Source organism: Heteronotia binoei, chromosome 13 (genome assembly GCF_032191835.1).
Source record: "Heteronotia binoei isolate CCM8104 ecotype False Entrance Well chromosome 13, APGP_CSIRO_Hbin_v1, whole genome shotgun sequence".
Taxonomy (NCBI): domain Eukaryota; kingdom Metazoa; phylum Chordata; class Lepidosauria; order Squamata; family Gekkonidae; genus Heteronotia; species Heteronotia binoei.
The window spans coordinates 33122589-33391001 of NC_083235.1; the positions used below are offsets into that span (position 1 = coordinate 33122589).

Here is a 268413-nt window from a genome sequence, read left to right on the forward strand (position 1 = left end):
AAAGTCCCCCCAAAAGTCTTTATAAAAAAGTAAGTTTTTTAAAGGGGGGGGTAGGGTTGCCAAGTCCAATTCAAGAAATATCTGGGGACTCTGGGGGTGGAGCCAGGAGACATTAGGGGTGGAGCCAAGATCAAGGCTGTGACAAGCATAATTGAACTCCAAAGGGAGTTCTGGCCATCACATTTAAAAGAACGGCACACCTTTTCAATTCCTTCCTTCCATAGGAAATAATGAAGGATAGGGGCACCTTCTTTTGGGGCTCATAGAATTGGACCCCCTGGTCCAATCTTTTTGAAACTTGGGGGGTATTTTGGGGAGAGGCACTAGATGCTATACTGAAAATTTGGTGCCTCTACCTAAAAAAACAGCCCCCCCCCCAGAGCCCCAGATACCCGCGGATCAATTTGCCATTATTTTCTATGGGAATAAATCTCCCTAGGGAATAAAAGAGTTCCCAGCAGACATTTCCCTCCCCTCCCCCCGCTTTCTGACGACCCTGAAGCGGGGGGAGGGCCTCCAAACTGGGGGATCCCCTGCCCCCACCTGGGGATTGGCAACCCTAGGGGGGGAAGGGTAATTAAAAACAGAGGTGGACAAAAAAGGCAAAGCAAAATACAGGCAAAGGGCAAACAATAACACAACACACAGATTTTTAAATATAAGCTGTTATGTATTTGCTGTGTGTGTTCATTATTAGTAGGCCAGGCCTGTTATGTATTCACTGTGTTAGTAGGCCTGAGCTTGGAAGCATGCTTCCATTACTCCTCAGGATCCTGATGCCTGCATTCCGATTGGCTGTTCTCTTAGAACTGGCCAATCGAGACATGAGGCATTTCTTCCAGGAAATGCAAATGAAGGATCCTGGAGAGACCAGTAGGAGGGATTGCTACCAACTAAAGGGGCAGTGTTTAATTCAGCCACAGTGTATATAATGAGTGAAGTACCTGTGCAATAAAGCAGGGCTTTTTTTGAGCAGGAATGCAGTTCCAGCTGGCTTGGCACCAGGCCTAATATGCAAATAAATTCCTGCTGGGCTTTTTCCTACAAAAAGCCCTATGTGAAACAATGGTGACATCAGGGTTTGTGGCCTAATATGCAAATGAGTTCCTGCTGGGCTTTCCCAACAAAAATAGCCCTGCAATAAAGTGTTCTTGGATGATTCAGAGCTGGCTGAACTCACTTTATTTCATAAGCCATTAAGTCAATCTAGTGGGTTTAGAAGAGCGCAATTCTGCTTCAGATTGCAGAAACTGGTGTGGCTGGAGCGTGGACTGTCTAGGAGACAGGTACAAATCTCCACTCTGCCATGGATATTTACTGGGTGACCTTGGGCCGGTCATGCACTCTCTGCCTAACCTGATTCATGGGGTTTTAGTGAGAAAAAGATTAAGGATGAAAGACTGTTTGTGTCCCTGATTGGGGAGAATGGTGCAGTAGAAATGAAATAACAAAACACACCATTGACTGTGCACTCTCTGCCTGTAGTCAAATAAAACTATGCCCATGAAAGATGTCAAGGGAACACAGAGCAGACTGCTTTCTATTTCCAAAAGCTATCAATTATTTGGCACTTTAATGGAACTTCTTCAGCACTTGACAGTATACTTGTTTGGGAAGCAAACCACTATGACACGGCAGCAGACCAAATGTATGTGTGTAAGCAGTTTCTGTAAACCCTGGCATGATAAACGTCAAAGAAACCTGTAAAAAATGAACTTTTAAAGATACTTTCCCCCTACACTTCAAAGCACATATTTACATGTCAGTACTGAGCTGCCAAGGCATGAGGTGCTACCCAGAATAGTTTATAATTGCCAGATAAACTCGTGGAGAAACGTCAACTGAGGGGTGACATGATAGAGGTTTACAAGATTATGCATGGCATAGAGAAGGTAGAGAAAGAAGTACTTTTCTCTCTTTCTCACAGTACAAGAACTTGTGGACACTCAATGAAATTGCTGAGCGGCTGGTTTAGAACGGATAAAAGAAAGTACTTCTTCACCCAAAGAGTGATCAACACATGGAACTGCCACAGGAGGTGGTGGTGGCTACAAGCATAGACAGCTTCAAGAGGGGATTAGATAAACATACGAAGCAGAGGTCCATCAGTGGCTATTAGCCACAGGGTACAGATGGGACTCTTTGCCTAGGGCAGTGATACTCTGTATTCTTGGTTTGGGGAGGCAAAAGTGGGACGGGTTCTAGTGTCCTGGCCCCACTAGTGGACCTCCTGATGGTCCCTGTTTTTTTGGCCACTGTGTGACAGAGTGTTGGACTGGATGGACCATTGGCCTGATCCAATATGGCTTCTCTTATGTTCTTATGTTAATCTTGGATGCATGCTCAGTGCACAACCCCAACAAGCATGCAGTAAAGTAGAATTTTTAAGGAGGGCATTTTTATAAAGGTAAAGGTTGTAGCTGTTTATTGTATACATTATGTTGTTTCTACTGCATTGTTATCCAGTTTTTGCAGTTCCATTTCTGCATTGTTTGTGGCATGGCCTGTTTTATTCTCTTTTGATTGCATTCTTTTCTAATTTTGTAATCCAATCTTGCTGCATTGTTTATTGTATGTCTTATACCATTTTGTTACATTGTAATAAAAAGTCTGCCATGAAAACGTCATGATGCGACGTCACCCCAGTTTCGGACATGACTGGTACTTGCACACCTTTACCTTTTTAAAGGACATGACCTTTACCTTTTTAGTCCACCTTGAGACTCAGCAAGAAAGGCAGCCTGTAAAAAAAACCTGAGCAAACAAAAATTCATAAAGAAAAATTGGTTAAGGTCTTTAGCCCAGGGACTGTGATTCTCAAGTGGTTCACAGAGCCATTCCTGCTGCCTGGTGATCCCACTGGAACTGCTCATTCTTTTGTTGTCTTGAGGAAGGACCTGCTGCATAGAACAGGTCCTGGGTCTGGAAAGACTGAAGATTGCCTGGCAAATTATACAAGATCTATGCATTACAGTAAATGAGAGGTGTGCACTGCATAACCCATCTTCCACCACTTCTGAGTTCTGACCTCAGCCCAAGTGAGCTAGCTTCACATTTGCAGAAATGTTGGCTGACAATTGCCTAATCAAATGTTTGAAGGGATTGCTGGTAGCTTTGAACCCATGGCTTTTTAAGAAACATAACCTGGTGCCCCTGCATAGCTGCTGTTCCTCTTAATTTGGAGGCAAGCCCAGATTTTCTAACCTAAAGACATGCTCAAATGCTTTGTTGGAGAGGGGGAAAGTCTCTCTGAATCAAGTAGATAGTAATATCACACACATGCACGCACTTTCTATCACATACACAGCAAATACTGTCAACCTTTTCATTAACATTTCCATCCATTATGATAAAATGCCTTCGCTCTGGTACAGCTGTTTTTCTGAGACATCGTATCGCAATTCTGCCGAGAAGCCGGTTTGCATATGCTGCACGGTGATTATGAATATTTAAATACTTCCATCTTGTTGAATTTCAGGCTAATTTACATACATTGGCATACTATTAATATAATACATACAGGAAAAGGGAGCACATTAATTTTTTAACACATCCCAGAGATCAGCAGATTTCTTTGTAAAATGCTGTTAATTTTTTTTCCTTCTCAGAAAATAGCTTGGGGTGAGAAGCGGGGCAGGAAGGAGAATTATACTCAAATTAATAGCTGGAAGAAATAATGCTCTTTCTCTTGCTGATTACTATCAAATACTTTCTGTACACATTCTCATTATTCCTTTGTGGATAAATTAGTAACTCCGTTTTTAATTTTTCTTCTGATTTTTTTTTCTTTTGGGTAGATGAAATTACTTACTCTTTTCTGAGTCCGCTACCTTTGTATGCTGTGATTTTCTCCATATATTAATTTACAGATCATAATTAATTCCAGCACATGATGTACATGGTTTTTAAATACCCTCTTGCCATTACTGAGCCACGCATGGATATGTACAGTACAAACTGGCCTCTATGCTCATAGCTCCTGCGGTCTCCCTCCCCCTTTCTAATCTCAGGTCTTGAAACCTCTCAGACGTATTCTTTCTGGAGAGCTCTTCCTACCCCCAGGAGGCAGGCCCGGTGATGTTATGTATCACTTTTTTTTTTCTTGAACTCTCCACCAGTGTGCAGTCTCTGCATGGCACAATCTCTGCATGGCTGCAGCTGCTTCCTCTTTTCTGGTGTTGTATCACAAATGTCCAGTTGGGTGTGTAAAGGATCCAGTCCCTAAGTTTTTAGGGCTAGGCAACTGGGAGAAATCATGAGCAGCCGCTGAGCAATGTTTCCTGAGTTACTACTGCAGACCAATTTACACCACTGATTTGGCATGTCAAGAATGAGGTTTATAGGTATGGGTTTGGAGTTAATTTGGCAATCCAATTATGGGATTACTTCATTTTAAAATGCTTTTACCTCACTGTTTTCCCACAAGCAGAACCCAAGGCGGCTTACAATAGAAGTCACCAGTGTTACTTCTAAACTGAGTTAGTGTGAGCTTGCTCAGTTTTTTAGTCTCCAAGTCACACATTTTTTTCTTAGCTCAAGAAAAATGGCCCAAGAGCAAACTAATTTACGCAGTAGCTCACAACTTTAATGCCAGTAGCTCACAAAGTAGAATGTTTGCTTGCAAGACTCCACAGCTTAGAGGGAGTGTTGGAAATCACTGTAAACAGACATTACAATACAATAAACACCAGTAAAAATCTCATATGAGATGAATCAGTCAGGCCACAGTCATTTCCCAAAATTCTTTTAGCAGCTCAAACACACAGGAGGTGCATCTGCTGCACATCTGGTCTCCCTCAGTCATGGCTGGAACTCTCCCCTCTCCGACAGTGGTGACCTTTACCATGAACTCACTTCAGTTCTCCATATATACGGAAAGCCAAAGCAGGTTAACAAACAGGTACATGTGGTTGTTTAGAAGATACATAAGAGCAGTCTGGGATTGCCAAAGGTGGTTTACCATCACTTTGCATAGCAACCCAGGTCTTCCTTGGTGGTCTCCCATCCAAGTAGTAACCACAACCAGCCCTGCTTAACTTCCAATATCTGAGAACCTCAGCTAGTCTGTTATTCATCATAATAAATACAATCAGAGGTGCTGTGGCTCAGGATCTGTGCACCTCATTTTTACACAGGAAGTCCCTGGTTTGGTCCTTTGCATCTCCAAGTAGAAACTGTTGACAAAAACCTGTGCCAAAACCTTGCAGAACTGCTGCCCGAGCCCACAATACTGTGCCAATGGACCCATAATCTCATTTTTTAAAAGGCAGATTCACGTACTCACAGCGGATAAAAGCGCTAATAGCCATGCACATCAGGGATGCCTGACATGGTGCATGTGGGCATTGTGGTGCCTGCTGACACCTTTCTTGGTGCTCACCAAGTGTTCGTAGAAAGTGGGTAGGGCCCAATGGGTCATTGATCCAGCAGTGCTTCTGAGTGGCCACTGGAGATCTGCACATCTTCAAAAATGCTGCTTTGCCAGCAGCTGCCACTGCAGCACTAAGGATCTTAACTGCATGACTGAAGGTATTTATTTTATTTTTATTTTATTTATATCCCACCCTCCCCACCGAAGCAGGTATGCTGTGTGCATGCAAGAAAATATTTTAAACTATATCAGGGGTGGCCAAACTGTGGCTCAAGAGCCACATGTGACTCTTTTGCACATATTGTATGGCTCTCAAAGCCCCCACCACCCTGTCAGCTTGCTTGGAGAAGGCATTTCTCTCTTTAAATCACTTCTTAAAACCAAGCCAGTCAGCAGCTTGGAGAATGCAAAGTTAAAAGTTGCTTTCTTTCCACAACTCCCTCCCTCTTCCCTCTCCCATTTATTTTCCTTCCTTCCTGTCTTGTGGCTCTCAAACATCTGATGTTTATGCAGCTCTCAAACTTCTGACATTTATTCTATGTGGCTCCATCCCTATGTAGTTTGGCCATCCCTGAAATATATGCTCCATTAAAAGGCAACCTGTTAAACAGGGCTCCTGCCTGAAATGTTGAAGAGTTTCTCTCTTTGAGTTACACATAACCTAACTCCTGGGCACTTTGTGGTTGACTCCACCCCTTGCAATGGCCATTTTGAGTCTGTGCACATCACCCCCATGTTAGGATTTCAAGGGTACCCGTAGGCTCAAAAACAAAGGGCACCTCTGGGTTGGGGGAGCTTTGCTAAGGAGGGGTAAGGGCATGAAACTGACCTCTCCCCCAGGGGTGTAGACTTTTCAGTTTCCCGGGGGGGGGGGGGGGCTGGGGCCCAGCCAGAGGTATTTGATCCAGTGACATCATAGGGAGAAGCCAGTGACATCACAGGGAGGGGCCTCCATTATCACTACCTATGAATTTATGGAGAAGCTCCCTCCCCATAGATTTAGTGAACACCCCCCAACAATGCCCATGGACCAGGCCAAACCCAGGAAAAGCTGGGAGTTGGCCAGTGGTTATAGTTGTATCTCAGAGGTCTCTTTCTGTGTCCTGTTTTTGAAATTCACTTTTAGAATAGTCACTTTAAGATCTGCAAATATACATATCATGTGCTTATAGAATTGGATCCTCTGGTCCAATGTTTTTTAAACTTGGATGATGTTTTGAAGAGAGGCACCGGATGCTATGCTGAAAATTTGATGCCTCTACCTAAAAAACCAGCCCCTCCAGAGCTCCAGATAACCACAGATCAATTCATCATTATACCCCATGGGAATCCATCTCCATAGGGAATAATGGAGTGTCCAGCAGACATTTCCCTCCCCCCCCCCCGTTTTCTGATGATCCTGAAGCAGGGAGGGGGGCGTCCAAACTGAGGGATCCCCTGCCTCCAACTGGGAATTGGTAACCCTATGCCTAGGTGATGAACAATTGTCAATACACACTTCCTTGACCAAGTCTTTAAGAGTGTAATCATTTTGAGAAGAAGAAAAAAGGCTTGCTGGGGCCATTAATTTTCAAAAGGATCTGATTCAGCATTCACTTAATGTAAACAGGCTTGAAGAAGACACAAAATATCTATCTGCCAAAAGAACCCCCAAATACTATAGCAATATGTATGCAACTTAGCAATACAGTGTTATTTCTCCCCCCAATTTTTTCTCCAATCATTAACTCGTTGAACAAAAGTTTGAGTCCAATACCACCTTTAAGACCAACAAGGTTTTATTGTTTTAGCACAATTAACATTTCTAAGCTGAGGTTGTAAAATCATTTGCACCTTTGACTTCTTTGCAGAGCCCAGAGGGGAAATCACAGACTCTACCGCACCATTCATGCCTTTGAAGATAATGATCCTTGCCTGGCAGGGGGCTCAGACCCTGCTGGAAAAATCCGGGAGGGGCTCAAAGTCCTGCAGCCTCTGCGTAGTTTGCAGTTTGCGTCTATGCTCTCCTCCCTCTTCCCTTAGCCCAGATCCACCAACAAGTGGCAGAAAGGATGATTCCTCTTTCCAGTCCATATTGTACCCCACCCTTACCCTTCCTGGGTCACATGACTCTGGGAATAAACTTTCCAATGGTTGGATGGGGAGTTTGCTGGAGGAAGGTGAATTCAGGAATGATCCATGATTCTTAGTGCTTCCGCTGGATTCAATCCAATGTACAGAAGCCTTCCCACCGTGATAAAAAATTTGTCTACGTTGATATAATTACACCCAGACCTTTGTACTCTTAATTGTAATATAATTTCCAGTTGTTGGCTCTCCAAGTTCATGTGTGGCAGACATGATGCTCAGCATACCACAGAACTCCCTTTGTAGTTCAATTATGTTTGTCACAGCCTTGATCTTGGCTCCACCCCTAATGTCTCCTGGCTCCACACCCCAAAGTCCCCAGATATTTCTTGAATTGGACTTGGCAACCCTAACCTAGCCTGTTGTGACTTTGAGCACACTGAGTGCATGCCCCCTACAAAGTCCTCCAGAATCCTCAGCAATACTTTAGGATTCCTCAACAGGCAAATTGATATTGAAAAGGTATCCTGACAGCAGAAAGTTTGAAAACCACTGTTTCCATTAGAGAATGACAGGTATGTTTCCCCTAGCAAAAACATGCAGCAAAGAGAAGGATCAGCGTGGCCTAACAAACCCTGCATATATGGATTGCAGTTAGTGAGGACTTTGATGCAAAATTTATTCCATGTGATCACAACCCATACATAGAGATGCTCACACACATGCATACACACAACCAGACAACTGGTTCATCTAGCTCACCCAGAAACATTTTTTCAACACTTGTGAGTGAACTTGGGACCTTTTGCCTGCAGAGCATGTGTTTCACCACCAATGGAGCTCTGGCCCCTCTATACACCACTCTGCATCTGTCTTCCTACCCAGTTTCATCACCCCCAGCTCCTGGTTTCTGAATGGAGACTCAGCCTTGTGCTAGCTGAATTCCAGCTCCATAAATCAGAGAACTCAGTACAGCCATCTTCTGGGTAACACAGGCATAGTGCTGCCTGCAAGATGTGTTGTGACCAAAAATTCTACTTTGTGAGCTACTGGCATTAAAGTTGTGAGCTACTGCATAAATTAGTTTACTCTGGGGCCATTTTTCCTGAGCTAAGACAAAAATGTGTGAGCCAGAGGCTAAAAAAACCTGAGCAAGCTCACACTAACTCAGCTTAGAGAGAACACTGAACGTAGCTATAATCAACAGAGCGTTTAAAACATTTAAATGATTGAAGAAGTGTAAACTGAGTGACAACCTCCCCCCACTTCAAGATTTAATCCAAATCTGTGGGATTGCAGAAGCATTCAAAAATAACATTGTGTAACCCAAAGAGCCATCATGATAAGAAATTTTGGTGTGAAGGCAGGTTGGACCAAGAAAAATACCACCTGGGGCAGATCACCAGCTTTCCTTCTGCTATGATAACATCCAAGAGGAGAGATTTTAAATAACTAACATGACCTAAAGCTTATGCTGAAATAACTAACAAAGCACTCATTTGATGCTAATGAGCAGAGCTTTCTGACTGGTGCAATTTTAACAGCCTTAAGGTTTAATTAAACTTATGGTGAAAAAATTGCAGTGTATCTGTTACTTCCATTGATCTCTTATGCATGAATGTGGAGTCCAGTTCTTTTCCTAAGTGCATTCCTTTAAAAAAAATCATCTCAGTTTTGAGGCAGGGGGAAGGTATGTTTTGATGGAGCTAGATAGAAACATATTTTTGGCCAAAGGCCTCCACACCAAAAAGTTCTCTTTGTCAGCTCTCTCCACCACATGCATATCATAAATCTCTCATGCCCATCTTTTTAAACCTGAAAAGACCCAGACTCTTCAGCCTTTCCTCACAGGAAAGATGTTCTTAATCATCTTGGTTGCCCTCTTCGGTACTTCTTTCAGCTCTATGTGCTTTTTGAGATACAATTACCAGAACTGTACTCAGTATTCCAAATAAGGCCACATGGTAGATCTAGACTGAGACATTATAATATTGGCCATTTTATTTTTTTATCCCTTTTCTAATAATCCCCAATATAATATGCCCTTTTAAACTGCTGCAGCACACTGGTTGACTTTCATTGAGCTATCCTCCATGACCCCAAGATCTTTTTCTCTCTCAGCAGTTCCAGCTGGCTTGGCATTAGGGGCTGTGGCCTAATATGCAAATTAGTTCCTGCTGGGCTTTCGCTATATAAAAAAGCCCTGTGTGAAATAATGATGCCATCAGGGGGTATGGTCTAATATGCAAATAAATTCCTGCTGAGCTTTTTCTAAAAAAAAAAAAACCCTGCCTCTCAGTTTCAGCAAGTTCAGATCCTATTAGCATCATTCTTGGAAGGTGGGATTTTTTGTTCCAATGTAAGAGCCTTCTCGGTTGCGGCTCTAATACTTTGGAACACCCTTCCAGAACCCCTCAGGACCCTGTGGGATTTATTGCAGTTCCGCAGGGCCTGCAAGACTGAACTGTTTCGGATGGCATATAACATCTAACGGGAGAGGGCTGCCACCACATCTGGATCCATAGCACTTTTATTACTAACTGCCCAGGATCTGTGCGCGTGAGAAAGAAAATATTATATGATCTGCCTGAAGTAGCTCTACTGTTATTTATCTGATTGTTTTATTGCTTTAATATTGTTTTGTTTACTGTCTATTTTATGCTGTTAGCCGCTTTGAGTCTGTATGGAATGGGCGGGATATAAATATAACGTAAATAAAGGAATAAATAAAATGCTTATCACCTTGCATTTAAAAACATTTTTATTATAAAGGTCATGCAGCCTGTGGCCTAGAAATGATATCTGGCCCCAGGGCTTTTTATGTAGAAGAAGCCTAGCAGAAACTCATTTGCATATTAGGCCACACTCCCTGTTGCCAAGCCAGTCGGAACTGCATTCCTGTGTGTTTCTGCTCAAAAAAAGCCCTGACTGGCTGGTAAATGACCAATGGTTGGCCCACTAATTAGTGGCTACACTGTCAGATTAGGATCTGGAAGACCCTCTGTGACGGAACTGGCCCAATTCTGCCTTCAGACCTGGTCCCGTCAACTCCCTTTTGAGTTGCCAACCCCTGGAGGGAGCTTATCTTCTTCCCACCACTAGGGCACGCTGCCACCACCTGTTCAATTTAGGGGTTCCTGACCAAGCGGAACAGGACTCCCAATCCCCCTCATCAGTTCTGAGGCCCGGCCTCAAGGTCCTCTGCCAACCCAGCACCTGGTTAATGACAGAGACCAAAGTCCTTCTTTGGGAGACCCCTGGAGGATTGGCACCCCTGCCAACTGTGTACCTTCCCTGGACTCCCCTCTAACAGTAGCGTGGTCTAAGGCGGTTGGGGAACCTTGTTGGTACAGAGGGACTACCTTTTAAACAAATAAAACATTTATTTAAAACAAACAACTATTTACAGGCATTTTTAAATACAGGGTGAATAGAAGTAATAAATGAAAGTAGGGATAAATGCTCCTTCTTTCCCTAATATATAACTGGCCCTGACCATACCATCCAGAACCAACTCACCACTACAATACTCAAATCAAACTCAACTGACTGCCAGCTTCCCCTGACAACTTTTAACTCCCCGTTTCCCTCCAAAAACCTCTAATATCAAACCCAGTTCCCGCCCAGGAACTGGTTTTCCCTCCTGCAGCCTTCTGGGAGACCAGCCTGAAAGACTTCCTATCTCTCTAGGAGTTCTCCTCAGAAGTGCTGCTTCCAGACAAGTGGGGAGGGGGAAGGAGGAATAGACTAGGCCCCACAGCCTGCCTAGAGTTTGAGAGACTCCTCCAACCACTCCCAGGGAAAGACCAGCCAAAATGGCATTCCTCCACACCTCCTCCTCCCTAGATTCTGAGCTGGAGCGATTTTCTCCTACAGAGGAAACCCCGTAGCAGAATCCAAAATAACAGAGGAGAAACCCATTAACCAAAACACTTCAGGAAATTTCCCCCAACAATTTACAAAGTCCGACACCCTAAGCGTCCACGTCTTTTCTGGACGAAAAGTTGCATTGCTGCATTCGGAAGGAATGTCCAGTCTTTAGGATGTACTCCTCCATCTCCCAGGACCACCTCTGGAGTTTGGTGCTCACCCTTGTTGTGCCTGACTTGGAAGCCCCAACTGGTCTAGAATGCGGCCATGTAGGTAGGCTTCCCAACCCCCCCGCTCTGGCGGGGGGACTTCTGGGTTCGCAGCCTAATCTCCCGCCCCCCAGAAATCAGGAAGCGGGGGTGGGGGGTGGAGGGGGGGGAAGAACATACCTGCAGGCTTCATATTGTTGAGATCCTGAGCCGTTTGTAAAATGTGTGGCCCCTTTAAGGCTGGGCAAGAAGCAGGAAGAGCTTCGGAGAACAGCCCCTCCCTTTTTTCTTTCGTTTTCACAGCAAGTAGAGTTCTCCAATCTGGTAAGTATTTGTGTGTGTGAGAGGGAGGGGGTAGAGGATTCCCTGGTTTGGAGGCCCTCCCCCCCTTTAGAAAGCGTGGGGGGGGGGAGGGAAATGTCTACTAGGCACTCTATTATTCCCTATGGAGAACGATTCCCATAGGGAATAATAGGGAATTGATCCGTGGGTATTGGGGGCTCTGGGGGGGCTATTTTTTTAGGTAGAGGCACCAAATTTTTAGTATAACATCTAGTGCCTCTCCCCAAAATACCCCCCAAGTTTCAAGAAGATTGGACCAGGGGGTCCAATTCTATGAGCCCCAAAAGATGGTGCCCCTATCCTTCATTATTTCCTATGGAAGGAAAGCATTGAAAAGGTGTGCCGTCCCTTTAAATGTGATGGCCAGAACTCCTTTGGAGTTCAATTATGCTTGTCACATCCTTGTTCCTGGCTCCACCCCCAATGTCTCCTGGCTCCACCCCCAATGTCTCCTGGCTCCGCCCCCAAAGTCCCCAGATTTTTCTTTAATTGGACTTGGCAACCCTACATGTAGGTGCTCCTGGAGACTCCCAGAGAGCAGATATCCAACCTGAACACTGGCTCCCAGTGGAGCACCAGATCAGGTTCAAGGCTTTGGTCTTGACCTTTAAGGCCCCTAGCGTTCATGGATCTACATATCTTTGGGGCTGTCTCTCCCAGTATGCCCCTGGAAGAGCACTGCGCTGAAGAACAAGAACTTACTGGTGGTGATCCCTGGGCCAAGAGAGATCCGGCTGTCCTCAACTAGGGCCAGGGCTTTTTTGGCCCTGACCCCCTCCTGTTGGAACTCTCTGCCAGAGAACATCCGTGCCCTGTGGGATCAACTACCTTTCCACAAGGCATGTAGGGCAGAGATGTTCCACCAGGCATTTGGCTGAGGAAGGTGACAAGACAGTATACAATCTGGCACGCTCACATTCTCACCCACCACCTGGAAACCCCCAGCAGGCTCAGAAATTGTAATTTTTTCACCATAATGTAATAAAGATTTTTTTAAAAAATCTGGACTTGGTGTTAATGTAGGTTTTAACTTAAATTATCTACTGTGTATATATTGTTGTAAACTGCCCTGAACCCTGCTTTCAGGGAAGGGCAGTTAATATATTTAATAACATTAATAAAATACTAATCACTGGGTGAATAATTGTGTGGAGGTTAATCCACAGCCACAGCACCACTAATGAGAAGGTCCTGTCTCAGAGTTGTGGGTAGGGTTGCCAAGTCCAATTCAAGAAATATCAGGGGACTTTGGGGGTGGAGCTAAGAGACATTGAGGATGGAGCCAGGAGCAAGGTTGTGACAACATAAGAGAAGCCATGTTGGATCAGGCCAATGGCCCATCCAGTCCAATACCCTGTGTCCCACAGTGGCCAAAAAACCCAGGTGCCATCAGGGGGTCCATCAGTGGGGCCAGGATACTAGAAGCCCTCCCACTGTTGCCCCTTCCAAGAATACAGAGCATCACTTGCCCCAGACAGAGAGTTCTATCAATATGCTGTGGCTAATAGCCACTGATGGACCTCTGCTCCATATTCAATCCCCTCTTGAAGCTGTCTATGATTGCCTGATCTCATCAGCTGCTGTGGTTAGTATTTGAATGAGAGACCACCATGGCTTTTTTGGTAGGAAAAGCCCAGCAGGAATTTATTTGTATATTAGGTCACACCCCCGATGTCACCATTGTTTCACATAGGGCTTTTTTTGTAGCATCCCCTGACACCAAGACGCACCCCCTGACACCAAGCCAGCCAGAACTGAGGTCCTGCTCAAAAAAAGCCCTAGAGACCACCAAGGAAGTCCATGGTCGCTACACAGAGGAAATAGCAAACCATCTCTTGCCTTGAAAACACTATGGTGTCACCCTAGGCCAGCTGTGATTTGGCAGCACTTTACTAAAACGTATATGACTTTTAATGCCTTTTACTGTTGAGCTGTTTGGTGATGCTATTCCTGCCCAATCTGGCAAGTGTAACTGCTATAGAAAGATCTATTCTTGACAAGGAGATTCAAGAAGATGGTAACAGGTAACAGCTCTTCATCTCCATTCTTTATGGGGTCCTAGAGGATTCCAGTCTGTCCCTTTTCCTTTTCAATAGATTTATCAGCCATTTTCTGTCAACAATATAAGTATGGTACACAGTTCTACGCCTCTCAGTTTTCATTGAGCCAATACAAGACAACATAATCATACACTTACAGGTTACTGAATGTTATCTGCTCTTCTCAAAATATACAGATACAAATTTCTCTGACATGATTACATTTTAATGGCAATCTCAAGGATTTCCCTAACATCAAAAGCTATTTCACGCTTTGTGGTGCTTTTGCTAAATTTATACCAGGAATCATGTGGGCATGAAGGGGGAACCAGCAGCACTAAAAACAGCCGGACATAGGCCAGGAAACCATGCTCGCATGGTCCCCATGTAATTGGAGATGCACACTTCTCTTTCACAAGCTCTGTAGGATGTGACTGTGGCAAATATGATTTGCCACTACAAGCTGTGCCTCAGAGTTGTCTCTTTTATCCCCATTCTTTCTTTCTTCTTGTAGGCACTACAAGCCAAAAACTACCCAAAGACATTTTGATGCCTGGGGCAAAAAATCTGAATGATTCTATAGAGTTCTACAATCTTCTCCTTTAACTGTATCCCCAGAATTCACCGCCTGACAAAAACTGCTTATACCTGCCTAATGACAGCCATTTTTCAAGCACAGAAAATCATGTTGAACTACTTCACTGCAGTCTTTTAAGAGAAAAGTGGGAGGAAAAGGCTTACCATATTAACTGAATTTCCACCATATATATATATATATATATATATATATATATATATATATATATCCTTTGAACATATTGTGCATTTGATTGTTTGCCTATATGCTTTCATTTATAAGAATTACATAAATAAGTAAAACTATAAACCTATTCAAAATACTTTCTTCAAAATGAATTCAGATGGGCCTAGTAGAAAAACATCTGGAAACAGCACATGCCCACCTTGACAGTTTTGCACTTTCAATAAAAGCAAGTCATGCAAAGAGTGAGATTGATACATTCCAGTGTTTCTATATCTCCTTTACCAAAGTTTCAGTCATGTGCATAAGATCCTCCCCACCCTGAACAAAGTTTTCCTCTCAGCCTATGATGATTACTGGAGTATGGTTCATGCACCAAAACCCCAAAACAGCCATAAAAGTTACACATCTTCAGCACACCTTCTCATGGCAGTGCCTGTCCATCTGAGGAGTCATTTTAGAATGACTGTTGAGATCTAACACCACTGCTGGATCAGATCAAACTAAAGATCTGCAGTACACAAATACAGGCATGGATGTCGGAGGGGGGGCTTGATATATTTTTGTACTGTAGATATTCTGACCCATACACACTTCCAACTAGTCAGCAAGAGGTTTACAGCAACTTCCCCCTGCCCCTAAAATTATTTATTGGATGTCCTTGGATATATCACAAGTGTTGTGTGTATAAAAGTTTTACATACTTTTATATAGGTGCTATTTGTTGGAAATGAGAGGTGTTCCATACTGTATAGGAAAGTACAGGGGCTTAGGAGAAGGGTGAGATGTAGTGGAAGAGTAGATGATTTACCTGCAGATCTCCAGGTAATGGTTCTCAGGTAGCTTGTGCTGAGAAAAACATTCCTTGGCTTGAGACCCTGGAGAGCCACTTCTAGGTAAAAGACAGGTCAAGGATCCTCAATCTTATTGAATCCATGGACATTTTTAGGACTTTGAGGACAGGAAGTCAGCACCACTACGAAATGGCTACCACTGCATATAAAGCCAATGACAGAAAGTTGAGAGGTTGCAAGCAAAACATCCCTTCTACAACAGAAGCATTCGCTTCTGAATGGGTGCTCATAACAGACACAAATTAGAGTTGCCAGGTCCAGCTCAGGAAATATCTGGAGACTTTGGGAGTTGAGCAAGGAGACATTGGGGGTGGAGCCAGGAGCAAGGGTATGACAAGCACGATTGAACTCCGAAGGAAGTCCTGGTCATCACGTGTTCCCTCTAAGCTGAATTAGTGTGAGCTAACTCACAGTTTTTTAGCCTCCAGCTCAAACATTTTTGTCTCATCTCAGGAAAAATGATCCCAGAGCAAACTAATTTATGCAGTAGCTCACAGCTTTAATGCCAGTAGCTCACAAAGTAGGATTTTTGCTCACAAGACTCTACAGATTAGAGGAAGTATTGGTCATCACACACCTTTTAAATGCCTTCCCTCTGTTGGAAATAATGGAGGATGGTGTCACCTTATTTTGGGACTCATAGAATTGGACCCCCTGGTCCAATCTTTTTGAAACTTTTTTTTATGAAAGGCACCAGTTGCTATGCTGAAAATATGGTGCCTCTACCTCAAAAAACAGCCTCCCTGAGCCCCAGGATCTATTCTCTATTATACCCTAAGGGAATTGGTCTCCATAGGTTATAATGGAGTGCCCAGCAGACATTCAACACTCATCTGCCCCCACTTTCTGATAACCCTGAAGGCGGGGAGAGGGCCTTTAAACCAGGAGATCCCCTGTCCCCAATTGGGGACACAACATGTCATGTGAGCTTTTGCCTTAAGCACGGGTTCCAGAACTTAAGAAAAGCAGCCAGTAGAAGCGTGAATGAAACACACACTGAACCTAGGACCCATGTTGCCACACCTTTTGGATTTCAGACTGCTACCCAAGCAAGAAGTAGCACATGCCATACCTGTTGGATTTTGAACTGCTACCCAAGCAAGAAGTAGCACATTTATTGGTACTGCACACGTCTATCAACAAAAGGATACAGATAGTGGAATTTGGTACCATACAGCATTTGGAAATTAATTTGTATTTTGAGTTGAGCTGTATTCATGAACATTTGTTAAGAATTTTGGTGAAGAATACATGAATAGGATATAAGACATATCTGTGGAGCAATTATTTGCAACATATAACACAGTAGTTTATTTTAGTTGTTACTAATCAATACACTGTGGTTTCCGGTTTTGTCCAACTGGGGACTGGCAGCCCTAGGATGCTTCTTTTGAAGCACCTCTTGGTACAGTGAAGTGCAGGAAAGTCAAGACCGACTCACTGCTTTTTAGAAGAAACAAATGGGTGCCACAAAATCCATCAACAGGTGCCATACAGGGGAATACTGAGTTTGGTCAGTGTTCCCTTATCCCTCTAACCTAATGTGTATTTATTTATTTAGAAAAGCTACACCTAACCTCTCCAGAGACCTGCTCCAATTGATTTGCAAATTACAAGGTTTTTTTAAAATGTAAAAAACCCCATTAAAATTAACCAAACCATTAAAAACCAGCCATAACATCAAAGCAGCAATAAAAACAATTAACAGCCTAAAGAAAACATCAGGCTGGAAGCAGACTGCAAAAAAAAAAAAAAATTAAGATCATACTTCTTGGTCAAAAGCCTGAGTAAAAACAAAATATAAAGGTAAGGTGCAAGCACCAGTCATTTCCAACTCTGGGGTGTCGCATCACGACGTTTACATGGCAGACTTTTTACGGTGTGGTTTGCCATTGCCTTCCCCAGTTATCTACATTTTATGGACCTCGGAAAGATGGAATGCTGAGTTAACCTTGAGCCAGTTACCTGAACCCAACTTCCACTGGGAACGAACTCAGGTCATAAGCAGAGCTTGGACTGCAGTTTACCTATCTGCGCCATGGCCCAGGGCTCCTAATGTAGGGTGCACTAAAAGGCAGAAGGATTCTGTAGCTCTGAGAAGGAAAAGAAAAACCAGGGCACGGGCCCCTATTTCTTGCCAATAGTACTCTGAGATATACTGCCTTTGGGTATGGAAGTTCTATTTAGCCATCAGGGCTAACGGCCCTTGGCAGTGATTAAAAAAATAATCTACACTTTTTTTCCCTGGAGAAGCCAGTGCAGTCATCACGAAACTAAAGCTCTGCCTACTTTTCCTCAGCCCTCTTTCTAGCATCTGCCACCTTAACACGCACTTCCTTCCCCTCACGTCCACCTGCAATGACCCCCGACTGCCCTCAAAGAACCACAAGCCAAGCCACGCCCCCTCTACGTTCGTGGTCACGCCCCCTGACACTGCCGGTCGTTCCCTGTCTCCCCTGCCTCGCGGCAACGCGCTGCGGCATGACGTCATGCGGTCCGACGTAACCCCTCATATCAGGGCTGCAGCGACAACAACAAGGAAGTGACTGAGCGAGGAGAGTCGCCTTGGCCGTCGCTGCTGCTCCAACCACCCGTCACCGGAACCCTCCTGTAGGCGGGTGAACCGTTCTTTCCCCCTTCACACCTTCCCGACGCCGCCATCATGAACGGCAAAGGCAAGAGGCTGCTTTCCATTCCCCTTTCCGCCCCCGTCCTCAATAACCCCACCCAGTCACTTCACCTTTCGCAGGGGCGCTGCTCCTTTAAGGCAGGCGCCGCAGTCCCGTTACCTGCGGGCCCAGTCCGTAACTGGCTGGAGCCCCGACCAATGGGAGGCTTAGAAAAGTCGGGGTGAAGTGGGTGGGGGAAGGGCGGATTGAGTTAGGTTGCTATGACGCAACCCTCTTGGCTAGGGAGTTAACCCCTTGGCTGCCACGGTAGTGGTTGCTTTTGGACTTAAAGAGAGTCAGAGCCCACCTGCCCGTTGCAGAGGTGTACTGGAAAGTGTAAAGAGGCCTGGAGTGGGGGGCTCTTTCAGTAGAGCTACTGTGGCACATGGCTTCGTGAGCTACAGACTACCCCAGAATCCCCTGCGATTTGACCCTGGGAATAGAGGGCTAAAGAGCGAGTGGAGTGGAGTTTTTATGTCTACGTGGGAAGATCGCAGCTGCCTATATTGCTATATATATTAGGCAGCCCTGTGGGCAGTAGGAGACCATGTTAACATAGAGAATAGGTGTCCGAATTTGGGGGGGGGGGTGTCTTCCCCCTTCTTTTAGAACATGGGCTACTGTAGTCAAGGGAAAGGCAGAGGGACTGTTTTGCTGACTCCTCCGGTCCTTTAAATGACAGTTCATACACTGTTGCTCTAGAAATTAGAAGTATAGAATAACTGCTTTCCTCGTGCTATATATTCACATTCACTAATGTAGCTTGGAATTGGCTCCATGCAAAAATGTGCACCAGAGATTAGGAGAACTCACACTTTGTTCATCACTTTTGCTTGGAGCATCTTGATACAAGAGCCATGGGATATCTGAGTACAGCAGGAAGTACATGTGCAGTAGAATGAAGTGGAAATGAGATGGCAGAAGGCTGAGGTGGTAAACTGGACTGTACCACTTCAGACTGCAGTTGAGGGATTATATTTTCAAAGTTTCCACTCTAATAATAATTCCCTGTCAGTACAAAATTAGCAGAGGACATAAGCAGTTTTATCCTAGCCTGCCTCCCTGGTGAGATTTTTTATTTGCAGGAAGTTTTTACATGGGAGGAGAAAATTAACACCGTACCAACCCCATGTAGAGCTTGAAATAGTGCAGCCTATTTTACCACCTCATTCTGCAGCATGTGGTCAGGGCTTATTTTCCACTCCACTTCTGTTTGCTCAAAGAAGAAGAAGATAGAAGATATTGGATTTATATCCCGCCCTCCACTCCGAAGAGTCTCAGAGCAGCTCACAATCTCCTTTACCTTCCTCCCCCACAACAGACACCCTGTGAGGTGGGTGGGGCTGGAGAGGGCTCTCACAGCAGCTGTTAGAGGTTTGTGGCCTGATAGGACCACCATCAATGTGGAAATGTTCCATCTCCTGTCCTTAAATGGAAGAGTCACAAGATAGATAGATTGATGGAAGCCAGAAAGGTAACGGGGGGGGGGGGGGGGGGGCTAATGTTTGAGGAAGAAAAAGAGAGTAGGCCACACAGTGTATGTTCATTCTTTAGTGGATTGGGAATAAATGGTGGACATGAGGAATGCGGAGGCAAACCACAAGATGTGGGTAGCTCCTGGGTATGTTGGCATCAACTCTTTTTATTACTTATTGGCAGGTATTGTTCTGAACTCACCCTTGCTTGCTATGTGTGATCTCTATGACTGATATCACCCCAATGATGTAATGTGAATAGGAGGCCAGCACCTGCATAGAAAGGAAGTAAAAGCTGTAGCTTCAGAGGATGTTTCTTAAATAGTAACGAGAGGTTAGGAATTGTAACAGTAGTACACAGACAGTCTAATCCTGTGTAAGTCAAGTGGGAGTTACTGCGGAGTGAATATATACAGGATTACAATTTACATGTCACAGATACAAAGGATTGGAATAGCCTCAGTGAATTATGTCATCTAGCTCTAAGATGGGATGTTCTTAACATAAACTTTCCCCTTGCAATCCTATTTGTCCAGTCTCTTTGCTGGAAGATACCCAAGCAGGAGATTCCAGAATTGCCCTAGGCAGCTGAATGAATTCCTAGGCTGAATGCCTCTTACATAGCTAGGTGGCTTTTCTTCACGCTTAACTTAGATCTGCTCTCCTATAGTTGAAAGTCTGCATATGCTTAGCTCACCCAGGTGGTATTTGTAGCAGATTGAATATTCTGTTTTGGCAGCAGTGCTTTAGCAGTCAAGATAGTTTTAGAGGATGTGCAAACAGATAGACTGCCCCGCTGGAAAAAGAGGTATTAGTTGGCTGAAGGCACTGTGTAGGCAAGGAGCCGGGAAAAGGGGCAAAGGAACTGTGCTAAAGAAGATGCTTAGATAGCCAAGCAATCTTCCTGAATATTTTATTAAATCATCAGGTTTATAAGCAGATGAAACCAGGCTTGGTATCCAGTTCTGGGCATGAATGATCACACAGTCACTGTTTCACTTCAGCCAACATCTGAAAGATGTTTACAGTCCCCATGGGAGGGCACTATCCTTTTGAAAACAGGACATAATCATTGACTACCCTTGTTCTTAAGTCTGGGAGTAGTAGCATGGAATAGCATTTACTGTGCCTCTTTAGCTGACTGCTCTGTGGTAGTAGTACTCTGCAGAACAGTCAATGCCGTGTTCTGTTAAACGATTTGCTCTCAGGACTCTGCATTTAGTTTTGCAAGCAGAGATATATTTTACCATTCTTTTAGAAGCAGGAGGGAGTGTGATCTCATGTACTTCCTGTTTCTTTACAGCAAAGATTGTTGCGTTAACACTGATTAACTTTTCCTCATAGGTCAATATCCTACACAGCCTACTTACCCAGTCCAGCCTTCTGGTAATCCTTCTGTGTTCCCGCAGACTATACAACTTCCCCAGGCTCCACCTTACACTGAGGCTCCTCCTGCATACTCAGAAGTATGTACTTTGCTCTCGTTCTGTTCTCTTTCCTGCCACTAAATATAATGCTGCTGATAACAATTGTATATGGGTTTCAGTGAAATATTATTAGCTCATTAACCCGTCATGACATTTTAAACATCCCAAAAACATATTTTCAAATCTGATCTGTATTATGTTTTTGTTACTAAATTTGAGTTGTGACTTCAGCTGCATGCAAAACATTTGTGTGCTTGAATGCTTCATTGTGATCCTGAGTCCTACATGGCAACATCTTGTTTCCAAAGACTGGATGTTATAAGGTGAGGTGGGTGGAGTGGTTGTAACAAATCAAGCGAGATCTGTGTTAACATTGCAATGACCCCCTTCTTTCCCCTAGACTAAAGCTTTAAAAAAGCTATAATGTGGCCCTTAATGGGTGCTTGCTGTCATCACAGAGTGTTGGACTGGATGGGCCATTGGCCTGATCCAAAATTGCTTCTCTTATCCTGCTTGTGGGCCTCCTGGAGGCAGCTGGTTGGCTGTTGTGTTAACAGAATGCCAGGCTTGATGGACCTTTAGTCTGCTCCAGCATGGCTCTTCTTATGTTCTTATGGTATATTTAGTCATAAATAATATGCTGCTATGTAGTCGCCAATTGATCTGGCATCTCCATCTCACACAGATTTTGCTATTGCACCTTTGTTTATTTGATGTATTTATGCCCCACTTTTCAACTTGAACGACTTCAAAGGCAGTTTACGATTCAAATCTGTTACATTCTTTAAAAATTCAAACTGGTTTCTGAGATGCATAGTTCCATTTGTTGTTTGGACGCTTCACAGTGCACAGCAATATCTGTTGGGATCTGAAAAGTTAGGACTGTCAGTTGATAGAGGTGATGGGGGAGCATCTATGATGATAGTCCTCTACTCTCATTCTCATTACCTGGTAGCTTCAGTAGGTAGGTACTGTGGTGTTATAGCTAAATGATAAGGGTTTCTTCCAGAAACTGTAGCCTACTGAAGACAGCCTTCCTCAAGAGAGGCCTAGTAACAGAGAAACGTGGGACTGTACACTGTTGTTATTGGAGTGTATAGCACAGGGGTGGTCAAACTTGCTTAATGTAAGAGCCACATAGAATAAACGTCAGATGTCTGAGAGCCACAAGATATGAACAACAGATGATTGAGAGCTGCAAGGCAGGCAGGAAGGAAAGCAAATAAATGGAGGGAGGGGGAGGTGCAAAGAAAGCAACTTTAACTTCAAAAGCATTCTGCAACCCACCAGCTGGCTTTGTTTGGAAAAGTGATTTTAAGAAAGAAATGCCTTCTTCAAGCCAGCTGATGGGGCGGTGGGGGCTTCCAGAGCCACACAATGTGTGTGAAAGAGCTACATGTGGCTTGCAAGCCACAGTTTGGCCACCGCTGGTATAGCATGTGGTGGTCCACCATCTGATGAGATTGTTAAACTGTGCTCTCAGTAAATTTCCCCATGTATAAATCCTTACCTGCTTAGTTCTACACAATATGCTGGCCCCACCTGTTCAGTCCGTCTCCTTGAGTTTTCCATCCATATGTGAGACTTGGGTAGGGGTTGGGACACAGAAAGGGCACCCTATCATGTGTAATTTTTTAATTGGATGCTCAACGGAGAGCAGACAGGAGCATCTTTTCAGAAACCTGTAAGCTGTTTCAAGGCTGGCTATCAGCTGCCCAGGTTTTTGCTGGTAAGGGGTTGGGTTTTAGTATGAATGTCTTAATTTTGGATGCCCCTTTTTCCAAGGTGGTGTGGGCTGCACATCTGAAAAATACATAAATGAACTGTAGGAGTTGCCGTGTAATGTTAACAATAACCATTGATATACTTAGCATTTTACTGAGTGACATAAGCTAGAAAGGCAGGTCTTCGCTTTGAGGAATTTCAAATCTAAATTTTGATAGTGGGGGATGCAACTAAGGGAGGGAAGGAGGTTATAGAAACTATTGGGATTGATAGTACAGGTTTGCTACTGGCAGCACCTTATATGGGACTAAACAGCTAACCAACTTCAGCCCTTAAAGTTTATAATATCATTGTCAGACAATCTTGGTCTCTAGAGTACTACTGGACTCTGTTTTACTGCAGAGCAACATGGCTGCCTTCTGAAACTACCATTGCCTATTTACCTCATATACTGTGTATTGATGCTAGCTATCACAGGCCAATAGAAAATTAACTCTCTAGCTCTTTATTAGGGATGGGCACAAACCAAGCCACGGAGCATCCTGTTCATGGTTCACAAACTGCTTTAAATGTTCATGACAGTAGACCTGTCACAAACTTCCACAAACTTTTAAAGTAGTTTGTGGCAGTTCATGGATAGAGCAGAAAGCAAGGGCTTAAAGGGACTCTGAATCTGCTTAAACCTCTGCCTTCTGCTCCCTGCAAAAGCCACAAAAACAGCTGTCTTGTGTAGTCCCTTTAAAGTAGTAAACCTGTATTATCAAACCTGATAGTTCCTATAATCTCCTCCCCTTCCTCAATTGCATCCCCCACTATCAAAATTTAATTTTAAACTCCTCAAAGCAAAGACCTGGCTTTTCAGCTTATGCCTGTCTGTAAAATGCTAAGTATATTGATGGTTATTGTTAACAACACCACATAGCAACTCCCACAGTTCATTTATATATTTTTCACAAAGCGACTGCACAAAACAGCCTGAAAAACATCTGCTAGCTGTACTGCCCAAGCTTTGTGCATCTTGGAGCTGCCATGTTATCAACTATGTCTGCTGCATATTCTGTGTCAACCAAGAAACTATAGCTGCTCAGCTGTTTTTCAGGCTGTCCTGTAAAGTCCATTTAAAATTTAAAGACACTGCAGAAGGCAATGGAGAGCAAGCTGCTCCCTGTTTCTCAGTTGTTTGGGGGACTTTTTGCAAGGGACTGCTGAGTTTGCAGGGCTATCCTTAGTTCAGCCACAAACTACATTTTTCTGGTTCGTGCCCATCCTTACTCTTTAAGTTTTGACCTGAGAGCTTTCTGTGTGAAAGGTAGTGAATGCTTGTTCCAAAGTTGAAACAGAAATATTTTAGTTGGAAATTACAACTGCTGTCTTTCAGATCTCAGGACTGGAATCCAGGGCAGGGGCTGACTTCTCTGAAAATCCTTTTGCTTCTGGTCTAACTTGGTTTAAGGCCTTCACATTTCAGCCACATCATGGTCACAGGTCCTGCTAGGCTAGCAACTCCATAGCATAGCAGATGAATAGCAGCTGCTAAGGACAAGTAGCCAGAGGACCCTTTTAGGATCCTGTGAATTTAGGGGGTGGTATTTGTGAATTTTCTGAATTGTTCAGGGGGTTGGACTAGATGGAGATACCTTCCAGCTCTATGATTCTATGACCCTGTGTGTGAAATTCTCAGATGCATCCAATATGCTGCTGGTGGAATGCTGGGCTAGGTGGGCCTTTCTGTCCCAGAAAGGCAGTTCACAGACGCTTAAGTATACAAAGTGCATTCCAGGGACAGTAACAATCAGCTGTTCCTAAAACAGTTGCAGCTAAAACAAGCTTTCGATGGTGAAATGGAACATCTTTAAATATGTGCCTCTGAAATAAGCATTTCCCCCCCCTGTGCTTTCTCTCCTCTCTCTCTGCACCCCCCCCCCACAGCTCTACCGCCCAAGCTTTGTGCATCCTGGAGCTGCCACAGTACCAACCATGTCTGCTGCATATCCAGGTGCCTCGCTGTACCTCCCTATGGCTCAGTCTGTTGCTATGGGTCCAATGGGCTCTTCAGTTCCAGTGGCTTTCTACCCTGTGGGCCCCGTCTATCCTCCTGGATCCACTGTTCTTGTTGATGGGGGCTTTGATGCTGGAGCAAGGTTCGCAACAGGTGCCCCTGCTAATATTCCTGTAAGTTGACCTCACAACATAGCTTCTGCTTGTTCTGTTCATTGTCATAGCTTGGGAAAAGGAGATAGCAAAGTACACCCCTCCATCTTAAGGGGAGGGGGGAGAAAATGAAAGGTGTGCATACTGTATTTTTCGGACTATAAGACGCACCCCCCCAAAAAAAAGTGGGGGGAAAAGTGTGCGTCTTATGGAGTGAAGGGATGATAAAACGTACCTTCCTCTGGGGGGCGGGATCCGCTGCCTCCGCCTCCGATCCCGGCGCTTCCCCCGCGCCTGCCTGCCTGGCTCCAGCTCTGCTTCCAGCAAGCGCTGGGATCGCTCCACGCTGCCCTCACCGCAAACCCAGCGCTTCGCAAGCACCGGCTGCGGAGGGGACAGCGTGCTTCCTCTGTGCCTGTCTGCCTGGCTCCAGCTCTGACGCTTACAGCAAGCGCCAGGATTGCTCCCTCCGCCCTCCAATCCAGGTGCTTGCTTTAAGCATCAGAGCTGGAGCCAGGCAGACAGGCACGGAGGAAGCACCCGCCCCCTCTGCAGCCGGCGCTCGCGAAGCGCTGGGTTTGCGGTGGGGGCAGCGTGGAGCGATCCCAGCGCTTGCTGGAAGCAGAGCTGGAGCCAGCCAGGCAGGCGCAGGGATCGGAGGCAGCGGATCGCCCCCCAGGAGGAAGGTGTGTCCTATGGTCCGGAGCGTCTTATGGACCGAAAAATGCGGTAATATTAAGAGAACCCTTTGCATATACAAAGGTGTAGCTAATCTCTTACCTTTCAGTGTTTCATATACATGTAGGAGCCAGATAATTTCTCTCCATTGGAGAAGTTACAAGGAATAAGCCATTCTGCATGGACAGCTGCACTTTTGTTGTGAATGTAAATTGTGGCTCTTGTAGAGCAGTCATGGTGTTAGACCTTTTCTCATCCTTCTGCCTGATTGTCCTGGCCCTTTCTCTCTGAACACACAGAAGCTGTCAGAAACGCTTCTTCAAGCTCAAGTTGAGCTTTCCTTATAGGATGATTTGATTTATAGGCTACAAGATTCAGGACGGGATCACTTGTGTCTTCAAAATCCATCTTATGCACAGAATAATACTGGGGGGGGGGGGAGATGGGAACAACAGGCTTGGTCCACCAAAGACCGGGGGGGGGGGGGGAGTTGTTGCTTTCAGGGTAGACCCTGGCTATTGACTTCTGCCATGCTGAGCTGCACACAGAGGAATCGATACTGCTGTGCTGATTCATTCTGTGTCAATGTTTCTTCCCAATTGACTGTCACTGGACCTGCAGAGGGTGGGCAGGTGCCATTCCCCACTGTACTGCTGTAAAGCTCAGCAGCTGGAGTTCCTTGCTGTTACATTGGGTCAGTGCTTGTAGTAGAGGATGAGGCATAGTTCACGGATAATGGAGCAGGCTTTGTCATTCAGAAACTTTCCAGGCTCAGTTCTACTATATTTTACAAAAAGAGAACAATTTGGGTAGCAGGACGTGGGAAAATATTTGTCTCACGCTACTGCTTAGTACAATGGTGCCCAACATTGTACCTGCCAAATGTAGAAAGTGGGTATAGCCAGGTGGGATTTTTGCCCAGCAAGGGCTCTGATTGGCCACTGGAGGTTTGATTGGCTGTGCAGATTTTTAAAAAACCATAGCTTTGACAGTAGTTGCCTCCACAGCACATGGCTCTTCAGTGCATTGGCCCTGCCTCCTGCAGCAGGAGTTTTGTGGCTGCACCTGTCATGCTATGTCAGAATTCCAAAGGTGCTTACAGGCTGAAAAAGGCTGGGAATGCCTGGCCTAGTAAGACAAAGCATGAGACAGCTTCCCCTGGTGTGGGGCATGCTTTACTGTACTTCAGAATTCCCGACTCTCCGGAATAGATGGCTGTCTTGTGGTCCACTAAATACTTGATAAGCCTTCCTTCAGCAGCCTCACTTGGCAGCATGTACAAGTCTGGGGAACCACACACCTTATCAGGTCTTCATGCAAGCCCTGCCACCCATTATTCATCTAACAGATTCTTTCACTGTCTTCCAGCCTCCTCCTCCCGGCTGTCCTCCCAACGCGGCCCAGCTGGCTGTCATGCAGGGTGCCAATGTGTTAGTGACGCAACGGAAGGGCAACTTCTTCATGGGGGGCTCTGATGGCGGCTACACCATCTGGTGAAGGAAAAGGTGGGGGGAGGGCGCTACATTGGTGTAAAGGAACGACATCACATACTGTCAGCACTTCTCACAATGTAACCGCTTTAGTCGTATTAACCTGGAGTTGCAGTTTAGACACATGAGGATGGAGGGTGTCTTCCTGGTGCCCTGACCCTTCAGGCACTTTTTTTCTTTTTAAAATGTGTTAAAAAAAAGCAAAATGCAAAACCATGCAATGGTAGGAGTGCCTCTCTTAAAACCTTGGGAGTTAAAATTGCGAAATGAATGCAAGTGAAAGAGCCCCACATATTTCCCTTTGATTCCACCGGAGAGTGCTTGCGCAGCAGCACTTTCTCTCTCTCTTTTTGGCTTTTATTAATCAGCTATATATAAAACCAGGTTTGGGGGTGTGGGGTAGGGAGTGAAAGTGGAAGCTTGGAGGAGAGCTTGGTTTCCAATTATCAAACATACAAAGCCTGCAGATATATCTGTTGCCAATGAATAGAACTGAGATAAAACACCTCTTCTTTCCCTTCCATAGAATCAATGGTGCTGGAGAATCTAGTCAGACATAATTTTTTTGGGGGGTGGGGCACATGGCAGATGCCTGTTAAAGGAGTGGGGTGGGCTCAACTTTTGATTTCTGATTCCCCTCCTCCAGTTTCTTCTGCTCACCTTTGCTCTCTGTTCCTATGCTAGGAAGGTGTGCAGCTAGAGTTTTGACCCAGGATGTTCTTTTTATACACTCTTAAGTGATCTTGGACTCCTTTGCACATTAAGAATCTAACTGAAGCCATGTTTCAGTGCCAGAAACACAACATTTCATTAAATGCTTCCTGTACTTTTCAAAAATGAGAGCTTAAAATGAGAGTTTTTTTAAGGGAATTTAAAAAAAGCAACCCAGTGTCTTGATAACAAAACTCTGTGTGGAATGTTATTCGGGCTAGAGAGACAGAAATGTCTGGATGTCAATCAATGTGCAAGTTAGCTGGATTTGGTGGGTGGTTCTTTTTTTTTTTCAGATGCAAAACTTTTTAAAAAGTGACTTGGATACAATAAAGTCTTATTAGAGTTAAGAATATTTCAGGGATCCTCAATCTTTTTTGTTGTTGCTTTTTGTTTTTATGAATTAAAAGAAATTATCAGATTTGGTGAATATATTTTATCTTACTTTTCTGTGTGTTGTATGTGTCATGGTTAACCATACAGCTGACTGTTAATGAAAGGTTGGGATTCTAGGTCTCTCTGTAAACACTGTGGTGCACTTAACTTGTGGACTTTTTATACTAAAAACAAGTAGAATAAAGGCTATTTTGAAAAATTTGAATAAAGTGACAAAGTTGAATGTAGCCTCTTAAATTCCTGTCCATTGCAACCTGGTAAATTTTTTTGTTTGGACCATGTGAAATATTTCACATTATTCTTACACTGTAGACATGAGTACGAGTATTTGCAAATAAGTACCACTGATTGCATTGGAATTTAGATCCAAATAAGCATAAACATGTTGAGATGTTACAAGAAACTAAGCTGGGTTCACCACAGACACAGCTTGTTTGCTTTGCCCTCTTCCGCATGAGCTTGACTGAAAACTTCGAACAAACTTCAGTTGGCCCTGATGACTAAATCTAGGCACCCCAGGCAAACTAGAATTTGTTTATTTTGCATGAACTTTAGTTTCATCCTAGCTCAGAATCCTCACTTGTAAGGCCTAAAAGTGTAAGACTGCAGTAGGTTCAGACCACCTGCATTTGAACTTTGTGGCTGACTGCACTGTGATCAAACTGGCAACCTTTGAGCCAATCACAGTTTGTTGAGACACCTAAATACACTTTATGGTTAGTTTCACAACTGATTGAGGGATAGAAGGAAACAGTGTAGCAGAGGGGAGTGGCAATTCAAAATGGCATTCTCCCTTGCTTCCTCCAAACATATACCAACATATTCCAATGACTGATGTTATTTTTTATTTTTTATTGTTTATTTTTTGCATAAAAAGTGATCCAAGAGAACTTGATAAAACTCAGTAAACTAACTAGGAGTCTGTCAAAACATAAAAAATTATAAAGTCTACAGCACTGAAAGCAGTGAGTCAGTTCACTGTGCACCTCCCTGCTAGTGACAACCAATGGTACAGAGCATGTGGGATGACATCAGGACACAGAAGTTTCCATGTGTTACAGATGTGAGGAGGAGAACTCAACACAGTAGCTGTTTTGAACATTTCAACACTGCAGGACACCTGTCTCTTTTAAGATGCTTTCTGGTATGAAAAGTCAAGATTTTTTTTTTTTTTAAAGACTGAAACATGAGTCCAGCCACAGATCACAGGAACATCAATGCTAGAGGAGGGTCTGGAACCAAACAGCAAACATAGGGGAGATTTGATTAGTGGTTCCTTGTTGCCCCTCCTCAGATACTACAATTCCTAGATCTACACCTACAAATGTAATGAGTGGGTGAATTAAATACTTGAAACCAAAGAGCCAGGATTGGCTGTAGCAGTAGACCTGAATTTGCTGCTGTGTCTTCTATGAAACAGCCATTAATGATAATAAAGGTGGAAGCTACCACAGAAGGATGTAGACTAAAACAGAGGCACTGCTTATACTTTAAATTGGAGTTGGCTATAGGATCTTGAATCATAGCATATTTGGCATACAAAGTCCCCCGTGAGACTCACCTGAGTTATTTGCCAGCAGGTATGAATTACTGCAGGATCGAAAGGTATGGCGAGCACCTTTTAAACTTAAAGAAGCATTGTTAGCCAATGTAACTTTTGCAAGTGCATTACAGGTTGATGTATGTAAAATTGGCTCTTCCCCTTGTTTCACTGATGTTATATTAAAGATATTCTAAGGTAAGGGCTGTCAGTGTGTGGACTGAGTTCCTAAACTGGCAGAAAGCAAAAAAGTCAATGCTCCAGTGAGTATTGCATCTCAGCCCCACCCCAAAATAAATAAAATTGGGGCTAAACAACCAGCCTTTGCATTTTAACCCCACTGTTCAAGGGTTTCCAACAATACAGGGAGACTACCCTTCTAGCGTCTATTTAACCTTGAACTCCCTGGAATAGAGTGCTAATGTAAAATGAAATAAATAATACAGTTTCAAAACCTTGCTAAAAAGAAACATCAAACAAATGTAGATGGTTTTCTACAAATCTCAGTATCCAAAACGTGCCCGCAACCAGGTATCATGTTCTCTAGATGAAGTACTCTTCTTTTTCACCTTTAATGGGCAGATCCTCCATCTGGACTGACCCTTCTGGATCTGTTTCTCGCTGTTCATAGGTACGGTAGGTGCCTTTGTTCTTGTACATGTATATGATAATCAGCACAATGACTGAAAGGAGTGTGACTAAAACCACGGCAATAACAGCTGCATTAAACAAAAAGACAGAAAACTTCACCATGCTGTAGACGACCATGATTAAGAATATGCATGCTCCTTTCTCTTATACACAAATCTTTTTGACTTCTTTCACCTTTTTAGTAGCATGTAGTATTCTGTCACCCTAATCTGGATAGCCCAGCCTCATCAGATTTCAGCAGCTAAGCAGTCATTCCTTGGTTTGTACTTGGATGGAAGACAACCAAGGAAGTCTACGCAGAGAAGGCAATGGCAATCCACCTTTGTAAGGTTTACAGGGTGAGAGACAAAGAACAACCGGACAGCACTTTCCACCATCAATATTCTGTCTTCATCAGTACTAAGAGAGTAGGTTTTTATAGTCCACTTATCTCTACCTTAAGGAGCCTTGAAGTGGGTGACAATCACCTTTCTTTGTCCTCACAACAGGCACCTTGTGAGGTAGATGGGACCAAGAGAGCTCTGAAAAAACAGGCACCTTGTGAGGTAGATGGGACCAAGAGAGCTCTGAAAAAACTGACTGGCCCAATGTCACCTAGCAAGATTCATGTGGCTAAGTGGAGAATCAGCCCCAGTAATCCAGATTAGAGTATGCTGCTCTTAACCACTAGACCACACTGGCTCTTGAACTTAAATTTTAAAGCTGGTTTGCCAACTGGTTTAACAATCATGTTTTACACCGGTGCTGACAATGCAAAGTTGTAACTAACACTAAAAATGGAAAAAGGTGCATGCGTGCAGCCGCCTCCTGATCTTTGTTAAGCATGGTTAAGAGAGCAAGGGTTGTGATGACCAAGAATGTCAAAGTCATCATCTTGCATGCTCTTTTATGGGCTATTATCCCATAGGGGTACAGGATCCAAAACTAAATAAGCCTGTCTTTGGAGTGAACCGTTTTGTCTTCTGCTGGAGTCACAGACATAGCAAGCTGCTCTTTTCAATCGTGGTGTGATTTCGATGACCTTGCAATTTACCGCCTGTAATTGTCAGCAGAGAATCCTACCTTGTCTTCCATGAGCTTTTCAACAATTCTGACCCAAATCAAACATTACAATTTGTCATGTGTTGGGTTTGGTTTCCGTGGCCCGACTTTCCACCTGGCAGTCACACAGCTGCTGGGAACACATTTCCCAAGTGCACAGAGTCCTGGTTTCAATCAGGACAATGGCACAGGGGGGTGGAGAGAAGGGGCTTCTGACCCCAAAACAGCTCTGGGAGTGCTATTTGTTCCAAAGGACGACTGTCAGGATAAACTTGAGCAATCTACACAGATGTTATTCTAACTGAGAACTCTAAGGCAGGGTGGCCAACGGTAGCTCTCCAGATGTTTTTTGCCTACGACTCCCATCAGCCCCAGCCAGCATGGCCAATGGCTGGGGCTGATGGGAGTTGTAGGCAAAAAAACATCTGGAGAGCTACCATTGGCCACCCCTGCTCTAGGATTATACATATGAAAACCTTTACTGCTCCTGTGGTGGCCCTGTGGTTGGATAGGGGGAGAGGCAACTCTCTAAGCCTGCAATGGGATTCGCAACCATACCTCCAACAACAGCCACATTGGCATCCTGCTCCAGAGTTGGCGTATCCATCTTCTTCATAAGTGTGCTGGTCAACAGGTCTTCTGTATGGATGAAAGGGGGGGGGGAGGGACACGGACATCTGTAATACTTTGCAGGAAATGGCACTCATTATTTGCACCATGTGCTGCTGTTGCAATCTTTGAACATATGAAGCTGCCTTATACAAAGTCAGCCCATGAATCTATGCAGCTCCCTACATTCTACTCTGGGGTTTTCCACATTGGGACAGGCTTGTGTAGTTTTCCTGTTGCTGGTGTGGCTGCCAAGCAAGGTGGCTTCCACACAACAGGTTTCCCAACAAGTTATGTGCCTCAGTCCTCCAACAGGGGCCATCTCCCTCCCCCACCCCCTGGGCTACTGGGACTTTTCCCATTTTAAAAAAAAATTGACAATTGAATATCACTAGATCAATATGCCATTACAACAATATGTGTAACAGGTTCTCTGAATTCCTTCCTTTCTGTCTCTCACACTTACCAGTGCAGAGATATGCCTTTCCCCAACTCAAGCAGCAAGACACTAGCTGGGAATTCAGAGAGCCTTTTTTTTTGTTCTTGGAAGTGTAAGAATGAGATGTTTGAAAGTGGAAGATGCATTAAAAACTGAATAAGCAATGGGTTAGATAAAGCTTACAGTGGAACAGTTGAAATCCGTCCTGAGCCCTTTATGGGAAAGGGCGGACTATAAATGTACAAAATAAAATAAATAAAACAGGAAAATAGACTGGTTTTGCTTGTCAGCTTCACATTTTGATATAAATTTTGGATATTAAGGAAAAGTTTTAACACCCTTTGGTCAGCATGAGTCACCTGAAATAAATGATTAAAAATTATTCTGGAAATATCTTTTCATATATTGTTGAAGTTGGTGTTCTGGAAGGGTTAACTCTGCTACGGGAGTCTACAATATACGGTGCCAACACTTGCTCTCCAGTTCCACATACCATGCAACTCTCTTTTGGTTGCCAAACCTCCAGGTGATTGCTGGAGATCTAGGGTTACAAGGGATTTCCAGGTGACAATCAGTTTGTCTGGAGAAAATAGTTCCGTTGGAAGGTGGACTCTATGACATTATACTATAATGAAGAACCTCCCTTCCCCAAATTCTACCTTCCTCAGTTCCCCCACCCCCCGCCCCAAACTTCAGATATTTCCCAGTCTGGATCTGGCAAAGCAACCCTAGCATTATACCATGCTGAGGCCCTTCTCCTCCCCCCAAAATGTCTTCCACACCCTAAACCTCCAGCAATTTCTCAACCCAGAGATGGCAACCCTATGCTTTGGAGAACAGTATCAGGGACAATGGCTGCCACATGGGCAGGGGAAATATGAACTTCCCCACCCACACAGCAGCCATCCATGCTTTACTGTGATGTTCTTCAAACCTTCACAGCATCTAATACAGCATCTAAAGCCATCATAAATGGTGCTACCTTTAAGGCACCCTCTGAACTTGCCAGCTGTTGAAGTCTATATAAGTTAACCAAGTTTCCTACACCTTAATTCCAATAACTACTTTTTATTTTAATTGCATATGTGTTTTTCCAAGGGTAGTCTGAATTACCTCTAAAATACTTCAAATATGCTTCCTTCTCTCAAAGGTGTTATAGTTCTACGTCCCTCATATTTAATAATTGGTAGCTAAATCACTGTAGCATATATGCTTTTGAAACCTACTGCCTTTATGCTTTGTTTGGTAATGCTAATATAATTTCTGTATGTACTTTAATATTACTTTAACTAAAAAAAAATTGGTTGGGGGGAGTCCTTTACAACAAAGCAAGTTTGAGAAAGATTGGAGAAAAGTTAGGAAACCTCAGGAGGTGCATGAATGCACCACAGTGCAGTGGGGAAGTAGGCAGTGTTCCCTCTGTTAGTGTGAGCTAGCTCACAGTTTAGCCTCCAGCTCACACTTTTTTGTCTTAGCTCAGGAAAAATGGCCCTAGAGCAAACTAATGCAGAAGCTCACAACTTTAATGCCAGTAGCTCAAAGAGTAGAATTTTTGCTCACAAGACTCCACAGGCTAGCGGGAGACGGGAGTATTGGAAGCAGGTGCGGGGGGGGGGGGGGAGGGAATCCTACTTCCAACCAATAGTGAACCCAAGCCAGAGAACTCATGTGGAAATGGCTTCTGGTAGCACCTCTCCATGAGCTCAGGCTGTGAAAAGCTTTGCCAAGAAGCTACTCCCTAAGATTCTTGAAATTAAGATGCCACTGTAGGGTTGCCAGATCCCCCTAGCCACCAGTAGGAGAAGGGGGAAAAGGGTTGCCAGTTCGAGGTTACGAAATTCCTGGAGATTTGGGTGTGGAGCCTGGGTAGGACAGGGACCTCAGTGGGATACAATGCTATAGACACCCTCCAAACCAGCCATTTTCTCCAGGGAAACTGAATTCTGTAGTCTGGAGATGAGTTGTAATCCCAGGGGGTCCCCAGGTCCCACCTGGAGGCTGGTATCCCTAGGTACCAGGAATTGGACCAGGGACTTTCAGTACTTCAAGAATGGGCTCACCACTGTACTGCACCCTTCCCTCCCCCCCTTTTGAAGAATTGTATGCCACACCTCTGTAAGTAGGTGAACCACACCAAGCAAAGCCATGGAGACTTTTAATTAGCTCAGTAACTCCGTGTCAATTACCACACAGAGCAAAATGCCCAGCTCTGGGTAGGCAGCCACCTTCATTAAAATAACTCTGGCAAGAGATTGTGATGAAACAACCAGCGCTTGAGGCCAAAACGCCAGTGGAGGCAAAAGAACTGCTGAAGACAACAGAAGACTGGCCCCATTAACGTCTTTGACATTTGGCTCAGACGTTAAATGGCAGAACTGTTCTAATGTTTCCTAGCGTTTTCAAGACTCAGATAATCGGGATCCCTTGGTTAATCTCTCATTATGCACAACAGGGGAGTTGCCAGCAAAAATGAGTTTTCTGCCAGGAACTCATTTCTAAGAGTTCCTAAACTTGCCAGTATTCAGACAATATCTTGGTGCCCAAACTCTTCATAAGAATGTGCGACATCAAGGAAATTATGTGCCGAAGAGTCTATACCCTGGATCAATGCCTGGCCCTTGAGTCTTCTAGTCCCCTTCCTGAGACTTGGCCACAGATCCAATCCAACCCTTCCTTTGTTATTGCTTAAGAACTCTCCAGTGCTGCATAATCTCCCTGGGAGATCAGTAGGCATTCATTTATACCTGCCCACCCTGTTCTAAGCAATTTAAGTATATTATAACATCAAGCATGCTGACAGCCGGTGCACGGCAATGAAGTCTGACTGAGCCTCAGGCAAACAGTCGCTCTGCACCTCCTACCTTGCAGGGCTGTTGTGAGCACAATGTACAGAGAGGGAAGAACCATTTACTTTGGTCTGAGCTCATTGCTGGAAGGCATAATCACACTTGACAGCTAGAAGGGCCGTCTCCTCTCACACCACCCTGCTTAGCAGTTAACTTCTGCCTCCTAAGCCCTGCTCCCTATGTCATTGCCTGCAGATATGAGGTGGAAAGTGACTAAAGGCATGGCATTTTCAGTGTGGCACCTCATATTTGGAATGCCCTTCCCCCCCTAGAGGCTCATTCAGCATCTGCCTTACTCTCTTTTAGGTGCCCCACCAAAATATTGCTTATTACCCAGGTTCTTAAAGTGTGTGGATATTTTTAGCTGTTTTTTTTTTTGTTTGGTTCTAACGTGTGGACGTTTTGTATGGATATTTTTAGGCTGCTCAGTGGCATTTTATGTCCATGGCTGTAGCTTATAATTAATATTGGTAATTTATGTTGTTATGGAGAAACAACATATACGTTCCCTAAATAAATAAAATAGGTTAAGCAAATATTTCTGTGGATACTTTAGAACATGAAATTCATCTCTTTAAGGTAAGGGGCCTCACTGGGCTCCGTCTCTCTTTACTTCCTTTGTCTCCTGGATCTCTTTTTCTAATCAATTTTCTAAGGTATGTAGCATCCCTACTGTACACACATACACACACCAGGTTGTGGTCAGCATCACACAGCTTCTCATATTCTTATGGCCAAGGTTAATCTCCCAGTACTTAGAAGATTTTTTCCCCTAAGCACATCGTTCCTAACGGAACCTGAACTCTTTGCCAACATTTGATGGCTCAGAGCTTTCTCTAGATTAGTCAGAATGATTGTGAACATTTAGTAGCATCTCAAAAGCTCAGCCAATATCTGTTGGGGGGAGGGGAGGAGATCAGGCAATCACTAATTTTTAGATTTGCATAAGACGCCTGATTTCTGTCACTGAACGGCTTACAGTTCTTAAACTACGTATTTTCATAAAGGAACAAATAATTGCAAATATAAAGACAGCAGACTGCTTAACTGGGTGGACTGGGCATTTACCTTACAAGGAAAGTTCCTGGTGGGCCACTGTCCTGTAGGGATGCTGGCACCAGAGGCAAACAGAGCCAAGACCCAGTAGCTCCACTCAGAACTGCAGGGGTCTCTTAGCTTGGTTTGCTACAAGGCCATTTACCAGTTAGGGTTGCCAACTTCCAGGTAGTAGCTGGAGATCTCCTGGGATTACAGCTGATCTCCAGGTGACAGAGACAGGTTCACCTGGAGAAAATGGCTGCTTTGGAAGGTGGACTTTGTGGCATTATTGAAGTTCCTTCCCTTCCCAAACCTCACCCTCCTCAGGCCCCCCTCCCCCCAAAAATTCTAACTATTTCCCAAACCAGAGCTGGCAACCCTGGGCCTCTAATCACAAATGCCCCAACATTTTCTAGCAGCAAATTATAATACAGTGAAGGCTGGCAATTTGCAGGACTTGAGTGGGAGACACGACCAATGTTCTCTCTAAGCTGCAAAGTCTTGTGAGCAAAAATTCTACTTTGTGAGCTACTGGCATTGAAGTTGTGAGCTACTGCATAAATTAGTGTGCTCCTAGGTCATTCTTCCTGAGCTAAGAGGAAAATGTATGAGCTGGAGGCTAAAAATCTGTGAGCTAGCTCATGCTAACTCAGCTTAGAGGGAACACTGGACACGACATGGTGGGGCACTATTGGGAAAACCCATTTGACACTATGCTGCAGGAAACCCTCCTAATATTCCTAGAGTGGTCTGAGGCATAAATGGGGAGGCCATATCAGAGAGGGCCTGCTTTGCACAATAGTAATCTGAAAGACCCTTCCCACTTCCTATCCCCATGCTCCCCCTCACTCCAAACAAAGTAAGACCAGTGATGGTTGCACATGCATACTTTCTTTACACTGCCATGGATCACCACTAACTGCAGAAACCAACACATGCCCACTTGCCTTGCGGTCACGGGAGAAAGCTGAATGGTGTAGGTAGGCTGTGCCTACTTATTAGCAAGAAGCTGTCATGGGAAAGAGCACCCCTGGGATCTTCTCCTGCTTCACCCCTCCCCTTGAGAGAAAGGGTGAGACAGCCCCCCTTCCTCTCCAAACTGAAGGAAAGGGAGAAGGAGAACAGGGCAAAGGTACACTGTGACACAGAGCTTGTAAAAAGAAAAAAAAAACCATGGTTTCACTCCATGCCCCTATCATGGAGGGAAGCTGCCTCCCCAGGGTCTTTCTGTCTACTATTCCTCCCTCCCTCGGGTGGGTTTGTTGGTGGGGGAGAGAGGCAGTCCTCACTGGGAGGAGGGCTCAAAAAAGACATGCTCTGAGGCACTCTTTTGAGTGAATTCTCCTCAGCCATCACTGGGAATGGAAGGGAGTTATTTTAATTGGCCGCTAAAGTCAATCTGAGTTTGAGGATTAGGCACAGAGAAGACTTCCACTAAATCCAGTCTGCTAGTCTGCCCAATGTTCAATTTGTTGTGGACTGCAGCTTCCCAGTAACATAGTATTCCCCAGTCACCCTCACCCCCACCCCTATTCCAATAGCTTTGGACACACTTACCTGAGTGTGGTGGAGGGGTTAGAACAGCTTCCATGGCATCACCTTTTCCCTCTGAGTTGTCAGTTTCTCACTTTGAAAACTTCAAAATCTTTCAAAGCTGGATAAGGGAAAAATGACAGACATTTCCTTTTACAGCCATTAACTGTAGTCAACCACTTCTCTCATTGCTGTTCTTTGTTCGTGTGTGAAAAAAACACCAACTTTTAAAACAGATGACATATCAAAACAAAAGTGAAATCTCAAATTGAATAAGAATGTAGTGGGCGGTTGCTTTTCTATATAACCAAGGGCCTCAGTGGGATTTCTTTCTGAGAAACCTTGCACAAATTTCAGGCTGCGCTGTCTTCAGGCAAACTGTGAAGGACTGCATGCAAAGTGGCATCTCATTTCCAATCCAGCTCATGTGGACAAGAAGCTTTGGCTTTTGGTATTCTGTGCTTTCTGCAGAATTGCTCCAGTGCATTCATGGTAGTGGTACCTGTGATCCTGTAGATACAAGAGTCCTAATTAATGCTCACATTCTAGGGCTGAAATTCCCTCCTCTTAGCAGTTCACCTGGCACCTAAAGCTCTAACCTTCAACTGCCAGAGAGAAGAAACTATTTTTATTTGCCTTGACATTTGTGTCTCTCTGGTTTTAAACAATTTCACTGATTGCTGCTAAGCAGCTTTAACTGCTGCTTGATTGTTCCTAAATTGCCTTGGTTTCATTGACTGTCAGCTGAATTATTTTAACAAAATTATGTTGTTGTTTCTTTCAACATTTATTCTATTGATAATGTATTTACTGATTCTATCGATTTTAATGTATGAGGTTTTATTTCTTTGTTTCCTTGTAAAAGTTGCTTTTGAGATTTTTTTCTGTTAGAAAAATAGCCAAGAAATCCCTTAAACAACTAAATTGAGTTTACTGTACTGGTTAGAGTACCAGGATCTGGGTGACCCAGGTCCAAATACCCACTCAGTCATGAACTTTACTGGGGGGCTGTCCACTCTCTCTCTGCCTAACCTGCCTCCCAGGGTGAGTATTGCAAGGATAAAATGGAGCTGAGTATGATGCAATAAGCTGCTTTGGGGAACCCACTGGGAAGAACAGCTGGGTATAAATATCTAAATAAATGAAACAAATATCAGTGAGTTGACAACACAATGCAATGCTTGAAAACAGAAGCAAACTGAAGGTGGCAAGTGCAGCGTCTAAGGAGTGGTGGATGGGACTGAGGCTTTTAAGGGGAACAAGACTTTTGAAAAAGCCACACAATTGGCAGAAAGAGCAAAAGACACAATTGGTATGGGAATGCTCTACTCAAATTAAAGGGGGTGGGAAGTAGGATGGCTTTTAGTGAATCTTTGCCAAAACATATCACTGCCCAGACCACTGAACAGTAGTTAAGCAGGCCATCCTAAAAGCTGGGGAGGCCAATATTCTCTAGTTCGTGTTTTTTATTTTTTATTTTTGCTCCTGTCTTTTAATGCTACCAGGCTTGAATTGATTCTATTTTATTGTGATTTTATGCTTTGCCATTCTACCCATCCTGAGAGGCAGCATGCAGATTCTTAAAACAAATAAATAAAATACGTAATTCAAGCACTGTTAAGATGACAGCCAGAGACACGGAATTCCACAGCAGTGACACAACCAGGAACCTGTCCAAAGGCAAAGGCCACCAGAGAAGGTTACAGTGTGAGAGAGAAGTCAAGAGGCAGACGAGTCATATCTGAGTGAATAATGAAATCCAAGGAGAACGCTGCCAGAAAAGGGAGCAAGTTGAGTCTCTATCAAGGTCCAATCTTAAATTGGAAAGAAAGTTTGTGAGAGGGAGGTGTGACATAAACTGGTGATCCCCACTGGGTATATCCACTGATATGCTTCCTGCTGTCAGCTTGCTTTTTGAGTTGTAGGGGGTGGGGCAAAAGATAAAGAATCAGGTATAGAACAGAAAAAAACAAGCCAGGGATTGATGGGTCAATCTCTGACAGGTGACTCTAAGCAAATCTCTGAGGTCCTTATCACAGGCACATGCCCTCAGCTTGGTAACAGCCATGAACTTTCTCATGGCTCTGGAGAGGAAACCCTATCAATGTGGACACACATGGATCAATCCCTTACTCTGAAACAAAACTCAGCTTTTCCCTACGACAGTGGAGGTGGGGCTTCAGAAGAGCACAGGAGGCATTGCCTTTGGGCCTGTTCATTCATAAGCAGCTGCCTCCACTATAGGAAGGCACTTGGCTTGGAACCCCCCCAACATTTTGTGACTGACCTTGCCTCATGGAAGCCATTTTGTGGTGGCATCTGTTACTCTTTTTCCAAATTCCAAAAGTTCCATGGGGGAGCTGCCCTGATGTAGCAAGCCACACAAGATGCAAAGGGAAACAAAGATCCAGACATTTAAAAAAAAAAAAAACAGGGGAAATGGGTAGCAGTGACTGATGCAACAGATTTTGGCAAAGAAACAGGGCAATGTTTCCAGTGTAGCCTTCAAGAGGAGATGTGTGAAAAAAACAGTAGTCTCTGAAGGAGAGTAACAGTGGCTGTATCTGGGCCAAACACCTGCATGTAACAACCAACCAACAACCCTTTCAAACTGTGAGGCCACCTGCTGAGGATAGGAAGGGGAATTGAAATGGGAAAAGGGGTGAATTTAAACCTCCAAATACCTGCTTTCCAGTCTTTTAAGTAGCCAGTTTCAGCAAGGGCAAGAAGTTGGTGGGAACAAGCGCAAAACAAAATTATGCTCCTCAGTTATGGGGGGGGGGGCAGTATGAGAGGCAGCAACAGACTCAGGAAGGGGGTTAAGAGTGGTCAGGAGTGGGTGGCTGTGAGGATGTTATCCACAACGTCTAGCAGCCCTGCTGCGAATAAAGCAGGCCCCAGAAAGCGGGAGAGTGCAGGCCCAAGCAGATGGAAACTAGGCCAGGGACACCCCAACGACTGCCTATTTCATCAGGTAGGGCTCTGCAGCAGCTGCTTCCTGGTGGGGTGAGGAGAAGAAAGTATTTTGGTGGAGCAACAGGGACAGCACTTGACAGCTTTTTCTCACCTCCTTTCTGCCTTCCCTCCAGGACAGAAACCAGATGCCACCACCCAATGGAACCGGGCTTGCCTAGCAATTTGCTTCTGGAGTCTCTGCCTGCTTAGCTGGAAACCACACCCCTTAGTGGGGCCTAAGGGAGATGGGAAGATGGCCTGGAGATTTCAGGTTTGGATAAGTGGATCTTCTTATCTGATCCTGATTTCTGTGGGCTGTGTAGATTTGGCCAAGGACCAGCCTACCTGAAGGACCGTCTCTCCCCGTATGAACCCCAGAGAGCACTGAGGTCAGTAGGAAAAAACAGACTGACTACCCCTGGGCCAAGAGAAATTAAACTACAGAACACTCGCTCACGGGCCTTTTCGGCTGCAGCCCCATATCTCTGGAACCAACTCCCAGAGGAGGTGCGGGCCCTGCGGAACCTTGCTCAGTTCCGCAGGGCCTGCAAGACCACCCTTTTTAAATTAGCTTTTATGAACAGCTGAATTATAATTTTACAACGAAGAAAATCCGCCATCAGCACTAACTAGAATAGCGTCAATGATAGTGTTATAGTTTGTTTTAGTTAATTGTTCTAACTGGTTTTTAAGGTTAATTAATGCTTAATTTTAATGTTCTTAATGTAATTGTTTTATTAATGTACCATTGGTCACTATGTGGTTTATTACTGTTTTAATTAATGTACCATTGGTCATCATATTGTTAGCCGCCCTGAGCCTGCTTCGGCGGGGGAGGGCGGGGTACAAATAAAATTTATTATTATTATTATTATTATTATTATTATTATTATTATTATTATTATTATTATTATTATTATTATTATTATTATTATTATTCAGCAGTGGGTATCCAATTTTGTTAAATGCTAATTCATATTTTTCATCAGAAATAAGGAATATTACAGAAATGCATATCCCTAATGGTTAGGGTTACCCGATGTCCTCTTTTGAGAGAATATGGCCTCTTTTGTTGCTGTCTGTCCTCTTTTGAGCGGTTAAAAAAAAAAAAGGTAAAAATGCTCTCTTTTCTGGTAGGAAGGCTGGGAATATGCCTAGTTAGTAGCAATTATCACAGCTTAAAGAGTCAGGGGCATTTAAAATTAGTGTTGTCATAATGATCACTTGTTTGAAGTAGACAGTTGGGAAACATGCCCTCTTTTTTACTTTTCAAACTATGGTAACCCTATTGACGGTGTAACTTGCGACTTCAGTTAAAGTGAATCTTTAGCTCAGCACCCTCAATCCCACTTCTTTTCGATATTCAGTTGGATTACTATAGGATTTTTTAATGGATGGAAATAGGATTGCCAGCTCTGGGTTGTGAAATACCTGGAGATTTCGGGGGTGGAGCCTGAGAAGAGCAGGGTTGGGGGAGAGAAGAGACATGGGTATAATGCCATAGAGTCCACCTTACAAAGTGGCCATTTTATCCAGGGGAACTGTTGCCTGGAGATCAGCTGTAATCCCAGGAGGTCTCCAAACACTACCTGAAGTTTGGCAGACACTCCATGGACTACTTTTGCTCTGCATTTATTTAAAGAGGAAGCACTTAACAATTCAAATAAGTAGGGTTGCCAGCTCTGGGATGGAAAATACCTGGAGATTTAGGGGGATGGACCTTGGGGAGGGCTGGATTTGGGAAGGGGAGGGACCTCAGCAGGGTATAATACCATAGAGTCCCCCCTCCAAACATTTTTATCCTGATTTTTTTTTACATTTGTTCTTGCAGCAGCCCTGCCAACTTGTCAACAATCTGGCCACAAGTGAATGAAGTTCTAAAATGTTTACTGAAACACCTGCCTGCACAGATCAGGGTGTTCCTGTTGGATAATGCAGACAGCTGTGGCACATCAGTTTAACTGACATAGCTTTCTCCAAGTAACTCTGGAAACTGTACGTTTGTGTGGGTGTTGTATGCTGCCTACTAACTAGCGTTGCCAGGTCTGTGTTGGAAAATACCTGGAGACTTTGGGGGTGGATCCAGGAGAGGGCAGGGTTTGAGGAGGGGAGGGGCCTCAGCATGGTACAATGCTATAGAGTTCATCCTTCAAAGCAGCCATTTTCTCCAAGGGAGCTGGTTTCTGCAAGCTGGAGATCAGTTGTAAAAGGGGGAGATCTCCAGGCCCCACCTGGAGGCTGGCTACTTTACTACTAACCCTAGGTTAGACACACACACACACATACCCTGCTAAAGTAGGTTTACTTAGCTTGGCTCTGCTCAGATAGAAGCCATGATGAACTAGTGATACAGACATAGACTTTGCAGACTTAAATTGGTTAATAGTAATTTTTTCTCCCCAGAAAATCCTGGGAAGTGTCAAACTAGAATCTGGGAGCTCTAAGCTTGAATCCCTAGTCTGCTGTGAAAGCCTGCTGGGTGACTTTGGGCCAGTCACATATTCTCCACCTAACCTACCTCACAGGGTTGTTGTGAGGATAAAATGTGGGAGAGAAGAATAATGTAATTGCTTTGGGTCCCCACTGAGGAGATGGGAAGAGTATAAATGAAGCAAACACGTAAATCTAACAATTCTCAGCACTGTTGCCAAACTACAGTTCCCAGGATTCTTTGGGAGAAGCAAAGCCAATAAAACTGCCATTAAACCAACGTAAACTTGTGATGTAATTAGGCCTGAACAGCATTCTCATGCATGAGGTTTAAAATTGCCTTGGAACTTCTCTTGCACTCTATTTGCAAGAACACTGTGATCCATCTGTAAGAGAACCCATATATCATGGAAATAAAAATTATGCGTAACGTTTGGTTGGCATTTATACTCATGTTACAAACTGTTTGGATGAAAAACCACAGTTAAGGGCTTTTGTGCAAAAATACCCTTAGGACATTTTCACACATTCCTTGAAAAATCACTTCAGTTGTCAAATGCAGTTTTCACATTTCTTTAGTTTACAAGGCAGGGTTTGGTCCTTCTACTGTGAAAAAGAATGTTTCACTTGCTAGTCCTGAAATTATACAGCAGTATGCCAACAGTGCAACATGGAAGACCAATATTGTGTTTCACATCAGTTCACAGGTAACATCAGAAGAGCATGATGATCAAAATACAATTGTAAATCCATCTTCCTGTACAGCCCCCCCACATCAAATTAAGAATAGGATTCCTCTATATTCAAAATTAACCCATGAGAGGCTCAAAGGAACATTTCACTGCATGTGCAAAAATGTATTTTAAGGTAAAAAACCTGAAGATGTTTTCACGTGTGAGGTTTAAATGGGTTTGAGCTTGAGTGTATCTGGAATGTGAACGTAAAACCTACATTAGCTGCAATGTACATTTGAGTTCTTTTGTACATTCTATCAGATAATTAACAACATTCATCCAGGGTACAAAGTGCAGTAATGAGAGTCAAAGGTGCTTTCAGTATACTGTGTAAAAACTCCCTAAAAGTTTCAGAAACACTGAACCCTCAAATAGTCATAATCAGCACCTGCTTTCGTGTAGTGCTAATCTGTTGTTGTTGTTTGGCAGTACAAGGAGCAACTAAAAGACCACGCGTGGCTGGTGGCTTGGAGAATGCATTTAAAGTTGCTTTCTTTCTACCTCTTCCTCTATTTACCTCCCTCCCTCCCTTGTGGCTCTCAAACATCTGACATTCATGTCTTGTAGCTCTCAAACATCTCATGTTTATTTTATGTGGCTCTTACATTAAGCAAGTTAGGCCACCCCATAATAGAATTTCAGTCTTTGGAGGCCCCCTGGGAGTTCTACTTCCCATCCCAGAACTGATGTCACCATTCCACCCCCACACTATGCCTGTAAACTGGTGACTCACTTCTGATTTCAGACACCCCAGTCTCCTGGATCTCCTGAGCCCTCATGAAGTTGTGACAGTAGTGGTTGTGGGGAAGTCAGCTGCTGCTGAACCATAGCTGCCACTTACAAGTTCTAGTATATTGCAATACATTGTGCTTATTTAACTTACATGATGGTTTCATCCTTTGTCAGAAGCTACGGTGATGTCATCTATTTAGTAATGCTAGTTTTGACTCATTTCTAATGTATTTGGCTCCTCATATAAGCACCCAGCCTCTAGTTTAGGCCTTCTGTTTACCTGCCCAGAGCAGGGATTTACCTTCCCCCAGCTCCTATGCCCCATCCCTGAGAAACTGAAGAGCAAGAGAAAAAAATGTTATCCACATAGCGATGCTCCAGGAACTTCCTTTGACCTCTGTAGTAAACACCATAGAAATGAGGGGAGGCAGCCTAGAGCAACACCTGGAAGTGACATCATTGCCTCCCTCCCCTAGTTACTGGCCCCAAATATCCTGGTGTTTGCTGTGTTAGTGCTGGGACCCAGATCTTGTTAACAGGAATCAGCAAGTCAATTACTCTGCTTGCTGCATCATTTTCTCCTATTACATCAGGTACAAATTGTCTCATTCATACTACTGGCACCATGGTTTGGCTCACTTGTGCTCAAGGATTCCCCTCAAAGTACATATGATTACAATTCTCAAAGATTTTGAAAAAATCTGGATAGTTATGTGAATGCACAAACTACCATTAAAATGTTATGATTGGTTAAACAAAGGAAGGCTTTCATGATTTGTATTTATTGCTAGAATTAAAAGGCCTGGGGGGAGGGGCGGTGCACATACACACACACCAACAGCCAGAGATTAACTCAACATCTAATTATAGTTCATATATATAGTTCAAAATAAAGATTTCTGAAAGTCTTTCATCATAAAACCAAATGTTGTTGGTGATATTAATGAGTTCATTCAGGGCAGTTTCAAATAATTAAAGTATGCTGGATACATTTTGATATGAGTAGCCTGACTAATAAATTGTTCCATGTACCTGCAGTTCAAAGCAGAGTAATTTCTGTGGCCTCATTATGCAACTCTCCCTAGACAATCCATTTGCATGTCGCATTTGCTCATCTGAATAAGACATGGAATCAGGCCTGTATCTAGGATTTCTTTCTGGAGGAGGTGCTGGGGGACACTCATTTAATTAACTAAGCTTAAACAAGAGGAGAGGGGGTCAGGGGACAAGGAGAGGATGTACCTGGCAGATTTGAGAGGGGGCACCACCCCCACAGCCCCCACCTAATTACAGCCCTGCATGGAATATCTCTGCATTTAGGATAAGATCCTGCACAATCTCTCCAAATACTTAAAACAAATGATCTAAGTGCTTGTTTGCATTGTTCTCTTGGGTTGCAGTTAGACAACTTGTTGGCTTTTTTGTATGAGGCCGAAGCCATAAACTATATTGCTTGAACCAAGAAGAGCAGTGTGGAAGTTGCCCCTGGCATCCTGCCCCAAGTCAAGGTGTTCAGCTAGGAGAGATGAAAAACTCCCTGCTCAGCCTAGAGGGGTTAGTTTTGATGGTGCTTTTCATATCCACCTTCTAAACATAACAGTCAGCCAGGAGAACTGCACACCATCAAAACTCACTCCTCCAGGCTGTTGTAGGGAGAGGGAGGGAAAGGGATTATAAACCACTTTGAGATTCCAAGTGAAGGGCAGAGTATAAATCCAACTCTTCCTCTTCCTCCTCATGAAGAAGGTGGTCCAGGCCTAGGCTCAGCCCTCACCATGCTAATGTGAGCCAACATCTTTATGAGAGACAGTGGACATAAGGACAGTAGCACCAAGGCGCTACCTAGGGTTGCCAAGTCCAATTCAAGAAATATCTGGGGACTTTGGGGTGGAGCCAGGAGACTTTGGGGGTGGAGCCAGGAGCAAGGTTGTGACAAGCACAATTGAACTCCAAAGGGAGTTCTGGCTATCACATTTCAAGGGACTGAACACCTTTTAAATGCCTTCCTTCCATAGGAAATAATGAAGGATAGGGGCACCTTCTTTTGGAGCATATAGAATTGGACCCCCTGGTCCAATCTTTTTGAAGCTTGGAGGGTATTTTGAGGAGAGGCACCAGATGCTGTGCTGCAAATTTGGGGCCTCTACCTCAAAAAACAGCACCCGCAGAGCCCCAGGTACTCGTGGATCCATTCTCCATTATTTCCTATGGGAATAGCTTTCCATGGGGAATAATAAAGTTCCCAGCAGATATTTCCCTCCCCTCCCTCCGCTTTCTGATGATCCTGAAGGGGGGGGGGCTCCAAACCAGGGGATCCCCTGCCCCCACCTGGGGATTGGCAACCCTAGCGCTACCTAGGATTGTGAACTCCGGCTGGGGAAATTCCTGAAGATTTGGAGGTTGAGTCTGGGAACCATAGAGTTTGGGGACAGGAAGGAGCTCAGTAGGGATGAAATCCCATAGAATCTATCCTCTGAAGCTGCCATTTAATCCAGGGGTAGCAACCACTGTAGTCTGGAGGTCACTGGCAATTCTGGGAGATCTCTAGGCCCCACCTGGATTATGGCAACCCTAGGATCACACTGTCTCCAACGGCCAGCTCAACACTGCCACAGTTGACTTGGAAAGATTACAGAAGTGGGTCAGAAGTGATGTCAACCTTTTTCTGGGTCTATTTTCATTTCCCAGTTTGCTCCTCATGATTTTGACAGGCTAGAAGAGAGAAAAACGTTTCTGCCTGATGTTTATTTGCTGCCAGTAATCCACACATGCTTTATTTTTTGAAGGGAGGGGGTGACCAGTAAGGAGAAGAAGGTATTGGATTTATGTCCCACCCTATTCTCTGAATTTCAGAGTCTCAGAGCAGTCACAATCTCCTTTACCTCCCCCCCCCCCATAACAGATACCCTGTGAGGTAGGTGGGGCTGAGAGAGCTCTCACAGCAGCTGCCCTTTCAAGGACAACTCTGCAAGAGCTATGGCTGACCCAAGGCCATTCCAGCAGGTGCAAGTGGAGGAGTGGGGAATGAAACCCGGTTTTCCCAGATTGCCAGGTCCTCCTTGGCCACTGGTAGGGGATAGGGGTAGGGTTGCCAGATCCAAGCTAGGAAATTCCTGGAGATACGGGGATGGAGTCTGGGGAGGACAGGGACCTCACTGGGGTACAGTGCCATAGACTCTTATCCTCAAAAGAGCCATTTTCTCCAGGGAAACTGATCATTGTACTGTGGAGATGAGCTGTAATTCCAGGGGGTCCTTGGGTCCCACCTGGAGACTGACATCCCTAACTGGCCTAGAGGGGGAGTCTGTTGAGGTTACTATTACATGCAATTGCCTGTACCTGGCAGTTGGGCTACCATGTAAAGAAAATCTGTCAATGGAGCAAAGGTTTACTTACAGAAGGTCACACTAGAAACCCAAACCAAAATATAAACATTTGTCCTGCTCTCCTTGCAGATATCAGATGTTTGTGTTCATGTAACCTGAACACCCATAGGCTTTAAAGTGACATAGAGAAAACTGTAAGTAGTAGTCAAGGGGAAAATAATAATGTTAATATGAAGAGTTCCTCCCCTCCAAGTTTAGTATCGCTAATGAAAGAGAGAGACATTGCAGAACAAAGCCATTAGAGATATTGTTTAAAGTTTCCTTTTTAAATTCTGTGTAAATGCTTCTTTTTCATTTTTCAGATTAACCATTAAGGACTTTTTGCTTGCATTTTTAAGATCTGTGTGAAGGGGAGGGATAGAAGGCGACAAAAGTCCACTACACAACTTTTTAGAACTTATTTTATGCTAGAAATACCTTTGCAAAACAACAACAGTAAAAACAAAGCATGCTTTCCCCTTTTTTACATCTCTCCCCTTTTAAAACTTCCTTCTTATGATGCACCAAAAGCCCCTATGAGCCTTTGAGAAAACTGCTGCGCAGGTCCTCTTGCCCTTCCTCGAAGGAGCTCAGAACAAGCACTGGTTCCTTCCTTATTTATACTCAGAACAACTCGATGAGGTCAATCAGGCAGATCAGAGAGAGGGACTGGCCCAAGATCACGCAGCGAGCTTCCTAGCAGAACCCTGGTCTCCTAGATCCTAGACCAGCACTTCAGCCCTATATTACAGTGGCCATACAGTGCATATTTGGAAGATACAGAACATTTGGTCAGGCTCAGGCATTAGAGCCTTAGTGAACCCATGCTCAGAGAAGATATGCAGCTTGCACTGGCCATGTGTACTAGAAAAGCAGATCAGAACTCAGCTATACCCAGTTATAGTTATGCCCAGCATGAATAGCACTCCCTACATCCTCAAATTAGAACCCCCCCTTTACCTGATTAGCAGACATTGGAGCAAAAAAATAGTAAGTCCACGTGTTGCTCTCGAAGTTCCTGCTCTGGGTATCTCTCCCAGCGCCAGTTTCTTTCAGTAGCTGCCTAGCTTTCTGGTGACTAGGCTAAGGCGTTCCCCTTCTCGCCTCACATTTCCAGTTTCACTACATTGATAATAAACGGCACAGTCATCAAAATGCTCTTATTAACTCTTTGTGAGGCTCAGAGAGAAAGAGAGAGAGACAATGCCCACATAGTATTGTCTGTGCATTCAGACTGGCTCAGAGGGCTTATAGGTTCATCAGGGCTTACTTTACTAAAAGATCTTGCTTTCACAAAAAGCCAGCAACAACCAAGAGCTAAAGCAAGCAAACACAATGTGTGTGATCCCCAAGCTCCCATCTCATTGGGAGTGTGTAATCTGTGAGTCCCTCACTACAACTTTTTAGTAGGGAACTAAAACAAACTTTAGGACAACCCACTTCTACTTCTTCATGGGCAACAGAACCTTTGTGCTCAAAATGCTTCTGTGTATTCACAGGCAACCTCCATGTGTGACACTTTATTTACATGTTTTTTGTTGCATCGACATAATGTTTAGCTACTAGGATTGCCAGGACTGACTCAGGAGAGAGCTGGGGACTTTGAGGGTGGAGCCAGGAGCAAGGTTGTCACAAGTACAACTGAACTCTGTAGGGAGTACTGGCCCTCTCTTTTAAAGGGACTGCATTCCTTTTAAATGCCTTATTTCCATTGGAAAGAATGGAGGATTGGGGCACCTTCTTTTGGGGCTCATAGAATTGGATCCCTTGGTCCAATATTTTTAAAACTTGGCGGGGGGGGCAGTTGAAAAGAGGTGCCAGATGCTATGCTGAAAAATTTGGCACTTTGACATAAAAAACCAGCCCCCCCCCCTCTGATTCTCAGATACCTACTGATCAATTCTCCATTATACCCTAGGGGAACCAGTCTCCATAGGGTACAATGGAGCGCTCAGTTGACATTCTCCCCTTCTGATAAACTTGAAGCATGGGGAGGGCCTCCAAACTAGGGGATCTCCTGCCCCCAACTGCAGATTGGTAGCCCTATTAGCTACACTGGGACATGGTGGTTAATCTTAGCCTTTTAGCTTGTGCACATGCACACAGAGACCAAAATATACCGAGGTTGCATATTAATTCTGATATAGGTTTGTTCCCTGTGCATGGATTTTATGATGTGAGATGCAGATAAGGGCTCCGTAAGGCCTTTTTCACAGAGCAGTGAGAACTCTCTGGTGTGGCCTCAGAATTTTCATAATTATTTCACATGTGCTTATTTAAATGAGAAACCCGCAGCATCCCAAACATTCAAAACAGGTAACAAGGAGGGTTTGTCTGACTAGCTCATATTTGTGTTATTCTCCCCTGGTATTAGAGATATCCTAGGAATCCAGATGTGCAGGGTACTTTATTTTGCAATGGTCTCTAGAGTCTACAAAATTGTCAGAAGTAGGCCATGTCCATGTTGCTGGATTTTGACCCTGCTTCACTGGGAATGTTTTCCTCACCTGACACTGTGCACTGAAGCTCCTTTAAACACACACACACACATGCATACTGAGGTTTGAGACACACAGAAAAGGAAATTCCTGTCCAACATGTTTTATGAGAACTTTGGCACAGCGTTTACACAGTGTTTAGCTCATAGGAAAGATATTTATTATAGGTATATGTAATGTTCTGAAGTCGGAGACATTCAGATGGCAACATGCTTTATTAGCAAGTACATCACAAAGTCAACATGGTGGAGCCGGGTCCCGTTATATACATTTCCCGGAACAACCTTCTTCCTGGTCAGGTCCTATCCTGGCCAGTTAAACTTCCCGCCCCTGATCGTCATAGGCGGGCTGCGCTCATCCCTCCAGGCACCACCCACAGGTGCGCTGTGTTGTACTTTCTGGGATGAACGCCAGACACAACAGTATATCTATATTACAAATGTATATCCATTTTATATCAATGTGACCTGGTGCTTGCGCAGGGGACTACCTTTACCTTTTTCACCATCATGACTTGCCCTGAAGGGTTCTGGGAATTGTAGTTTGGTAAACATACTAGGAGAATTCTTTGCCTGGAATACTGCTGGCTGTGTATGTAACTGCTCTCGATGGCATGTATGAAACTGGTGCCTGGGTCAACCCTCACTCCCAAGATTACAGAATATAAAAATAATTTGGAATGCATAAAAATAGTATATTCACAAGTCTAAAATAATTTTTAAAAAGTTGGCCAACAGATTTCCTGATAGTAAAGAATACAAAATATCTGTAGTTGCCTAGAAAAATGTACAAGTAAGAAGGTGCCTGGCTGATCCAGGATTAGAAAAAGTCATGGATAGAAGACCTTTCCAATAGCTATGATGGCTAAATGGAACTTTCAGTTACAGAGGCAGTGTACCATATGTAGATAAATATACTCCTCTTTGGGTTACTTTACACTATTGAGAGTTTGGGGGCTACTAAACCCCCACATTCATTCCAAGAAGGTTCTCTGTTGGTACAAGGACATGAAACAGGACAATGGTTAATTGCTGACAAACACCTGATCCTTGCTGATGGCTCTCACAAACACCCAGTATTTAAGGCTTACTTATGCACATGCTTCTAGCAGGTAGAGAATCACTGAAGGGCCATCTCAGTCCATGGCAGGAATGCAACATCTAGGAGTCTTGGGGATGCCAAGTGCTAGATGGTATCTCTTCCTGGGAAGGATAAGAATAGGACGGGGAGAAGGGGAGGTTTAGAGACAGAGGAATTAAATTCCATGGACTTGATGGGAGTGGGGGTCCATTTTGGTTGATTGCACCAAGAGGAAGGAGCTCCACCTTGATGACCACCATTATCACATGGAACTAAAAAGGGTCAGGCAGCTCAGACAAAGAGTTGAGGTAATGGATGACGGACAGAAAGCCATGGCTTTGCTTTTGAAGAGCCAGGGTATGTTAGAGAAAGGACAGAGGAATGTACCAGGAGAGCAAGTTTGGGGAAGTGGTTAAGTGTGTGGATTTTTATCTGAGAGAACCGTGTTTGATTCAGCCACTCCTCACTTGCACCTGCTGGAATGGCCTTGGGTCAGCCATAGCTCTTGAAGGAGTTGTCCTTGAAAGGACAGCTGCTGTGAGAACCCTCTCAGCCCCACCCACTTCACAGGGTGTTTGTTGTTGGGGAGGAAGATAAATGAGATTGTGAGCTACTCAGAGATTCAGAGCATAGGGCGGGATATAAATCCAATATTTTCTTCTTCAGGCCATAGCTGTGCAGAGTACGTGTGGACATTTTGTTTTAAATAAATTTCTAATTCTTTTGAATGCTGGAAGTTTGTTCTCACTCATTATTTAGGGCATGGGGGGAGGGATGTGGTTGATCAATAGATCACTAGATCCCCAGGAGTATGCAAGTGTGGTAAGCTGTTTCTGCAAAGGCTAGCTGGAGCCGAAGCAGGAGACGTAGATAGCAGGTGGACGCTGCACATGGCAATGTGGATAGAGTGCTTGGAGTGCTGATCCCCTTAGCTGGTAATAGTCTAATTAACCTGCTGGCGGTAGCAGAAATAACAGAAGTGAGAAACCCCTCAGGGAGTTGGGTGGGCTCCAGAGAGTGGCACAGATTTGGGCAGAAACCTGGGACAGCTGTTAAGTTTCTTGATCTCTCAGAGGGGTCAAAGCAGAGTGGCATCATTGGGTCAGTGGGGCGTTCTGTGACATCATGCAATACCAGATGCTGGAGACCAACAAGCAGGGATCTGCTACATTGCTGATAATGCTGAATAGACCAGATGGATCTTGGATTGAAACCAGCAAGGCAATTTGTATGAGTCTGCAAGATCCATTAATATTTGTAAAACAAAACCCCGCATCCTCAGAATAATGTGCTTCGACAAATACAACACAAATGTCAGCTATGTAGGCAATTCTATACATAACATGCACAGAAAAGTGTCCAGTGTTGAAAAAATAAAGTCTGGTTAGAAATTTGCAGAGCTGCAGACATCCCAATACATTGCCTTCCATGTAATTACTTCATTCAAACCAATCAGTCCTTTGTGGAGCCTTTATAATAATCTTTTGAATTGGATGTCAGTGGCAAAGCATCCTGTGGCTATGGTTATTACTAATGCTCTCAAAGCTATCCACGCAGTGCAGCCACACTTAGCTGACTGGCATACAGCCATGTCCTGCAACCAGGTGTGACAGAGGGCCTCTTTGACCAAAAAGTGTTGGGAGGATCAAGGCCCTAACAAAACTTTCCACTGCATAAAAGCCGCCTGGCAGTTCCTGTAGTCAAGGAAAGTAAGGGTGGGGAGATGGCTCAGTAGCAGCACATCTGCTTGGCATGCAGAAGATCCCAGGTTCAAGCCCCAGCATCTCCCAATTCAAAGGAATAAGTGACGGGGTGTAGAGCTGTAGCTCAGTGAAGAGCATCTGCCTTGAATGCACAAGGTCCCAAGTTTCAGTCCCCAGCACCTCCAGTTAATAGGCGCTACCAATCTGAGTAGACAATACTGACCTTGATGGATCAATAGCCAATTTAATTCAGTATAAGGCAATGTCACATCTGTATTGAAGGCCACAACCCCTTCTATATCCCTCAGAGGGCTAGATTTAACAGTCTACCAATTGCTAATCCCTAGTAGACAGCAATCAAACTATTCAGAAGTACAGATACCAGGAATGCAATTTACAAATTACCACTTTGATATGTGGCTGTGGGAGAGAAGGAAAAAGAAAGATGGGGGTTAATACTAAGGGTGAACTGGCCACACAGAGAAATTTCCTGGTGGGCCACTGCTTTAAAGGGCCAGTGGTAGAGAGAAGAAAGCAGAGCCAAACCCCAGTGGGCCACCTAACTCAGTCCCTTCAGTAGGAACGATGAACTTGCAGGGGTGGAATTCTAGCAGGAGTGCCTTTGCATATTAGCCCCCCCCCCCTGATGCAGCCAATCCTCCAAGAGCTCACAAAAAGGGCCTTGTAAGCTCTTGGAGGATTAGCTACATCAAGGCTGTGTGGCCTAATATGGAAAGGAGCTCCTGCTAGAATTCCAGCCCTGAGATCTGTGTCAGGTCACTGGTTACCGCCTCCCGCACTGGTACCAATTTGTAGGAGGAAGCAGTGGTTGTGCCAACACCCATAAATAGCTGCTGCTGCTGCTAGGGGCTTAGCTGTGCTTGTAGCACCAGAGGGCCACTCAGCTTGGCTTGCTCCTGTGCCATTTTCCCTTTCCAGTCTGTCCCTGGTGAATACAACAATAAACAACTTCAGGAAATATCTGTGAACAATAGGGCTTCTTCTTCACCGAATTCTGCCCAAGCATCTCAGCTTATTCCAAGTTGATGAATTTGATGAGGTCTGGAGGGAAAATGCCTTTCTGTGTTATATTCTGGTTTTCTTTCCAGTCGTTCTCTTTTATACCCATAAGGAATCCTCTTTCCTAGAAATAAAAATAACTTTTAGTCATTCTCCCCTGCAAAGCCCCAGCCAGGAAGGCCATCTTAGCATATTCAGTCAAAAAACAGAGCCAGGTGGGCAGCTGTGTTGGTCTGAAGCAATAGAACAAAGTTGGAGTCCAGTAGCTAGCATTAAAAGTAGCTGTTTTACTGCAAAGGAACTTTAAGAACAAAATGGAAAGGGAAATTGCTGAATTACAAGTTATTATGAAACCTGGAACACCTCCCCGGGGCTGAACGAGGATATTGGTTTCTTATTTCATTACATATGCTAAACGTTTTTGCATATTGTGTTGTTGTACCATAGCAAATCATTCACTTCCTGGATGGTCTTATCCATAAAGGAAAATCCAGTTGTGACTTATTGCTATAGTGTAATGTCAACACAGTATCCAATGATGTGTGGATTTAGTCATAATTTCTTTGGGTTAAACATCACATTACATTAGGAGTCTGTGCTTGGATCCACAGATGTGTAATTTAGGCACAAAAATCAGCTGTGGGTGGCTCTGGGGAGGGGGGGGTTAATTGCCCCCGCTCCATGCGCATGACATTTCTCCAGTCAAAATTGCCTCGCAGGGCTGCTTTAAGGCCTTGTAAGGAAATAAGACAGGCACAGTCTAACTTAGGGTTGCCAGGTCCCTTCTGGCAACTGACAGGGGATAGGGTTGCCAACTCTAGGTTGCAAAACTCCTGGAGATTTGGAGGTGGAGCCTGGGAGGATGGGGACCTCAGTAGGGTTCAATGCCATAGATTCTACCCTCCAAGCATCCATTTTCACCAGGAGAACTGATAGGGTTGCCAGTCCAACTTACCCTGCTGGTGGGGGATGAGAGGGAACTTTCTGGGAATGGGGTGGATGGGATGATGTTGCTGATGCAATGACTTCACATGGAAGTGATGCCATCATGCCAGGGGTGTCACACAGCATTTTGGGCAAAACCAGGGCATTTAGGGCTGAAACTCTAAAAATCAGGGAAACCCCCACCAAGACCAGGGTCTGGTAACCCTAGGAACTGTTCACTGTAGTCTAAGAGATGACAAGAGATCCCCAGGTCCCACCTAGTGGCTGGCATTTTTAGCCCAGCTTGTCTTTTTTATCTTCTCCAGGGCTCAAAGCAACTTGAGGAAAGGCATTTTAACATATGATGGAAGATTAATCTCAAGAGCTGTGTTTTGTAGTTTAGGATGTGGACAGATTCCCAGAGCACCATATGTAGATTGGTCCCTTGCCACTACATGACACCAGTTACATAGATAAACAAAGGGGGTTTGGATTTCTGAATTCTGAAAAGTGCAATGCATAGCAGGTTCAGTTTGCCTTTTACATTTTCTGTTTTTATAGGAAGTGACTGATCAGGGCTATTAGTGCGGAGGAGAGAGCACAAAAGAGTCAGTTAATGATTGACAGAAGGCCGTGCACATATTTAAAAATGAATAAAGTGATCTAAGATTCTAAGGCCTGTGGTTCCTGTTCCTGGCTGAGAACAGAGAACGCCACAAGGTCAGGTCAGACTTTCTGTGAAACAACAGGGCTATGTCGTTTGCACAAGTCATTCCAAAATATACTCCACCCATTGTTGACACAGGCAGGTGAGTGGATGCTCAATATTAAGAAAACAGAGAAGCCAACATTTCTTTATCCTTTTGTGCCAAGAAGTTGAATTTTGGGGCCAATAGCATCACAGTAGCTGCAGTATAAATTATGCAAATATGTTTGTATGTGTTTGCTTATTCTTATGTATAAGAGAATTATGGTGGTGGAAAATACTGTCAACTCGCAATTGACTTTTGGTGACCCCAGGGCTTTTTTTGAGCAGGAATGCACAGTAACACAGTTCTGGCTGGCATGGCACCAAGGGTATGGCCTAATATGCAAATGAGTTCCTCCTGGACTTTTTCTACAAAAAAGCCCTGGGTGAAACAATGGTGACATCAGGGGGTGTGGCCTAATATGCAAATGAGTTCCTGCTGGGCTTTTTCTTTAAAAAAGCCCTAGTTGACCCCATAGGATTTTCAAGGCAAGAGCCATTCAGAGGTGGTTTGCCATTGCTTGGCTCTGCATAGCAACCTTGGACTTCCTTGGTGGACTCCAAGTGGGAACCAGACTGATCTGCTTAGCTTTCAAGATCTAGATGAGATCAGGCCAACCTGACCCATCCAGATAAGGGCATAAGAAAGCAATAGTGCTACAAAGATTGTATTACCTCAGGACTGAGTATCTCCTCCTCCCAATTTCTCAGTGTGCCTTTCCTTTCATTTATCCCCTGCTTTCTTTTTTGTCTGTTTCTCCAGTTGCGACTTGGCTGTCACATTATCTCTGGACGTGATCTATATTTGTGAATGTAATGGCTCGCTGCCTACTTTTTTTCCTGGATCACCTCCCATGGTTTCTTGCATTCAGGCTTCTGATTTGGGCTGCTGCCATAAAGAGGCTGCTTTATTTTAAAAAAGAGTTAGAGACTTAACTTTTTTAAAAAGGTAGGAATTGAAAAAACCTAGGAGATCATGCTCATAGATTGTCATAATATTATTGTTCTTGAGTGATCTAGCAATTACTGATTTTTTTGAAAGCCTTCTAGTTGCAGAGGCCCAAGTTAGACCAACCTCATCAGATCTTAAAAGCTAAGCAGGGTCAGCCCTGTTTAGTATTTGGATGGGAAACCACCAAGGGTTGCAATACAGAGAGGTAGGCAACGACAAACCACCTCTGAATGTGTCTTGCCTTGAAAACCTTAAGGGGTCACTGTAAGTCAACTTTACAGGAAAAAAATAGTGGCAGAGGAGAATGCCAGCTAAGGAGAGGTGAGGCATGGAAAATCCAGGGAATTCCCCCCCCCCCCGGGCAGAATTTCTACTTTTGCTGTAAATGCATTTGCAGCAGCAATGAGGGCTGCATGGAGAATTGTCGCAGTATGGAAGCAACTTTGGAGAGGGAAGGGGAGAAGGGCAGGAAACATTCTGTACCTTGAGCTATTGCTTTCATGAATTACCTGCGTCTAGGGTTGCGCTGTCACCCCAGACGACTGGTGCTTGCAGAGGGGACTACCTTTACCTTTTGGGTTGCCAATCTTTCATTTCAAAAGTATTCATCTCTTTATGTATCCAAGGGAGGGTCTGAGAAAGTAGCCTTTTGCCTATGAAGGCTTAAAAAGTAAAGGTAGTCCCCTGTGCAAGCACTGAGTTGTTACCCACCTATGGGGTGATGTCACATCATGATGTTTTCTGGAAGATCTTTTGTTATGGGGTGGTTTGCCATTGCTTTCCCCAGTCACCTTCATTTTATCCCCAGCAAACTGGGTACTAATTTTACCAACCTCGGAAGGATGGAAGGCTGAGTCAATCTTGAGCCCATATGTGTGCCATGAAAACATCCTGATGTGATGTCACCTCATGGGTCAGTAATGACCTGGTGCTTGCACAGGGGACTACCTTTACCTTTGTGAAGGCTAACCCTTCAATAAATCTGTTCATTCTTAAGGTGCTGCAAGACACTTAAACATGTTCACAGTAGGGCTAGAATGATGTTGCCATCATTTGCAATAACAGTGCCAGGACCAACTTGATACCCCAGTATTATTACCTGTGCCTGGGTATCTGACAACACCAGGATGATCTCCCCTCTTTCAAACTGCAGGTGATTCCCATCATCTGAAGTATGAGCTTGGATTGCTTGAGCCTAGGATGAAAACAATGATACTAGTAAAGGTTTGATTTTCTAGATCAGCTGGCCAGCTGGGCTGGTTTTATCGCTTTGGAGATTGCATATGACTCTCAATAATCAGCATTTACAACGTAATGTTAAAGACCAAGTGGAAATGTCTGCTCTGAATACCTCTCTCCGTAGTTCACACGCCTACATATCTACACCCTTGGAATTATGCTTCCCTGTCCCCACTTAATGCAAGCAAATGTCTCATGAATTGATTTTCTGAACAGCCAAAACTTTAAGGTTTTAGAGTACCAAATGCTTCTCACCTTGAACAGGAACTCCAGGGGCAGTTTGCTATTGTTGTCTCTCTCATCTTCAGAGAAGAAGGTCAAGGCGGTCTACAATTTAAAAAGCCCCTGTGTTAATTCAGTTATCCTGTAAATCATCTACAACCAGACCTGAGATTTTTACTGTAAATTTCTGGACAAAGCAAGACCCAAACTCAAGCCTGGGAACCTTTTTGGAGAGATAGTACTGGCTTTTCTGTGCTGAGGATAGTGTGAAATGGCTTAATCGCTGTAAGTCGGGTTTTATGAGTAATACTTGTGCTGAAAATATGCTGAAAATTATTGATGAATTTCTATTTTTCCTTTTCACTTTTTCCTTCTGTACTTCTTTTTTCTTGAAAATTAAGAAATAGTTGACAATTATTGAAGAATTTGTATTTTCTCTTTCCACTTTCCCTTTCTGTACCCCACCTTTTTTCTTGAAAATAAAAAAAAATACTTGCCACCTACTCTGAGTTCTTTTTTAAAAAAAATATTTGTGTGTGTGTGTGTGTGTGTGCCTGCATCTGGAAGTTATGGCAACTTCTGGGGACTGACCCCTATTGGGGTCTGAAGGATATTCAGACCCATTCTGAGCTCTTCGGAAGGAGTGAGAGAAGACACAGAGTGCAGTGTAGCATACAACACTAGAAAAATAGAACAGGACATATTGTTTATTTTCTTTTAAGTAGTGCTGGAAGTTACACTCTCTGAGTTGCAAGTCTTTCTCAATAATCCCACATACAAGCACTGTGGAAAAGACACTCTGCATATGCTAAGAGAAGCTTTTCCAGTTATTTTTATAACATTGTTTCTTTCTTTTTATAACAGTTTTTTCTTTCTTTTTTATATAACTGAACATAAGAAAATGCAAGAAATACAATGAATTATATATGGCTGTACCAAAAAATTGGGTTTTGAGCAGGGGGGGGGGAAGGAAAAGCAAAGAGCGAAGATACATTTTGATATACGGTTAATTATATCAAAGTATCACTGGAGAAAGGACAATATAAAGATGTGATAGACTATGATAGAAAATATCTATCTAATTTTCATGAGAAGTGTCCATGTGATCATAGAGCACTGTGCACATCCATCGTCTGTTGCCCGTTAGCAGATTAATTCTTGCATGGAAAGGGATACCAACCGTCTAATCCAAAGCACAGTTACACCCTTCTAAATTCATTGAAGTCAGTGGCCTCTGAAGGGTGTAGCACAGTCTGACAATGGGCTGCAAAATCCTCCATTGTGGAGTGGATAGAAAAGATGGATGGGCTGTTGATTGGGTTTGACCCAACTGGGAGTACGACTACAGCATGTTCTGGATGAGGTACTGATCCCTTTGAAAAAGCAGGTTCATGATCACATTAGATGAAGAATTCATAGCATCTCTACTCTCAGTTGGAAAACTATATCCTATGCAATAGGCTGTACCTTATCCTTGTCATTATTATATGCTAATAATAATCTGCGTGCACATATGATGTGTATTTTGACATCAACCATCACCAATCGATTTTTTCCTACCATCTAAATACATTCATTTACAGTCATGCTTCAGTGTTTAATGGTTAGCAATCAACGTGAATAAAACTTTGTTGGTCTTAAAGGAGCTACTGGACTCCAACTTTGTTTTAATTAGAGAGTGCTCTCCTTGAGTGTGTAACAGATGGTTAGTACACAGCTGAGAATCAGGAAGGTGGTGTCCCAGAAGACAGATTAGGATTAGACAATGAGGTTCATATTAAAAAGTTAGACAGACAGCAATGTTATATATGTCCTGTGGGCCAGAAGTCTCCAGTTCAAATCTCACATCTGCCATAAACTTGGGTTGCCAGCTCTGGGTTGAGAAATACCTGGAGATTTTGTAGGAGGAGCCTGGGGGAGGCAGGGTTTGAGAAGGGGTGGGACCTCAGCAAGGTACAATGCCATAGAGTTGACCCACCAAAACAGCCATTTTCTCCAGGCAATTTGTTGTTGTCTGGAGGTCAATACTGAGATATCTCCAGATCCCACCTGGGAGTTGGCAGTTCTAGCCATAAACCCTCTAGCCATAAACCCTTAAGCAAGCAACTATTGAACCGGCTTGTACTATTGGGGGTAGGGGTAGTGAAATGCCAGGCTACTTCACAGGGCTATTAAAGTCTATTGAGATAATACATATACTTAAACAAATGCACCAAGTGCTCCTGTTAATTTTTTTTCTGTTGGTTTGCCAAAGGGCAAACAACTTACAAACACACCTTCAGTCAGCAACATCTTGGAGCATTTAGCACCAAGCCCCTTATTTCCAGCTGTGATTTAACAACTGTGTGCTTTCTTTGGTTGTTTTTTTTTAGGAATTCAAGCAGGTTTCACCTGTCAAACAGGATTGCTTTGCCTGTGCGAGTCTGGCATGTTTGATGCAATCCAGCTTCCCAAGTGAGACCTCTGCTTTTGGAAAACCGGCTCAGCACATTTATGCAGCAGCAATAAACCATTCTGCAATGCAACAATGGCCTTGATGTGGTCACGTCACAGACAAATCTTGCTTTAAAGAAGTGATTCAGAATAATCACATCTGAAGGCCAGACTGTCCAATGTTGGCTAGATGGACCTTTGGTCTGCCTTAGCAGAACTGTTCTTATATCTGCCCTATTGCGTTCCCCCCCTCCTGATTCTAAATGGTAATCTCGGCCAGTTTCAGAGATGGGCTTGTGCTGTGGGTAGCGATGCCTACCTAGGAGTTAGGCCTGGCATTCTCCTGGAATCACAACTGATTTCCAGACTATACAGGCCACTTCCCCTGGAGAAAATGGCTACTTTGAAAGGTGGACTCTGGCATTATGGACATGCCCAGCTCTCTCCCCAAAAGTTTGTTTGTTTTATTCAACTTGTATCCTGCTCCTTTCCTCTGCAAGTGGGCTCAGGGCAGCGTCCAATAGCTAAACATACATTAAACCAACAATTATTAAGATCTACATAATAAAAGATAAAAACTGGGGAGGCAGCTAGCATTAAAAACTCACAGCCCCATAAGTAAATAGGAAGGCAAGCCCTAAAAGAAAAGGCAATAGAAAGAAAAAGAAGAGGGGAAAGAAAAGGGAGCTGGGGTATGTGTGTGAGTCTGTGCATGTGTGTGTGTGTGAGAGAGAGAGAACAAACGGTAGTTTTAAATTCTGGAATAGACAAAAACAGACAGATACTACTGGGAATCAGCTGAAACACCTATGAGGGGCAGAATCTCTCTCTGGAGATCAGCTATCCTGTGCCTTCATCTGTGGTGTACCTAATTTTTTTTTAATTTTTTTTTTTTTACAAAAACACTAAATCTCCAGTGCTGCCTCTGAAACTCCACATTGAGTAGTAAGGAGTATATAATACCTCAGTGTTGATGACCTTTGGTGAAACATCTATTTCTTCAATGCTTCCATCACTGTTGACATCATCTTCAGTCTCCCCGCACTGCTGACAGCTCCCTTCCCCAGTCTCTGTTTGATGAGGCGGCATCTTATTGGTGGCCCCTGTTTCCACTACTGTGGAGGTAAGCTCACTGTTGGTATTACTGGGTACCTCTTTTTGGGCTTCTTCAGCTTGGGTGGAAGGCCCAGAATCTTTGAGACTTTTTTCAGGACTCTCTGAAGTGTCACTTGGTAGCAACTCATTCTCCTGATGATTTGATTCCTTGAACTGAGCACTGTTCTGAGCATCTTCAGAGGGCTTGGCTTCCTGTTTTGGTGGAGCTGGAGATTTGCTGCTTAGACAGGGTACAGAAGTTCCTTCTTCTTCACAAAGGTCACCTGTTTGGGGGTTATTAATCGAAAGGGGCCTTGTGGTGTCTTCAGAATCTCTCTGAACAATCTGGTCTTTGCTGGCCACCTCAAGCAGTGCCTCTGATAATACCCCTGCTGCCATATTCTCTGCAAATACCTCAACTTTCTGGGGGGTGTCTTCAGAAAGGTTTATGGGTTTCTCCAGTACCTCATTTTGGTTGCCATCTTTGGGCTCTGTAGAAACAGAAGAGTCTGCCTCAGCTATATCTGGTGGCTCATGCTGCAGCACTGTAGCAGAAGATGGAAGGTTTTCTTCCTCTGTCTCGCTGGCTTCGCTGGATATAGATGCCTCTGTTGCAGAAAGAGATTCACTTGTATGATCGGAGGAAGCAGCAGGAGGAGATGTCAGTGCCTCACTTATGCTGCTCCCTGGAGACATGAAAGAGGAGCTGGTTGGACTGACTGGAGAGGAGATGACTAGGGAGCCTCTGTTACTGCATGAGGAGAAATTAGAACATTTGAATACATTGTTTCCAATGAAAGCCATAATGGTGCTCAGAGGTTGTCTATACCCAGGGCTTTTTTTTTGTAGAAGCAGCCCTGCAGGAACCTCTTTGCATATTAGGCCACACCCCCTGACATCACCTTTGTTTTACACAGGCCTTTTCTGTAGAAGAAGCCCAGCAGGAACTCCTTTGCATCTTAGGCCACACCCCTTGATGCCAAGCCAACCAGAACTGCGTTCCTGTGCGCTCTTGTTCAAAAAAAGCCTTGTATATATACTAAGTACCAAGTTCTGGGGCAAATAAAGCAAGGTTGTTGCCCCATGCTCAACGTGAGTTCTTCCTAGAAGCAGGCGTCCTGCAGGAAATCTGGACTAACTGGACTTGTTCTTATCCAGCAGGGCAACTTTTAGGTTCAAGCCTATCACACTTTGGGGGAAGGTTGGTGGTAGCTCAGCTCTAATGAAAATGAAAGTTCACATCATTTTAATTACTCAAGTGCACGAGGCTCTCTTTATTGGTAGCCCTTATTTTCAAGATATCAGCTTTGTTACTACAGTGCTGTTTTCAGGAGCATCCGCACAGATCTCATCATCCATTTGCCCACTTTCCAGTTTTTTTCCGTTTTGCTGCAATCTTTCCCAAAACTGTCTTGGTATGAGTATTTTAGAAATATTGTAGTTAATGTGCCTTTTTGTACGGTTGGATAGGAAGGTGCACAGTTTTGTAGGTCCTGCCCACATCCGTGCCACTTCTCTTAAAATCCTATGACAGACATTCCTCCCACACACACCACCAGGGGGCTTTTTCTCTCTAACTCAGTGATTGACAAATCACTAGTGACATTCTCAGAATTCCCTTATTAGCACTGTTTTCATAGCTCATATTAGTTACTCTCAGTTGTACAGACACATGAAAGAAAAGGAAAACATTTATTGCCTCAGCACCCCACCCCATCATGGCTGCCAACTCCCACCTGCATAATTGAAAGGGTTTTTTTAAAAAAAAAAAATCAGTAATTGACATATTGCTTATGCCTGTTATTGCCTCTGTACTTGAGAACTAGCAGGCTGAATAGCCCTGACTCCAGGAAGCTAAGCAGGATCAGCCCTGATCGGTACTTAGATGGGAGACCAGACTACCAAGGAAGACGGGGGTTGCTATGCAGACACAGGCAATGGCAAACCACCTCTGCTTGTCTCTTGCCTTGAAAACCCTATGAGAGGTTGCCCTAAATTGGTTGTTATTTGACAGTGCTCAATTATTATATTATTTGAGAATGACATGGACAGTTGTTGCTGTGTGGAAGCATCCCAAAATAAACTCATGACATTAATGTTTACGAACCATAGGAGAATGGGAAATTAATTCATAGTGCAATCCTTAAACCATGTACCAGGAAGTAAGCCCCATTGAACAGACCTGGGTAAGGTTAAGTAGGTTTGCTGAAAATAACTCTCACAGGCTCCTAACTGGCACCCCAAACAATCTGAGCTCTGGCAAGAAGGAGTTTTAAAGCACAAATTGTCCATGGAAGCTTCTTTAAACTCAAAAGTATCCATGGGAAAGAGGAAATCACTTACCTGGATACTCCTTTAATAATGAAAACTTTGTTGGAGTGTTGTTTTTCCAGTTTGCTCATCACATCATACAGGTCGTGGTTCAGCTGGAAGCAGAAAAAGCATCTTTCAGACCCAGTGCCCAAAGGGATTTTTCAAAATAGTTCCATACAAATAATTTAAATATCAGGTTGTTAGTTTGAGTTTTTTTCTTTTGTTTTTGACTAGCTGCTTTGTATCCCCTTATATCTGAGATTGTCCTCCATTCCCATTGTTACATGTCTTTCTCTCCCAGAAATAATGGGACATAGTATTTGATAACAATTTTAGTTTTGTAAAGAGAAAGTCAGTATGGTTACAGTGTTAACACTAGGATCTGGAAGATCCAGGCTCAGATCCTCATTCTGCCATGGAAACTTGCTTAGGGCCAAATTAGATGTGACCATGTCTTTGTGGCTGCCACTGCCACCATTTTAAAGTCATTTAAAAATGCAGTGAGGTCCTGACAAGATTAGGCCCCAGGGCCAGCCCTGCCACTAGGCAAACGAGGCAATTGCCTAGGGCACTGGCCTTCTAAATGTGCAGAACTGGATGCCCCCTATGTGACTCAGTGACATTATCAGTTCAGGGAGGGCTCCAGGAGTTAGCCTTGCTTAGGGTGCCAGAGAGTCTACGGCAGGCCCTGTCAAGCCCACAATGTGGCGGGCTAAGGCACTTGTCCCCACCAGTGTTCCCCCTAAGCTGAGCTAGTGTGAAATGGCTCACAGATTTTTAGCTTCCAGCTCACACATTTTTGTCTTAGCTCAGGAAGGATGTCCCCAGGACACACTAATTTATGCAATAGCTTACAACTTTAATGCCAGTAGCTCATGAAGTAGAATTTTTGCTCACAAGACTCTGCTTAGAGGGAACATTGGTCCTCACCTGCTTTATTAAGTGGCAAAACAGCTGCAACTTCCCTCCACAGCTGTTTCAGCATTTGAAAATGCGCGCGCGCGTGTGTGTGTGTGTGAGGGAGAACAAGAGCACTGCACTGTGGACCAATTAGGATCAGGTCATCATGGCATTTTAAAATGGCAGCTGTGAGAAAAAAAATTTTTTTTGGGGGGGGGAGCTCAGAATTTTTGTGTAAACTATTTCAATGTTGTCAGCAACAATTTGCTTCCTTACCTTACTCATTTCCTTGTAGAAGATATCTCGCAAATTGGAAATATTCTGGAATATGGTCACATAGCATGCAATTCGACTGGAAAATAAAAGATAGAACACAAGGAAACAAACCAACTCCAAGTGAGCTAGCCCGTACAATAAGGAAGGACATAACTATATCGAGGTTCCAAGCAAGATTGGTGAGACTGCAAAAGAGCTGATTTACCTATGCTGCAGAATTATAATATATTACCTGGGGCGAAGGGGAACTAGTCTAGCACTTGTGCCCTGACATGCTAGTTTCCAGGGCTTTTGTTTGTAGAAAACCCCCAGCAGGAACTCATTTGCATATTAGGCCACACCCTCTGACAGCACCATTGTTTCCAACAGGGCTTTTTTTGTAGAAAAAGCCCAGCAGGAACTCAACTGCATATTAAGCCACACCCCCTGACACCAAGCCATTTGGAACTGCGTTCCTGTGCTTTCCTGCTCAAAAAAAGCCCTGCTGGTTTCTAGGTGAAGGGAAATCTCCAACACCACTGGAGAGTGTTTAAACATGTGGTCAATCTCCTATCCGAAGTGGCATATTTGTGAAATGTAATGCCCTGCCTTGTATGATTTGCTTGAAGAAATAGTAGTGTTTAAACCAGATTATAATCTGGCCAGTTTCGGTGAGCATAAATAGCCAGGATTCCAGCTTCCTCTAGCAAGCAAACAAGTTAGGTGTAAAGGATGCATGGTTGTGGCATTGCTGTTTTTCCTATACCTGATTCCATGCAATGGTGAAGGGGAAGATTCTTCTGTGCCTCATTTTCTTCTGTATGTGGCATTTCCGAACAGAAGGACACCCCTCTTGCCACTGGCAATTCCTGGCAATAAAGCTATATAGAATTTTGCCTTCCTTCAGAGAGAGCCAGTTTGGTGTAGTGGTTAAGTGTGCAGACTCTTATCTGGGAGAACCAGGTTTGATTCCCCACTCCTTCACATGCAGCTGCTGGAATGGCCTTGGGTCAGCCATAGCTCTGACAGAGGTTGTCCTTGAAAGGGCAGCTTCTGTGAGAGTCCTCTCAGCCCCATCCACCTCACAGGGCGTCTGTTGTGGGGGAGGAAGATAAAGGAGATTGTGAACCGCTCTGAGACTCTGAGATTTGGAGTGGAGGGCAGGATATAAATCCAATATCTTCATCTTCTTCAGAAATGGATGATGCGCTTCAATGTACTTTAGTGTGTTCATGTAACTCTAATACTCCTTAAATCAGGGGTGTCGAACTCATTTGTTATGAGGGCTGGATCTGACATAAATGAGTTTGTTGGGTAGGCCATGTTGGGTTGGGCCGGGCCATGTCAGACTGGGCCATGTGTGTACCTATTTAAGATTAGATAGCAGAGATACACATTTTTATAAAGAAAATAGATAAACACAAATATATATATTTTTTAAAACTTAAAACATGTTTAAAACATTATCACTCATTGGTTTTAAAGATGCTTTCTTTGTATTTCTCCCATGGGATTCAGAGAACTGGGCAAAGGAAGCTCTGGCTCTTTCCTTCCTTCCCCAGGAGACGGTGGGTGGGAACCTCAGCCAATAGAAGGAAGAGAGGCTTGACTCAGTAGTTTCACTGTGCAATTGAGAGAGCCTGGCAAAACAAGCTATCCGTCCCCCCTTCCTCCCCAAGGGAGGAGCATCAACCAATGGAGAAAATAGAGGTTTTGCTCTATAGCTCCTGTGCAATTGAGCAAGTCTGGCAAAGCAAGATATAGGGAGAAGGAAGCAGATAACAGCCAGTTGCTTGGGGGCCTGATAGAAGCCCTCTGGAGGCCTGATTTGGCCCCTGAAATGCATGTTTGACACCCCTGCCTTAAATGATGTAAAGGAGAATGCCTTGGCTAGCCAATTCTGACTTCCCAGTGCTGATTTAGTATAAGGCAGTTATGTGTAAGAGTTCCATTCATGGGAAGTGACATAGCTTAGTGGTAGAGCACTTGCTTGGTATGCAGAAGGTCCCAAGTTCAGTCCCTAGCATCTCCAGTTAAAGGGTTATTAGGCAATAAAAAGGTAAAAAGGTAAAAGTGTGCAAGCACCAGTCATTTCCGTCTCTGGGGTGAAGCTGCATCACGACGTTTTCATGGCAAACTTTTTACGGGGTGGTTTGTCATATTAGGCAATAGGTGATATGAAACACAGCCTGAGACCTTGGAGAGCTGCTGCCAGCCTGAGTAAAGAATACTGACCTTGATGGACCAGTGGTCTGATTCAGTATAATGCAGCTTAATGTGTAAAGCCTTTGCAGAATTGCTTTCCCACCTTCTCCCTCTGCAATGCTGAGGTCCTGCAGGGTATAATGTCATAACTTTCCCTAATCCTTGTTACTCAGGGCTGCTGAGTGGCAACGGGGCAGTGAACATGAAGGGGCAGAGAGGAAGGGGAGACAGTATGGGACTCAGAATGGACAATCCAATGACGTCCTGTATTCCAGGAACCTGATGTGATGGGGAAAAAGAAGAGGAACTGGATGTGAGGTCCCCACTGTGGATATCAACTCTGCATTTGATGTCACTTCTACTTCCATTCCTGAATAATGGCTTTAAGAACCAGAGCCCATAGTCCTATTCTCTGGAGTTTGCTGCCACCTCGTGGGCACCAAACATCAGTTTCCCTTTTCTTTGATTTTGAAAGGATTTAAAATTGCATTTGAAGTCTTCACATTGCTATTTTTCTTATACTCCAGTTATACCTTTGAGGTTCATAACTCTCAGGCTGGGCTTGCTAGCTAGCCAGCGTTACCTGTTGTAAAGAACAGGCAAGTCTTCTCTTAGTTCTTTGTTGATCTCCTCAAATACAGCTTGGGCTTTGTAGAACTCTTCTTCAGCCTGCAGGGCCCCAAGAGAAATCATGTTAGCCTTGACACAGCTGAGCTAAAAGATTCTGAATGCAGAGCATGTTCACATGCTACATATACCATAGGGTATAATGGAGTGCCCAGTGGACATTCAGGCCCTCCTCCAAACCATGGATCCCCTTCCCCCAGTTGGGGATTGCCAACCCTAGTGGGGGGCTACTGGTCCCTTCCTCAAAACAGTAAAGAGCCCAGTAGCACCTTTAAGACTAACAAATTTTATTGTAGCATAAGCTTTCAAGAAACACAGCTGTCTTTGTCTAATTACTTGTCCCTGATCCTTCCCTTCTCAGTCCTGAAGGCCAGAAATAAAAGAAATAGATGACCTACAACTCATTACCTTTCTATTGTGTTTGCTTATGATGCCTTCCAGCCCTCTCAGCTTGTCTTTAGCCTGTTTTACAAGTTCCCTGCACTGGACACGATGAAGTGAAGCAGTCTCACCGCACACCAAAAAAAAATTGTTGGGGGGGGGGGGGTAGGCAGCCCTGCTTTCAAGTATTTTAAGTTCAAAATAAAGAATCCAGGTCAGACCTTGGAAATTTCCCCATCAAAATCTTGATAACTCTGAAAATGTTAGAGAAGTGACTAGATTTCATATAAGAGTCCCTGTGCTGTGCTAAGTGGGACATAATTGGTTGCTATACCTATTTGTTGATCATGTGATTGTATGGGAAGGGGACCACGCTGGCAGCTAAAATCCAAGGATAATCAGACATGTGATAGGAAGAGAAATCCTTATGATAAGAAAACTGCTCCATGGTCTTTATACCTTTGCAATCTTAGCTTCATCTTTCTTTTTGGCATTCTGCAAGGCTTCCAAATGATGCCTGCTGCGATCATAATCCACCAGTTTCCGTCCTCTCTTACCAATCCGCTCCTGCACAGATAGTGAACAGACAGAAGGAAAACTTTACTAATGCCCCCCCCACAAGATCTTTAAAAAGAATGTATCTCTGATCTAAGGAATGATAAACCATCATTCCAGTTCAGGAGTGGGGGGGGGGGAGAGGGCATGGTGTGTTAGGTGTCCATTTAGGTATGTGTATTTCAAAGAATATTTGTTAAAATTAGATTTTTGTATCTCATAATGATGAGAGAGATAACAGCCTAGCAGGAATAATCACAGAATCTGAAATGGGAGGGACACAAAATGGAAGGAAGTGTGCCCTTCTCAGTCCTTCCTGAATAGCGCCTCTGAAATCCACAAGCAGAAGTTTACTATTTTTGTTAGGACTAACACAAGCTTTACAGTTAGAAAGGATATTTGTGCCAAAGATCAGATGTATGCTTGGCTTTTATATTTCCAGAGGGTGTGTAGTGTATCAGTAACAACATGCGACCAGGCGCGGGGGCAACTGGGCTGTCCCAGACGCCCCAGCGCCGGGCGCGGAATCCCCCGCCAATCAACAGCTGTGGCGGGAAGTTCAACCGGTCAGGATTGGCCTGACCGGCCCAGTAGGTGGAACCAGGAATTGTATATAAGTGGGACCCGGCCCGCGTGTTCTCTCCCTTGCAACGTGCTCCCAATAAACTATGTTGCCCTACTCTCGTCTCCGCTTCGAGTACGTTACACTGGCGACGAAGGTGGGATCCTAGCCTCATCGGCTACGAAGGAGACCAAGGGCACCACCCGGCCACGACCGCCACCGCAGCCACCATGGCCAGCCAGGGCGGAAACACCGGTCACGTCGAGCCGTTCGACCCTGCGAATCCAGAGGCCTGGGAATCCTACCTGGAACGGGTCGAATGCTACCTGAGGGCCAACAAGGTCACGGAGGACAGCATGAAGAGGGACGTTCTCCTGAGCGTCTGTGGGGCGGCCACGTTCGAGATCGCCAAGGGTCTCTCGGCCCCCGCCCGCCTCACGGAGAAGTCCTTTGCCGAGGTCAGCAGACTCCTCACCGGCCACTTCTTACCTCAGCCTTCACGGGTGGCCCGCCGGTTCCTGTTCCACAGAAGGGACCAGGCGGCCGGAGAATCGGCCGCTGACTACTTGGCGGCCCTCCGCAGGATCGCCGGGAACTGCAACTTCCCCCAGCTGGAAGACACCCTGGCCGATCGCTTCACGTGGGGCCTCCGCGACGAGAGGCTCCAGCAGAAGCTCTTCGCCAAAGAAGAACTCACCCTCCAGAGCGCCTTCAACGAAGCAGTGGCGTTCGAGAGGACCGCGCGGACCTTCCCCAAGGCTCGGGCAGACACCGTCCACCGCGAGGAGCTGGACCACGACCGCCCAGAGGAGGAAGAAGCCTACCAGCTGCGCCGCCCAGCCGGGCCACACAGCCGAGCAGCCCAACGCCCCCGAGCGCCCGAACGACCCCCAGCGACGGAGAGGGTCCCCGCCACCAAGTGCGCCAGCTGCGGCGACCCCCCACGACAGGAGGGACTGCCAGTACCGGACCTGGGACTGCCGGAGCTGCGGGAAGACCGGCCACATCGCACGGGCCTGCCGGGCCAAGCCCAACCGGCGGAAGCCGACCACGCATCACGAGTCGGCAGAGTTCCACTCCACAGACTCCACGTCCCTTCAGGTACTGAACTTGCCCCTCGCCACCGCCGACAAAATTAAAATGGCGGTCCTCATAGAAGGGAACCCCTGCCAAATGGAGGTGGACTCGGGTTCCTCCATCTCCATCATAGCGGAGGAAACCCTGAGGAAACTGTGCCCCCGCCAACGGCTGCAACTTAGGCCGGCGGACTTCATACTCCGGGACTTCCAGAAGAATCCGGTGCAAATCGTGGGGTGGGCGCGGGTGCAAGTCGAGCGAGGGCCCTTCTACGGCCCGCTGGACATCCTGGTGGTAAAGCGCCAGCTTACCACCCTGCTAGGACTGGCGTGGTTCAAACCCTTGGGGATCCGCTTGGAGGGGGTGGGGCAAACCCTAACGCCCAGAGGGTTCAGGGAAATATGCCGAGAGTTCCCGGACGTGTTCGATGGGTCCCTGGGGAGCTACAAGGGGCCAGCCATTTCCCTACCACTAGACCCCACAGTCAGGCCGATTAGGCTCAAGGCGAGGAGGGTCCCGTTCGCCTTGAAGCCTAAAATAGAGGCAGAGCTAGACCGCCTCACGGCCCAAGGTGTCCTCGAGCCGGTGGACTACGCCACCTGGGAAACCCCCATCGTAACCCCCATCAAGCCAAACGGGGAGGTGCGGATCTGTGCCGATTATAAATGCACCATTAATAAGGCACTACAGGACAACCCCTATCCAGTGCCGGTGGTGAGCCACGTCCTGGCCGCCCTAGCGGGATCTAAGATATTTGGGAAGCTAGACCTGGCACAGGCCTACCAGCAGCTCCCAGTAGACAACAAGACGGCGGAGGCCCAAACGATCGTGACGCACAGGGGGGCCTTCCGGGTGAAGAGGCTACAGTTTGGGGTCAGCGTCGCTCCGGGGATCTTCCAGAGCATAATGGACACTCTCCTTAAAGGGATCCCAGGAGTCCAGTCGTTCTTCGATGACGTTTTAGTCGCCGCCCCGGACCCCGAAGAATTCGGCAACCGCCTTCGAGAGGTGCTCCGCCGGTTCCAGGCAGCGGGGCTCAAGGTTAAGAGGGAGAAATGCTTGCTGGGGGTCCCACGGGTGGAGTTCCTGGGGTTCGCCGTAGACGCGGCAGGAATCCACCCAACGGAAGAAAAGACCCGAGCCATCGTGCAAGCCCCGGCCCCCACGTGTAAAGCGGAGCTACAAAGCTTCTTGGGGGTGCTCAACTTTTACCATTCATTCCTCCCCCACAAGGCAGCCCTGGCAGAGCCACTTCACCGGCTGCTGGACAAAAAAGCCCCTTGGGTTTGGGGCAAACGACAGGCCGCCGCGTTTCAGGCGGTCAAGGACGTCCTGGTGTCCAATGCGGTGCTCCACCATTTTGACGAGGCCCTCCCCATCATCCTGGCCTGCGATGCGTCGCCTTATGGGGAGGGAGCAGTCCTGGGGCACCAGCTTCCGGATGGGAGGGAGGTACCAGTCGCTTACTACTCCCGCACACTCACTCCAGCCGAGCGCAACTACGCGCAGATAGATAAGGAGGCCCTGGCAATCGTGGCGGGGGTCCGCAAGTTCCATGAGTATCTATACGGGAGAAGGTTCACCATTGCCACGGACCACAAGCCCCTCTTAGGTCTACTGGCCCCAGACCGACAAACCCCCCAAATACTCTCACAGCGCGTGTTGAGGTAGAACCAATTCCTCAACTCATACACGTACACACTGGTTCACCGGGCCGGCAAGGCTATGGGTCACGCGGATGCGCTCAGCCGCTTGCCGCTTCCTGAAACGGGTCCAGACCCCGCCCCCGCACACCAGGTCATGCTGATGGAGAGCCTCCCGGAGCAGCCCCTCCACACAGCGGAGGTAGCCAAGGCCACACAGAAACACAAGACACTGGCACGGGTGCTCGACTGGGTGGTGAGGGGCTGGCCAAAAGGGAACATGGGGGAAGAATTCAAGCCATATAAGACCAGGCGGGAGGAACTAGCTGCCCACAAAGGGTGCCTATTATGGGGAAGCAGGGTGGTGGTCCCGCCCCCGCTGCAGAAGCGGGTCCTGGAATCCCTACACGAGACCCATCCCGGCATAGTCTGAATGAAGGCGTTAGCCAGGAGCTACGTCTGGTGGCCGGGGATGGACGGGGAGATTGAGACCTGGGTTCGGAGGTGCCAGACATGCCAGGAAACGCGGCCCGAGCCTCCCAGCGCCCCCGCGACACGGTGGGAGTCTACCAGGAAGCCATGGTCGAGGCTCCACCTCGACTTCGCGGGGCCATTCCAGGGGCAGATCTTCATGATAATCGTGGACGCCTACACCAAATGGTTGGAGGTCATTCCCGTAGGTCCACCTCGTCAGCCGCCGCAATCAAGGCGCTGCGCAGGGTCTTATGTACACACGGTATCCCGGACACCATAGTCTCCGATAACGGGACCGCGTTCACCTCAGCCGACTTCCAGGCGTTCCTCCAGCGATATCTGATTAGGCACATTAGGTCGGCTCCCTTCCACCCGGCCACCAACGGCCAGGCAGAGCGGATGGTCCGCACAACAAAGGAAGCCCTGAGCCGAATTGTACAGGGCGACTGGGACCACCGGTTGGCCGCGTTCCTCTTCGATAATAGGATCACACCCAACCCGGTCACAGGGGTTAGTCCGGCAGAGCTCCTCATGGGGCGCAAGCTCATAACCCGACTGGACAGACTGCATCCCGACCGGGCTTCAGACATCCGCGAGAGCCCCGAGGTCCGGGACACAGTCAGGGGTTTCTTTGCGGGCGACCCGGTTTACGCCCGGAACTACGCAAAGGGGCCCGATTGGGTGGCGGGCCGAGTGCTACGGGTGACCGGGTCCCGCCACTACGATATATCAACTGAGGGGGGCCAGGTACTACGACGGCACATAGACCAGTTGCGGCGCCGCACGCTACCGGAGGAGCCGGCGGACACAGAAGAGGCAAGAGCCGGGGAGGAGCCATCCAGGGGCCGACCTGAGGACGGGGCCCCAACACCCATAATGCCGGCGCAGGAGGCACCGGAACCGACAGAGCCTGAAGGATCCGCAGAACCAGTCCCGCCGCCTCCGTCCGCACCAGGGCCCACCGAAGCACCAGCCATGGTAGCTGCGCCTCCCCGACAGGACCTCCCTAGACGGTCCACCCGGGAGCGCCGTCCTCCCGCGTATCTGCAAGACTATGTTCATTAACCAGGGGGGGAGGGGTGTAGTGTATCAGTAACAACATGTGACCAGGCGCGGGGGCAACTGGGCTGTCCCAGACGCCCCAGCGCCGGGCGCGGAATCCCCCGCCAATCAACAGCTGTGGCGGGAAGTTCAACCGGTCAGGATTGGCCTGACCGGCCCAGTAGGCGGAACCGGGAATTGTATATAAGTGGGACCCGGCCCGCGTGTTCTCTCCCTTGCAACGTGCTCCCAATAAACTATGTTGCCCTACTCTCGTCTCCGCTTCGAGTACGTTACAGGGTGGCAGCCTCTTTCTCCTTTTTTGCTTATTTGCCCCACTTGAAATCTGTTTGGTAGGCACTAGGCAGGGACCATCTAATTTTACAATTCAGCAACATCTTTTGCACTCAGGGTTTTTCTTTCATACCCTGAAACATGGTTTAGTATGTAGAAATGAGCAGCTGAAGCATTTCATGACGAAGAGTTAAATGACAGCACCTGATAACTGTTGTAGATCAGATTGATATTAAAAGGTTTGGACTTTGGATCTGGTTAAAAGTGGCAACCATAGGCCTGTGGATTTTTCCTTGTATACAGACCCTAGAATCTTTAAAGGCCCTCCCAAATAATGAACAATGTCAATGAGGGCTAAAGAATTAGAACTGAACCATAGAGTCCTGGGTTCCAATCTTCACTCAGCAAGGAAGCTCGCTGGATGGTTCTGAGCAAATAAGTTAGGTCAGACTAACCTATTTCTTAGGGTTGTTGCGAGGAGAGCATGAGCTATTCCCCATCTATGCCTCTCTGAACTCCTTTCAAGTGTGAGATGTGGTCTAAATAATGATAACAAGAATTATTGTGTGCCTCATTTTACCATGGAGTTGTTGTTTTTTTGTGCTCTCAGTGGTGAGTGATGCTAGGATATGCTGGGAACTGAGAATGCTTATATAGCAGGGGATTTTTGGGGGCTGATTTTGTATTTTGATATGACTTTGTACACTAGTCTAGAAAAGTGACATATAGATTTCTTTGCTTACCTCTCCCTTTGTGTCATACTGTCATCTTCATGGCTACTATTTGCACAGGGAAATGTTGATCACCACTTTGGGGTCAGGAAGCAATTTTATCCAGGCCAGTTTGGCCAGGGATCCTGGAGGTTTATTGCCATCTTCTGGGCATGGAGTAGGGGTCACTAGGGATGTGTGTGTGTATGGGGGGGAGGTGCATTGTGCAGGGGGTTGGACTACATGACCCTGGAGGTCTCTTCCAACTTTATGATTCTATGACACTTTTACACTAGTACATGGTATTAATTCAGGAATTCTGTTTAGATACAAAGAAATAAAAAGAAAGGAAAGAGAGCCCACAAAGTCATGGACCACACACAGAAGAAAGACTAGCAGGGCTTTTTTTTTTTAGCAGGAAGGTGGTTCCAGCTGACTTGGTTTCAGGGTGTGTGGCCTAATATGCAAATGAGTTCCTGCTGGGCTATTTCTACCAAAAAAAGCCCTGAAGACTAGGGTAAAGTGGAGAGTTTCCAAACGAGCTTTAAAAGAGATTGTACGAAGATCAGAAGAACTCTAAGCAGAAAATGTCCATAATTTCTCCCCAGAAACAATGAGTGCTGGAAATATTTTTTAGAAAATGACAAGCTGAAGTGCTTAGGGTGCCATGTCTATGCTTGACAATGTATTCTGCCAAAGCAGCTGTGAAATATTCACCTTAATTTCATTGAACTGTGTCAAGTAGTTTTCCATGGTCCTGACAGCCTGGTCTGACAGCTTCTCCTCATAATCTTCCCACAGAAGGTCGTTGCTCTGCAGGTAAAAAAACATAGAGGCATTTTTTAAAAATATGCTGAGATGATATATTCCCCAGTTTCTAATCTTGTGAGATCACCCCTGAACTCCACTGAAATTTAAAGATTTTCAAGCTCATTTTCCAGATTTGTCATCCTGAGACTGGAGTTAGATTTCTCATTTATACTACCCTATTAGCTTTTTGCCCCATTGCATTCCGTGTCCATTACCAGCATCAAACTAATGGAGTATTTGGGTCTGTTGACTAGTCATCTCCCAGCATGGACTTTCAAGGCAAGAGAGAAGCAGAGGTAGTCGGCCATTGCCTCCTTCTGCAGAGTCTTCCTTGGTGGTCTCCTTTCCAAGTATTGACCCTGCTTAGCTTCTGAGATCTGACAGGCATGGACTATACCATGCTGCCCTCCCTCCCCCCTTAAGTGTTATACAAGTGTTGACCCAATAGTTCAACTGGGTAACAGAGATATGGAACACTCACCTGTGCTATGGCTTTCAAGTCTTCAAATCCATCCCACTCAGCACTGTAAATTTCTTGCAGGGTCTCAGCCACTCTCTTGGAACTTTCATGCATCACTGAGGGAAAGGCAACACAGACAAACTGATATCACCTGTCAGACATCAGTCCTTGCTTAGAGAGAGAACCTGCCCACTGAGTTGATGATTGGATTTAATCTCTGACAATAAAGTCCTAGGCATGCACATTGACTAGGAGAAAGGATATAAATATTTAAAAGTAGATGAATTTATCTCATTTTCAGACCATTGAAATCAATGGGCTTACAAATAGAATAATTCTGCATAGCATTGTACTAGAAGCTGCCTAACGTCAGTTCATATGTATGATATGAGTTGCTGGTTAGCATTAAGTCTGTGGGCTTTTATGGTTCTTAGGGATGGTGGAGCAGCAGGATACATTTGCGCCTGTCTCAGTGAGAGCTTCTTGCAACTGTGGCAGAAGAAGCAGAGTGCTGTGAAATCAACAAGGCAGATGGGACGGATGGAGCTGGAATCACAAGCTGGAATCACAAGCTATGTGGGAAGCAGGGGTGAATACAAGAGTTACAGTGCAGTCTGAGACACAGTGACTCTCTTCTTAGCCAACTCACTTTAAATGAGCTTAGACTCAAGGAAGTCATTCTGCAGACGACCACACCGTAAGGCAAGCAGCACAGCAAGACGCAGTGGAAAATAGGGCTGCCACCCTTCAGGTGAGGTCTAGAGATCTGGAGACGACTAGAGACATTTAATCTCCTGGAGAAAATGAATCTCCAGACTACTGAAATCAGTTCCCCTAGAACAGGGGTGGCCAAACTGTAGCTCGGGAGCCACTTGTGGCTCTTTCACACATATTGTGTGACTCTTGAAGCCCCCCCCCCACCCTGTCAGCTGACTTGAAGAAGGCACTTGTGTCTTTTACATCACTTCTCCAAGCCAGTTGGCAGCTTGAAGAATGCATTTACAGTTAAAGTTGCTTTATTTCCACTTCTCTCTCCCCCATATATTTGCTTGCCTTCTTTCCTCCCTCCCTCTTACATTCATGTCTTGCAGCTCTCTCTCATCTGATGTTTATTCTATGTGGCTCTTACATTAAGCAAGTTTGGCCACACCTGCCCTAGAGGAACTGGCTGCTTTGGTTGGTGGACTCTCTGGTACTCTAACCCACTGAGGAGCTTCCCCTCCACAAACCATGCCCACCCCCCAAATCCCCAGGAACTTCCCATCCTGGTGCCAGTGAATACACAAGTGAATACAAGAGTTATGCGACACAGGATTGCATAACATAGGAACTTGAGAGGTAGCAACAGTTGGCCCGGTGCTGAAAAAGTGGCAAAAGTTCTCTGTACCTTTCACGGCATTGAGGAAAACCTTAAGGTCCTTGTAGAGTTTGTGGCCTTCTGCCTGAAAAAAAAAATCAGGAGGAAAGGCATGTATGAAATGTTGCATATTATTTACTAAATAAATGTTATGCTGGTTTGGTTTTCTAAACAAGCAAGGGAAGAGAAATAGCAAAAAACCCCCAGGGCCTGGGTGTTGGGATCTCTCTTATACAACACCTAGCCTGGATTTAGATGGCCAATTTGAGCCAACATAGGCATGTCCCCCAGGCGGATTAAAAAAGTCAAGGTCAGACAGACACAGCTGCCATCCATTCCTCTCTCGCACTCACCCCATTCTCCAATGTCTCTGAGATAGATCAAATAGCTACCAGTAGGTAAGTGGTAGCAAAATCTTCTGTCACACCTTTCCTGCATTTCCTGGTGTCTGACTGCAGGAGTGCACAAGCAAGATGGATTGGCAGTGTGAATCTGCCAATCCACTCCAGGTGCTCACTGGTATTATTTTTTTAAAAAAACTGCCATGGAATGCATTAGCACATGGGTGCATAAGTGCATGGCCAAAATGTAAGGGGAAAAAAAGAAACCAAAACTGCACTAAGGGGATGGCATGCAACATGTGAATGTGCCAAAGCACACCCCACACGATAGATGGAAGCCTCATGGGGGAGTATGTGAATGGGATTTCTCCAGTCTACTTTGTAGCGGAGCGATTTGAAACGCCTCCCACATGCACAGAGCTGCCTGTCTGTACCTAGCCCTACAGTGGTAGGCCATATTGTACCCTTGCTACAGGACTCTTAATTCCATATCTTCACAAACTTTTAGAAAAGCATGAATAATTTCCTCCTTGTTTTCCAGGTTTCATTGCCTCAAGCTTGGTGGGGGTCCGCGGAGCTCGTCTCTAGCGACCCCCTTGAACCGGGCAGTTGGAGAGGTGCTGCAGCCACGGAATCTCTAGGGAGACCCTGGAGGGGTCTCCTGTCAGCAAGGGGCTCCACAGGGAGCCAGGGAAATAGTGCCAGCTGTTCCCTGTCCTTCTTGTTTGCTCCGGTGCTCCAGTGCCACGGCCGCCATTATGGCAGAAAGAGGTGAACACCCGACCGCTTGCTTTCTTCTTCTAACAAGCTTTTGATGCATCGCTCTTCTACCTTAGGCACTGAAATTCTACCTTGCAAGTAAGTTTGCCTTTCAATACCATCAGCTAATGGGTTGTTTTACATAACAACAAATGGGACAGTTCAAAGAAAGGGAAAGAGGTGGATTCCCCCCACTTTTCCACGAGTGTGGCTTCAAAAAGACAAAAAACAACTCTGAGCATTTGCAACAATCTGAACTGGACTGAATATAGATATCTAGATCGACCCGGTTTATGATTGAATAAGCGACAAGGAGAACATTACCCGGTTATAATTCAGTCTGAACAAAAACGAGATATATTTTAGAGAGATTTGTATTTGTTGCTTGAGCGGGTCTGAAATGACAACAAGCAGAACACACGGCTGGAGGAGATCTGGAAGGACAGACTAACTGGGTTCCTGAGTTACTTTTCAACTTTGATTATTAGACTGAGTTATTCTGTGAATAATTTCCCCCTCCATTTCCAGAAATCAATATCTCATATAACATCAGGAGGATTATTCAAGCCTATCTTTTACACACACCCCACATATTTCAAGAAGCCTTCTTTACACTGGTGCTTCCCCCCCCCCCAAAAAAAAAACATCGCAACACTTCCAAAATGCCAGGGAGCCTCTCACTCTTCTGTTAGATACAACCTGCTGCTGTTGGAAATTGTAGGAGCTTTGCTCGAACTGCTCATCTTTTGTTTCCACAGTTTTCCCTAGTTTCTGCAAAACCTGCAGAGAATGGGAAAGAAAGAAGATAATACTGCATTAAAATCTATCTTTTCCATCACATAGTGAATATCCTTAGTCCCAACCTGAGTCTGTAAAAAGTTAACAGAGCAAGGCTGAAATGAAACAAATGGCCTATCTAGAACAGTATTCTGTTTCCAACATTTGTCAGTACCACAATCCACAAAAAATATACTGAAAAGAAAAGAAAGAATGGGTTACCTGCTAAGGACTGTAGCTCAGAGGCCGGGCTTTACATGTACAAATTCCTTGGGCTATGTCCATTGCACAGGTCACCTCAAGGTCTTTCAAATTAGACTTTAGTTGTATGATCCCAGCTGGGACTTCAGTTCCTTGGTGTGCTGGGCCCCAGTTTAGATCAGGACCACATTTCTCTTCATGGACTCCCTCAAACAACACCTCTTGTAGGGCTATTTGAGGCCAAGACAATGGTGTATCTTGTGAAGGAAAGATTGTCCTTTAGCATGACAAATGTCATTTTATATTGCCACTTGCTTTACTTGTTTAAGAATTAACTGTTATGTCCTAGAAGCTGTGAACCTCAGAAGCAGTTTCAGTCAGCTAAGCCCAGCTCTTGTCAGTAAGGACTCCAAGAATGTGGGAAAATATTCTTAGAATTGTGCAGTACACTACTAGCAAACTAGCACATAAAGAACAGGTAAACAAGACGTTAACTGTAGACATTGGAAACTTTTCCCTCATACTGCATCCTATCTTGTGCCTATTTCAGGTTAAGGGCTTGGCTGGCACACCTCACCAAGGCTTTTTTTTGTAGGAAAAAGCCCAGCAGGAACTCATTTGCATATTAGGCCACACCCCCGGATGTCACCATTGTTTTACATAGGGCTTTTTGTAGGAAAAAGCCCAGCAGGAACTTATTTGCACATTAGACCACACACCCTGACACCAAACCAGCTGGAACTGCATTCCTGTGTGTTCCTGCTCAAAAAAAGCCCTGCACCTCACAAATTTGGACCTCAGGGTTCTGTAGAGCTGAAACTGTCTGGCACTTGCAATGTTTGATGACATTTACAATCACAACACACAGTGATCCCACAAAAAAAAAAAATAAAGCTAGCTTTTGCAGGCTTGAATAGGGTGGTAAAATATATTTATAGTATTTTAGTTTATTTTGAAGTTGCTGTAATAAAGAGGGAACTTGCCCTTTTCATTCAGGGCACTTTGGGAACATTCCTTTTGAGGTTTCCTTCCCCTCCCTAACAGTCACATAGAAACAAAACAAAAACTCATTTTCATCAAGCGAAACAGATGTGTTTCCATTATTTTAAAGATCAGCACAATTGGTTTTGAGGAAGTTAAAGGAAACCATAGTGTTAACTCTCCAAACCCATCCTATGTATATGATTCTCTGTGGGCATGGCTGAAGTATGCATATTTAATTATGTTGCGGGATGAGACTAAAAGGTTATAATATTTCTAACTATGTCCAGTGACATGTTTCCTTCTGTGTGCTCTCCTGCTGACTCTCTCCCATACCTGGTATTAGAAAATACAGTGCATCTGAGCATAGAGGGACTATTTCATTTATTAATGTGATTTCTATTTTTTAATTAATGTGATTTCTATCCCACCCTTCCTGACGAAGTGGGCTCAGGGCAGCTTACAGCATTATGCTACGATGTGCAATAGTGGGACAAGAGGTCAAGGGCTAGGGTAGAGAAAACGTTTACTAAGCAAGTTCCATATGCTGGAGGGCATAATGAAGATCATGCACTGCTTTTTGAAAGTTTATGTTGGGTTACAACATTTTTGATCATGGATATGCTATGGAAAATATACCTTTAAAAGTATTCAGTCTCAGGGCTTGACAAATCCTGCGGTTTGCATTAATCACCACAAAGAAATATTGTGGAAAATGGAAAAGTCCCATTATTTAAAACATTTTAAAAAACACATTCTTTTTCAGGCTATTCTTTCTGGAATCATGGAAAATATATACAAAAATGGAGGCTCAGTTCTTAGCACCCTCATCTACCTATAATGTTGAGGATTCTCTGCAGAAGACAGGACAGTCTCACAGCTGGCGTGTGGGAGTAGGTGACCTAGGCAATTGCCTAGGGGGGCAGCTCCCAACGGGTGGAAGGAGGGCACCCCTCTCCCCGCTCACGCCATCCCTGAGCCTCTGACTGGACACTGAGGAGTCAGAGGAACTCCCCCAGCCCCTCAGTGCTCAGAAACAATATTGCTTTCAGTCCTCGGCATTCTCAGAACTCAGAGAATGCCGATGACTGAAAGCGCTGCACATTCTTTATGGGTGCTGAGGGGTCAGAGGAACTCCCCCAATCCCTCAGCGTCCAGAAACAATGGGGCTTCAGTGACCGACGTGATGACGGCACCTCTGGGTGACGTCATCATGCACACTTTCTGCATGCACAAAAAATTTCCCCGGTGGGAGAGAGGGTGGGCAAGCATTGGTGTTCTGCCTCAGGTGGCAGAACCCTATGCTCTGGCCCTGGACAGTCTATCAGGTAAATATAGGTTTGTAGTACAGCGATGCCCTTAAGGCCCTGACCTGGATAGCCCAGGCTAGCCCGATGTCATTTCTCAGAAGTTTTGCAGGGTTTCCCTGATCAGTATTTGGAAGGGAGACCACCAAGGAATACCAGGGTCATGACGTAGAGGCAGGCAATGGCAAATCAGCACAGGATGTCTCTTGTCTTGAAGACCCCATGGGTCACCATAAGTCACCTATGACTTGATGGTGAAAAAAAGTGAAGCCCTTAAGACACAGCACTCTGTCTCAACCTCTGTCTTTCTCCTGTGGGATGGCATAGTCTTGGCCTAGTCAAGATACATACTAGAAAGACCAGTTAAAAACCAGAAACTTGCTTCTCCCTTGGAAAATGGTTGGGCACCTGTGTTAGAGAATCCTGGCCCTTAGAGTCACAGGAGTATCATCATTTAATGTGCCTTGTGAAGTCTCAGCATTTGGAATTTAACAGCATCAATGAGGAATTATTCTAACTCAGATCAAAGGTTTTCTGAATTTGCTAATTTTACTGTTCTGCTATTGGATTTTAACTTTTACCACTTTAATTTGCATTCTAAACCCCAGCAGCTATATGTAGCTCTGCTTACTGTACCTCATCCCTCGTCTGAAGAAGTGTGCATGCATAGGAAAGCTTACATTCTGAATAAAAGTTTGTTGGTCTTAAAGGTGATACTTGACTCCTGCATTGTTCTACTGCTTCAGACCAACACGGCTGCCCACCTGTATCTACTCTAACACCTACGGTAACTGTTTGGTCCGTTTTGTATGTCTCTTCCTCCCACCTAACAAACAATATTTTAGGTCTTTTGCAAAAGGGAAGCTAGCTGGAGTACCAGAGAGAATACAGGCAGGACGAGTTGTAATCTATTTGGTCTTAAAACAGCACGGATTTCAGCACTGAAAACTAGTAAACCTATTCTACAACTATAGAGGCAATTTTTGCTTTTTTAACACAAGAAAACAAATGTTGCCCTGGATAGCCTAGGCTAGTCTGATCTTGTTAGATTTCTGAAGCTAAGCACAGTTGGTCCTGGTTGGTATTTGAATGGGAGACTACTTAAAATCCAGGGTCACTATGCAGAAGGCAAGCAAAAACCACCTGTTTCTTGCCTTGAAAATACAGGGTTGCAAATGTCAGCTGTGACTTCACAGCACTTTCCACCATCACCAAAAGAAATGTCACTTGTTTTTGTGGCTGTGTGACTAAAATAAGTAGGTTTCTGCAGCTTCCCACATCCTAACTCGTAGGCGTAGAACAATGCAAGATGCACGTGCGCTGGGAAAAAAAAGCACAAGCCACTAGAGGCAAGCATGAACATTTGCCAAAAGGTCTCTCTAAGTTTAATTCTGCCTTGTAAAAATGGCCCACTTACAACCCTCAGCCATTGTTCAAATCAGCAACCTTTGTTGCCCTAATATATCATCCTTAAGTCAAATACACACCACAACCTGTGTCAGTATCACAGCAATCTAATTTAATTGTCATGGCTTGCCTCAAAGACATGTTGTGTGTATAGTTTGGTGAGGAGGTGGAAAACAGTACTTTTATTAGACGTACCTCATTCATCTCTCAGAACTACATCTCCCAGGGTCCTCTGAATAAGAAAAGATTATTAAAGGAGCTTGTCGTCTCTCAGAATGGCCTTTGACATGCACTTAGTTAACGTGCAGCTGCCTTGGACTCTATTCTGGATGGCAGCAACCAATGGGCCTCTCCACCTCCAACAAGGAGCCAGCTCTCACCACTGCTCATACTTGCCCTGTCTGGTACTTGGGCTGTTGAGATTTTAAATGCCATTTGACTAAAGGTAGCATGCTCTGTGGTTAGACCAGAGTGATCTTTAGCCTTCTTCTGACAGACTGAACCAAAGTGGTCACAGAATCATAGAATACACAGTTGGAAGGGGCCATCCAGGCCATCTAGTCCAATGCAGTCTGGTCTTCTAAATGCAGTTATTTCAGATGGGATATCTGGGGAAAGGAATTAAAAATAGCTTTTATTCCTTACCAGGGATAGGAGAAATAAGGATGGGAAGAAGAGGAAGAAGAGGAGGAGGAGGAGGAGGAGGAGATTGGATTTATACTCCACCCTTCACTATCCAAAGGAGAGCAGCTTTCAATCTCCTTTCCCTCCCCTCCCCCTTCCTCACAACACACACCCTGTGAGGTAGATGGAGCTGAGAGAGCTCTCAGAAAAACTGCTTTTGAGAGGAACAGCTCTGTGAGAACTTGTGACTGAATCAAGGTCACATCAGCAGGTGGATGTGGAGGAGTGGGGAATCAAACCCAGTTTTCCCAGAACCTGTGCACGTAACCACTTCACCAAACTATTAAAACTTCTAACAGATAACACACAGCTTTGGCTGGGCTCATAATATTTCAGTTATCAACTCCTGAGTGCACAGAATAGTTATCAGCCAACGTATATTCATGAGGTGGATATTGGCCTTCCTTCAGGATTCAGCCATCCTAAGCCTGCTTCGGCGGGGAGGGCGGGATATAAATGTGAAAAATAAATAAATAAATAAATAAATAAATAAATAAATAAATAAATAAATAAATAAATATGAATTCTCCTAGTGCAAACATTCAGCTGGTAGAAGCAGATAGTTATTTGTGCAGCTATCCAATGCAGTGGCTAAGGGGAGAACTCTCATGTTCCTTCAGTGATTATTGATCTCCAGATTAATGTAACATCATCATGCATACATCATTATGAATTTCTCAGGCTAGGTCTGTCATCTGCCTTCTGTGTAACAGTCAGACTCAAGTTGGAGTTGACAGGTCAAGTGGAACTAGGGCAGCCAATCTCCAGATGGCCCCTGGAGATCTCCCTCTATTACAATTGCTCTCCAGATGACTTAGATCAGTTTCCCTGGAGAAAATGGCTACTGTGGACAGTTGACTCTATGGCATTATACTCTGCTGAGATCCCTCCCCAAACCCCACCCAGGTATTTCCCAATCCAGGGCTGGCAATCCTAAACAGAATCTCTTCTCAGGACTGTTTCAGGTTGGGAAAATGACATAGAGGGAGGAAAGGCTGAATTCTCTTCTCAGTGAGATGGCTGCAGTCCTAATCAGAATTGGGCAGCAGACATTTGGAAAATGAGAAGAAGCCACAACAACTCAAGCCTAACTTTTACAGAGGACAGGGACCCCAGTCCCAACCTGGGTACTCCATAATGCACGGTTTGGCCTCCTGAGTCCTGCTGGATCAGATCAAGGGTCCATCTCATCCAGAATCCTATTTGGCACAGTGTCATTACATAAAAACATAAGAAAAACCATGTTGAATCAGGCCAACGGCTCATCCAGTCTAACACACTGTGTCACACAGTGGCCAAAAAAACAGGGACCATCAGGAGGTCCATCAGTAGGGCCAGGACACTAGAAGCCCTCACACTGTTGCCCCCCCAAGAACCAAGAATACAGAGCATTACTGCCCCAGGCAGAGAGTTCCATCAATATGCTGTGGCTAATAGCCACTGATGGACCTCTGCTCCATATGTTTATCCAATCCCCTCTTGAAGCTGTCTATGCTTGTAGCTACCACCACCTCCTGTGGTAGTGAATTCCATTTGTTAATCACTCTTTGGGTGAAGAATTGCAGATTTATGCCCCACCCTTCTCTCTGAAACAGAGACTCAGAGCGGCTTACAATCTCCTATATCTTCTTCCCCCACAACAGACACCCTGTGAGGTTGGTGGGGTTGAGAGAGCTCTCACAGCAGCTGTCCTTTCAAGGACAACCTCTGCCAGAGCTATGGCTGACCCAAGGCCATTCCAGCAGGTGCAAGTGGAGGAGTGGGGAATCAAACCCAGTTCTCCCAGATAAGAGTCCGCACACATAACCACTACACCAAACTGGTTCTCCAGTGCAGGAAAGAGCCCCAAGCTCATCACAGGAAAAATGTTCCAACCCTTTAATCATTCTAGTTGCCCTTAAAAATATTGTGCCATGCCTAACAAGTTGAAAACCTCCCTCTTGACATCATTGTCTTATCCAGATATTGAGAGCCAGTTTGGTGTAGTGGTTAAGAGCAATGGACTCTAGTCTGGAGAACTGGGTTTGATTCCCCATTTCTGCACAAGAAGCCAGCTGGATGACCTTGGTTAATCACAATTCTATCAGAGCTGTTCTCTCGTGAGTAGTTCTCTCAGAGCTCTCTCAACCCCACCTACCTCACAGGGTATCTGTTGTGGGGAGAGGAAGGGAAGCAGATTGTAAATCACTCTGAGTGAAGGGCGGGGTATAAATCCAATATCTTCTTCTAGAAGAAGAATTGCAGATTTATACCCTGCCCTTCTCCCTGAATCAAAGACTCAGAATGGCTTACAATCTCCCATGTCTTCTCCCCCCACAACAAACACCCTGTGTGGGTGGGGCTGAGAGGACTCTCACAGCAGCTGCCCTTTCAAGGACAACCTCTGCCAGAGCTATGACTAACCCAAGGCCATTCCAGCAGGTGTGAGTGGAGGAGTGGGGAATCAAACCCTGTTCTCCCAGATAAGAGTCCGCACACTTAACCACTACATCAAACTAAATCTCAACTTGTTTAGCATGCCTTGTGCATTAATGGGTAGCATTTCCAAAAACGCAACCCTGGCGTTTTAACCATCTTGCCTAGCAAAGTGCATTTTTCTTCCAGAATCTTTTCTCAGCGCTGTTGGTGTAGCATAATCACTGATTCCTCCCCAGCACTACCAGTCTATCAAAAGAGTGAATGACATTCACCAGACAGACAAATCAGCATGCAATCAAAAATGGCAATATACCTTATTAGAGGTAGAGGCAGAACCTAAAATCCAGCATCTGAATCCATCTGCTTTGGAGCTTGTCACAACACTACTTATGAGTTACTAAGGAAAGGGACTGAAACAACACAGTGATAACACAATATAATTGTAGAAGTCCATGTTACTACTGGCTTTGAAATACTGCAAAATATGCAGTAAATCTGACAAGGAACTACTAAAAGGGGCCATCAAAACCACCAGAGCAATGGGCAGTCCAGTGCAGGAAAATGGAGAGTGTGTGCATTTAACTGTGTCGATCACATGTGTGTGGCGGTCTGCACCATGCAAGCACTTATTCCCCAGGATTGTCATAAATGCTGTATGTGAAAGGCTTTAAAATATTTAATAAATGGCTACCAAGTAAGATGCTTCTCCCCATTGTCCTCTGTAACACAGAATTTGGACTATTCCCTTGATTTACTTGGTGTAATCAGCTCTGCGTTCTCCCAGTATGAAGATGCATGGCACAATCTATTGAAGATAATGAGCCTGACCTTAGCCCTGCCCTGTGTGGAAGACGGTTTGGAACCCTTTGAAACAGGGGACAGGGAGCCGATAAGTCCCTGATCACTGCTGATTATTGCTTTTGGTGCATTGCAGTTGGATTATCTTGAGAAGAGCTGATGTATTGAAGAATCCTGCATCCTCACACAGTAGATGGAATTAATTACCACTGAGTCACTTTCTGGCCTCTATAATCTATATTACATTGCACTTGTGGTGGAGCCTCTGACAGCCATCAGCAGAGTTGCTGTGAACATGCCAACTTGCAGACATTTCTGTCTTGCTGTTCAGGGAGCAATACGTCTCAGAATGTTTCCAGAAGAGAAGCAAGGAGGCTGAAGAAATTTCATAATGCTTAAGTTCGGGAGGGAGTGTGTGTTACCAGCGGTAGAGAAGGGAAACTGAAATTCTATTACATTTGGCTGAGGAAGGAGTTGGATGGAGGAAGTGGTACCAAGTAGAATAAACATGCTCAAGAGAATGTAGTAATACTGTGGCAAAAATATGGCAAAGAGGGATTTCACAGTGTTATTGTTAAAGAAACCTAGAAGGGAATAATGGAGAACTGGTGACTGTGAGTCAGGGAATCAAGGCATAGGGGTGTTATATCTACAGCGTGGACCAGGGGTGTCAAACATGTGGCCCAGGACTGAATTAGGTCCTCAGAGGGCTCCTATCAGCCCCCTGAGCAACTGGCTGCCATCTGCTTCCTTCTCTCTCTCTCTTGCTTCCTTCTGCATCACAGCTTGCTTTGCCAGGCTTGCTCAATTGCACAGGAGCTACAGAGCAAAACCTCTGTTTTCTTCATAGGCTGAGGCTCCTGCCTTGGGGAGAAAGTGGGGGAGGCAGAGCTTGCTTTGCCGGGCTCTCTCAATTGTACTGCAGAGCTACTGAGCCAAGCCTCAATTTCTTCTATGGTCCCCTGGGGAAGGAAGGAAAGAGCCAGAGCTTCCTTTACCCAGTTCTCTGGATCCCATGGGAGAAATACAAAAAAAGCGCCTTTAAGACCAACTAGTGCTAATGTTTTAAGCATGTTTTATTTTAAGTTTTTTTTTTAAAAACTTTAATTGCATTTGTCTGTGTCCTTTATAAAGTTCATATCTCTGCTTTCCTAATCTTAAATAGGTACACACATGGCCCGGACTGACAAGGCCTCATTTATGGCAGATCTGGCCCGCTTAACAAATGAGTTTGACACCCCTCGCATATACTTTAACAAACCTACTGTTCTTTTTATGACTGGTGCAGAATGGGAATTCTGTCAACTCTCCTGTAATTGTGGCATTGTGCCTCTGGGGGATTCTTGTGTGTGTGTGTGTGTGCTGTCAAGTCAAAGCTGACATGTGGCAACCCTGTAGAGTTTTCAAGGCAAGAGACCTTCAAAAGTGGTTTGCCATTGCCTGAGTCCATGTCATGACCCTGGTATTTCCTGAAGGTCTCCCATTCAAATACTACTAGGACCAACTCTGCTTAGTTTCTGAGATCTGAGGAAATCGGGCTAGCCTCAGCTGCACAGGTCACAGCAATAGATCCTTAGACCGTCTTATTTAGCTGGCTTTTGACAGCCACAGTCTAAATGTTTCCAGTTGTAATGTGGTTTAAATACTCTGTTATTCTAAAGCTTTAGGGATAAAGCAGCCATGGCATTTTGAACTGAGTTCAAAGACAGACCAGACAACTCGACTGCTGTCCACTAGACCGGACACAATCCAGAGACAGATAGGAAGAGCTGTGTGAGGAAACGGACCAAAGAAGGAGCTGTATTCTTCTATAACAATTGGGGAACAAGATACCAAATAGACTGTACTCAGCTGCACGCCTCTGCCCTTTTAAGGATCTTGTGCTCAGGGAGGAAATTATGTGACTGAAAGAAACAAGGTATTGACTCCACTTCCTGAGTTGTTTACCTTCTTTCTGGTCAGGTTCATGCTGAGTTCAGTCAGTCAAGTTCATTTGAGCTTGACAGAATTTATTCCCCTCCCACTCCATTTAACTCTAATATCTTAGGTCTAGTTTATGCAGCAGGTAGAATCATGAGATGGTAGAATGGGCTGCAGGTGGAAAAAGTCCCAGTTTCAGTGTCTCCTCACATAAAAAAAACAGCAGGCATTAAAAAATGAGAACATCACAGAGGCAGGTTCTAGCCTACCCCTTTGCATAGGGTTGCCACCTTCAGGTTGAGAAATATCTAGAGATTTTGGGGGTGGAGCCTGAGGAGGGTTGCCAGATCTGACTCAAGAAATATCTGGGGACTTTGGGGGTGGAGCCAGAAGCAAGGGTGTGACAAGCACAACTGAACTGTGAAGGGAGTTCTGGCCATTACATTTAGAGGGCCTGCATGTCTTTTAAATGCCTTCCCACCATTGGAAATAATGAAGGTTAGGGGCACCCCTTTGGGGCTCATAGAATTGGACCCCCCTGATTCAATCTTTTTTAAACTTGGGGGTGTTTCAAGGAGAGGCTCCAAATGCTATGCTGAAAATTTGATGCTTCTATCTAAAAAAAACCAGCCCCCCAGAGCCCCAGATATCCACAGATCAATTCTCCATTATATCCTATGGGAATTGGTCTCCATAGGATAGCCATTTCCCTCCCCTCCCTTTCTGATAACCCTGAAGTGGGGGAGGGCCTCCATACTGGGGGATCACTTGCCCCCACCTGGGGATTGGCAACCCTAAACCTGAGGAGGGTAAGGTTTGGGGAATGGAAGGAGTTCAATGGAGAGTCCATCTTCCAAAGCAGTTATTTTCTCCAGGTGAACTGATATGTTGCCTGGAGATCAGTTGTAACAGTGGGAAATTTCTAGCCACAACCCTGCCTTTACATGCAGAGTTAGTTTCCCCATTGCATGGAATTATGACTTTGACAAAATCCAGTCCTTCAGCTGAAGAAGAGTTGGTTTTTATACTCCGCTTTTTTCTACACTGAGTAGTCACAAAGCGGCTTACAATCGCCTTCTCTTCCTCTCCCCAAAAGAGGCACCTTGTGAGGTAGGTGGGGCTGAGAGAGTTCTGAGAAAACTGTGACTGGCCCAAGGTCATCCAGCAGGCTTCATGTGGAGATGTGGTGAATCTAGGGTTGCTAGCCCCCAGGTGAAATCAAATAATGAAAACACTCAATACCAATAATAATAATTTTGTCACATTTTAAATACAGTGATATCAACACATCTCATTAGTACAGCATTTCACACATTTGCCATGGTGATATGCCCTTGAAAGGATTGTGTGTGCTTGCATGAGCTCCTGAATACTTTTCTGGTATGAAAAATTTTGGAAGAACTTCAGACTCCCCTCTTTGGCAAAGGGATTTGAAACAGTGTGGCAAATGTCAGCCCGGCTCCATTGGAGGAGGACCTTGTGGAGTCTTCTGGAAATGGACTTTTGAATGAAAACATGACACTTCTAAATACGAGTACTTTTTTAGCACTCAGCACTTTATTGTTGGGATTGGTTTCCCCATGAAGATTCATATATGCTTTGATGCTGCAGATTGTCCGACAAATGTTACCTACCCTGTGAAATGTTGTACTAATGGGATGTGTTGATATCACTGTGTTTAAAATTTGACAAATTTGTTATTATTGGTATTGAGTGTTTTTGTTATTTGATCACGGCATTTTTTTTGTTTGCTAGTGTTTTTGTTATTTGATCACTTTTTTTTGTTTGCATTTTTTTTGTTTGCTATCTCCCCATGATTCTCCCTTTTATATTTATTTTAGCCCCAAGGTGGGAGCATGGGACCCCTCAATTTCACAGGCTCCTGCCTGTTGCCAGCCAGCTGCCCAGTAAGGGAAGCCCCACCCCCAACAGCCACCACGCAGTGTGACATCACCAGCATGTGGAAGTGATGTCATCATGCCAGGAACATTGTATGGTGACGTTTGGTATTTTGGGCAAAAACTCTGTGGTAACAACAACAACAACAAATTTTATTTGTATCCTGCCCTCCCCGCTAGAGCAGGCTCAGGGCGGCTAATAGCACAATTCAAGCTTCAATCATACAGGAATAAATAAAATTACATTTAAACAGTTTAATTAAAATTCAGATTAAATTTTAAAAGTTAATTAATAAAAGTGCTAATGCTATATTTGCTTTTATGATAGCAGTTTTTCTTTTCCTTCTTCAGCGAAAGCCAATCGGAAGAGGAAGGTCTTGCAGGCCCTGCGGAACTGTTCAAGGTCCCGCAGGGCCCGCATTTCCTCTGGAAGTTGGTTCCATAGGCTCGGAGCTATAGAGGAGAAGGCCCGGTTACGGGTGCTTTGCAAGTTCACCTCTCTCGGTCCGGGAATAGTCAACAAGTTTTTCCGGGCTGACCTCAGTGCTCTCTGGGGTTCATATAGGGAGAGACGGTCCCTAAGGTAGACAGGTCCTCGACCATATAGGGCTTTAAAGGTAATGACCAGCACTTTGTAACGAACCCGGTATACAACTGGCAGCCAGTGCAGCTCACGCAGCCCAGGCTGTATGTGCTCCCACTTGGGAAGCCCCAACAGCAGTCTAGCCGCCGCATTCTGCACCAGCTGCAGCTTCCGGGTTCGGTACAGAGGCAGCCCCATTTAGAGGGCATTACAGTAATCCAGTCTCGAGGTGACCGTTGCATGGATCACCGTTGCCAGATCTTGGCGCTCTAGGAAGGGGGCCAACTGCTTTGCCCGTCTTAGATGGAAGAAGGCTGACTTGGCAGTGGCTGCAATCTGGGCCTCCATTGATAGTGAAGGCTCCAGTAAGACTCCCAGGCTCCTGACCTGGCGCGCCGCTTTCAGCGGCGCCCCGTCGAAGACTGGGAGAGGTATTTCCCCTCCCCGAGCGCCCCGACCTAGACAAAGGACTTCTGTCTTCACTGGATTCAATTTCAGCCCGCTCCTCCTCAACCAAGTTGCCATATCCTGCAGGGCCCGGTCTAAAACCACCTGGCATGACATCCTCAGCATGTGGAAGTGATGTCATCATGCCAGGGACATTATATGGTAATGCTCTGGTATTTTGGGCAAAAAACTTATGGTAACCATAAAGTTTTTGCCTACAATACCAGAGCACCACTGCGTGACACCCCTAACGTGATGACATCACTTCCAGTGGATGTTATCATACTGAAGATGTCAGCTTGCCCCCCCCCCCCCTTTCTGGAAAGTTCCTTCCCAGCCCCTACAGGCGAGAAGGTAGGATCTGGCAACCCTACCGGTTCTCCAGATTAGAGGCCACCGCTCTTAATTGCTGCAGCACACTAGCTGAAGTGGTACATTCCATACTGTCACTATCACCTCAGCCCTCTGTCAACTCATGTCATTTTGCTGCAAGTGTAAGTCAGGCCATAGAGAAGCTGCTAATGGTTTTTATAATTAGGGCTGCCAACCACTAGATGAAGCCTTGAGTTCTCCTGGAGCTTCAGCTGATTTCCAGAACACAGAGGGCATCTCCCCCAGAGAAAATGGCAGCTTGAGGGCAGACAGTGCCATCATTACCCCGCTGACCTCTCTCCCCAAGCTCTACAATTCACAAGCACTGTGCCCCAAACTACAGGAACTTCCCAAGCCAGATTTGGCTACCCTGAGGGTTTATAGCTAGACATGGGCAGTACTTTCTAGATCCAGGCTCAGTGGGGGTCAGCAGTTCACAGAGCTTTATTTGTTTGCTAAACCCAGTCAAATAAACACTGGCTTTGAAAGAACTGCTCTGTTCCTATATGAATCACCTGAATTTCACTGAAAGACAGGTCCTCATGTCAACATTTAAAGCCTTTCAGAGAATAGATTATTTACACAAGTGGGAAGAGGCATCTCCCAGATTCCAGGCCTCCCCACCTGTATACATTTTAGCTTTTAGTCATTACAGGCATGCCAACCAACAGCTGAATTCGAGGCGGGGGTGGGTGTAGGAATTGCATGTGTGAACGATCCATGGTAGACTGAGCATTCATTCATTCATTCATTCATTCATTCATTCATTCATTCATTCATTCATGTATAGCCAGGTGTCATTTTGTAAAAAAAAAAAGGTGACAGAGCTCATTAGCACAACTCATTAGCATATGCTCTTCCCCCAGCCAAAAGCAACCAATGCAAGAAAGGAGAGCCCCGGGCGAGTGAGGTCTGCTTGGGCTGGCTAGAGATCCAGCCTGCCCAAGCAGGCCTTGCTCACCTGGGGCTCTCCTGGGCCACCCCCCCCCCTAGTCAAAAGGTCAGCAAGCCATCTGTCACCCAAAATCACATAAGAAATGGAGAAAGGGTGGTGTGGGCTTCTCCAGGGGTTAATGAGGACTGCTGGGGGTGTGGCAAAGCCCCTGGTGGCTGGCTGGCTGCCCACTCTCCTAATCCAGGGATTGTTATGCTGCTGCACCTACTATTCAATGGACAAGGTAGGGGGGGGGGAGGAGAGGGGGAACCATCAGAAAGGTTTAGGAAGGTTCAGGAGCTATGCTCCTGTGAGCTCCTGCTGAATCTGAGGCCTGTGTATAGCCTAGGATTGCCAGCCTCCAGGTGAGGCCTGGAGATCTTCTGCTTTTACAACTGAACTGGCAGAGTTCAGCTGGCTGGCAGAGTTCAGCTTCCGTGGTGAAAATGGCAGCTTTGAAGGATGGACTCTATGGCAGTGTACTATGCTGAAGCCCCTCCCCTTACCAAACCCCACCCTCTTCTGGATCCATCGCCAAAGTCTCCAGGTATTTTCCAACACAGACCTGGCAACCTACTATAGCCTGATTTTTCTCCCCAGTGGTGACCCAAAGCCACTTACGACATTTTCCTCACATCAGCACCCTCCCGCATTAACTAGGTTAGGTTTAGAGACTTGCTCAAGGTCATTTATTGAGCTTCCATGGCAGAGTGGGGAGTTGAACCTGGGACTCTCTAATCCTAGTCCAACACCACTATCACCTTCACACTATACAGGCTCTCTTGTATATCCCCTCACTGTTCCTCAAACACTTTTCTATAGTTCATACATTAAGCTGTGGATCATCAAGCAAACCCGATGAGAAATCAAGTAATGTGTGGACCATCTTTTTAGTTGAGCCGAGATGGCCAACTGCTGTGTTCTCAGGTTTTACCTTGTTTTCCGGACTAGTAGACCAAAAGCCAGAAGTGTATTTTGTCACACAAACTGACCCTCCCCCCAAGCATATACACACTGGAGCAATCAAGCTCTGTAATAAAATGAATGCCGTCTTCCTTCACAGTTACGGAATGAATGTGCTGATGAAGCATATTAAACGTGCATATAAGTTCTTGTATATATGTTGCAATGTTACAAAATGCAGAAGGGTAACTGTGTTAGCTTGTTATAGCAAGATTAAACAGAAGTTCAGTGGCCCACTGAATTTATTCCAGCATGAAATTTATTCTAGCACGAATTTTTTGTGAGTCAGAGCAAAGCATAGCGTTAATCTATGCTGCTTTGTTTCAGCTGTTTTGGATGGATGCTCTGTGTATCCGAAGTAGTGAGCTTAAAGTATTGCGGGACTCCTGCTTAGTTTTGATACAAAATCCAGAAAATCAACAGAAATGCTGAAGTGCAAATACAACATGAGTTTCTTACAACATGAGTTTTCTGTTCCTCATAAGCAAATTAATTGATTCAGCTGGATTCCGCCCCCCCCTATGAAAATATAGTCAATCACTAGGATAGATTAGATTCAGCATTTCCCATAAATACAAATATTGAATGAATGAGGATGTGGGCATAGACCTCCATCTTTTAACCAATATTTTGTTCATTTAGACGGAGAGAACAAAAAGCATTCTGAAATTGTGACAAACATTCTCAATAGAGCACATCAACTAATTTGGGGGCATGTACCACCTTATTTGCAACAAAGACCAATATTTTCAAAGATGCCCTCCTTCCTTTTCTAGCTTTGCCTCATCTCCCTCATTTCCACAAGACAATTTTGAGAAGAGAAAGGACAGCTGTGTAGATGTTCGTTTCCAGGCCATAATAAAGCAGAGAAATGTAAAGAAGTGTCTTGGCACCAGTACCTTCTCTTGGGCTCGGCTGAATTGCTTCTGGACCCGCTTAGCAAACAGCCCAGCGCTTCCCGTCTTTCCTTCTGCCATGGCTGTGTCTCGTTGTGCAATTTCTGTTTTCAGCATCAAGTTGTGGTTTAATTTTTTTTCTCACTTCTGTGGAAGGAAGCTTAAGAAAGAAGTGTCAGTTGCCACTAGGCTCGGTTTTGGGCGTGTTTGCCTCCTCAGCTGAATGCTGGGTAAGCCAAGCTTCCTTTACACATAATACAAAAACTAACTGTCTGGATGAGACCGAGATCCATCTAGTCATGTTTTGGAGCAGGTTCTGTGCTTAGAAATGCCAGTTAGTGCTATCTATTTGTGGCACATGCAGGGGTGAATTCGTCACTATATTACATATGCTATTGAATAAGGTTTAAGACATTTTCCTTCAACAGTTTTATAGATATATTTGTGGAATTCCAACTTAAAAGAGCTTTCAGATTGACTAATGAAAGAAAGCACTACATGAGTTAACATGGGTGGTAGAAAGTGCTGTCAAGTCACGGCTGTAGGGATTTCAAGGCAAGAGGCTGTTTGCCATTGCCTACCTCTGAGTAGCATCCCTGGACTACCTCAACAGTCTCCCATCCAAGTATTAACCAGAGCCTATTCTGCTTGGCTTTATACTATGCTTTAAACAGCCTCAGTAAACTGGCCACCCTCTGGTCTCCTCTGAAATGTGATAGAATTCTATTCAGCCACTTTTTGTTCCCTTGATCTTGTAGTTCCAGTTCTCTTCCTTTGCAAGTTGGTGGTTGCAGCACTGAACATGGGGTTAAGTAAAATAAATGCATAAGACGACTTTGGTTGCACATCAGAACTGATGACATGAAAACACCATCTCAAGATCTGGATATAGCAGCAACTGGAAGGGGGGGGGAGTCTGAAAGAAGAACAAAAGTAAGAGTATAAAATCTGAATTGTAGATGAGTAAATATCATGTTGTGCCACATCTGTACTGGTATGATATATTTGAAAAATATTGAAAAATGAAACTTGATAAGATTGGCATGGCTCCGTATTAATACAGCTTACCTTTACAAGTTTATGTTTTGTATTATGGAGTTTATATTTAAGTACTGGACAAATTGGTATGCACAAGGGTCATTTTGTAGAAAAACAGGTGGTGGACCTCATCCAGGGAGTGTTATGCAGCTGCAGCTACTATTCAATGAACAAGGACGTGGAACTCTCAGAAGGACGTGGAACTCTCAGAAGGGTTCAGGAGCTGTGCTCCTGTGAGCTCCCACTGAATCCGAGATCTATGCATGTGCCTCTTTGTTTTATTCAGCTGCATTATCTTTTATTTTTATGATTACATTACTTTAGCCAGGGTAAAGTGTGGCTGAAGAAAAAAACAACAAAACAGATATTTATCTGGATGCCTGTCTGATGGCTGTTACTATGAATATTTTTATGGCTGCTGTCACCAATTTCTGATATCATCAAGGCTGTCCAGTTGCTATTATATTGAAAGAGGACTGCTAAGTATTTAAAATATTTAACTTGCTCTATTGGGTTGCCATTCATGTACCAATTAAGCTGCCTTCAAGACCTCAACAACTCCAGAATTTTTTATTTTTCAAAGTTAACAGATAGCAGGTTGGTCTCATAATAAGATGTAAAAGTAGGAGATGCTTGAGACCTTTTTGAGAGTGGGATAATACAACCGCATCATCTGCATGCAATAATAAAGGGACTGCTTGCGAACCCAGTTTAGGAAAGTGGACATCAACTGCGTGTGAAGTAGAATCTAAGTTATTCAAAACAGACTGAATAAATAGGAAGTCAAGATACAACCTTGCTTAACTCCATGATTTATGGTGGTCTTAGATGTTAACAGACCTGAGTTTCCATGTTTTACTTGACAGCTGATGGAAGAATATAATTTCTGAATAAGAAACAGTAGCTGTTTTTCTATTTCCATTGTGTGCCACTTATCCCACAAAATGTTCCTAGGTACTGAGTCAAAAGCTCCTTTTAAGTCTAGAAATGTGGTAAATAGTCCCCCCCCCCCACCACTATATTTCTCTGCCAAATGGGCAAGGGTTATGCAATGGTCTAATGATTATTTCCCCTCACAGAATCCAATCTGTTCAGCTCCCAAAATATTTTGATATGACATCCAGGAAGTAAGTTTGGGCAATAGATGTCTAGCATAAAGTTTACCCACTCCTGAGAGTAAACTAATCAGATAATTTCCTGGATAACTGGGGTCCCTTTCTAAAAAAAAACCCCTGGGACTAAGATGCCATTTGTCCATTAATCAGGAACAATCCTTGTGTTGTCTATGATGGTGAAAAGTGCAGCCAGTGGTGAAGCCCACCAGTCCGAACAGTCTTTAAATAATTCTGGAAAAAGTCCAGAAAATTCTGGACCTGGGGCCTTCCTTCCCAGCTTTTAGTTTATTTATTAGACTTTTAATTTCACATAGACTAACTGGAGGCCATTCAGGCAGATCCAATGGGGATTCTTCTTGATGCTCAGACACAGTCGTGGAAGAATCAAAGAAGATCTTTAAAAAATAATCTGTCCAAGTCTGAGCAGGTATAGAACAAATGGAGGATTGACACCTGTCCCTACATGCCCCAGCAAATAGTAGCCAAAATGTTACTGTTCTTCGATAAAGATGCCTTAATTAACGAATCGCTGCTCTGTTAGAGTATTGCCACTTTTTATATGCTATGGTGACTTGAAATTGTTTTTTCAATTGAAAGTACTCCTAAAGTATGTTAGTAGCCTTGCTATTGCAGTAAACACAGTAAATAGCATGTAGCTCAGACTTTAGGCTCTGACATTCTCCAGAATCAATACTTCTTCTGGAGGGACTATAAGAGCCTTTGAATTGCTGTTGGAATAGACGAGTTAATAGTAGCCACCAAGCAATTATAGGGAGAAAGTGCATCAAGAGGATTTTTTGCAAGTTGACAGTGTTGTTACAATGTGAAACCCAGTTTAACTTGTGATTAAAAGTGATCCCCAAGTATTTAAAAAATTTTGTTTGCTCGATTGTTGAGTTGCCAATAAACCATTTCTGTGGGCGCCAGTATTTGAAAAGACAACTACTTTAGCTTTGGCATAATTGATAGAGAGTGAATTACAATTACAGTAGTCATAGAAGGCATTCAAACACCTTTGCAGGCCCACACTTGTGCAAGAGAGGATGGTAGTATTATCGGCATAAAGTAATAAGGGGACCACTCGGCCTGCTAGTTTAGGCGGATGACCATTAATAGGGTTCAAAAATTGTGCCAGGTCAGTTAAAAATAAATTTAAAAGATGTGGGGCCAGCACGCAACCTTGTTTAACCCCCTTTAACACTGGGATTTTGCTAGTCAAATCACCCCTAGAAGAAAATTTCACTTGGCAAAAAGTATTAGAATGAAGTTTCCTCAAGAGAAATAGCAGATGAGGGTCCATTCCCAGGAAACCTAGCTTAATCCATAGTTGGGCTCTATCTATTGAATCAAAAGCGCCCTTAAAATCGATGAAGGCAGCATATCATTTTTTTTCCCCGGTATGCATATATTTTTCAGCAAGGAAGGCCAGAGTGCAGCAATGGTCCATAGCAGATTTGCCTTTGGAGAAGCCAATCTGTTCAGGACCTATGATGTTGCCTAGGCGCATCCAGTCAGTTAATCAGAGTTCTAAATGTTTGGCATACAATTTGCCCACTATAGATAATAAACTAATGGGGCAGAAATTTTCTGGTAACTCCAACCCCCCCCCCCCTTTTGTATATTGGGATACTTATAGAATCAAGCCAAGAGTCTGGGATGGAGCCATGCAAATCAATGAAAGAGAACAATTTTGCAAGGGGCAAGAGCCACCAATCAGCAAACTTTGTGAATACCTCAGCGGGAAGGCCATCAGGGCCTGGTGCTTTAAATCCTTCAATAAATCAATGATTTCCTCTAGAGTTACTGGATGCCAGACCGGCATATCAGTAACTGTGGGGTTTGCTAAGACAGGAAGGGATACACATGGAGCAGCATTGGTTAGATGTTGGGCTGGCTTACTGGCCCCACCAGAATATATTAAATGCCTTTATTTGTGAGGAGATCCAAGAGGGCAGCTGTGTTGGTTTGAAGCAGTTGAACAAAGCAGGAGTCAAGTTTCACCTTTAAGACCAACCAAGTTTTATTCAGAACGTTAAGCTTTCGTGTGCTCTCTAAGCACACTTCATCAGATGAGGGGATCAGGTATTCCCTCGTCTGATGAAGTGTGTTTAGAGGGCACATGAAAGCTTACATTCTGAATAAAACTTGGTTGGTCTTAAAGGTGCGACTTGACTCCTGCTTTATTTGTGGGGATCATTTGATTCCCCAAAAAGTAGGCAAAAATTCCTGGGAAAGAGGTAAAAGATGTACAAATTAATTCCTTGCCAGATAAGACAGTGATCAATGGGAAATGGTCACTATCATCATGTGTGCCCACAAAAAAATCCCAAATCCATCATTTCAGATTTGGAGAAACAATAGCATAATCAATTACACTACAGCCCAGGCTAGAGCCAAAAGTGTATTCACCATGCATGTTGTGAGAGCCAGTTTGGTGTGGAGAGCCAGTTTGGTGTAGTGGTTAAGTGTGCGGACTCTTATCTGGAAGAACCGGGTTTGATTTCCCACTCCTCCACTTGCACCTGCTAGCATGGCCTTGGGTCAGCCATAGCTCTGGCAGAGGTTGTCCTTGAAAGGGCAGCTGCTGTGAGAGCCCTCTCCAGCCCCACCCACCTCACAGGGTGTCTGTTGTGGGGGAGGAAGGTAAAGGAGATTGTGAGCCGCTCTGAGACTCTTCGGAGTGGAGGGCGGGATATAAATCCAATATCTTCTTCTTCTTCTTGTGAGGAAGAGACCCATTTAAAATTAATCTGCTGGATGACATACAAACTTTGGCTAGACATATCCCCACCAAGTCAACATAAAGATCTTTAGAGTCTCTTATGGGGATAAAATTCTCAAATGATGGATTGTTAGTATCTAAACTTGTAACATCATGCAGAAGTTGGTTGTCTTTTACCACCCTAGTGTTAAGATCACCTGCAATCATAGATTCTGCTAAGGGGAGTTCACACTTGAGGGCTTTGACATATTCACAAAACAGCTCCAAAAACAGCACCGGAATACCTGATCCTCATTCTGAGGCATAGTACTGTTTAACTGCCATGAGTTTATGTAGTGCCTATTTATCCCACACTTCCTCTTAGGAACTCATGGTGGCATACATTATTTTATCCTTTTTCATTTCATCCTTGTGAGGTAATTTCCACCCCCCCCCCCAGTCTAGTGGCACCTTTGAGATCAATAAAGGTTTATTCAAAGTATTGTCAGGATCCATTCAATGTCTCTTGTCATGCATTCCTTCCTGAGTGGTCTTATATGTAATTGTTACTGTTTTGCTATGTAGTATGTTATGAGGTCAAGCTGTGCTTGTCTCTCATAGTGGAGATTTTGGTAGCACCTGGGAATGTGCCCCCCCCCTCTTTCCACTATACCATCTGGAGACAGAGGCTGGGATGGAATAGCCTTCACTTCTCAAGAGATAAGGAGATATGTTCCCTTGGGAACTGCTATGTGCTATGGTGGGGGGGGACTACCTAATGATGTTTGTAATTCTTAGTTTCACTTCAGGCAAGGCCTACACAAGGGAAAGGTCTGCACTTGTAACATATCAATAAAGCTTCACCTATGCCTTCATAGCCGAAGTCTATCTGAGTGTTACTTGGCAAAACCTCCCAGGTATGAGCTTTCATGTGCATGCACACTTCTTCAGATACAATGAAATGGAAATAGAAATATCACTCATACATATAGAGGGTGGGCTTTAAATTAGCATACAGAATAATGAAAATGTGAGGTAACTTAGATGGCAAGAAAGTGATTGGTTGGCAAGATTTTGAACACTGATTCTAGTCCAGGACTCTAACCACTACATCACATTAGCTTAATGCGTTTGTGTGTGTGTGTGGGGGGGGGAAATCACATAAAGTGAACAAAACTATTCCCAAACTAAACCATCTGGGAGAATTACAGTCTGAGTAACTCATATAAGAATCCTAAACAGCCTGAGGTTCTGTGGCTATTACTAAATGTAACAGAATCTCAAAGCATAAGAAAGAGAAAAAAAATAAGTCTCTACATAAGTATATATAGCTTTATTTCTGCAAAGGGTTGCAGGCACTTCCACATTCCTCTGACAAAAAACGGTGTAGAACATTTTGACTTTGGACATAACTTCTGTTTTCTAGTTTGTTCAGTTTGAAGAAATTACCTGAAAGAAGAAAAATAAAGTCACTAAGCCAAGCATTTTCTGGGTTTTTTTTTAAACCAGAGTTATAGAAATACAGATTTTGATACTGAAAGAATAGATGAACCTGTGGCAATGGATGTTCTCGCAAAGAAAGCTCCAGTTGAAAAAACTATTGAGGATTCCAGCTCTGCTTCCTAATATCATTGTGGGTGTTTAAATATACGCACACAGACAACTAGTTCCCATCTTTCTAGCATACTTGATACAACCATGAAAGACAGGTAAAACTGTCATGTCTCAGCAAGGGTTGCCAGTCTTCAGATGGAGCCTGGTGATCTCCTGGAATTACAACTGATTTCTAAACTACAGTTACCCTGGAGAAAATGTTTTGGAGAGTGGACTCTAACATTACATCCTGCTTAGGTCTCCTCCCATTCCCAAACCTCACCCTCCTAAGGCTCCACCCCTAGATACCCAGGAATTCTCCAACCTGGAGCTGGTAACCCTATTCCTCACCAGGGAAAGGGAACAGGTTGGACCTCACAAAAGGCTCTCCTTTCTATCATATAAGCTGCCATTCACTCTCATGGAGCTATACTTGTGGAAATCTGTGGTGTGCCTCCACAGTGCTGCTGATGCTGAATGGTTGGTTCTCCTCCTCACTGATAAAAATACCACAGGTGTGGAAAGTCTATACACAGAAACATGCTCTCTAGGGCTTTGTAAAATACAGATGCCCCTCCCTTTCAATGTTCCCTCTAAGCTGTGGAGTCTTGTGAGCAAAAATTCTACTTTGTGAACAACTGGCATTAGAGTTGTGAGCTATTGGCATTAAAGTTGTGAGCTACTGCATGAATTAGTTTGCTCTAGGGCCATTTTTCCTGAGCTGAGACAAAAATGTGTGAGCTGGAGGCAAAAAAATTGTGAGCTAGCTCACAATAACTCGCTCACACTTATGCAGCTTAGAAGGAACACTGCTGTCTTTATACATACACCACACTGATTTGTCTATTACTACAGTGTGGCTTGCTGGGACACCTTAGGCCAGTTACATACACACACTCAATTTACCTCACAGGGTTGTTGTGAGGATAAAAATGGAGGAGAGGAAAATGATGTAAGCTACTATGGGTCTCCATGAGAGAGAGAGGTGAGGTACAAATGAGGTGAGGTTGCCAGCCTCCAGGTGGTGGCTGAAGATTCCTGGGATTACAACTGATCTCCAGGTGACAGAGATCAGTTCGCCTGGAGAAAATGGCTGCTTTAAAGGGTGGGCTCTGTAGCATTAAACCCCATTGAAATTCTTCACTTTCCCAAACCCACCCTCTTCAGGCAACACCCCAAAAATCTCCAGCTATTTCCCAATGCAGAGTTGACAACCTTAGGGAGGAGAAGGTAAAAATCACATCAATGATCCTTTTTTTGCTGGCATTTCCCACCAGTAAAAAACACAGCTAAGATAGATCACTCTGTATTTGGGGCTACCAACCTTCAGGTGGGACCTTGAGATCTGGAATTACAATTGAATTTCAGATGACAGAGATGAGTTCCCTTGGAGAAAATGGCAGCTTTGGAAGGTGGACTCTACGGTATTATACCTGCTGAGCTCCCTACCTCACGAATATCCACCCTCCCCAAGGCTCCACCCCCAAATATCCAGGAATTTCCCAACCCAGAGTTGGCAACCCTATCCATATCATATGTGTTTCTGATATCCTCTTTAATTTCTTCACCATAGCTATTTATTGCAATAAACTTACATTGTTGATCCAGGAAATGTAGGCAGAGACACGGGTGAACACGGTGGGTTTCCGGTAGACATTACATCCACTACTGGAAACAAAGCTAGTGACTCCATGGACATAGTATCTGCCGTTCACCAGGCAATTCAAAGGTCCACCAGAATCCCCCTGAAGAAGAAAGCAGAGAGGAAAGGCATGCATCACCACAATTTCTTTTTTCTTTTTTTTACTGCTTTGATCATCAATATCTTTATTCTCCTGATACACTCAGTACATTTAGCTCATAGTTTAACTGCATGCAGTGGTATACATGTGGGCCCTTTATTTTTATTTTTAAATCAGATTTTTATTAACAGATTTACAGTTTACAATAACGAATGCTGTAATCTATCACCTCAAATAATGCAGTCTTAGTGAGGATATAATAAACAAATTTTTAAAAAACCAAGAAAAATGTTTTTTTTGGGAGAGTATTATGTTTGGTAAGATATTCCACTATTTGGAATCAGAACACAGTAAATTTTTCTTGAGTATGTTCTGTCAGAGCATCAGCACTGTAAACCACCATTTCTGATGTATTTCCTTTTCTCTTTAACTTTTATACCCAAGAGCAAAATTCCTTTCCAGTTAAGCAATTTGAGCAGCTTCGAAGTTGCCTCAAGACAGACAGACCGGCTTTGTGGAAAATCTGCCACTCAGGCAATGCACTGTGCCCCTTGTGAAACCAAACTCAATCATCCAAAAAAATGAGAAGCTGACAAGCAAGGGAAAGAGTTGACCATGTTTCACATGAATGATTTCCCCAAAGCAGCTCAAACAGACTTTGACTTTTGCAAACAGGATGCATGGATGCAAATTCTCTTCAGTTTGACTATCCACTGACTACTTTCGTCTATAATCACAAGACCTCTGAGATCTTTGGCAAAGTTTAGTCTCCACACTGAAATTATCTCTGACCTTTATATAAGCAAATGCCTGCCATTCACTCTTACAGGGAAAGTAAAGGGCTATACTTGGGAAACCATTTGTGGTGAGTTCAGCACAGGCTAGGCACTGTGATCTTAGATGAAAGAGAATGCCCTCTTAACAGTATCATTATTTTCCTGGCTTCAAACAGCAAGCTAAAGCAGATTTGTGGGTGGTGGGGTTTCCCCCCCTATGGCTACCTCCAGGGCTTTTTTTGAGCAGGAATGCACAGGAACATCGTTCCAGCTGGCTTGGCATCAGGGGGTGTGGCCTAATATGCAAATGAGTTCCCGCTGGGCTTTTTCTACAAAAAAATCCTCGGCTACCTCTCAAATAAAGAAAGGACAATCACAGGAGATTACTATACCAGTAAGGATTTCATGAGGAATAGAGAATTTTATCCATGACACAGATCCCCCCCTTGCAGGTTGTTAAAGTCCTAAAATATTAGGGACTAAAAGCTCAAGCAGCTCTCTGGAGATGTGGCCTATAAACAGGCCAATCTTTTATCCCCTTATCTTTTCACCTCTTTAACTGATATTCACCTGCCCCTCAACATTCTCCGGTTCTTTCAGGGTGCAGTGGGAGCGGGGAGGTGCAAAGGCTGTGGTTTTGCCAGCGGAATTGCACACATTTGTGGAAATGCTCTGGTGGACCCAACCTAATATATTTCCACAAATCTGCAGAGTTGTCTGCAGAAATCTTGATTTTCCTTGGTCTGCTGAAGCCCTTGGCCATCAGGTTTAGTGTCGGAAGGAGATATGTGTTCTGGGATTAGTTGGTTGAGAATTACTGATCTCTCGTTTTAAAGCAAGTTTCTTGCCCCCATGGTTATGAGCTTATGCTTGAAAATATGTAGATAGGACCTGCCGAAGTGCTTTTCCTTACTCTGCATAATCAATACAAGTTGCCTACCTCTCTTTCATGTAGATTTTTGATTGCCTGTGTGCATGTGTGTACAATCACCAGTTTTGATTACTCTTTAAAAACTAAAATTTTAAAATTAAAATTTACATTTGATTTCAGAGAAAACAATCTGTCTTTAGAAGGGATTTCAACTGTTCATGACCCTTTCCTCGTTAACATTTGTGTTTTGGTAATAATGTGGTTGTTGATTTTAAAAGTAGCAAGCTTCAAATTTGAGTATCAAAGTTCTTAGGAAGAAGAGCTCCCATGGAATTGCAGTCTACACACGGTGGGTTATCATTTGAGAATATTTGTTGAGAACTTTCACTTGAACATTTGCAGGAGACTATCCCTGCTCAATTTAGCTTCTGTTCTAAGGGCCAAACTAGAGGTGACATTTCTTAGCAAGCTGGGTTGAGGTTCCCCTAGGCCAGCTCTCATTCCTTTTAATTTTGGTAGCTCACAATTTTAATGCCAGTAGCTTACAAAGTAGAATTTTTGCTCACAGGACTCTGCAGTTTAGAGGCAACATTGATTGTGGCCAGGGCTATTTTTGAGCTGGAATACACAGGAACACACAGTTCCAGCTGGCTTGGCATCAGGGGATGTGGCCCAATATACAAATAAGTTCCTGCTGGGCTTTTTCTACAAACCCCCCCCCCATTGTTGCACGGGGCAGGGCTGGTTCCAGGCTAGAGGGCGCAGGTTGAGCAGAGATTGTTCAAGTGCCCTTCTCTGTTTACCATAATCTGGCCCCAACCTTATCTTCCTTTCTGCTCAGCGACCCGCATGCTCCCTACCTGCTTGCTGTCCTTGTGAGCTCTTTCATCACCTGTAGTTTCAACCTCTTTCATGGCTGTCTTGCCCTTTCCTTCAGAACACTGGCTGGTGCATGCAGCTGGGGGGGGGGGTGTCTGCCATGAGCAGTACTACAGTGCATCACCTTCACAATCTTCTCTAGCGCTGCTAGGCTCTAGAGTGCAGAATGTGGGTGGTGGAACACTCACAAGCCAATCAGAGGGAGAAGAGCACACTGGTGGGGGGTTGATAGCAGAGGGCCTCACCAGAAGCCCCTCCTGGGCCCTGGCAGCTGCCCACCTCAGAGTATCCTGAGACCAGCCCTGGTACACAGGGAGAAGAGGCTTCAGACTTTCCGCTACCCATTTCCCTTACCCCACATGGCCCCGTGGGGGCACTATTTGGCCTGTTGGGGAGATGCTGGGGTTGTTGACCTCCAAGCAGGGCCTGGAGACCTCCCAGAATTACAACTGATAATCAGACTACAGAGAACAATTAACTTAGAGACAATGGCTGCTTTGGAGGGAGGACTGCATGACATTATACCATTCTGAGGTTGCTCCCCTCCCCAAACCTAGAGTTGCCAAGTCCCCTTTGGTCACTGGCAGGGGAGGGGTAGGGTTGCCAGCTCCAGGTTAGGAAACTCCTAGAGATTTGGGGTTGAAGTTTGGGGAGGAAAAGGGCCTCAGTGGGGTACAATGCCATAGAGCCCACCCTCCAAAGCATTCCTTTTGTCCAGGAGAGCTGTAATCCCTGGGCCCCACCTGGAAAACTCACCCTCACCAGAAGCTCCACCCCCAAATCTCTTGGGATTCCCCAACCCAGAGTTGGAAAACCTAGGATATGACTATGCCCCCAACCTGTCAACAACTGCAACATCGAATATTGTCCTTTCATACTGGCATAATTACCTGGCATCCAGCACGGGTACCATCCCCTCCAGCACACACCATGGTGTCCTTGACCGTTGAGCCCCAGTAAGCCGAAGTGGAGCAGGTTGCATAACTCACCACAGGGAGCGAGGCTTGCTGCAGGACTGAGGCCAGCTGGCCATTTGCTGTACAAAAGCACAGAGTAGGATGAGTATTTAGCTAGCTGGAGAAGAGAAAGATCTATTTCCTTGACCACTTTATTTTCCCTTCTTGTCAAGTGGGTGGAGAATTCTTAGCAATGCAGATTGTGATGATAGGGCTCCTTTTTCTTTTGTAAAAGGAAAACTCAGGATGACCGCAAGGCTTGTGATTGCAATTTGCACAGGTAGTGCCCAGGCTACGGACATGCCTTCCATTTCCTTAGGGGTGCATCACTGCTGTTATCAGAACATTGTGCATGATTTGTCAGGAAAGGGGTTTGGAAATGATTTCCCCCACCTTTAGAACATTGGGAAACCCTCTATGGAGCAGAGCAATGGTAATGGCAGGAAGCATCTCCAATAGGGGGAGTAGATTGGGATCTGGGGTTCTAGAGGAGTCAGGAATACTCACGATTTTCACATAATCTCCAGTCACTTTTTACATAAGATAATATAACACATCTTTTGCATGACTTGAATGTCAGAAGTGCACATTTCCACCCCCCACCCCTGCCCCAGAACTCCACATTTTATGCCTGGTTGCAAATAATAATTGTTGTGTGGTTTACTGCACAAGGCAGGAATCTTAGGAAAAGGAAAGGTCCCCTGTGCAAGCACCAGTCGTTTCTGACTCTGAGGTGACGTTGCTTTCACGTTTTCACGGCAGACTTTTTATGAGGTGGTGGTTTGCCATTGCCTTCCCTAGTCTTTTACACTCCCCCCCCCCAGCAAGCTGGGTACTCATTTTACCAACCTTGGAAGGATGGAAGGCTGAGTCAACCTGGAGCCGGCTACCTGAATTCAGCTTCCGCCGGAATTGAACTCAGGTCGTGAGCAGAGAGTTCAGACCACAGTACTGCAGTACTGCTGCTTTACCACTCTGTGCCACGGGGCCGCTAACATAGGTTTTCTTTTCTTTTCTTTCTTTCTTTCTTTCTTTCTTTCTTTCTTTCTTTCTTTCTTTCTTTCTTTCTTTCTTTCTTTCTTTCTTTCTTTCTTTCTTTCTTTCTTTCTTTCTTTCTTTCAACACAGATTTTAATTCTTTCTTTCATACAGTTCCTGCTCTACTTTCTTCATTTGTCATTCTTTCCGCCTCCTACTCTGCCCCTTTCCCCACCCACCCTGGTACTGGGTGTGTGTGTGTGTATGGTCTAGTCTGCTTAACTATAGTCTTCCCAAAGGGACAAGCGTCTAAATATCAACAATGAAATAAACTCAGCTATTGAAACATAACAATAATGAGGCAGTCTACCTGGCATAGCTTTCTTCTTCAGCAGCACTAAGACCACCAAAGAAAAAGCAGTTGGAGAGATCTAAACGGGAGTGCACAGCATCAATAGTTTAGATCAAAGGGGTTTTTTTAAGCAGAAATGCACAGAAACACAGTTCTGACTGGCTTGGTGTCAGGGGATGTGGCCTAATATGCAAATGAGTTCCTGCTGGGCTTTTTCTACAAAAAAAGTCCTGTTTTGGATAAGGTTCATAAAGAATATGGTATATCAATTCCGGTGGAAGCTGGGTTCAGATAGCCGCCTCAAGGTTGACTCAGCCTTCTATCCTTCTGAGGTTGGTAAAATTAGTAGCCAGCTTGCTGGGAGTAAATTGTAGATGACTGAGGAAGGCAATGGCAAACCACCCCATTAAAAGTCTGCCATGAAAATGTCATGATGTGATGTCACCCCAGAGTCGGGAACGATTGGTGCTTGCACAGGGGACTACCTTTACCTTTTGCCTTTATATGGAGTTTTGGAGTAGGTTAGAACTTGTCATAAAGCCTCATTTGCAAAGACGCCACCAGTTGCCATATCATTTATCTACTGCACTTGCCGCTTATCTATTTCAGACATTTTTAATCTATTGCACACATAATTTATCTATTTCCTACATCATATTGTGCAGCAGATCTGATGCAGAAAGATTTAAACGGGGGATCTATAAGATCAAACGCTTGAGCGTCTACATCATGATCAAAGCAGACCACAAGGAAGGCTTCAATCCCCTCTCCTGGTGCTTTGTGGGAGTTACCATAACAACTCACTTTGAGTCTTCCCCCAGCCGGTGATGTAGCAAGGATTGTTGTTGGGGAGGATTTGTCCAGCCTGGGGCAAAGAACCAAGCTGCACATAGTTGTTCAGAACTGCATTTTGAGAGAGACGGAGCAGCGCAATATCATAGCTGTAGGGGAAGAGTAGACACAATGGGCAGCGAGATGAAAAGGCATGAAACCAACACCTGTCCTTTCTAGAACGACCCTGTCAGAAACCAGAATGGCTGTTTTATTTATTTACCACACTTAACCTTTTTGTAGATGGAAATGTCAGTGCCATCCTATACAGAGCTTGACTCTTCTAATCCCACTGACTTCTATGGAGTTAGAAAAGACTAACTCTGTTTAGGATTGCACCTGTTGGGCAATTAGTAAGAATTCAAAATACCATAAAATTCTCTGTGTGACCAAAAACTAAATGCATCATACCTCCAAGAAAGTCACACCGGATCTTTTGCTAAACACAAAACATTTCTAAAAGTCTGAAGAGACAGATTGTAGCAGGCTATTAGAAAAGAAATGGAGGTGAGTAAAAAAGCAATGAAGCATTTATTTATTTGCTTAAAAAAATTCTGTCCTCACCAAAATAACCTCTTGAGAGGCATAAATGGCCCTTTGCTTTCCCCATATTGCCCTCACAACAACCTTGGGATGTTGACTAGGCTAAAAGATGTTAAGTGCTTTTGGAGGTCACAATAAACTGGTTTCTATAAACTGCAGTTTGTTGCACAAACCCTGATTTGTCAATCACCGGTGCATTCGTTGCTGTTTTGCCATCAAGTCACAAGGTGACCCTGGAGGGTTTTCAAGGCAAGAGACCTTTAGAGGTGGTTTGCCACTTCCTGCCTCGATGTCATGACCCTGGTATTCCTTGCAGGTCTCCCATCTAAATGCTAGCCAGGGCTGACCCTGCTTAGCTTCTGAGATCTGGTGAGATTGGGCTAGCTTGAACTATCTAGATCAGGGCCCACAATTGCAGAATAGACCATAATTGGTTGGGCAATCCCCCCTTGCATGCCCTCCCCCCACAGTTCCCTTGCATTTGCAGGCTGCTGTCAAAGCCTTGTGACATATGCTGCCCGCTAGCTATTGTCTGGCTGCAATAAATGGGAGGGAAAGAAGCAGCTTTTTATAGCTCTTCAGGTCACTTTTCAGACTAAGCTGATTGCCAGACTCTGCCTCTTTTGTGGCTACCTGCTTCCTGCTTCACTGAATTTTGAGGCACACCTAGAACAACTGTGTATCTAAAACTGTTGTTTTAATCCCAGGCATAGCATGATCTGATGCATAATTTAGCAGGATCCAGCAGGTTAGGTAATATTCCAGGGTAACACTTACCCCGCAGCAACGTTATTGCTGTTCCAATAAGGATGCACAAAGATACGCCCCACACTTAAATACTGCTCTGTGCCTTCCTGTTGATAAAGGTTGTGGTCACCAGCAACCACACGGAAATTCATGTTCCTGGAGATAAGAGGGCATGAAAATGGAAAAGTTACATCGCCAGTTTGCAATCTATCTATAAGTCCCTAACATATTCTTCCCCTCTGGTGTTTGGCAAAAGATATGAAGTATTTAGAACTGAATAAGAGGTTCAGAGCATGGCAGGCAGGGAGACATATCCTGTTTGCATTGGGTCTGGTGTGCAATGGGTGTGGCCCTTCCCCTTGGGTAGCCAACCTCCAGGTGGGGCCTGGAGACATCTGGAAATGACAATTGATCTTCAGACTACACAGATCAGTCCCCCCTGTCAGCCGCCCTTTGCCCTGCATTTTCTCCCTCTTGCACAATCAAGACAGGGCTAGAAACTTACTTCAAGAAAAACCTGGAATTCAGAGTAATTATTACATTGTGGCAAGAGATTGTTATAATACTTCAGTGGCGTAACCCACCAGTAGTATGTGGAGAAATTATAGCTATAGGGTGGGGTAAAGCAAGGGAAATGGAGCCAAAGTGGCACAATCTTCAAAATGTGTACCTTCTCTTCCGCACAGTGTACAAATGCATTCTAACTGCAACCTTTCCAAAGAGATTGTTGGTTTTTCTGCATTCTCATTTTACTTGCTGGTAAGTTCTTGTGTCTTCAAGGGGTGGGGGGTGGTTCCCTGTTCTATACATGTTTTGCTCCCTCTAGTGGTTGGTTCAATATCACATTGGTTTATTTCCAATATATCTCCCTGCAGATTGAAACTGCAGGTTTTTATGCTGAGCACAAATCTGTGTGATATTTAGTCGACCACTAGAGGTAGCAAAATATGTACAGAACAGACCTCCCCCCCACCCCAAGAAACAGGCACTTACCAGTGAGTAAAATGGGAATACAGAAGAGCCCTGTATCAAACCAGGTTTGGCAAAGATTGGTGTTGAGAACGGGAAGACCTAGAAAGTGAAGCAGTAAGAAGATGATATTGTATGGATGCTATAAAAGCAATAACAAAACCCAGCCCAATGTGGATGCCAAACTGAGCAAAACCCAAATGTGGAAGTGGCTTCATTCTCAGTTTGGCTGACTATTTGAAGACAACAACCTCAAGAAGAGGTTGGGGGTTTTCTACTCACAGGTAGGGCTGCCAAGCTTCCAGTGAGGGCAGGGGATCCCCTGGTTTGGCACAGAGTAGGCCGCCAGGGGAATCCCCACCCCCAAAGAGCCCCATCGTCACGCAATGTGCCCTGCACAATGATGTCACCCAGAAGTGATCTCATCCCGCTGGACACAGTGTGTTGGGGACTCTCTAGGATTTGTGGTAAAACTATGGCACCATAGAGTTTTTACCACGAATCCTAGAGCATCTCCAATATGACAATGTCATTTCTGGATGATCATGCCCTGTGTGCTTTGTGTGTGCAAGAGGAGTCCCTCGCCATAGCAGTGGAGGGACTTGGCAACCCTACCTGCAGGAAGATAAGTCTGAAGTGAACATTTCCAATAGAGGAAGTGTTAACTCTTCTGCCCCAGTCCCACTCAATTACATCCCGATTAATGCCTCTTTGCTTTCTCAGTTAACCAATGAAGACATTCTCACCTGTCTACACAGTGAGCTGCTGTCATCACCCAGTTTTGCTTCAGCAGTGTTCCACCACATGTATGATACCAGCCTCCTCCTGAATAATACTGGAGGGAAATCTAGACAGGAGGAGAGTTGAGAGAGTCTTGGATTATTATTCTTTTGCCCACCAAAAGGAGCACAAGATGCCTCCACAGTCAGATCAGTGATACGACTAGAGGAAATCATCTATTGAAGGGACACTCATTTGCAGATTTCTTATTAAAGGCGTTCATGGTTGGACATCAGGGCCTGTGTCCTAATACTCTGCTCAGCAAAATTTGAAGCCTTCCTGAAGGCTATGGAGTCCTCTTCCAAAGTAAGTGGGTTTTCCTGTGATGGAAGATTTGCTTAAAGTCGGAGCAAAGCTCTTTTGACTTAAGCTTTGCTAAGCAGAGTTGTAAGATACAGGCCAGTGGGTATCTGTCTCCTGTGGCTCCATTTTGCTAGGACTGGTAGTCCTGGCAGAACAGCCTCTTGCTATAGCAGAAGGCTGCTTGGGTGAGAAGAAAGCAACGCTTCTAGCAGGTTGTTTTCTTTAAATTAAAAACAGTGGAGGCAAAATGTAATCTTGAACAAGATCAAGGGCAGAGAGGTGCCTCAACCCATTTTTCTGCTCAACATTTTCTTCCCTCCAAGCCTGCTATTTTTTGCCTGCACTGCAAAAGGATTGGGGTCCCAAGGGAAATCGAAAAGGCTTTCTGTAAGGAGAGGTTCCACTCCTGCATCCAATTAGAGAATCTGGACTAAACAATTTTCAAAAGGCTTTGCCTGTGCAAACTATTAAGCAGCAGAGCTCTCCAGCATTTATCAGAGGATGATTATCAACCTTTAAATCTGATAATACAAATAAGTAAGGGGTGAGTTCGGCTCTTTAACAAGCAAGCCAGACTGAAAACCTTTTTGCTGTTTATTGTGCAAGACTGTAGGGAATGCAAGCATGTAAAAGTGAATCCTACAATTGCCATAAAGATAACTGCTAAAATCATTGACGTTCTTAATGTTGCTTAATCATATTATATAGAGTAATAATTTTAAAAGGAAACCAGGTTTCAGCTTTTTGTGTCATTGCTTTTAGGGGTTAATAGAAAGGCCAAGCTATGTAAACTCGAAAATTTTACCTAATCTTCTTCCAACCAGAGAAATTTGATTTGCATATCACAGTAGTGCATATAAATAGAAAAATATCAATCAACATTTTTTAAACCTGACAGTTGGGATTACAAATGGAAACATTTCCAAAAGAAGAGAGAACTTTAATCTGTTACTTGCTCTCAGCTGCTAGGACATTGTATGCGCAGTTGTGGAAGCAAGAAAAAATACCAGAGAAATGGGATTGGATTGTAAAAGTTATGACATGGAGTGAAATGGATAAGTCAACAAGAACTTTAAGAGACTATGATTTAGAAGTATTTGAGATGGAGTGGAAGAAGTTCAGAAGATATGTAGAAAAAGAGTGGAAAATAAAAGGACATTGGACAATTTTTGCCAATGATTAAGTATAAGTGGGAGGAGGATATGACATTTGGTTCTTATTAATTAGGGGTACCTTTTATAATGCTGTTTTGAATATAGTACACCGGCGGGAGTCAAGTAATGGGGGGAGGGGTAGGTAGAAAGTAATATATGGGATAGAGAAAAAAGTAGTTATTAATGATATAAGAAATTTAATATATTGCCATACATTACTAATAAAATTGTTTGAACACAAACATTTTCTAAACCTGGTCCATGATAATCATGTGATTATTATCTAGATAAGCGATTGGTTCTTAAATAAATATGAGATAATCAACACAAGTGCAAATGATCCAACCAGCAAGTGCAAGTGAGTTACATCTGGCACAGCAAGATAAAAAGGCCGGCTTCAACTCTTAACCTCTTTTAAAAAGCAATTCATCTGACTTTTCTGTAACTGTTTCAATTAGCTGTTCAAGATTAGAGTAACTTTGAGAAGTCAGAGTTCACTGACAGTTGTGAAGCTCTTGGACAAAATCTACAGGAAAAAGTTAGTGATGTAATAAATACCACGACACTTCCATTCATGGTCTGGGCTATGTCTTTCACACTCGCCATCAGAATAAGGAGACATAGTTCCAAACAGGAGTACAGTTTAATGTCACATTCTTGCTCAGTGTGAGACTGCTGTCACTACATCTTCCTTTCTCCCAGTTTCTGTCCATACCACATCCTAGGACAGTCTGAAGCTCTGGCCCAGATTAAAAGAACAGAGTTGTCAAAAAATCCCACAACCTACATGCTGCAAAAGAGATGGTTCATTTACCTGAGATGGCCATGAATTCCTCTGTGTCTCGAAGCCCCCAACAACACGTCCATTGTCCTCCAGTGACCCCTCTGAACAGCGTCCTTATTGAATAAAAGAGTGTCAAAATGCAGGATCCCAGTTAACTATGGCCATTGGAGACTTGAGAAACATCCAACAGTGGCTACTGGAAGAACTCAATAAGACAATCATATCAAGTCACTCCTCAATGTAATGGACTAGGGCACAGACTCCTCTTCCTCAGGCAAAGAAACCAAAGACTTGTACAAAGGTAAGGATGAGGTCCTGGGGCCACCCCAGAAATTCACAACAAAACATCTGGAATGACCTGTAGTGAGTCACCATTCATTGAAATAGCTTCATGCCAATCTCTATTGGCTTCATCATGATTCTTTAGGAGGGTGCAGGGCAAAAACAAAACAGGCTTGGAATTAGGGAATTACATGATAATATATCTCTGACCTAGATAGCCTAGGTTAGCTCAATCTTGTCAGATCTCAGAAGCTAAGAAGGGTCAGTCTTGGTTATTTGGATGGGAGACCACTAGGGTTGCTACATAGGGGCAAACAATTGCAAACCACCTCTGGACATCTCTTGCCTTGAAAACTCTATGAGGTCATATAAATGTATAATTTTGATGTTGGTAAGTCACAACCAATTTATGGCAACCACTCATAGGGTTTTGAAGAAAAGAAAAGAGCAAAGGTAGTTTGCCATTGCCCAGGCTTCCTTGGTGGTCTCCCATCCAACTATCGATTGTGGCTGACCTTCCAAACCTTCTATGGTCTGACAAGCTATGCTGGTCAAGGCTATCAAGACTCTTGGCATTTTCTTTAAATTAATACCCACCACAACAAAACCAAGTACGCCCACCAAGACCATGCGCAAAGCTCAACCAAACCTAGGAAATGAGATTATAATAGATTCAACTACTCCTAAGGAAAGGTGAAGTTCTTAACAGAGAAAAGATGGAAAGAGGCATTGAAAACTACAGTTTTGTTTGCAAATGAAAAGAGAAAAAAAATGGTTTTCAGTCCTGACAAAATATTCCATGTCAGAAATACTCACCACAGAGGACCACAGCAGCCAAAACAAGAAGCCCAAGCATGGTGATTGAGTGCTTGACTTCTCCTTAGCCTTTCACTCCTTTTATACATTAGGAATTCCATATCACCAAGATAGCAGAGATAAAGACAGCCATTCTTGCAGGGAGCGTGATGGGAAGATGCACAGGTGACTCAGAAAGACAAACATCTAGTGGCCTTGCTCTTTTGCTCTTTTTTATTTTGTTTAAGGTCAAAGCTATACAGTCAAATATCTTCTTAGAGTATGAAGAACTTTGGAGCTTTTAACAACTTTCCCCCAAGTTTTTTATGGGGGAGGGGATTTAAAGCAAGTACTCCTAATCCAAATAGACCCAAAATGGTTGCATTTGAATCATCATTTTCCACAACTGCAGATGCAGTTAGGGTCATGAAAAAAAAAATGTTAAAAGAAGTGCTGGTAAATAAAAGTATTCAAGACTTTTTTGTAGCAGGAACTCCTTTGCCTATCAGGCCACACACCCCCTGATGTAGCCAATCCTCCAAGAGTTTACAGGGCTCTTAGTACAGGGCCTACTGTAAGCTCCAGGAGGATTGGCTACATCAGGGGGTGTGTGGCCTGATAGGCAAAGGAGTTCCTGCTACAAAAAAAGCCCTGAAAGTATTGAACCTGATACTAATAGTGTTGCCTTAAATTTGTCAACGTCCTTTTAAAAAATCCTTCAAGGATGAATTTCAGAAGTAAAATCTTTCAAAACACCAAAACATAGAAACTGTATGGAATCTTAACATTTGTACAATTTTTTTTGCTTTAGCACTTTTCAAAACAATCACCTGCTACACTTTTAAACAGTATTATAGTTTACCAGACATTTACATAGTATGAATAATAATATACTGGAACTGTGTAGTAGTGAGGGAAAGTGCCAGCAAATCACAGCCAATATATGGCAACCCTATAGGATTTCCAAGGCAAGAGATGTTCAGAGGGGGTTTGCCATTGTCTGCCTCTGTGTAGTGATCCTGGGCTTCCAAGATGGTCTCCCATCTAAATAACAATCATGACAAACTGTGCTTGGTTTCTGAGATCTGACAGGATTGGGCTAACCTGGGCCCATCCAGGTCATGGCATGAGATGCATGGTCACTTGTAGTTTGGCCAGGTGCTTCGTGACACAGGATTACTACTGGCATTATCATGGACAACTATTCTTGTATTGTGTGTCTTCTGAAAGCCGCACCCAAGTATCTACTGCAATATTGCAAGGGAGTCTATTTCATAGGCGCACTTCTGTGATTGTACTGTTTCAGTGGGATGCTTGTACATTTGGAACTGTTCTTGATTACTGACAATTTTCTTTTTTAAAAAAATTCTAAATACTGCTTAAAATACATTAACTTGGCCTTAACTTGGATATGTTTGTTAGGGTCTTGATTTTAGTTTCTATATTTGGTTAGGCTAAACAAAAAAGGGAAACGTTTACTGAACCATAAAGTGTACCTAGAATCAGCTTCCCCTATCCAGGCCAAATAGGCCATGAATTGCCATGATATCTGCTTAAGAACATAAGAAGAGCCCTGCTGGATCGCAACAGTGGTCTATCTGGTCCACCATCTTGTTTATCACAGAGGCCGACCACTTCCTCTGAAGGTTTGGTTTGTTCCATGTGCACCCTAGAGAAGGGTGCAAATAAAATATTGCACACAATCCCAGGTTTGTTTTTTCCTTTTGGACTTCTGCACTTGGTGAATTAAGTTGATTTGTTCCATGTGCACCTCCCCGCACCCCTGCCAGAGAAGGGTGCAAATAATATGATAAAACTCAGGTTCTCCAGGGTGCACACAGAATGAATCAGCTTAATTGATTTGTCCTGTGTACACCTCAGAGAAGTGTGCAAATAATATGTTAAAGACTACGTTCCTCTAGGGTGCAGACAGAACAAGTCAACTTCATTGATTTGTTCTGTGTGCACTTCAGAGAAGAGTGCACAATCTGAAATGCTCGTTTGCACACAATCCCAGGGTTTACATTTCCTGGACTTCTGCACCTGCTTACTTTCTCCATTTATCTTCCAGATACTCCCTCTGCTTGGAGCATGCCAGGATTCTGTCCCCTCCCCCTGAACAAATAGTGATTGGGACCTGGCTTTTGTCGCAACATTGTGCTCTCTAATAACAAAACTTTCCAGCAGAAAATACATGTTTCCTTTTGGGATTGCACTTCCTTTCAAGGTATATCACAAGGATGCTTCTGTTCTTTCCCAGAATACTCTGAGGTGTTATACTTGGGACAATAATATCAGAGGGAAGGTATGTTGTTCTGCAAAAGAATCCTGTAGCACCTTAGAAAGCAACAAGATTTTCTGAGTATAAGCTTTGGAGAGTCAAAGCTTCCTTTGTTAGACAGCTGGTACCTGACAAAGGGAATTTTGACGCTTGAAAGCTTAATACACCAAAATCCTTGGGAAAATAACTATACCACCATCTCCATAGATCCATTCATTCCTTTTGCAATTGCTGCTGGTGGCATCATTAGAGAAACAGAAGCCCAACAGAAAAGCCCACAAGTGGTTTCAGTCCAAAGGATTGTTGTAAAATTTAAATTACAGATATTGTTTATGTGTATGTTGTTCCCTGTTCTGAACCATTGTACAGGGGAGGGCAGGCTACAAATCAAATTTCAAAATACACAAGAGGACCAATGTTCCCTCTAAGCTGCAGAGTCTTGTGAGCAAAAATTCTACTTTGTGAGCTACTGAAATCTGTGAGCTAGTTCACACTAACTCAGCTTAGAGAGAACATTGGATAGTTGCGAGATGTGGTGGTGGTCGACGGTAGCCCCTGGGCCTACCTGCAGCGGTGGCAGCAATGAAGAACACCTGTGGTGGTGTGCTTCAAACCATCTTGGGTTTCCTGTCTTTGTTGATTTCCTGTCTGACTCAAGTCAACAGGTCTTTTATCTATGGTTTGCCCACCTGATAAGGAGTCAGGGTTCACACCAAAACAATGCTAATGTCCCTCCAGGCCCAGAGATGTTCCCACATTAGGAGCTAATTGTCAGGAGAAGGGCTCTAGCTAAGGGTCTAGAGTGGGTAGAAGGCCTTTTGTTCAAACTGGATGAAAAGATGCAGAGGTGCGTGTCTGGAGAAAAAAGTTTGGAATGCAGAGGAGGAAAGAGAGCAGACAGAGGGCAAACGGCAAATTGTCAGCAAGTGAAGCATTACGAGGTGCAGTATACCTCCCTCCTGGGATTCCAATGCAGGGAAGCCGATCTACTGTCTTGTAGGAGCACCTCATTGCTGCCACACATTCCGCCTCTGGGTTTGTAAATAAAGCCAAGCATTTCAAGGACTGAGCTGGATAGCCCAAGCTAGCCCGGTCTCATCAGACCATAGAAGGTAAGTGGGCTTGGCCCTGCTTAGCACTTGGATGGGAGACCACCAAGGAAGTCCATAGTTGCAACAGAGGCAGGCAATGGCAAACCACCTCTGAACATCTCTGGCCTTGAAAACCCTAGCAAAAAGGAAAGGTCCCCTGTGCAAGCACCAGTTGTTTCCGACTCTGGGGTGATGTTGCTTTCACAATGTTTTCATGGCAGACTTTTTACGGGGTGGTTTGCCATTGCCTTCCCCAGTCATCTGCACTTTCCGCTCAGCAGACTGGGTACTCATTTTACCAACCTCGGAAGGATGGAAGGCTGAGTCAACCTCAAGCCGGCTACCTGAAAACCCAGCTTCTGCCGGAGATCAAACTCAGGTCGTGAGCAGAGCTTAGGACTGCAGTACTGCAGCTTTAACACTCTGTGCCACGGGGCAGACCCTAGGAGGTTGCCGTAAATCAGCTGTGACTTGAGAGCACTTTCCACTACATTACATCACAAATATCCAGTTCAACATCCAGTAGTCCTGGTAGTCCAATACAGCCAAACCAAAAAGGCATTTTCTGGCACCTTAAAGACCAGCAAGTTTTTATTCCCGTATAAGTTTTTTTGACTGAAAGCCCTGGTTCCTCAGTTGCAGTCCTGGTAACATTGTCTCTGGAATGTTTCACTGCTTGTGGAAATGCACAGCAGCAGTTCCTTTCCAAGCTACCCCTAAATCGGAGCCAGACATGTTAAATGGGCAAATTAGAGATCTTGGCCCAGTGTGGACCTTTAGAGGGAGGGGATATCAAGAGCTTAGCTTGCCCCAGATTCTTTTCCAGGAAAAGCTGATGCATTCACCAGTCACCAAATCTCAAGTGGAGTCCTTACTAGTGGCCCACTTTTGGGATTTTGTTGTGGCAAAGAAAACCCTGCCTTAATACAAACTCTCATTTGCTATCAGCTCATTGGCTTCGTGCTTAAATCTAATTGAACTCAATTAAATGATTTAAGTCCCATTCATTCCAATGCTTCCAATTCAAATATACTTCTCTACATTCCTGGCCAGCCACTAGCTTAGATGTGAATTCCTCTGGCTACTAGCAAACTGCATACAAGAGATGCAAGGAGATGGGTAGTGTGCAGGGGAAAGAAAGGGAGAAAAGACAAAGATTTGTTCCAGAGAATTTTGATTCCTAATTCCCATTTACTTCATTCATACCCTGCTCAATGAAATTGCTGAGCTGGGTTAGAACAGATAAAAAGAAGTACTTCTTCACCCAAAGGGTGATTAACACATGGGATTCACTGCCACAGGAGGTGGCGGCGGCTGCCAGCATAGACAGTTTCAAGAGGGGATTGGATACACATATGGAGCAGAGGTCCATCACTGGCTATTAGCCACAGCGTATTGTTGGAACGCTGTCTGGAGCAGTGATGCTCTGTATTCTTGGTGCTTGGGGGGGCACAGTGGGAGGGCTTCTAGTGTCCTGGCCTCATTAGTAGACCTCCTGATGGCACCTGGTTCTTTGGCCACTGTGTGACACAGTGTTGGACTGAATGGGCCATTGGCCTGATCCAACATGGCTTCTATTACCTTCTTTACCTTACCTTATGTTCTTAGCCACCTTTCTCCCCAATGGTGCCTCAAACCAGCTTACATCCCCTCATCTCTATTTTATCCTCAAAACAACCCTGTGAGATAGATTAGGCTGTGTGTGATTGGCCCAAGGTCACCCAGTGAGCTTCCACAGTAGAATGTGGATTTGAACCTGGGTCTCCTAGTTTGACATTCTAGTCACACCACACCATCTCCTTTTCCATCTTGTATAGTTTGATATGAATGCCATGAAACTGCATAATGAGCCTATACTGGGACAGGAAGAGAAAAACATGTAGGAGTAGGGAGAAGGAAGAGAACCTACCCTTCTCTTGGAGTCTCAGAGCAGCTTACAATCTCCTTCCCTCCCTCTTTCCACAACAGACACCCATGAGGTTGTGAGCTCTGTGAAAACTGCTCTTAAGAGAACAGCTCTGAGAGAGTTATGACTAACCCAAGATCATCCAGCTGCTGCTGCATGTGGAGGAGTGGGAATCAAACCCAATTCTCCCAGATTAGAGTCCGTGCTCCTAACCACTACACCAAACTCACTCTTTATTAGATAAAACAGTTGGAGAGCTACTCATAAGGAACCAGAGACAGACAAGCTTCTTTTGTAAAATACAGTTTTAAGTTTTATTGGTTTTTTTTTCCAAATCAGGGTTGCATGGGCAGGTCATTTGGTTTCACCTTAACACAAGACGTTTTCTGGGAAATGAACAGATAATCACACCAGGATGCTAATGCTGTTTTTATTGAAAACCCATACTCCTCATATCGCAGGAAGGGTCTGCACTGTCAGTCTTTCTTCCCAATGTTCTTGCTTCAAAGATGCTAAGAATGGTACTAAAACGAGCAGTATTCTTTTATAAAGGGAAAAGTGGTAGGACTTGCTTGTGGAAGGCGATCTGGACCCCCACACAAAACAATGTTTTTAAAGCATACCCCCCAAACACCAAATTTATCAGAAGTCCAGGATACATTTCCTTTCCAGATCCAACTCAGATTCCGCATTATGCTGTCAGTGTGACTGCTAATCAGCCATACAAGTAAACAAGAGGCACTTGGGGGCACTGTCAGTTGGGTGAAAGCTGCCACTTTGTGGATGAACAGCATCACAACGATGAATTAGAGAACCACCCATGAAATCCAAGGACAAAACATATCTAAACACAGCAGGCAAGAAAAGACACGGGAACAATCATTTGTTCCAGTGGGCAAAACCAGCTAGCAATATCTAGTGTCATTTTATTCCAGATTGCACCCACAATGGGCATTCATGAAAAAACAAGCATACAAAACACCCTCCCCCACCCAGCCTTTATCTCTCACTCCTGTCTGGTTTTGCAACGTAACTCTCATCTGCCAAAGGTTCACACAACACCCATTTCCCCCAAAGCAATTTGGCTCCTTCTGCTAGTCACGAAAAGGCACTTAGCAGCTTTTCATGTTCCTTGCATTGCAGTGCACAAATCAAGGCTGCAGAAGTATCCCCGAGGAAAGGAAGGAACCTTCCTCAGTCCAGGAAAGAAATCAAGCTGTGCAAACTGTTATAAATCCTGTTCTAGGCTGGCCCACTGCACAGAGCTGGCAGGGAACAGGGTCAGGTTGAAGCGCTTTGAGAATCACGACTGCAGGGATCCAAAGAGCCAGGGGGCGGGATGCAAATGGCACAGTTGGCCCCCGAAACTGGACCCATCAGGAGGTGCCCAGTGACCGAACACCCTTTGTGTGAAGCCCGGAAATCAACCTTCCTGCCTAATTCTATTTCTCTTTGGTAGAGGGATTAGCTGCCTAGGAAGCAGGGGTTTTTTTCCAAAAAGAATTTCCAATGCAATTAGCAGTTTATTCACAGTGTGTTGGCAAGAATCCCCAAAGCCTGAGGTAACGCACTGGCCACAGCCTGTGCAAAGGGCTGAGGATTTCAGCTACGCAACAAAACTGCACTCCAGTGTTCACTATGTTAAATGCAGGTAAACTCTTGTGATCCTTTCAAGAGCGAGAGATGCCCATGATCTACCGGAGCCCTCGAGCAGAGGAGGAATCTTTTCCCCATGAACGCTTCCCTAGCAATTAAAGGTTCAGTTCCCTTGTACGGTGTCCAGAACTATCTATCAGAACAATGCAATTCCTATGTAACAGAGACACGAGTCCTTATCTTTGGCATCAGGCTCTCCTCCTCCCTCCACCCCCCCCCCTCCAATACTCTGCAGAGAAGTTTATTCCTTTGATGGGCTCTGCAGCTGGTTGTCAAGGTGCTACTTTCTACGTTGCTCCCAGTATGCAAATTAAGAAGTATTTATTTCTCATATCAAAAAGGGTTTTAAAAAATCTAGCTTAGGATAGTTCACTGATGTTGTCTTTCTCACAATATGGAGCCTCAGTTACTTCATGATACTCTAAAGAGCAAAAATATACACACACAAAGATATATACACCTGCTTCCAACTTTAACTAAAGAAAAAGATTGGGTATGCCCTGAGGCTTGCTGTGGTTTCTCGGACAATCCCATTCCAAAAGGCACAAGAGAACGTGTTAAAAGGCGTGTGGTTATGCAGCATGTTTCAAATGGATTTCCTTTTCTCTTCTCTTGGAATTTAAACCGCCAATTTTCTTGAGGGCTTGAGAGGAAGAAATGGAAGCCTCCATGTGAGTTCACCGGCGACAGGCCTTTGCTCGGGCTGCGTGGGTCTTTCCTGGACCACTTTAGCTGAAGTACCAAAGTTGATAGGAATCTGCAGTGTTGCAGGGAGCCATGGAAGGATGCTCGCCTCTTCCAGACAGACACTTATTAGATGCCACATTTTTAATCAGGTGAGCCTTGAAAAGGAAAGAAAAACCATTTAATCTAGCATTCTGTCCCTGACAGTGGTCACAAGTGACTGGGTGGTGCCAGAGCTAATAGTGAGCAGGGCAGATGCTAAAGCCCACCTTTGCTGTGAAATAACTGTGTTCTTTCTTGTAAATGTCACACCACAGTAAAGAGGACAATAAAGAGGACACAGTAAAGAGGATAATAGCCACTGCATTGCTTCATGGGGACGGATTATTTGAGAAAGCAAGCATCTGCTAAGCTCACATCAAGGGAAAATTAGCCCACTCGGATCACCCCCCCACCTCTCTTTGTTAACAGAAAATTGGCAGGAACCAAGGACATTTCAAAATAATTTCTACATGTAGCAGATACAACAGGAAAAGATCCTGCAAGGTGACAGGGTGACAGAATGTGGATTCCTGCAGCCAACAGTGCTCAAGGAGCATAAGCTACTGTTGTAGAAAAAAAGTCTTCAGGTGTTCTTTGTACCTTTTGGGGGGGTTATCTTTGTATATCTGTGTGTGTATCTGCACCTGGAAGTCCTATCAACCTCTGACTGACCCCTACTAGGGGCCTAGAGGATAGTCAGAGAGATGGCTGAATAGAGCCTTCCCTGTCCTCTTGACAGGGTATTTCAAGGAAGTCTCTCATCCAAGTACTAACCACAGTTGACCCTGCTTAGCTTCCAAAGATCTGATGAGATCGACCATTGGTACTTACTGTGAGGGGTTATTCTCCTCTGAGTATAGGAGGACATCTTGGGTGCTTTCCACCATCTTGTCAGGGAGGCAGGAAATAGAATAATTCTTCTTCCTCTTCCTTGACCCTGGAGCACCCAGATCTCCTCAGTTGGGATACTCCAATAAGCGGTCTCTAAACTATCAACCTTACTCACAATAAGGAAACAGTAATAACAGTCAGTTAATATGCAAAAAGCATAACATAAGGAACTGTAAAGAAGTGTAGAGAACTGTAGAGCAGCAGAAGAAAATGGAATAGATATAGCAGAATAGACCCTAGTATGAGCGATGCAACGTGGTGGGCAAGATGGCCTCCTGTACTCAGAGGAGAATGACCCCTCAAGGTAAGTACCAATGGTCGTTCTCCCTCAGAGTCAGAGGCCATCTTGGGATCTCCTATAGCAGTAAATTAATGACTGGGTGGGGCATCGCTCTCTTCTAGGACCACATGTTGTAAAACCTTTCTGCCAAATGCTGCTTCTGCTGAACTGTAGGAGTTTAATTTGTAGTGTCAGACAAATGTTGAGCTAGAGGACCACGTTGCGGCCCTGCACACCTCATCTACCGAGGCATAATTGTTAAAGGCTGCGTTAGTTGCAGCACTTCTAGCTGAATGTGCTGTAATACCTCTGGGCACTTCTAATTTCATTGCTCTATAGGCTTCTGCAAAACATTGTTTAATAGCATAGCTGATGGCTGAAGTTGACATCTTTTGGCCCAATCTTGGTTGTGCAATGTTAATGAACATGGCATCCATTTTCCGGATTGGTTCAGTCCTGATTAAATATGCTTTTAGACAGCGTCTGACATCTAAGTTACATTCGCTCCCTAGGATGTTTAGGGTCTGGACAAAATGATGGCAAGTGAAGTTCTTGAGGCTTGTGAAATTTTGACACAATCTTGGGTTGAAAAGTAGGATCTGTACGAAGAACTACTTTGTCTTTGTGAAAAATACAAAGTTCTTTCTTTACAGACAGTGCATTGATCTCCAACACCCTTCTTGCTGAAGTGATCGCTATTAAGAAGATTGTCTTTAAGCGTAACCATCTTAGAGAAATGCCTTGAATAGGCTCAAAGGGTGTTTTAGTGAGTGCGGACAAGACAGTGTGTAAACGCCACATCGGAAACCTATGAGTCTGTGGAGGGCACTTGAGGGTGGCTCCCCTTAAGAACCTCTGTACATGTGCGTGCTTGGAGGGATCTTTACCTTGTATCAGTCCCAATACGGAAGATAGTGCTGCTACCTGTCTCCGTAAGGTGGCTGGTTTCAGTCCAGATTGTAATCCATCTTGTAGGCATTCCAATATGTCTTGAATTGATGGATTTAGTGGATCTTTTGCTTTTCTGTGACACCACCTACGAAAAGCTTTCCAAGTGGTAAATTCTAATGGTGGACTTCTTTCTGGAGGCCAATAATGTGTCAGTGATCTCAGAAGAATAAACTAACTTCAAGAATGTAGACCGTTCAATTTCCACACAGTCAATTGCAGCCAATCTGGATGTGGATGCCAAATTGGACCTTGCGTCTACATGTCTGGAACGATTTCTAGCTGGAGAGGATAGATGAGAGCCATGGGCATTGTGGCCACTAATATGACCCGTGCTTTCTGATGTTGTACCTGTCGAAGAAACCTTGATAACCCCGAAATCGGGGGGAAGGCATACAGTAGGCCCTGAGGCCAACTCACTGTCAGTGCGTCCACCGCTGCCACAGCCTGGTGAAAAAATCTGGTGCAAAAGGTTGTTACCGGATAGTTGTCGTGAGAAGCAAACAAGTCCATTATGGGTTGACCAAACTGTTCGACTATCTGCTGGAATACTGACGTCTTTAATCTCCATTCCCCTGGTTGTATGGTCGTTCGGCTGAGCCAATCTGCTTGAACATTGGCAATGCCCTTGATGTGTTCTGCCCTGATGGAAAGAAGGCGATGTTCTGCCCAGTTGAATAATGTCTTTGCTTCCCTGGACAGAGCTGACAACTTCAAGCCCCCCTGATGGTTCAGGTAGGACTTTGCAGCCACATTGTCTGTTCTTACTAGTACATGCTGTTTCTATACCTGATCGGTGAAGAATAATACGGCTAGGCGTATTGCTCGTAGTTCCAATACATTGATTGGCAGTTGGGTTTCTGACGGTAACCATCGACCCTGCGTTGGTATGTTGTCGAGCGTTGCTCCCCAACCTGACAGACTGGCATCTGTGAACAGCTGCATCTCTCTGGGAAGATAGTAAACTCTCCCTTGTCGCAGATTGGAATCCCTGGACCACCACATCAGAGATTTCTTGACCTCTAATGTGACCTTGATCTGTGGATTCTGTTTTGTCATGATCTGGTACTGGTGAGGGTGGATTAACTTTTGTAACAATCTCGTATGTAATCCACCCCACTGAACTGCATCTATGTTTGATATGAGCAAACCCATCAATTTGGCTAAAGTCAATAATGGAGTGTGAGTGTTCCGAATGACTAAATTCACGAGTTGCTTGGTTTTCTGTATCTTGTTGTTCGGAAGAAAGATAAGAGTTCTTTCGTGTATCTATAATCATCCCCAAGTGTTCCAACCTTTGTGTTGGTTCTAGAGAGCTCTTGGCTATATTTATAAGAAAGCTGTGTTCCTGCAGACACTGCATAGTTGCTTGGACATCTGACAGAGCTTTCTGGTTGGACGCTGATCTGATCAGCAGGTCGTCTAGGTATGGATGAATGTGTATCCCCTGTTGTCTGAGATGTGCCACAACATTTACCATCACCTACGTGAATACCCTGGGGGCCGTGGCTAGACCAAAGGGAAGTGCTCTAAGAAGAAGATGCAGATAGAAGATATTGGATTTATATCCCGCCCTCCACTCCGAAGACTCTCAGAGCGGCTCACAATCTCCTTTACCTTCCTCCCCCACAACAAACACCCTGTGAGGTGGGTGGGGCTGGAGAGGGCTCTCACAGCAGCTGCCCTTTCAAGGACAGCTCTGCAAGAGCTATGGCTGACCCAAGGCCATTCCAGCAGGTGCAAGTGGAGGAGTGGGGAATCAAACCCGGTTCTCCCAGATAAGAGTCCAGACACTTAACCACTACACCAAACTGGCTCTTCTGAATTGAAAGTGTCTGTTCCCCACACAAAACCGAAGGAACTGGCGATGAGATAGCTGGATCAGAATGTGCAAATAAGCTTCCGTGAGATCCATTGAGGTGAGGAAGTCTCCTGGCTGTAAGACCTCTGTGATTGACTTCAGGGTCTCCATACGAAAGTGTCGTAGATGAATGAATCTGTTGAGAAACTTTAAATCGAGTATTGCTCTCCAGTCCCCGTTTTTCTTGGGAACCATGAAGAATACTGAATAAACACCTTGACCCCTCTGATCTGTTGGAACGTGTTCTATGGCATTGATCTCTAAGAGATGTGTGATGGCCTTGTTCATTATAGATCTTTTTGTAGAGTTCTTCCGGATCGGGGACATCAGAAAACGTTTCGATGGAATGCTTTTGAATTCTATTGCATACCTGCATGACACGATTTCTAATGTCCAGCAATCTGTTTGGGAAGCCTCCCAAGTGTCTTGAAAATATTGAAGTCTTCCCCCTACCGGAGTTGAAGTCCAGTCATGCCTTGTTGAATTTTGGCTCCCGGTCCTGCTTGTCTCTACGCTCTGAATTCTGCTTGCTGAATCTAGGATTATTGAACCCTTTTCTGAAGGATTGTTTTGGTTGGTTCCAGGATGATTTCTTGTTATCTGCATAGGATCTTGATCTGGCCAATGTGTGTGAGGAACGAAAGGACTGAGAATAGAAGCTTCTTCTGTCAGTTCTGAGAATGTTCCTTGGCATGGCTTTCTTTTTGTCTTTGGTTTCCACTAAGATCTTATCTAAGGCACTACCAAAGAGCTTTTCTCTTTGAAATGGATACGATATCACGATTTATCTGGAATGGTTGTCTGCAGGCCATGCTCTAAGCCAGATGCCTCTTCTGGCTACTGCCCCTGACGCCAGATCTCTGGAACAGAAGGTGAGGGCATCTAGAGAAGCGTCACCTGTGAACTCTGCTGCTTTAAGTAGTCTGGTGGTTCCCTCCATCAATTTCTTATTATTTTCTGGTAGCAACTGAGAGAGTCTCCTAGCCCAAACTATGGCTGCTCTAGATACAATAGACGATGCAGTACATGCCTTAATTGTCATAGTTACCGCCTCGTGTGATCTTTTTAGGGCTAGGTCAATTTTCTTGTCCCAATTGTCTCTAATGAAACCGTGCCCGTCTTCTGACACCAAACCCGGATTTTGAACAGCCGTCACTGGTGCGTCCACTACTGGAACCTGCAACATTTCGTTTGCAAAAACAGGCAAATCATAGAGGCAGAATCTTGGAGTGCCAGTGCTGCCATGACCCTGGTTAACAAATACTGATAGTCATCAGCTTTAAAGCAGCGAACTGACTGCTCTGGGACACAGACATCCTCCACCTCCTCATCTGAAATAAAACTCTCTTGATCTCTGGATTGTGACTCCACATCCGACTGATTCTCCTCTGAATCTTCCTCTAACAATCTAGAGTTAGAGATCTCTTTTCTGGCTGCCTTAGTTGGCCAGTTGCGCTCTCTGGAAAGATTTTTCTCTGGGTGCCTTGAGGAGGAAGAAGGAGGGGAAGGAGATCTGGATCCCACTGATCCCATGCCCATAGCTCCTGATTGACACGCATTAAACATTTCTGCTCTAATTGTTTGCTGAAGCATAGTCATAAATTCAATAGAAAATGACCCTTTAGGGTAGAGTACATTACCACTTTGTTGTATTAGGGCTGGGTTGACCGTGGAGGCGTGATCCAATAGGGGTTGGCCTCCTGTATTGTCTCCCGCCAGGAGATTGGTAACCATCCCCAGGGGCAAAGCATAAGGCTCCTGGCGCCTGTCTGGTGAAACCCGCGCCAAAAATCCTCCTTCAAAATGGCTGCCGTCAGATGCAAGCCTCTGGTGGGGAGGAACTTCAAGCCCTTCCGTTGAAGCCCCTGGACGTTTCAGCCCGCGGTGACTAAAGTCACTAAAACAGGCAACATTGCCAGGAACCGCAGCAAGCTGGGAAGACATGCTGGTCCCGGGGTCCACTCCCATAGCCTCAGTGCGAGGACTTATGGAGGACGTGTCTTCTAGGAACTCGTCCCTGAAATTTTCCATCCGCTGCTCTTTGCCGTGCTCCGCAAGTGAAGGCAAGGGAAAAAAAAAGTCAGCCGCTTTAAAGGCAGCCATGGCCGCGCCGCTCTCCCAACTACAGTGAAGGCAGATGGAAAGTGAAAGTAGCTCAGTGTAACAGACTGGAATTTAAGAAGATTGTTAGACAGAGGAGTAAGGTTGGGAAAAAAGGAAGAATTAGATTAGGAATAAAGAATAGGATTAAAATTGCTTCCTATCTTCTAGGAGCTAAACTAGCTAGTTGCTCTCCCTCTAGAGGCAGGAAAGAAACTGAGAAGATATGGGTGTTCCAGGGTCAAGGAAGAGGAAGAAGAATTATTCTATTTCCTGCCTCCCTGACAAGATGGTGGAAAGCACCCAAGATGGCCTCCGACTCAGAGGGAGTATGGGCTTTTCTGGGCTATCCATGGTGTTCTTTGAACCTTGTTCTCCCCACAATTGGAATCTTCTGTTGGTGTCTACAGATAGTTCCGTTCAGCAAAGGATTTTTTTTAATTCTTTCACATTTATTCACTGTTTGTTTCTGGAGCAAGCAACAAAATGCTGGGAAATGACCTTACAGCATTTGCCACAACTGACCTTCAAAACTGTGATTCAGACACATTGGAGCACTAGTCCAGATGCTGTCAAATCTGTTTTGCTGCAGTCACTACAACTACTTGATGCATTAGAAGAGCTTTCCATAGTATACGTCTTGATCATGATGGGTACATAAGGACAAAAATATCCCTAGCCATCTTTGCATGCAACTGAGGCCCTTGAGGCAGCAAAAAAAAAAAAATACAAATCAATTTTTAAAACAGTATTTACATATAAACTAATAATTAAAGATTTGGATTGTGATATTTCTTTTAAGGGTTAAATTTGTTGCATCAAAGATGTAACTCTTAGTTTAAAAAAATGGAGTGATGCATTTCTCAATATCAAAAATGAGTTTCTTCCCCTTGTGTTGGTTAAGTTAGGGATCCTGAGATCCTCTGATCAGTGCTAAGTGATAAAATTAAGTTCTTTCTATTGGATGATAGCAAGTGAAAATGTTTTTTATTTTGGGATGGTTCAGTTGCTTAAGCATTTTGGATGGACATGGATTATTAGTCCCTCGTTTATGATGATGAGAGTGGAAAAACTTTCCTGCAGACCTTGAGATGGATGCTCATCCAGAAATTTTTTTTCCACAAATATTTACACAAATGACACCAATTGTACTGACCAGCAGTCCCCCCCAAACAACAACAACAACAACACATGGAAGCCATAATTTTCTCTCTGATTTTATAAAAAGTAAAGGTAGTCCCCTTTGCAAGCACCAATTGTTTTCGACTCTGGGTGCTTTCACAACGTTTTCATGGCAGACTTTTTACGGGGTGGTTTGCCATTGCATTCCCCAGTCATCTACACTTCCCCCCCCAGCAAGCTGGGTACTCATTTTACCAACCTCAGAAGGATGGAAGGCTGAGTGAACCTTGAACCTGCTACCTGAACCCAGTTTCTGCCGGGATTGAACTTAGGTCGTGAGCAGAGGGCTCCGACAGCAGTACTGCAGCTTTACCAGAGTAATATAGAGTAATAAAAGGTAGCCAAGAAAAAAAATTTACTTTGTTGTTACCTGCCCTGAGCCCTGCTTGCAGGGAAGGGTTGTCTATAAATAAAATAAATAAAACTTGCATGATTTCTCTTTACCAGGGTAAACAAAATAAAATGGAATGGGGAAGAGCCACATAGAAGGAGTGTGGTTAGAGGAGAGGGTCTGTACCAGGGGTGGCCAAACTGTCGCTCAGGAGCCACATGTGGCTCTTTTACTCATATTGCCTGGCTCTCAGCTATCACCACCCCACTTGGGGAAGGCATTTCTCTCTTTAAACTACTTCCCCGAGCCAGCCGACAGCTTGGAAAATACATTTAAAGTTGCTTTCTTTACACCTCTTCCCCTTCCCCATCTATTTGCCTGCCTTGCAGCTCTCAAACATATGATGTTCCTTCTTTGTGGCTCTTATGTTAAGCAAGTTTGGCCACCCCTGGACTCTGCACCAAAGGGGAAAGGGGGTGTGCAGTTATTCTCTATCACCCAGGACCCATAGAAACCTGGAATTGCCCCTGAGCACTCAACAAATAGGACATGACTGTGTGGTGTTATGGCTAGTGTGTGGAAGCAACCAGCCCTGAGCACCCAAGAGGACAGAAAAGATAACAAATGCAATATAGAGACAAACAGAAAACCAGCTTATAATGAGTCATATGCCTGGTTCACCTAGCTTGGCAGTGTCTGTTCTCACTGGAACCCGTTCTGAGGACACACAGACTGAGAAAAAGGCATCCCCTGCTACCTTAGATCCTTAAATTGGAGATGCCATGAACATATATGAACATATGAAGTTGCCTTATACTGAATCAGACCCTTGGTCCATCAAAGTCAGTATTGTCTACTCAGACTGGCAGCGGCTCTCCAGGGTCCCAAGCTGAGGTTTTTCATGCCTATTTGCCTGAACCCTTTTTTAAAAATTGGAGATGCTGGGCATTGAACCTGGGACCTTCTGCTTACCAAGCAGATGCTCTACCACTGAGCCACCATCCCCTCCCTTGCCAGGGATTGAACCTTCTGCAAGAAAAGCAAATGCTCTACCACTGGGGACATCGGTGACTACATCTTCCTGCTTGATTCCAGCATGTGACATTCAGAGATTCTATGCAGAAATTTGTGCATGAAGGTGAGGCGGATCAGATCAACTGACTCAGGGGCACTGTTCCCTCTTGCCCATATATGTGCCAGTGGCCATTCAGATCTCTGCCTGGCACTGTGCCACTCTCCTGGCTTTCCAGACCCTTAGAGGGGTTCTTTCCCCTCTCCTTTGGTACACCACTGCCACCCTTTGACCTTCGTAGGAATCACCCCAAGTGGACTGGGTTGCAGCTCCCATTTGCTAGGTTACTGTTCAAAGGCCCCTCTTGCTTGGGTTTCCTGCTACTGAGTGTTTGGTTACCATGGAGACAGCTTACTGCACTTGTGCACCACTAGAGGATTAGCAATTTGCCATCTGACTCCCCTCTCCCATTGATTTAACTTCTAGGGCTAATAACCACTGATAGTCTCTATGCATAGTCACCCAAGCTTGTGCAAATGCATGTTATTACCTAACCAAGATGAAAGCTGGGGCAAAACTACAGAGGACCCCCCCCAAGCAATTTGCAGAGCCACTTTTGATGTTGCAGCCCTGGTACACGAGCAGACCCCAAAATCACTCCTAGCTGCAGCTGCTGGAGGAATTGCTTCACTTTCCACACAAGAATTTCAGAAATAGAAAGGAAAAGGCACAATGGCACCACCTTATCAGTGCTTTGAAGCAGACCACAGATGTGGTAATAACCTAGTAATGTATCTATTTTAGCCATTTATTTAATTCATTTGTACCTCACTTTTCTCCCCAAGGGACACCCAGAGCAGCTTATGTTGTTCTCTCCTTCATTTTATCCTCACCACAACCCTGTGAGGTAGGTTAGGTTGAGAGTGTGTGACTTGACCAAGGTCGCCCAGTGGTATCCACAGCACTAGTGGGAATTCGAACCTGGGTATCCCAGAAACTAGTCCAACACTCTTAACCAATATACCATGCTAGCTTTCTCTGGTAAATGGCAGAATATGGGTGATATGCAGAAACATGCGCTCAAGAAACTTGTAAGGTTTCTGAAATCTACATGTAAACTTACGTCAGTCAGTTCCCATTCTTCATTTTCAGGTACATGGGAGTGTTTCCCTACGTAGTGGCAGTCACCTAACTCCACGGGTCCTATTTTTGACCTGAGGCAGAGTTGCTTGCCAATGTTGTGCCGGAGGTCTCTCTGGGACGTGTATTCAAAATACTGAAAACAAAAAGAGTATACATATACAGCAACGAAGAGAGATCCTCCTTAGAAAACAAACTCTCCATTGAAATAGCTTATTACTTTGTTAAACGGAGGGGGTGTTTTTTAGCCCAAAAAGAAACATGGGTTCATACTTTTATTTAATACTTTGTTAGGAAAATTATAGGAAAGGAACATTTTCCTGCACTGTAAGAAAGCTTACATTCTCAATAAAATTTTGTTGGTTTTAAAGGTGCTACTGGACTCCGACTTTGTTCTGTTCCTTCAGACCAACACCTGGATCTATCTACATGGAATGCACCCCATTAAGCTGCATGGAATGGAACTCCATCAGCCTTATAAAGAAACTTGCACAGGTATAGACTGCAATATGTAACACTGCTAACTATACCCCATTTCATTGTCTGATGAAGTGTGCTTTTAAAAAGCACACAAGAGCTTACATTCTCAATAAAACTTTGTTGGTCTTATAGGTGCTACTGGACTCCAACTTTGTTCTATTGCTTCAGACCAACATGGCTGCCCACCTGGATCTATCTCTACAGAAGCATCTAATGCTGTTTGCCTTGGTTTCATGTGATGACTCTAAAACCAACCCACAATATCTCAGTAACAATAATCTTCTCATTCATAATTCTGTTGAATTTCTGTAGGTACTTCTGGCCTAATGCAGAGACTTAAACCCAACTACAGGAGGGAAAAAAGAGATGCATCTTTGGTTTCATTTCCTGGGTTCTTCGGCCTGATCTTGGACTTTCCTCCTTTTGATGGAATAGGATGCATATGCGCACGCATGGTGGAGTGGTGGTGGAGGAACGGCCTGGAACAGCTGCACAAATTCCATACCTGATTGCCTCCCATGCCATGGCAGGGATACATGATCAGTGGCTTCCCTCCATGATTGTTTTCACCAACATCCAAGCAGCGTTTGGCACCTTCATTTCTAATCTGCAAGCATATGAACCAAAAAAACATTAAGGGCCTATCTCTAGGCAATGCCAGAATGCAGGCTGAGGTTCCAGTGCAGTCTCTTCCTCTGCACTCTGACAATTTTGGCGACAATGCAGACACATACATCGCGAAGAGTGCCTGTTCCATCTTTGTTCACCACACAATTCCATGCAATTGAGAATTCATGAACATTCACTTACAACAATGAGCGTCACCTGCTAATTGAGACCTGCTTACAAACAAAATGCTATTCCATGCATTTGAGTGTTTTCTAGAGTGTGTTTTCATTTGGCCAGACATCTTGCTAGATACAAAGGTGCTCCTAATCAAGGTCACCCTGGTACCACTTAATATGGACATTAGCAAGATGTTCTGAGACAGAGCTCCACTGGCAAAAAGGTTTATCAGGGATGGAATTCCTACACTTCCATTCCATTTTCCTTCAACTCCTTGAGCCTTTTGTTTTTGTGGTAAGCTTAACTTTCCACTATGTTTTCAAATTACAAATTGGTTCAAGGGAGAGCAGGAAGAGAATACAGAGGAAGGGAAGAAGTCAGAGTCTACAAGCAGAGAAATTAAATATTGACAAAGTGATCACGATCATTTTCTGGTTAACAAAGGAAGTATTAATCTCATGTTACAGTGGATGCACATATACACCGTGCCTGCATGTTCAAACACCTATTTGTATGAAAAAGCCAAAGCACATTCACTTTACCAATGAAACTGGGGACCAGTGCCTGGATAAACATGGGGTCTGTATCATACATTCAGCTTGTACTTATGTATTGACTATAACAGAAAATTACTCAACACACACACAAAAACCCAATCAAGTGTACACTGTACACCAATTTCTACCAAGGTATAAGCCTTTCCTAGGAGAAAAGGGGCTTGACTTCTCAAGTTCCATTGATGCTAAATAAGACCGGATGGTGGGGTGGAAATCAATGAATAGTAGTAAGCAGAGAGAGCAGCCACATGCAATTCCCTCCCCACCATGTATTTGCTCAGTTTTCTACTCCATCTCCTATACCATTTGCGTTGCTCTCAACAGAATCATTATAATCTGCTCTCAATGGCCAGATCTGGTAGGATACCCAGTCAGAGGAGGGTGGTGTGGGCCTTTGAGGGGCATGTGGGAAGTGGCAGCCAAGGAAGCAGGCATATCCCTTCCACTGCCCAGGCTATGTCTGCACACTTAATTATGGAAGTCAGAGAAGATCTCATTCTAGCAGACTACAGTTACAGCACCTCAGCTTTATATCTGTATTTTTGGGGGTTAGTTTTAGTTTAGTTTATTTATGATTTGTATCCTGCCCTTCCCATCAGGTGGCTCAGGGCCACCTGGTGGGGGACACTGAGAGGAAGTACAGGGTATTAACTGGGGACCAATATTATTGCAAGCTGGTCAGTATAGATCCTTGTTCCAGCTTGTCTACAGCTTTCTTAAATTATGGTGCCCAAAACTGAACACAATAGGTGAGATCTAACCAGAGCAGTGTAGTCCAATCCCAATTGATCTTGGGCAATAAAGTATTAGGCTATGGAGACCTTTGCTATCATCTTGCAAGGTAATTGTTATACATAGGAAAGGGGGAACCAAACCAGCTTCATTTGCACTTACAGCTCCATAGAAAGCTGGAGTCAGGTCTGGAATGAAGATCTCGGGATAAATGGTCTGCAGAAACCAGGTGAAATTCTTGCAGTGCAATCGTTCCTTCAGTTCAAGCCGTGCAGTGATGTCTCCATAAGTTTTCTAGAAGAGCAACAACATATTTGCAGGTTACAAAGTGACATCAGCAGTCTTGTCTGTCTCCAAAATCCCACTTGTTGCATGGAGCAAACCTGATCTCCCTTAACAGGCCTGGGTAGGAAGAACTACTTGGAAACAACCATCTTCATTCTGCAATTTGCTACCTCTGAGGGTTCAATCTGAGCAAAGCCTTGTTAGGACTCAGCTCTGGAACCTATTTCCAGGGATAGGGCTTCGTTCCACATTCTCCAGAACGGTAGTACCTCTAAGCTGCCATCTACAGCACTGCAGGTCCCCATCATGTAGCCAAGGCTTTGCCGCAACACTCCACTAGAACTGGCTGATGGGGAAAGTACATGCATGAAGAAGGACCCAAATTTAATCCCTAGCACCTCCTGTTAAAGGATTTCAAGTAACAAGAACAGGAAAAGACTCATTTCTCTGCCTGATAGCCTGGTTGGAAATCCACTGCCTGGTGCATGCTGCACTGAACTCGGCAGGTCAATGGTCTGATTTCATATAAAACAATACAATACTTTCACATGTTTCTTTGTTAGGTTTCAGCTGGGCACTCCAGATATAATGAATGGAGCAGCAATCGGAACTTTGGGAGACCCACAGCAGCCATCTAGTAGGCAAGAGATAGGCCCGAAGGTTCCTCTGGAGTATCTCTACCTTGTAGCAAAAGCTGTGATTGTGGGAGTGGCTGGGATATGGGAAATGAGAGCCAGTGTGGTGTAGTTGTTAAAATGTTGGACTATCATCTGGAAAACCCAGGTTCAAATCCCCAGTCATGCCATGGAAGCTTGTTAGGTGCCAGTCACCCACTCTCAGCCTAACCTACCTCATGGCTGTTGTGAGGATAAAGTGGAGAGGAGAATGATACAAGCCACCTTTGGTCCCTCCTGGGAAGAAAGGCAGGATATAAATAAAGGTTCAGATAGATTATTTTTCTTGCCTCCCAGAATGACTACTTTGGAGAACTCTTCTCACTACCAGCTGGGACCTGAACATGGGAATCTGCCTTATACTGCGTCAGACTCTTGGTCTCTCAAGGTCGGTGCTGTCTATTTTGCCTGGTAAAGATCAGGATGTGGTCTTTCACATCTCACCTTCTACCTAATCCTTTTAACTAAAGATGCCAGGAACTGAGCCTAGGACTTGCTAAGGATGCTCTGCCACTGAGTTATGCCCCTCTGCCCCGCCTCTATGGAGGAGGAGGAGGAGGAAGAGGAGATTGGATTTATACCCTGCTTTTCACATGGTGTCTCACAGCCGCTTGCAACCTCCTTTCCCTTTCCCTCACTACAACCCACACCCTGTAAGCAATACTCCCTCTAAGCTGTGGAGTCTTGTGAGCAAAAATTCTCCTTCGTGAGCTATTGGCATTAAAGTTGTGAGCTACTGCATTAATTAGCTTGCTCTGGGGCCATTTTTCCTGAGCTAAGACAAAAATGTGTGAAGTCGAGGCTAAAAAACTGAGCTAGCTCACACTAACTCAGCTTAAGATGGAACACTGCCTGTGAGGTCGGTGGGGCTGAGAGAGCTCTTTCAAGAACTGCTTTTGAGACAACTGCTCTGAGAGAACTTGTGACTGACCCAAGGTCACTCAGCAGGTGCATGTGGAGGAGTGGGGAATCAAACCCAGTTCTTCCAGATTAGAGTCTGTGCACCAAACCCCTACACCAAACTGTAGAGAGAAGGCAAAATTATAAAGAGGCTCTGCATACAGAATGAAACATGAGCTACCGATCCTTTGATTCTTCAGAGCCAACTTCCAAGGAAAACTGGCTGGATACCTCTCTAGCCATCTGGGAGGCCTGCTGGTTCCTCCTGTAGAAGATTTCCTTGTAGTCATCCATCCAGACTTCCGCCAGGCGCACTTGGTTCCTGGAGATTACTTGAGTTCCTTTTGGGAAAGTGTGGGGACTCTTAGACCGAAATACATGGCCAACCACGGAGCAGGGGATAATCTCCAGCTGACCCCCACACTGCCAAACCTGCAGAAGTGTCCAAAGAAAACAATAAATCCTTAAGTATAAAATAGGGTTGCCAAGTCCAATTCAAGAAATATCTGGGGACTCTGGGGGTGCGGGTGGAGCCAGGAGACTTTGGGGGCGGAGCCAGGAACAAGGGTGTGACAAGCATAATTGAACTCCAAGGGAGTTCTGCCAATCACATTTAAAGGGAGAGCACACCTTTTTAAATGTCTTCTTTCCATAGGAAATAATGAATAGGGGCACCTTCTTTTGGGGCTCATAGAATTGGACCCCCTGGTCCAATCATTTTGAAACTTGGGGGGCACTTTGGGGAGAGGCACTAGATACTATACTGGAAATTTGGTGCCCCTATCTCAAAGAACAGCTTCCCCAGAGCCCCTGAAACCTCCAGATCAATTCCCCATTATACCCTATGAGAATCGATCTCCACATAGGGAATAATGAAGTGCTCAGCAGACGTTTCCCCCCCCTCCCGGTTTCTGGCGACTCTGAAGTGAGGGATTGGCCTCTCTACTCACAAATTGCTGCCAACTTCTTCCAAGTAACACAGACACACCATCCCAAGAGGAAGCCTTTCAATCGGAGACTGAAGCTTCTGGAGGTGCAAATGCACATGGTCCTCTGGGGGCGGGGCTCCCCCCCCCGGCCAGCTGACTGGGGAGAGGAAGGAGCCTGGGAAAGCGGAAGAACCCCCACTAGGACCTAGGGATTGGCAAGCCTAGTATAAAAACACTCCACCCATGTCATCATGACCAGGGCCTTAAGCAACCATTCAGATGCAGAAAAATCCTACCTATCAAAGTGGGCCAAGGAAGGAGCTGCCCACAATCTCACATGGAGCATTCAAGCCTAACACCATTATAGTCTCAGGAGTAACAATCTCAGGTTTCCCCCAAGGGAGATGTGGAATCTATGACTGCACTACTTAATCTTTACTACTGTCAAACTTCAGCCCAACTGAAGATTCAGATAAATTATTTGAAGTCAGTGGTTTTGATCCAATTGAATGCCAGCAGAAGTGGAAGGATCTGTCCAAGGAGACAGGATGGAAACCACCAGAAACAGCAGTGGAAGGCGGAACATTTTGGGCTTCAGCAGGAAGTGAGAAAGTTGTGCTTTGCAGATGGAAATCATTCTGCCCACAGCAACATCCCACTGGATCCAAGCCACTGACTACAGTGATATCAGTGTGGAGCCCAAGTCCCCTTTCCCTGGGAACTGGCCATGAATCTTCACTCCCCGAAGAACTGCCACCTCAATGGGTATCCAGAACTACACTGTGAACTACACCATTAGCCATGCTCTCTGCTCCTTAAGATTTGTCCACCTAACAGCAGATGAACGATACAGTGAGTAGTACTTTAGTGCTCAACTGAGCTGCAGTTTTCCTTGAGCAGCAAGACAGATCTGTAGAACATGTTTCTGACTAGTTGGTTTCTTGCTCTGTGCAACCTTCAGACCCACAGCAGATCAGACAGATTATTTCAAACCCAGGCACTTGGCATGTCTGCAGATATGCAGCTACGATCTTGAACTGAAGACTTTGGGCTGACTTGGAAGCTCCTATTCTTGGTCTTTCTCTGCAGCCACATGGTGGCACTCCACACAGCGTTTCACAGATGAAAGAAGTTTTTTCCACACATGGGTTTTTACAATAAAATTTAATCACCGTGTACCAGTCCACATACGTGCCATCTGCTGTTTTAACGTCTTTGCAACATCCCAGATTTGTTTACTTCACTCAAACATTGTTTTAATTATTATTGTTCTTTTTATTATTACCAGCTGAGGCCCCATGAGGAGGGGGAAGGAGAACAATTTGGAAATTTATTTAATCTGTAATCTACCTTTCTGAGACTCAAAGTCCTATTCAGCTATGAAGCTCACTGAATGACTTTGGGTAAATCACCGTCTCAGACTAATGTACTTCACAGGTTGATATGAGAAATAAAAGAGAGAGGGGAGAACTCCGAGCTCCTTAGAGGAAAAGTGGGATAAAAACATGATAAATAATCAGCACAATGATACTCAGTGGCTCTAGAGCCACTTGTGGATATTTGTTATGCCAGCTGTGGCTTTTTGGAGCACCATTCCCCAGTGTGGCACCCACTCTGTGTCTCAGGAAAGTGGGCAAGGACCTCGCATGGCAGAAGCTGTGGTTGGCAGACTCCCACCTTGAAATAGCTACCACTGAAGGAACAGAAAAACTGCCAGCCTCCAGAACAATACAATACAAAATAAAGACCCTATTCAACAAGCTGACATGACTTTTGCATTACAGGTTTCCAAATCAGCTCAGTCTGCTGTGTGTCTTTCCATTCCTTAGAGCTGGCAATCTAATCAGTTGATAAGTCTCCAAACATTTTTGCGCTCATTCTTGGAGCGGTTACCTGCTTCCAGTGCCTCACAAACACAAACACAATTCTAGCAGTTGTGATAAGATGTAGGACAATAAATCACAGATTAATAAGCATGCTCGGCACAGAATTAAGCAACCCCCCCCCCCCAAAACCCACTATTGTAATAGGGGGGAAAAAATCAGATCTGAAACCAGACTTCATTACATCAAAACAGTTGTAGCTCATGCCCATTTCCACTATACATGTATGTCTGAGTTTCAGTCTTCATTCATATAACATCTCTGTTCTTCTAATAAAAAATATTGTAATAAAAAAGAGAAAAACTGCTAGCTTCCCTGAGGTGCAGGCTGATGCCAGGGGTGGAAGTAAATGTGGCTCTAGTTGATGGTTATTGCAAATGTGCGATGTGTGGAGTAAGTACTACTGAATTAAAAAAAAACCCCAATATAAAATATAAAGAAAAACTTTATATTAAATTCTAAATAATATGCGCTTTGCCACATGATGTGGTGACGGCTACAAGTATAGTCAGCTTCAAGAGGGGATTGGATAAACTTATGGAGCAGAGGCCCATCAGTGGCTATTAGTCACAGTGTATTGATGCAACTCTGTCCGGGGTAGTGATGCTCTGTATTCTTGTGCTTGGGGGAGCACAGTGGGAGGGCTGCTAGTGTCCTGGCCCCACTGATGGATCTCCTGATGGTGCCTGGTTTTTTGGCCACTGTGTGACACAGAATGTTCGACTGGATGGGCCAATGGTCTGATCCAACATGGCCTCTCTTATGTTCTTATGTGTTACAAGGTTATATATACTATAGTACTTTATGCGCAGTAGAATTTTGTTATGTGTGGAATTAATCTACTTGATACTACTTCATTCAACAAAGTTCTGTATAACTTGGAATTTTCAATAAAGTTATCATATGTTTAAAAAAAGGAAAGGAAAGAAAACCCAGCCCTAAAAAGCATTCTGAAAACATGAGCTAGGATTTCATTTTTCGATTGTGCCTTCTCAAGTGGCCAAAAAAGCCACACAACAAAAAATAGAAAATAAGCTCATCACAAAGCTGATGTAAAGGGGAGGAAAATGGGAACATCTGAGCCAGATGAATAAGCCCCAGGCTGAGAACCTGCCCTTCCCTTTTTGCAGGTAACTTAAAACTTGGGTTCAGCCAGATGTGTGAGTCAAAGGGCAAAAGGTAAAGGGATCATGACCCTTGGCATTTAACTCTGTGGCCTCATGTGTGTCATGCCTGCAGAACCAAGCCCACAGTGCCCTCATGTCAAGATAGATAGCTCACAGGTATGAATAGGCAAATAAATACAGAACAGGGGTGGTGGCCAACGGTAGCTCTCCTGATGTTTTTTTTGTCTACAAATCCCATTAGCCCCAGCCATTGACCATGCTGGCTGGGGCTGATGGGAGTTGTAGGCAAAAAAACATCTGGAGAGCTACCATTGGCCACCCCTGATATAGAACACTCTGTGAGGGTTTTTACTAATGCATGTAATAACAAAACAATTTTATACTAAACAATATTCAATAGCATTCCAAAAATTCTCTTTTACAAAAAATTGTAAAATGTTCTCTCTTTGTTTGCAGAGCTATAAAGTCCAAGAAATTCCAAAATAGATATGACTGCTTCCCAAAACAGCCACACCTGTTTTGGAATACTATTGAATATTGTTTAGTATAAAAATTGTTTTGGTATTACATGCATTAGTAAAAACCCACACAGTGTTCTATATTTATTTGCCACAGTCTCCTCATGGCTTATCACCCGTGATAAGTTGCACTGGAGGCCTCTGTGGGATTGTGACAGGTTGTTACTTAAACTTGTATTAATGCACATTTTATGTCACAAGCTGCTGTGAGTTCCCAGTGTGGGAGAAAAGCAGGAGAAAAATAGTTAAATAATTAAATTACAGAAGACTCTTTTCCATGGAATTGCTTTTTAAATAGCTAGTGAATAAACTGGCCTTTTCCTGGAATATTGGTATAGCTTGAAAATATTACTATCATCCTTTGGTTCTGCAGGAAGCAGAGCTTTTTTTCTTACCCGAAAGGACATCTCCACATTCTCCCCTCCCCAGATTTCCATCTGATCGTCATAAGAGCCAATGTGTTCAAAATAGGATTTAGAAATGGCGAACAGGCCACCAGCGAATGTGGGAGTCCTGTACACAAAGAGAGAATTACAAGAACACAGTTTTATCAACTTTATAACTAAATGAGCATGAGACAGATTTCCCCCCCTTGCAAAATCGCAGCCATTTTGTGATGTTTCCATAGGTGCTCAGAGGTGGTTTGCCTAGGGCCGGCTGATTACGAGTAGACCGGTGGCTGCTTACTCACAAGTGGACCCGAAATCTCGCCTACTCACGAGCAGACCCGCAAATCAGTGAGGCAAGATGGGGAGGAGGTGGGATGGGCGGGATGACAAAGGGAATCGGCAGAAAGGAGGCGGGGCAGGCAAGTGGAGGATGAGAAGGGACGGGTGAGAGGATGAAGGGAATCGGCGGGGAGGAGGCAGGCCGGGCGAGTGGAGGATGAGAAGAGGCAAGCAAGGAGAAGGGGAATGGGTGGATGGGGTGGAGGAAGAGGCAAACCAGTGTTTTGTCTATGGCATGGGGAGGGCCTAATTTGATGCCCCCACCCTGCCAGTGCCCTAGGCAGCCACCTAGTTTGCCTAGTAGAAGGGCCGGCCGTGAGTTTGCAATTTCCTGCCTCTGGGTAGTGACCCTGGAATTCCTTAGCAATCTCCCATCCAAATACTGACTAGGGCTGATCCTACTAAGCTTATAAGTTCTGACAAGTTCACGCTAGCCAGGTCAAGGTGCTGAAGAGGAAATATAAGCAGTGTTCTTTCCCTCCAGTCAGTGCTTCAATTCCTTCCTGAAACTCTAAGTTGCCCTTTCTATATGGCATGTTTATAAAACTGGACCTCTCATGTCTCTAGATCTGCAGGTTTCAGAGAACACTTCTACTCAATGGACTCTGTTGAAGGGCCATCGAGCTTCACCACAGCCTCTTTAACATAGATTTCCTCTGGGACATGTCTCACATCATCCAGACCTAACCTAAACATTATGCTGGAAACAAATCACACCACATGCCCAGCTTGGTGGGTCCTGAGATCTTAGTTCCCCCCACCTTTGCAGCTATGACCTCAGTCCCTCATTTACAATTGGCAAGCAGGCCCCATCCAGAGTTCCATCACCTCAGGAGATTAATCTCTGTGAAGGAATGGAGGCCTTTTAAGCTTTGGAATAAGGCTTTGAGAGCTTTGTAAGAGCCATCTCTTAAGTGAGCTTTCGAAAACTGATCTGCTAATGTAGGGAGAGGAAGGATGAAGACTGCAAATTTCTATTTCAATTTAGTTCTATGAACAAAGCAAATCTGAACTCAAATTAAGCTTCGGCATTTGTGTGACTGGAATCAACTCATGCTATTCCCTTGTTACTTTCCACTTTCTGTCTCAGATTTTAGATTTTCAAGTCCTTGTGGTAGGAACCCGCACTCTGTGAAGTATGACACAGTAACAAAGAGATACTGAATAATTTATCTGGCTTCTAAAAAAAAAACAGGTTGCTTACCTGTAACTAGTGATCTTCGAGTGGTCATCTGTGCAGTCACACACATGGGTCTTGCCGCAGGCAACGGATCCATACCTTGGAGCTCCAATAGCTCGCCTATAGCGTTTTTTGGCGTGCTTCCCTCCCGCCCTGGGGAGCAGGCACCGATCGCGCATGCCTGGAGCGGGGGGGGGGGAGCGCCCATCCCACTCAGTTTCTTCCAGCCGCCACTGACACTATATAAAGTTAAACAACATCCAAAGGAGGCCAGCAGCGGGGAAGGCTGGGTGGGCGTGTGTGACTGCACAGATGACCACTCGAAGATCACTAGTTACAGGTAAGCAACCTGTTTATCTTCTTCGTGGTCTCTGTGCAGTCCCACACATGGGTGACTAGCCAGCTGAATGTCCTGGTGGAGGGTGCTGGTAAAGAAAATGAATTAGTCACATAATCACATCACCTTATATAGGTTATGGAAGAAAGCGGAAACACTCACCCCTGACTTCAATGGAAGATGGATCTGAGGACCGCTTGGCCAAAGGAGGCGTCTCGTCTTGCACGAATGTCTAAAGCATAGTGGGAGACGAACGTGGACGGTGAGGGCCAAGAGGCAGCAGCGCAGATGTCCTCTAGGGAGACGCCCTGCAGGAAAGCCGAAGACGTCGAGACCGCTCTGGTAGAGTGAGCCTTAAGGCCTTCGGGTAAGGGCTGTTTAGCCAGTTCGTAACACAACTTGATGGCACTAACTACCCATTTAGATAGTCTCTGGGTAGAAATTTTGTGTCCTCTGTGAGGATTACCGTAGGCCACAAACAGATTAGGATCCTTACAGAACTGTTGTGTACGAGCAAGGTAGAAGGACAAGGCCCTTCGAACATCTAGGGCATGCAGAGCTCTTTGTCCTGGGTCACTAGGATTAGGGAAGAATGTTGGTAATGATGTTGTTGTCGATAAGTGAAACTAGGACACAACTTTAGGGAGGAAGGAAGGGTCCGGTCGGAGGATGACCTTGTCCTTGTGGAAATTCGTGTAAGGAGCATCATGGCGAAAGGCACATAGATCACTGGCCCGTTTGCCGGAAGTAATGGCAACTAGTAGGGCGGTCCTACATGACAAGAGACTGAGATGTACCTTCGCCATAGGTTCAAATGGGGGTTTCATCAGGTGAGAAAGCACTAGGGACAAGCTCCATGCTGGAACAAAGGGTTTGAAAGGAGGATGAAGGTGTAACATTCCCTTTAAAAAGGATTTAGACAACTTATGCGAAAACAAAGATTTGCCCTCAACCGGATCGTGGAAAGCCGAAATGGCGGAAGTAGCAGAGTCCTGATCTCTGTAACGAGAGTAGATGATCCAGAACTAAATGCAGAGGCACCGCGTTTGGTTGGAGATGCTGAGATGCTGCGAATGAGCAGAAACGCTTCCATTTACATTGATATGAAAGCCTGGTGGACGGTTTCCTAGCGTTAAGAATAATGTCGGCTACCTCTGCAGACAAGAGGGCGGACGGATTCTCCATGCCGTCAGGGCCAGAATTTGAGGATTGTGGTGCAGTACCTGGCCGTTGGCCTGTGTCAGAAGATCACCTGCTAGAGGAAAGTGGCGGTAAGTGTGGCAGGACATTTGTAGCAGTCTCGTGAACCATGGTTGACGTGGCCACCAAGGTGCAATGAGAATGCAGTCCGTGCCGTCTCGTGCAATCTTCATTAACACCCGTGTTATCAGGGGGATGGGAGGGAACAGGTAGTGCAAGGGGCCTCTCCACGCATGCAGGAAGGCATCGTTGCCCCTTCTGGTGTAGAATTGAGGGGATTTCTTATTGTTCTTGGAAGCGAAGACATCTATCGTGGGCATTCCGAAGCACAGAAAGATGCGATGGAGGTAGGACTGATTGATGGACCACTCGTGGCCGTCTATCCAAATCCTGCTGAGAGAGTCGGCCAGAACATTCTCCACACCTGGGAGATGGATGGCAGTCAGGTAGATGTTGTGCTTGACACACCATTCCCATAGCAATATGGCTATGCAGCACAGTCGAAGGGATCTGGTACCGCCCTGTTTGTTGACATAAAATACTGTAGCCATATTGTCCGTGGAGATCTGGACGTGCCGATCCCTGATCAGCGGGAGGAACGAATGGAGGGCCCGGTGCACAGCAATCAGTTCTAGGCAGTTTATGTGCATGGCCCTCTCGGAAGGAGTCCAAAGCCCTCTGACAGTCTTGTCCTCTAAGTGGGCTCCCCAACCCCACTTCGAGGCGTCTGTTGTTATGGTGACCGATGGAGGAGGAGGAAGGAACGGCATTCCTGAAAGCAGGTTATGTGGTATAGTCCACCAAGCAAGGGATTGTAGAGCTCTCTGGGGAACAGTGAGAAGAGTGCTCTGAGGCTGTGCGTGTGGATGGTAGGCACGAACAAACCAGAGTTGAAGATATCGCATACGCAGCCTTGCAAAACGGAGAACAGATGTGGTTGCAGCCATGAGGCCCAGAAGTCATTGAATGATGAAGGCAGACTGGATGGGGTTTTGCTGAACTTTTGCTGAACTTGGCTAGAGAAATTATAGTTTGCACCCGGTCCTCTGGGAGGAAAGCAAGATGGGGGGACGTACATAGACGCGCACCTATGAACTGCAGGTCCTGGGTCGGTGTGAGATGTGATTTGGTGGTATTCACGCAGAGGCCCAGAGAAGCCAGAAGAGAGAGATTGGTATCGAGGTTCCTCTTCAGTTGGTGCTGAGTTGGGGCAATCAGGAGCCAATCGTCTATGTACGGGAACACAGGGATGTTTTGGAGACGCAGGGCAGCTGCCACCACTGCCATGCATTTGGTGAACACTGGGTGCGTTGGAGAGTCCGAATGGCAGGGATAGATATTGAAAGTGATCTAGGCCTATGGCGAATCGAAGATATTTCCGGTGTTGAGGCCGGATTGTCACATGGAAGTAAGCGTCCTGAAGATCTAGGGAAGCCATCCATGAATCCTTGGGGATCAGAGGGAGGATGGATTGCAGAGAGATCATTCTGAATTTTCTGTATGTTATATGTTCGTTTAGCTTCCGAAGATCTAGAATAGGACGCTTGCCTCCATCCCTCTTGGGCACCAGGAAATATCTCGAGTAGAACCCCATCCCGCGGTGTTGAGGAACTGGTTCTATGGCATTTTTCTGGAGCAGGTCCAGGATCTCCTGTCGGAGATGGGGAGAGGGAGGAGTAGTTATGAAGTAGTGGTGGCGAGGTGGTGAAATGAACTCGATTGCGTAGCCTAGGCGTACGATGGTTAGCACCCAGGAATCGGTTGTGATTGAGTTCCAAGTCGGGTAGAATGGGGAAAGACGTGTTTGATAGGCCGGCTGCATCTGAGGGAAGTCAAAGAGACTGTTTGGCAGGAAGGGAAGCCTTCTTGGTTTGTTGAGACTGAGGTCTCTGTTGGAATGGAGGTTTTTGCTGTGTAGGCCTTCGTTTCCAATAATCGTTTTGCTTGGGCGAACGCTGACGTCTCTGGAAGGATGGTCTCCAGGGTTTGGTCCGGTTAAATGGCTGGGAAGGTGGTTGGGAAACTCCCAGGTGCTTCGCCCTCTTACGACCATCGTCTACTGAGGTCAAGACCTCATCCGTAGAAGCATGGAAGAGACCTAGGTCATCGAAAGGAAGGTCTTCTATTTTTTGTTTAATGTCCGGTTGCAAATTGGTGGACCTCAGCCAGGCGTGGCGACGCAAGGCCACTGAGGAGGTAAAAACCCTCGAGGAACAGGAGACAGCATGACGAATGGAGTTGATCTGTTGTTTAGAAACTCTGGACAGTTCGGAGACCAGACTAGAAGCCGTTCGCTGGGAAGTCTCAGGAAGAGAAGGTATGAGTGGCGTAAATTGGTTTGCCAGATTGAAGATGTAAGCAGCAAAGTATGCTAAATAATTATTAAGCTTAGAATTGGTAGAAGCTAAATTAAAAATTTTTCTTGCCAGGGTGTCCAATTTCCTCCCCTCTCGATCAGGTGGTGTGGGGTGTCTGGAGGGCTTGGCCTTAGTGGCCGAGTGGACGATAATTGAGTTAGGAGCTGGGTGTGAGGCCAGAAATTTAGCATCAGGGGCATGGACCCTATAGAGTGAGTCAAACCACTTTGAGGTGGGTGGAACCGAGGCAGGCTTGTCCCAGGCCACTTGCAGACCCTCCAGGTGCACCGGCAGCATCGGAAGGAAAGAACCCGGTGGGAAATCTGACTGGACTACATCATACACAATGTCAGACACCTTGGGTGAATCCGAAGGGAGTGCTATCTTTAGGGTTTCAGCCATGGTAGTGATGAGGTTTAGGTAAGCCTTTGATGCATCCGACGGGGAAAGACAAACCTGTAGAGCCGAATCAGAAGCTAGAGAAGCCGGGTGGTCCTCCGAATCCGACGATGCTGTGGTTTCTCTGTCGGAGTGGGAATCTTCCCTAGAAGGGGAAGGTGGAGGTATGGTAGGCTCTGAAGTGGAAGCTTGCTTGGAAGTGTGCACTCGTTGTTTACTAGAGGATCTAGGTGGAGTAACGATGACAGGTGGGGCCACAAACACAGTTGCGGTAGCCGTGCGAGGTTTCTCCGTATCCCAGTACTGAATATGTTCCTGGTCCCGAAGGGATTCTAGGTGCCGAGAGGGAAAAACCTCAGGATCTCGAAATCGAGCGTAGTCATGAAGTCGAGATGAGTCTTCATGATGGATTCGTGGTGAGACTTCATGGCGGATCCGAGGTGTAACATCACGGCCCATGTAAGGTTCCGATTCATGGTATCGGAAGCGGCGTGTTCCCTCGTCCGAGGGTGAACGGGAGAGGTGGCGGTAATGTTGGTTCCTAGGTGATGGAGACCTAGAGAAGGACGAGTAGTCATATCGCCCCCGTATATAATAGTCGTGATGTTCGTAGAAGGTAGATGAGCCGGAGTCGCAGCGCCTGCGTGGCGAACGAGATTGGACTCGATGAGAGGAGACCTGGGTTGTTGGCGAGCGAGATCGGATTCGATGAGTGGAGACTTGAGTTGCTGATTCTCTAAACAGAGGAGAAACCGCGATGTCTCAGAAAGATCTGGGTCAAAGAGAAGACCGTAGGTAGATCTGAGTCGGATCGGTAGAAGGATCGGGCTCGAGGAACTTGGAGGGCACCACACTGCGAACCGAAGGTGAACGCAACCATATCGGAATCACCTCTACTGCCGTAGAAGTGTGAGGCGTAAGCTGAGGCATATCAGTGATGACATCAGATGGCGCCGACAGTTCAGGCGGAAGCAGCAGCTGGGCCAAGGTGGATTGAGATGTAGTGGAATCCATTGAGGTCGAAGCTGAAGGGTCCCGAGGTTTTTTGGAAGCCGAGTGCGACTTGTGAAGCTTTTTCGGCGCCGAATCCGCCGATTCGGAATGGTGGGACTTTTTCGAAGCCTTATGGCCAGTATCGGCGTGCTTCAAAGGTTTCTTTCCGGACTTGTGCGCTTTCTGTTTTTGCAACTGAAACGCGGCTGAAGAAGCCGAATCTCCCGTTGTGGGGGAGGCGGTGAGCCAGACGTGGGCATAGCCCGCAGGGACTGTTCAAGGAGGAAACTCTGAAGTCTCGCAGCGCGGTTCTTATGGGCCTGCTTGCCGAAATTGGCGCAATGTGGACAAGAGTCCACTCGATGGGCTTCCCCAAGGCAGAACAGGCAGTAGCTGTGGCCGTCTGAGGTGGGGATTTTAGCTCCACAACGCCTACACTTTTTGAATGTAACTTTCCCTTCCATACGCTCCGGACAGGGGAGGGGAGGGAGGGTAAGAAAAAGGGAAAGAAAAGCGCAGAAACGGTCTTTTTAAAAATATATATATATATTTTCTAGGGATGAAAAATAGTATGAGATGAATGAAGAAATAGAAGGAGAAATACGATACCAGACGAAGAGAAGAACGAGCTAAGGAGAGAAACGCAGCGAGATAGGTGTTGTCTGGGCGGCGGTAAGGAAGAAACTGAGTGGGATGGGTGCTCCCCCCCCACTCCAGGCATGCGTGATCGGTGCCTGCTCCCCAGGGCGGGAGGGAAGCGCGCAAAAAACCGCTATAGGCGAGCTATTGGAGCTCCGAGGTATGGATCCGTTGCCTGCGGCAAGACCCATGTGTGGGACTGCACAGAGACCACGAAGAAGATCCTGTGGTATGGTAATCTAAGATTATAGTTCTATGTTTTAATGTCTTCTTTGGGTTCTCCAGATTAACCTTGCTGTGACTGGAAAGTAGATGAACCTTTGCACTGAAGAAAGGAAAATGACTGGGCCCGAAACAGTTGAAATAACAACACAAACTTAAGAGAATGTGAAGCATGACCTGACTGATTACATCAAAAGCAGCAGAAACTACTCTGATGCTTAGGATGGACACGCATTCATTAGAGGCTTTGGAGAGTGTTGTTTTCAGTCGGATGGGGGTGGGGGTGCTTTATTCATCCTCAGCTATCATTACTGTAAATGCAAATTACAGAGCCATAAATAAGAGCACTTGGGGACTGAGCTTTTCATTCAGCCCTGTTTTCATAATCAGTTACCTCTCCCAACTTTACAAAAGAAGAGTAAAAAAAAGAAGAAAAAGAGTGGAGATGAGAGCCTATGGTTGGTTTGACAGGGCTGTTTCCTTTCTTTTCCAGAAAGGACTCTGTTCTCAACCAGGAGGGGCCTGTGGGAGATTAGGAGCTGCTAAAAAGCCAAGTTACTAGTTTCTCCTTTTTCTCCCTTGGAAGGGGAGGGGGAGAGGAAAGGAATCCCTGAGCTCCTTTCACTGGGCCAGAACAGTCTCCTGTCTGACCTCTGCACAAAGAGGAGCTGTACTTGAGGCCAAAAGGAACAGGATTTCGTCTCGCTATCGCTGATGACGAGGGCCAAGGCTTGGTATTGAATGTCTCCCACTTCATGAATTCAAGGTCATTTCAAACTTTAAGAGGTCGGGCTACTGGTTACCTTAATGACTCTGCAGCTGCCCACTGCCAAAACAGACAAGAGGCTGGCAGAGTTTGAAAGAGAAGGGAACAGACCCCATTTCTTTCATGTCAGGGCCCTCATTATCCTCCTCTTGTACAGGGGGGGAAAACCCCCACCTGTTGTTTTTACTCATCAGAAAGAATATGGATGAGAGCTTACAAAGGGCAGCTTCTTTGCCTGGCTGCCGGCACAAGGATCCTTCCTTTGGCAGAAGGGGCTCATTCTGTTTGAGATGGTCCCTCACACTGAAGGACAGCTCTATAGTTCATGAAATGGAATAATAAAGTCCAAGCCTTTGAATATATCAGCAACACACTGGCTGGACCCAAGTCAACAAGATAATAAATACTTAAGGCTTACGTCTGTACTGTGCTGAGGGAGTGCTCCTGTTAAAGTGACGTTACATCACATTTAGTATCCCAGTGTAATCAACCTTATAAAAGGTGTGTGGTCATCTGAAAAAATCTTAACTGGACAGGCAATCTACTTATTAACTGAAACATTTCTATTTGCACACAATTTTTTATCCAGAAATGGAGGGCATACTTTGGGGGTTTTTTTTTGAGAAGGTGGCATTATAACCTGTCACTCTGCAACAAGGATTCTTTGTTTTTGGTGGTGAGCACACATACCTCCTCTCTGTTGCAGCCACTGGTAATGTAAGATGTCCAGTCTTCCTATTGTTATCTGAAATGCCGATAACTGTGTGTGTGTGTGAATCATGATGGAGGGGCCAAGATTCCAGCCATAGAAGGCAGTGGAGGAGACCCCAACTTGTTTATTTGCATAGGTTATGAAAAACTAGGGAACTCTCCCTTAAAACAACTACGGAATACCTAAATCATCCCATTTTGTAAGACGTCATTCCCTCCTCTGTGCAAGAGAAGAGGGAACAGGTTTTCTATTGTAGCACCTACTACAGCAGTTTTTAACCAATTCTTCTATTAGACATATTATACTTGTGGTGGGACCATGGCTTAGTCAGAGCATCTGCTTTGCACGTGGAGGGTCCCAGGTTCTGATCCACTTGAAAGGATCAGGTAGCAGGTGATGTAAAGGCCTTGACCTGAAACCTGAAGAACTGCTGCCCGTCAAAATCAATCGTGCTGACTAATGGTCTGACTCAGCAGAAGTCATGTGTGCGAAATTAACCCTGCCATCCTGATTAGTCAGGGACACTTCAGTTAACAGTGTGCCTAACCAATTAATCCAAGAGATTAATTGGCTAAATGTTATAGCTCCAGCAGAAACCCTGTACAATTAGTGTCACTGACATAAATGCACTTAAGGTAGCACTGGATGGGGGCCAGAGTGGGTTGAATAACAGGACCATCAAACTCTGATTACACTCACCCAAAGGTTTCTGCTGACCTTCTTGAGAAAATCTGTCTTGGAGAAAATCTGGTAATTGATTTTTATGCAATTGTTTTAGATCAGGGGTGGCCAAACTCCGGCGCTTTCACATATATTGTGTGGCTCTTGAAGCCCCTACTGCTTCACTGGCCAGCTTGAGAGGGCATTTATCTCTTGTCATAAAACCCCTTTTCTTACAGGGAAAAGGGCATGTTTTTTTTCTAAAAGCTCAGAAACATAAAAATTTATTTGGTACCTAAAAGGTTTTGGCTTTGGCACAGGATGAGCCTCTGTGGAGAGGGATTTCCACCATCTTGGCACCATTAAAGCAGAGACTCTGTCTTAGGTGCAAACACATTTTGCTTCCATCAGTTGGGGAGGGCACACAATTCAGAACCTCTGAAGGTGATCGTAGCCATGTTCAGATGGGAGAAGGGGTCCTGACAACCAGCACTTGGGATTGTGCCTGGAAACAAACCAGCAGAGATCTAGCTAAACATCATCCAGTCAGTTCATTCCTCCTAGTAGAGAGCCAGCATGGTAGTGACTAAGAGCAAGGGACTCTGACCTGGGAAGCTGGGTTTGATTCCCCACTCCTCCACATGAAGCCTGCTCAGTGATCTTGGGCCAGCCATGGCTCTCTCAAAACTCTCTCAGCCCCATTTATTTCACAAGGTGGCTGCTGTTGGAAACGGAAGGGAAAGTGATTGTAAGCTGCTCTGAGACTCCTTAGAAAGCATGACATAAAACTAACTCTTCTGGTTCTCGTAGCTTTAGCTATTACATTTTGAATCAACTGATACACTGTTAGGCGTTAGCTAGTTTCTTTGATTTATTCTTATATGTATGTTTATGGTATTTATTTTCATGAGCGACAAATTCTTAAGAATGAAAAGACAGGTTATAAATAACTACAATGTCCCCTACCTAGTTATATTCCGCTATTGTAACAATAATCCTTAATACAACTTCATACTTTTACCTGAAACTGAAGTCCTTGTGAACACATCTCTTTTCTTACTATGACTTAATGAGGTCTACTTGACTTCAACACCAGATTAAAGAGCCTTTTACAAGTGCAGGATTGTTAAGGAAGGCAGAATGTATTATTTAATGTTAGGCAAATGACGGGAACAAGAAGTAATTGTACACATCTTTTTTAAAAAATCTTTTAAAAACTACATGAACACACATGTGGGTAAGTGGTTGCTTTAAAAACTTAACCAGTTTCAAAATGGCTCCAGACATTAGTATATGTATCCCAGGTCTTGGGGGAAAGGACAACATATTTGTCATGAACAGGGATGGAATTCTAGCAGGAGCTACTTTGCATATTAGGCCATAGCCCTGTGATGAGCTTACAAAAAAGAGCCTTGTAAGCTCTTGGAGGATTGGCTACATCAAAGGAGCTCCTGCTAGAATTCCACCCCTGGTCATGAACATTAGTGCATGAGTCATACCTGAAGATATACATACTTTAGCTGTGATGATGCTAGCTAATAAACCTGGAGGTAGTTTTTCCCCCAGCTCTGAAGCATTACTGGAACACATAACTAGAGATAACTATGAGGTTTCATCTACATGAGATATGTGTTGGGGGCTCCCAGACTTGATACACAATCACATGTATCACCAGGGGTTCACCTTAGAAAACACACCATTGCTCAATAGCACTGCACTGCTTTCCCTCTGGTATCATTTTCCAGAGCAGAAATGGCTGCTGGGGGTGGGGTTGCCACTGTCTCAGACATTGTATGTCCTGGACTGGTATCATGTGACTGAGAATAATGGAGCCTGATATATAGGAAAATGGCCATTTCTGCTGTGGAAAACAGCATGGGACAAAAAAGCAGAAAACCCTCCTCCCCTCTCTTGGGCAATCCCAAGCTGCATCTAGCAATGGGATGCTTTTTGAGATGAGTCCCTGATGAAAAGTGTGAAAGGTCAGATGCCCTCGACCTGACTCATGACATATGTTTTGGGTAGACAAGCCCACAGAGAGAACAGAAAACAGAAAACTCTACATCTATCAATGACCACAGGCACATATTACAGCGACCAAGGCTCTTAACCGCCCCCATCTATACATACTCTAAAACAACATTTTGTACTCCATAGAGAATGTCAGCTATTCTTACTCCCTTCTCAGGCAATTTGTTATGACACAGAAAAAAGTCTGGAGTGTTTTGTTTTTAAAACTCAACATGACCAAATTTAAAAACAAAACAAAAAAACCCAGATATTTTGAATGTATTGAGAAGATTGAATTTGCAATAACTGTGCAAAAAGATGAAAGGAAATAATAGATCTCTTAATGAGAAGCTTCACAAAACAGCATGACCTGTCTGGAGCCGGAGGCGAATTAACAGGTCCTTTCATTTGTAGGCACGACATTCATAATGACCCCCCTTCAGTCAAAACCGAAGGAGGTTACATCCCTTCACCATCCCACCTCCCAACCTCCTCTGTGTCCCCCCCCTCCCGCCCGCCCACTTCGGTGACCAGCTAAGCTGTAAAATGGCATGATCAAGCTATTTGGAGGGCTTTCATTTCCAAGTACTTCTGAGAGAAAGACCACAGATCTCAATGGGCAATGTACCCAATGAACAGGATAAATTCAGAGGATTATTTGGCTTCATGTACTCAACTTGAGACCGATTTTGTTGGGTATACCTGTCCATTGGTAACAAGGGAATGAATGGCACCTGCTTCATACAAATTGCTGTGTTCCTTGTGATGACCCATTTTATATAACACTCATTTTATTTATGAAGCTAAGAGCGACCACAAGGAAGAGGCCAGTTTGTGTTGTACATTCCCTTTTCACCAGGAAATCCCTGATCAATGCAATATTTGCATTATAGCAGGGAGAAAGATGAACCTGCTAAAAAGATGGCCCAGCTAAAAAGGTTATCTACAGACATTTTGAGGGCTTTTAAAGATTGTATAAAAATTTAAGATGGGACATGTGGGAAAAACTATTCTTCCCTTCAGGTGCTTTTGTTTCTAGTGAAATACAACCATTTATGCAAATACATCTGACCCCACAGAGCAACTGAAGTAAATTCTCCCTACAATCACATGCAATGCAAATGATCCGTTTCAGAGACCGTAAAAATTGCGATTATTCTAACCTTTTATTTTTTTGCCATCAAGTAACAGCTGACTTGTGGTGACCCTGTCAGCTTTTCAAGGCAAGAGACATTCAGAGGTGCTTTGGCATTGCCTGCCTCCATGTCACAACTCCGGCATTCCTTGGAGGTCTCACATCAAACTACAAACCAGGTCTGACTCTGCTTTGCTTTTGAGATCTGACGAGATCAGGCTAGCGTGGGCTATCCAGGTCAGTGGAGCCTTTTCTTAGCTCTGCAGTTTTTACATTCCAGTCTGCCTTGTGCAGTAACGTGATAAAAGCATAATCCACAATAACAAACTCACAGGGCCAATGCATACAAACCTCTGAGCACACAGCTGCCTTGTTAAGCTCTCACAAAGATGATCCAATTTAAGTGAATAATTTGTGCAAAATTGCTGCCTTGGGCAACAGAGTGAGTATGGGGTAATGGACAGAGACTTAGACCAGAAAGACTAGGGTTCAAATCTTTGTTCTGCCCCAATGTTCACTGTGGGATAAATAACAGGCTTACTTCCTATGGAACCTATCTGCTGAGGGATAGATATTTCTTTTAGCAGGGCACCTTCCCACTGAGGTCTTTCTTGTCTTCCATGTCCTGTTGCAGCTTCAAATGCCCTGAAATGCTGCTCCTGGGGAAGAGGGACCCCCACTTGAACAGTATGGGGGTGAATCAAAAGTCTACAATGGGAGGGGGAAACTGGAAAAATCACCTGCCCCTTTCATCCATTCATAGTGGATCTGCCTAAGCTATCTCACAGAAGAGCTGTGAGGCTAAAGCAGAATAGCCTCCATACATATCAATCATCCTCAGTCTCCCGGGAGGAAGGCAGGAACCAAACTGTGTGCATGCACAAAATCATGTTCTTCTGCACATGGGTCTGCAGGGAGCAAGCAGACTGATCAGGAGTTGTGGGCTGGGTGAGAGAGAGCCCCCAAGGACCCAGGGGTGGGTGGAGAATGGCCTCTGAAGAGAAACACTAATTATTAAAGATACTTTCAGCATGAACTTACTTGATAGGGTTAGTCTCATCCTTCCTTCTCTGCTTTTCATGCTGGGGGATGGACTCCCATCCAAAGGTCAGGCTCCAGTCAAAGTTACCTCGACTGTGCTGCTTCCCATATTGAATTGGCTTGGAAAACTCAAAGGTGTTCAGGTCAATGGTGGTAATGTCTGGGCTGACCACAGCTGTGGGCTCCTCTGCAATGCGGGATAAGAGAGGCTCTAACCAGCCATGGAAACATTCACCTAGCAAAGAAAAAAAAGGGCAGGGGAAGATATCTAAAGTTGCAATCATACTTTTAAAAAGAAAAAAAAATACTAAAATTTTGCAAATTCGGGGGAAAATCAGCTATTTCATGCAAATGCTTTCCTTCCAATCAGTGGCTGGCGGAGAACTAATTTTTTTGTAGGGGGTGACTTGCAGTTACCTTACCATACAGATATACAGAAAACTCAGACACACTATCCAACATACACTGGCATGATCTAATACTGGTGGCCAGTTCTGCCAGATTCTACTGTGGAAGAGTTTTCTGATTTTTGATCTGGAAACTAACAGGATCCAAGATTAGCCATTGTATGCTTCAAAATGAACTAAGCTACAAAACTATATCTTTGAAAACTAACTTATATTGTAATATTAATATTGAAAAAATAAAAATGTTAACTTGGGGAGGGGTGGGGGGACAGGACTAAGCTACATTGATAGGCTGTAGCTGATGTTGAAGAAAAACTGGAAGATTAACCGATTCCCCTAAAGAAGCTAGTTGGCAAAATGCAGAGGGAATTTTTAGCTGAGGAATAAAATATATTTTTACTTTACTTGGCCTTATTTTGTATGTCCTTAGCCTCCTCATAATTAACCATGCATTCATTGTACACAAAAAGAAGAGTTTTGTGTAAATGACACAATGAAACTACTGTGTTGTGAATGCAGAAATGTTCTTGCATTCCTGTAACAAATTCTGATGCAGCCTGGAAACTTCCATAACTTTAAAAAATCCATGCTACATCCACATGAACCTATGAAGGTACTTTAAACGGTATTAGACCAGTGGATTGCAAAAGATGAGATGGCTGGACAGTGTTACTGATGTAACTAACAAGAATCTGAGCAGACTTAGGAGGATGGTGGAAGACAGGAGGGCCTGGCATGACTTGGTCCATGGGGTTGCAAAGAGTCAGACTTGACTGTGCAACTGAACAACAAAAAATATGGCCCAACAGAGTATAGTCTCTTATGCCTGTGGCTCTTCATGGTCTCAGAGCATGGTACTGAAGTCCCACTACCCAAGTTCTTTTAACTGGAGAAATCATAGCTTGTTCCCTAGCAAGTGTTCAGTTAGTTCTGTCACAGTTTTGTTATTTATGGAATTACAGTTTCCTCAATTAAATTCTACCTCTGGTGGTCTGTACATTTAGGGACAATTCTACTGGCCACCATACACTGTAGGCAGGATAGCTGTCAGCTTTTCAGGGCTGGCTCCAGTGAGTGGTAAGGTCAGATGTCTGCCAGAGCCCCCAAGACCTTCAAAGGGCCCACAACCCCAACAGCAATGCCACTTGTGATTGGTACTCTATAAGAAGCTTTGTGACAGAATTTTCACTTTCCATGCCCTGTCTCTTCTGGGTTAAGGAAATCCAGAGGGTCATGCCCGAGAGCCACCCAAAAAGATTGGCAACTCTGGCCCGGGAAATTCCTGAAAATGTGCAGGCCGTGCCTGCAGAGAGGCAAATATGGGAAGGGATTTCATCTAGAATCTATGGTAAACCATAGAGTTTGCCCTCTGAAGCTACCATTTTTTCCAGGGGAGCTGGTCTCTAGAGATCACTAGTATATCTAGGAGAACTCAGGCCCCACCTGGAAGTTTGCAACCCTACTTCCAGAAAGTTTTCCGCTCTTAAGAAATGAGTCTACTTTAGCCACTACTCTGTGATTGCTGTAATGCAAGGGAGGAAAATTATTAGCATTTTATTGTACTTTGTATTTCTAACTTTGGATTTGTAAACTACCCTGAGCCACAAAGGAAAGATGGGATAGAAATATTTTTAAAATGACATAAATAGGCATGTTCAGTTTTGCCAGAGAAAGCCCAAACTGTGCATAATACTAATATTTTTTTTAAAAGGTAAAGGCAGCCACCTGTGCAAGCACAAGTCATTTCTGACTCTGAGGTGACGTCGTATCATGACATTTTCATGGCAGACTTTTTACGAGGGTGTTTGCCATTGCATTCCCCAGTCATCTACCCCCAGCAAGCTGGGTACTCATTTCACCAAGTTTGAAAGGATGGAAGGCTGAGTCAACCTGGAGCCGGCTACCTGAACCCAGCTTTTGCCGGGATTGAATTCAGGTCATAAACAAAGTTTGGACCGCAGTACTTCAGCTTACTACTACACACACACGTAATACAAATTAATAAAGTTATGTATCAAATGATCATAGTTCAGAGAACAGCTGCAATATTATGTCGCTTTGCAGCTCTAGGGTAGGGCATTTTTGTTTGCATAGTTCACAAAAACCTGCTTAAGACATAGGGTGATAACAGGGCAGGGCAATGAAGTACACTTGTGGGGGAAGAGAATGCCTGGCGGAGGAATGGAGGCATGGAATAGCTGCCAGCCATGAAGTGTTAGTTCAAATACAGATCACTTGATTCCTCAGGACCTGATCACTAGTGAGATGAACATTCGAAGAAACTTTACTGAAAAACTACTGCATCTGAGACTACAATGATCTGCTGCCCATTTATACACACAAGCCATCATGTGGAGTCTTTAAGAGGACATTATGCATGTAGCAATTGGCCCCAAGCATAGCAGAAAAGTGAGGCTGGCGCAAACCAGCCCATTTGCTACTGTAAAAACAAAAACAGGCTCTAAGGCAAAGTAATGAGCTATTACTGTACTTACAGTGAGCATCAAGGAAGGTGAGCACATCTCCCGTGGCAACGCTTGCGCCAAGCAACCGGGCGGTGATTAAACCCTTCCTCTCCTGCTGTCGGACGACCCTCACTATTTGCAGCTGCTTGACGTACTCGTCCAACTGGTCTTTCAAGTAATCTGGAATGGAATATGTCAAAGTTGCAGAAAATGTGCTGGGACATAGTTTTCAGACTCTGCCAACTGGAAAGAAGAACTGTTGAAAAGCCCGAACTTAGGTAGATGTTCGCATGACCAGTATCTTATTTAAAAGACTGTACAGTCAAGGAGAGGCCACGGCTCAGTAGTAGAGTACTGCTTTGCATGCAGAAGATCCCAGGTTCAGCCTCCGATGACTTCAGTTAAAAGGATCAGGTAGTAGGTAATGTGAAAGATCTCACCCAGAGAGCCTCTGTCAGTAGGGTTGCCAAGTCCAATTCAAGAAATATCTGGGGACTTTGGGGGTGGAGTCAGGAGACTCTGGGGGTGGAGTCAGGAGACTCTGGGGGTGGAGCCAGGAGCAAGGTTGTGACAAACACAACTGAACTCCAAAGGGAATTCTGGCCATCACATTTAAAGAGACTGCATGCTTTTTAAATGCCTTCCCTTCATGGGAAATAATAAAGGATAGGGGCACCTACTTTGGGGGCTCATAGAATTGGACTCCCTAGTCCAATCTTTTTGAAATTTGGAGGGTGTTTTGAGGAGGTACTGGGTGCTATGCTGAAAATTTAGTGCATCTATCTAAAAAAATAGCCCCCCAGAGCCCCAAAATACCCACGGATCAATAACCCATAATACCCTATGGGAATTGGTCTCCATAGGGAATAATAAAGTGCCCAGCAGACATTTCCCCCCTGCCCCTGCTTTCTAATGACCCTGAAGTGGGGGGAGGGCCTCCAAAACAGGGGTCTCCTGCTCCCACGTGGGGATTGAGAAACACAAAGAGTAATGTGGAAAAGTCAAGTAGGAATGAAGCCCAAAGGCATCCACGTAGAACCAACCTCAATTATGAAAACTTTATATAAATAACTTATTGGATAACAAACAATACTAATAAATACAGTAACAAAGTGCCCCGAACACACAGTCCTCTCATTCAATACAAGTATGCACCTTGATAATGGACGTCAGAGGAAAATCTTATGAAGCCATGAAGTGAAAGTCCAAGGTTACAGCAATTCTTTCAGCCAGGAAGGTATTGACGACAAGCGACACATCGTTATTTTGCATTAGCAGCACAGTGCAATTCCGTAACCCTTTCAGCGAGGAAGGTGTAAACACGAAAAGCAGTAAACTGCTATTTCGTATGGGCAGCACAGCGCAATAAAGCAACAGGGGAGCGCATATCACCCTGTTTCACCTGGGGCTTTAACAAGCTTCACAATTCCTGAAAAATTCATACACGGCCGTTCAATTTGCCGAAAAAAAGTTCAGCTATGGCTGTGTATGAATTTTTCAGGAATTGTGAAGCTTGTTAAAGCCCCAGGTTTAACAGGGTGATATGCGCTCCCCTGTTGCTTTATTGCGCTGTGCTGCCCATATGAAATAGCGGTTTACCGCTTTTCGTGTTTACACCTTCCTCGCTGAAAGGATTACGAAATTGCGCTGTGCCGCTAATGCAAAATAACGATGTGTCGCTTGTCGTCAATACCTTCCTGGCTGAAAGAATTGCTGTAACCTTGGACTTTCACTTCATGGCTTCATAAGATTTTCCTCTGACGTCCATTATCAAGGTGCATACTTGTATTGAATGAGAGGACTGTGTGTTCGGGGCACTTTGTTACTGTATTTATTAGTATTGTTTGTTATCCAATAAGTTATTTATATGAAGTCTTCATAACTGAGGTTGGTTCTGCGTGGATGCATTTGGGCTTCATTCCTACCCACCTGGGGATTGGCAGCCCTGTCTGTCAGTTAGAGTAGACAATATTGACAATGAGAGACCAATGGTCTGACTCAGCACAAAGCAGCTTCATGAGCTTACCAGAACCCATGTCTATAGAGTCTGTCTGTCTTAGCCTGTTCATTGGCACACATTTGGTGCCAATGAACAGGCTAAGATGCCTTTAAATGGAAACTGGCCACATGGAAACTCAACACAGTCCCAACTGGAGTCGTGCTTGCATTCAGAAAAAAAAAAGGCCCACTGTTTTCAGATCAGTGTTAAGTAGTACATTCCCCGGCACAGACACAGATATTGAATGAATGCAATCCCATTCGCATCTCTCTTTCAGCTCAGAACTATCCTTGTATTAGAGACAGTTAGTGGGTAGACTGAGGTCGGGGTAGATGTGCAGAAAACATTAGCTCTACCCTGAGGCCCATAGAGAACCAGCTCATTGGAAATGGGAGACCAATCTCCTTTGAACAATAGTACTTCCTGTTCTGAAGCAGAAATGCAAAACATCCACAGAACATAGGAACATAGGTCTGGAAGGGACCTCAAGGATCACCTAGTCCAACCCCCTGCATAATGCAGGAAATTCACAACTAACTCCCCTCCCCCTCATCCAGTGACCCCTGTTTTTTGCCCAGAGGAAGGTATAAAACCTCCAAGATCTTTTGACCAATCTAGCCTGGAGTAAAATTCCTTCCAGACCCCCAAGTGGCAATCTTCATTACCCCAGGCTTGTAAGAAAGGGTCATGAGAGCCAAGTACTGATTCACCCCTTCCTGCCCTCCTTCTCATAATACGCCTAATTTCAAAGAATCCATAGAAACCCTATAAGCACTGAAGTTCTTGGTTGCTAACTCAAGCCTGAGAAATCCCTGGAGATTTGGAGGCAATTTCTAGGGAAAGTGTGTACCTAACTCTAGGGAGATAGAAGTGTACATCCTACAATCATGTGCATTCCACTCAAATACATATAGGAATACTCTACAGCAAATACATATAGCAAAATCCAGAGCAATATCCTAAACCAAAGGCTATACAAGAAATAAAGCGACCATTGAATAGAAAGTAAACTGGAACACCTCTAACTTCAACTCTTATTATCAAATTGGCATTGCTGGAAGCAGTAATGGTCAACAGTGATGTAACTTGAATTGCACGTGCATTTTTGTCATAGGAGCACTCTCCAGTGTGGGAAGGTGTGCAACCAAGGGGTGGGGTGGGAGAGAGAAAAGAGAACAGGGATGCAATGGTTGTGGTTCAATGCAAGGTTGTTCAAATTATTTAGTATTCTTTTGCCTGACCTTAAATTTAGGAAACATACATGCTTAAAGTAACAGGAGTTACTTTAAGCATGTACTTTACTTTACAGAAAGTAACTCCTGTTACTTTCATACAACAGCTTAAGTCACATATGTAAGGAGACAACACATTCTCCATCCCCCAATCCATTCTTCCACTGCAAAGAAATATTTGAGGAAGAACAAAGATCTTTCTGAACGAAGCTGGAGTCTGAAGAAGTGTGCTTGTACATGAAAGCTTATACCTTGAATAAAACTCTGTTGATCTTAAAGGTGGCACTGGACTCAAAACTTTTTCCTTCAGCTTCAGAGCATCATGGCTACCCACTTGAACCTGTCTTCAAACGTATTTCTGCACTGCATCCAATCCACCAACAACCCATGCTTGCTTTCACTACAGAGAAAAGCTCCACTCTGCTCTGCAAGGCAGTAAGGAGAGAAAACTCTCTCTCCCCACCCCCCATATATTCTCTGCACAAGGGTCTTTATTTAGCACTCAGTGACAGCACAGCTTGCAGTCAGTTGCAAAGCATAGCAGGAAGTGAGTTCAAGAAACCACAGTGAGAGATTGTAGATTTTCTGCATTTGGCAGCTCTGAGCTTTGGTGTAAACGGGAAGAGTGGTTATGCAGAAGAGACCACTGAAAACAGAACTCACAGGAAGTGATCACTAAGTACTGAGTAAACAAGTATGATAAAATTTAGATAAATAATTATTCTTGATATGCCCCCAAAGATAGCAGATTTGGTATGTCATCTTTTAAGGTTGCCATCTCCAGCTTGGGAAATTTCTGGAGATTTGGGGGCAGTACCTGGGGAAGGACTTCAGTTTCTCCTAGATTCTGTGGTATGCAATCGAGTCTGTCCTCCGAAACTGCCATTTTTTCCAGAGGAACTGGACTCTTATCTGGACATCAGTAGTAAATCTGGGAGAACTCCAGGCTCCACCTGGAGGTTAGCAACCCTATTTCATGATAAAAATACTTCTGACAAAACATACTGATGAATGGTTGTTGAGCATCTCTGGTCGATTATACAAACATGTAAACTTACTTTATTCGTATATAGAACAAAGTCTGAGTCCAGCGGCACCTTTAAGACAAACAAAGTTTAATTCTGGATATAAATTTTGTATGCATACACACTTCTTCCTGCACACAAAAGCTTACACCCAGAATTAAACTTCATTGGTCTTAAAGGCTCCACTGGACTCAAACTTTATTCTATTGTTTCAGCATGGCTACCAACCTGAATCTATACTTGTATACATAAGAGCAGGAAGAGATAACACTATGCAACTGTGTGCAAACAGACTGAATTCTTCTTATTATTTTTGAATGATGCTCCTACACAAATATATCCACAGCTTTAGCAGTGACTGTAAAACCAATGCTCCTCTTGCATGCCCAGGTTGCAGTGTGTTCATCTGTTTTTCTACTCTCAGGATGGCAGAAATTCAAACGGCAGCTGAACCATCGCACCACCTGCAGTAGTACAGAGATCAAAAAGTACTCATGGAAATTTTCTGGAAATACCAGTTAATTTGGTTGCAGACCCATTCATTTTGAGAACTGGGTCAAGGACTATGCCCCATTTCAAATTGTTCTTTTTTGCTGTTAAGTCACAGATGACTTATGACGACCCAATGGGGTTTTTGAGGCAAGAGATGTTCAGAGTTGGTTTGCCACTGTCTGCCTCTGGTTCATAACCCTAATGTTCCTTGGAGGTCTCCCATCCAGATACTAGTCAGGGCTGACCCTGTTCAGCTTCCAAGATCTGTTAAGATCTGTCTAGCTTAGGCCATCTGGGTCAGTGCACGCTCCTAATAGGGAATGGTTTCTCACTCCTCCTACAGGGCAAAAGGACAGGATCCATAGAGTACACATTTAAATCAGAGTTCAAATCCAGTATCAGAGTTATATTGCCATGGTTTATAGTACACGGCAATAAACAATACAGAAGGTTATACAGACAAAAAGACACATTCATAGACTTTCTTTGAATAAGTTGCTTATTATTACTGGAAAAGAGATCAGCTAATCCTGATAAAATCAAGCAAGAAACTTGATAACCAAATTTTCTAGAGGGCTCTGAAATGCCTGAAAAGGGACACATTCTTTCCTTCTCCCCCAAACTGTGATCAAGATTTACTTGATAGAGCCAAAATAATTTTTTTTAAAGGCCAGTTTAAGGGGCTACAAGGCTCCCGCTTGTTTCCCCACCTTCAATAGATGAAAACAGTTACCCCATGACTGAGCGAGCATCACTTTTCAAGGGGGGGGGGGAAGTAGGATTAGAGAGCTGAGCAAAGGAGCAATGCAGAGTCTCATGTTCCACCCCGTATCTTTTTTGCAGAAGAAACATTCGAACAGCTCAGACCAAAAAATGTACATTTTTCAGGAGTTAAGCAGGTAGTGCTTTACATACAGTAAGGGTAAGGCTAAAATGAGCTGTTGGTATTTCCCAGGTCTGTTTTCCCTGTGGGGTGGGGGGGGGGGGAGTTCCTGCTTTTTCCAGGACAGTTTTGCATTTCTTTTAAATTGGGTACTACATTCTCTCGCTGGGATAACAGGAAAACTTATGCACGCCCTTTATACATGTATAGGGATTGTATCAACTTCTGTAGATTAAGAGAAGCTGAGGATCCACCATTTACATGGCCAAACTGAGACCTCATGTGTATCCATCAAATATTTCTATCCAGGGCTTTTTTTGTAGAAAAAGTCCAGCAGGAACTCATTTGCATATTAGGCCACACGCCCTGATGCCAAGCAAGCTGAAATGGCATTTTTGTGTGTTCCTTGTATAAAAAGGGCCCTGTTTATACCCCTGCTTTAGTTCTCAGTGGGGAACCAAAGCAGCTTGCAACATCTTCCCTTCCTCCATGTTATCCTCACATTGCGGAAGAGCCTGGCTGAAGTGGTCAGGAAGGCTGTCACGCTTCTGTCATTCTGTAAACTATATAAAACACAATTGCTCAGAAGTCCATTTTTATAAACATAATAGGACTGTACTGGAACAGAATACTTCAGGAAGATGTTTTAAAAAGGGAAAAGGACTGTGTAATATACCAGTACCATTCTACATTTTACAATCAAACTCAGGCTCCCTCCCAGCACCCAGCCAGAAGGGAGCAAAATTCTCTCAGGTAGCAATCTCACTCCCCAAAACCTTAAGTTTAGAAATGCCTCCTCTGCCCCCACCAACCTTTGAATAATATGAATGGGCAGAAGCAGTGGGAGCCAGATAAAGAAGTTAATGTTCCTTAATAGCTGTAGGTATTTTCCACAATGGGAGTTAATTGCCAGGAGATGGTTTCCTGAGAGCCTGGAGAAGATGATTCCTAACAGACACACAAAGAGTGGGAGTGTTTGTGCTTGCATACAAGCAAAGAAACAGTGGTCTGAAGTTTGGAAGAGAGAGAAAAGCAGAAAGAGCATGCTGAGAAAAGTGGGGCACCTTGGCCCAAAGGCCCGGGGTGGGGGTGGGGGAGCTGTGTTTCTCTTTGGGGATCTGCTTCAGGATAGAGGCTATGTTACCTTGAAGGAATGCCTCTTTGTCTCCACTCATGCTCCATTTGTAAAACAAACATCCCCAAAGTGTCTTGAAATCTTAAGTACTCTGTAATACACTGTCTCTGTAAAACAGCACTGTTCATAGGACTTCTCAATGCTTAGGGAAACTAAGAACATGTAGCATGTGTTGAGGTGACAGATGCATATCATGGGAGGGAAGGGGGGGAAACCAGAGGAAACAAGAGAGGCAGTTTAACAAGGTTTCTAAAAGAAGGTTCTGAAAAAAGGAAGGTTTCTAAAAGAAGAATCTAAAAAGAAAGGAAGTTTCTTTAAAAACTAAGTAAAGCAAGATTGGGGAAAGAATTCTAAACATAGCAAGAGACTGGACAGGAAAAACAGGGGCAGCACATGGGACTGGAATGAAGCAACCACATACACCAGTGACACTCATAGCTTAGGAACTGCATGTGCCTTTGACATGCCAACCCTTGTGGCTCTTCCAAGCACTCTTCCCCATATGCAACTGACCCATTTCAGGAAAGTTGGAAAGGCCCTTGCCTGGAGGGGCTTGTGGTCAGCAGGCGACATGCACCTTGAAAAAACTGTTGCCAGAGGGGCTGGAGGATGGGTAAACTGCAAGCCTCATGTCAGAGATGGAAAATAAAGAGCCTGTTGTCTCCAACAACCCCCACCCTTCTCTGCAGCCTCTGTGCTCTCACCCAAGAGGAAGGCAAACTGGCCACAGAGAAGAAAGAGTAAAAAAAAAACATTGCCATGGCAGCCACCTGGGAAAAAAAGCAAACCGATCAGAGTGTGAGTGTGTGTGTGTGTGTGGGTGGGGGAAGAGATGGCAATTTTAGTTCCCTTTCTCCATAGCCAGTTTTTTCTGCTTAGAGTGGTGCTCAAGATCAGAAAGGGATGGGGAGAACTGCAGGGAGCTGTCAAAATGCATCCGTGCAGCAACTGGTGGGGAATTGATCGCTTGATCTGATGAAAGCAGAAGCCTGGGGGTGGAGCAACAGTGACAGTGGAATTGGTCTCTGTCTAGTCTGAGCTCCTGGAATCAGGAGTCATTTTGTAGAAAAAGAGGTGCCAGAGCTCATTAGCACAACTCATTTGCATAAGCCACACACTCCTGACATCACCGGAAGGTATACTAAATTATATAAGCTCAGCATCTACCTTAAAATGCTTCTTGAATTATAATTGTCATAATAAAACTTTACCCTCATAATACTTTTAAAATTCCTTTCTACTATGTGGCCACAGTGGCATGATGAAGATTTTCATCTGTCTGCTTTATATCTTTTAGTTATTTCCCTCCTTTTTTTGTGGGGGAAAATATTAGAAAGTTTGTCAAATCTTAGAAGCGGCCCCGTGGCGCAGAGTGTTAAACAGCAGTACTGCAGTACTGTGGTCTGAACTCTCTGCTCACAACCTGAGTTCAATTCTGGCAGAAGTTGGATTCAGGTAGCCGGCCCAAGGTTGACTCAGCCTTCCATCCTTATGAGGTCGGTAAAATGAATACCCAGCTTGCTGGGGGGAAAGTGTAAAAGACTGGGGAAGGCAATGGCAAACCACCCCATAAAAAGTCTGCCGTGAAAATGTGAAAAGCAACGTCACCCCAGAGTCGAAAACAACCGGTGCTTGCACAGGGGACCTTTCCTTTTCCCAAATCTTAGAGTTCAGCAAAATTCTCACAGTGGGTTTGAACAGTGCAGCCCAGAAGCAAGTGTTGGGGGGTGGAGAGAGAAAGAAAGAGAGCAATAAAATTTAGAGGTTCCAGAGCTCCACTCCTGTGAGCTCCTGCCCCAAATGAGGCTTGCCTGGAACCTAATGCTGAGGAGAAAGAGAGCTGAAGCACAGGGCATCCAGGAGTTGAGTAGCTGTTTTAGTTGATGGCAACAGTGAATGTGGGTCTCTGTGAGCCATGGAGTGGATACCATGGGCATACGTCAACTTGGTGTGTTCGAAAGATAGCCTGAGCTGCTTTGTGTCAGGGGAGCAGACATCCCCACCCCCAGGAAGCCCTGATGCTGAACTGTGTCATTATCCTCACCTTGGGTATAACCAATTTAGACTCTTAAATGACAGCTTGTGGTTTCTAAACTTGCCCAAGTGAGTAGGCTTTCCCGGATGGAAGCTAACGGTTGCTTGCCACACAAAATCTTCCTTCACCAGTGCCCTTGGGATACATTAAATCCAAATGCTCCCCCTAAACCTCACAACACATCACTCACAATCAGCAACAATAGCTGAGATTTCATTAAAGATTATACTAACGACACAGGTGGCAAGGAAAACTGCAAACGCAATCCCTTCAAAAGTTACTAGCTTTTTTTTTTTTGGAAAGCAGACCAGCCTTCACCTCCACCCACCTGACTCTGCCAGGTTTGCCATGACTAATATGCAGTCTGCCAGTTACAGCTTCTTTCAAATTATGGGTAAAGATATACCAAATATTTCACCTCGACAGCCCAGGAGGGTAGGGAGAGGGCAGAAACAAAAGGGCAAAGAGTAGTTGAGTAAGTATTTCAATAAAGGCTTGATTACGTATTATTCACATGGTGTCATCAGTGTGCATGGTGCTTTGCCAGAATACACAAAAGCAACCAGCTCCTGGCCCCAAGAAGCTTATAACCTAAAGCAGTAACATGGTGAAAGGAAGCAAAAAAGTAACAAGGGCTGAATAGGAGCAACTCCTGTACCTACTGCAGATAGATATATATCTAATTCTGAACTGGGCCACAGAGAAAATGGAACTCGAGGCATACAGGAGGGATTTATCTCTACAGAAAGAAAGAGCAGGATGGAGGGAGGGAGGGAGGAAAGAAGAGAATGAGACGGCATTCAGATGGCACACTCAATCACAGTTAAATTAAAACATGCACAAACCCATTTGTTACCACTTGTGCACATGAACCGCACTCCCTCGCCCTTGCCTCACAATGAATAAATTGTGGTTAGAAACTCACTCTGCCTGCAATATACAAACAAGATAGCTTACTAAGTCCCCCAAACAATTAACTTGCATTCTAAGCCTGAAATAAACTCATAATTAGAATCATGGTTAACAAAGAGAAAAACTAACCCTGACTAACCCACACACCTACATTCTATATCACAGATAGCCAGACTTAAGGCTTTTCTGTACCAGAGTATTTTTTCCAGCTTACTTTTTAACTGCATCATTTCCCTCTCCCCCCTTTACATGTTCACTCATCTTTGCTCTTCTCTTTTTCTTCCAGTTTTACCCTGTTTTTTCACCTCTGTAGTTAAGACGACAAGTTGCAACAAAAACTTGGTGTGGAAAAGCATTTAGCAGAGGTAGCCACACTCACTTAACGTAAGAGCCACTTAGAATAAATGTCAGATGTTTGAGAGCTGCACAGCATGAACATCAGATGTTTAACAACTACAAGACAGGAAGGAAGGAAGGAAGGAAGGAAGGAAGGAAGGAAGGAAGGAAGGAAGGAAGGAAGGAAGGAAGGAAGGAAGGAAGGAAGGAAGGAAGGAAGGAGAAGTGGAAAGAAAGCAACTTCAGTTTTAAATCCATTTTCCAAGCTGCCAGATGGCTTAGCTTGAAGAAGTGATTTAACAAGAGAAATGCCTTCTCCAAGCCGGCTGATGGGATGGTGGGGACTTGAAGAGCCTAACCATATGTGTGGAAGAGCCACATGGCTCCAATGGCCAGCCACTCCTGGCCTTCAGTTTCAAACCAGGATCCCTTCATTGTGCTTTGCTAGGGAAGGGAAGGAGAGAAGAAAACAGTGTACGCATGTGCAAATCCAAAAACAAGGGGGTTCATGTACATTTTAAACTTATACAAAGCTAATCTTGCAAGTCAGGTTACCCAGAATTTGCACCATAAACATGGTTTGAAAATGGCATCTAGCCTACTGTGTCATCTAGGACTGTGGTTTTTAAAGGCAAAGAAAGCCTGAATACGCAAGTATCTCACCTTTGACAACTGAGAAGCAGGAGGGTGGGGAGAGGAGACAGCAGAAACAAAAGTTCTAACAGCAGCTGGATAAATATTTCAATAAAGGCCTCATTACATATTACTCACACAAGGCTATTACTGCAGATTTTGTTTATTCTGGCAAAGACAATAGGCCTCTGCCCCCAAGGAGCTTACAGAAAGCCAGTGTGGTACAGTGGTTAAGAGTGTTAGTGTCAGACCAGGCTCTAGGGTACCCAGCTTCAAATTCCCACTCTGCCATGGAAGCTCACTGGCCGACCTTGAAGCAGTCACTCTCTCACAATTTACCTCACAGGCTTGTAGTTGTGAGGAGGAGAGAATGTTGTAAGCTGTACTGGGATATAAATAGAAAGGGATAAATTTGTTTCCAAAAATCCGTCCCAGCAATTTGCTGCCAGTATGAAGATTCTGGATTGGCTGAGTCTGATACAGATAACAGGAACCAGTTTTCTTGCTTGCAAAGTGTAGCAATATCTTGTACTTGGTGTCCTTCTGGAACAGCTCTCTAGCGCTAGTCACAAACAACAAGGTCTACATAACGGTCCACATGTGAATTTAGTACCATGCACCAGTTTAACCCGAGTGCGTGTGTGTATGTAAGACTTAAAACTTCTTTAAAAATACAACTTGCAGTACAGACCTTCCTAGCTAAGCATTAGCATGATATTTAAAAAAAAAAATCTTCACCTACCTTTGAGGATAATGGCAAAAGGCGGCTCTGCCAAAACCAGCCATGCACTCCACACCCAGTGCACACCCACACCCCAGAGTGTACTTACCATCTGTACTGGCATCGTCCACAAGAATGATTTCCTTTAGCAAGATGGCAGGGGAGGAGTAGAGAACACTGTACACCGTGCGAAGCAAAGTCGACCAGGCCTCGTTATGAAAGACAATGACAACGCTGGTGGTAGGGAGGGGTGGACATCGCTTGAACTTTTGATCGATGCACCTGTGAAGGGAATGCAGAGCATCAGGTACATGCTTTGTCCCCTGCCCTTCAGCCAGCACAGTGAAAAAAAAGTTTCTAAGGGATTGCCATCCTGGCTGGAACCTAGTTTGAACTATACAGATAAGTAGTTTAGAAGTACCTTAAATAAATAAAAATGCAGGCTGCCTGGTCCAACACTCTGAAGGACTCCCTACTCCTATATAGCAGCAGTCCTCAACCTTTTTGGCACCAGGGACCGGTTTTGTGGAAGACAATTTTTCCACAGACCAGGTGGCCGGGGGGGGGGGGGGGAGGGGAGCATGGTTTCAGGATGATGCAATTGTGCACTTTATTTTGGTGCGGTGGTGAAGTGTGTAGACTCTTATCTGGGAGAACTGGATTTCTCACTACTCCACTTGCAGCTGCTGGAATAGCCTTGGGTCAGCCATAGCTCTCGCAGGAGTTGTCCTTGAAAGGGCAGCTTCTGGGGAGGACTCTCTCAGCCCCACCCACCTCACAGGGTGTTTGTTGTTGGGGAGGAAGATAAAGGCGATTGTGAGCCGCTCAGATTCGGAGTGGAAGGCAGGATATAAATCTTATTCTTACTACGTAATATATAATGAAATAATTATACAACTCATGGCCCAGTTGCTAACCGGTCCATGGCCTGGGGGTTGGGGACCCCTGCTATATAGCCAACCACTCCAGTCATCTTCAGAGGCTCTGCCTCATGCTTCTGCTGTGTGAGGCTGGACATGTGACAACCCATGAAAATACTTTCTTGGTCTTGATGCCAAAGTTTCGGAACTCCCCCTCTAGGAAGAGTTGTTCGTCTCCCTCTATTGCTGTCTTCTGCCAGTGGATGAAGACTTCTCTGTTTTCTTTGCCTGCCCACCCCACTAATTGTTGTTAGCCCTCCTTTCAGTTGGTGGGTTTATATTATGTTTTATTTGTTTTGGATATTTTATATATATATTTGCATTTTATATGCCTGAAATTTTTGAAAGCCCACCAAGCTTGGGGAACCTGAATAGAAAGGTGGCACAGAAATGTTTTAAATAAAGTAATATCCATTTGTCAAACTCTCACCTTTAGGAAATTCAACAGTAATCTACTTGCATGTAACTTTAAGCCTATGAGAAGCAGAGAGCAAGTCTTTCTCCTGTTTCCTTCGATAGCCCTCCAGGGACTGAAAATCATCATCCCTCCACTCAAGTTTTCTCATCTCCAAGCTGAATGTTCCCAGCTTCAACTTTTCCACCAAAGACTTTTCAGACCCCTGAAAATCTTGGTGCCAGTTTCCATCAGATGGAATTAACAGGGTAAGAACCAAAAACCCAGCCCATGTACAGTTCCACAATATTAATTTGTCTGTTCTCCTCTGCCTCCCACACTGTATTTCCTTTGAATTGGGACCACAGCACGCGTGCAGAAAAGGAACTTCAACCTTCCTTCCTGCAATGTCACCATCAGCTGAAAGAGCTATTTGGTTAATTGCAGAAGACTACATGGTGCCATCTGAATTCAATACAACTGCATCTCTGCTGCTTTTCAGAAAAGGTGAAAAGCAGAGTTCTTTATGAGAGCTTTTGGACAAATCGGGGGGGGGGGGGGAAGGGTGAGAGGCTGAAGTTCCTTCTCTGTGTGTGCCACAGTCCTCATCCAGAGTGAGAACATGCAGGGGAATAAAAGAAAATGCACAAATAACATCTGAGCGTGAAATAGTACCAGCCCCTACCTGGTGAATTCTGTCTTGGCTACCCTCCTTGTAAAAGAGCAAGTTTCAACAGGTGCTTCTTAGGTGTATGTGTGTGTGTGTTATTGGCTGTCAGGCTGCTTTCAACCTAAGGTAATAGTATGAATTAATAACCTGTGAAACATCCTATCATTAACAGCCTTGCTCAGGTCTTAAAACTGAAAGCCATGTCCTCCTTTATTGAATCAATCCATCCCATGTTGGGTCTTCCTATTTTCTTGCTGCCTTCAACTTTTCCTAGCATTCCGGTGAGTCTTCTCCAATGTTCCCTCTAAGCTGCAGTCTTAGTAGAGCAAAAATTCTATTTTGTGAACTAGTGGCATTGAAGTTGTGAGCTACTGGCACTGAAGTTATGAGCTACTGCATAAATTAGTGTGCTCTGGGATAATCCTTCCTGAGCTAAGACAAAAATCTGTGAGCTGGAGGCTAAAAATCTGTGAGCTAGCTCACACGAACTCAGCTTAGAGGGAACACTGGTCTTCTCATGATGCAACCAATGTATGATTTAGTATCTAGGGAGAATTTGGGCTTGATCAGACCTAGAAACAACAAATTGTATTTTTGGGCAATCCATGGTATCTGTAAAGCTTTCATCCAATGCCACATTTCAAATGAATCAATTTTTCCCCTGTTCACTTTCTTCATTGTCTGATTTCCAATCCATGCATGGTAATGCAGAATATCACCGTATGAATTATCTTTGTTTCCAGTGACACTTCCTTACACTTAAGGATCTTTTCCAGTTCCTTTGTAGCTGTCCTTCCTAGTCAAAATCTCCTTGTGATTTCTTGGTTGCAGTCTTTCTTTTGGGTGATTATTCAGCCAAGGAATAAACACCCTTTAACAATTTCAGTTTCTTCACAGTCAACCTTAAATCTCAGTAGTCAAAGTAGGAGTCTCATAGCACCTTTAAGGCCAACAAAGTTTTATTCAGAATGTAAGCTGAATACAATGTTGTTGGTCTTAAAGGTGCTACTAGACTCCTACTTTGCTCTATTGCTTCAGACCAACATGGCTGCCCCCTTGGATCTATCCTCAGTAGTCAATTAGTCTTCTTGATGTTCAGCTGTAATCTTGCTTCGGCATTACTAGGGCATAGCGTTGCACAATGAAAAAATATGTACCTGCTGAAATTCTCTCTTCTCCAACTATGAAAAATAAAAAATCTACCTGGTTGCCCATATACAGTTCCCCCTTCCAGGTACTTAACCTGGTCTTGATTCAAGAGCCTGTAGGTCACGGGCTAAGGTAATAGGACAGGCTACAACAACAGTATTTTCAATTGGTTCCCTAGTACAGGCCTGCAAATAGAAGCAATGTCATACACCGGAGTACTGTTTCATCAAGAAAAAAGGAGGAAAGAGCATTTATTCTCCTGAGGCTTTCGCGACAGAATAGCATTGCCTTCTGCTTTGTGAGTGAGCTCAGTCGAGAGACAGAACCACACAATGAAGACCTTTTGTTCCAAGTGTATGCACATTCCTGCTGGATGGCTCAGGGCCTGGGCAGTTCACTCTTCTCACCCAACATAGCCCTTATATGTTGTGGTTAAGAGTGCTGGACTAATATCTGGGAGACCCAGGTTCAAATCCCCACTTGTGCATGGAAGCTTGCTGGGTGATCTTGAGCCAGTCATACACTCACAGGTTGTTGTGAGGAAAAAATGGAGAAGAGGAGAATGATTTAAGCTGCCTTGGGTCTCTGTTGAGGAGAAAGGCATGGTATAAATCAGCTTCACCAGGCTTAAGACATGGCATTTTTTGTTTACAATGGAAATGTCATATAGACTCACTTATTTTGTACCACATTTATTTTGCTGGATGTGGTAAAGAAAGTCAAAGAGCCACACAGGGAGCCAAAGCGTCATCAGAATACCAGTGTGAGATAATGGTTAAAGGTGTCAGTCTTAGAACTGGGAAAACATAATTCAAACCACCACTTGGCCATAGGGTTGCCAGGTCTAGGTTGGAAAATACCTGGAGACTTTGGGAGCGGATCTGGGAGAGGGTGGGGTTTGCAGAAAGGAGGGAAGAGATATCAGCAGGGTACAATGCCATCATAGAGTCCACCCTTCAAAGTAGCCATTTTCTCCAGGGGAGCTGATCTCTGCCAGCTGGAGATCAGTTGTAAAACCAGGGGGTCTCCAGGGCCCACCTGGAGGCTGGCAACCCTACTTGACCATGAAGCTTAATACATTCACTAGGGCCACAGTCTATGCTTCTGTTTTTTAAAAAAATTCTATAGACCCATTCCACCCAGTGAATCCTAATGTCCCTCTGAAATTTCACCAGCATTTCTCAAACCGAGGAGCTGATCTTTACAACTTTTAAAGGTCAAAAAAAGCTTTTAAGATGAAAGCAGAAGTTTTCAGGATGCTGGATGTTGCACATTATTCCACATTTGCACATGCAAGCAGAGAATTATTAAATCTGTGTATTCTACAGCATAACAAGCAGAGGCTACTAGAATAATAGCAATGACAAGTAGCAAAGAATTTACATTAAATATCTACTTTTAAAAAGGGAAGTAAATACCATTTTAATCCATACCATGTATCAGAGGAACAAACCGGGCATCATTAGATATATTGGAATAAGAATTCCACTATGCTTTGCCATACTTTTGAGATAATCCCCAGTACTAAATTTAAGATTACCTAACAAGATAAGTGGCGTATTTAATGCGCAGCTTTTAGTATCAACAGGGGGAAAATGGAAAATTGTTCTGTTTTCTACCTAGCTATAAAACCAGTGTTCCGTCTAAGCTGAGTTAGTGTACTACTATCCTCTTAGATTACTAAAACAACATTTTCTGACTAAACATTTAAGAAAATGCCTAAGGTGCAGATATTGCTGAGGAAGAACTAGGGTTGCCAATCCCCAGGTGGGGGCAGGGGATCCCCTGGTTTGGAGGCCCTCTCCCCGCTTCAGGGTCGTCAGAAAGCGGGGGGAGGGGAGGGAAATATCTGCTGGGAACTCTGTTATTCCCTATGGAGATTTATTCCCATAGAAAATAATGGAGAATTGATCCGTGGGTATCTGGGGCTCTGGGGCGGCTGTTTTTTGAGGTAGAGGCACCAAATTTTCAGTACAGCATGTAGTGCCTCTCCCCAAAATAACCCCCAAGTTTCAAAACTATTTGAACAGGGGGTCCAGTTCTATGAGCTCCAAAAGAAGGTGCCCCTATCCTTCATTATTTCCTATGGAAGGAAGGCATTGAAAAGGTGTGCCGTCCCTTTAAATGTGATGCCCAGAACTCCCTTTGGAGTTCAATGATGCTTGTCAAAGCCTTGATCTTGGCTCCACCCCAATGTCTCCTGGCTCCACCCCCAAAGTCCCCAGATATTTCTTAAATTGGACTTGGCAACCCTAGGAAGAACAAAGATTTAAATTTCAAGAACATATATTTGTTGAATTTTTTCAAAAAATAATCAATAGTTTTTGAAAAAATCTTATAAAATAAATCTGCCATGTAGCAATGTTAGCTTGACTTTGTCCCCATCTGAATGTTATTCACCCTTTAGAAGAGCTTGACTAAAAGGAGACATTTCAAGAAGGCACAGAAAAATTCCAGCAGGGGCAAGATGCCCTTCAAGGTCCAAAAGCCCAATGTTGAGTAAACTGTTTGGGGCTGGGACTTGTCTGTGCCATTACACTGCAAAACTACTGTGCAGGTTGCTGGTGCTATGTAAACAAATAAAACACTGGTTTGTTTGCAATATATCTGAAAATAAAACTGTGGCTGATTTTTATGTCTCCTCACTACTATAGCAATTCTAATTAACTTTTTTTTTAAATTAAGGAATTAATACCCTTGGCATGCATACTATGTACACAGTCCCAAATTATTATCTGTAACAATAAACATGTGAAATGTAGAACTATGTTATTTGAAATATAGGCTGGTGTGGGGTGGGGAGAAGAATTTTCGTTAGCCCTCCCAAAATGGTTTGGCATTCCTCTAAGTTTGAATTCCTATATGCCCAGAGAATGATGCCATTTAAGAAAGCCATAACAATTCACAAACCACTAGACACTTTTACCTTAAACAAGAACGATAGTTTTCCCAATATGGTCCTTTGATAGGCATGAGAGTAGGCAGACAACATTTAAGTTCCCACATTTAAACCAACATTTTTAGGGCCCAGCTCTTGGAGGAACATAGCTGAGCAAAGAGGATTTAAATAATTTTGGTAGAGGGTAACTGCCCCCCCAAACCTCTTTTGATTTCACTGTCCATACCCTGCTCTGAACTTGTCAGCGGGAAGGCAAATGGGTCCCTTACATGCCGCATACCTCTGGCACACATCAAAAGGGGGAAACGTTCCACATGGAAGATCAGATTTTTCTTCAGCCTCCCCCACAACGAAAGTATTCAACAATACAAGTTTCATTCACAGGCTCCCTCCATCTGAGCCAATTTCCCCAGCTCTCCCGATTTATGGTTTCGGTTCTGGGAGGGCCTTACATTTTAATTTAAATTGGTTTATGCCTCTTTGGTTGACTGAATAACATTCTTGCGCTCCCTGCCTAGAACACAGCATTCTTCCATTGTGATATCTACACCTGCTAGGCAGAAATAATCAGCCATCGTCGGGTGGGGTGTGTGAGGGGGAGGTAGAAGAGGAGGACTGTCTGCAAAGCCGGCCTGGTTTTGAGCCACTATTCAAGCAGCCTTTGTTGGGTCCCCCTCTTCCTCCTCCTCCCCACCCACCAGAAGGCCTTGACTAACTTATCTTCCCCTATGAAAAGCAAGCCCTAGCTTCAGGAGATCACAGGGAAGAGAGGGAAAAGACAAGGGTCACATTTGACTCCTTCCTTGCCCCCCTTCAGTACTGTAAGACATGTCTGTTCCACTTGGCGAGCAAAGTGAAAAATTAAGGGGGCAACTGAGCTCTTGGAAGCCAAAGGAAATGGACCAAAACCACGGGCGGGGGAATCAAGGTTTTGAACTTGGGCAGCCTTTATTTTTTAAAAAAGAGAGAGAGAAGGCTGCAAATCAGATGTTTACCGCTTCACTGATTGGCAGTAGTGGGAAAATGTAGGGCAGAAGAAAGTGTATATGTGTGGGGAAGCACTAGATAAATAAAAAGGAAACATTTATACCAGATGAAATAAAACCAACAGGTTTTTATCTTCTGCAAAACATTTTTCTTGAGATTGTTAAAGTGGAGACAAAAGTGTCCTCAAATCCATGTGGGCAATTCACATGAAAGTTCCTTGGCAGGGTATCTCTGGACTGCCAACCTCTTCAAGAAAGCAGCTATGGAGTTTTAAAATGTGTATAGTTCAGCCAGTGTTGGTACTTTGTCACTAGCTTTGTTATCATCATCATGACTTACAGTTTAAACAAATATCTGCCTGATCAGGCCAGTAACAGTGTAAAAAATACAACCACTCAAGATTCTGCTCCCCCACATAGCCCCAGATTCGCCACTCATATTTTGAATGAGAAGATTTCAGTTCAAAATTCAAACATTTTCAATTTTACCTCACAACCTCAAAGTTTTTAGACTTGCTGCCAATTACTGAGACTTTGACCAGCTTCAAATGTAACTGGGCAACCGTGAAATATCAATTGCTATGTATAAAACAACAAAAAGCAGTAACTTTTTTCATATAGTTTTCTGGGGAGCATAGTGGAAATTCTTCAAGGCAAAATTCAAGGGTGCTTTATTAGGCTTCTTTTGGTTTAAATTTGTACCTTTTTTTAAGGTCATGCTGTGTTTTATCAAAATTTAGCTTTTATTTACATGAGCCCACCCCTTCTCTTCCTTTTAAGTTCTTTAGCATGGGACATCGCTCTAGCAAATACTTCACTTAGGTTGTTTTCGCACTCACCTCCAGCCAGCGCGACCCCCCTCTTCACCGCGCAGGATCTGCGCGGATTTCGCACTAAATGCCGCGGAGCAGCCTTTTGCGCCGGAAACTCCCGTCGCAAAAGCCGCGCAAATGCCAAACTGCTTTTTGGCGATTTATGTTTGAGCGGCTTTTGCGCCGGGAGTTTCCGGCGCAAAAGGCTGCTCCACGGCATTTGGTGCGAAATCCACGCAGATCCTGCGCGGTGAAGAGGGGGGTCGCGCCGGCTGGAGGTGAGTGCGAAAACGACCTTAGACACTGTCAATATCAGTAGCTTAAAAGACAAAGAACAGGAAAATCCATGGAGGACAAATCTGTCAACAGCTATTCAGTCAGGACAGACAAAAATGGAACTTCCATGAACAGGAAGCGTGATATGCCCAAATATCATTTTGATAAGCACAAACAGTGTATCATTTCATGCCCCACTAGGATTTCACTACATGTGTGCACCTAATAAGAAATCCAAGCAAGAAGGGAACTGGTGAAGTTTTCCCACGCCACATAGGTGTTTGATACAGATGATCAGCTTCCCATCTGCTCATGCCCACAAGGGGAACTGGTATTTGTCACAGTATTTTCTAAAGAGGCTGGAAAGGAGGAAAAACTTACTCTGGAGGCCTGGTGTCTGGTCCCAGGGCCCTCTGGAGAGAGATCCGGTCACTGGCATATGCATTGAAGCAATGCTTCTCATAGCCACGTTCTTTCTCCTTGGTTTCTTCTGGTGTCCACTGGTCCTTTTTGAAAGGTTTACCATCAGCACCTGGGCTATTGGGGTCCTGAGGTGGACGCTCCATAAGGGGCTTCAGTTCTGCTGGCGTGTAATAGCCTGGCAGGCAAGACTTGCTGATTTCTTCAGGTGCCTCCTGTTGAACTGGAGCCCGAATCTGCAGTTTTGGCATAGAATCACGGATGTTGTTGACCGCACCCATCATTATGTCAATCATTTTATCTTTTCTGTCCACAATGTTTTTTAGCCAGGGCTCTTCCCTGTGCTCCCCACTGCCCACGTCCCTTTGCATGATGAAAAGGAAGATCACAAAGACAACACCCAACAAAGCCAGCTTCAATGGGCCATATTGTCTTCGGAGCAACCTCATGGCGAGTGATATTTGACAACTGCTTCTGTATCAAAGATGCATGCTCTTAAAGGCTTTGGTTAATCTGTGGAATCTCACCATCTTCTTTCAAACCTGAGGAGCAAACAAGAGAACTAATAAATCTCATGGGATTATAGTGTGCTTCTTCACCAGTCCCATTCCCACAAAGGTTGCCAGGGGGAGCAGGGACATGGGAGGTGCCAGAAATGACAACATATCACTTAGAAATTGCTGGGAATTCTATGGTTTTACTATAGAGTTTGAGGGTTCTCAGAGAGACATTACAGCACTTCCAGGAGTGGTGTGATGTCATGCCGTGTGTGATGGTAGACTTTTAAAAAACAAAACTCTCCTGCCACTAGAGTGGAAGTGGGCAACAAGAGGTGCCTGCAGACACTTTCCATTATAGTGGGAGGCCTGGCAACCTATCATCCACAGAAATGAAGGAAGAGGCAGACCAAATGTTGTATTTTGAGACAGGTCAGTCCTCTGCATCTTTCTCTTCACAATGCTATAATGAAATACTGACATATTAATTAAAAAGGAGAACTGAAAGGAAGAGTAACAGCTGAGCAGAGAATGTTATTATCTTGCCTATACACTTTGTTTGGTAGTCAAGAATCAGGGAACCCTGACCTTTTTTTGAGCATGTAGGCACCTTTGGAACTTTGAAAGGGGGTGGTGAACCACGCTAAAATGGCTGTCATAGGAGGCGGAGCCAATTGCAATACCTTCCTCCTTGACTGCAAAAGAAATCAGAGGGGAATGAAAAAGAAATGAAGACACAGGGAGCGAGGAAAAGGAGGAATAAAAACAAAGGAATGTCCAAGAGGGAATGGAGAAAGAGAAGGGGAATAAAAAGAACCAGAGGGGGGAATGCAACTATACACTGACTAAGGAAACCTTGGTGCTTTCCAGTCCCTCTTAACTGTTCCTTGGAAACCCTTTCATTTGAATGAATCCAGACAAGATAGAAGTAACACTGGTTGGGAAGGCTCATTCTAGAGCAGGGGTGGTCAAACTTGCTTAACATGGGAGCCTCATAGAATAAACATCAGAGTTTGAGAACTACAAGACATGAACACCAGATGTTTGATAGCCGCAAGGAGGGAGGGAAGGCAAGCAGGCAAATAGATGGGGGAAGGAAGAGGTGGAAAGAAAACAACTCTAACTTTAAATGCCTTCTCCAGGCTGCCAGCTGGCTTGGCTTGGATAAGTGATTTAAAGAGACAAATGCCTTCTCCAACCCAGCCAACAGGGTGGTAGAGGATTTGAGAGCCATGTAATATGTGTGAAAGAGCCACATGCGGCTCCTGAGTTGCAGCTTGGCCACCTTTGTTCTAGAGGTACCAAGCCCACTTACCATAGAGTAATGGTTTTTTCAGAGCAAGTAAGAGCTTGGGGTGCTCATGGACCCTGCCTTGCTCTTTGAAAAGCAGGTTGACGTGTGGCCAGGAACACTTTCTATTCAGTGGCATCTAACTCAACATCTTTCTCGCTACCTAAACTCAGCTGATATGGCCACACTGATCCATGCTTCTGTTAACACCTCATGGTTAAATAACTGCAACATGTTCTATGTGTGGGCTACCCTTGAAGGCAACCCTAAAAATACAACTGGTTCAGAATGCCGCAATCCAACTGCTGTCATGGGCTACCCAGCAGGAACATATGCTGCCTGTCTTGAAATAGCTTCATTGGTTGCCAGTCTGTTTCTGAGTTCAATTCAGTATACCTTTAAATGCCTTCATGACCAAGAACCAGGCATCATTTTGGGCAGGAGCTCACAGGAGTGGAGCTTCAGAACCTCTAAATGTTATTGTGCTCTTTCTTAGTCTTCCCCCCACCCTCCAAAATACTTGCTTCTGGACTCCATTGTTCAAATCTCCTGTGAGAATTTTGCTGAACTCTAAGATTTGACAAACTTTCTATTTCTAATTACCTTCCCCACAAAAATGGGGAAATAACCAAAATATAAAGCAGACAAATGGAAATCTTCATCATTCCACTGTGGCCACATAGGAGAAAGTAATTTTAAAAGTATGATGGGAGCAATTATGACCATTATAATTCAAGAAGCATTTTAAGGTAGCTGCTGAGCTGATATAATTTAGTACACCCGGCGATGTCAGGAGTGTGTGCAAATGAGGTGTGCTAATGAGCTCCAGCACCTCTTTTTCTATTAAATGACCCCTGCCTAAGACCCACGTATTTGAAGGACTGTCTCCTTCCATATATTTCTGTGTGCCCACTATGGTCATCAGGGGGCCATCTGTTGGCTAACCCATCACTTATGGTGGCCCATCTGGCACTGAGCACAGCCCAGGCCTTTTCCATCACGGCTCCAGCTCTGTGGAATGGTCTCCCTGAAGAGGTGAGAAGAGCCCCCTCCTTGAAGACCTTTGGGAGGTGCTGCAAGGCCTGCTTGTTTGGTCAGGCTTTTGAGGGGGTTTGAATGGCAGGCATCTTTTAAGAGGGAGGAAAGGGAAGCGATTTGGGGCTTATTATTTTATCTTTGGTTTTAGCTGTGCATTATTGTAAGCCAGCCTGAACTAAGAGGAAAGGTGGGATATGTTTTAATAAATAAATACATATAAATGGCGGCAACCAACAACAAACAAAATCAACAACAAACCCTGCCTTACAATGTCTCCATCCACTCATTTTCTGAAAAGCTCAGATGGTGCCTGAAAAACTGTCGTGGGCCTCATGGCTATGAGATGAGGGAACCCAATTCAATATGAAGCTGGTCCATAAACATACGCACATTTAGGAGAAATCAAGCCTGATTGGTAGCAGAAGAGCTATGATATTTAGAATAACCTTTGTTTCTACACAGGGAAGAAAAGGCCAGGAGGAAGGAGGAGGAGGAAGACAAAATTGGATTTATATCTCACCCTTCACTCAGAGTCTCAGAGCAGATTATAACCTCCTTTCCCCTTCTTCCCACAATGGACACCCTGTGAGTAGGTAAGGCTGAGAGAGCTCTTGGAAATTGCTCTTGAGAGAACAACTCTGAGAGAACTGTGATTGACCAAGGTCTCCCAGCTGGCTGCATGTGGAAGAGGGGGGAATCAAACCCAGTTCTCTTAACCACTACACCAAACTGGCTATGCAGGGATATGCAATGCCTGTGTGCAAACCCTTCCAGCCCAGCAAACTGTGCAGTCTCACTACAACAAAGGATAGATGTGCTTCCAAGCTGGCAGAAGAGCAACATTTCCAATTCTGCTTTCAAAGGCGCCTTCTGGAACATGAGAATTACTTTGGGAGGACTGATGTCACCATGTCAGTCACCAAAGGATTACTGAGAAAACAATTCATCTGCTTTAATACAGGTATGGCTTTAGTTCAAGCACAGGGAAGGGTAGTGTTGAGAGAATTCCTAAGCCACAGGGAAAGTGGGGGGAGAGACACACCACACTGTTTCCTCCAGAGATATTTACACATGGTGGTATCCCAGCACACATTTATCAATTCTATATCTATGTATATCCATCTATTCATCACAGCTAGCATTGTGTAGATTAAAATACCGGACTGGGTTCTGGGAGACCCAGGTTTAGATCTTCGCTCTTCCACAAAGCTCATTGGGAGACCCTGGGCTGGTCACACTCTTTCCACTGGACTTACACTTTTGTAGGGCTGCTGTGAGGGTAAAATGGGGGATGGGAGACTGAAGTACACTGCATTGAGCTCTATGAAGGAAGGGAAGGATAATACATTTTTTTAAATCCTGCCCTTCTTTCAAGGAGGTCAGGAGAGTGTACATTTTATACTCACAAGCACCCTCTGAAGGGGGTCAGGATGAGTGACTAAGTCCAAAATCACCCAGTGAGCTTCACAGTAAGGGAGGTGATACTTGACTCTCCAAAGTTCTAGTGAAAGACTTTTAGTTATTACACTGCATAGATTCTCATCTACTTAGCTTCAAAAACACCACCACATTTGGTGTTTGCAGGCTCTTCATCTATAGGGCCTGTTGTGAACATGGCACTCCCACAAATCATCGAGAGCCAGTTTGGTGTAGTGGTTAAGTGCACGGACTATAATCTAGGAGAACCGGGTTTGATTCCCCACATGTGTAAATTGGCTCTTTACTGCTCTCTCACACATTCAGTCATGAAAGCTTTTACTGTTGAAAAGCAGAATGTGAAACCAAAAAAGATTTTACATTTTGTACACTACAGTGCAATACATGTGGACTTTTTTTTGTAAGACAGGAAAACCCAAGACAAAATTGTTGTCCAGTTAAATTTCACAGAAGTGTTATGCAAAATTCAGTCCTGAATTAGACTGCCACCAGCCAAGTATGCATTTAAGTAAAATGACACAGATTATTTATAGAAGGGATTCTGGTTTTGGCAAATCTTCTGTTACAGAAAATTCACAGTTCGCATTCAAGTTAGTTGAAGCAGAAAGGTTCTGTGGAGTTTTTTTGGTAACTGGTCACAAGCATTTGCCTCCCATATAAAAAGCCTGCTACAATTAGCGTATATGTAGTACAGCACAAGGAGGAACCAGCATCCGTCTTTCTTTCTCCTTGGCAGAAAGCTCTCTTTATAAACCACACTAAATCCCCACAGAATTAACATTTAGTCAATCTGAGATTACCTACCCCACCTATTCCAAACAGGATGGATGTCCTTTTTCTCTTCTTGCATGAAAGAGAGAAGTATGTAGCCAAAGAGGATAAACTTGTATGTGGGTTTGTGGACTCTATTTTATTTGTAGCTAAAGCAAAGAACCATCCCTGTTTGTAAGAGGTCTGCAGACATCTCTCTTCCTGTCTGAAATAAAACTACATCTCAACACACACACATAATTTATGAGACTTGAATCATTTTCATTCCAACCTGGGGGAACATATGCAAATGACTGATCTGCTGAGCCAGTTTTCACAGCCGGGAATTGATTCACATCATCCTATTACTCAGCATTTCCTTTTGAATTAAAGTGAACTGGACCAGTGTGTGAGGCATTGTCTTTATTTAGGACTCTGGCATCTCGAGACACACTGCTTAGGTTTAAGTAGGTATTCAGAGCCAGGCATTAGAACCTAGATTTTTGGAATATAACTTGCAATGTTTTGTTTCTTCCTTTGCACTTTCAATCACAGAACTGGAACAGCACAAGAATCCTCCAAATTCAACCCCTGACACAAAGCAGCTAGATTGAAATTGCTGGGCAGACAGGTTAAAACGGATAAAAGGAAGTACTTCTTCACCCAAAGGGTGATTAACATGTGGAATTCACTACCACAGGAGGTGGTGGTGGCCACAAGTATAGCCACCTTCAAGAGGGGTTTAGATAAAAATATGGAGCACAGGTCCACCAGTGGCTATTAGCCACAGTGTGTGTGTATATATAAAATTTTTTGCCACTGTGTGACACAGAGTGTTGGACTGGATGGGCCATTGGCCTGATCCAACATGGCTTCTCTTATGTTCTTATGGTTTAAGCAACACCACTGGAAGAAGCCCAGATCCACAAACAAGAAAGATAATGTGGTCTATAATAGTCCATACAGAGCACCTGATTTGGGATAGCTTCAAATAAGTTGAAGCACACAAATAAAACACCATATTGCCCAAACTCCCACAGCCAATGGCTAGCCAGGATTAGGAGAAAGAAATCCTTACCTGTTCCCAGTAATAATATCTTTAATGTGTTAATTGGACGGATACAGGAAACATCCAGATTTGCAAACAGGTGTTTGTCACAATCGCTTTAGCCCAGTTCAGATAATCTAGAAGAGAAGAGATTGGATTTATACCCCGCCTTTCACTCAAAGTGGCATACAGTCTCCTTCCCTTCCTCTCCCCACAACAGACACCTTGTGGGGCAGGTGGCGCTGAGAGTGCTCTTTTGAGCACTGCTCTTGAGGGAATAGTTTTGAGAGAACTGTGGCTGACTCAAGGTCACTCCAGCAGCTACATGTGAAGGAGTGGGGAATCAAACCTGGTTCTCACAGATTAGAATCTGCACACTTAACCACTACACCAAACTGGCTCTATACCAAACCTTAAGAATCTAAGCACATATGGCGCCATATCCATGCATGGTAAAAGGGGGCAGGAGGATGTCAGGGGACAAGTTCTACCCCCAGCTTACATGCATTAATTGGGATGCATGGATAAAGTCTATATGAGTATGGTTCTGTCCACTCAATCAGAAACCAGGGAGGTTTTCTGTTTGTTTTTGTAACTTTCTAAAACACAGCGCACATGATTTGTGTGTGGGGGGTGTTGTACACCCATCTCACTACCTTTCTCTATGTTCTTTCTACTTCCTATTTTAAAATCACACTGCTCAAACTATATATTTCATGCTATCAACTAAGAAGCAAATTTAAAAAGCAGCAGCCAATTGCATCTCAGGCTTGATTTACTCTTTTATTTACTCTATTATTTACTCTTGCAGGAAAATGAGGCAGAAAAATGAAAAGTGGTACTTCAGACAGCAGAATAAAGGAGGGTAACATTTTTGAATGCCTCCCATGTTAAAAATTCCCTCCAAGTGGAAAGGTAGTAGTCAAGGGAGAGGCAGTACTAGCTTCCTCCCCTGTGCTGCTAGATTTCTACATGCATGCACAAGAACTTCCCAAAGCTAGAATCCATCACCTGCAAGTTGGAACTGGATGCATTCTATTTTATCACCTCACACATTCTGCCCCACATTCTCTGGCTCATGTAAATCAGACCTCAGCCGTTTTCTCCCAAACAGCATCAAGTAAGGGGCTTTTTAATCTTCCTTCTTCCATACGTACTGTAAAGGATTATCAGTGTTCTGAGCTAAGGGGCGAGCAGCAAAAGTTTATCTTAAAGGCAGGGTTCTGTCAACGCCTCCCTTATAATTCACATAGGGGAGGAATGATTCAAACCACACATGTGCATGCACCCCTTAGGAATAAACTTTTGGGTGATGGATGGAGAAAAATGACAGATTTCTTGTTACCCCTCTTGCTCAAAGACACAGTAGAGTCCCCTATTCGTATTGCCATCTGTTAAAAAGATAAATGTAGTCCCCTGTGCAAGCACCAGTTGTTTTTGACTCTGGGTTGACGTTGCTTTCACAACGTTTTCACAGCAGACTTTTTATGGTGTGGTTTGCCATTGTTACTTTACTTTAATTCAGGGTCCTGAAAAACTCTTTTCAAAAAGTAGGGTGTTGCAGACAACAACAATTCTATAAGAACATTTAAGCTGAGGTTCAACACAGGATCAGCAAGATCACCCAGTTCAGCAGATTTGCCTTTATTTTCAATAGAATTAAAACAGAATTCCAATATAATTTTTTAAGGGAGGAAAGAAGGAAGGAAGGAAGAATGCAAATACAAGAAGCTTTAAACTTCTGTGTGGCAGGCAGGGAGTAGCCAACCTTTTTAATGAGCATATTTGTACAATCATGTGCAGATTAGTGGCTTGTCTATTTTGGAGCTCTGTCATGCTGTCACTTGGGAAATATCAGAACAGGAGCTTTTAAAACCACAATGCAGAAACCCAGATGCACATTTAGATGGAACTGCTGAGTGTGTCCCTCTCAGAAGCACAGCATAGCTCTTCTGAGGGATCTCTCTTAAGCCACAGTTAATATTGTAATCAGTTGTTAAATAAATATCTTGAATCTTCAAGAACTACATATTAATGGGACCAAAGAAGTTATCCATCAAGTATGGTTGATGACTTTTCTTTCTCCCCAGATTGCTATTGGCTGGTGGCAAACAGGTCACATGAGGACTCAAGTCAGGATTGGATGCCCACTGCACGTTGTTTGTCTCCCTCTTATACTTTACTGTTGCAACAACCCTGTGTGAGTCATTAACCCCAAATCAGCATATTTTATAGTATTTCATACTGGATCTTCATGGTTCTGTTCCAAGATCTATGAATAAATTTTTGACTGGCTCTGATTTGAGGATATGCTGGGGCTACTATCACATAGTTCACATTTACGCATTCAGTATGTAAATCAATACACACAAATAAGAAGGGGTCACTGTTTTTTGATATGCAGCAAATGCGGCCTATTTCACACCAGTAGATCTTTAAAAAGGGGGTCTTCTGAGGCCAGTTGACTTCTTGAATTACAATTTGTCTTTGTGCCCCTCTGTCCCACCCCTTCCCTGTCTGTTCAAGCTAAAACATATTTCATATCAGATGACAGTCAACTGGGTCTTGTGGCTGAAGCCTGGGTGTTCACCTCCTAAGGCCTCTCTTTACTCTCCTGGTAAGCTTTTCTGTCTGCTGCTGAGAACGTTTAAGTACGCAGCTGATCTTGTTTTGGTTCAATACAAAGCGAGACCTAAGTTCTGCCTCTATGCTGAAAAGCATGTTGGCACATGTTGAATGGAAAGTGCATGTGAAAATCAATGGAGGATAGAAGCACTACAGTGGTTTGCTGGCCAAGGACAGGTTTCAGAACATAATTAAACCCTTTCTACACATTTGTGATAAGATGCATGTGTTTGGGAACAACGGCACTTCCCCACAGTTTAAATGAGCCAATACAATGGGCACAAGAACCCCAGGCACTATTTTCCCCTCTGTCATGCCACCATAGAATTTTTTTAAAATGGTATTTTTTATAGCACTAACACACTATAGCACTAGTGCAATTATCAACTGAATTTTTAAAAGCCCTCTCTGGTAGCACAGTGAGGAAAAACACAGAGGAAGTAGTGTCTGATGGAGTAAGATGCGCAGGAAAACTCCCATGTAGATACTCCATTGCCAATGTGGATGCCTCTGAATTCACAATGTAGGGTTGCCAGGTCCGACTCAGGAATAACTGGGGACTTTGGGGGTGGAGCCAGGAGCAAGGTTGCGACAAACATAACTGAACTCCAAAGGAAGTTCTTGCCGTCACATTTAAAGGGACTCTGCTCCTTTTAAGTGCTTTCCCTCATTGGAAATAATGGAAGATAAGGGAACCTTTTTGGGGGGCTCATAGAACTAGACCTCCTGGTCCAATCTTTTTGAAACTTGGGGGTTTAAGGAAAGGCACAAGGTGCTATGCAGATCACCAGGAATTAATTCTCCATTATACCCTATGGGGACTAGTCTTCATAGAGTATAATGGAGTGCTCAGTGGACATTTCCTCCCCCCCCTTCTGATAACCCTGAAGCAGGGGGAGGGCCTCCAAACCAGGGGATCCCCTGCCCACACCTGGGGATTGGCAACCCTATCACAATAACAATGAATGCAGAATGGCAATTCCTCCCTGTGTGGAAGTATCCTGATTTCTGACACTGGGAAAGAGCTATCAGGCACATAAGAACCTAGTCTTCCCTCCAGCCAGCTGCAGAACACCTATCAGAGAAAAGGTTGATGTATACCTCACACACAACTATTTTTACTGCTCTAGGTTGTTTGCTTTCTTGGGCTTAAAGTGTTTTGATTTTAAAGTATATTTCTAAACCAACATCTGTTGCAGAATCTATTTTTATAATGATTATTCTAAGATAATCTGAAACAAGATCAACGAGGCGCAAAAGGAAAGGCAAAAATGGAATAAAGTTGTTCGAGTCAAGGAGACTACCCTGAGAGTTTCTACAAGTGCACAGACACATGTGGATTAATCTCACATGTGCATCTCAAACACATTACAACACTACAGAAATAATTTTGTTTTATGACTAAGGTAAGATTGATACTTCCCTGTGGACAGAGACTCTAACAATAGTTCAATCATTTGGTTTCAGTGGGTGCAAATATACTTAGATCTGCCTAGGAGCAGGATGCAAGCTATTGCAATGACTGGAAAATGTGGGATTCAGAATTTAGATGACATGTCCAAGTTGAGGTTGTGAATTTCCTGCGTTGTGCAGGGGGTTAGACTAGATGACCCTGGAGGTCCCTTCCAAATCTATTGTTCTATGATTCTATGACATGGAAAAATGAGAAACAATACACAAATTCAAGGGACACAATAGATAAGATGTAAGAGAAATGTATTTGAATTTCCCATTTTTGCTATATTTTAAAGGCGTTGAGGGGAGGGGGGATGTATCTGGGCCATGATGCAAAGAAAGGCACATTACCCCCCCCCCCGCACATTTATCTGTTCTTTCTCTTGAACTTAGATCAGCCTCCCTCAATGGTATTTACATTCACAGGGAAAATACATGCATACTGCAATGTATCTGTAGTATTTTTTCCACCCTTCCTCCAGGAGCTCAGAGCAGTACGTATGGTTCTCACCTCTTTTGTTTTTACTTTCACAGTCATCGTGTGGAATAGGTTATACTGAGTGAGGGAGAGCGACTGGTCCAGATTCAGCTAGTGAATTCTTGGTAGGGTGGTGATTTGAACTCAAGACTCCATAGTAAAAGTCTGATATGCTAATCATTATACCACACTGATAACCATCTGCCATGTGTTGTCTTTCCCAAATTCAGAAATATATTGAAACTGAGTTGACAGACTTTTAACTGGTAGAAGATGACTCTACTGGGGCTAAAACCAATAAAATGCAGATTAACAAGCCTGGATTCTGCTAACAAAAAAAAGCCCCTGGTAAATAACCACCAAAGTCCTAAAAAAGATGACTGTAAGGAAATTACCAGAATTATAGTTTGTGTGTGTATTGGGGGTGAGGGGGGGGAGACATTGCTATGACTGACATAGTCATATTGCAGGAATCTATATTAGATTTCACTTTGATGTAATAACTGTAACTCAATTGTAATTTTCTAAAATAAATACCTGTAAAGGTCTGATACAGTTGCCTGAAAGCCCCCATCTCCTTCATTGTTCTGGGGCAGGGACTCTTCCTACACACGCAGTGTTGTGTATTTACTGTGTCCAGCTATTAGCCACAACTCCTGCCACCCACCAATCCTTCTTGGCTCAAAGCTAAATAGCTTTAAGTGTTTTTTTAAAAAATCATTTCCTAATGGTGTGCATGAGGGACAATGGATCAAGAGTTTAATGAGACCTGCAACTTAATAATAATAATTTATAACAGCAGTGTTTTAAATTGGCACAACAGAAAATTGGCACCAAAAGGAGACAGCAGACAAGGCAAGCTTCAGCAGTCCACAAATAGGCCCTTAATTCTCAGTCCCTAGTCAAATAAAGCCTAGCAACAGTATTTGCATATGCAAATGTAAGAGCTGGTATGGTGTAGCAGGTTAGAATACTAGCCTCAGAACAAAGAAACTTGGGTTCAAATCCCCACATGGCTGCTGATTTTGGGTTTCTTTCTAAGCCCTACCAGCTTTATAGCAGTGTTGTGAGGCCAAGGGAATAACTATGTATGCCACCTGTGCTCCCTGGAGGAAAGGTCACCTAAAAACATGTTTTTAAATTGATACAACAACTCATTAATTTCGCTTTGCTTGCTTGTTTATTATTTCTCATCCTTCTTCCCCATGGGGACCCAAAGAAGCTTACATCATTCTCCTCTCCTTCATTTTATCTTCACAACAATCCTGTGAGGTAGCTTAGGCTGAGAGCGTGTGATTGTCTAAAGGTCACCCAGTGTGCTTCCACAGCAGATTGAGGGATTCAAACCCAGATCTCCAGATCCTAGTCCAACACTAACCACTACACCACATTGGCTCTCTGGCAGGGTCACTGGTCTCCTTCACTACTGAGATTAAGATTGTAAACTATTTGGAAAAAGAAACCTATACATTGTTGGCATATTATTAATAGAAAAAATGGCAAGTATGCCCCTTCCCATGGGCGAATTGTTTACTAGAATGGGAACTGATCAACAAATGATTATTACAGGTCTTATTTTTGATATAATTATAAGATGTCACTCTCTCCCACTGTAGGTCTTTAAAGCCAGGGTGAGGCTGTGGGCTCTTCCAGCAGGTAGGGGAAGTGTTGAAGATGGATGCCAGCTTTTAACACTAGGGCTGCATGTTTCTCTCTCTCTCTTGTTGAAGGTACTTAAAGCATAGGTGAGGACAGTGGCGGAAGCTCTTAGGCTCTCAGCCTGCAGCTGGATGGACCACCCCCCTGGATACCCCCCCTTGGCATATTTTGTCTACCTTTTGTGGGGTTTGCTTGTTTCTTTATACTGGACTTTGTTTAAATTGTAATCACTTTGGGTTCCTATTGGGGACAAAAATCAGGATAAAAATACACCAACACAGGGCTTTTTTTGTAGCAGGCACTCCTTTGCATATTAGGCCACACCCTGATGTAGCCAATCCTCCTGGAGCTTACAGTAGGCCCTGTAAGCTCTTGGAGGATTGGCTACATCAGGGGTGTGTGACCTAATATGCAAAGGAGTCCCTGCTACAAAAAAAGGCCTGCACTAAAATAACTAGTTTTTATTTTTAGACCAAAGCTCCACAGGAGTTCCATCTTACACTATTCTACTAAACCCCCAAAGAAGCATTTTGTCCCCTTTAAGACAAACATTTATTCTAGCATAAACTTTCAGCTACTTGCCACTTAACCAGACTGAACATTCTACCAGAGGAACAGTATTAGGAAATTTTTTTTTTAAATATCAAGCATTAAAATCACAGCTCTTTATTCAACAGTCATGGCCACAAACAGCCACCATTGATGAATTCTTCCTACATCAGATAATGGTTTGGGCTGCATCTCATTGTTTTAAGTGCTCTCTACTGGCTCACACTCAAGGGCACAAGAGCCCAAATGCAGACCAAACCTGTCTCTATTATGTATGAAGATTATGGTCAGATTCCCAGTATTAGATGTCCAGACAGAGAACTGTCTGCTCAAAAAGAGAACAAAGAACACCATCTTGCAGCATCACGAGACTAGATTAGCCATCCACAACAAACCATGGAAAACAAGTCAATGGAAGGCTAAATAATATTTCCTTCTTTATGTGCGCATTTGTGTGTGTACACGAAACAAAAGCAAAGCAGTCAAAAGAAAGCTCCATTTTGCTTGCATGCATTCACACCAATAAAGGTCACACCTGTCTAGAGCACTAGCTGATCTTGCATTTGTAGAAAATAAATATCAAGTTCTTTGTATCAAATAAAACAAGCCAGACTAACAGATGTCTAAATTCTGCCTCCAAGCTGAAACTCCAAGCAATGGTACTGAATGAATGAAACAACAGTGGAGCCTTGAGGTTGTGATTAACTACCTATTCAAAATATTTAAAGACACCCAGCTGAAACCCCTACAATATTTTTCTATAGCCTGTTGTAGCAAAGTGTTGTCAAGTCACAGCTGATTTATGCTGACCCTTTCAAGGCAAGATACATTTAGAGGTGGTTTGCCATTGCTTTTCCTCTGTGGCGCTCCCATCCAAGTCCAAACCCAGGCTGACAGTGCTTAGCTTCTGAGATCTAAAGGGACCATGCTAGCCCAAGCCATCCAGGTCAGAACACCTATAGTTTATCCTTATGTCATGATCCTGGGCCTAGTATGTCCTACAAGCTCCAGGAAAGCCTGTGTAGGAGTATCTACAGGGCCTACATCTCTCAGGAGTCTGTTCCTCTGATTGGGTGAAAGCAGTTCTGGAGGAAAAACTTGCCCAAGGGGGGTGGGACCTGGGAGAGCATAAAAACACAAGCCACAGACAAGATTATTCTCTCCGGAAGAGGCTGCAGACAGAAAGAGTGTGATTCTCTCTAGAAAGGGTGCACTGAAAAGAAGGCAGTGGGAGACATCCCTCACTCAAAGGGTGTGGTGAGTCTTTAGCATCAGAAAAGGGAACATAGTTGCATAAGATTTTTATTTCTTTGCACTAACCTTGACTGTTTCTTTATTCAATGTTGCACTAAAAGTTTTCATACCCACTTGTTTCTGAACACTTATATTAAACCTGTTGTTATTGTTAAACTGCCTAGGTCCTCAGTCTCTTTGGTCACAGTTAAAAGGTACTTGCTACGTAATAAGATACAGGGGTTGGGGTGTGTGCTCTGGGCAAGTTTTCCCTCCAAAACTGCTTTCACCCAATCAGAGAGACAGAAGGAATCCTGACTGGGAGACGGGAGATGGTGACATGTGATAGGCTAATAGTGTGTTCCCACAGTAACTGCCAGAACTAAGGTTGGTTGCATTTTAATGACAGAATAAGTTTTGCTGGCTAGCAACATCCACTTGGGCAGGAGAGAGGAGCAGACTCAACCAATGGCACACAGGTACTCTTTTTTTTTAATTTTATTGTTATATATTCCAACACCAATCCACCTCTGTGAGAGTCCCAGGCCATAGATACATTATAATATTCCATAAATTTATATCTATTAACATTTCATCCAAATACAACTCCATCACTCTATTTAAACATCTTATCCATTCATTTTCTTATTAACCAACCAATCGTCTTAAATTGTTTAAACTTTTTCAAATATCTCACCATCTTCCTAAACCACCCCTCCTCCTGTTCCCTAACCTTTAATCCGTTCATTCTTCGTATCTTCATCGTTAAATACTCCAAAATAATTATATTATTCATTTTATCCCTCCAGTGATTAATTGTCAATTCCTCAGCTTCTTTCCAATTCCTTGCTATCACTTGTCTTGCTGCTACTAACATCAAATTAATCCATTTACTATCCTCTTTTACATCCATTTACATCCAAATTAATAATTGCCATTGCTTTGGATATACTTATTTTCCATCCCATAATCTTTGTCATCTCTATGCCAACCTGCAACCAGAATTTTTTCACTAAGGGACAATCCCACTACATGTGACTGAAAGTTCCAATTTCTCCACATTTCCTCCAACAATTTTTACTCCCTGATTTAGAAATATAATACATCTTAATGGGTGTATAATACCATTTCTGTATCATCTTCAATCCCTGCTCCTGCACTAACCTAGATGTTGTAACAAAGGGAAGTAATCTAAACATCCTCTCCCAATCTTCATCTAAAATTTTATCTCCAATATCTGTTTCCCAATGTTCCTTCAAAAATTCTCTCGGGGATTTCCCTGTACCTAAGGCACACAGGTACTCTTGATTGATAGTGTGACGAGCCAAGGGTTGATATCCCACAGTCCCACCAAGCCCCAACCAATCAGGATGGTCAGATTTGCCCCCACGACAGGATAATTACTAAAAGATAAATCAGACACTGAACACCACAGAGTAGGCCTTTCTTTAAAAAAAAATCTTGTTACTAAGTGGAATCCTACCCATTACGTAGAAAAGAGTTTGCACCCCTATCCAAGAATGTACCTATAGTGTAGTCTGCCATTGTAAACTTTTATTGCTCTTACACAACCAAGATTCTTCCACTATAAACTTTTGTTACTCTTAATGTGATCCAAGCTTCTCCAGAGTGGCCAAAGTAGCTTGAATAACATTCCTATCATACAGGGGTGTCGAACTCATTTGTTATGAGGGCCGAATCTGACATAAATGAGACCTTGTTGGGCCAGGCCATCTGTGTACCTATTTATTAGGTAGCAGAGATATAAACTTTATATACACACATATTTTTTAAAACTTAAAATAAAACATGCTTAAAACATTAACACTAATTGGTCTTAAAGGTGCTTTCTTTGTATTTCTCCCATAGGATCCAAGGAACTGGGCAAAGGAAGCTCTGGCTCTTTTCCTCCTTCACCAGGGGACCAGAAGGGGGAGGAGCCTCAGCCAATGGAGAAAATACAGCTCCTGTGCGATTGAGCAAGCCTGGCAAAGCAAGCTGCAATGCAGAAGGAAGCAGACGAGCCGGTTGCTCGAGGGCCTGATAGGAGCCCTCCAGGGGCTTAATTCAGCCCCCGGGCCGCATGTTTGACAATCCTGCTAGGTAACTTAGCCTAGCATGTCTAGGAAGATTGCATTACTATCCATTACATATCCAGACAAGGCTCCCATAATTTTCCTGCTCAGGCACTGAAGTAGGGGAAATCTCCCTTAATTTTTACAACATTGTATAGCATCCATCACCTTCAGACCATTTTCCAAAGAGCAACACACAATGCTACAAGTGGATGACAACCGGCCACTGAGATGAGGATATCAACTGAAACTGACTTTGCTGCCATGGTGAACTAGGTTTGTTGTAACCAGTGTTCCTTCTAAGCTGAGCTAGTGTGAGGTAGTCACAGTTTCTACCTCCAGCTCACACATTTTGTCTTAGCTCAGGAAGGACGGCCCCAGAGCACACCAATTTATGCAGTAGCTCACAACTTTAATGCCAGTAGCTCACAAAGTAGAATTCTTACTCACAAGACTCCACAGTTTAGAATCCAGATCAAAACCACTGTTTGGTACCTCCCAATTCAAAAGTCTTCTACAATACGTGAATAGTAGAAAGTCTGCTGGAATGCTTTTGGGAAAACCTGCTGAAACAACCCAATGGCCAATTTACCAGTTCCAATGAGATTTGCTGATCAGCAACGTCATGGGCAATTGTGTGATTTTGGCACCAGACCATGAGTGGAGTTTACTTTTTTGTACTGTGTATATGTTGCAAGTTGATAGCCAGTGGTGTGGAACTCCTTGAGATTTATCAAAAACAATCACATGATTCTTTGATTTACTGTGGCATAAGCTTTCATGGGCTAGAGCCGATATTTGAGCTACTAAATGTAACCTCAGTTGATATAAACACACGGAACACAGAAAAGGAACATTGCCAGCATCCATTAAATCCTGAGCTGATGTAATACAATGGCTAATTTAACAGGTCTGATTAAAGTCTCATATGAGCCATGAGGAATGTCTAGAGAGCAATGGACAATAGAAAGCCTCAGGCTGTGATCACACACACTAAATAATGCACTTTCAATCCACTTTCCAACTGGATTTTGCCAGTTCACACAGTAAAATCCAGTTGGAAAGTGCACTGTAAGTGGAATGAAAGTGCATTATTTAGTGTGTGTGACCGCAGACAGATAGAATACCACAGAGCTACTTGACAATAGCATATTAATAGGAAAAGGAAAGGTCCCCCGTGCAAGCACCAGTCGTTTCTGACTCCGGGGTGACATTGCTTTCACAACATTTTCACGGCAGACTTTTTTATGGGGTGGTTTGCCATTGCCTTCCCCAGTCATCTACACTTCTCCCCCAGCAAGCTGGGTACTCATTTTATCGACCTCGGAAGGATAGAAGGCTGAGTCAACCTCGAGCCAGCTACCCGAAAACCCAGCTTCCACCGGGGATCGAACTCAGGTCATGAGCAGAGCTTAGGACTGCAGTATTGCAGCTTTAACCCTCTGTGCTATTCAAAATAAGCAGTCAGTACTATTAGGTGAGAGCCAGTGTGGTGAAGTGGTTAAGAGTACTGGACTAGTATCTGGGAGAACTGGGTTTGAAGCTCCACTTGTCCCATGGAAGCTCACTGAATGACATTGGGCCAGTCGCATCTCACTCTAACCCATGTCACAGAGCTGTTGTAAGGCTAAAATGAAGGAGAAGAGACTGCTGTAAGATGCTTTGGATCCCCACTGGGGAGAAAGGCAAAGTACAAATGAATTGAATAAATATATACAGGGGTCGTTTTGTAGGAAAATAGGTGGTGGTGCTCATTAGCATATGCCACCATCCACCAGCCAAAAGCAACCCAATGCAAGAAAGGAGAGCCCCAAGCGAGTGAGGCCTGCTTGGGCTGGCAAGAGATCCAGCCAGCCCAAGCAGGCTTCGTTCACCTGGGGCTCTCCTTGGCCACCCACCCCTGTCAAAAGGCCAGTAAGCCACCCGCAGCCCAAAATCACATAAGAAGTGGAGAAAAGGTGGCACAGGCTTCTCCAGGGGTTAATGAGTGCTGCTGGGGGTGTGGCAAAGCCCCTGGTGGCTGGCTGGCTGCTCGCTCTCCTAATCCAGGGATTGTTATTCAGCTGCACCCACTACTCGATGGACAAGGTAGGTGGGGAGGAGGGGGGGAACCCTCAGAATGGTTCAGGAGCTACACTCCTGTGAGCTCCTGCTGAATTCAAGGCCTGAATATATAATAGCTAAGATGTGCCTTCTATTCTGCTGCCTCTGAGAAAGAGTATGATTCTCCTGATCTTGGAAGCCAATGGCTGGGGCTGATGGGAGTTGTAGGCAAAAGACATCTGGGTGTGTGGGTAAAAAGAGATTACTTGAATCCTAAGGGCCTGTATAAGTGATATGCAGGTAACAACACCAACACTGCCTCAGAGAAGAGCTGATTTTGTCTTCATCTTCCACAATGTTTCATACATTTTTCCTCCTCTGGAAGTCATTAGTAACTTTTTATCTAGCTCTTTAACCCGCAAAAGTGTTTTGCAAACTTTAGCTTGGCAGCAATCTAGCTGAGAATCTAGCTGCAGTTATTCTTATCTCACTGATGAAAAACTGAAGTTGGAAGATTAAGCCCCTCTCCTCAAATGCTCCAAGACAGGTCTAATTCCAGCACAGGGTGAAAAACTATGTCTAATTGTGTTCCTTGTGAGCAACCACTTCCTAATACAGCTTTGTCAAATTGAGAGAACTGTGTAATTGTTGTTACAGCATCTTCAACAGGTGGTAATGGCTTTATGACCTTCTTTCTAACAACCACACTGTGGCGGGAGGGGGAGGACAGCTACCCCCATTTTACACATAAGCAACTGATCTAGTTGAAGGCTGGTGAGAAAGTTCATGATTTTAAACTTCCCTGATCATTGTCTGCTCATTGTCAGTGGTGATCAAGTTGTATTCTTAATAACCCTGGAGGTTCCTCAAAACCTCAAGATCAGTTATTGTGAATTTTTCCCTGAAAAAAAAGCTACTGAGTGTTGAGTGTATCATTTAGGAATATATGAGATCCAAAAGAATGACTAGCCTATCTTGTGATGTGACCCAGAATCCTCTGCACTCAGTAGGGGTTAGTCAAATGTATACACAGACCTTGCTCAGCAGGTATACTGAGATGAAAAGCTTTCTTGGAGGTCAGGGATTTTCCAAAAACACCAGTACATCATATATTAGTGCCTAGTTATCGTGGCCCTTTCTTACATGCCAAGGGGATTGCTGATCACCACTTTGGGGTCACAAGGAAGCAATTTTTCTTCAGGCCAGTTTGGCTAGGGATCCTGGAGGGTTTTTTGCCATGTCTAGACATGGAACAGGGGTCACTATGTGTGTGTTGGGGGGGGGGGGAGAAGGAGATATTTCTGAATTTCCTGCATTGTGTAGGAGGTTGAACTATAACAAACAGTGCTACTGGACTCAAATTCTGTTGTTGCATAAACCTTTGAGAAACACAGCTCTCTTTGTCAGATGCAAGAGAGCTGTTTCTCGAAAGCTTATGCTACAACAACATTTATTAGTATTCAAGGTGCTACTGCACTCTATTATTTTCCAGCCACAGACTAACACAGCTAACTCCTCTGGATCTATGAGGTTGGACTAGATAACCCCGGAGGTCCTTTCCAACTCTTATGATTCTATTTATACCATCTCTCAAGGGAATCAAGTCTTCGTAATTCTGAGGTCACGAGGAATCATATGCTCTTATTTACAATAGATTAGAGGTTCAAAAGACAAACTGTTCTTATGGCCATGAAGCCAAAGCACCTGTTCCACTCCCCACAGTCATTCTACTCCTTATGAAGACTTTCACTTCAATGTATTAATGTATGACAAAAGAGGTTTATGCTGCTGATATGTTAAATACAACTTGCAAATACAATGGATTAGACCAAGGGTGGCCAAACTGTGGCTTGAAGAAGAGGAGGATATTGGATTTATATCCTGCCCTCCACTCCGAATCTCGGAGTGGCTCACAATCTCTTTTATTTTCCACCCCCTCAACAGACACCCTGTGAGGTGGTTGGGGCTGAGAGGGCTCTCATAGCAGCTGCCCTTCCAAGGACAACCTCTGCCAGAGCTATGGCTGACCCGAGGCCATTTCAGCAGACGCAAGTGGAGTGGGGAATCAAAACCAATTCTCCCAGATAAGAGTCTGCACACTTAACCACTACACCAAACTGGCTCTCATTTTACTGTGCCAGAGGTCTTGTCTGCTGCCACATGTGGTTCTTTCACATACACTGTGTGGCTCTTGAAGCCCCCACTCCCTGTTGGATGGCTTGGAGAAGGCATTTCTCTAATTTTGGAGAATGCATTTAAAGTTAAAGTTGTTTTCTTTCCACCTTTCTCCCTCCACCTTCCCATCATCATGTCTTGCGGTTCTCTAACATTTATTCTGTGTGGCTCCTGCATTAAGCAAGTTAGGCCACCCCTGGATTAGACCCAGACTAAATTTCCAGAGTCAGACTGGAATTTCCTGCCTTGCCCCTCCCACTGCAGCTTACTAGTTTCTATGAAATTCTGCTTTTGTGGGATACAGGACCCTGAGGAATGACATTGATTTAAAAAATGGTGGAAATTCCCAGTTTAGTCTGGATCTAATCCCATGGGTATTAATCGCTGCCCATTTCTCTCCTGGGGGAAAAAATTGCTCTCCAGGTAAAAGAGGAACTTGGTACAAATTCATCATAATTTAGACCCTTGCACATGGCACCCACAGCCCAAGCATAATTTCCCTGGGCCTGGTACAAACTTGTAACTGCATAGTATCATCCTAAAAAATTATCTTGTTTCTGAAATGACTAACAGATAAATCGGTAATGAGCTTGTAGCCTCTGGGCAAGGCCTCAATAAAGCAGACTTCCCATCCCCACACTTGGTTCCTGCAAACACTCCCCGCCCCTCAGCAGTACTGCAGAGTGTTGTGATCTTCATGACAGGATGTCTCGAAATAAGTTACCTGGGGATCATCATGAGCTGTTACGTAGCCTCTGGCTCCCTGATTTTTAGGACATTTTGGCAATTTTTTGTCCCATAGTTCTAGACCAGGGGTGGCCAAACTGTGGCTTGGGAGCCACAGGTGGCTCTTTCACACATATTGTATGGCTCTCAAAGCCCTCACTGCCTGTTGACTGGTTTGGAGAATGCATTTAAAGATAAAGTTGCTTTCTTTCTACCTCTCCCATCTATTTGCTTTCTTCCCCTGGCTCTCAAAAATCTGATGTTTTTTCTCTGTGGCTCTTACGTTAAGCAAGTTTGGCCACTCCATTCTAGACAGAAGCCAAGGTGAGAGAAAATTAGCTCAAGAGTTTGCTGATGCCACTTTCTAATTATGCCACTTTTTGCATTCGATTATCAGTTTAACCACAAGCAATATAACCAGTTCTGCCTTGTACCAGCCAACCTGTTGTAAGGCAAGCTGTTATCTTGCAGCAGCTAACAAATGCTAACTTTTCCAGGCAGGCTAATTTTCCAGGCTGAGGTTAATTTGGGCACTGCTTTCTGGCCACCCAGGAGACAAGCATGAGAACTTTAAATATTTTTTTTAACACACTAAAGAATCTTACTTTACTGCTAGACCAACATTGCTACCTGCATAAAAGTTGCAGTGGCGACAGACAAGACCTCGGGCACAATAAAATGAAAATTCCCATTGTGATCCTATACATGTTTACTCAACAGGTCCCACCTAACATATTGAGGCTTATTCCCAAGTAATGTACATAGGATTGCCTGCTGTTATTTTTCAACTGCTTGAATTCATTTTTAAAAACAGCTTCTCTCATCTTGTACGGTGTATTCACTATCTCAAAGCTTCCACACATCCTAGCAAACCAGGGGCTTATTAGAATATCTCACTCCCAGATTATCCCTTTCTATTTCAAGACATTCCACCAGGAACTCTATGTATCTGACACAGAACCCATATATATTTTAGAAGGCTGGAGGGCTGTTTAGGTCTCTCCACTGCCATATATGAAACAAATAAGCAACAGGGGTTCTCAGCATGGCACCAGCCAACACATTTCCAAGCATTTATAGAAAGTAGGTGGGGTCTTATGGAGGGGTTCTTACCCTTCAGGGCTTGTGATTGGCCACTGGAGATATGGATTGTTTCAGCCAAAGTTGCTAACCACAGGAGTGGTATTCCATTTTATAGTTGGCACCACCTCTTGCAACACCTATTTTGGGGTTGCGCCCGACATCCTGGGTCAGAATTCCAAAGGTGCCCATGGGTTCAAAAAAAGTTAGGGACCCCTAAAATGTGTTGAACACTATCTTGTTAGGTGCACACTGGAGAGATACTGTTTTGTACATCGCCTAGAGCCTGGCATTGACTGGGATGAGGCGATTCACAAATTTAATAATAATAATAATATTATGCTGTCCAATGTTCCTCAGATGAAAACATGAATTTACTTTTAAGACCCCTATTCTGATATCAAGGATTACTTTATGAGCCACCCCACAAATGACAGACAGATCTTCACTTCCAGACTATGCTTAGTTCATTTATTCTGCCGCAGTCACTCATCTAAGCTAAACGAGCAAAAGTTCCTTTTGATAAAGGCAACTAAAATTAAAAACACGTAGATGTTCTACAGTAAGCTATCACAGCTCAAGATCTACCTCAGCAGCTGCAGTCTTTAAAATAACAGGCTTGCACAATACAGTGCCTGGTATTTGTGCATACATATTTCTGTGGACATGATACGTGGCAATAGAACTTCAAGAGAACTTGGGGTGTAAGGCTTGAAGCCAGGGCAGGCAATCTGCCAGTATGTGCCTCAAACAGTGCCCATGCCAGACCATTTTGCTTGGCACATGAGAAGAGTTTGCCACCCAAACAACCAAGACAAGCCTCAGAAGGTGATAATAGTGCTTCTAGGTCCAGCAGTGTGTGTGTGTGGGGGGGAGGGGCATGGATTTTGCCCACCATCACTTCCCAGATCTGTACAACCACTACCTAGGTCTCTGAGCTTCTGAAGCACTGGCCATACCACAGGAGCTTGGCTTGCTGCTAATGCAGTGGCAAGTGCAACCGTAATCTCTCCCCCTTTTCCTTTGCCACCACACCAAGATCTTCACAAACATATACTGTAATTTTTTATAATGATAAAGACAGCTTTATTGGGAACAGATGCCATAACTGGAAGCAGCCTTATAGTAATTGCTGTTGCACACATTGAATAATGCACTTCAGCAATCATTTGCAAATGGATTAAATCCACCTGCAAGCAATTAATAAAGTACACTGACAGCGCATTATCCAATGTGTGTAAAAGCAGCCTGTAGTCAGACCACCGGTCTATCAACATCAGTATGGATGACTCTGACTTCCAGGGATTCTCCAAGTTCTCAGGCATGGGTGTTTTTACTACCTAAGAACATAAGAGAAGCCATGTTGGATCAGACCAATGGCCCATCCAGTCCAACACTCTGTGTCACACAGTGGCAAATATATATTATATATACACACACACACTATGGCTAATAGCCACTGATGGACCTCTGCTCCATATTTTTATCTAAACCCCTCTTGAAGGTGGCTATGCTTGTGGCCGCCACCACTTCCCGTGGCAGTGAATTCCACATGTTAATCACCCTTTGGGTGAAGAAGTACTTCCTTTTATCCGTTTTACCTAATCCTTTTAACAGGAGATGCCCAAGATTAAAACTGGGACCTTCTGCATACAAAACAGATATTTTACCAGGGTCCTCCCTACCATAGCTCATCCCTCACAGATTTATCAGGTACTGGGAAAGAGAGATAAAATATAGCATATAGAGCTGTTCAACAGTTTGGTAGCCATTACAGACCTTCCAACTGAACAAGTTCCAAACAGCTCAGGAACCCCACAAGCAGAGCTATCAAATTACTTTGAACTTCGCTACCTCTTGTGCTGCTAGCCAACATGTTAGTCCTGCTCCCTCTGTACTTCTGCATACACTCCAGGAAATACAGAGGACTCTTTACTGGATTGGTGGCAGCCAATCAACTCCTAAATGTTGATATAAGTAGAAATCACTGACTAACGCAAGGCTGTCTTTTCCAGGAAGCGTTTGTGACATAAAAATGAAGATACCTAGTGCGGCAGGTGGGTGAGGAGGCTTAGAATTTGATTCACAGCCACGTGACAGCTCACCTGTCTTTAGATAAAGTTGGAGAAGAGGAACATACAAAATAAATATTTCACAACACAATGGCCACATTTTATTATTGAAGAGAAAAACCTCGGACATTCATATTTCCACACATCCCCACAGAACTGTTTGCTTTGGTTTTGAATTAAAAGATAATTTGAATTAAAAGTATTATTTTTCACCTTACTTTTAAAATTATTTGACTTTCATTTTTAAAAGGAACGTATTTTTCCAGCTGCACTGTGCTGTGCAACCAAGAGAGAACCACAGCACAATACTTTGAAGAGTTACCCCCCAATCTAAATCCACCAGGCTTAGATGAGACTAACTCTATAGAGAACTACATGTCCAGTCAAGCAACAGATACAATTAACTGGGTCTGATTTCGGATTCCAGATTTCTTTTTAATTAGAGGTAGAGGTGTTTTGTTTTTTAGGAGGGGGGATGCTCTGCACCAGTTTAAAGGATTAGATAGTTTTGCTGATTTGTCTGGTACAGATCCCATAATTTCAGCCTCATATGATAAAATTCCTGGACATCAGAAGCTATTAATGGAACAACCCTTATCGCATTTGCATCAATCTGATTAAGACCCAGTTCATGCAGGCATGTGAGGCAATTCTGTATGCCAAGGTACTTGAGCAAGCAAGATTCATGACGCCCGACACACACACACCACCAATCAAAAGGTTACTGTGTTCATGGTCACCTTGTGGCAGATATCTTGTGAACTGTGTGGTATGTTACTAGAAAGTGACTCACAACTGTTGAATACTTCTCCACTCCATGATACAAACCAAAAAGTGGCTGGAGAAAGTTTCATTTCTTGTGGTGGCAGGGAACCTCACAAAATCCATGTGAATTCATTTTGAGACTGATGTCCAAATGTTTTAACTGTTGTGGAGATGCATGGGATATGATGTGTGGCGGTATCATGATATTATCTATCCATTCCAGTCTTTTGAATCAGAAGCAGCTTCCCTAGACATTAGCATTCTCTAGAAAAGGAACTGCCAATTTTTGTGGAACAGCAACTCCACACAACCACACAAGTAGTCCAGAGACTGGATGGGAGCTTCTGCTGGAGAAATGAACCCCACCATCATTCAAGTAGTCAGGTTCAGTGCATTGCTCAGTGAGAGTTTCCCAGTTACAAAGCATGTGCCCTGAGAGCATTCAGTACACACAGAGCTGTACATGCATATATTAGGAATATATTACACACAAAAAGGGGAGAGAGAAAAATCAGTGCACAATCCGTTCCTTTAAAGCATAATTCTTTTTTTCACAAGTGAAGTTGTGGGCCAATACTTTACTGCAGCTTGATTAATATCTAAGAGGACTTTTAGGGGGTCAAACAAAGTCAAATCAGAGGGCCAAATGGTGGACCATCACAAAACATCTGGTCCAGAGCAGGAGGGAGAGGTGGAAAGAAAGCAACTTTAAATTCATTCTCCAAGTCATCTGCTGGCTTGGCGAAGTGATTTCAAGAGACAAATGCCTTCTCCAAGCTGGCCGACAGGGCAGTGGTGGCTTCAAGAGCCACACAATATGCGTGAAAGAACCACATATGGCTCTCGAGCTGCAGTTTGGCCACCCCTGAGACAGGGTAACAATATTAAGAAAGTAACAGAATATTATAGAATATATATAAAGGCTTTGATAGGAGGCTATACTGGATCTTTAAATAGTCACATTATATTAAATACATTATCTATATACTATAAATACACACTCTCATGGAATACTCTAATGTTATTATGCTAATATGTCATATCATGTCATGTATTGGCTAAATTATTCTTACATATTTGTACATTCGTATTAGTAAAACTGCCCATATATTGTGTACTTATTTAATATATGTTTTTCTGCCCTTTCCCACATTCCCCCTTTCCCCTTCTGTCTCCCTATTGAAAATTCAAAATAAAAATTTAGTATATAAAGGGGAAAAAAGCTCAACTCTGTAGTGAAAACAGAGGAATCATACAGTGCTCCAGTTTACTTCAACAGACCAACGTTGCTACCATTGTGGAGATACAGCTTTGTAGTGTGCTTAATAAATTTGTATTAACAGGGCTTTTTTTGTAGAGAAAGCCCAGCAGGAACTCATTTACATATTAGGTCACACCCCCTGGTGCCAAACCAGCCAGAACTGTGTTCCTGTGCATTCTTGGTAAAAAAAAGCCCTGGGATAGAACAAACAATACATGTGATGCAGAAGATTCACGAGGAAGTCAGGCTAAGGGAATGCTGATGTTAGCGCAATTTATCAGCCTGCAGACACAGAAAGAACTCTTCTGCACACAGCCAAATGGGTCACACACTGAAATCACATGGGGATCAAATCCTCAAGTTTTACTGTTATTTTGATACTTTATTTTACCAGCCCTACAATTTTAACAGCACATTCACTCTGCAGACCTTAGCAGGTGATAATGCCCAGAAAGCCTGCATCTCGTTGATCATGCATGTCTCAAGCTTCTGGTAAAGATAGAGGAACAAGCCAGGACGGTTTTCTTTTCCCAGGTCCTTAAAAAGAGGCTGGGGAAAGAAAAAGAGCCAGAAAATCCCATTCACCTCTCCTCATGAACCCCCTTCCATCAGGGCTGGCTCCACCACTAGACAAACTAGGCAATTACCTAGGGTGCCAAATTGTGCACCCCCCACATGACTCGGTGATGTCATCAGGGTGGGGGGGCACCAGAAGTTAGCCTTTCCTAGGGTGCCAGATGGTCTAGGGTCAGCCCTGCCTTCCATGAGAGTTTCTAAAATGAGAGCGGTCAGAAGACTCCAGCATGCCTGAAAAAATGCATCCTGGAAATCATGCCTATGAAGCTCAGATGTGTGGAGGTTGGATGAAGCTTCTCTGTGGTGAGGAACATGTACACTCAGAAGAACAGTTTTTGAGTCCAGTGGCACATTTAAGACCAACAAAAGTTTATTCAAGGTATGAGTCTTCATGTGCATGCAGACTTCCTCAGATACATTGAAATGGAAGCTAACATTGCATATATGCGATGTCTCTACATAGGTGAACAGCAAATTAGCATACAACTTAATGAAGATGTTTGACATATGAAAAGACTAAAGAGCAATAACAAGCTAAGGTTATAGGTCACAATAACTATGGGGGGGAGGAACAATGGAGCAATAAATATGTCAAAGTAGGAGACTAATGTGTAAAAGTATCTTAATTGTTAAGAGTAATTGAGACTCCGCTGTTATGCACCATTTGTCTTCTCTCGTGCATTTATGCTCCGAGGCACTGTTTCTACTCAGTCTGCCCCAGTTGTGCCACTGACAACAGCTTCCAGTGGTAACTTCCTCAAACCTTACTTGCCACTTTCTTAACTCTGTAATCCCCTAGCCAGTCTCACAACCAGACAACTGTAAAGTTAGTCAGCATAGCAACACTGAGCTCTAAATCAGGAAATCTCTGGTTCAGACCTCAGGACTGTTATGCAGGAAGCCATTAGAGCTCAAACCCTCACCACAACATAAGGTGTCAATAATGCCCTTTTCTGTTTAACATGGCTATAGGTAATGGGCAAGAGTTAGGATCAAGTGCAAAACTTCATGCTAATACACACAAACACACACACGGTAAGACTTGCTAATTATTAGGAACCTGAAAGCTGCTACACAAAATTGATTCTCCAATTTTTAAAAAAAACAAAACAAAAGATAAAAGATCAACCCATAGCCTAGACATTTCCTGATCTGGAGCTTGAACCAGGTCAGTCTAGTTAAAACTCATGCAGTCCAAGATGCTCTTTGTGGGTTACAGGACCTAAACTCTACAAATGCTTTAATGCAATGCTAAAGGCACCTTTAAGCTGCCAATGTGCGACTTTTGAAAAATGCAGATACAGGGCAAGAAAAACTTTTAAAACTAAGGCTAGAGAAAGAAAACACAGCTTTTAAAAGAGAACTGAAAATGCTTTAAAAGAAGGATTCTTCGTATCACATGGTGCATTTCCTTTGTCCCATTGTGATCTCTGACCAGAAGCTTCTAAAGAAAAATCCAAGACATCCATGTACCAGAGAGGATGGGGAGAGAAGCATTCACATCCTTAGCAGTGATCTCTTTCAAACCAGCCATTGACTACATTTGTGCAATCTGTCTGCAACGGGTGGGTTTCAAAGCAGGACAAGCTACAACTGCAAGTGAGTTACACTTGACCTAAGATGGGTCACTTCACTTGAGTGACCCCCTCGCCCCTTTGCTTTTTTTCTGTTCACAGTATATTACAAGATGGGGGAGAGAGAAGAAGAGAATGGAAAGGGAGGGGGGGTAGGAGAAATATACAGACTTCAGTTCAGACTTAGATTCCACTTTGCAAATTGGGCTTAGATAAGGTCTAGCACCTACCGCTTGACCCAACATAAGCTTTGTACTCATATTACTAACCTAAGAAAAGCAGAAAGCACTTTTAGCATGATAAATGAAAACGTCTTAAAAACTTAATAACTAGCAGTCCCCATTTCGCCTCAACCAGCACCAAAGGAACCTAACCCCCCCTCCAACCACTATAATAATTAGAAACCTATTCCCCCACCAAGCTAAGAGTCATTAATTCCACCTCCCTCCCCTACATACCAAGGAACGCAACAGCTGCTGAACCCTCTCCAGTACCTCTTCTTGGGATTGCCCCTTCTTCAGGCGTGCTTCCCTCGCCCTTTCTGCCACAGTCCACCCATAACAAGAAACAAAACCCAGCCAGCGCCGGAGAAGCACAAGGAGACAGCCACCAGACTCACCTCCAAAGAGGACTCGAAAGCTCAGCTTGGAGGTGAGAGTCCGCCTCTAATATCCGCGATACAGAGCGAGCTGGCCGGGGTGGAGTCAGAACATCACCGGTCAGACTTCTCACCTGCAGCCGACCCCGGGCAAGGCAGCGGGAAACTCCGCCGCCCTGGGCACAGGTGTATCCAGTGAGGCTGCCGACGGGTCCTAAAGCCGGCTGGCTCACTGCTCGATGCTCAACACTGGGTCCTAGCGCCCGCCGTTCACCGAATCAGGAACAAGTTCTGGTTTACGCAGCGCAATAATGGCATTGGATGCGGATCGGAGAGGGTGGAGTTTGGATGAACTCTCGGCAGTTGCTCTTCCCCCCGGAGAAATGGATGTATGGTTTAGAGTTGTAGTTAGGGGAGTAGTCCAGGCCTCACTTGAAAGTTGGTTATCTTAGCCACATCCGACTCCAAATAGGAAACAGTCAGATTTTTAATGTTCCCCTATGTATAAAGCTTCCTGCGAATAAAACATTAAGACATCAATGTGCTAATTTAACATTGATAGCTTTCTACCCAGTATATGCAGACCAGGCCCTTAGTCATATGTATAACCAGGGGTTTTTTTTAGCAGGAATGCAAAGGAACGCAGTTCCGGCTGGCTTGGCATCAGGGGGTGTGGCCTAATATGCAAATGAGCGGCTGGCCTTTTCTACAACAAATCTCTATACTAAACAATGGTGATGTCAGGGGGTGTAGCCTAATATGAAAATGAGTGCCTGCTGGGCTTTTTCTACAAAAAAGGCCCTGTGTATAACATAGTTTTCTAAATGATCGTCATCCTTATATAAAGGGTTGGAGTTTGGTGGGGGGAGGTTTAGCTGTTCTTGTAGTGCCTACCATACAAAAATTCAACCAGGGAAACTGTCTCCAAGCAAGAAATCTGTTTCATTTCTTCCAAAGAGTTCATAGTGGGTTACATGATAGTTGCCATTTTAGCTTCAGGGAGATTGGCCGAAAGCTACCCAGCAAGTTTCATAACAGTGGGGATTTGAACTGTGATTTGTTAATATGATGCCCTGTGAGACAAAGTGTCATTGTTGCCTCCTCTCAAGGGTTAATGTATAAGTAACAGACCTGGCCTCTTCTTGCAGGTGTTGCTAATTAAGGTCTTGGTCTGCCTGGGAGCTCAAGGTCAGGGGAAAGAGTTTCTTCTGAGAATGTGTGGGGAGGGGGAAGATCAGGAGTGATGATGTAAGGTTCTGGAGAATTCTCCTGAAGGCATATTGAGATTGGATATTACTATCACCTGACTTGAGGGGTCAAAACCTATAATTGTAATATTCCCCAGAGGGTAGAAGTTCCTGAGACTTCATGGGTGAAAGGCCTGAATCTATGCTTTTTGAATTGCTGAAATCATCTAACTCTATGCTAATCTGAGGCCTGCTCTTGGATGTAAGTTTTGCTTTTCTTGACCAGTTTCTGAAAGCATTAAGTAGCACAAGCTAGCTTTATTGTTTTGTGTAGGGTTATAGCATGCTGTGTGATAACATCACCAGGAAGTGACATCACGATATTGCTGCCATTGGCAGCTCTAGTTTTTGGGCAAAATTCTATGGTTTGTAGATGATCTTACCATAGAGTTTCCCCCCAAAACTAAAGCATCCTCCTCCAATGTCAGCAATGTGATGACATCGCTTCCAGGTGACATCATCATATTGCCTTGGGGTCAGGATCTCCTCCCACCAACCAGTTGGCTGGTGGCCGGGAGGTGCCCCTCCCGCAAGGCAGGGGTTCCCCTGCCATTGATGGGGTCCTGGCAACCCTAGTTCTGTATGACTTTTGACAATCTGTTGGCTGTAATCTTATCAACTTTTCTTTCAATAGATTACATAAATAGATTTTTAATCAACTTGGTTATTGCGGACACTTTTGGAATTCTGACAAAGGGCAGTGAGCATAATTACAAAATGGCTGGCACAGGAGGTGAAGCCAACTGCTAAATGCCATGGAGTGAGCTTATATATGACTCTAATAAAACAAAGTTTGAGTCCAGTGGCACCTTTAAGACTAACAAAGTTTTATTCTGGGTTACATATAAGCTTTTATTTGCATGCGTATGTCTTCAGATACACTGAAACAGAAGTCACCAACCAGTACATATAGGTAGAAAATGGGGAGGGTGTTGCCAGGAAGCGATAAATATAGCTAAGACTAGATGAAGACAATTGGTAAGACCTGTGAATAGCAGCAAATTAGCATATTTGCAAGTCCTACCAATTCTCTTTGTCCAGTCTTAGCTGTATTTATTGCTCAGTTACTTACACATCTTGACTCTAAGTAACCCTTTCTGGCAACACCCTCCCCACCCTCCACTAGGATTGCCAGGTCCCTCCTGATTCAGACCAACATGGCTACCCACCTGAACATAACTCTAATAGTAACTCTTTGACAGGATGTTTTTAGTCGCATATTAAATCAGAAGTTCTGCTGGGCAAATGCACCACCTAGCCCCTCCCACTTTCTGAAAGCCTTCCACTTAGCTCCTCCCACTTTCTAAAAGCAGGCACCAAAAAAGATGTCAGTGGGTGCCCTGCTCTAACCACTTCAACTGATAAGCTTTTGTATATCTAGCTTTGGTTAAAGGCAGAGGAATGGAACCAATTAAAAACCTGGCAAATTGGCAGCAACCAACTGTGGCCTTAGAAGATCTCTCATGTCCCACTTCAACAAAGATCTCCTTTCTGTGTTCTAACAACAACATAAGCTAAGTCATAAATGTCCGTCATGTCAGTTCATCTAATTGAAGTTATGCACATACCTCTTATCAAAAGGGGAACATCTGGTAAAAATGAAGAGGAACTCCAATTATGTTAATACTCAAGGAACAGGAACTATAAACTACTACATCCTTTTTATAGGCATCCAACCCATACAATATCTACAAAACAGCAATGTTTACATAGCCTGTGTTGAATTTCAAGTTCAGTAGCTACCTAAAAAATATTCACCTGGTTACTATTTATTTAAAAGATTGAGATAACGCACAGGCCAGGATCAGCCTAAGGCAGCTAACAATATAAAACAAAAAACAGAATTCCAAATAAAAAAATAGCTATTGGAAATAACAACAACTTAAAATTTGAGCAATAAAACATACATTTTAAGTAGGGTTGCTAGCTCCAAGTTGGGAAACTCCTGGACAATTAGGTATGGATCCTGGGGAGAACAGGGACCTTGGTACACTACAATGCCATAAAGTCCACCCACCAATGCATCCATTTTCTCCAGGGGAACTGGAGATGAGCTGTAATTTTGGCAGATCCCCAGGTCCCAACTGGAGGCTGGCATTCCTAATTTAAAAAAAAAAACCTAGTAAATCCAACAGTATTCAACCAACATAAAAGTAAGCAGAGAACAGGACAAAGAGATAAATTCAGAAAAAAAATTGGTTGAATGAAGATGAACATATGAAGCTGCCTTATACTGAATCAGACCTTTGGTCCATCAAAGTCAGTATTGTCTACTCAGACTGGCAGTAGCTCTCCAGGGTCTCAAGCTGAGATTTTCTCACGCCTATTTGCCTGGACCCTTTTTAGTTGGAGATGCCGGGGACTGAACCTGGGACCTTCTGCTTACCAAGCCAGATGCTCTACCACTGAGCTACCATCCCTTCCTCCAAGTCTGCCTTATTCTGAATCAGACCCTTGGGTCCATCAAAGTCAGTATTGTCTACTCAGACTGGCAGCGGCTTTCCAGTGTCTCGAGCTGAGGTTTTTTCACACCTATTTGCCTGGACTCTTTTTAGTTGGAGATGCTGGGGACTGAACCTGGGACCTTTTGCTTATCAAGCAGATGCTCTACCACTGAGCCACCATCCCTCTCCACTTTTGGTTTGTACTTACATGCCAGTAATGCAGGCACCAGGGTGAGTTTCATGACAGAGGGCATATTGCAGTTGGGATACCATCACTAAGAAGATCTAATTTCCAGTTGCTGTCTACATTACTTCTGTGCACAGGGCCACCAATGAAATGAAGACCTTATGACTGGTGAGTTGGACAGGAAGGGAGGAGACAGTTTGTTCACTACCCTGATCCCTAGGCATTTAGAGCCATGAGGGTAAAAACTAGCACTTTAAACTGCACCTAGAAACAGATCGCACTTACCCTAGGGCTGCCAGCCTCCTGGAGATCTCCCGCTTTTACAACTGATCTCGAGCTGGCAGAGATCCGCTCCCCTGGAGAAAATAGTGGCTTTGAAGGGTAGACTCTATGGCATTGTACCATACTGAGGCCTCTCTCTCCCCAAACCCCTCCCTCTCCCAGATCTACCCCCAAAGTCTCTGGTATTTTCCAACTCAGACCTGGTAACGCTTCTTGCCCTTGGCATCAGCCTATCTCCTGTGTTTTTGATTAGTTGAAACTCCAGGATAAAAGAAGTTCCACAAAAACACGTTGCAGTAATCTAGCCCAGCAGTCTCCAATCTTTTTGGCACCAGGGACCAGTTTTGTGGAAGACAATTTTTCCACGGACTGGGGTAGGTAGGTATGGTTTCGGGATGATTCAATTGTGCACTTTATTTCTATTAGTTTGGTGTGGTAGTTAAGTGTGCAGACTCTTATCTTGGAGAATTGGGTTTGAATCCCCACTCCTCCACTTATAGCTGCTGGAATGGCTTTGGGTTAGCCATAGCTCTCGCAGGAGTTGTCCTTGAAAGGGCAGGTGCTGGGAGAGCCCTTTCAGCCCCACCCACCTCACAGGGTGTCTGTTGTGAGGGGAGAAGATATAGGAGGTTGTAAGCCGCTCCGAGTCTCTGATTCAGAGAGAAGGGCAGGGTATAAATCTGCAGTCTTCTTCTTCTTTTTGAAACCCAGTCAATGCATTCATTTTTAGGATTCTATAGTTCATCTAAAATATAAATTATATATATGTGTGTGTGTGAAGACCTATTTTAGCAAGGAGCCCTGTGGCGCAGAGTGGTAAAGCTGCAGTCTGAGCTCTCTGCTTACAACCTGAGTTCGATTCCGGCAGAAGCTGGGTTCAGGTAGGCGGCTCAAGGTTGACTCAGCCTTCCATCCTTCTGAGGTCGGTAAAATGAGTACCCAGCTTGCTGGGGGGAAGGTGTAGATGACTGGGGAAGGCAATGGCAAACCACCCTGTAAAAAGACTGCCGTGAAAAAGTTGTGATGCAATGTCACCCCAGGGTCGGAAACGACTGGTGCTTGCACAGGGGACTACCTTATTACCGTTTAAAAGACCTTTTTATTGGACACTAACTTACATATGAATGTAAAATGACCCTCCCTTCCCTTTTTGATGGCATACCTTTGGAGGGAAAAACCTAGTTTTGCATTTGAGTAAATTAAAAGAAATTTACTTCATGCAGAAGTCATGCAGAAACAAGTGTATATGCCTGCCACAATGTAGAATCTGTGACCAATTTTGGGTCCCTGGTATCTCTATCATATTTTTATCCTTCTTCCAAGAAACTCAGGAAGGCTGCCTTGATTCTCCTCTCCTCCATTTTATCCTCACAATAACCCTGTGATGCTCAGAGAAAGAGGCTGGCCTAAAATCACCGAGGAATAAGGTGCCAGCTCCGTGTTGGGAAATACCTGGAGATTTTGTGGGGTGGAGCCTGAGGAGAGCAGGGTTTGGGGAGAGGAGAGACTTCAGTGGGTATAATGCCACAGAATCCACCTTCCAAAGTGACTTCTCCTGATCTCTGTTGCTTAGAGATTAGTTGTAATAGCAGGAGATTAGTTGTAATAACGGGAGATCCCCAGCCATCACATGGAAGTTGGTAATCCTACCCAGCCCAGAAGCTAGGCAGCTGACTAGAGATTTGAACCTGGCTCCTTTTAGTCCTAGTCTGATGATGTTACTGACTGTAGAAAAGAAGCAGAAGCAAATATGGTTACTAGTTGATTCCCCTTCCCCCAAAAAACTCTGACCTGGCTTGCCACTGTGCATTTAATAGCAGCTTGAGCTGCTGAAAAGACAGTGTTGTATGGCCTGGATATAAACATTCACACCCTTCTAATGTCAGGACATCAAACTACCATTAAAGTATGGTTGCCAGCAGGGGTCATTTTGTAGAAAATAGATGGTGGCGCACATCCAGGGATTGTTATGCAGCTGCACCTACTATTCAATGGACAAGGTAAGAGGGAGGAGGTGGAACTCTCAGAAAGGTTCAGGAGCTGTGCTCCTATGAGCTCTCACTGAATCTGAGACCTGGTTGCCAGTCTCCAGGTGGTGGCTGGAGATCTTTCAGAAATAGAACTGAGCTCCAGGCAACAGAGATCAGTTCCTCTGGAGAAAATGGCAGCTTTGGACTCTTGTAGGGTTGCCAGCCTCCAGGTGGGGCCTGGAGATCTTTTACAACTGATCTCCAGCTGGCAGAGATCAGCTCCCAGTTGAGGGAGAGACTCTGCTGAGGCTTAGTGGCCCAACAGAGGGACGCACACCTACGAGGAAGGTGGTTGCTGAGTCCTGAGCTTTAGCAGGAGCTTCCCCACTTGATAATTGGGACATTGCTGGAGGCCCATTTAGCCCCTTGCTCAAGGCTGGGCTCTCTGTGGAAGCAACAAGTCGCTTTCGGCACAACTTGCGTCCACCCCGCTCTTGCATCCTTGCTTGTACTCTTCGGCTTTCTGACTCCCAGCTCCAGACGACCTCACTTTCCGCTCTCTGACTTGGCATTCTGACTCAGCTTTGGTTTGAACTCTCTGGTTTGACCCTGGACTGGACTTGGACTCTACTCTCACCCACACCCAGCTCGTGACACAAGGTTGACTCAGCCTTCCATCCTTCCAAGGTTGGTAAAATGAGTACCCAGCTTGCTGGGGGTAAAGCATAGATGACTGGGGAAGGCAATGGCAAACCACCCTGTAAAAGTCTGCCAAGAAAACATCATGATGTGATGTCACCCCATAGGTCGGTAACAACTCGGTGCTTGCACAGGGGGCTACGTTTACCTTGAATGGGAATTTCAGCAGTGTAGCTTTGTTACAGTTGTTTTTTTTCCTGTACAACTACTAAAGGTACGGGACAGGAGCCTAACCTTCCTTTGTTCTGGTAGCCCTAGGCACATAACTCTACAGTATATGCAGCCTTTTTGAAGCCTACTTCTGTTACAGTTTAAAAGATACATGTAAAATGATTTTACATGGTCTCATAAAAAATGTAGTATCTGGCCCTGACCTGGATAGCCCAGGCAAGACTGATCTCAGAAGGCCACCTCTCTGAATATCCTCTAGGGACCCAGTAGGGGTCAGTTGCCAGAGGTCACCATGACTTCCCGGTGTGCATGTGCAAACACACACAAAATACAGTGAGTCTTAAGGAATACTTAATCTGTTTCCTTGGATGAAACACATTGTCCCAGAAACTTCTAGGGGGAAAAATGTTACCTATAGATGATGAGGCACCTCTTTCAGGGAACCTGAGTAAGGTTGCCAATATGTTCTGTCCTTTAAATAGATTTTAATGGCAATAGGCAGTTGAAGCTTTTCATGTCAAGAATTTAAATGAAATCCCCTGATAACAGCTTGCAGTGAGGGACCAGTTTAAAAGTTGCCAACTCTAAACCAGAGGTATTCCAAGACGGCTGCCTCCCACCCAATCATGTATCTGACTAAATATTGAAATATATGAAGATAGGACAAGAGCTTATGATCGCGAGAGAAGCAGGTTTGAGTTGAAAACAGCAAGTTCTGAGGAAAGAGATGTTGCAGTAAGCAGGGCTTTTTTTGTAGAAAAAGCCCAGCAGGAACTCATCTGTATATTAGGCTATATCCCCTGACATCACCATTGTTTCACACAGGGCTTTTTTTGTAGAAAAAGTCCAGCAGGGGCTCATTTGCATACCAGGCCACACCTCCTGACATCAAGCCAGCCGGAACTGCATTCCTGTGCATTCCTGCTCAAAAAAAGCCCTGGCAGTAAGTGTTCAACCATAATCCCCCCCCCCGCCCATTCTCTTTTTCTTGATCCTTTCCAGCAGAAATTGTTCTTTAATTAGCTGTCTCAGGGCTGCTGTTCTAAATCTGGAATATCAGGAAATTAATACTGGAGAAAAAGGAGTGTTCCCATTTAAAACTTGCTCAACAATCATTGCCTTGGTAGGTCTTATGTTACTGGGCTGAAAATATGATTAGGTTTTGACTCAGAATTCTGTTGACAAACTAATACATGACAAACTACTGAATTGCATTTCAGTATGTATGTATATATTTGGAAAGTATGGGTGCCACCTTTGCAGAGATCTGCTTAAAGCAGTTCACAAAATTAATTTTAAAAGTTGTTGAAAAACAACAGCCATTAATGTGCCACTATTGAAACAAGCCACAAAAACAACACTCAGCAGCCTTAAAAGAATCTTTAAAATAGCTCTCACGCTAGAAGAAGTCCATGCTTTCTCAGTACTGGGCTTATTTGATTTTCTTGAAGGCCATAATTATCTCTGTAGGTTTGTTTGTATTTGTTTTTATTATCCATGCATTCCCTGAAACCTTCTAACTGTATTCTTTCCCCCACAATTTTTGGATCCCAGCAGAATGTGTTGCTGATTGAAAGACTGCCTAAGCACATCTGCAACTATTTTCTGTATGTATAAAAGCTAGTTCCCACCATAATGTTCCACTTCATAGTGATCAAGGCGAGATCAATGAAAAGGGGCAGACCTTTGAAAATTAGGAGCAAGCTTGATTCTCAGTGGCTGAGGCCACCAGGAAACTAGCTTAATCATCCCTTTGGTGGAGACTGAATGACCCTTTTCCTACTTTCATAAAAGGAAAACCTCCCAACATGCTTTGTCTTATGTAAGTGAATGCCTGCCATTCTTTCCCATGAAGGTAAAGGTAGTCTTGCACAGAACCAGTCATTTCTGACTCTGGGGTGAAGTTGCATCACGTTTTCATGGCGGACTTTTTATGGGGTGGTTTGCCTTGGCCTTCCCTAGTCATCTACACTTTCCCCCCAGAAAGCTGGGTACTCATTTTACCAACCTCAGAAGAATGGAAGGCTGAGTCAACCTTGAGCCAGCTACCTGAACCCAGCCTCCGCCGGAATTGAACTCAGGTCATGAGCAGAGAGCTTGGACTGCAGTACTGCAGCTTTACCTCTCTGCGCCACAGGGAAAGATAAAACACAGCACGATCCTAAGCAGTTTGGGATCATTTTGTTATGGCCAGGACTTTCTTTGTAGAAAAAGCCCTGCAGGAACTAATTGCATATTAGGTCACACTCCCTGACATCACCATTGTTTCACACAGGGCTTTTTGATAGAAAAAGCCCAACGGGAACTCATTTGCATATTAGGCCATACCCCCGATACTAAGCCAGCCAGAACTGTGTTCCTGTGCATTCCTGCTCAAAAAAAGTCCTGAAAGGATTATTATTAGTGGTTCTGTGTAACTTTGTAACTCTGCCAGCACACTGAGAAAAAAGGACTTCTACTGCATGTAGCCAAGGTGTACTCTGCTACATTTGAGATAGAATACTGGACTAACTAACTAGTTAACTCCCAATGGTTGGAATGTGTCCAGAGGAGGTCAATTAAGATGGCAAGCGGTCAGAAGACCAAATCAAATGAGGAAAGGTTGAAGAGCTGGGTATGCTTAGCCTGGAGAGCAGACAACTGAGAGGTGATATGATAACCATCTTCAAGATGGAGCAGAATTGTTTTCTGTTGCCCCAGAAGGTTGAATCAAATTAAATGGATTAAAATTACAGTGAAACAATTTTTCAAGTAAACTTTAGGAAGAACTTCTTGGTTCACAGCTTTGGTACAAAAAAGTTTGGGATCATTTTGTTATGGCCAGGACTTTCTTTGTAGAAAAAGCCCAGCAGGAACTCATTTGCATATTAGGCCACACCCCATGACATCACCATTGTTTCACATAGGGCTTTTTGTAGAAAAAGCTCAGCAGGACCTCATTTACATATTAGGCCACACCCCTTGGCCAAAAAAAAAAAAGCCCTGACTAAGGAGAGCAAGTTTGGTGTAGTGGTTAAGTGTGTGGCCTCTTATCTGGGAGAACTGGGTTTGATTCCCCACTCCTCCACTTGCACCTGCTAGCATGGCCTTGGGTCAGCCATAGCTCTGGCAGAGGTTGTCCTTGAAAGGGCAGCTGCTGTGAGAGCCCTCTCCAGCCCCACGCACCTCACAGGGTGTCTGTTGTGGGGGAGGAAGGTAAAGGAGATTGTGAGCCACTCTGAGACTCTTCGGAGTGGAGGGCAGGATATAAATCCAATATCTTCTTCTTCAGATAGTATGACACAATTTACTAATGTGCATTATCACACTAAATTTCCCACTATCTAGTACCCAATTTTGCAACACCTTTCAGAAAATTATATAATCCCTCTTTGAGCTATTTATAAGGATTTTTAAACAATTTTAAATTTCTGGTTGTTAAAATTTTATATTATGTCTCTGTGAAATGTTTTTGCCGCTGTACTCCATTTCTCCTCCTCCTTTTCCTCCTCCTGACAAAATGTTCCTCAGTGGAACAGGCTTCTTTGGGAGGTGATGAGCTCACCTTCTTTGGAGGTTTTTAAGTAGAGGCTAGATGGCCATTTGACAGCAATGCTGATTCTGTGAACTAGGCAGATCATGAGAAAGAGGACAGGAAGGGATGAGTCAGTGCTTGGCTGTTGTGGCGCTTTCTCACATCCCCATGGTAATGCTGATTGCCACTTTGGAATCAGGGAGGAATTTTCCTCCAGGCCAGGGATCTTTGAGGATTTTTGCCTTCCTCTGGGCTTAGAGCAGGGGTCACTGGGAGAGTCAGTGGAGTAGCTATTATTTTCCTGTGTTCTGCAGAGGGCTGGACTAGATGACCCCTGAGGTCCCTTCTAGCTCTACATTTCTGTGTCCACTTGATGAGTCCTTCTCCTAAGAAAGCATTCTTAGAATGGCACTGTTAATCTTCACTGAGTGTTAGCTTACTGCATTCTAGAAGGTTTTGTCCCCCTGCCACTTTTAAAGGTGGGAAAGCATTCAAAAATCCAATCCTTCACCTTCAGTCTGCAGGATTGCCTCTCTAGGAATGTCTGGAAACTCTATGGTAAAACACAGCACCATCTATGGTTTTCAGTGATTCTGAGAGAGGACTGATGTCACTTTCAGGTTGCTGATGGCATTTAAATTTTTCTTTCTTCCACTGGCTGCTGGAGTACCATCAGGCAAAGCCTGTTGGGGGCAGGAAATCTGCCCCCAACAGGCACATGGCATCCGTACTCCCATACGGACCTGCCCAATCACTCCAGTCGTCTTCAGAAGCCTTGTTTGGGGTGTTCCTGCTGTCTGAGGTTAGTCAGGTGGTAACCCCAGTTAGTGCCTTCTTGGTTGTGATGTCCATACTCTTAAACTCCATCTGCAGAGAGATTCATCCGTTCCCCTCCAGCATTATCTCCCACCAGTGTGAAGACTTTTGTTTGGCGTTTCTCACTAACTCTTATTGGCCCTACTCCCTATTTGTTTATATATTATACATGCACATACAAAAGCATGCACGCGCGCGCACACACACACACATTTATATTTTATTTATTCGCATTATTTTACCAAATTTCTGTTCTCACTAGGGCCACCAGAGGTCTTAACACTGTTTTAATTGTTCACAACCTTGGGACCCCTAAATTGGGTGGAAAGGTGACATACAAGTGTCTTAAATAAATAAACTTATGTCTGAAGTGGTACAGTCCAGAATTCTTCAGCTTTTAACCTAAAGATGTTTTGATAGGAATGTTTCACTTACTAATTTAAAGGTGTAGAATCTTTGGTCTGTAAAAAGATGGTAGTTCTCGTTTCATGACAGGTTTCATACCACATGCTGGCTGGCAGATCTTCCTGAAGTGTTTACTGTTGTTTCGTGCCCAACTAAGGATTGCAGGATCAAGACTGAAGCATCAGTTCAAAAGTTAAGAAACAGCTGGCATTTTCTCTCATGTCAGCATTTTAATTGCCCACATGGATTTATTGCAGTTAAGGTCCAAGAGCTGCTTGCTACGTCATGGCTAAAGGCAATGCTTTCCCCAGTGGCTAAAACTACACATACTAGGGGATTCCCTTCATCAAGACCAGCTACAGGAGACTTCTGTTTCCGGAACAGAACAGGGTTTGGTTCCACTGAAGCACAGCATGAAACACTGACCTCTAGACATTTCGGTGTCTCTCCTAAGCGCCTTCAGGATTTCCTCTTTGCTGGCAGTTACTCAGACACACCACCCTAGGAAAGAATTGACACACATGCACAAGGCTATAATCAAAATTCCACGTCAGCCAGGGCAGGGCATTTATCTCGACCAGGCCTTTGCAACCTGAGATTGGAACTGAGCCATCAGCCCTGCCAGGTGCTTGGCAGCCCCTCTCAGTTTTTGTAGTCCCTGGCAGGCATTGCAACAGGGAATTTATTTAACCTCTGCTGAGGAAAAATTGGTATGAACCTGCCTGCATATGTCAGATAACTGGTCTATCAAGCCTAGTATTGTCTGCTCTGTCTGTCATGGAATCTCTCCACAGTGTTGGGCAAAGCCCCCTGTTCTCTGAAACTCTTTAAATGAAGATGTCTGGGGTTGAATTTAAGTGAGGATGGCAGGGACTGGACCTTCTGCATGCACTTAAGGACCTGAATACATGGCTATGTTTCCCCCAGAACTGCACAGACATGTGTTATGAGGTTTGTGCTGGGCACTTAGGCCATGTAGAGAACCAGTTAGATCAGGACAACAGGAAAGAGGAGCTTATGTGTCTGTCCCTAAAACTTTTCCCTGCTCTCTTAAGGTCTTGGAGGTGGGCTGCTTTTTGTCCCAATGGCAAAACAAGGCATATCCCAGTTTGCCAGTAGATAGGCTTGCCAATCCCCAGGTCCCAGCAGGAGTTCTTCCGCTTTCCAAGGCTCCTTCCCGCCTCCAGTCAGCTGGCTGGTGGGGGGAAGCCCCTCCCACAGAGGACCATGTGCCTTTCCAGCTCCAGAGGCTCCAGTCTCCGATTGAAAGGCTTCCTCTTGGGATAGTGTGTTACTTGGAAGAAGTTGGCAGCAACTCATGAGTAGAGAGGCCACTCCCTCGCTTCAGAGCCACCAGAAATAGGGGGAGGGGGAGGGAAACGTTTGCTGAGCACTTCATTATTCCCTATGTGGAGATCGATTTTCATAGGGTATAATGGGAAATTGATCTGGAGGTTTTGGGGGCTCTGGGGGAGCTGTTTTTTGAGATAAGCACCGAATTTTCAGTATAATATCTAGTGCCTCTCCCCAAAGTACCCCCCAAGTTTCAAAACGATTGGACCAGGTATGAGCCCCAAAAGAAGGTGCCTCTATCCTTCATTATTTCCTATGGAAGGAAGAAATTTAAAAAGGCATGCTGTCCCTTTAAATGTGATGGCCAGAACTCCCTTGGAGTTCAATTATGCTTGTCACACCCTTGTTCCTGGCTCCGCCCCAATGTCTCCTGGCTCCGCCCCCAAAGTACCCAGATATTTCTTGAATTGGACTTGGCAACCCTACCAGTAGATGGTGTAGAATATATTTTACCATTAGGGAACTTTTCCTGTTTTTTGACCAGAATACTTGTATCTCTGATTGGATGGGCAGAAGTTTTGGAGGGAAAACTTGCCCAGTGAAGAAAAGAAGGGTGGGACCTGGGAGGAAACAACAAAAGTACTAGCTAGAGAGGGAAGTGTGTTCTCTCTGGAAGGGCTGAGCTGCAGACAGGGCTGCAGCAGGAGAGTTCACTCATCTAAAGAATGGTGAGCCAGTTGGAATCAGAAGGAAGGGAATTCATAGTTAGTCACATCAGGACTTTTATTTTTCTTTGTGCCACCTTTCTGTTTTCCGTGTTCACTGTTGCACTAAAAGTTTTACAACCCACTTCTTTGTTCCTGAGCACTTATAACCAGTGTTCCCTCTAAGCTGAGTTAGCGTGAGCTAGCTCATAGATTTTTAGTCTTCAGCTCATAGATTTTTGTTTTAGCTCAGGAAGGATAATCCCAGAACACAATTATTTAAGCAGTAGCTCGCAACTTTAATGCCAGTAGCTCACAAACTGGAATTTTTGTTCCTGAGCACTTATAACCAGTGTTCCCTCTTAGCTGAGTTAGCGTGAGCTAGCTCACAGATTTTTAGTCTCCAGCTCACATATTTTTGTCTTAGCTCAGGAATAGGGTTGCCAAGTCCAATTCAAGAAATATCTGGGGACTTTGGGGGTGGAGCCAGGAGACATTAGGGGTGGAGCCAAGATCAAGGCTGTGACAAGCATAATTGAACTCCAAAGGGAGTTCTGGCTATCACATTTAAAGGGACGGCACACCTTTTCAATGCCTTCCTTCCATAGGAAATAATAGATAGGGGCACCTTCTTTTGGGGCTCAGAATTGGACCCCCTGGTCCAACCTTTTTGAAATTTGGGGGTTACTTTGGGGAGAGGCACTAGATGCTATACTGAAAATTTGGTGCCTCTACCCCAAAAAACAGCCCCCCCCAGAGCCCCAGATACCCACAGATCAATTCTCCATGATTTTCTATGGGAATAAATCTCCATAGGGAATAACAGAGTTCCCAGCAGATATTTCCCTCCCCCCCCCCTGCTTTCTGATGACCCTGAAGCGGGGGGAGGGCCTCCAAACTGGGGGATCCCCTGCCCCCACCTGGGGATTGGCAACCCTACTCAGGAAGGATAATCGCAGAGCACAATTATTTAAGCAGTAGCTCGCAACTTTAATGCCAGTAGCTCACAAACTAGAATTTTTGCTCACAGGACTCTGCAGCTTTGAGGGAACATAGTTTATAACCAAATTATTGTTTGTTATACTGCATGCCTTTTTGGTCACAGGTAAAAGGTGCTTGCTGAGAAGGAAGAGAGGGGTTGGGTGGGTGCTCTGGACCCTCCCAGACAGACCCTACTAGAGTGGTGGCAGCCTGTAGAGGCCCTCCCTGAACCCCTGCTTGTGATACAGCCCTTCACATATTTGAACATTTCTCCCTTCTTGTCCAGGCTAAACATAACCAGCTTCTTCAGCCTGTATTGATAATAGTTGGTTTTCAACCCTCATGATCATCTTTGTCCTTCTTTGTCTGAAAGCCAATTTGGTGTAATGGTTAAGAGTGGTGGATTCTAATGATGTCACCCGCCCAAATTGCTAGAGTATCTAGGAAAACCATAGAGTTTTCTGGAAGCTCCTAGAATGGCCAGCATGTGATGTCACTTGCAAGTAATGTCATCACACGGGCAATGTCAGGAGGGGGATTCTCCCCCGGCCCGGGAGCCCTGATACAGCTGCTGGGTGACCTTGGGTTAGTCACAGTTCTCCTAGAGCTGTTCTCTCAAGAGCACTTGTTGAAAGAGCTTTCTCCCATCTACTTCACAGGGTGTCTGTTGTGGGGAGAAGAAGGGGAAGGAAATTGTAAGCTGCACTGAGACTCTGAGTGAAGGGTTGGGTATAAATCCAATCTTCTCCTCTTGCTCCCAGGCTGTAGCCAGCATTTCTTTTTAATTTGGAGGGCTTTGAAATAAGTCAGGGGTACCAACGAGAGGCTGTTCAAAAAGGCTGCAACTCCAACTGCTCTGGCCCACTGATCTCCTTGTCCATATCCAGGGGCAGGAAAGACTTGGGGTGATTTGGCATCACCAGCAATTTGGGTGTCTGGCTTGGACAGACAACCCCGCCCCCCCCCCCCCCCCACACACACATGGGGAGGGACAGTGGCTCAGTGGTAGAGCATCTGCTTGGTAAGCAGAAGGTCCCAGGTTCAATCCCTGGTATCTCCAACTAAAAAGGGCCCAGGCAAATAGGTGTGAAAAACCTCAGCTTGAGACCCTGGAGAGCCGCTGCCAGTCTGACAGTACTGACTTTGGTGGACCGAGGGTCTGATTCAGTATAAGGCAGCTTCATATGTTCATATGTTCACGCTGTGAATGCACACACTTTGGGAGTGTGGTAGTGGGCAGCAAAGGTCTCAAGAACATCCCCCCCCCCCATCTCCCTTCTAAGGGACAGTAATTGCATATGCTGGCATGCAAATCAGGCTTTGCAAACCCCCCAAGTGCAAGCTCTGCTTGGGCACCTCATTCTCTTTTCTCAGCATCACTTCCCCTCCCTTCCCTGCATACAAATGTTTCCAGCCTGAAGGAAAATACTACAGCTGGCTCCCAGCAGCGCCAGGAAGCTGCTGCCACGGCACAGCTCAGAGCCCAGCCAGCAAGCCCCGGGCAGCTGTGGCGGGCTCCAGAAAGGAGGCTCCAGCTGGACAGTGGGTGGTGAAGAGGAGCACAGAGGGGGTTTCATCACTGTGGGGCTCTCCTGGCTCCGCTGCCCTCTGCCTCCCTTGCCTGCTTCCCTGGCAGCCAAGCTAGAGCCCTGCTGGCAGAGGCAGGACAGGGAGCATAGCCAAGAGGGCTTCTTAACCAGGAACAGAGTCAGGAGCATTTAAAAGGGCCACTCCTCTCCTCACCTCAGACTCTCAGCACAGCCCTGCCCTGCCCAACAAGCCTGGCTGGCAAGCCGGGCTCCAGGAAGCTGCCACTGCAGCACAACCTGGTCCCGCAAGCCTGGCTGGTGATCCCTGAATGGCGGCAGCGTGCTCCAAGAAGCTGTTGCTGCGGCATGGTACAGCCCAGCCCTGCAAACCCTGAATGACAGTGGTTGGCTCCAGGAAGCTGCCACCGCAGCACAACCTGATCCTGCGAGCCCAGCAGCAGACTCCTGGAAGCAGCAAGCAGCAGGTCAGGGGCCCTGATTTGGGGAGCCTCAAGGGGAAGTCAGGGGCAAGGCCCCAAGAGGCCCCACTGTAGCTTTGAATCCTCCTCCTTGCTCCGCTCTTCTAATCTGGCTTGCTCCTGTGTCTTTAATAGGATTTTGATATCCATAAATCAACAGAAATCTTCCTGGCATGGAGCTTGTGATGAAATGTGTATATAATATTATAGGTTTACATAGCAAACTGGAGATAGCAAGGAGGCAGATAAAAGTGCCAGATGGACAAGTCTGATTGGAGCCCTTGAATTTTCTGTGGGCAGAAGTGTTTGGTAATTAAACAGGGAATTGACAGTAGAAGGAAGCTGGCAGAAGGGGAGAGAGCTGAGGAGGTGGTGGCTGTACAGATATTTCAGATTTCAGAGAGACACTTTGCAAACCGTGTGAGATGCGAAACAATACCAATTAATCTACAATGTAGATAAGTGCTGTGTTTAGACGTTATTTTTACCGTTTTATTCTCTAACTGCCTTAATTTAAAGACTAGCACCTTACATATAGGATGTTAATTTTTTAAATGTTTCACTGCATGCAGCTAATGGCTTCTTCAGGTTTCTATCACTATCATGCCTACTCAGCTATAACTGCCACACAGCTGAAGTATAGAGATAGGAAAATTCCCAGGGCATCCACTATCAGAGCAAGGGAGACTGGTTACCCGAGAGTGGCATTGCCAATATTAGATAATCAGTGTGAAGAATTGTCTTGTGTTACGTTAACAAAAGCAATGTCATGGGTTTTTTTTTTAAATTTAAGACCATCCAAATTACACAACAGAGTGTCCATGGTAGTTCTCTGGAACTCTTCATCAGCATGGATTTTTTAAAAAAACAAACAAACAAAGGTTGTAAGGAAGAGAAAAACCGCTTGAATGGCAAATATGCACTTCTAATTCCTTTCAGATCTGGGTCATTGGGGCATGTGTCTTTTCAATCCAAGTATATGGCCAGAATACATGGTTGCTTTACACTGAATCAGGACAGTATTGTCTATTAAGGCGGGCAGCAGCTCTCCAGGGTCTCAAGCAAGGTCTTTCACATCTCCTCCTGCCAGATTTTTTAATTGGAGATGACAGGGATTGAGCCTTCAACCTCCTACTTGTCAAGCAGATGCTCTTCCACTGAGCTATGGAGCTTCCCCATATGGGGTCACATGAAATTGTCTCGGTGTGTCCAGGTCAATATTGTCTACTAAGCCTGGAAGAAGTTTTCTAGGATCTCAGGCAGAGGTCTTTCGCATCAACTCCTACTTGATCCTTTTAACTGGAGATGGCAGGAGCTGCCCTGAGCTCTAATTTTGAAAGTGGCACTTATGGAAGGGGAGGTGAACCTTAGCCACATGTGGCTAAAGCCACTAACATTAACGCAGCCACCACATTTAGGATGACTCTCAAAAGGTGCTGCCTCCAGCACCGGTGCTAAGGTGCCATGCCTGCCGCTCCAGGCAAGGTGTCCCCTGCCTTCCACAGGCAAAGCACGCCTCCATCTTCTCCCCCAACAGACACCCACCCAGTTTTGCTGTAGCCGCTGGAGCTCCCTTCCTTGCTGCGCCTCCATATGGCACAGTGCAACACGGCCTGGCTGTGGGTGCTGTGATCCGGACGCACATCTGGACACACGCCCCACCTCCACCTCTGCTGCTTCCTCCCTTGTGATTTAAAACGTGCAGGAAGGTGCTGGAAGGACCTGCCAATCAGCTGATTGGCAGAGCCTTCATTTGCCAGGAGGAAGAGAAGCAGTTCTCCCTTTCTCGCTTGCTTGGGGGGGTGGGGTTGCCCAATTCAGCGCCCTATAGGGCTGTGCCTGAAGGTGACCACCTACGGTTGCCTAATGAACACACTGACCCTGGCTGCCTCTAAAGTGCACCCCAGATTGTTCAATATAGGTGCATTTTGCAGCCCACATCTCAAGATTAAGCTGGCCTTGTATGCTGCAGCCTTTTAATTTTTGTTTTAAATCTAGTGTAATTCCTCTGTATAGACTCCAGTGTCTTAAAGGCCAGTCTGTGTAAAAGAAATGCTTTTGTTAGGAGAGCTTTCTGCAATTTCCTCTCCCATTATTCTTGGCAAGTGCTGATAAGATGCGTGATGCTTTTTAACTTTTGCTTCTCGACAATGAGAGTCAGTTTTGTTCATGAAGGGAGTCGGATTAGATTTCTGAACACTGAAACGCTTGGGAAAAAAAGCCTTCTTGAGAAAACTCAGCATTGACGGGTGCTGTATCTGTGGGCACAAGCCCTGTAACGTTGCATGTTTCTTTTCCTGGTGGTTCTTCTTTGACAGGGATGTGCCCTCCTTAGCAGAAATGGACAAGAGGAGTTTGTTCCTGTTGATGATACTGATGGACCTCTTAGTGACTTTTGTTGCTGTTCTCTTGGACTGCCTTGTCTCAAATGGACTGAGAGGTATGTGCACCTCTGGAGTTCCAAGAGGGAGTGGTAATCACCAACCCAAAATAGCACCTGAAAGTAAAAAAGAAAAGTAAAGGTAGTGCCCTGTGCAAGCATCGGGTCATTACTAATCCATGGGGCAATGCCACAGCAGGACGTTTTCTTGGCAGACTTTTATGGGGTGGTTTGCCATTGCCTTCCCCAGTCATCTACACTTTACCCCCAGCAAGCTGGGTACTCATTTTACCAACCTTGGAAGGATGGAAAGCTGAGTCAACCTTGAGCCGACTACCTGAACCCAGCTTCCACCGGTATCAAACTCAGGTCGTGAGCAGAGTTTAGGTCTGCAGTACTGCAGCTTTACCACTCTGTGCTATGGAGTTGGAGCTAAATGTAATACCCTTAACCTCATTCCTTCTGGGGGGTGGTGGTGGTGGAAAGGAAAGCCTGAAGGAAGAATGGAACCATACACTGACTAAGGAAAGACAAGGTGATGACCGGTCTTCCTGATCCTCCAATAGAAAATCCTTTCATTTGAATGAAGGTGGGCAGTATCAAGGCTTACTTTACAATGGCCCTGCCCACTTCCCAGAAAACTGGGCCAAAGGAAGTACTGGTGCCCACCATGGTGCCCATGGGCCCCACGTTGGGGACTGCTGCCGTAGATCAATGATTGGTGTTGTTCACCTGCACTCTTGGCCAGAAACATAAAGAGGGGAAGGAACTCAGATCTGAATAAGATCTGAGCATTTGCCCATTCCCTTCTTGCAGGTATTTGGTGCTTAAGTTTCGCCAGGGGCACTCTTGACTGTTACCTTGTTTGTAATTCACACCCTGTGAATTCTGTGAGTCCTGCTGGCAGAACCAGCATTAACCTGAGACATCCTTGGTTATTCCCTAAAGGGTTATTTGCCCTGGGTTCCATGGTTTTGAGAAGCAGGTCTTTTTATGTGCTTCCTTACAGCATGGTAGAACAATTCCTGTCTCTACTGGGCTTTCTTGGCTTTCCTCCAGTCTTTCCCAAACAAGAAATGGGCAGCTTTGGCCCAGCTTGCTGCAAAGTTTTGGGAAGGATGATAGTAAATACTGGATGGTTCCTGGGTGGGTGAAAAGTTTGGGTTTTCCCTGCAATTCTCACAAGGAAGCCATTTCCCCTGTCCACGGTCCCTGCAGTAGCTATTGTTCTTCCCACCACCAGGAGGCTTAAAATAATTAGCAATTAGATTTCTTCAGTAGATATAACTCTGCATCAAAAAGTGCTTGAGACTTACTGTAAAAAGAAAAAGAAAAAATGTCGAGAATTCTGAGAATCTGATGCATAGGTATAAGATTATAATGATATTTGGTTCCTGATTGTTCAAAAGAAACCCTGGAAAAGGTGTTGGTGTGGTAAAAGGCAGCTGCCTGGATCTTGCCAACCTCCAGATGGAGTCTGGAGTTCAGCAGAAATTTCAGCTGATTTCCAGACAATAGAGATTGGTTTCCCTGGAGAAATGACAGTTTTGGAGGGTGGACTTCATGGTGCCACATCTCTGCCAAGCTTCTTCCCCTCCCCAGGCTCTGTCCCCAAATCTCCAGAAATTTCCCAACCCAGACTTGGAACCTGAGCTGAAGGGGTACTTGGGCAGGGAAGTTATGGGGAAATGTGTCATGCAGAAATGCTGAGCTGCTGGGGCTGCAAGCCTCCAGGTGGGGTCTGGAGATCTCCCACTTTAACAGCTGATCTCCAGCTGGCAGAGATCAGCTCCCCTGCTTTGAAGGGTGGACTCTATGGCTTGGTACCATGCTGAGGCCCTTCCCTTCCCCTCCCCAAACCCCGCCTCTCCCAGATCTACCTCCAAAGTCTCTGGGCATTTTCTAACACAGAAACACCCTTGTGGCTTATCACCTTCTTTGGAATTGCCCTGAGGGCTTGTTGGGTTGTATATATTTTTTAAATTGAATTATGAGCCTGCTGCTATATAATATGCTTGCTTTTTAAAAAGAAAAAAGGGCCCCTAAGGTACATATATTTATTGTAACAGCATGTCTTACAAAGCACCTCCATGTTCAGAATTTCAACACTGGCGGAAAAAAAAATCTTAAAAAATTGGTAAGGCCCTACCAAATAAGACAGGTACAACTGACAGGAAAGACCCTTCACCAAGTGTAAATTCATTGTGCAATAGGAAGCAGCATGCTGTTGGGCCTAGCAAGTGCGGAAGCTAAGCAGATATAAGTTTAGAGGTTCCTGGTTCCAGTCTCGTCTTAGCCACAAACAGGGCTTGCCACCTGGCTGATGAGAAAATAAATCCCTTTTAACAGAAGCTTGGTGGTAGTGGAAAGTGCCATCAATGGACTGTGTCTCATGCGAAGCGTCAGCTGCCCATTTCCACATATTAGGCCTCTATTAAAGGGTAACCCTGGTTGTTTTTTTTTAAGTAGCTCAAATTTTTAGGATTTCCAAAGGCTTTCCACTGTTGTAACTCAGCATCATCTTACTTTTGCTTTTGGAGGCTCAGACTGTCACTAGATGGTGCAAGTCCTTCTCTTTAAGAAAAAACCTCCCCACTCCCTTCAAAAAGGATATCAGTAGGAATAAGTGGTATGAAGGCTGATTATCACTAGGCTGAGAATGTGGTAGAGCAAGGGTGGCCAGATTTGCTTATTGTAAGAGCCATGTAGAATAAACATCAGGTGCTTGACAGCTGGAAGACATGAATGTGAGATGTTTGAGAACCCCAAGAAAGGAAGGCAGGAAGGCAAATAGATGGGGAGGGAGAGGTGGAAAGAAAGCAACTTTAAATGCATTCTTCAAGCCACCAGAAGACTTGGCATGGAGAAATGAGAAATGCCTTCTCCAAGCCAGCCAATGGGTCAGTGAGGACTTTGAGAGCCACACAACCCAATATGTATGAAACAGCCACATGTGGCTCCTGAGATACAGTTTGGCCACCACTGTGGTAGAGCATCTGCTTGGCATGCAAAGGCCCCAGGTTCAATCCCTAGCATCTCTAGTTGAAAGCATCAAGTAAGAAGGGATGTGAAAGACCTCTGCCTGAGATCCTGGACAGCTGCCGCCAGTTGGAGTAGACAATACTGACTTTGATGGACCAAGGGTCTGATTCAGTATATGGCAGTTTCATGGCTGGATCCACACTGAGGATTCTCTGTTTCCCTGTAATTTCTGCCACACATCCAGATGCATTTACACAGACAGTAAAGCGTCCACTTGGGAGTGTTGTGAGCAGTTGTAGCCACAATGTCCCCTGCATGTTTATTTGGTATGTTCATCTCCACCCCCAACACACAGGAAAAGCAGTACCCTGAATTTTTTGAATCAGTGTTATTGTTTTTTTGAGCTTTTCCTTGCAAGAAACCTTTCTACACTGATCTGCTTCCCTAAGGAACCCTGAATCCCTGCAGTAGATTCTGAGCTGTGTTTTATAAGGCACACTAGCAGTTCACATTAGGTGCTGAGCCGGTGTTTGGGGCCTCGAAATCCAGCTGTCTTTTGAAAACCTGTATCCTCTTTTGTGATGAACACTTACCTGTAAGCAACACACAGAGATTCAACAGTTGGATTAAAATGAACTAAAATGTTTTATTAGGCAGAATGTAAGTCATATCCCAATAAAAGAAACACATAAAGAAAATATAATACACAAAGAAAGACAAGTTGGATGCATAGCAGTAACATATGCAGTAGGACAGGGCTGGCCAAACTTGCTTGATGTAAGAGCCACCTAGAATACATGTCAGATGTTTGAGAGCTGCAAGGCAAGGAAGGCAGGCAGACAAATAGATGGGGGTGGGAGGGAGAGGTGGAAAGTAAGCAACTTTAACTTTAAATGCATTCTCCAAGCCCCCAGCTAACTTGGCTTGAAGACATTATTTAAGGAGACAAATGCTTTCTCCAAGCTGGCAGATGAGCCAGTGGGGGCTTTGAGAGCCAAAGAATATATGTGAAAGAGCCACGTGTGGCTCTCAAGCCACAGTTTGGCCACCCCTGCAAGTAAGATATCTTCCTTTTCCAGCCCATCTTCCAATCCACATGGGTTATTTGCTTCAGGTTCACTGCTGTTAGGAGCTAGCTTTTCTCCCAGTTTCCCCACAGCATCAGCATGATGTGCACCTCCTGGCTTTTCTCCAGTCTTGCCCAAATTGCTTTGCTGAAAGTTTCAAGAAATATCACAGAAAAGCCTGGCTGCTGTGTGGGTAGGAACATTTGGATCTTCCTAGTTCTGTCTGCATGGCAGCCATTTTCCCCATTGAAATTATGGACTTTTTTTGTTTTTAAATCAGCAGATGAATAGTGTTATAACATAATAACAGTCTGTGCAGCAGGTTTTCTGAATTCCCAGCTTTTTGTTTTTTGTCAAGGATTGCCCACATTTTTGAATTAAGTTTCTATCCCCTTTACCCTTAAATCTTTGCAATGAAAGGGGCTAGAAACTTAAAACCAAGAAATGTAAAGATTAAGAAACAAAACCCTGAAAAGCCTCCCAAATCTGAAAAAGATGGATGCACTCCTTCAGCAGCTGCAGCAGAAAAACTGTGCAAGCCTGCCCCCATGTGGAAAAACCCCAGGTACTCCCTGAGACCCAACTACAGGTTACATTTAATATGGGATCCCTACTGAGACTTTCAGCAGGACACTAGGGGGCAAGTGCCATCTGGGGACTCAGGCCTGAAGTGCTGATTTGGATTTGGGACCATTGAGTAGAGGAAGGAGAGGCTCTAGCTTCCCCCACTATATTTCCCTGACTACAGGGTGTTAATTACCCTGTGTGTGTGGGGGGGGGGGACTTACATGTGCAAATAGTGAGTGCACATGCAGCCCTGTCATGGGAAAAATAACACCCTTAAATCTCTTTTTGGTCAGGAAATACTGGCAAGTGTGACCAGGGCTTTTTTTTCTGTAGAAAAAGACCAGCAGGAATTTATTTGCACATTAGGCCATGCCCCCTGACATCACCATTGTTTCACACAGGGGTTTTTTTTTTTTTGGGGGGGGGAGACCAGCAGGAATTCATTTGCATATTAGGCCACACCCCCTGATACCAATCCAGCCGGGACTGTGTTCCTTTAAAAAAAAAAAGCCCTGAGTGTGACCAAGATGCTGCTGAGATGTGACCCTGTCTGTTAGCTCTTGTGTATTTAGTAGCACCTTGCTGTGTGAGAGAGCTACTTGGTATGTGATAATCACATGGAATGTTTTTCTCTATATAGCGGTTACACCCGTATGAAAACAAAGGGCAAACATGGAAGCAAAATCTCAGGGCAAACATTGCTTATGTGAATCATACTGAATCATAAATAGCTTTTAGTACCTAGTTTGGCAGTTAGGTTTGTTAATAGTATTCCAGCTGTGTAACCTTCAGGGAAAACCAAGTCAGCAGTGACTTTTTTATATATTGAAAGGACAGTTGCAGCCTGTATTAAATTTTAAAATACCTCTTGGGCAAAAAAGGAGAAGAGAACATTTCTTCCCCTTTTCTAATTGCACCCACTGCCAACCCAAATCAGTTTCCCCATGTGAGTCCCAAATCTACTTCCCCAGGGAAAGTGGGAGGAAAGGAAAGTAGGGAAGATCTGTGGCTCTTGTGTAAGTGGATCGCTCCTTGCAACCCAGCATATGCAGGTTACTTAGTTGTTTAAACATATAGTGTTCCTTTATCATGCTTTCTTCCAAATAAGGTTATCAGCTCTGGATAGAGAAATTCCTGGAGATTTGGGGAAGGAGCTAGGAGGGATTTCAGTGGGATATAATGCCATAGAGCCCACCCTCCAAAGCAGCTATTTCCTATAGGGGAACTGGTCTCTATTGTCTGGAGATCAACTGTAATAGTGGGAGATCCCAGATCTGACCTGGAGGTTGGCAGCCCTACTTCCAAATGACTTGGCCCAAAAGAGACAACGGTTATTTCACAGTCCCAAAATGTAATTGATAACACGAGCTTGCACAAGCTGATCCCCTGATTTGAGTTCACGTATTCAAATTTCAAATCTAACATTTTGCCTGTTGGCATTTGCAATCATGGCTATTGTTATTGCCCTGTTCTGCAAAGTTAATCTGCAGGCTTAGACACTGACAATGGCCACCAATGGGCAATTAGGCTGCTTTTTATAACCAAAGACCCATTGGAATGCATGTTGAATCACATCATCTTGAAGGGTGGGGGGAGACTGATGTAGTCTGAATGCAAGAAAGACAGAAAAGGGGAAATTCTGGGAGTTGAAGAGGTTGGATTAAAGTGCCTAGGATTAGGTTTCAACTGCGTACTTTCTACTGTGTCTCCTTTAATACATGTTCAGTTGGCACAAGTGTATGTAGAACAGCCTTCTACAAAGATGCCATGAAACTCAATCTCTCCTGCCTTCATAAGAATACTCCAAAAATACTTCCCTAATATTCACACTTCTTAGGGAAGCAAGGAGTATGAAGCAAATCACACTATGATGCATAGGAAGGAAAGATCCCCTGTGCAAGCACCAGTCGTTTCCCACTCTGGGGTGATGTTGCTTTCACAACATTTTCATGGCAGACTTTTTACGGAGTGGTTTGCCATTGCCTTCCTCAGTCAATTACACTTTCCCCCCAGCAAGCTGGGTACTCATTTGACCGACCTCGGAAGGATGGAAGGCTGAGTCATCCTGAGTCGGCTACCTGAAACCAGCTTCTGCTGGGATCGAACTCAGGTCGTGAGCAGAGTTTAGGCCTGCAGTACTGCAGCTTTAACACTCTGCATAACACACTATTAAAAAGGTAAAGGTAGTCCGCTGTGCAAGCACCAGTCGTTTTCGACTCTGGGGTGATGTTGCTTTCACAACGTTTTCACAGCAGACTTTTTACATGGTTTCCCAATCATCAAAATTCCCCCCCCAGCAAGCTGGGTACTCATTTTACCAACCTTGAAAGGTTGGAAGGCTGAGTCAACCACAAGACAGCTACCTGAAAACCCAGCTTCCTCCGGGGATTGAACTCAGGTCGTGAGCAGAGTTTAGGATTGCAGTACTGCAGCTTTACCACTCTGCGCCATGGGGCTCTTACTATTAAGAACCCCAGATTGCTGCATATTTTATCCATCTGCCTCTGCCATGTTTTTGCTATGGCACACACCATCATAACCGCTGTTATAGCATGAGATAAACAGGGAGGTGGGAAAACACCCTTTTTGTTAAAGTAATGGATAATTCCAGCTGTTTACCTGGACCCACAATGACACAGGGATTGTAAAGGGCAAGGATAGTTGTGTGACTGTAAATCCATCTTCCTATATGGTCATTCATTAGTTCAGAAACTAATTAGTTCAGCATCGAGGCATTGCTGTTGAAGACGCAGCTGCCCTGGGCAGGGCATACCTCCAGGATGGAAAACCACCGGCTTCCCAAGATTGCCCTGTATGGCGAACTTTCCACCGGCCATCGAAATAGAGGGGCACCAAAGAAGAGGTACAAGGACTCCTTGAAGAAATCCCTTGGTACCTGTTGCATTAACCATCACCAGTGGTCTGACCTAGCCTCAGATCGCAAAGCATGGAGGCACACCATCCACCAGGCTGTCTCTTCCTTTGAGAACGCACGCATAGCTGGTCTTGAGGACAAAAGGAGATCGAGGAAGAATCGTACTGCTACAGCACCAACCCCAAATCAGACTTTTCCCTGCAGCCACTGTAGCCAGACCTGCCTGTTCCGCATTGGTCTTGTCAGCCACCAGCGAGCCTGCAGCAGACGTGGACTACTGCACCTTTCTTAAATCTTCGTTCGCGAAGTCAAGCCGAGAGAGAGAGTTCAGAAACCCAGCACAAGGTCATTTGAAACTGTCATTCTTTTTTTATGGGTGTTTTTAAATTCAGTTGGATCCAGAGTTTTAGAGTCTTCAAATCTCCTGCCATTGATCCACTTTAATTATTTTCCTTTTTACATTTAAGCGTTTCAATTTGGGGTGGGGGTGTGTCTCTGATCAGAGGGCAGCCGGAATACCAGTGCTAAGTTAAATGTATACAATTGCTTGGAAATCGTGTCAACATTGCAAAAACAATACAAAATTAAATTACTAGATGAGGCAAGCAATGATATGTAAAAATTTCAAGTGTTGTCAGTTCTCATGCAAATTACTGCACTTTGTGGTGGCTTTTGGAGGAGTCTTTTAAAATGCATGAAAACTTCTACAATACAAGTTTGAAATGCCTGTAGAGAAAAGACCAGATCAAAACTAGTGTGGAGAAAAACGTTGCAGCAGCAGCTCCGAAACTCATATCACCGAAACAAATGTAGATGCTTTGGGCAGCAACAATGCAAAACAGTTGTGAGAATGTTAGGTAATGTAAAAGGTGAGTTTCCAATGCGGTGATAGAGAGTCACAAATTGTCATTGTAAAAACACCCTCTATGTGCACACCAACAGGAAGAGAGGATCTGAAAAGCATGTGTGATTATCTTGGTCACGGAAGCTTGAATTCTGCTTTTTCAGAAACCACAGCAGATGTTTTCACAGAATTCGCCATAAGAATTTGTTCCAAAAAGGATTTTGGCTGCCAAAGGTCATCATCCCCCAACAAATGAAACTATGCTGTGGACATAAGGAGGCTGAAGTTGCATGCAGAGACATGCAGCTGTTCCAGTTCATTCAAATCTTCTTTGCAATATAGGCTTTTGAACGCATGGCAACCCAAATAGAAGTTGGTGTTTGGGCTGGGTACCACTATATGTGTTGCAGGAGGCAGTGTCTGCTGCACGGGGATGTGTGATTTAGGGTGGTCCAAAGATTGTTTTGGGGTGCAGCTTGGCCCCAGTGTCTGCATGTCCATTTGTCCTGCAAGAACTGGGCTTTGGGCCAGAAACAGCATATATCCTCTCAGAGGGAAGAGCCCCCTGAATGTGGGAGTGTATGATGTGTCTTGGTCCATACTTTATTTTTGAATGCAGAGCTTTTAAACTACCCTAATATTTGTGGTTGGATTCATGGATAAACCATGAATAAGGAACTGGGAAGTAGGAAACAACTTCAGCTTGGTCTGTGGATATAAGTAATACTCTCTAACTTCTGAAAAGTACTGTTTTTTAAATGGGCTCTTTGGTTTCATTAAGCTCTGTGGCACTGTGGTGCCACACCAGTGTTGCATGCAATTCATCAACTGTATTCAGGAACAGAAAGCAAACTCTTCCAAACATTCCCACCTCCTCCACCAAAGTCACTTTCCATATTGGCTTCAAGTAGAACTTCCACATGGATGCTCTACCTACAGCCACCCTACTGCTTCTCCTTTGGGCCAGATCAAAGGAAGCTTTCCTTTAGTCTGTGTCAAAGGGGAAAGACCTGGGAGAAGTATGATGGTCGCTTTAAAAATGGGGGAATTCTACTGGGTGGGGGGACTCCACATGCCAGCAGCATGAACTTCTGTATTGTGAGAAAGGGATAAAAGTACTTCTTTCTCTACCTTCTCTATCCCATGGTCTCATTCATTGTAAGGCAGCATCATGTTTAAAGGAAGGGTCTATGACTCAGTAGTAGATAGGTTTGCCAACCACCAGGTGTCACCTGGAGATCTCCCACTATTACAGTTGATCTCCAGATGACCAAGATCAGTTCCCCTGGAGAAAATGGCTGCTTTGGAGGGTGGACTCTATGGCATTATACTCCAGTGAAGTCCTTCCCTTCCCCAAACCCCGCTCTCCCCAAGCTCCACCCTTAAAATCTCCAGTGTTTCCCTATCCAGGACCGGCAAACCCAGCAATAGAGCATCTTCTTGGTATACGGAATGTTTAGGGTTCAAACCCCAATATCTCCAGTTAAAAGGATCAGGCAGTAGGTGAGGTTAAAGACCTCTTCCTAAGACTAGAGCAGCTGCCAGTCTGAGTAGACAATACTGATCTTGATGGATCAAAGGTCTAATTCAGTGAAAGGCAGCTTGAGATGCTCATGTGTTCACATTCAAACAATTCCTCCTACTTTGACTTGCAATTCCATTCTGTAGCTCTTCTTCAGCTATGCAGCAGTCTCTGAAGCATGGTCTGATGATTTTTTGATATTAAGTTTGGATCCCATTGCAGGGCTTGAGTTTTTATATCTTCTTACTGGAAGTCTTCAGCCTCTACCACATTGTTTCTGCAGACAGGTGAACAAATTTAAAAATAAATGCCTAGTTAGTAAGTAACTGAGCAGAGAGGCCAACTAGCAGCAAGAGTATTATTGTTGTTTAACATTTATGCATTGCTGACAGCAGGCTGTTAAGAACAGAATTACGCAAATCCAGTACATGCCATCACATGGTTAATTTGCCCGTTACAGAATTCAGGTTGCAATCAACAGAAGTTTGTTGTTTTCTGTGTTGATACATTCCGGGGTGGGGGTGGGGGTGTGAATCCTTTACATCAGGGGTGGCCAGTGGTAGCTCTCCAGATGTTTTTTGCTTACAACTCCCATCAGCCCCAATCATTGGCCATGCTGGCTGGGGCTGATGGGAGTTGTAGGCAAAAAACATTTGGAGAGCTACTGTTGGCCACCCCTGCTTTACATGACCCATTTTCAATGACTTAATTTCCCTGATCCCAAAGCAAAGAGGAGTCTATCTTAGACAGCAGGTGTTTTGTGCCAAAACTGAAAATGTTCCCATGTACTGTTCCTCCCCACTGTGATGATTGCCTGAGAACAGGCTGAATCCACAGCATACCGTATTTTTCGGACTATAAGACGCACTTTTCCCCTCCAAAAAAGTGGGGGGAAAAGTGTCTGCGTCTTATGGTCTGAAGGTACGTACCTTCATGGGGGGGGGGATCTGCTGCCTCTTCCTCCGATCTGGCGCTTCCCCGCGCCTGCCTGCCTGGCTCCATCTTCTTCAGGCAAGCGCTGGGATCGCTCCACGTGGCCCCAGCGCTTCGCAAGCGCCGGCTGTGGAGAGGGCAGCGTGCTTTCTCCTTGCCTGTGTGCCTGCCTTCAGCTGTGATGTTTAAAGCAAGCACTGGGATCAGAGGGGGAAGGGAGCGATCCCAGCGCTTGCTTTAAACATCACAGCTGAAGGCAGGCACACAGGCAAGTAGGAAGCTCCCGCCCCCTCCGCAAACCCAGCGCTTTGCGAGCGCCGGCTGTGGAGAGGGCAGTGTGCTTTCTCCTTGCCTGTGTGCCTGCCTTCAGCTGTGATGTTTAAAGCAAGTGCTGGGATCGCTCCCTCCCCCCTCCGATCCCAGCACTTGCTTTAAACATCACAGCTGAAGGCAGCACACAGGCAAGGAGGAAGCACGCTGTCCCCTCTGTAGCCGGCGCTTGCAAAGCGCTGGGGCCACGTGGAGCGATCCCAGCGCTTGCCTGAAGAAGATGGAGCCAGGCAGGCAGGCGCGGGGGAAGCGCCGGATCAGAGGAAGAGGCAGCGGATCGCTCCCCAGGAGGAAGGTGCGTCCTATCCTCCGGAGCGCCTTATGGTGCGAAAAATACGGTAGTTGACAGAGCATGCTGGTGACACTGTTTTATCTAGACAGGATATCCAAAAGAGCCACAGGTGCATCAGGGTTTTGAGATTTGCAAATCAAACAAGCAGCCTAGCTCTGCCCGAACAACAAACTATTTACTGCAAGCTGTGTATTTCAAGTAACATCTGTAGTCTCATTAAAGTTGCTGACCTGTCCTTATTTACTGATCCACTCCGTTAAAAATGTTTTATATGGTGCATTTTTTGTTGTGACCTTTCTCCAAAGAGATCAAAGAACCACTGTTCCAGTTTACCTTCACAAGAACCTCATGAGGCAGATTAGGTTGGGAGCAAGCAATGAATCCATGGTCAGCCAGCCAGCTTCATGACGCAGTGCAGATTTATAATCTGGGTTTCTGATAATCCAATACTATTATACCAAGTGATGAGTCCAAGGTCAACCTGCTGGCTTCATGACACAGTGAAGATTTTAAATTTGGGTTTCTCGGATCCTAATCCAGTACTTAAACTGTTTATGAAGCCATCTATTAAACCAAGTTTTAAAAATACCACATGTTTTCTCAGGAAATTAGTCCTGGGTTCTGAAAAGCCAGAATCTGAAGAACTTCATTCTGAACCACCAAATTCTGACAGAACTGATGGCCTGCCAGAGTCCCTCATGCCTGTGTATGTGACCCACCAAATTTTGACCTGGCTCTTTCTCCTAGTCTCTTCCAAGAGATGAGATATCCAATGTTTTGGAAATCGTCAGATAACTTTAGGTCTCATACGGAACTGTAGTGTATTACTGATGGTAGGATGCCTGAAGAATGTTGTCTACAAGGCAGTAATTATTTAGGTAATTAAGGTCCAGGGGTACCTTTTCCAGGAAGGGCTTTACAACCACTTGTTTCAAAGCATTTGGGACTACACCCTCTCTCAAGGAGGCATTTGTCACCTCCTGGACCCACTTAACCAAATGAGCCCAGGTCAACACCAGCAGCCATGAAGAGCTGAGTCTAGACATGGTAAACCACACGCTTCTGAGCCACTTGTCCGTATCAGCAGCCGTCACCAACGTAAAAGTTACTGATACACTTGGACCACCAGGACTTCAATAAAATCCTGAGTCTAAACTGAACTAACTGTGGCATCTGAGACGCCATAGGCCCAACTGTTTTGTTGTCCTGAGTTCCTCAGTAAATAAAGCGGAGAGAGAGGCTTGACTGCGTTCATCAGTTTGTCTTCCTTTGAGGGGCAAATAGCAGTTTTGGTAAAGGGATGATTTTTACTTAGGAAAAAGTTTGTGTTTTGGGAAGAATTAGTTTTAGTGTTCTTCCCTGCAGCTCTATTAATAGAAATTTAAAGAGATGAGAAATTTGATCCTACATCTCCAACATTTTGTCTTATTAGAATCTGAAAGTGACCACCGCTGAACTATGGTGGGCCATAGGCAGCACAAAAAGCACTATCTCCTCAACTTTCAGACCACTGAACATGTTGAACCTGCTTTTATTGAGGTGGCCCAGTATACTAAACCTTATACGACGCCACCATTGTTTCAAATGGAGCTTTTTTGTAGCAAAAGCCCAGCAGGAACTCATTTACATATTAGGCCACATCCCCTAATACAAAGCCCACTGGAACTGTGTTCCTGCTCAAAAAAAGAAGCCCCGTTAGCAGTATGATTTAAAAAACCCCTGCCTTTTCAGTGAATCACAAGATATGATAATATATGAATCTAATTGCAAAGATTCCTAGTAAGACAAAAAATGCATTTGGGTTGGGACTGTAGAAAGGTCAGGGCTTGCCCTAGACCAGGGGTGGCCAAACTGATTCGAGAGCCACATGTGGCTCTTTCACACATATTGTGTGGCTCTCAAAGCCCCCACCACCCCATTGCCCTGCTTGGAGAAGTCATTTATCTCTTTAAATAATTTCTCCAAGCCAAGCCAGACAGCAGCTTGGAGAATGCATTTAAAGTTCAAGCTGCTTTCTTACTACCTCCCTCTCCCTCCTGTTTGCCTTCCTTCTATCCATCCGTCTTGTGGCTCTCAAACATCTGGCGTTCATGTCTTGAAGCTCTCCAGCATCTGACACTTATTCTATGTGGCTCTTCGGTTAAGCAAGTTTGGTCACCCTGCCCTAGACAAGGCTAACCTCTGGCACCTCTCTTGCACTGATAACGTCTACAAGTCACATGGGGGTGCCCAATTTGACACCCGCAGAAGGCTGCTGCCCTAGGAAATCTCCAAGTTTGCCTAGTGTCTGGACTGGCCCTGAGAATGATGTGTGTGTGTGTGGGGGGGCGCGGGGGTGGGATTCCTGTACAACATATACAGACATATCTATAAAGGAACAAGACAACCAGCTTAGGAAAAGCATTATCTATATATCTAATAGCAATGTGTGGCCCCCATCTGTGAATGTCTAAATCCATGGATTGGGGCCACACTGGCACTAAACAGGTTTTTCTTCCAATTTGGGGGACACTGCCAAGTGTTGCAGAAAAATCTGAAATCGCAAACAATTAAATCCTTCCCCCAATAAAGCAGTGTTGTCTGCACATGCAGTATCTGGGGTCAAAGATGGGTGGTGGAGCCTGGAACTGTGCTAGGCTTGGTGATGGTGGGGGGAGATGGGATTCTGCCTGGTGAGTATCACGGGGGCCCCTATATGTCCCTAATAAAAATCACATCCTGAGCTTTACAAGAAAGCCCTCCTAAACCATCCTGTCAGTCAAGGCCAGCTTATTCATTAGGCACAGGAGGCACAGTGCCAAGAGCCCACAATACTTTTAGGGGCTTACAAAAATGTTCTTTTAAAATCAGAAGGAAAAAAATGAACTGTTACGGTCAAAGAAAATGGGTTTTTTTTCTTCTCACATGAGAAAAAAAATGAAATGAAAATCTATTAAATTTTATCTAAAACAAAAGCTAAAGTATTTAACATTGTATCAAAAATAATTTTAATATTGATATTATTGTGGTGGGAGAGGCCCACAAAGGCAAAAATGACTAGAGCCTACAAAAGTCTTAATGTGGTCCTGCTGTCCGTGGACTTAACAGAGAGTAACTCTGCTTGAGAATGACACTACAAACTTTTCTTGTACACTGTTTTTAATTTACTTGTTAAATTTTTGAACATAAGAGCTTACTAGAAGTTAATGTTTGGAGCAGTGGCAGGCAGAGAACAACTTTCAGCAAAGTAATAGTGTAAGGGGGGGAGGGAGTCAGTCAGCCCATTGTCCTTGGTTAGAGAATAGAAGTGTTGCATATACATAAGAATGTTCCTATTTTCAGCGGTGAAGGGTATGCTGCTCACATGCTCTGGAGTCTGGATGTTTCTGTTAATGTTCCTGGCCAGTCTCCCCAGAGTTCTGTCCTTCAGCCAGGCGGCAGAAGCGAAAAGGCCTGTCTGCTGCCAGCCTTCACCCTTGAGTGGACATGCTGAAGCTTTTCTGATGCTTAGAAAATCTTGACTGTGATAGATATGAAGGTAAGAACTTAGGAATGTAACTGAGGAGGAAAATCAAGGTGGGTTAGAAGCCCACTCTTTAACTGGGTTTGAATGATAGACAGCCCCAATTGGGAAGGGGGTGCAAAAGTATCTGCCTTCCCTCTCTCCCCTCCTGCCTCTGACACATCCAGCTATCCATGTGGTAGTATAGTGTGCAAATGCACATGGGATATGTACATGTGGCTGATCTCCTTGATTAGCAGTACTCACTCCATGGCTCACTGAGAGACACATTCACAATGACAATCAGCCAAAATAACCATCCTTTGCTTCCATCCATGGCATGTGGCTTGCACCTTAGCGGGGCTCGCAGCTTCCCCAGTCCTTTGGCAGCAACTCTTTCAAGGTTTTAACCACCTGCCAACCACAAGGGTCATTGGCAAGGGTCTTGCTTGCTCTCCTGAAACATGGGCAGGTTCCACACTGGAGGAATGGTGCTCAGAAGAGCCACAAGTGACATGTCAAAGACCTTAGCCACTGAGTGCATATCACTGTCCTGGATAATACCAAGAAATCAACAGAATGCATGGAAGCTGTGCCCCACTTAGGGTTGCTTGGTCAGTGCTGAAAAATACCTGAAGAGTTTGGGGGTGGATTCAGGAGAGGGTGGGGTTTAGGGAGGGGAGGGGCCTTAGCATGGTACAATGCCGTAGAGTCCACCCTTCAAAGCAGCCATTTTCTCCAGGGGAGCTGATCTTTGCTAGCTGGAGATCAGTTGTAAAAGCAGGAGATCTCCAGGCCTAACTCCAAACAAAAATAGTGACAATTTATGTATTTATTTATATTTCAATTTGTATCCCGCCCTTCCCACCGGAGTGGCTCAGGGTGGCTTACAGCATATAAAAACTAACATAGGTTTGGCTTTAAAACATCAATTAGCAGCAGTTTAAAACAGTAGGTTAATAAAATATAAAATATAAGACATAAAAAACCAGCGGTCTGTCAGAATGTACACTACCCCCATCCAAAATTCTCAGTGTCGGTTAGTTGTAAGCCAGCCGGAAGAGGACTGTCTTGCAGGCCCTGTGGAACTGCCCAAGGTCCCGCAGGGCCCTCACCTCTTCCGGCAGCTGGTTCCACCAGTAAGGCGCTGTTACCGAGAAGGCCCGATCCATGGGAGATCTATGGAAGGAAGATACAACAACAACATCTATGGAAGGAAGATACAACAACAGCAAAAATTAGATGCTTTGCTGATTGAATAGTGCTTGTGAGTATGGTTGAAAGTTAAGAGTGTGATAAAATGTGATTAGAGGATTGTGACTACCCAGACCCCTCTCCAAGGAAGGAATCAGAAATGAGTGGTTTCTAAAGCTGGTGGCAGTGAGGAGTCCAATCTGATTGGAAAGTATTTGGCACAAGCACCTTTGCCTTACAAATTGTTGACACACTGTCTTCTGCATGGAGCACTTTGAAATGCGTTTTAGGAAGAGACTTTTGCATGGAGCACTTTGAAATGTATTCCGGAAGAGACTTGTGGTGTAAGTTTAATGAATAAGCAGGCATAGTTATTGGAATGAATTGCAGTCTGATACGGACTTTTCTCAAAACATTGAAATGAGTGTAATTGAATGGAATTTATGAATTTTTACAAAGGGTTTTGAATAAGGGAAAATATAAACCTTTATTATAAGTTGTGTTTAGTTATTCCACATTTTTTTGCTATTGTACCCATCTGGAGGCAGGCAACCCTAGCCAGCCACACTGGATAATTGTCTCCATTCATACATTACTGGTGGGTATCACCAATTGACAGGGAAATTAGGCATTCTTTCACTCTCCTGCCTTTTCTCTCCAGTGCACACAGAGCCATGTATGATCCAAACTGACCCTCATGTATATTATTTGTCTCATCCACAAAACTGAAAGTCAGAGAAGGTCTAACATGAGTTGTAAGCTTGGGAGCTTTCTGCTGTTTAGATTCAAATGCTATGAAATCTATTTTTTCCCTTGGGCAAAAAGCATGGGAAATGTGTTTTGTTTATTTAGAAATTTATACCCTGCTTTTCTCCCCAGTGAGTCTCCCAAATGGATTACAACAACATTCTCCCCTTCATTTTGTCATCACAATAACAAACCTGTGAGGTAGCTTAGGCTAAGAGAATGACTGGCCCAAAGTCACAGTAATCTTCCAAGGCAGAGTAAGCTTAAATACACACCGCCCTGGAGATAGTATGGATTTGTACTCATGCAGCCAGGTGCCTCTCAATAACATTTCTGTCCATGTCAGCCAGTTTAAGATTGGTATTGGCCTTTGTACTACTTGTGAAATGATGGGTTTAGATTGAAAATTCCACCCCCTTGGCAGAGAGAAAAGGAGATTTTACTATAACAAAATGTTTTCTTTTATAGAACATGTAGGGCCGCATTCAGCTGGGCCTACCACAGCCACCCGCCCCCAGATTAAACAGGCATATTTATTTATTTCATTGCGTTCAATTGCTATCCTGCCCTCTCCGCAAGCGGACTCAGGGCGGCTAACAATCAGTTCTATAGTACAATTTAAAACCAATAAAATACAATTTAAAATTTTGTGGTGCTGTACAACTTTGGTATGGTGGGATCTTTCTTTTTGCTGTTAGTGATCCTACAATGTTCGTAGCTCCTCCGTGGTGTAAGGTGGCAGTTCTGTCTCGGTTAGATGTTGAGGGCCTGTTGGAACAATTCATATGCACACCTCTGGGCCCCATGCCACAATTACATCTACCTCGTACCTCGACTCTGTTTTTAATAGCTACTGGGCACTTCCTGGTGGCAAAATGCTGAAGCACTTCTATGGCATGCTTCCAGGCCATCTGAATGGCTGGGGTGCACCATGGGTGCTCCTTGCATACTCATGAGTTAGGCTTCCCAAACCTCCCGCCCTGGCGGGGGACCCCAGGATTAGCCCCCTTCTCTCCCGCTTTCCAAAAATCTGGAAGCGGGGTGGGGGGTATGGCGTCTGGGAGCGATTCCGTTGTGAGCAGTTGCTTAAGGTGGAGAGCTCAGTTCCTCTGCACGAGAAGAGCCAAGCCGAGTCCAGGAACACCTTAAGAGACCACCAAGATTTTTAGGGTTATAAACAGCTTTCAAGATTCAAAGCCCCCTTCGACTGATCTTCTGAAGGGAACTTTGGTTGCAGTCACGCACACAAAGGTAGGAGGGCCTCCTGGAGCGGGGCAGGGGGGGAGCGGTAAGTTAACTGCATACTGCCTAGGCCCCCCCCCCGCCGCTTTCCGGCTCCTCTCTTTCACTTCCCAATCCCGGCGTTTACACAGAGAACCTGCTGGGATCAATTTGCAGTTGCTTTGCATTCCACAGGCTTCCGTCATCCCACTTCTTCATAATCTTCTTTTTGCACATTTCCTTGGAAGCAAATCCCAGTGATTCAGCTGAGCTTACTCCCTACTAGGCGCAAGAAAGATTGCAGTGCCTCTGTTTCCTGCTGAAGAGAGCTGCCCCAACCTTGTGCACACTGATTTGGGAGCGCTCTTTGAAGTAGGCATGCTGAATTAAGGCTGCTGTTCTAAGCAGTGTTACTGGGTGAACTTGCCTTCTGAGCTTAGGGTTGCCAATCCCAGGTAGGGACAGGGGATCCCCTGATTTGGAGGCCCTTCCCCCACTTCAGGGTCATCAGAAAGCAGAAGGGGGGGAAATGTCTGCTGGCCACTCCATTATTCCCTATGAAGATCAATTCCCATAGAATAATGGATAATTGATCTGTGGGTATCAGGGCTCTGGGGGCCTGTTTTTTGAGACAGAGGCACCAAATTTGTATCATAGCATCCAGTGCCTCTTCCCAAAGTACCCTCCAAGTTTCAAAATGATTGGACCAGGGGGTCCAATTCTACGTCCCCAAAAGAAGGTGCCCCTATCTTTCATTATTTCCAAAGGAGGGAAGGCATTTAAAAGGTGTGCAGTTCCTTTAAACATGATGGCAAGAACTTCCTTTGGAGTTCAAATATGCTTATCACGCCCTTGCTGCTGGCTCCACCCCCAAAGTCTCCTGGCTCCACCCCCAAAGTCTCCTGGCTCCACCCCCAAAGTCCCCAGATATTTCTTGAATTGGACTTGGCAACCCTATCATGAGTGGTGTGACCATTCCTCTGGCACTTGCGCAGCCCATGCCTCTCTTGGTAGCTGGGCATGTGCTGTGTGATTGCTGTGGCGTGCCTCGAACTGCACCCGCGTTTTTAAAAGCAGAGAGGCTGCTGCGGTGGGTGGCTCATCTGCTTGCAGGCTAGGATGTGCATTGGGGTGGGTGATGTCTGAACACATAATCAGATTTTTTTTTTTTTTGCAAAAGGTTACCCTGTGGTTTGGATCATTTTGCCTGAAAAACTGGCATATAATCAGAGAAAGAAACCTTTGGGCTGTTTGATAGAAGCAGAATCCACAGAAACCAGCAGGTGATGCTTTGTTCTTATAGAAGCAGGAGCTCATTAAAACAAAAATGTTGGTAGCAATATTCCCTCAATTCCCTCCCCCCTACTGAGTGGATCAGTTCGCATCCTAAGCAGAACATAACTACCAAGGCTTATTTTGATCAGGAACGCACAGGAACGCAGTTCCGGCTGGCCTGGCATCAGGGGGTGTGTCCTTATATGGAAATAAGTTCCTGCTGGGCTTTTTTTTCTGCAAAAAAGCCCTGTGTGAAACAATGATGATGTCAGGGATGTGGCCTTATATGCAAATGAGTTCCTGCTGGGCATTTTCTACAAAAAAGCCCTGATAACTACTATAATCTTCAAATGGGCAATGGGCAGTGCGACACCCTGTACAGCCCCAGATTGCTGTTGAGTGCGGCTCCTGTGTTAATGAGCTGCTGCTGACATGCACAGTTTAGAGGAAACACTGGTAGTCTTATTAAATTCAGTAAGAGACTGTGGCTCTGTGCATCAAGTTTTGCACTCATGCTAGGCTTACGCTATGCCTTGCTGAAGGCTTACGCTTATGCCTTGCTGAAGGCTTACGCTATGCCTTGCTGAAAGAACAGGGCAAATGGTGTTCTGCCCTAGATTTAGTTTGTACTAAACCACATGCAGAATGCCTTTCCTTAATTTTTTTTAAAAAAATCATTTATAAAGTTTAAAGTTCACATGGGGGAAAAATAAATTTAGTTGGTACTATATGCAAAACGCCTTCCTTTTTAACCTTGCCACTAAGCAAACACAGTCTGCATGCGCCATTCCAGTGCAGATCCCACAGCTCAGGTGCATCACTGTTTTTAGAAACCAAGCACTGCCCCCGTCTCACTCACCAGCATGTTGAACTACAGGAATGTAACTACAGCGCCACAGCAATTGGGTTTCCGATTTATTTATCTAACATGGCATTCCCTTGGCTATGAGAGTTACTTGACAAGCAGAAGTGCTCACAGCTGCTAGTTTTATCACAGTATGAAGGGGAGGAGCTTAAAGGGCAGAGTTTCTTTCGGCCACACAGATGTTCATGGTCAAGGATCCCAGTCAGAAAGAAAAAAAGAGCTGGCAACCCTAAACAGTAGTAATGGCTAATATTTAGTTTTTAATTATTTTTTTAGAGTATTTTTGTTGATGATCCCCTGAGCTTCCAAGAAATTTCAGACTGGCATGCATGGTTGCAGGGCTTTTTTTGTAGCAGGAACTCCTTTGCATGTTAGGCCACATACCCCTGATGTAGCCAATCCTCCTGGAGCTTACAGTAGGCCCTGTAATAAGAGCCCTGTAAGCTCCAGTAGGATTGGCTACATCAGGGGTGTGTGGCCTAACAGGCAAAGGAGTTTCTGCTACAAAAAAAGCCCTGTATGGACACTTATGGTGGCATGGGGTCATTAGCTAGCTCACAAATGGCTGCTTGTTCTTCTTTAGTCATATTACACCTTTTTCTAAGCCCTTTATTTTCACAGTTCACAGAGTTCCAGTTCTCAGAACTACTTTCTCAAATGTTTGTATGGCTGGATGTTGGACCGGTGGTAAAAATGTAGACTTGGGACGTAATGCATCAATATCATTAGATTCATTATCAGCAAAAATACTTTAAGTTTTAATAATCTAGTAAACTTGAACAAATCTACACGTGTCTGAAACCCATCATACATAGGTGTGGGTACGAAACTTAATCCATAAGACAATGCTCTATGTTCTGTAGGGGATAACCTCCTAGTAGAGAAATTAAAAACTAAGTTCTCATTTTCAGATGATGGCTTTGGCAAAAAAACCTTCTAGTATGGTATCTCCTACTCTGAGATCTATTAGACATCCTGTAAGCCAAAAATGCCCTCAAAACGAGGTTGGGGAATTGTCAGGTGGGCACCTGGCTTAATCAGGATCTTTTACCTGTGTATACAGGATTCCATGTCCAGAAATTAATGCTTAAAAATATTAGGGACTCTAATTAAGTAAAACAATTAAGATGTATTCTAGAAAATATAGGTATACATACAAGACAATGTGCTCATGAAACATACATACAGTCCTAGGAAAAATAGAGAGATATAGAGACAACACATGGATAGCCAAACAGGGTGATAATTACCGATCATAGTCTTCAAGAAGGCTCCAATGGTGACGATAGAGGATGGGGGAAATGGACCCAAAACTGTGGCCAGAATTGGGGATGGATCTAGACAGCGGAACTGGGGTACTGCTAGATGCACACATGTGGGGAGCTGTGTTACAGGTTATATAGACTACCTTGAGCCCTTAGGGGATGGGAGGCACAGGGGTGGATGACAGGTGGTCAGCTGGTACATGACCTCAGAAAAGGGGAGGCTCTTCAGTGACCATAAGGGCTGGACTTCTGCAGTAGCCAATAGCAAGTTAATTGGTGGCACCTAATTGGGTGCCCATGACTGACCAATGAACAAGCTTGGTCCAGGGATACCTGGTTGGACTTTCAGGTTGCAATGGACCAGGGTGAGGCTCCAAAATGGGGAAAAGAATGGGGGAAATTACTGGGTGGAGGTGTGCTTGAGTTTACCAAACTTATCTAAAAAGGTGACAATAGATGGCCAAATTGCTACCTAAGGTAACACCTGGTTTACACAAAGGAACTTGGCTCTGGCTGAAGATGGTCTTCCTCTTGTACAGTCTTCTTGGCACCAGTCTTTGTCTTGAGTTCCGTTAGACAAAGGCTTAGGCGGTCTGGCAGGATCCACGCCAAAGATAAGCTTGATTGCCTTATGCAGAAGTTGAAGCATGTTGGATATGGAGTTGAAGCATGTTGGATATGGAGTCAGGAAAACAAGATGGATTCTGGTGGTGTTAGCCTTTGGTTCATGGAAACAGGCTGGAAACTGTTTGCCTGTACAGTTCATGGTGGCGTGGCTTCTTCCACTGCAGCGGCCAAGACTGGGCACACAAGCAGCAGCTGGAAGCTTGTCTGTAGTTCTGGCTAACACCCATCCAGAGATGTAGAATGCTGCTGCAAAGCTGAGGCTTATAGTATCCACACAAGCCTTAGAAATCATGGGCAAAGTCCACTTCTTAGAGCAGATGTGTGCGAGTCAAAACTCCAGGCACCCTGGCAACCATACTGGTGATCACGATGTCCATGTGTATGAAAAGTAGGAGCTTTTTCTTAGAATTCTATCCTTACTAGTACATCTAGGGCGATTTCCTTCATTATCAGACTCATCATGGGTATCTGATTCACCCTCTGTAGATGAGAAAGTGGAGTCTGCCCATGTAACTCTTTCCTGTGTGCCAGACAGATAACTCCAATGGTAAACCTTAAAGTTGGCATAGCCTTTAGCATCTCTCTTGAATTTATAGCTTTTGGACCAGAACCAATGGGTTGAAATTAAATCAAAAGAGTTTCCGGCTCAACATTAGGAAGGACTTCTTGACCGTTAGAGTGGTTCCTCAGTGGAACAGGCTTTCTCAGAAGGTGGTGGGCTCTCCTTCCTTTGAGATTTTTAAACAGAGGCTAGATGGCCATCTGACAGAAATGAGGATCCTGTGAATTTAGGGGGAGGTATTTGTGAGTTTCCTGCATTGTGCAGTGGGTTGGACTAGATCAACCTTTTGGCATCAGGGGCCGGCCCGCCCACTGCAACCCCAAGACTGGCAGGGTGGGGGCACTGAATTTGGCCTCTCCTGCCCTGCCCCCTCCTCCTCCCTTGATATTTCACAATTTTAAGGCCTGGGAAGGGCAGTGAAGTGCTGCCTTCCCGGGCTCTTTCAAGGCTGACACCCCCCTCCCGCCAATCACCTGACTGGCGGGAAAAACCACGGTGAAGGCTGGACTCCTATGCCCCTCTGGTGTGCTCACAATCAGCGCTGGGGGCAGCAACGGTGAGTGAAAAAGCAGAGCCGCCCTTGCCTCCACCCCACATGTAAAGGTCACATGGCATCTGCTGGACCCCTGTACTGATATCAGTGCCTGCCTGCAGAGCAGCCACCAGTTTGGGAGTGGCCCTGCTATCCCCAGACAACAGAATTCTCATTGTGTAAAATCACAGTAAATTAATTCATGTATGTTGCATAAACATCCATTTCAGTCAGCAGACATTCTGGTATCTTTGCATGTTGTCACACAAATTAGTGACAATTAACTGAAAACCATTTTAGCACTCTTGGGCATATTGTACATCATGTGCTGCAGATGGGCTTCGTGTCTTTCGTGCTTCTGCTCCTAAAAATGAACATCAGTCAAACACATGCTCGCTTCTGAGTGACACCTACATCCATTTCAGTGAGCTGAAACTAATAAGCAATAATGAGATGCCACCTATTCTGTCCCTTTTTTTTGTGTAAAACAAATATCCTTGGTGAAATGTTATTCGAGTGGTGAAGGCATATTTAAACCAATGCAAAGGGCTGGATCTTACTTTTGAAGAGTTTTATTATGGTGCTGATGAGCTAACAGAGGTGATTGATTTTTCTCATGTGGGATTTCATTTTTAAACAGTAGCAAAGCTTGTTTTAAAAGAAAGAGGAAGCTTATGCAGCATTTTAAAGTGTGTATATGATGAATAGAGTTGCCAACTCTTGGTTGAGAAATTACTGGGGATTTGGGAGCCAGCCTAGGAAGGGCAGAATTTGCGGAGGGGAGGGACCACAGCTGGATTAACAATTAGGCTAAGTAGGCACTGGACTATGGGCCCCCATGCTTTTAGGTGCCCCAGGGCAGCTTCCCCCCCCCCCCCCCAAATTTTCCCTCTGCTTGCAGCGCTCCCAGCCTGCACATGCAGCCAGCAACTGAGCTGCTGTTTGCCTGACCTGCCTGGTGAGGCTGCTCCTGGTGCTGCTGCCAAGTTTGCCTTTCTCTGACTCTCACCTGCAGCTTTGTTTAAAGGGGTTTTTGAGAAGGTGGCTGCAGCAGGGGCCACAGGCGGCGGGGCAGCTGCTCCAACTCTGAGATAATCTGTGACGGGGTCCCCAAGATTTTGACTGCCTAGGGGCCCCCATAAGGTTTAATCTGGCCCTGGGAGGGACCTCAAGGGGGGGGGGTACAATGCCATTCCATTGGGTCCACCCTCCAAAGCATCCATTTTCTCCAGGGGAGCTGATCTCTATAGTCTTTAGTTGTAATTTCAATAGAACTCCAGCCCCCAACGAGCGTTTGGTAATCCTAGGGGAAATATCTTGATAAGGATAACTGTAAGTAATCCTGAAGGAATGAAAATGTATACATGATGGTAAAACAATAATTTACTAATAGGTTCAGAAAGACTCAAATAGTTAGGATATTTGTAATAGGCTCAAAAAGACGGGACAATATAATAACTACAATGTAAAATTTTACCATTATATTAAGGATTGTTTGTAGCATAGAAGAACAGCACAGGATGTTGCTGGAGTCTTAGAAACAAAGAGTTGGAAGGAATCTCCAGGGTCATCTTGCCCAACCTCCTCCTGCACAACTTCCCCCCCACCCATGGCCCCAGTTCCATGCCCAGAAGATCCAGGATCCCTGGTCAAACTGGTCTGGAGAAAAATTGCATCCTGACCCCAAAGTGGCAATCAGCATTTCCCTGGGCCTTGTAAGGAAGGGCCATGAGAACTAAGAACTGATGCAACCCTTCTTACCCTCCTTCTCATGATCTTCCTAAGTTTACAGAATCAGCATTACAGTCAGATGGCCATCTAGCCTCTGTTTAAAAACCTCCAGAGAAGGAGAGCCCACCACTTTAATCATCCCAGTGGGCTCTCACACCAATATTTGCAAAAGTTTAGGTAGTTTTCATTGCTTTGTTTATGCAATACGTTATTCTGCTGCCCTGTTTCTCTCATTTTGCTATCCAGTTTTTGTTTCATTTTTTGTTGTTGAGTGCATTATTCTGTTTTATTGTGTGTATATTGTTTGTAATGCACTGCCCTTTCATTTTGTAACCCTGTTTTATTCCATTGTTGGTTATATGTATTGTACCGCTGTGATTGAATTGTTTTTAATTGTGCATTCTGCCTTGAGTTTCAACATGAGCAGCTGACTACAAATGAAGTAAGCCAATAAATAATATCTTTCTCTCGCACTGTGTGATTCAGCTCAAAGCTTTCTAGAAATGTAAGTAAAAAACATTGACTTTTGACTGTTGCATCAGCTTTGCATCAATGTAACACAGCTGTTTGAAGCTAAATGGGAATTACCTCATATTGGTATAATTTATAGGTAGGCGTTATTCCATTTTCCCTGTTCACTAAATTGGATCTAAGTGACCTCAATCCCTCTTTAGTGAAATCCTTAACTAAAACACACCCACAATGGGAAAGGAGTTTGAGATCTTAACAGCACAATCAACTTCTTTATTATAGGAGAATGCTTGGAGTTGTACAGCTCTGGAGAAGAAAGGTAACATATACATCCGGAGTCAGGTTTTAAAAAAAATATTCCTGTGTGGTATAAACATGCTTTGTGTTCATGTGAGGTTTGCCTGGTCTCTGGTTTCCTCATGAACACACACATGGGATTGAAGTACTGCCCAGGACTGAATGGTGGCTCCTAGTGACTATCTTTAATGAGTGAGGGCTCCTTAGTGTACACAGAATGGATTCAAAACCGTTGCTAGGAACTTCACCTGCTTAGTGACTCATACATAACCTGCTGGGCCTGAAAAAGATACTTTATATTGATATTGTTACAGTTTTACGTGGCATATAATTATAACCATTGAAGAAGTTTTGCCTAAAACCTAGTGTGTTGCACATGTCAGCAACGTGATGATATCAATGCTGGGTGACATCATCACACTGTGCATGTGACAGAAGGCTCCAGGAGAGACTCCAGGATCTCCCTGCTGAGAGCAAGGTAGGACCTGACAATCCCAATTTGGGGGGTGTTCTCAACGTGGGTGCGGACATTGTGTGATGTCCCTGATGTGATGATGTCACTCAGAAGTGTCGTCATTGCATCAGGGACATCACACAAGGGGTGTTCTGGTTTTTGGGCAACTCTGTAGTTAAATTGGGCTTAAACCTGGTTAGGAGAGGGGTTTCCCCTGCTGGCCAACTGGCCCACAGTGGAGAGGAGCCCCTGTTGGGACCTGGGGGCTGGCAACTCTAAACACAACATCACTTCCAGGAAAAACAGAAGAGGTGACAAATCACTCTAGGAATCACTGGAAATTCCATTGGTGCAACCATAGAGTTTCTGCTGATTCCTAGAGTGACATGATGTTACTATTGGCTTTTCCCATCAAGTAGCACAAGGGGCTGGCTTTTAAAAAAAGTTTTCTCCTACTGCTTGAAGGTAAAATCATGGAGTTTCGGAGCTTCCGGTAAGATGGCGTGGTGAGACACAGGGCATTTGCCGAGCTCCGGCGTGCGCTGCGACTTTGAGGGCTCCAGAGAGGCTCCCCGTTTGTGGAAGCCTCTTAAGAAACGTCAGTACGACGCTTCGAAGCTTGGGGGAGCTGGCAGGGGTTTAGTGGGGCGGCGGAGGCTTCCCTTCTTCCCCCACCTTTCCCCCGCCTGGGGCTTTCCGACGCTTCGGCGTTTTAACCAGGCCACCGGAGTAGGAGTTGACGGGGCAGAAGCGACCCAATAGACTAGCCCAAATTAAAGATAACAAAGAGCTAAGCGTGGATAGAAAGAAATATAAAAAATTTTACCTGAGCAACGGAGAGAGGACGAGCTGGCAACTTTTGTTGCGAGGGAAGGAGAAGCGGCGGCGGCGGCAGTAGCGGCCTGGAGGAGTGGCTGTGTTTGAGTTTGGCCGCGTGGGTGAGAGTTGCTAGCGGCTGCAGCGGGCGAGGCGGTCGGCGGAGCGAGAGGAGCCGAGTCCGAGGCATCGGAGGATCGGAGGCCCGCCGGAGGTGAATCGACTCGTAACAAGGGGCTGAGGCGACGGGAAGCTGGAAAGAGCAAGGATTAAGTTTCCAGAAGATGTGCTTTGCATAACATTGGAGGACTGCCAAATAGTTTGCCAAGGCTTATCAGTCATTGTAAAAACTAAGACGACGAGGAGCGGCGGAGAACACTGTAAGTTAAGAGCGGCAGGAACGAGTGACGGAAGTAAAAGATTATAGACTTGGGTTCTTTTAGTATTTCTTGGAAAGAGTCCCCTGAATTAATAATAGGGGAGACTACTTAGTATATTTCGTAGGCTTTCTGCTGAACTATAAACTATAAACTGAGACTACCGATACATTGCTTAAGACCCAGCTACAGAGAGTGTGAGACGGTCTGTTAGACCTGGCTAAGATTTTATAGCAGACTGGGTCTCATTGGAAAAGGGAGAGAATTGATTGGAATTAGAATTGAACTGAGAGGTTTGTTAACTGAAATAATAAGAGGGAAAACACAGAAGAAGAAGAGAAAGAAGAAGAAAGAAGGAGAGGAAAACGGACATAATTGTAAATGAATTTAAATTTACAAATTTAATTAACTTAAAATTAATTGTTTAACTTAATTGTTTAATCGTTGGTGTTGTGAACACTGAGTTACTGACATATTGATTTAATGAACTAGGGTTTTTTTTTTTTTTTTTTTTTTTTTTTTTTTTGATGCTAGAAAACGAATGGTTGACATTGTTGGCAGTACTTTTGCTGATCTTCTAAAATTCTTATGAGTGCCATACCGTACTGAAAAAGAATCTTATTGAAGCTTTGGTTGTAGAGGGAGACTTGGTATTAGTAGTAAGTAGGGTCAGACACCAGTTTGAGTTAAAAGGACTAGGCAGGTGGATATTATTTAATTTGTATTGATTTGTGAATGAGAATTATTTAAAAAAATGGGAGATAAGGAGAAGAAAGAGAGACAGCTGGAGGCGAAAGTCAAGAAACTGGGGCAAGGTACATCCCCAGGAGGCCCTAAACCTATACCATTAGGAGAGAATCAAGACCCTATAGAGAAACTGCAGGCCTTGATGATGGCAGGTTTTAAACAAAACCAAGAGGCCTTGGCGGAAATGAAAACTGATCTTTTGGGAGAAATTAAAAAGACCAATGAAAAAGTGGATGACTTTCAAAAGCAGCTTCTAGCTAACACCCAGCAGCTGCATAGTTTAGCGGCTAAAATGGGAAATCTGGAAGACCAAAGTAAAATGACAGCTGAGACGGCAAGGGAAAATAGGTCAGACTTGACAGAATTAGAGGACAGAGTCGTCAGATTAGAGTTAGAAAAGGCTGCATATATACTTCGGCTACAGAATGTCCCGGAAGAGAGGGGGGAGAACTTGGAACAAAAAATTTTGGAAATTTTTAATGTAGAAGGGACGGATCCATTATTGGAAGATTTGAGAGAGGTTGATTGGATCAAAAGGGTTTCAACAGCGTACACAAAAAGACATAACTTACCAAGAGAAGTATTGATCAGGTTTTCCCGAGTGGTGACGTGTGAAAAAATACAACGGAAAACAAGAGAGGACGGATTGATCTGGCAAGGTGTGACTATTAAAGTTTTAAAAGATGTTCCATGGTCAATCCGTCAGAGAAGACTTGAATACAAAAAGCTAACGAACTGGTTAGTAAAGCAGTCAATACAATTTAGGTGGCTGACCCCAGAGGGTGTTTTTTTTATCTATCAAAATAAAAGACAAAATATTACAAATTTGACACAAATGGAGGATTTTTGGAATAGTTTTGTTGATTTAAGAGGCCAAAGTTCTGATGCAGAAGAGGAACAGGAAGAAGGCACAGACCCGTTTGGGAAGCAGGAAGAGGATAATCAGAAATTTAAAAGAGAAAGAATTAAAACAAGACAGCACACAAAGAGAGATCAGGGGCATATATCAGGTAGTAAGGCGTCACTAGGATGACAGACAAGAAGGGATTACAGATTATATCGGTAAACGTAAATGGGTTAAATGAACCCAAAAAAAGAAGAAAGATCTTTTTGCAGCTTCAAAAAACCAAGGCCCAATTAGTTTGCCTACAAGAGACACACATAAAAGAGGATGATATCAAATTTTTACAGAATAAAAAATTGGGACAGTTATATTACTCAAGCGATGTCGGAAAAAAAAGAGGGGTGGCTATATATGTCAAGCAAAATATAGAATCCAGATTGATATACAAAGATGAATTGGGAAGAATTTTAATAATTGAGGCCACAATTAATAAAAGAAAAATTTACGTTGTGAACATATATGCCCCTAATGATAAGCAAAAAAATTTTTATAAAGAGCTTCATGGCAAGTTAGTGGAATTGCAAGTACAAGATTGCTGTATTATAGGAGACTATAACGCAGTATTTGACGTTAAAAAAGATAAAAAATTTGACAAACACAAGAAACTTTCACTACGTAGCGCCTTACCTAAGTCCTTTTTTAGAATGGCAGAAGAGTTAAGTTTGGTTGATATTTGGAGAGTTAAAAATTCCCAAGCAGAAGAGTTTACATTTTACTCTCATCCATATGGGTGCTGGTCCAGAATCGATATGTGTTGGACGTCAACAGGTTTGGTCCCTCTAATTAATCAAGCTAATATTTTACCTAAAACATTTGCGGACCACAATCCAGTGCAGGTGATTTTGCAACACCCACCAAGAAATAGCCGGTGGACATTAAATCTCCAGATATTAAAAGAAACTAAGTTCTTGGAACGAACGAAAAAAGAAATAAAGGAATTTTTTCAATGCAATTTAGAAAAGGATACAAGTATACAAAATATTTGGGATACTTTTAAAGCTTTTTTTAGAGGGTTAGCCATTAGCTACACAGCTAAAAGAAACAGAGAGCGAATGAAACTATATAATGACTTGGTAGACGAGATGAAGGGACATGAAAAACAACAAAAGACCAGAAACACTGAAGAGATAAAAGCTAAAATACAAGCAACGCAACATCAAATTAATTTATGGTTGACAGAAGAATTAGAAAAGAAACTCAAATGGGCCAAGCAAAATTATTTCGAAAATGCCAACAAAACAAGTAGATGGTTAGCGTACAAGCTTAAGAAAGAGAGAGACAAAAGAATTATAAGCTCGTTAAAAAATAATGCAGGTTTAGAAGTTACACAGGAAAATCAAATGAGGCAAATTGTTCAAAGTTTTTATCGAAATCTTTATAGAAAGCAAGAAATCTCTGAACAGCAACAAGAGGAATATATTAAAAGCGCCAATATTAAGCAATTATCTAAAGAACAACAAGAAATTTTGGAGAGCCCTATCGCGATTCATGAAGTAATCGAGGCAATTAAAAAACAAAAACCCAATAAGACACCGGGGCTGGACGGCCTACCGGTTGAAGTGTACAGAACTTTTGAAGACCTGCTTTTAATTCCATATAAGAGAGTCGTAGAGGCAATACAACAATCGGCTATAATCCCAAGGTCTTGGAGGGAAGCATTAATTTCTTTAATCTACAAACAAGGGACGGACCCAACAGATATAAAAAATTATAGACCTATCTCCCTCCTGAACGCAGATTACAAAATCTTTGCGACAATTCTGACAGAGAGATTTAAGAAAATTGTTACAAGTATTGTGCATGAGGACCAAACTGGATTCATTCCTGGGAGAAGGATGCAGCGGAATTTAAGATACTTTTTAAATATTATAGAATACTATAAAGAACACCCAGGAAAGCAATTTGCAGCTATTTCCCTCGACGCAGAAAAAGCGTTCGATAACGTTAATTGGAACTTCCTGGGTAAAGTACTGGAAGCGATAGGCTGTAACAAGAATTTTAAAAGATGTATAGAAGCGATATATTCTAAACAAACAGCGAAAATAAATATAAATGGGAATATATCAGAAGCGGTTGAGATACAACAGGGGACGAGGCAGGGTTGTCCTTTGTCGCCCCTTTTATTTGTAATGACAATAGAGCTTTTAATTAAAAAGATAAGAGAGGATGAAGAAATTAGGGGCCTGAAAATAAAAGAACAAGAATTTAAAATTCAGGCCTTTGCAGACGATTTACTGTTTACTCTAGAGGAACCAATTTTTGCTATTGATAAATTGTTAATAAGACTACAACAGTTCGGAGAGGTATCGGGATTTAAAGTTAATAGAGAAAAAACAAAGTTTTTAACAAAAAATATGAGCATAGAACAGATAAGGCAACTAGAGACCAAAACAGGATTTAAACATGAAAAGAGAATTAAATACTTGGGTATATTTTTAACAAACGATGTGAAATCCCTTTATAAAGATAATTATGAGAAGATCCTGAACGAAATTGATTTAGACTTGGAAAAATGGAAAGGTTTGCAAATCTCCCTTTTAGGAAGGATAGCAACGGTTAAGATGAACATTCTCCCTAGAATTTTATTTTTATTCCAAATGATCCCAATCGAACTACCTAAGTCGTTTTTACAAAAACTTAACAGAAAAGTTTTGGCTTTTATTTGGCAAAGTAAAAGGCCAAGGATCAAGCTAAAAGTCCTGCAGGAAGCTAAATCAAGAGGAGGAATGGCCTTACCGGACTGGACATTATATTATAAGGCAGCGTGTCTAGCCTGGGCTAGAGAATGGCTTTTGCTGGATAATAAAAGACTCTTAGTTTTGGAAGGTGCTGGATTAATTAAGGGCTGGCACTCATATATCTGGTACCATCCACCGCAAAGAAATAGTGACTTTTTAAGACATGGAATACGTAAGGCAATTTATAAGGTTTGGATCGAAATTAAAAAGAGAGTATATTTACATACCCCATTTTGGCTATCCCCGGTGGAAGCGGTTACTCACCCGAATATTTATGATTGGGGAAAGTCGTATAATTATGCTACATTACTAGATAGAGATAACAACTTAATACTTGATGAAAACATAGTTCCGGATTGGTGGGTGAGGTGTCAGGTCAAATCGATGTTCCAGGAAGATAGAGGTCGGGGGTTCTCGAAAGACTCAGAGATAAATGAATTTGATAATATAATTCACGAACCTCAGAAGCTTATTTCTAAAATTTATGAGTGGCTTTTAAAATATGAGATGCAGAAGGAAGTAGTTAAAGAAAGTTGGATAAGGTGGTTGCAGGACTTTGGCTACACGATTGAGTTAGAGGAGTGGGAAAAAATTTGGAAAAATAATATCGGGTTGACTAAAGCAATAGTTTTAAAAGAGAACTTATATAAAATGATGTACAGGTGGTACATTACCCCAGAAAGATTAGCTAAAATAAACCCAAGGTACAACAACAAATGCTGGAAATGTAAAAAAATTAAGGGGACACTTTATCATATCTGGTGGACTTGTGAATTCGCCAAAAAATTTTGGACTTATGTAAATATATGGATTCATAAGGTTTTTTGTAAGAAAAGGATTAAGCATGTCCCAGAACTTTATCTTTTGAGTATTTGTAAAGAGAATCTGCCCTGGGGGGAAAAAAAGCTACTGTTGCATATGATAACTGCAGCAAGAATACTTTATGCGAAGTACTGGAAGCTTCCTCAAATTCCGGATAAGAAAGAATTTTTAGCTAAGGTATTAGATATTGCCGAAATGGACATTTTGACAGTAAGATTAAGAGATGGTAACTGGGAAGAATGTATGAAATCTTGGGAACCATTGTATCTTTGGGCTGAAAGTATCGGAATGATGGTAAGACATTGATATTGTTATCTGATAGAACCTGTTTAACTCCTTATTTATGTGGGTGGAATGGTGGGGGTTATTGTATGTTCTTCACTGGGATTGTGTTGTTACATGTCTTGTCTGGTCCAAGTGGTGTTGTATGTATTTTTTTTTTTTTTTTTATGTGTCTTGAATAAACTTCATTTAAAACCTTAAAAAAAAAAAAAAAAAAAAATCATGGAGTTTCTGGTGATTTGTAGAGTGACATGATATCTCTTTTGGGAGGGGCTGGAAGTGACATGTAGCATGTCATGCTGGTATTTTTAATTTTTTTCTCCTGCCACTTAAAAATCAGCGGCAAGAAGATAAGCTTGTCAGCTATGGCAGGAGACATGGCCACCCTGGGAGCTGATCAGCTGTAATTCCAGGATAACTGGTTGTCCCACTTGCAACCCTTGCTGGATTTTCCACCACCCTTGATCATTCGCCTGCTTAAATTCAAGATCATGCAAGTTGACTGCCCCCTTTAAAGACAGAGTTTTTAAAAATCTTGACACTGGCCCAGATAGAAAAAGAAGTTTGGAAAGAATGGGTGAGCAGTTCTTACTTTGCAAGCCCTCAGCCAGAGAAGGTAGTAAACTGAAAGACAGTTGGGACTCTGGGGATGTAGCCAAAGATTCTGACCGAGAATCATAGAATCATAGAGTTGGAAGGGATCTCCAGGGTCATCTAGTCCAGGGGTGGCCAACGGTAGCTCTCCAGATGTTTTTTGCCTACAATTCCCATCAGCCCCAGCCATTGACCATGCTGAACATATGAACATATGAAGCTGCCTTATACTGAACAGACACTTGATCCATCAAAGTCAGTATTGTCTTCTCAGACTGGCAGCGGCCCTCCAGGGTCTCAAGCTGAGATTTTTCACACCAATTTGCCTGGACCCTTTTTGGGAGATGCCAGGGATTGAACCCGGGACCTTCTGCTTCCCAAGCAGATGCTCTACCACTGAGCCACCGTCCCTCCCCATGCTGGCTGGGGCTTATGGGAGTTGTAGGCAAAAAACATCTGGAGAGCTACCGTTGGCCACCCCTGATCTAGTCCAACCCCCTGCACAATGCAGGAAACTCACAAATACCTCCCCCTAAACTCACAGGATCTTCATTGCTGTCAGATGGCCATCTAGCCTCTGTTTAAAAACCTCCAAGAAAGCAGAGCCCACCACCTCCCGAGGAAGCCTGTTCCACTGAGGAACAGGCTTCCTTGGGACCAAACCAACAGGACCAAACGGAGAAAGGAAAGGAAGCAGCTAGCAGTCTAAAGAATTATCCTTCCATCCTGGGGAGCCTTAACACGGGTGGAGTCTTAACATGGGTGGAACTGGAAACTAAAGAAAGCCAATGCAGAGCTAGAGACCAAAATACCCTCATCAGATGTATTTGGAGGGGGGTGGTATTGCAGAGAGAGCTAGGCAAGGGGGAATTGCAATAGCAAATTAAGTGTCAGATTAGTATCCAAGAGACCTGGGTTCGAATCCCCACTTGTTCCATGGAAATTTGCTAGGTGCTCTTGGACCAATCACATCCTCTCAGTTTAATCTTCCTCACAGGGTTCTTGAGAGGATAAAAGGGAAGAGATGAGAATGATGTAAGCTGCTTTGGGTTCCCATTGGGGGGAAAGGCAGGGTGCACATGAATTAATTAAATGAAATGTTTATGGTTTCCTGACCCCTCTGTAATTCAAGCACTTCTTGGGAGCCAATTTTGTTTGAAAACTGGGTGCAAATCCCCCCCCCCCTCACACAATATACTCCCACTGGTTTTGGACAGTTTCTGTCTTTCTGCGTAAATCTTCTCCACTGATTTGTGGTTAGGCTAAAACAACCCCCCCCCCCCCCCGAGCGCTTTAGAGAAAGGGCAGGACAAGGCAAATCTAATATTTTTTTAAAAACCAACAGTACCAGCTTTGAGTGGGTGTCTGTTGATGATGTGACTGGAAATAATGTTCTATGCTGCAGCCCAAAAGCTTTTGGCTGAACTTACTGTTAGGAACAGATGGTGGAGCCCTGGAACAGGTGCCATGAAATCTTGATCAGTGGAGGTCTGAGGAACTGGTTGGGCTGGCAGTTCTTAGATTCATTTAGGTGGACTTAGTCTATGCAGCAGGATGATCTCTTGTAAGTCATTTCTATCATATCTCGTATACTCATATGCTGCTTTTCCTCCAAAAAAGCTGAGCAACTTATCTGGAATACTCCCGCTCAGGTAGCTTAAAAAGCCACACATACTTAGCTTTAGCAACAGAGATTGCATCACATAGCTTCTGACCGTTCTCTGAATAAATAGTGTCCACCACTAGAAGCACGGGTGGGCTGGAGTTTTGTGTGTATACGATAAATGGTTCCAGTAGGAATTCTGCTTGTAGGGCACTCAGCAAAAAAAAAAATCTTCTAATTTTACATATATACCAATGGGTTCTGAACAGCCAGGGAAAAGATGTACTATGCAATACTATGCAATAGACATAGGCAATAGGGTAGCACTGTGCTATTCACAAAGATACTTGGACAAATTATTAGGGACTGTGGTCTATACAACTGTGTGTAGTTTGTTGTAATTTGGATCCTGCTATGTAATTTTGCATCATTTAATGTGTCATGTTAACACTTATGCTTTACTTCTGTTCTGTGCGGTTCTATTGCTGGTTGGTTTTACAATCCAAATCCTATTTAATTATTTACTGAGTGTCCCACCCTGTTGATAGTATTGACTCATTCTGCGTAAATTGCTTTGAGTCCCAGTGGGAAAGGTAGACTATAAATACTGTATATTATAAGTTCTGTTTTCCCTGTCTCAAAAAGCCTATTGCAAAAGTGGGAAAGATGAGAAAAAAGGTAATCAAAATGATCAAGGGGCTGGAGCACCTTTCCTATGAGAAAAGGTCAGACAGTTTAGGTCTTCTTTTCAGTTTGAAAAAAAAAAGGTGGGACATGACAGATGTTTATTAAAATAGTACATGGGAGGAAAAAAAAGAGACACAACCCTAGTTATCATGGGGGTACCCATTGAAATTGAAAGGAAGTAATTTTTGGATAGACAAACAAAAGTACTTCTTCACACCAAGCATAATGAACTTACTGCCACGGCATGTAGGGATGGCTACTAGTTTAGATGGCTAAACAGTAGATTAGATAACATTTATAGGTAACATTTATTAGGTAACATTTATAGGCCTATTCATGGCTAATAACAAGCGGAGGCTTGGGGTTCTATCCTCGTGCCTATGTGCAGGGATGAAAATAAACTGGCATTGACAGTACTGGAAATAAAATGGAAATAAAGTACTGGAAATAAAGTGGCTGAACTAGTACATCCCATCCATTCTCTGCTTCTAGAACATCAACAGTAGTGGTAAGAATTAAAGTAACTTTAAACATTGGTTGTGGTCCTTCTGCAATAAATTTCTGCAATAATTTTCCTGGCACATTTTTATTTTTGTTTACAATTGGGGAATCCACAAGGACTTGCAGTAGTCACTTCCTTTCATCTTGTATCCTCCTCTGATCCTATTTCTTCTTTCTCTCCTCCTGGCAGCCCCCAAATCCTCTTCTCTTTCCCTGTTTCTTCTTCTCCTTCCCACCTACCCACCTTAACCTTATCTGCCCCCTCAGTCCTTATTTATTTACTTCATATATACCTCACTTTTCTCCCCATTGTGGGGAATTTATATAATTCTCCTCCGTTTTATCCTCACAGCAATCCCATAAAGTAGATTAGATTTACAGGTAGATGAAGAAGAAGAAGAAGATATTGGATTTATATCCCGCCCTCCACTCCAAAGAGTCTCAGAGCGGCTCACAATCTCCTTTACCTTCCTCCCCCACAACAGACACCCTGTGAGGTGGGTGGAGCTGGAGAGGGCTCTCAAAGATGGGTAGCTGTGTTTGTCTGTAGCAGTAGAAAAGAGTAAGAATCCAGTAGCACCTTAAAGACTAACAAAATTTGTGATAGAGGTATGAGCTTCCATGAGTCCCTGCTCACTTCTTCAGATATAGCTAGAATGTGAATCCATCTGTCCTATATATTGTAATGGCCTTTGGCCCCACCCCATAAATGCTACCTACCTACCTATTATTGGGGGGGGGCTAGCCCCAGTTTTTTCCTCAAGTTCGTAGAAAGATCTGTCTTGCCTTTCCATGGCTCCAGTCTCCAGATTTAAGTAACTGTAGATGAGGATCGGTTGAGAATTAGATATACTGATACTCAAATGTATTTACAACCTAGTCTTCTTCATGTTGATTATCTCCCATGGTGCCTTCTGTAACTAATTCCTTTGTGATAAAATACACTCTTCATGGATGCATGGCAGGGCTAATGAAGTACAGTAATAACATGACATAAATCTGCTTATCAACTGGCTTAGTCATGAGAGCAAATTTCTCTCTCTCTCTCTCTCTCACACACACATACACTCACTCACTCACTCAGAGCCGTTTCTATTAGATCCAACCATGAAACAAAAAACAACAAAAAAGGGAGCGAACAATATTTCAGGGGATTTGTTGCACTTTGATAAACAATGAAGGTTTGATTCATACAATCATGTTATTCTTGTGATGCTGTATGTATTTTTTTTTCTTATAGTAGCCTGAATTTCTTCCTATATATCAGGGGTAGCCAAACTTGCTTAACAAAGAGCCACATAGAATAAACATCAAATGTTTGGGAGCAGCAAAACATGAACATCAGATGTCTGAGAGCTGCAAGCAAGGAAGGAAGGCAAAGAAGTGGGGAAGGGGAAGCAGAAGTGGTAAGAAAGTAACTTTAAATACATTTTCCAAGCCACCAGCTGGCTTGGCTTGGAGAAGTGATTTAAAGAGAAATATTGATATTGGATTTATATCCTGCCCTATACTCAGAATCTCAGAGTGGTCACAATCTCCTTTATCTTCCCTCCCATGACACCCTGTGGGTGGGGCTGAGAGAGCTCTTACAGCAGCTGCCCTTTCAAGGACAACTCCTACTAGAGCTATGGCTGACCCAAGGCCATTCCAACAGGTGCAAGTGGAGGAGTGGGGAATCAAACCTGGTTCTTCAAGATAAGAATACCTTCTCTAAGTACCTTCTCCAAGCCAGCCAATGAGTGGTGGGGCCTTTGGGAGCCAGATAGTATATGTGAAAGAGCCACATGTGGCTTCTGTGCCACAGCTGACCACCCTTGCCGTATATGGTGAAAGCTTCCTAAGTCGTGACTCAGTATGATCTGTCTCTGGATGGGTGAAAGAGCGAGCTATGAAAAGCAAATTTGGGTTCTGGAACTGAAGCTTTATTTTGCATAGGTCCTGGAGCAGTAGGGGCTGGCTGGAATCTGCCAACTTGTGCCTAGGAAGAGGTAAAAGATCCAGGCATGACATAAAAAGGATTTTATTTAGTCATATGTTTGAAGTTGTAATGCAGTCCACCCCAGATGTTTACAACATACGACAATACACCACCAAACATGTTTAAAGCATATTCAAAAACCCATTTCTGGATGAAATGCAATGTTGTTCATGCTTATTATATTTATTATTGTTCTGTCCTCCCATTCATTCCAGAGCCGTTCTGAAAGCTGATCTATTTCTTCAGAGAGGTTGGTGTGGGTGGGTGGCTTTAACCCCTGAAGAATGCCAATGTATTTTGGAGATTTATTTGTGTGTCCTTTTGACTGATGGCAAAGCCCCTAATATTCAACAATGACCATTATTCAGCTGCTCAGCCCATCCCAGTTCACTCTGAAGGGCAATCTGTTTCTAAAGAGAAGTGTGTAAATATTATGAAAGATCTGTTTGGGGATTTGTGTATATTTGTGTTCCTGTAGTTGGTTGTAGGCAGGGTATTTTTTTGTAGAAATAGACTAACAGGAACTCATTTACATATTAGGCCACCCCCCCGGACATCACCATTGTTTCACACGGGGCTTTTCTGTAGAAAAAGCCCAGCAGGAACTCATTTGCATATTAGACCATATCCCAACACCAAACCAGCTGGAATTGCATTCCTGTTAAAAAAAAAAGCCCTGGTTGTGGGCTTCTACAGAGCATTCAGCCTGTCTCCCCTTCCCATCGTTTGGAGACAGCCCCCAAAGATCACTGTATAATCAGCTCTAGAGGAGTCACTGGGCGTTTTCGCACTGACCTTCAAGTGGCGCAACCACCCTCTTCACACCGGAGGATCTGTGCGGATTTCGCACAAGAAGTGCCGGCGCACCCAAAAGAGCCGGCGACTTCCGTCGCAAAAGCCGCTCAAACGTTTTCCTGCTTCTTGGCGGTTTCCGTTTGAGCGGCTTTTGCGACGGAAGTCGCCGGCTCTTTTGGGTGCGCCGGCACTTCTTGTGCGAAATCCGCGCAGATCCTCCGGTGTGAAGAGGGTGGTCGCGCCACTTGAAGGTCAGTGCGAAAACGCCCACAGTGTTAAGACTGCAGTTCTAAGTAAGGTTGTGCTGTTCTATATGTATAAAATGAAGTTGCTCTTACTTGGATGGCCGCAGAGCTGGCGGAGCGTTTTTTGGCGCCCAAGGCGACAAAAGAGGGCTGACTTTGAATGCCTCTGAATGCACATGCTGCCCCACTACCCCCACTCAGCCTTTGCACCCAGACCTGGGAGGGCTGAGCAGGGGCAATGGGGCAGTGTATGCGCTCAGAGATGCTCAGAGCCAGCCCTGCCTTGCTGCGGTGCACCCACTGCCCATGCTCAGCCCCTTCTCTGCCGCATTCCCAGGCAGTGATGAGGGCGAGCACAGAGGCAGTGGGTGTGCCAAGGCAAGGGAGGGCTGGCTTTGAGTGCCTTCCGTGGAAGCACAGACCCGGGAATGCTGAGCGGTGGCAGGGAGGTGTGTACACTCGGAGGCACTTGGAGCCAGTCCTCCCTAGCCATGGTGCACCTGTTGCCATGCTTGCCCCCTCCCCAGCCCCTTTCCCACTGCTGCCAGCCTGGATGGTGAGGTGGAGGAGGGTGGCAGAGAGGTGGGCAGCGGTAAGGGTGAGTGCAGCAGCAGTGGGGAAGGGGCACTGGGGGTGGCAGGACACCCACCGCTCCCCCCATGGCTAGGTGGCATCCTAGGCTGCCGCCTACCTGACCTAATGGGTCGTGCTGGCTCTGGATGGCCCAGGCTAGCCTGATGTCATATGATCTTGGAAGCTAAGCAAGGTTGGTCCTGGTTAGTACTTGAATGGGAGATCACCAAGGAAATCCATGGTTGGTACACAGATGCAGGCAATGGCAAATCACCTCTGTTCATCCCTGGCCTTGAAAACCCTATTCAGTTGCTGTAAGTCAGCTGGGACATGGCACTTTCCACTACCAAAATGAAAAAAAAAACCTGACCAGTAATATGGTGATTCAGCTGTTTACAGTTTTTTTGTATATCCCCTCCCTCTCACACACAAATTCCTAAGGGTAGCTGTTAGCCTGTTGCAGCAAAATACAGAAGTCTAGTGGCACCTGAAAGATTAACAAAAGATGCCAGCACCTGAGGACTGAATCATAAAAGTTTATGCTGGCATAAATTTTGTTAGTCTTTTAAAGTGCCACTAATTTTCTGTCTTATCATATGTGTCTGCATAGCGAGGATGCTATAGTGAGGAAGCTGCATAGTGATGAAGTGGGCTCTATTCCATTACAGTTTATGCCAGAATAAAAATGTGTTAGGTCTTTGACATGCCTATTTCCTTTGTGTAAGCAACCAGTCACCTTTGGCGTAACATACTCAAATCTAATAGCATTTTAAAATATATTCTTTTATGTATATTTGAGTCCAGTGGCACTCTAGAGAGCAGTGCGATTTTTTTGGGTAAAAGCTTTTGAGAGTCAAACCTCCCTTTGTCAGAGCATTGCTGAAAGTAAAACCTTCCTGGTTTCTAAGGTACTACTGAAGTCAAATCTACTTGTTCTACTGCAGACCAACACGGCTACCCCCTGAAACTAAATTCTTTTCAGTACATGAAGTAGGGGTCCCCTCTCTCAATCTGTGTGCCCACTAAATTATTTTTTGTCTCAATTATCTCTGCTTCTTCCTTTTTGGAGACATATGGGCCTAAAAATGCGATGCTAGAACATGTGAAAATTTTGCATAGTGTCTTAAAATATCTGTTGCCTAAAAGCCAAGACTGGTGCTGGGGAATCTAAAATATACTCTTTCAGTTTTGCACAAACTACCTGTTTTGTCAGCCAACCGTGCCTTCTGTCGACTGAAGTGGGAAATCCAAGCAGCGCCCATCCTCATCTCGCCGACAGGAAGCAAAATGCACCACAAGGTTCATTTGAATGGCAGTTTGTGCTCCGCTTTGGGGCTGGATCCTGCATTAGGGATCAGAGAAGGTGTGTCCCCCTCTGTGGCATTTAAAACAGACCATCTATAGAAGAAGTTATTGGATTTACTGTATATCCTGCCCTCCACTCCAAATCTCAGAG

At 44.3% G+C, this 268413-nt stretch overlaps 5 protein-coding genes across 10 annotated transcripts; 1 reads left to right on the plus strand and 4 right to left on the minus strand.

The window, feature by feature from the left end:
• The first annotated feature begins 17949 nt into the window (after positions 1–17949).
• DAZAP2 (DAZ associated protein 2) lies at positions 17950–28457 on the plus strand. Its single transcript, XM_060251898.1, has 4 exons — positions 17950–18187; positions 21001–21122; positions 24738–24980; positions 27006–28457. Exons 1-4 carry the CDS (start codon positions 18175–18177, stop codon positions 27132–27134), a joined length of 507 nt encoding a protein of 168 aa, XP_060107881.1. The 5' UTR covers positions 17950–18174; the 3' UTR covers positions 27135–28457.
• Positions 28458–29066: 609 nt separating this feature from the next.
• SMAGP (small cell adhesion glycoprotein) lies at positions 29067–41152 on the minus strand. Of its 4 annotated transcripts, none has more exons than XM_060252275.1 (4): positions 40999–41152; positions 37956–38052; positions 32025–32105; positions 29067–30493 (listed from the first exon to the last, which is right to left on the minus strand). In XM_060252275.1, exons 2-4 carry the CDS (start codon positions 37987–37989, stop codon positions 30318–30320), a joined length of 291 nt encoding a protein of 96 aa, XP_060108258.1. In that variant the 5' UTR covers positions 37990–38052; positions 40999–41152; the 3' UTR covers positions 29067–30317. The 4 variants fall into 4 exon arrangements, with proteins under 4 accessions (XP_060108258.1, XP_060108259.1, XP_060108257.1 ...); XM_060252276.1 differs by having other exon boundaries at positions 40616–41016; XM_060252274.1 differs by lacking the exon at positions 40999–41152 and adding an exon at positions 38474–38616.
• A 13284-nt stretch (positions 41153–54436) lies between these two features.
• BIN2 (bridging integrator 2) lies at positions 54437–95570 on the minus strand. The gene is made up of 13 exons (XM_060252466.1): positions 95415–95570; positions 79525–79605; positions 77756–77810; positions 76390–76484; positions 75816–75911; positions 69202–69309; positions 68318–68403; positions 65551–65626; positions 64405–64487; positions 61930–62812; positions 58567–58638; positions 58172–58267; positions 54437–54572 (listed from the first exon to the last, which is right to left on the minus strand). The coding sequence occupies exons 1-13, from the start codon at positions 95526–95528 to the stop codon at positions 54462–54464; spliced, it is 1956 nt and encodes a 651-aa protein (XP_060108449.1). The 5' UTR covers positions 95529–95570; the 3' UTR covers positions 54437–54461.
• Positions 95571–101579: 6009 nt separating this feature from the next.
• CELA1 (chymotrypsin like elastase 1) lies at positions 101580–115675 on the minus strand. The gene is made up of 8 exons (XM_060253137.1): positions 115621–115675; positions 114553–114635; positions 112248–112348; positions 110563–110688; positions 109216–109352; positions 107017–107162; positions 103454–103603; positions 101580–101714 (listed from the first exon to the last, which is right to left on the minus strand). The coding sequence occupies exons 1-8, from the start codon at positions 115658–115660 to the stop codon at positions 101697–101699; spliced, it is 801 nt and encodes a 266-aa protein (XP_060109120.1). The 5' UTR covers positions 115661–115675; the 3' UTR covers positions 101580–101696.
• A 5492-nt stretch (positions 115676–121167) lies between these two features.
• GALNT6 (polypeptide N-acetylgalactosaminyltransferase 6) lies at positions 121168–208263 on the minus strand. 3 transcript variants are annotated; one of them, XM_060252254.1, is made up of 12 exons: positions 207957–208263; positions 185147–185253; positions 179017–179597; positions 170639–170811; positions 159157–159306; positions 156255–156489; positions 142271–142388; positions 137650–137850; positions 135722–135853; positions 133990–134091; positions 132988–133140; positions 121168–123375 (listed from the first exon to the last, which is right to left on the minus strand). In XM_060252254.1, exons 3-12 carry the CDS (start codon positions 179502–179504, stop codon positions 123262–123264), a joined length of 1866 nt encoding a protein of 621 aa, XP_060108237.1. In that variant the 5' UTR covers positions 179505–179597; positions 185147–185253; positions 207957–208263; the 3' UTR covers positions 121168–123261. The 3 variants fall into 3 exon arrangements, with proteins under 3 accessions (XP_060108237.1, XP_060108238.1, XP_060108236.1); XM_060252255.1 differs by having other exon boundaries at positions 207921–208263; XM_060252253.1 differs by lacking the exon at positions 185147–185253 and having other exon boundaries at positions 208082–208262.
• Between the last annotated feature and the right edge of the window lie 60150 nt (positions 208264–268413).

Excerpts from the sequence above, each read along its gene's own strand:
- DAZAP2 (XM_060251898.1), top strand. Across the intron at positions 21,123-24,737 it reads CTCCTCCTGCATACTCAGAA|CTCTACCGCCCAAGCTTTGT; the intron begins GTATGTACTTTG and ends CCCCCCCCACAG. Across the intron at positions 24,981-27,005 it reads GTGCCCCTGCTAATATTCCT|CCTCCTCCTCCCGGCTGTCC; the intron begins GTAAGTTGACCT and ends ACTGTCTTCCAG.
- GALNT6 (XM_060252254.1), bottom strand. The coding sequence starts at position 179,504 with ATGAGGTTGCTCCGAAGACAATATGGCCCATTGAAGCTGGCTTTGTTG. Across the intron at positions 170,812-179,016 it reads CCAGACACCAGGCCTCCAGA|GTGCATCGATCAAAAGTTCA; the intron begins GTAAGTTTTTCC and ends TTCCCTTCACAG. Across the intron at positions 156,490-159,156 it reads CACCTTCCTTGATGCTCACT|GTGAATGTTTCCATGGCTGG; the intron begins GTAAGTACAGTA and ends TTTCTTTGCTAG.
- SMAGP (XM_060252275.1), bottom strand. The coding sequence starts at position 37,989 with ATGGAAGCTGTTCTAACCCCTCCACCACACTCAG. Across the intron at positions 32,106-37,955 it reads AACCCCTCCACCACACTCAG|AAGACCTGTTGACCAGCACA; the intron begins GTAAGTGTGTCC and ends TCATCCATACAG. Across the intron at positions 30,494-32,024 it reads CAATGTGGCTGTTGTTGGAG|CTGTTATTGCCGTGGTTTTA; the intron begins GTATGGTTGCGA and ends TGTTTAATGCAG.
- BIN2 (XM_060252466.1), bottom strand. The coding sequence starts at position 95,528 with ATGCTGAAAACAGAAATTGCACAACGAGACACAGCCATGGCAGAAGGA. Across the intron at positions 68,404-69,201 it reads ATGAAGCTAAGATTGCAAAG|GCTGAAGAAGAGTTCTACAA; the intron begins GTATAAAGACCA and ends GGGGCCCTGCAG. Across the intron at positions 65,627-68,317 it reads TTGCCTGTTCTTTACAACAG|TCGAATTGCATGCTATGTGA; the intron begins GTAACGCTGGCT and ends TTTATTTTCCAG.
- CELA1 (XM_060253137.1), bottom strand. The coding sequence starts at position 115,660 with ATGCTTGGGCTTCTTGTTTTGGCTGCTGTGGTCCTCTGTG. Across the intron at positions 112,349-114,552 it reads GGAATTCATGGCCATCTCAG|ATTTCCCTCCAGTATTATTC; the intron begins GTAAATGAACCA and ends CCTCCTGTCTAG. Across the intron at positions 110,689-112,247 it reads GCAGCTCACTGTGTAGACAG|GAACATGAATTTCCGTGTGG; the intron begins GTGAGAATGTCT and ends TCTTATCTCCAG.